The sequence below is a fragment of the Peromyscus californicus genome, unplaced genomic scaffold (genome assembly GCF_007827085.1).
Source record: "Peromyscus californicus insignis strain IS unplaced genomic scaffold, ASM782708v3 Scaffold_12__1_contigs__length_115047231, whole genome shotgun sequence".
Classification (NCBI taxonomy): Eukaryota; Metazoa; Chordata; class Mammalia; order Rodentia; family Cricetidae; genus Peromyscus; species Peromyscus californicus.
Window position 1 is genome coordinate 62,287,776 of NW_026294413.1, and position 288,358 is coordinate 62,576,133.

The window sequence follows — 288,358 nt, forward strand, 5'->3', positions numbered from 1 at the left end:
GAGGAGAGGCTCTCTTTAAAACCTGGAGGGTAGCTTCATCAGGAATGAGAATACAGGAAAGATAGGGAGATAAGAGAGAGACAGCCACTGTGAGAAGCACGTATGTGGTGGGGAGGCCAGGAAGTCTCCAGAGCAATCCCGAACAATCACAGGAACAAAGGAAATACCAAACTTTATACTGGGAGTCTTGTTAGTTTTTACTTATCTTTGCCAAGTTGAAGGCGTTGGCAATGATCCTCACCATCAGATGAACTGGCCTAGACCTGTTGGCATCAATTTCACATTAGCAGGGAATTTCACATCATTTGATTTACTTTAGCATAGACTAAGTGACAAAGAACATGGAGAAGCCAGGTACTGATTAGGGCCAAAACCTAGGGGCTGCTGTTAGGTCACAGCACAGTGGCTTAACTCTTCATCCCCCAGAAGCTAGGAGGATCCTGATCCCTTTGGGCTGAGGGATGTGGATCTGCTTCCTCCTTTAAGAGCAGCCACTGTCTTAAAGGGGCAGGATATTGTGGTGGTGGGGTCGGGTGTGAGCATGGGATGAATTCAAAAAGGAGTTCGTAAGTAAGTTTCTCAGTCCCTGCTCTGGGTGAAGAGCCAGCCTTGGAGAATCTAGAATGCAAGTGTGGGTGGTGAACCAGGTTCTCCAAGAGGATGCAGAAGCTTGTAAATCTTTGACGCTGGCTGGCTGGGGCATTGTGAGTGTGGAAAGATACAATGTTGCAGATCAAGGAGCCAGAGTTGGGCTGGCAATATAGTTCAGTAGACAAAGGACCCTGCCACAAAGTCTGAAGGCCTGAGTTCAATCCCTGGGACCCAGAAGGAGAGAGCCATCTCCCAAAAGTTATCCTTTGACCTCCAGACATGCCATGCACCATACCACATGTGCATGCATGTACATACACAATAAATAATAAATGTAAAAAATGTTTAAAAAAATGAAGAAGTCAAAATTATCTTGGGTCCTCATTAGCCCCATTCAACAGACAGTTACCATTAAGCTCTGCTCTGACCATTGGAACTATTAGATAAAATTCTTAGCATGTAGACCAAGGCTGTAGACCTCTAGCATCTACCATTCCTATGTGACAATATCTGCATCTTGTAAAGATTTCTTGGCTGTCTTAGTCAGGGCTATTGCTGCAACAAAACACCATCGTTTACCAAATTATTCTTTATCAAAAAACACTTGGGTGTCAAATATTGGGGTAAGAACCTGATTGATCAGAGAAGCGGTGGAGAAGTGAGCAGTGACCTCCTCTCTCTCCGTCCTCGATCCCAAAGGGCTGAGCCTCTTTCTAAGCCCCTCCCTACCACTTTTTGTGTCTATGTGTTCTCGGTCCTCCAAAACTTGTATGGCTAATTTTGGTCAGATAGTAGCTAGCTCTGCCCTCTGATTCAAAGTGAACTTTACTGGCAGTCCAGGGAGTGTCAGAGTGCAACAAAAATTTCCCACAACATTTCCCCATTTTTATCTAAATAAAAAGGGAAGGTTTTAACTCTAACACAGTAAAACTATATGCAAGAACAATTATCAGTTAAGAATTACATTCACAATGTCCAGTCCATTTACATTTGGCAAATTCAGAGAAAATACTTCATTATCTATCCTATCTTGATGAATTCAAAGTTTCTACCTAACTTGTATTACTCTCCCAAAACTATCCTTTTAGACCTTAAGACATTTTCTTAGATAAAGAATTTAAGCTTTTATGTCTCTCAATCTTACACACTTTTTACCTCTTTCATGAGTTTTTTTTTTTTAATTTGGTAACAAGGAAAACTGTAACTAGAACTATCTAGTCTTCAACTCTATCAGAGACCCAAGAAGAATATAATATTACCTGAGTATACAGGAAATGTAGAGCAAACAACTTTCAAAATTATAGAAAATGACAGAAATATCTGGCTACCTGAACAGTCACCCAATGTTCCTCTGTAATATCAGGACATCTATCTTTGGCCTACAGGCCTAGAATATCTGACAGACTTTTCTGTGAAGCAGGAATTTTTGAAGAACTGTCTTTCCTTGTCTTGGCAAAGTTTGGTACTTACCTTCTTTTGTGTCCTGCTTATCCAATTTAGACAGCATACTGTCAGCAGTCAAGGCAAAGGCAGTTTCTTGCTCAGTGGCTAACTTTGTCACAAAGAGAGCAAACTCCATATGGAGGTTCTTCAATGCCCATCATCCTTTTTGAAGTAGATTGGTGCTGCCAGGAGCAGATGTATCTCACTGTCATGAAAAAACTTATGCTATTAAAACATCTTAAATGCCATATTCAGTAGATTTCTGAAGTGTTTGAAGACCATCTATGTATCTAAAATATTTCTGTTTGACCTTAAAAACATACCTAACATGTCCACAAATTTGATTGTTAGGTGACTAACTACTAACCTGTATTTCTCCCCCCCCCCACCCCCCCCACCCCCGGAGCTGAGGACCAAACCCAGGGCCTTGCACTTGCTATAGGCAAGCGCTCTACCACTGAGCTAAATCCTCAACCCTAACTTGTATTTCTTAATTATCCTAAATAGTTTGTAATAATAACTTTCAAGGACTAGAAATTTACATTATATTGTTAAATGAGCTGCAAAGTACAATACCTTAAACAAGAAATAGAAACATATATATATGTAATATATATATAGTATAAAAATAACCTTAAATTTGTATCAATATACAAAAATCCATACCAATGTAAAATATTTAGGACTAGTAGTTGCTTTTTTAGTCTAAAAGTAGATTTAATAATCTACCCTTTTATCACATCATTCTTATATGCTCTCCTATTCTCTTTTCTCTTTTCAGGAAGAGATCTCTGAATCTAACTTCTTCTTCTTCTTCTTCTTCTTCTTCTTCTTCTTCTTCTTCTTCTTCTTCTTCTTCTTCGTTTTTTGTTTTTGTTTTTTTGGGGGACAAGGTTTCTCTGTGTAGCTTTGCGCCTTTCCTGGAACTTACTTTGGAGACCAGGCTGACCTCAAACTCACAGAGATCCTCCTGGCTCTGCCTCCTGAGTGCTGGGATTAAAGGTGTGTGTCACTACCACCAATCTTAAACTAATTTCTTTAGCTTAGTTTTTTCCTTAGTTTGTTACTGGTCATGACCAGTAACAACTTGCAACCAACCCCCCTAAACAATGACAAACATCCATAATCCACTGAATGACCAAAAACACCCACCCCACCTCTTGGGAATGTGGGCATCTTGTTTTCTAGACTGCTTCTTGTTGTCTGGGGGTGAAGGGATCTTCAGGGATAGTTGGGATAATGGTCAAGTCCTGGGAGAACTAGCTGTATTATTTTTTGTTTAGTCTCTATGTATGGGAAAGTGTAGTGACAATCTGAAGTCCTGGCTGGAGTAGTCTGTGAGGCTGGACCACCTCAGATAACTGCCTTGAAACTGTCCTGTAGTTTGTAGTTCAAAGCTGATCTTTAGATGGTGTTTGTCAGCTTAGTGGCATTACTACAGTCTAGGTGGAATCATCATTGTGGGGTCCCATCATTTTTTGGAGACTTCAAAGGTCACTGTTAGGAATGGCCACAGGTCACTGCAGAAAACTTAAATATTTTAAATGTCATATGCAGCAGACCTCAGAGAGGTTAAAAGACCACAATCTATTATTAAATACATCCAGGATACACAAGCTTAATTCCTAGTTACCTGCTTCAGACTCAAGCCTGAAATCATGTATAGGAAGCTAATTACTAGCATTAATTAGTACTCTATATGATCATTAATATCACAACAGAAAGTTAAAATATATGTGTGTGTATATATATATGTTAATCTTATAAATTTTGAGATAATATTTATACTTTAAGAAAAGTTTTAAAGAGTCAAAATAAAACTAGAGGATTATGAGATTAGTGGCAAAAGAATAGTCCTTTAATTTTGGTTTTCTTCTGTCCCATATCAGGTGGCTCTTCTGACATAAGACAGAAATTTTGGATTTTTCTTAAACAAGCATGCTTGGGTTTAGAGAAGGAGAGAGCCACACTCCAACTCCGAAGTTGGCTTTAATTTGTAATTCAATTGGGACTACAAAAAAGACCATTGGCCTTATATGTCTATAAAGAACAGTAGAGGCTGGGCTTTAATCTCAGCACTCAGGAGGCAGAGCCAGGTGGATCTCTGTGAGTTTGAGGCCAGCCTGGTCTACAGAACAAGATCCAGGACAAGCACCAAAACTACACAAAGAAACCTTGTCTCAAAAAAAAAAAAAAAATCAAATAAACAAATAAATAAATAAATCAGCAGAAACAAACATTTGGGGAGATATATGAAATTTTATCCTGTTGGAAATGTGCTATACCATTAGGCCAATTTACTCTTTTTCTTAGGACATTTTCTCTGGATGATTCTCCCTTCTTCAGATGTTTGATTTGTCCAGTGGTCTTCAGATTCCTTAGTTGAATGCTTTTATTTTCCTGGAAAGACAAAAGCAAAATTCTGCCCTAACCCTAACTTTGGGGAGTTTCCATTTTTGGCAGGTTATATCTGCTCAAATAAAAGGCATTTGTTCATTTTATAAGTTAGTTTAGATTGAATGAAGAGGTCTCTCCTGTTTGAATCTAATCTTTATCAATTTTGATGGTATCCATAGCTTATCTTCTCCTGTGGAAACAAAAGCAAAACCTCTTCCCCAACACAACACATGTCCTGGCTTCCATTCTAAGGTCAATACATCTTTAAAGTATACAGGCTGGTTTAATTCAGGGTTTTTTTTTTTTTTCCTACTATCCAATGTCTCTCCACAGCTGTTGTTACTTTCTCATTAGCATTAAAAAATTTAAAGTTAATAAGACATTATGCAATCTATCTCTGGGGGTCTTTATTATGTCTGTTTATTAAGCATATCTTTTAAAGTGTAATTAGATATTTCTATAACTGCTGTCCTGCAGGATTGTGTGGTTTACCTATAATATGCTTTATGTTGTAATATGCAAAAAAAAACTGTTTCATTTTACTAGAGACATATGCTGAAGAAGTCAATCTTAATTTGTATAGGTTTTCCCATGATGACCCTATCTTCTAATAAATGTGTAATTACAGAATCAGCCTTTTCTGAACTCTAAGCAGTTGCCCATTGAATATGTATGTATATATGTATGTATACATATATATGAATATGTATCTATGGTGTGGTGTACATATTTTAATTTTCCAAACTCTGCAAAATAAAATGCATCCATTTGCCAGGTTTCATTTCTTTGAGTACCCTTTGAGTTACTTCCTGCAGGTAGCAGAGATAGGTTGTATAAAGAACAAATAGGACATTTCCTTATAATTTCCTTGACTTGTTGCCAAGTGATAGAAAAATCTTTTTTCAAGCTCTTGCTACTAACATGGTGTTTCTTATGAAATTCTGAGGCTTCTAGCACATTTCCTATCAATATCTGATCAATTTCATCATTATTTGTGCTAGAGGGCCTGGTAGACCTATATGGGACCTGATATGTGTTTTATACAAGGGGTGATTTCTATTTCTGATTATTTCTTGTAATTGAATAAGTAATAAAGTTAATTCTGAATGATCTAGAATAAGTTCAGCACTTTCAATATGTAAAACAATTTTCTGAATATTGAGAGTCAGTAACAATATTAAGAGGTTCTGGAAAATCTAATAATACCATGAGAATAGCATGTAATTCTGACTTTAGAATAGAATCATAAGGACCTTGAGCCACTACTTAAGTTTTCTGACTTATAACCTGCCTTTCCTGATTTTTTTTGCATCAGTATAGAATGTAGGGGCTCCAGAAATTGGTGTTTCCTGCACAATGTGAGAAAGGATCTAATTAGTTCTCCGTATAAACTGAAGTCTCTTGCTTTTGGGATATTTGTTGCTAATCTTTCCCAAGAAATTACTGAAAGCTCTTCGTCAATGTTCATTTTTCTGCCCATAATGAGGCAATTTCAGCATTAGTAAAAGGTACCACAATTTCCATTGAGTCTATTACTATTAATTGACAAAGCCTTAATTTTCTTTTCAGAATCAACTCAGAAACATTTTCTACATAGGTCTTTAATTTTTTACTCTGTTTGTGTGGTAAAAGATCCATTCTATTATCTTCTCTCTACATAAGAATTCCTGTAAGAGAATGCATAGAAGGTAGTATGACCATGATACAATCAAGCTCTGGATCCAAGAGATCCACATGTTCATCCTATAGTGTCTCATCTACCAGAGCCAATTTTCTCTCAGGCTCAGCTGATAATTTTCTTGGACTGTTTAAGTCCTTATCACATTGTAAGGTTTGAAATAAATTACTTAGTCCTTGAGTTGTCAATACAATTGTGGGCCAGAGCCAGTTAAAATAAGAGTTTGTAATTGATCTCTCCTGATTTGTACTTTCTGTGGTTGAATTTTCTGTAAACTTATATCCTAAGTAATTAATAGAATCTTCTTTTTATTTTTTCAAGAGCAATTTGTAATCCCCAACAAGGCAAAATTTTCTTTACCTCTTCAAACATTTTTTTCTAAGATATTTGAATCTGAATTAGCTAGTAAGGTATCATCCGCATAATGGCAAATTATAGGTTGAAGAAACTGTTTACAAATTATTTCCAATGACTGTTGTACAAAATATTGACACAAGGTGGGGCTGCTTAACATCCTTTGTGGAAGAATTTTCCACTGATAACCTTTTAATGGGCTGGGAATTATTATAGTAGGCACTATGAAGGAAATTTTTTCTCTTTCCTGTTCTTGTAAAGTTATAGTAAAAAAGCAGTCTTTTAAACCAATCACTATAATAGACCATCCTTTAGGCAATAAAGAAGGCAAGGGAATTCCAGGCTGTAAAGAACCCATTGGCTGGATCACCTTATTAATAGCTCTCAGATCTGTTACCACTCTCCATTTTCCAGATTTCTTTTTTTTTTTTTTTTTTGGTTTTTCTTTTTTTTTTTTTTTTTTTTTTTTTTTTGGTTTTTCGAGACAGGGTTTCTCTGTGTAGCTTTGCGCCTTTCCTGGAACTCACTTGGTAGCCCAGGCTAGCCTCGAACTCACAGAGATCCGCCTGGCTCTGCCTCCCAAGTGCTGGGATTAAAGGTGTGCGCCACCACCGCCCGGCTTCCAGATTTCTTTTTAATGACAAATATAGGAGAATTCCAAGGATTGGTAGATTCATCAATATGTTGAGCATGTAGCTGCTCCTGTACCAACTCTTCTAGTTCCTGTAATGTTTCTGATGTCAAAACCCACACAGGTTTGTCAGTTAACCATTTTAAAGGTAGGGTTGTTGGTACTTTTGAAAGATCAGCAGCTGTTGTGTCCTGCTTATGTACAACCTGAATGGTTGGTGAGTGTTCTTGATAATACCTTTTAGTGTTTTTCTCAGAAGCATTCTTTAGTTTATAGTTTGTTTCTGAGATTGGAGGAATGTTAATCTGGGTTTTCTACTGCTATAACAAGTCATGAACCCTGAAATTCATTGCTATATTAACCACATATGGCTTTAATTTCCCTACTTGTCCTTCTGGCCCTGTACATTCTATCCACCTTGTGTTTTGTTTAGAAGCTGAATATTTACCCCCTGAAGAAGCCAATATGGATGACAAGATTTTGATGAAATTATTGTTACATCTGCACCTATGTCTAGTAAATCTTCAATCACAATGATATTATTTGTATATTTAGCTTTGGTCTTTGATCATCTATAGAAGTTTGTTAAAATACTTGTCTTATGGCCTCTCTTGAAAGTTTTGTTTTATCTAATGAAGCTGTTCTGTCATCCAGAGCAGTATGGCTTTTAACAACAGGCATTAAGTCTTTTAATTGCTCTGTGAAAGAGTTTCCCTAATGTTGACACAGAATAATTGAACCAAATGTGACATTGGAGCCTTCAAGAGGCCCCCCTATGGTGTTTACTGATGGCAAAGGGTTACCTTGCCTGTCCCTTGTTGATCTGCATTCATTAGCCCAATGCCAGCCTTTGGAACACCTGCATATTCCAGGAGGAGGCCAGGGCCTTCTGTTTGGATTATCATAGAAAAAACATTGTTTCTAGGAACACCTTGCCTACAGTTGCTTTTCAGATGACCTGGATTACCACAAATAAAACATTTAATCTTTTGATTTTTCTTAAAATTTTTAGAAAAATCTTGTCTAAGTATCATCATAAATGTGAGATCCAGTATCAGCTATATTTCTAATTCTTTCATCTACTGGTGTTGATCCTGCCTTTAAAGGTCTAATCACCCTTTTGCATTATGAATTAGCATTTTCAAAAGCCACAGATTCAATTAATATTAGTCTAACTTCTGGATCTGATATCATTCTATTTACAGCTGAAATCATTCTTTCCAAAAAAAAAAAATCAGTGAAGGCTTCATTTGGGCCTTGTATAATTTTAGTAAATGACTCAGTCCTCTTTCCTGATTTTCAACCCTGTCCCAAGCATTCAAAGCTGCTATATGGCATAAGGTCACAATGTGACCATCCAATCTAAACTGTCTGTGCAAATCGGCATACTGACCTTCACTGAGAAGCTGGTCTTGGGAAATGTCCATACTCTGGACTAACTTCATTGTTCTATGACCCTAGCTTCCTCTCTCCATTATGTTTTCCATTGTAACTGAGGACCAGCTTCCAATATTGCTGTAGCTAAATCTTTCCAGTCTTGTGGAATAATTCTGTTCTGAGTTGCCCATAAATTTAACATCTGCTTCACAAAAAGTGAACACATATCATATGAAACTACTGATTCCTTAAATCTCTTCAAATATTTCAGGATCCCAGTTAACTTCTGAATAGCCATGGGGGTGCATATCATCTAGTGGTCATTCTTTTCTTTTTTTTTTTTTTCTGAGACAGGGTTTCTCTGTATAGTTTTGGTGCCTGTCCTGAATCCCACTCTGTAGACCAGGCTGGCCTTGAACTCACAGAGATCTGCCTGGCTCTGTCTCCTGAGTGCTGGGATTAAAGGCATGTGTCACCACTGCCCAGCCTGGTGGTCATTCTTGAATGGTACCTGGATAAATTAAGGTTGGTTTTCTAATAACCTTGGGCTACTCCTCTTCAATTTCATAATGCAATGATATGGTAGATTCTGCTCTAAACTCTTCTGTGTGTGAATATTTTTCTTAGTTTCATTAGTAGGTCTTTTTAAGGATTGATTCTTATCAGTCAATTTTTCGTATTTGGTACCAATATCAAACCACTTTTTTAAGGATAAAACATAAATTATCAAACTGATAATTATTATAGTCAATATTATGTCAATCCTGGCTAAGCTAAGTTGATTATCTCTTCATTTAATTTTTCCATTCTCAAACCATCCATTGAGGAACCATACAGAGACCTAACTCCCTGCATCATAATATTGTTCCCTATTCTTAACATGGGGAAAAACTTTTTTAAAACTAATTTCCATCTTAAAATTTCCCAGATGTTTCACTAGATCTGCTGACAATGACAGTGAGGTATGAGGTGGGCTGTCTCTGCACCACACAGCTAGGCAGAGAATTGGAAGGTGTACAGTCTGGCCAAGGGCAGCTGCAGCTGCTTTCATGTACTGGGGACTGAGATTGTGTGGTGGTTGCAGCAGCAGTAAAAGCCTGAGTGTGTGTGTCGAGACTGCTGTGGGATGTCATTCTGTATGCTGTAAATATGTGTTGCTGTGATTGGTTAATAAATAAAGCTGTATTGACCTATGGCAAGGCAGCTTAGAGGCAGGCAGGAAATCTAAGGAGAGGGAGAGGAAGAAGAAAAGCAGAGGCAGGACAGATGCCGGTCACCAGCCAGATACAGAGGAAGCAAGACAACAAGGCAGAACTGAGAAAAGGTACCAAGCTATGTGGCTAAACATAGACAAGAATTATGGGTAAATTTAAGTGTAAGAGCTAGTCAGTTAATAAGCCTGAGCTAATGACCAAGCAGTTATAATTAATATAAGCTTCTGAGTGATTGTTATATAAATGGGCCACAGGACTGCAGGGTCTTGGCGGTATCTGAGGAACATTGATACAACCAATCTGGCATGACAGCGGCCTGAGGAGAGGGTCCAGGGGACACCTGCAGCCCATAGGGAGAAGGAGCAAACCCCCTGAAAAGTGGACACAGGGGGACATGAGGAAGAAACCCACATGTGGCGTTTGGGGCCAGGGCCAGGTGACAGGTGGAGGTTGCTGTAGAGAGGCTGCAATGGGAAAATCCCAGACTCACAAGGAAGGCCTGGGGAGAAGGAGGGAAGTCCAGCCACAGCAGTGACTCTGGGCAGCTGCAAAGCCGGCAGTGAGTGGATGACTAATGATCTTGTGTCCAGCATGGGATGCCAGATGAAGCATTTATCTATTTATTTTTTATCAATAAAATCTCAGGAGTCAGATATCGGGGTAAGAACCTGATTGATCAGAGAAGTGGTGGAGAAGTGACCAGTGACCTCTCTCTCTCTCTCCTTTCTTGATCCAAAAGAGCTGAGCCTCTTTCTAAGCCCCTCCCTACTACTTCCTGTGTCCTTGGTCCTCCAAAACTTCTATGGCTAATTTGGTCGGCTAGTAGCTAGTTCCATCCCCTGATTCAAAGAAACTTTATTGGCAGTCTTGGGAGAGTCAGAGTGTGAACAAAATATCCCACAACAGCAAAGGAAAGATATAGTTGGCTTATACTTCCATGTAGCTGTTCATCATCAAAGGAAGTTAGGACAGGAACTTCAACAGGGGAGGAACCTGGGGGCAGGAGCAGATGTAGAGGTCATGGAGGGGTGCTGCATACTGGCTTATTCCTCGTGGTTTACTCAGTCTGCTTTTTTATAGAATTCAGGACCACCAACCCAGGAGTGGCCCCACTTATAATGGGGTGGGCCCTCTCCTATCAATCTCTAATTAGGAAAATGCTCTACAACAGGATCATATGGAAGAAGGCATTTTCTCAGTTGAGGTGCCCTCCTTTCAGACAACTCTAGCTTGTGTCAATTTGACTTAAGACTAGCCATCACACTGCGTTTAACAAGAACCCAAAGAAGAGCTTTCCCTGCCTCTGGCTGCCTGTCTACCTGAAGATGTTCTGGGTAACTTGAATTATGTTTCCAAAGCACAGTTACTCACAGTTCAGATCAGAATGAACTGTTTTCTTTGGGGTTTTAAAGGAGAGTTGTTGGCTCAGGATTAAGTTTCGTGTTAGAACCCTTGCCTGTCACTAACGATCAAGGCCAGGTACAATCGCCGGCACACACCGCAAGTCAATCAATGGAAGGAGGAGCTGTTTCTCTAGATCACACCTGGTTATCTGGAAGCAAAAACCCAGGAACCATTGCACCACCAAGTCAAAGCTGGGAGGGATGGGAGCCAGCTGATCTCTTCCAGTCTGTGGGGAGTGCAGTGTGGAGCCTGAGAACTGCAGGAAGTGAGGTCTTTAAGTCTAGCAATCCTGGCGTGGGGAAGGGGTGGGGTAGTGGCATCTTCAGCGTCATTAAGGCCCTGCTGGTTTGAGGTTTCTAAACCACACCTTGTCTAGGCCCATAAGGTCTTTAAGTCCTGCAGGCCATGGTGGCATACGCCTTTCATCCCAGCACTCGGGAGGCAGTGGCAGGTGGAGCCCTGAATTCAAGGCCAGCCTGATCTACACAGTAAATTCCAGCCCAACTGGGGCTACATAGTGAAACCCCATGTCAAACAAACAAACAGTTTTTGAGACGTTATTCTTGGGGAAAAATGTATGCAGTGGCTCAGAAGGAGTTAGTGTGCAGTGGAAAGGAGCAGGGCACTTTGACTATCGGCAAACCTGAGGTGCCAGAAAGCTCACTGGTTAGTTCTAGCCGACGACGAACCACCCTCACCTCTTCCCAGACCATTTCTGATGGCGCCCCGACTGGCACCTACTCAGGGCCCACGGGGATAAAGGAGTGCCAAGTGTGTCTCTTAAGCCCTCAAAGTGCTCGCTCTCCTAGGAGGTACTCAGTTCAGTTGGCTAAGCAATGGCTCAGTCGTTTTTGAAAGAAAGCCTTCGTTTCTGTCACTCCTCCACCTACGGCTGCCCTTGTGCTGGTTCCTGGGAAGCACTGGGAAGATCCTGAGCATGTGGGTGGTTGGATGAAGACAGGAGGCTCTTTGCTCTCAGGAACTCACAAATTCCCTGGGACAAGAGCCTTATGGGGAGATCACTACAGGATGAGGATACAAAGAAAGTGCCATAGGATCCCAGGAGGGAACGCCATCCCCTTTCTTTTTCTTGGAGTGAAGGGTCAAACAGAAATGTTTGTTCATTTTATACAGAGATAAAAGGAGAATTCCAGTTCGAAAATGGGGACACTCTAAGTGGAGGACATGATGTACACAAAGACAGCCTTGTCAAAGAATATCGCGTGGTGGGTGAAATAAAAGAGACCCGGAGCCGGGGAGGGGCTTACACAGCAAGCCAGGAAGGTGTCCTTTATCCTGTTGACTGGGAGAGACCAAAGAAAGATGTTGTGCAAGGAAGTTGTAGTAACCGTCTGAGCAAAACAGGTAATAGTTTGGAGCAGGGAGAGAGAAGAGCGAGGCCAGCAGATGCGGGCCAAGCCGATCAGATGCTGGTCTTCGTCAGGGCCCTCAGCTTTGGGAAGAGAAGGAGAAACAAGTCTGCAACTCACTTCAGCAGCTCATGGAAAGATGTGATTTCTGTAGTTCTCGAGACATCGTCAACTGATGCAAACACTTTGTCCTATTTGTTTTGTTTTGAGACAGGGTCTCATGCTTCCCAGGCTAAGCTCAGACTTACTGTGTAGCTGAGGAGGATGACCTTGAACTCCGGATTCTCAAGCTTCCACCTCCCACCTGCTGGGATTGTAGAGCTGTGCAATCATACCGGTGCTGGGGATTGAATTCGGAGCTTGGTGCTTTCTAGGCAAGCCCATTACCAACTGAGCCACATCTCCAATCCCTGAAAATTGAATTTAAAGAAGAGAAAAAATGCTGGGATTAGTGATGAAATCTTACCTTCCCAGCTCTTCAGTGCACATACCTTCTCTAATACTCGGAAACATGTTAGCTTTCCATTATTGTGATGAAATACCTGAGAGAAACACTAAAAAAAAGTAAGAAAGGTTTGACTTAGTCCACGTTTCAGTCCATGGTTGCTGGGCAGCAGTGAGGCAGAGTGTGTGTGGAGGAACAAGCTGTTCACTTCGTGGCAGCCAGGAAACACAGCAAGAGGAAGGCCTGGGTCCCAGCCTCTTCATCAGGGATGCTCCCCCAGAGACCCACCTCCTCCACTAGGTCCCCCCTGCTCAAGTTTTCATAGAGGCCACAGCTACAGATCAATACAGGAGCCTTTGGAGGACATTCCTATTCAAACCAAAGGAAAATGAAAGCTGAACTTTGACCTTGCTCTCTAGTACTTAGAACTTCAGAAAAGGGAATAATAATTTGTAGGTGTTGTGTCAGAGACTGCAATGAGTCTCCTCTCTCCTCCTCCTCCTTATACTTCTTCTTCCTCTTTTTTCCCTTCTTTAAATAGAATCTTCAGTTTTTAGCTGATTATGTGGTGATGGGGGTGTATAGCTGGTTGTTTTTGCTCTTTTGGGGGCCTGCCACCCAGCTCCCAAATAAATCACACACAGAGGCTTATTCTTAATTATAAATGCCTGGCCTTAGCGTGGCTTGTTTCTTGCCAGCTTTTCTTAACTTTAGACTAGCCTGTCTACCTTTTGCCTTTGGGCTTTACCTTTCTCTATTTCTGTATAACTTCATTGTTTCTTACTCTGTGGCTTGCTGTGTAGATGGGTGGCTGGCCCCTGATATCCTCCTCCTTCTCTTCTTGCTCCTTCTTTCTTCTATATGCCTGCCAGCCCCGCCTATTTTTCTCTCCTGCCTTGCTACTGGCCGTTCAGTTCTTCATTAGACTAGCAGGTGTTTTAGACAGGCACAGTATCACAGCTTCACAGAGTTAAACAAATGCAACATAAACAAAAGTAACACACCTTAAAACAATATTCTACAACAGAGGTGTTTCCCAGCCTTTACTGTAGCCCAGTGCCTGCATTACTGTGTTCTTCTGGCCTACAGATGGCGTATAAACTTTCTAGGGTGTTTTCTTAGACGGTGGGGCATGTGCCTTCTTGCTAACATGGTTGGAAGAAGACGATGGAAGCGGCCACCTTAAGAGATGGCCTCATCTCAGACACAGATAATTTACATAGTATCAGTGCTGTGGAAAGTCCTTGTCACCATGAAATTACTGCTCATGCTCTGGACTGCTCACCATCTGCCCTGTACATGAGCAAATACATTTCTGTCTTATGTAAACCTTACTTTACTATTGGTGAAATTATTAAGGCCACTCCATGTAGTTAAAAGGGAGGTTTATTTTGTGGGGTAATTTACAAGTGAAGGGATAGGTAACAGGGTCTGGGAAAGGTGTAGCGCAGTCCAGCAGTGTTCTCTGGAGAACTCTGCTCAGTCTACCTCCAGCGTCCAGGATCCAGGAACCAAGACAGATGGCGCATCCGGATCTCGGGTCTTCAGGGTCCTCTCTCGGCCTGCCTTATAGGTGTGACAGTTACCGAAGCCTCAATGGGGGTTGGAACTTCCAGATCAAAGCTGGAATGGCTTCCCACTACACTTTTCTGCTTAACCCAATACTAGTCCTCAGTGAGAGAATCTGAAGCTCAGAAAGGAAGCTGGAGGCTCAGGATTACCTTGTGGCCTGGTTGTACAAGTCCCCACAGGTCCTCATGTATAAACTTTTGGCCCCAGTCTGATGGTGCTTGATTTGGGAAGTTGTGGGACCTGCAGGGCTGGCCAGCTGCAGGAAGTGGATGAGGCCTTGAAGTCTATAACCCAGCTCTGTTTTATGTCTCAACTCAACTCTTCGTTCCCTAAAGTTCGAGAAGATTTGGCATCCCAGTCCCAAACTCTGGCTTCCGTGGAGCTGTCAGGACCTCGCCTTTCCCGCCATGGTGGACTATACCCTTTCCAACTGTGCACCAAGTATACCTTTCCTCCCTTAAATTGCTACCTGACCAGTCAGAGTGACAAGAAAAGTAAAGAACACAGCTGTCTGGCACTTTTCAGACTCCAGTGATGGCAAACGCAGATGAGTTTACTTCTAAGAATGGAAACATCTCATTCTGGGAAAGTAAGGGGAATGATGGAAATGGCCAGAATCCTAGATGACAATTCTTTAGGCATGAGGGCCAGGGACCCGCTAGTCTTGGTGGAGTTTTTGGTGTCCATAGGAAATTCAGAGGGGTCTCATCTCCGCTGTACACGGTGTCTTGGATATGTGGTGAAAGGGTGTTAGGTTGGCCCACAGTGCTGCTGTTAGCAGTCAGCCATGCAGCGTAGAGCCAAGAATGACCCCACTCTTGAGGGCAGGAAAGCCACATGTGTGAGATAAATTACAAGTAGAAATAAACATTCCTAAAAGTTAACAGCATTGTAGGAACTATTGAGAAGTTCTATAGTCATTTGGAACAGCAGACACATTGGAAATTTAGGAACGTCAGAGAAGGCTGGGACACTGAGAAAATACAGATATGATATGATATATGTTATGATATATTCTCATTTATATAGTCTCACCTACTCTCATGCATATGCATTCTCACACACACACGTATGTAAATATGTGTGTATATATGTATGTATAATCCTGGATAAATTCCAGGAAATCTTAACTAATCTTGATCACCAATGTGACTGGACTGAGAAACATGTAATTGGCAAATATGCCTGTGAGCCTGACTGTGAGGGCATATCCAGGGACAGTTAGAGCATAAGGATGCTGGCCAAAATAACGGATTAACTACTTGATAGATTAATAACATGGCGGCATTATTAGAAAATGGTAAAAGGAAGTAGGGGGGCCTACCCGGAGGAAGAGGGGCAGTGGGAGGCACTGTGTCCTGCCACACCCACACTGAGGAGAGCATGAGTACAGTTAACCTTTCTTCCTCTAAGTTGTTTGTGTCAAGTGTCTGGTCACAGTCATGAGTAGAGTAAGTTGCAGAATTCCCCAGGTGAACATCCCTTCTACATACGCTCCTGTGACCACTCTACCACCACCCCAAACAAGGGGAAGTGAGACAGGAAGCTGGGGCAGAAAAGACAGCCGTTTGCTGCTTGTGGATAAGTCTTATTTTTGTACATTTTACCCAGACATGTGACCTGTGGTTCTGTCACCAGAGTGCCCACAGACCTGAAAGGCCCTGGGCTAGCACGGGCTGTGGAGTTTCAACCCTGTGGACTTAAGTCACCGAGCAGAGGAATGAAGGACTTGAATAAATTGAAAGGGTGTGGGGTGTAGCCTCTCCATTAAGATTTTCACAGAGACCTGCTTTGGTGCCTTCCCAGAGTCAGCCCAGGGAAGGAAGGGTCCAGCAAATATATTTGCTTTGGGTGACATTAGTTCCTTCAAACATCCACCACCCATGACATTATTGCCACAGACATTGAACCTGAATTTGGACTCACTTTCAGGCTTCACCCAATTGATAGAAAATTTCAAGGGCTGCAGATAAAACAAAAGATCTTCAGACTCCAATCCCTAGGAGTTCCACAGAACATGTTACCTATGTTTAACACAAACAGCTAAATGAAGGAAAGAATTATAGGGGAGAGGGTGTCATGGGTGCTTGAAAAGCTACAACTTGACCGTACTTATTCCAATCTTGACTTTGGTTTCACTTGCTTATGTAGGCAAATGTTTCTTTCCCATCTGCCTAAATAACCAACACAGAGGCTTACATTAATTACAAATGATCAGCCAATAGCTCAGGCTTGTTACTAGGTAACTCAAATTAAAATTAGTCCACATTTCTTATCTATGTTTTGTCACATGGCTTGGTACCTTTTCTTGGTATGGCATGCCCATCTTGTTTCTCTCTTGCATCTCTGGGAACTCCTCTGACTCCACGCTTCTTCATCCCAGCCTCCTTAATTTGGCTCTCCCAGCTAACTTTATCCTGCCTTGTTATAGGTCAGTCAGCTTCTTTATTAAACCAATCACTGTGGCGTATATTCACATAGTGTAAAGAAATATTCCACATTTCCCCTTTTGTCTAATTAAAAAGGAAAGTTTTAACTTTAACATAGTAAAATTATATACAACAAAACCAGTTAAAAATTACAGTTACAATATGTAGTCTATTTATATTTGGCAAAATTAGAGAAAATTCTCTATTCTCTATCTTATTTTTGTGAGTTCAAAGTTTTGTACCTAATTTACCTTCTATGATAACTAAGGAAAACTATAATTATCTAGTCTTCAACTCCATCAAAGACCTGAGAAGGAAATAATATTATCTGAGTAAGCAGGAAATGCATAGCAAGCAACTTCCAAAAATACGAGAAATGATAGAAACAGCTGGCTGCCTGGACAGTCACCCAAAGTTCCTTTGTAACATTGTGGCATCCATCTTTGACCTGTGACCTATAATATCCAATAGACTTTTTTGAGAAGCAGGGAATTTTGAAGGACTGTCTTACCTTGTCTTGGCAAAGTCTGGCAGTCGATTTGTGTGTGTGTGTGTGTGTGTGTGTGTGTGTGTGTGTGTGTGTGTGTGTGTCCTGCTGGTCCAGTTTGGACAGTAACTGTTAGTAATCGAGGCAAGAGCAGTTTCTTGCCCAAATGGCTAGCTTTTGCCTTAAAGAAAGCAAACTCCATATGACGTTTCTTTAATGCCCATTATCTTCTCTGAAGTAGATTGGTATTGCCAGGAGCAGACATGTCTCACTGTCAGGAAAAGTCTTAGGTTATTAAGCATATTAAATGCCATATTCTGTATGTCTTTGAAGTGTTTGAAGACCATCTATCTGTCTAAATATATTTATATATGACCTTGAAAACATACCTAACATGACTATAAGTTTGTCTATTACAGATGACTATTAACCTGCATTTCTTAATTATACATTATATTTTTAAATAATTTGCATAAACACAATACCCTAAACAAGAGTAGAAACACACATACAACATAACAAAATTAACCTTAAATTTGTATCAATAAACCAAAATCCGTACCAATGTAAAATAGTTTGAGATTAATGGTTGCTTTTTGGATTAAAGTAGATTCAATAATCTACCCTTTCATCCTATCATTTCTGTATCCCTGCCTTTTCTCCACAGAACAAGATCATTGAGAATAATCTCCCTTGTTTAGCTTTTTTTGAACAATACCAATAACAACTTGTAACCAACCCCCCTTAAATGATAATAAATATCCATAACCTATTTTTTGAGACTGTGGGTGCCATTCTCTAGACTACTTCCTATTGTTTGTGGATGTTGTTATCTTTGGGGGAACCTTGATAAAATCAATATAATTGTTAAATCTTGCCTGGAGTAGTATGTGAGGCTGGGTCATCTCAGCAAGCAGCCTTGAAACTATTCTGGACGCGGAACTCTGAGGAAACTGTAACAGAGGCAGTCTGGATCACCTGGGCCACCCGTTTTCATTAGTATCTAGTCCCCTTGCTCTGAAAATATATACTTTTAAAGGTAACATACATTACAAGTATGGAATATGTGATGTGCACAAGTCAGTTAAAGATGATTTTTTTGTTTTATGTTTGATAAGATAAAATATACCTAACATGTCTTGTAGTTCTTGTAGGTTTATTTTTTTTTTTTATGTCTGTAGACACGATTTCAGGGGCTCTTCCCTGATCAAATCTGATTTTCTTTAACCCAGAATGAATCCACAGCCTCTCATTTTCTGTGGAAATAAAAGCACAACCTCTCCACCATTACAATACACCTTTTGACTTAAATTTTGAAGTCAAGAAATTTTTAAAATACATAGGTTGGATGAATCCAGCAACATTTATAATCAAATGTCTCTTAGCAGCTGCTGCTCCTTCCTCAGCTGCCAAACAATTTAAAAACAACACAATAACATACAGTATCCAGACTCTCTGTGTATTTTCCATCTTTATGTAGCTCATTATATTTTTTTATTACTCTATTTCTTTTTAAGGACTTTATTATTTTAAAACTATATTTTTAAATCTAAAACTATATATACTCTTCCTCTTCTCTCTTCCCTGCCTATGCACATTTTCAAACACACTGTGGCCTGTTTAGAGGCTCTATTCATCTGAATCTGTCCTTACTGCACATCTGCAACCTTTTCTGTCTGCATGAACAAAACCCCAAACCCACCATGCAGTGCCTTGGCTCAGCTCGTGGTGGTTCAAGCTCACAGGTGGCAGCTGGGAGATGTCTCTCTGTACCTTAGCTGGCATGAGAGACATGAGACTAGGAAGACGCATTTGGTTCTGCTTTAGAACTTTTTTTTTTTTACGCTTTCTCAGGTTTTATGTGGAAATTCTTGCTGAACATTTGGGCACCATTTGTAGGTAAACACTTCTTTCTGGCCTACCAGTTCCCAAAGAACTGACACAGAGGCTTATATTAATTACAAATGCTCATCCAATAGCTCAGGCTTGTTACTAGCTAACCTTTACCTTTAAATTAACCCACATTTCTTATCTATGCTTTGCCATGTGGTTTGGCACCTTTTTCCAGTATGACATGCCCATCTTGTTTCTCCTGTGTCTGCTCAAGACTCTCCCAGACTCTACCCTTCTTTATCCCAGCCTCCTTAGTTTTGTTCTCCTGCTTAACTTTATCCTGCATTGTTATAGGCCAGTCAGCTTCTTTATTAAACCAATCACAGTGACATATATTTACACAATGGAAAGGAATATCAGCTTCTTTATTAAACCAATCACAGTGACATATATTTACACAATGGAAAGAAATATTCCACATGCTTGTTTGTTTGTGACAGTATTTCACTATGGAGCCCAGGCTAGCCTCAAACTTCTGGTGATCTCAGCCTCCAGAATGCTGGGATTACAGGTGTGCACCACCACACTGGGTGAAATCTTGATATTTAAAAGTGATTGTGGAAAGTCCAGCCCAACACTTGGACTTTGAATTCTGGCTAGATGTCTAAAGGTAATAATATTATTTTTTTGAGATAGGGTCTCAGCTATCCCAGGCTGGACTTATAGTCACTATGTAGCAGTGGATAACCTTGAACTATTGATCTTCCTTCTTTTATTTCCCAAGTGTTAGGATTGCAAGTATCTACTACTATGTCCAGTTAATGCAGTCAGTGCTGGGGATCAAACCCATCCTTCAGAAACACATTAGAAAAAATATTAAACTGTCTGCCTATAGCCATTTATCTGCTCCTTGACACTATTGATTAGTTTTAATTTTATGGTATTACAGAAATGGAATCATAGCATATATACTCTTGTATGAATAAAAGTATTTGTGTGCGTGTGTGTGTGTGTGTGTGTGTGTGTGTGTGTGTGTGTGTGTGTGTCCTGCACTCACAGGTGCATATGCACGTGTATGTGCATGAGTGCAGAGTCAGAGGGCCAATGTCAAATATCTTTGACTATTTCTCAACAGTTTGTTTGTCTGTCAGTGTTTAGACAGAGTCTCTCTCTCTCTAAACGTGGACTTGCCAATTCAGCTATACTAACTGACCAGCAAGCTCCAAGGGTTCTCTTGCCTTTACCTCCATGGTGCTGGGATTACAAGTGCACAGATGTGCCCAGATCTTTTCTGTGGGAGCTGGGGATCCAAACTCAGGTCCTCGTGCTTTGTGGCAAGCACTGTCCTGACTGAGCTATTGCCCCAGTCCCATTTACTCTTTTGTTTTCAATGGGAAAGATCTGTATTGAGATCAGGCGAGCTCCTTCTCCAAGTTATTGAATAAAACACAATTATGAAGCGGTGGATTTTCAGGCTATGCCTGGCCCCAGGAGACCCCATTTTATAAGCAGCTTTTGGATCCGCTGTGAGGGAGAAGGAGGCAGCCTCTGGGTGGACACAGAAAATGAACCGGCACCACCCATCAGCATGAACTAATGAATGACTAATTCCTAGAAATAAAAAGGGATCCATCTTGTAGTTTATTGGCGGGGGAGGTGATTTGAGACTGTAGGGACACGTCGGTGTGCATTAAAATCTTATCAGAAAAATCATGCCCAAGAACTTATCAGACACACCAACCAAAGAAAAAGGTGTCACTCCCCCACCTGGACCCCATAAAATGATGACATTGAAATGGCATAGCCTGACACCAACTTAACATCTGATGCCTGGTGTGTGTGTCAAGTACCAAGCAGGGGACTGACTCCCCAACTATACCTAGAGCTCTGCCCAGTTTGGCCCCCAGTGTTGATGCAGCAGACTAAACTGCCTGCCCTGTTTGCCCTTCTGGACCTAACTAGATGTTTCCTGCTCTCAGGCCCTGGCTTGACCTTTCACCTCACAGCTGCACTCTCAAACCCTGACTTCAGGCAACTCTAGCCAGCAGCTCCCTCCCACCCTGGTCTGCCTCATTATCTTATTAAAGCAGACCTTCTCTCAGCCAACTTCTGGAACTTCTTAAACCCTGCTACAGCCGCTTCAACATGTATTGATTTTATAAACCATGCATGTGTATATAGGGATATTTACTGTGTGATGTGTGATATGAGGGTTAGTGTTAGCAATTAAGATCACAATAAAAGCACCTGCACTTGCCTTGGCCCGATCACCAAAGAAAGCAGGATTGCATGTCAAATTTCCATCAATGAAACTACGGGGGATATTGTCTTTTCTGTCAAATGAGTTCAGCACGTGTGCATCAGTTCCTGTCCCCAGCACGCCTCCCCCACTTCCCATCCCACCTGTCAATCATCTTTTCTCCGTGAATCCTGGATATGGCAGAGCTGCCCCACTCCCCTTCTTTTCCAAGGCTGATAGATCATAAGGTAATACTTCCACCAGCGAGGGACAGCCAAGTCCCCCTTGTGTTGGGATAACAGATGAGCGCCATTACTACTGCTTTTGGACTGCTAAGCGCGCTCTGGTCAGGAGTATGTTGCCTTTGTGAGATCTCTTAATTTTAGTAGTGGTCTCTTGATTTGTAACCCCAATCCTGTCTCCAAAAAAACCCTGCTAAACCCTGTGGATTTATTGTAATTCAATAAATTGTGACTTTGTAGAGCAACACACAAAAGGTGTTTGCCTATGTTTCTGACACAGTGCACCCACAACAGTCTGACGTCTTCCACTCAGCATAATTATTAGGTTCCCTGTCGTTAAATGTGTTAAGAGTTCATTCCTTTTTATTGCTGAATAGTACTCCACTGCATCCGCTGTATTTCTAGTCACTCACTTTTTGCTCTCAGTTTTGAACTACTTCAAACAATGGCGCTGCTGTCTCTGGGGACATTTGCTTCATTTCTCACAGTGGATGGCTGGATTGTGTGGCAGAATGACCTAGTTATTCATTTACCTCCTACGTCATTTTCCCATGCTCCCATCAGAGAGGGAAGAGGTCCCCCACCTTTCCACCTAAGTTATCATGGCCAGTCTTTCAAGTTTTGGGGATTTTATCAAAAGTACAGCATTATCTTACTGTGATACAGCCTTTTCACTGAACACAGCATGACCATCCCAGCACTGTTACTGGAGACAAGATAAGAAGCAGACAATAGATGTCTGTGACAATGTCGGGGCTGTGCTGGTTGTTGTCAAGATGAGCTAGGGTCATCTGGGAAGAGGAGCCTTAACTGAAGGAATGCCTCCACCAGATTGGCCTGTGCAAGCCTGTGGGGCATTTTTTAAAAAAAATTAGTGATTGAGCCGGGCGGTGGTGGCGCACGCCTTTAATCCCAGCACTTGGGAGGCAGAGCCAGGCGGATCTCTGTGAGTTCGAGGCCAGCCTGGGCTACAGAGTGAGTTCCAGGAAAAGGCGCAAAGCTACACAGAGAAACCCTGTCTCGAAAAACCAAAAAAAAAAAAAAAAAATTAGTGATTGAAGTAGGAGGGTTTAGCCAATTATGGGTGGTACCACCCCTGGGCAGGTGGTCCTGGGTGCTAAAAGAAAGCAAGGAGAATGAACTGTGGGGAGCAAGCCAATAAGCAGCATTCTTCCACAGCCTCTGCATCAGCTCGTGCCTCCAGGTTCCTGCCCCGAGCTCCTGACCTGCCTTCCCTCCATGAAGGAGTGTGATAAGAATGTATAAGCCAAATAAACCCCTTCCTCCCCATGTTGCTTTTGGTCATCGTGTTTATTATAGCAACAGAAAAGCAAACTCACATGGGCTGGTAATACTCCCTAGCCGAGACAGGAGATGAGGTCGCTAGACTCCCATTTGAGATTCTACCCACCACTTCCCTCCTGCCTCCAGCCGTACTGGTCTTGGAGGATACTAGAGAATAGAGGAGGTGGTGGTTAACTGAATGGGGTGAAGGCCTTCATGCTGCACCTTCCCTGAGGGCATCATCTGTACTAGGATGGAACTGTGTGTTGACGAAGCTGTTTTGAGCAGGTAACCCTTCACCATGCTCTGTAATCTCATTGGTTCAATTTGGGCTTCAGTTGGAATCATTTTGGTCTGAAGTTGGTGCCCACCTGGGGTGAATAGATGCCCATTCATCTCTCCAGGAACTGACATGCAATATGTCACTTTATGACTTCCGTTGGCATTTTCCTAATGAGTAATGATGCTAACCCATTAGTTCATATTCTTTGCCCTTCGTTTTAATTGGGTTGTTTTTTTTTTTTTTTTTTTTTTTTGGTTTTTCGAGACAGGGTTTCTCTGTGTAGCTTTGCGCCTTTCCTGGATCTCGCGCTGTAGACCAGGCTGGCCTCAAACTCACAGAGATCCGCCTGCCTCTGCCTCCCGAGTGCTGGGATTAAAGGCGTGCGCCACCACCGCCCGGCGGGTTGTTGTTTTGTTATTGGTGAATTTTCAATGTTCATTCTATATTTCAGTTCCAATCACTACATCACTACACATGTGATTCTCAAAGCATTTTTTTTTTTTTTTTTTTACAAAAAAGTAGGGTCTCATTATGTAGATCCAGCTGGCCTCAATCCCATAGATGTCCTCCTGTTCTGCCTCCCAAGTGCTGGGATTAAAGGTGTGCACTACCACTCACAGTCTCAAAGCACTTTTGAGAAAATCTTTAAAAACATCTTAAAAGCCCTGGTAAGAACTGTAAAGTTACTATCTTGGTAAATGAGAAAATTAAAACAAACGACTTGGGTGAGTTGTAATCTTTCTGTTGCCTTAGTCACAGTGTGTGCAGCCACGATCTCTATCTAGTTCAAAGATATTTCCATTATTCCAAGAGCAGGGTGTGGGTTCCCTCCTTCCCTCAGAAACGCTGGGAGAGGGAGGCACCTGGCTTGTCTGCTGGGACCGAGACCTCTAGTCCCTGCCACACTGTCTGTGGTGTTAAAAAATCTCATAATAGCCGGGCGGTGGTGGCACACGCCTTTAATCCCAGCACTCGGGAGGCAGAGCCAGGTGGATCTCTGTGAGTTCGAGGCCAGCCTGGGATACCAAGTGAGTCCCAGGAAAGGCGCAAAGCTACGCAAAGAAACCCTGTCTCGAAAAACCAAAAAAAAAAAAAAAAAAAAAAAAAATCTCATAATAAATCTCATACCTGATGAAGATTATCTCAATGTCTTTCTCTTAAATGAATCCTCTTCTCTCTTCTCCCTCCCTAAAATCTACTAGCTTCCTGCCTCCCAGCCTCCCCGCTCTTCTTTGAACATCTGTAGTTGTTGCTTTTTTTAAAAAAAATATATACTATTTTACTCTTTCAGGGGCCAGCCACCCAGCTCCAAAACAAATATACATGGAGACTTATTCTTTCTTATAAATGCCTGGTCTTGGCTTGGCTTGTTTCTAGCCAGCTTTTCCTAACAAATTATCCCATATACCTTTTGCCTCTGGGCATTTATCTTTCTCTATTCTATATACCTTTCTTTACTTCTTACTCTGTGGCTTGCTGTGTAGCTGGGTGGCTGGCCCCTGATGTTCTCTCTTCTTCTTTTCTTGTTCCTTGATCTTCTCTTCCCAGATCTCTCATCCTATTTCTCGTCTCTGCCTTCCAGCCCCACCTATTCTTTCTCCTGACTTGCTATTGGACATTCAGCTCTTTATTAGACCAATCAGGTGTTTTAGACAGGCAAAGTAACACAGCTTCACAGAGTTAAACAAATGTAACATAAAAAGAAAGCAACACATCTTTGCATCATTAAACAAATGTTCCACAGCATAAACAAATGTAACACATCTTCAGCTAATGTTTCACAACAAGCATCCTAGTTCTCATTTGTACCCATCACACCTCTTTGACCTTGAGAGCTGTAACTCACTGCTCCTGCCTTGGCTGGACACTCATCAGCCTACTCTTAGTTTCATAGTTTTCTGCTACTTGGGCATCTTAGCTTTCATGGGCCACCATTATAGCTGGTCTCTTATTGCTATGTAGCTGTTTCCTCTGAATTAATATATGGCTCGCTACAGGGAGAGGGAGGCTCCCAGGACTCAAGAAACTCACAGAACTTACAACGTTCACATGGGTCCTCCCCAGTATTATAGAAGTGGCAAGGAGTGGGGGATGAGACTCTTCGGTGAAGCTGCCTGGAAGCTAGTGGAAGCTTTGTGGGGGCAGTGTTTATATGTTGTCACCTCTGCCAGGATGGACTCACCTCTGCCAGGGTGGGCTCACCTCTGCTGTAACTCCTCACTAATGCTCCTTAAGTAAATCCAATAAACCTACTAGTTCTCAGTTCATGAGTACGCACTCATTTCTTTGGTCTGTTCTCAGTGCTCAGAGGTGTGTTTTGTGTCTCCCCAGGAAAAGTCACATGACCCCTATGAATGCCCTCCACTCCTCCAGCCTTTCTGTTTTGTTCTGAGGTACACCCTCAGCCTTGAAGTTGCTTTTTACCTGAATCTGGCCAGTTGAATATTTTGGAGAAAATTCTCTCAAAGACAAAGGCTATTTAATCCGACATTCTTGTCAACATTCTGTGTATGCAATTCTTCCTTTTTTTTTTTTTCCGAGACGGGGTTTCTCTGTGTAGCTTTGCACCTTTCCTGGAACCCACTCTGTAGCCCAGACTGGCCTCGAACTCACAGAGATTCACCTGCCTCTGCCTCCTGAGTCCTGGGATTAAAGGCGTGCGCCGCCGCCGCCGCCGCCGCCGCCGCCGCCGCCGCCGCCGCCGCCGCCGCCGCCACCACCACCACCACCTGGCTGCAATTCTTCCTCTTAATGCACATAACCATAACTGATCTGTTCCATTTTAATTGTACAGATTCTATTTTTATGACATCACACTTCAATTTATCAGGGTTTAAGTATTTTTATTTTCTCAGGATTTAACCATTAAAAATTTAATCAACAGTGCAGCAGTCTTAGGGGATGAACTCCTAAGAGGTGCATAGGTCAGAAGGTCACGAGCAGGTTAGTGCCAGTGTGGGCTGAGAGCTGAGACTCCTGTCTGTCCTGCTCTCCTGTGGTATGAGGACATGGTGTTCCGCACCATGGGGGATGTAGTAGTCGAGGTATCATAGTGAAAGCAGAGACAGCAGTGCCTGTGAGGATCCCCAGCATCCTAGTGAAAGCAGAGACAGTAGCGCCTGTGAGGATCCCCAGCATCATAGTGAAAGCAGAGACAGCAGCGCCTGTGGGGATCCCCAGCATCATAGTGAAAGCAGAGACAGTAGCGCCTGTGAGGATCCCCAGCATCATAGTGAAAGCAGAGACAGTAGCGCCTGTGAGGATCCCCAGCATCCTAGTGAAAGCAGAGACAGTAGCGCCTGTGAGGATCCCCAGCATCATAGTGAAAGCAGAGACAGCAGTGCCTGTGGGGATCCCCAGCATCCACACAAATGCAGGTGAGAACAGCAGCCTGTAATTCCAACACTTGCTGAGGCAGAGACAGGTGCTCCCCAGGGCAGGCTGGCTAGACTAGCCATATCAGCAAGCTCTAGTTTCAACCAAGAGACCCCAACTCAACAAATAACATGAGGATGATTGAGGAAGACTCTTCATGTTAAGCCAGGCCTCCACACATATGTGAACACACAACATACATATATATATATACACATACATACATACACATATATATATGTGTATATATATGAATGCACGTGACACACACACATACACATGGAAAATTGAAAATAAAGGGCTAGAAAGATGGCTCCACAGTTAAGAGCATTTGCTATTCTTGCAGAGGATCAGGGTTCAGTTCCCAGCAACCACATGACTGCTTACAACCATCCTTCACTCCATTCTCGGGCATCTGCAGGTACCACGTATGCCCACAGTGTACATACATGGAAGTGAAACACATACCCAAACTAAGAATAATTATTACATCTTTCAAAAATAAAAATATCATAGTACCTGTGATAGCCAATTTTCCTTGTCAACCCAATTGGCTTTAGAGTAACTGTGGAAACATACCTCTGTCACACTCCATAGGACTGTCTCCAGAAGGGCTTAACTGAAAAGAGAAGATCTACCCTGAATGTAGCCAGCACTGGGGGCAAGGTCCTGGACTGTGTTAAAAAGAAAGTAAGCAGAACCCCGGGGTTCATTGCTCTGTTCTTTCTGACTGTGGATAACCATGTGATCAGCCCATCTTGATGGAATGCACCCTGGAATTGTGAGCCAAAACAGGCCTTCCTTCCTTAGGTTGCCTTCGTTGGGGATTTTGTCACAGCAATGACATTTGCCAATACATTCCCGCTTCTATAAGTAATAAACTGACAGGACAAGAGCCCCACCCTTCCCTGTTGCTGGTGACAGTGGCAAGTCCCTACCCTGCTCCACTTGAGATCTGTCCCCAGAAGGACAAGGTGGTTTCTACACCATGGAGTCTAAGGCGACATCAATTTAATGACATAAGCTGATGCTCCTACACTATCATTAAGGTGAGAAAACCCCAAAGTTGGATCCTGATTCAACATCTGTAGCTCATGAGGAATTCTAGAACAGCTAGCTCATGAACTCTCTTCAAAAAGCCAAAGAACCAATCAAGCAGGATTTAAGGGTATCATGGTGCCAAAAAACTCTAAACCTGGCAGAAAGGAGTCTGTGATCAGACCATCCCACATGTCCAATAACTGCTGGCAGGACAGTATCTGACCATGCAGTTGGACTGACCCCCACCCCCGTGCATCTGTGAGGAAAATGGCTGAGAGAGATCTTCCTGTGTGGCAGAATCTGGGGTGGCCATCTTGTTGACTGAAGCACTGGACATTCTTCTAGAAAATGAGGAGACCCCTACCAGTGTTTATAGCTTCCCACTTAAAAAGCCACATTAATCCTAATTTTGTTTACTGAACTGAGGAGATTTAAAGTAGGCCTTTGGAAAAGTTTTGGTGAATACAGATCACCATAAACCACTACTACAAACAAGATTGTTGAACATGTCTATCAGCCTCTAAAGTCTTTTCTGTCTATCCCTTCCTTTAACTTGTTTCTAAGCAACCCAACCCCTAGACAACCTGTGAGCTGTAGTCTACATGCATACATTAGCCTTTGTTTTCCTGGGGCGAATATAAATGGAATAATACAGTATATATTCTGTATCTGGCTTCTTTCGGTTTACATAGTTATTTTGAGATTTATCTGTCTGTGTACATCATAGATGTCTTCCCTGCTCTCACTCAGAGCTCTGTGTCATTATGTGGATATGCCACAATTTGTTTACTCACTTGTTGGCAGGTATCTGGGTTATTTCCAGTTTGGGGCCTGTCTTAGTTAAGATTTCTACTGCTGTGAGAAGACACCATGACCACAGAAACTCTTACAAAGGAAAACATTTAACTGGGGTGGCTTGCTTACAGTTCAGAGGTTTAGTTCATTATCATCATGGCAGGACATAGCTGTGTGCAGGCAGACATGGTGCTGGAGAAGTAGCTGAGAGTCCTACATTTTGCAGGCAACAGGAAATGGTCTGTCTCACTGGGAGTACCTTGAACCTAGGAGACATCAAAGCCCACCCCCACAGTGACACACTTCCTCCAACAAGGCCACACCTCCTAATAGTGGCATTCCCTATGAGCCTTTGGGGGTCAATTATATTCAAACTACCACAGGACCATTATAAATAGAACTACTAGGAACATATGGGCACAAGTGTTTGCGTGGATGAACACTTTTTATCCTAGATAAGACACAAGGACAAGATGGTTGGGTGGAGTGGAGACAGGTGGATCCCTGAAGCTGGAACCTTGAAGTTCACTGGCCAGCCAGTCAGCTGAATCAGCGAGCTTCGTGTTCACTGAAAGAACTAAAAAAAAAAAAAAAACGTGGATAGTGATTGAAGACATCAGCCTCTGTTCTCCATGTGCATGTGCATATAACAAGGAAAGAGAAAGCATGCAGATATAAACATGTTTCCATTTAATTAGCCATGAGACTGTTACTGTTGTCTCTAGCTCCTTCCTTTTTATCACCCATTTTGTATTTCCCCCGCCCTTCCCTCTCAAAGGACCAGGGACTCTGTTGCCTCGGGGTTTCGTTTGCTTGTTTCTGTGATGGCCACTGGGCACAGGCCTATTAAAAGAAACCCCAGAAAGACATACTTCTCTTTGTGTACATTTCCCTTTGGTGACTAAGACAATCAGTCCAGGCAACCCTTTATGCCTATTGGTTCAATAGCACAAGGAGCCTCAGTGACCACGTGGCTGCCCCTCATTCTGTTTTGAGACATTTTTCTCTTTGGAAACTAACATTCAGCAGAGCTCATGGTTGCCAGGAGGAGAAGTGAAAACCTGCTGTAAGTGTGTAATTGGATACAATAGCAGAGAGCCAGACCCACTTCCCCTTGATTCTGAACTCAAGATTCTAGTCTTGTGGGAAGTAGTAAGGGTCTTCCCCAGAAGGCCCCGGGTTCTCTTTTCTCAAGGAGCTTGGGGGCCTCTGGTCTTGAACAGGAGCAGAGGCCAGGACTGTCTACTGCACTTGGGCCAGGTGTGTGTGGCTTCCTGACCTGGAGGGTTTTCTTTTGTAGGCCAGGCAAAATTCTCGGAGCATCCCTTGCGTTCACTCTCAGGAACACTATGGTAGTGTACAGACCACCTTACAGGCCTCTGTAGGCCAAGCTGTCCTGAAGGTGGAGGCATCCACTTCACCTTTGCTGACCTGGGCTGCTGCTCCTTCTGCCACTCTGAGGTCCCGTCCCCAGAAGGCATGCCGATGTTCAAGGCTGTACTATCTTCCTGGCCAACCAGGGAAGGCTGCTACTCAGCTCAGGGCATTTCTTCTGCTGTAGTGAGGGATACTTCTGGGCTTGGGATCGAACTAAACAATAGCAAGATGAGAGCTGCAATCCTGTTTAGATTATTTATTTATTTACTCATTTATATATTATGTGTAGATGTTGTTTTCCTGTATGTACGGCTATGCCACATGCATATCTGGTGCCATGGAGGCCAGAAGAGGGCATTGGACACCTGGGGACTGGAGGCACAGGTGTTTGTGAGATGCCGTGTGGGTGATGCGAATCTAACCAGGGTCCTCTGGAGGAAGAGCCAGTGCTCTTAACTGCAGAGCCATCCCTGCATCTGTGAGGACTGGGATCTTCAGACCATTTTCTAGGCTTTTGTTCAAGGTTGAGTGATATTTCCTAAAGATAAGGACTCTCTGATCATTTTGAAGTATGACAGAAGACAGTGAAATGTTGGTGTCTCATGGGTAGTGTTCTCAGGAGGAACAGAAGCCAGGGAAGACCCGGGTCCTCTCCTATGTCATTTGCATGACTTTCCTTTGAGGACTGCCAATATCACCATCAATTTCCTTCTGTTAAATTTTAGGCCTGATTTCTTTTTCTTTTATTTTATCAGCATTCTTGCAGCCTTTACCCATCCCATCCAAGCCAAATTCAGTGGCAAAGCATACTTGGTGCTGCCCTGATGGGCAAGTTATCTTAAAGAGCAGGGGCCTTTCATGTCAGCCTCTACTGGAAGGATCTCCTGGCGGGGAATTACACAGAAGCATGTCCAGCTCCAGACAGGCGGCACTCACAAGGCAAAACACGAGAGTGAGCTCCGCAGAGAAAGCTTCAGAGTCGCTTGCAGGGTGGGAACATCTACCGTGAACAGCAGCAATGATTGTCCCGACAGCAAACTCTCCAAGCGCGAAAGAAAGCAAACTTCCTGAAGTGGTGTGTTTGAACTTTTATTTAGAAGAAAGAAGACTTCTTTCTTGGTGTTTTCTCTCCCTGTAAGATTCTGCCTGGCATTAAAAAAAAAAAAAGTAGCTTCTGTCCTGGAATTCCAGAGCAGGGACGGCTCGGTGCTCCTGGCCTGGGAACCTCTTCTCCTGGGTGTGAGCTGCCCTCGGCATGCCTGGCTGTATGCCAGGGCTACCTGGGAGCAGCTGCCTAGCAGCTTCCGTAGTGTATGCAGGTAAAGCACATTTGTGCTGGCCATCTCACCTGTGCCTAGGCTGCAGAAAGGTGAGCTGTCTGAAACACAGAATTCCAAAGGTGAGCTGTCTGAAACACAGAATTCCAAAACCAGAAAGAAGTAGAGATGCTTGCAGAGAAAAAAAAAAAAAGCCAACGTACATTTTAGCCACAGACAGGCTTTCCTGTCTCTAACACAGACACATGTTCACACATGCATGTACACATGCATGCATACACACATGCATGCACACAGTCTTCACATACACATACATATATATGTGTGTGTATATGATTTACTTTTTTTAAAGATTGATCTCATTTTTAGGACGGGCATGGTGGTGTAAGCCATTCCAGCACTCCGAAGGCAGAGGCAGGCATAGCTCCATCAGTTCAAGGCAAGTCTAGTCTACATAAAAAATTACAGTCTACATAATGAGACCCTATATAAGAAAAAAATCTCATTTTTAACTATTTGTAAATGCATGTGTATGTGCACATGTCTGCAAGTGCTGGAAGAGGCCAGGACATTGGACCCCCTGGATGTGGAATTACAGACAACTCTGAGTCAGCTGCCATGGGTTCTGGAAACCAAACTCAGGCCCACTGGAAGAGCAATATGCATTCTTAACTGCTGAGCTGCCTTTCAGCCTCTGCCTTAGGGTTACTATTGCTGTGGTAAAACACCATGACCAAAAGCAGGTTGGGGAGGAAAGGGTCTATTTGGCTTACACTTCCACAACACAGTTCATCATCAAGAAAGGTCAGGACAGGAACTCAAACAGGGAAGGAACTAATGGAGGTAGGAGCTGATGCAGAGGCCATGGAGGGGTGCTGTTTACTGGTTTGCTCCCCATGGCTTGCTCAGCCTTTCTTATAGAACACCAGGCCAGGGGTGGCCCCACCTACCATGAGATGGGTCCTCCCCCATCAATCACTAATCAAGAGAATGCTCTAAGGCTTGCCTGCAGCCCAAGCTTATGAAGCATTTTCTCAATTGCAGTTCTCTGCTCTCAGATGATGCCAGCTCGTATCAAGTTGGCGTAAACTATCCAGGACGACCGCCTCCGCCACCTCTTTTTGCTGTCTTCATATTTTTGTCTTCTTCTCGGACCTTGCAAATCCCTGATGTAAATCTCTTATTAATATTTATTTTCACCCTTGCTTCCTGTCAAAGATAACTGCTGCCTGTTCATCTCTAGATGACCATGACAGTTTAGGTTTTTCTTTCTCATAGAAACCAAATTTGACTCCTTTGGGGTGGTGGTTTCTCTGTGTAGACCAGGCTGACCTTGAACTCACAAAGATCCACCTGCCTCTGCCTCCTGAGTGCAGAGATTAAATGTGCATGCCACCACCACCTGGCTTATTTTTTTTCTTTATTTTTTCCCAGCCTCATAGCTGGTCTCAATTCACTCCAGTTTAATGAATTTTCTGTCTTGGATTCCTTTATCCAAATCCAGTTCCAGCAGTTGATATTTTAACATTTATTTTGAGGGAACCAAGCTCAAATCATAAGCAGTATGTAAATGTCCAAATTTAGGAGAAAATGCCACAAACAGTTTTCTAATGACTTCATGGCTTGCAAGATGATTGAGCAGAGATCCTTGCCACCCATATAAAGATGGAAAGAGAAAACTAACTTCACATGTGTGCCCTGATATGTCCCTGTGTGTGTGCACACAGAAAGAAAGAAAGAAAGTTAGATTTTTCCCCTTAATTCTTGACTATATGGCATGTGCCACCAAGCCTGATAATCTCAGTTTAATCACCAGGACCCATATGGTGGAAGGAGGGGCCTGTCTCCCTCAAGCCGTCCTTTGACCTCCCCACGTGCCCTGTGGCATGCATGGGTCCCAGCACATACATCGACACACCCACACTAAATCAATATGTATGATCAGTAAAAAGAATTGGCATTAAGAGGCTGTTGGGATTTCCCCCAGCAGAGTGGGTGTGAGGCTGTGGGCGACTCCAGTCTTGGCTCACACTGCCTGCTTCCTAATTGTGGTAAACAGCTCTTCAGATGTCAGTCATGTGCTGCCTCTTCTGCAAAAGCTTCTTCTGTTGTCTCTTCCCATTTTTTTGATTGGCTTATGCTTTTAGCTGTGGGACCAGAGAGAAAGACAGAGAAGTTAGGGTGACGGGCCACAGGAGGGAAGGGCACTGTCGCCCTGGACTGTGGCCTCTGCCAGCAGAGACGCAAGAACTCTAGCACAACTAGCCCTCACCACAGAGGCCCCCAGTAACATTAATCTTCTGCACATGTACTGATATTTAATGCTGAAAAACAATGAATCTAGTTTAAAGGTCTGGGAGTATATGAGCTTGGATAGGGCCTCATTTCTAACCCGAGATGTTTCAGGAGAATCTCCAACAAAACTGTCTACAGCGAAGACCTCCCGCCTCCCTGTGCCCTGGTGGGCTACACTTTCACATTAGAGGCTGTAATCATACCAAGTGCGCCTCAGGAACCACCAGTGAACACAGTAACTTCCAGCCCCACCCAAGTCCTGAGCTGGTCCATTGTAAAGAGCATGCTCTCGAGGGTGCTTCCTTCCTCGTCCTCCTGCTCAAAGCTTGTGTTATTGCCCTTGATAAGGCTTCCAAATACTGCTTTACTGAACCTCTTTTCAGCACCAAAGTCTGACCCTGGTTCAGCCCGAGTCAAGGTCCTGAGGGTGACTCTTCCGGCTGCTGAGGGTCACAATGTGGCGGTATGTCTCCTTTACTTGGAACCTGCACCCAAAATCTCTCTCTCTCTCTCTCTCTCTCTCTCTCTCTCTCTCTCTCTCTCTCTCTCTCTCTCCTCTCTCATTTTTTCATTCAGCAGGTTTTTATTACGTAGTACAGGCTGGCTGCTTTGAATTCATGATCCTTTAGCCCAAGCTGCCAAATGCTGGGATTACGTGTATGGACCACCACACCAACCTAATATTTTTGTGTTTTGTTTAAAATATTTTTCCTACCTCCGGGAATAATATTTTTTGAGTAATAAGTCAAATGACTAAGGTAATGCCATGTTGTTGTTTGTTTTCTTACTCTTTTGGGGGCCTGCCACCCGGCTCCCAGATAAATCAGACACAGAAGCTTATTCTTGCTTATAAATGCCCGGCCTTAGCTTAGCTTGTTTCTATCCAGCTTTTCTTAAATTATCCCATCTACTTTTTGTCTCTAGGCTTTTCCTGTTCTCTCACTTCTGTAAATCTTACTCTTACTCTATGGCTTGCTGTGTAGCTGGGTGGCTGGCCCCTGGAGTCCTCCTCTTTCTCTGGGTCCTCTTTTTCCTCCCAGATTTCTCCTATTTATTCTCTCTGCCTGCCAGCCCCGCCTATCCTTTCTCTTGCCTCGCTATTGGCCATTCAGCTCTTTATTAGACCATCAGGTGTTTTAGATAGGCACAGTAACACAGATACACAGAGTTAAACAAACGCAACATAAACAAAAATAAAATAATATTCTGCAACAACGCCATACTGTTCTGACCCCATTTTGTGTTTGCTTAGACCATTCTCAACCCTCTACTCCTCCTTCCTCTAATGTCACATCCACCTTGACAACACATTTGAGATTTCCATGGATTGACCATGGTCCAGATGTATTAACCAAAATTAACATGTTATGTCTAAAAGAACAACTACGCTTTGCCAGGAATGGACATTTCAAGGCTCTTTGACCCTCATCTAACGTTGATGTAAATTATGGCCTTTGTGGGTTTTGACTTTAAAAATGCTGTATCCCTGAGCTCAGGCACCAAGAGACTTTGCAGAGGCATGAGCCCACTCTGGGTGTGGCCATCAGTGAAAAGAACTTAAAAATGTTAATTGGCTTAATCAGCATAGTTGGCAATGATCCTTACAACAAGCACTGGTGTCCTGTTGCCTGTGAACACTTGGCTGACAAAGAGGAAAGAAACCTATTGTCTCTTAGAAGCCAGATAGTTCTATAGTATGAACACCCCCCTCTTTTGACTCTCCAGAGAGGCTTCCTAACTTTCTTTCATGTCTCTCACAGAGGACGTTTGTTATAAGCATTCTTTCCTTTCAATTTGCCATGTGTCGTTCACCGCAGTTAAGGAGGCTGGACATACCACACCGAAAAGTCAACATTCTCAGGAGCATGAGAATGATTCTGTTATTTGCACTCCACGCGACAAGAAAGTTAAACTCTCTATCTGTATTTCTCACAATGAATTCTAAGTATTTTGAGGGTTTCCTCACATTATTATCAGGAAGGGAATGTTGAGGGCCTGGTGAGACTGTTCAGTGGTTATTAGCTCTTGCTGCTCTTCCGAGGACCTGAGTTCAGTCCCCAGCATCACCTTGGGTAGCTCACAACTGCCTGTAACTCCAGGGGACCCACTATCTTTCTGGCTTCTGGGGTAACTGTACTAATGTGGACAAAGTGACACACACTGTATTAGTTTCTTTCCTGCTGCCGTGGTAAAGCACTGTGACCAAGACAACTAATGGAAGTGTTTATTTAGGCTTCCAGAGGATTAGAGTGCAGGGTGGCAGGTGGGCGGGGACAGTCTCTAGACTTGTGGTTACTCTTTTCCTTTGTTTGTTTTCTTTGCAGGGGTATTCCTCAAGGAAGTATGAGCATCCTATGGGTGACCCAACCTCTGAATAAAACAGACTCCTTCTCCCCCAGCAGCCATTAGTTGCCACCTTAGGAGTAGGGCCTCTTGAGTCTCCTGCCCATACTGGAACATTGACTGGCTTGATCTTGCACAGGTCTTGTTTGTTCAGGTAAGTACAGCCACTGTAAGTCCATGACATGTTGCCATGTCATGTCCAGAGTGTGTGCCACAACACTCCTCCCCATCCTCCAGGGTCATTCTTTCCCCTTATTCTGTGGTGTTCCTTGAGCCTTGGGGGAGAGCGGTATGTGAAATAGACGCTCCACTTAGGGCTGAACTCTCAACAGTCACTCATGCTCATCATTTTGACCAGTTATGCATTTCTGCGTCATCCGTCACCACTACAGAGAGAAGCTTGCTTCACTGACCACAGCTGAAAACAGCACAAGTTCCCTCTAGGATCTTCCAGCTTTGTTTGTTTGTTTAGCAGATTGATAGAGTCAGGCATGGAGCAAACTGTAGAGCAGACAAAATTCAATTGGAAAGCAGTCAGTTGGGGCTGGAGAGATGGCTCAGTGCTTCAAAGTGCTTCCTGCTCTTTTACATCCTCTCCTGGCCTCTGTGGGCATTGCATATACATGGCACACACACACACACACACACACACACACACACACACACACACACCCATATTTTAAAAACAAATCTTCTTTCAAAAAAAAAAAAAGAAAGAAAGAAAGAAAGAAAGCTGTTAGTACCATAGCATGCACACACTGAGTAAGGTATTGCTGTCTTTTCCTCCTATCATTCTACATAGCACTTTCCAGCCCTGTAACAGTTACCTGGGAAGGAGGGAGTTTCCAGCTCCATTTTCCTGTGTCCAAAGGGTTTTGTGTCTGCAGCAGGGAGTCTTACCATCTAGTTTTGCTGGGCAACCAAGAGAAATGGCAACTGTCCATTTTGTTCTGAGGTCTCACTGGCCAACAGCTCTTAGGGAGGGATCTCATGCCTGGCACTGGGATTTTTGTTGAAAACTCCTGGCTTCTGGGAGTAGCATTATTCACTCACGCAGAGTTCCTCCATCAAACTCCCTTTGAAAATTGTTTATTTTTAAGTTGTCTTACAAGTAGTTTGTTTCCACAAGGCTTTTCATCCATTCTTAGTTTGGGTTAGCCCTCTCCTCTCCCTCCTCCCCTCACTCCAATCTGCATAGACCTTTAGGCCTAGTCACCCTCCACTTCTTATCACATGTGTTCTACTCTTCCCTTCCTCCACCCGAGTCTCTCCACCGGCCTCTCATGGGCCCTTTCTAGCTTCCTGACATACCTTTACATACTCAAAATTAAGCACACAAATCTAAAACATTTCAGCTAGCATCCACATATGAGAAAACATGTGGCATTTGTCTTGTTGGTCCTACGTTACCTCATTTAGTATAATGTTTTCCAGTGTCATCTATTTACCTTCAAATTTCATAATTTTACTTTGCTTTATAGCCAAATAAAATCCCATGCTGTGTGTATCGGCACCATGTTTGGCTGATTCCATTTCCTAGCCATTGTGAATGAATTAGCAGCAATAAGCATAGCTGTGAAAATATCTTCATAGTGGGATGTGGAGTTCTTTGAGTGCGTGACCAGGAGTGGCTGCGAGTGTTACAGCTCTGGAGGGAAGTCAGGCTATCCCTGGCGCTGTAACTGGACAGCTCTGGCAGGAGAGGTATCCTGACTTATCGGGAAGTCAGGCGATATCAGTATTGCTGGAGGCAAGCTGGTAGTGAGTTATCCATCAGTTGGAACTGTTTGTGTGACCTCCTCCCCCAGTGGGCACCAGAGCATCCCTTCTGCCTTGAGTGTCTTTTTCAAACTTTCCCCTAGGCCAGATTCCTCTGGTTCTTTCTGTTTCTTTCCATACATTTCTTTCCCTCTTGGTCTTCTACAAGCATTATTCCGGCTTACTGTGTGCTGGGTGTTATGCCGGGTTCTCTGACTCTGACCCACGTTAGAACAGGTATGCTTAAATAGGAGAGAGGGGATCAGGAACCATTGTAGTGGTACATGCCTTTAATCCCAGCACTGAGGGTGGGGACAGAGGTAGATCTCTGTGAATTTAAGGCCAGTTTTGTTTACATGGCAAAGCCCAGGCCAGCCAGGGTGACAGAGAGAGACCCTGTCTCAAAAAAAAAAAAAAAAAGTAAAAAACCCAAACAACAACAAAACACACACAAACAAGCAAAAAGGAAATGTGCACTCAAGACAGATGTGGTCTCCTCTCCTTGGTCTACATGGCTGGAAGACATGCCTTCCTGGGTGGTGGGTCCCACTAAACAGTGATAGAAACCTTTCTAAATGGCTGGTTCTAATACTGATGCCATATCACCGAATGAGGAACTTGTAATAACAAGTTGCTGTTTTTGTTTGCTTTTTTGAAACAGGGTCTCACTATGTAACCCTGAGAGGGATCTGGAACTGTGTAGAAGGGTGGTCTTGAACTCACAGAGATCCTCCTGCCTCTGTCTCCCTAGTGCAGGGATTAAAGTTGTGCACCACCCCACCTGCTTTGAAGAACTTTTGAAAACCCAGTGTTGGGCTGGGGAGATCGGTTCAGCCTGGAAAATGTTTGCCATGGAAGCATGAGGACTGAGTCCAATCAGCTCGCATTAAAAAAAAAAAAAAAAAAGGCTGAGTGCGGTGATGGGTGGTAGGTTTCTCAGAGGCATAAATGAGAACACTCCCAGCAGAAGACTGGAACACAGTAGATAAATGTCAGCTGAACAAATAAGTAGCGGGTTTTTGTTTGTTTGTTTGGTTGGTTGGTTTGTTTTGTTTTTGTTGTTTTCAGCTTAGCCAATGGTGGTCAGTTCACCAGCTTGAGGCACTGCGAACGAAAGGCAGCAGGATCTGCCTTGGGCCCCAAGAGAAGGATATCAAAGACTTCTGCACGCTTTAAGTAGCCCTGCTATGGAAGGTGTTCACTCCTGGGGTGCATTGAAGCTTTGTAGGTCGGCCTGGTCCTGGAAGCAGCTTGGTTCCCGTGGCCGGTCTCTAGGGGGCGCGCTAGCCCCAGCCCGCGCCTGCACTTGGCTGTGGGGATGAAGGGATGGAGCCGCCTCTGCGCGCTGCTGCTTCTAGGGCAGAAGGCTGTGTGGCTAAGTCCTGTGCGTCTTACTCAACAGAGTAAAGACAGGCTCAGTTTGAGTAATTGGCCTAAAGTCACACAGCTAGAGGGAATTAGCCATCTGGTAGCTAAAGTGTGCAGCCTGCCAAGGAGCCAAGCGGCTTTAGTCATGGGCTAAGCAAGGAGAGCCAGCCAGAGCAGCCACGACAAACCGTGCAGCAGTGCTTCAAAAGACCTAGAAGAAAATACTTTCTTATTATTTTAATGTTTTGTTTTTTTTTGTTTTTGTTTTTTTTTGTGAACCCAGGGCCTCACACATGCTAAACCCACACTTTACCGCTGTGCTACACCTCCAGCTCTCAAGAAAGGACTTTGAATGTCCTCTACTTAGAAAAACAGTAAATATTTCGGGTGATGGGCATGCTAATATCCTGGTCTGGCGTGCGAGCTGTATACAGCTATAGTGACCATCACACCAGCCTGGGAAGACAGCTCAGAGAAAAGCTTGCTTGCTACCCCCTCCCCCCAACCCGGAGGACCTAGGTTAGATCGCTAGAATCCACACGGAGGAAGGAGAGAAGTTCTTATATGTTGTTCTCCGACCTTCATACAACCGCCATTGGCACACTACATTCACACAACAAATAAATGTGACTTTAAAAAGCCCACACCGTACTCCCATAAATGTTCAATTATTTATCAATTAAAAATAAAAATGAAAAATGCCAGTGACATTGACAACATGTGTCTTAGATACTGTTCTGTTGCTGTGAGGAGACACCATGACAAAGGCAATTTAGGAAAGAAAGCGTTTGATTGGGGAATTGCTTGCAGTTTCAGAAAGTTAGTCCATGGCCAATCATCATGGCGGAGAGCTTGGCAGCAGACAGCCGTGGTGCTGGAGCAGCAGCTGAAGGCTCACATCTGATCCACAAGTTATAGGCAGAGGAAGAGCAAGGACTGCCCTGGATTTTTTTTTTTAACCAAAAGCCCACTCCCAATGACACACCCCTCCGACAAGGCCACATCTCCTCACTCTTCCCAAACAGTCCCACTCACCTCCATCCACACCTTCCACCAAAACATCAGAGTCGGGGGTAAGCTCACACTGTGCTGTGGAAAGGCAGACCTGCCCCCACGCAGTCACCAGGACACATGGTCCAGCAGAGCAGCCCTCGTAGGAGAAGGGCAGGGAAAACTTATCAGAGTCATTCTTGACAGAGGCCGTGCCCACACAGAGCCTGCCAACGCTTTTTGGAGTTTATGTGGTTTCTTCAGTGGTGGAGATTTGTTTTGTGAGGTGAGAGCATTGAAATAAGGTCTCCTTATGTAGTCTGAGCTGTTCTCAAACTTGCAGTGATCCTCCTGCCTCATCGTTCCAAGCACTAAGATGTTACAGGCATGAGTCACCACACTCAGCTGTGCACAGCAGTTCTGTTGAGGAGAATTAGAGCACTTACAGGAGGCAAGGGCTTAGGTCTGCCGTCCAACCCTGTGGCTGAGGTCCTGAGTCCCTGTGTTGTAAGATAAAGAATACACACTACTTTCTGGCTCTGCCAGTCTCTTTTGTCACAAACTAGCATCGTTAGTTCTACAGCCTGGAAATGCCTCCGTTATCTCTCCCGTCAGCAACAAAGGTCACAGGCATAATGATGTCCATGTGCAAGAAGACTGTCCCGAGTCTTCCGGAGAAGCGCCCCGGGGCCAGTGAGCTCCTGTTGTGTAGGTTAAAGGACAGAAGTGGACTTCCTGCTTCTGAAGTCTTTCCAAGGCCTATTCTCTTCTGATAGCTTTGTGGGTAGACGTCACCACCAAAGGCTTGGTAAATATCCGTGCTGTCGAGTCTCTTGGAAGACGCTTAGAGATAAAATCGTGGAAGAGTAACATGTCTGAGAAGACTTTTCAGGCCTTGGTCTAGCTGGCTGGAGTCAATCCTCTGCTCCGAAGGAGGTCTCCATGTCCTCGTCACAGTTCCTACCTAAGCTCCTTTCCCCAAGCTAGGTGTCCTGCATCCCAGCCTTGCCTGTCACAGCGGCTTGCAGGAGCAGAGATCACAGCATCAGCATCAGATGAAACAGAGTCAGGGGCCAGCGCTGCTGTCCCCAAGCTCTGTGCATGTGGACAAATCCCCTGGCTCCTGAGAGTTGTTTTCTTTATTGGGAAAACGAGGCCAGAAATACGAGTGTCCAAGATCCCTCAGGGCACGTAAGAGGGTTAGATATGGAACAGCAGCACGTGGAGTATGATAAAATAAATGCTGGGTTTTTCTTTTGTAAGAGGCACTTGTATTTTTGTAGACACAGAGTCCAGTTAATGAGCTCTCATATGGAGAGTTCAAAGCTGGCCTCGGAGAATGCTTGGAAGTCCAGTTTGCCTTTCTACGGCTGTTGATTGTAGCCAGTGGGCAGCTGGCAATGGGGAAAGGTTTTTCGGTCTTTTGTTCTTCTCCTCTTGTTAATGGGGAAACCATGCTATGCAGAAATTGTAATCTCATGCATCAGTTTCCTGAGGGCTGGAATTCCTCATGGGCACCATCACCAGTGGGAAGGAGTTTGATACCAGAAGAACTCTTAGAATGTCTCAAATACTGCCTGATTGAGCACTAACACGCATTCTGATTCTCTGGCTCATTTGACTCTGGAGACATTTAAGTCAAATTTTGAAATCCCATGTCAGAGGTGAAATGACTCGCCATGAAACGGCTTCACCCTGGGGGATGCAGCCTTTGGAATCCAAGCTTTGTGCTTTTTCACCATGCCCCTAGGCACACAGGCAGCTTCCATCCTGTCCTAACTTTTGCTGTCTTGAGTGTGACTGTCATAATTGCCCTAGTCACCCTGGCCAATGTTTTTTTTTAGACTAGTCTCCCAGCACATTGTAAGTAGATACAACCATTGGAGTGGACATGTGGAGTTCCGAGCCAGGAATATACCAGGAATATACCGGACTCTTGACTTTCTGATATTAGGTCAAGATAAACCAGGTGGTTTGGCTTGGATGAGTCATGTTTGCGCATTTTATGAGACCTTTTTTTAAATTTATTTATTATTCTTTTATATACATTAGTGTTTTGCCTGTATGTATGTCTGTGTGAGGGTGTCAGATCTTGGAGTTACAGACAGTTGTTAGCTGCCATGTGGGTGCTGGGAATTGAACTCAGGACCTCTGGAAGAGCAGTCAGTGCTCTTAACCGCTGAGCCGTCTCTCCAGCCCATTGTTTAAACCAAAGCTCAGACACCCATCGGTCTCGCGGCCTCCAAGGATCATACTTCTATCTGTGATTCCCCAATAAACTGCACTTTGGACAGATTTGAATCTGTCCACCTCTTTCTTTGTGTGTGGGAGAGGAAAGGGGCTACACATGTGTGCATATGCTTATAGAAACTAGAGGTCAACCCTGGGTGTCATTCCTCGGGAGTTATTCACTGACCTGGGTTCCCTGCTCAGGCTAGGCTGGCCAAGGAAGGAGGGCTCCTCCTGTCTCTCCCTCTTCAGCTCTCCGATCATAAGCACACACCACCACACCCCACTTGCTGCCTGAGTTCTGAAGATTTAACCCAGATCTTTGTGCTCCCACAAGAGGCTTTATAGACGGTTATCTTCCTCCTTCCTGCCCTCCCTCCCTTCTCCCCTTCCCCCGTCCCTCCCTCCCTCTCCCTCCCTTCTTCCCTTCCCCCGTCCCTCCCTCTCCTCTTCTCACTCCCATTTTTCTTCTCCTCCTCCCTCCATCTCTTCTTCCCTATTTTCTTTTCCTTTTTGGTTTGTTTCAGGGGGTGGGGGCGTCTTGCTATATACCCTAGGCTGGCTCAGAACTTGCAATCCTCCTGCCTCGGCCTCCTGGAAATTCAGGTGTGATCCTGATAGCTAGTCTTCTGTTTTTGTTCTCAAAACATTTGGGGGTGAGCTATGATGCACAGGGGTAGTATTTGGGGGCATCCATGTCATCCTTACTGTGGCCCACAGTGGCCAGTACAGCTTTCCTACAGGAGGCCATCTTAGGCCTCAGCCAGGAGCCATGGCAGGATGCGGTTCTGACTCAGATTTGCACTTTCCAGCCGACCTCTTGGGCACATCTCAGCTCTGTGCCATGAACAAACTGAATCTTTGACCTCACCCTGCGGACCTGCTCTACCAGCCTTCCTATCACATTGCCGTGTGGGATGCTGCCATCTGCCCACTTCCTCTTCCTGGAAATCTGGCTTTTCCCACTTCCTCACCCCCAGTCCACCACCCTGACTTCATCATTCCTCACTGAGAGGCAGTTCCATCTACTCCCTCTCTGCTGCTCTAAGACTTCGACTGGCAGCCAGTTCCTCAGGAGAGTGTATTAGAACACAGGTTTGGGACCTCATGCCCACGGCTGCCAATATTGGCAGCAGATCTGGGGTGGACCCAGAGTGTGCTTTGTGCTGGAACTACGCTTTGACAGCTTCTGATCTACAAGAGCCTCCTAGTGCTTGGAAGTCCCCTCGAGTCTCTACATTGCAGTCTGAGGGATCTTTTCAAAATTCTCCTGGACCACTAACTTCCCGGCAGTCCTATAAATATAAAACCCTTCTTGGAACTTAGAGACTGTAGACCCACGTCCCTGTAGACAATACACAAAGCCCCACTGGAGGTGATGCCACCCTATTAAGAACCTGCCACTCTCTTGGTGTTGCCACCATTAGTGCCCCTGTCACTCTGGCTACCTGATGTTGTGTGACAAAATTTTCCTGGGAAGATGCAACACACATGTCTGCTCAACTCAGACAGGGAACCCGTGACAAACCAAAGTATGTATGGATACTACCTAAGACGGACTTGGTGGACTACTGAGTTTTATTGGGGTTACTTACAAGAGCATGGGGAAAGTGATCCATTTATCTAATTACTATCTGTCAATAAAAAACTTGGAAGTCAGATATCGGGATAGGAACCTGAATTATCAGAGAAGTGGCACAGAAGCGACCAGTGACCTCCCATCTCTTTCATTCCTTCATCCAAAAGGACTGAGACCCTCTATAAGCCCCACCCTACTATTTCCTGCATCTCTATCTGTCCTCAGTCCTCCAAAACCTCTATGGTTAATTTTGGTCAGTTAGTATCTAGCCCCGCCCTCTGATTCAAAGCAAATTTTATTGCCAGAATGTGATCAAAAATATCACACAACAGGAAGGGGTTCTTACAGGAGCAGAAACGACTCAAAGACAACTACATCACCAAAACCCGCTGCAGCATGGATGGCAGCTCACAAAAGCTGGGAATATGGAGCTCTCTGCCCAGCCTGAAGACAGCTCAACAAGTTAGACTGTGTCTTTTCCAACTGACGGAATCTGTCTAGACCCCTTCCAGGCAGCTGGGCTGGTCTCAGAGTCTTCTTTGTGGAGTTTTTATTGCTTAGAGGGGTCTAGTGAATCTGCTCAGTTCCAGGGACTCCTGAAGCTATTTTAAGTTGTTTCCCTTCCTTCTTAAGAATCTTCGGCCAGGCGGTGGTGGCGCATGCCTTTAGTCCCAGCACTCGGGAGGCAGAGCCAGGCGGATCTCTGTGAGTTCGAGGCCAGCCTGGTCTCCAAAGCGAATTCCAGGAAAGGCACAAAACTACACAGAGAAACCCTGTCTCGAAAAACCAAAAAAAAAAAAGAGTCTTCGATGAGGGATGGAATGTTTAATCAATGAGGGAGAAAGCTGTCACACAACACTCGAAGACGGTTGAACATCAGGCTTATGATAGGGAACAATCCACATAACCCCTTGGCCTCTGAGCTCCTTGACCTCCTCACCTCAAATTAACTTTAACCTCACACACCCTCAGAAGTCATACACTTGACTTGTCATCACCAATAGCCACCTGACCTCTAGGTCTCAAACTTCAGTCTTACTTCTTGACCCCCCTCCTCCTCTCCTCTAGTTTAGTGACTCTGCCTCTAAGTTCTCACCCCAGCAGTTCTTTGACCAAAAGACCCCACCATTCACCATCAGTCTCTCATTGGCTCAATCTCTTACTTTGCCACTTGCCTCCTGACTCGGTGTCTTAGACAGCTTTCCATCATTGTCTTGAGGAACTGAGGTCATCAGCTCACACTTTCAAAGGCTCCAATCCATAATGAGTCGGTCCTGCTCTTTTCAGCCTGTAGTAACACAGCCCATCATGACTGGGAACATGTGACAATGAGCTCTGTTCCTTCCTCTCATTGCAGAGGCATGAAAGACACATGAGACAGAGATCATGGTCCCACAGTCCCTTTCAAGGGCATGCCCCCAGGGACTATGTGCTTTGTTTCATCGTCAATTTGCCACAAGCTAGAGTTATCTGGGAAGAACCTCAGTTGAGAAAATGCCTCCATCAGATTACCTGTAAACAAGTCTGCAGGGCATTTTCCTGATTAATTATTGATGTGGGAGGGCCCAGGCCACTGGGGGTGGTGCCACCCTGGGAGGATGGTCCTGGGTTATATTAAAAAAGCAGCCTGAGTAAGTCATGAGGAGCACGCCAGTAATCAGCACTCCCTTGTGGCCTCTGTTTCAGTTCCTGCCTCCAGGTTCTTACTTTGAGTTCCTGCCTTAGTTTCCCCTGATGATGAACTCTAACCTGTAAGCCAAATAGAGCTTTTCCTCCCCAGGTTGCTTTTGGTCATGGTGGTTATCATACTAACAGAAACCTAACTAAGACAATGATGTAAGACTTCCCAAGAGGCCCTACCTCTTAAAGCAGTGGTTCTCAATCTTCTTAAAGCTGCAACCCTTTAATACAGTTCCTCATGTTGTGGTAATCCCCAACCATAAAATTATTTTCATTGCTACTTCATGACTGTAATTTTTCTACTGTTATGAATAGTAATGTAAGTATCTGTGTTTTCTGGTGGTCTTAGGCCACCCCATGTGAAAGGGTCATTGGACTCCTAGGTTGAAAACCGCTGGCATAAAGGTTCACCAACTCCAATAACTCCAAAATGGAGATCAAACCTTCAACACTGGGCCTTGTGATGATTAGTTTTAATGTCAACTTACCACAAATTAGACTCACCTGAGTCAGAGGCCTCATTTGAGGGATTGTCTTATTCCCTTATTGGTGTGGGAACACTCAGCTCAAATGTGGGCATTAGCTTCTGGTAGCAGTCTGGATAAGAAGGGTCATGGCAGAAGGGAGATTATTGCTCTTTGGTGGTACGCCGTTCTCTCTTGCTGTTCTTGCTGCTGACTCCATCTCTGGTATCAGAACCAGTGTTTCCAGGCTTCCATGGTTGACTGAGTACCAGAAGCTTTCTAGGGCGCCTCCAGGGTTTCAGTGCCAGACTGGGACTCCTGAAGCCCCAGTCTCATAGACTGAGAAATTACCAGACCGTCAGCTTCTCCAGCGTGAGGCAGCTACTGTGGGACTCCCCTGACTGCTGAGCACCAGCCTCGAGGACCAGGCAACTACCAGGTTCTCAGCCTCTCAGGTGTGATTCAGCTGCTGCTACTGTTTTGAAGTAAGATGATTAAATAAATTATATATATATATATATTTATATCTATACATCTATATCTATATCTATATATACACGTACACTCATCCTATCAATTCTGTTCTTCTAGTGAACCTCAACTAATGCAGGCCTTTAGGAGACACTTAAAATACAAACCATATAGTACAGCTCTCAGTTCTCATCAGAGAAATTTCTTCATGCAGTGGACAGCAGTTAATGCAGAAACTCACAACTAAAGTGCAAAGCACAAGTGTCTGTAGAGTCCTCAGCCACAAAGGGAACATCCACATCATAACTCCTACCCACAAGGCTCGGAGACTACAATGGAAGAGGGGACGGAGAGAGTGTAAGAGCACAGGCATGAGCAGGGTCTTCTGGATATGACAGGACCAAATGGACCCATGAACTCGCAGCTCTGTATTTACCTGCACAAGGCCTGTTCAAGATCAAGCCAGTTAATAACCCAGCATGAAGTAGGAAAGGGCACATGAGTTCCCACCGACAGCTAAAGAACTGTCTTAGTTACTTTTCTCTTGCTGTGGCAGAACACTATGACCAAGACGACTTATAAAAGATAAGTGTTTAATTGAGTTTACAGTTTCAGAGGTGTCAGGGACCAAACATGGACCATGGAAAAGTACTAGCTAGGCCAGAGAACAAGCCCCTGCCCTAAACCAGATGCCCCCAAAGATAAACAACAGGTCAGGTAGGTCAGGGAGCATAGCAACAGAACAATGGGCCCTGACCAGTGACCTTATCACCTAGCACAACATCCTGCAACCTCACGACTTGCACGTCCTCCTTCACCTGCACCCCTTCCCTCCTTCCTGCCCCCTCCCCATCCCATGCTATATAAGCCTTGCTGAGGAGAATAAAATTTGCAGATTGATCAGAACCCTGTCTTGCTGTCTTCTTTCATGTCTCCCCGTCCCTTTCATTCTCTCCCGCAGGTGGGTCGCCCCCATTGACACCCCGCTGGCTGGGACACAGAGGGTCAGAGTCCATAATGGCAGAGCAAAGACATGGCGGCAGGAACAGCTGAGAGCTCACACCTTGATCTGCAAGTAGGAAGCAGAGAGAGAAAGGCACACTGGAAATGGGACCAGTCTTGAACCTCAAAGTCCACCCCCAGTGGCACGTCTCCACCGACAATACCATACCTCCTAATCTGTCCCAAACAATTTGAACCAACTAGGAATCAAGTAGTCAAACATTTGAGCCTATGGGCACCATTCTCCTTCAAGGTACCACATTGTACTCTCTGGCTCCTGTTAGCTTGTGGCCATATCATAATTCAAAATGCATTTAACCCAACTTCAAAGTCCCCATAGTCTTTTACAGTCTTGAAGTGGTTTGAATGAGAATAGCCCCCAGTAGTTTCATATGTTTAAACACTTGGCCTGCAGGTGGTGGAACCATTTGAGAAATATTAGGAAATGTAGCCTTGTTGGAGGAGGTGTGTCACTGGGGGTGGACTTAGAGGTTTCGAAAGCTCACACCATTCCCAGTTAGCTCATTCTGCCTTGTCCTTGTGGATGGAGATGTAAGCTCTCAGCTACTGCTCCAGTGCCCATGTCTTCCCTCCTGTTGCCCACTATGATGGTCATGCATTCTAACCCTTTGAAACTGTAATTCTCAAATAAACTCTTCTAAAATTTGCCTTGGTCATGGTATCTCATCATAACAGTAGAAAAGTAACTAAGACACATTCCAAAAGGTAAGAATTGGGGCACAGTGATGAAATATTGGACCAAAGTAAAACCAAAAACCCAGCAGATCAAACTCCAAATCTTGTAGCTCCATGTTTGATGTCAAGGGGCTTAGATGGCTCCACCCTTCCAGTTTTGCTACCTACAAGATACATCTCTCAGGCTGGTTCTGCACACTGCCTGCTGCTCTCCTTAACAGATAGCCCATGACTCTGGCTGACACTTTTAACGTCTTGGGGTCTCCAATGCAATCCAGGCTTCGCTTTCACAGCTTCCCACAGGGCCTCCATGGCGGACTCCCCTGCTACACACCTGGTCTCAGTGGCTTTCCTTCACCACAGAGGAGGCTTCCACAGCCCCTTATTCACCCATTCCTCATGACTCTAAAGCCAGAAGCACATGGATGACACCTTAGGGTGGCACCTGATGCCCTTTACAGACGCTTCCCTTTGTTGTTACTATGTAAGAGTAGAAAATTCCTTATGCGTTTTGCTTTCCCAAGTTGGAAGCCTGGCTGAGTGAGGTCTTGCTTTGAGGGCACCTTCCCTTTATCCCAACATAGATCAGGTCTTGTCTTGATATCTTCATCTCTTTCAGCACAAGCCTTGGTTCCAACATTAAATTTCCTGGTGACCCTTTTCTCTTTACACTGTAGATTTCTTTTGGTCTCGATTATTCTTTTTTATTGTAGACCTGCATCAGAGTGATTGCTAATAACCATGTGACAAAGTAAATATGAAGCTATCTTGAAAGGTCCTTGGTAGGTTGACCATGCCCCAGTGAATGGCCCCACAGCCGCGGGTGTATGGACGACATCAAGTGAACTGTGCAGAGGTAGACTGGAGGCCATGAAGTTGGGAAGGGGAGGAGTAGGGGGAGGACCCAGACCAGTTAGAGGGAGGAGTGGAGATGAACATGATCAAAATACATTGTACACATGTATAAAACTCTCAAAGAATTAATAAAAATATGATCTGTGTGTATATAGTAAAAGATCCAAACTCTGGAGGAGTGGGATGATGGTTCAGTGGTAAGTGTGTGGGCTGTGTGAGTATGAGAGCCTGAGAGTTCAGAAGCCGGCACCCATGTGAAAAGGCAGGCAGAAGGTAAGTGGACAGAACTAGAAAAGATCGTACCGAGTGAAGCAACGCAGACCCAGAAAGACAAGTGTCACGTGCTCTTTCTCACCTGCAGTTCCTAGCTCCAGATCTCCAGATGTGAGGAGTGTACAACCTGAAATAACTTCTGAAAGCAGGAAAGTTAAAAAGGCGTAGGGAGGCAACAGAGAAGGGAATAGCAGGGTACAAGTGATTCAAAAAAGGGTGGGCTTTAGCTAGTGGGGGAGGTTGATTCAGAAGGAGAGCAAGAAGGAGAAAATAACAGTAAAAATGTCTGGGGAAAGTCATAAGGAATCATAGTATTATCTATTTACCTAAAATTACATATAACACATATAAATGTGTGGATATATATATATATAATATATATATAATACATTATTATATATATATTATATATATATATAATCTAAAAAATTATTTGTGGACTGACAATGCTCTCCTCAAATCCATAGACTATTACGCAAAAACTCCAATCCCAGGCACGAGAAGTCCCCGTTTGAGTTGTTGGTTAGGTTGTCTAAGAAAGTCCCAGAGCATTATAAGCTATTGCTGTTGTCCTTGGTTGCCCTCCCAGAGGTAGAAGGTAAGTTGCTATTGCTAAAGACACCATGCTCTTCAGACACAGGATCCAGAGGACCCAAGCTGGATCTGACCTGAAAACTTCTTTCCTGAGACTAGTTTTCACGGTATCAGAGATGCCACACAAGCTTCCAAGGGAGAGAAGCAACCAACAGTCCTACCTCGCCATGATACCTATGAACCGTAACAGTGACCAGGATGGCACAGTAATCCTACAGGTGCGGTAGCGACATGCACACCTTGGAAATAACCAACAGCTCTCTAATTGGACTTACGGACTACTCAGTAAGAGGGAAATCATGCCTGATGCTGGAAACCTAGCCAGCCACCTGGGGCTAATGAAGTCAAGGATCCTGCAGGAGAACCTACAAGAGCCACTTTACCAAACGTGCATAATTCCCAACTACATTCTAAATGTTTACCCCTGTACCCATGTGCTAGCAAGTTTTCTGTTGTTGTTGTTGTTGTTTTGCTTTGTTTTGTTTTTGTCAAATTGACACACAGGCTAGAGTCATTTGGGGAGAGGAAATCTCAATTGAGAAAATGCCCCTACCATACTGGCTGTGGGTAAGCCTGTGGTGCTGTGGGATGTCTTTCTGTCTGCGGGGAATATGTTTGGCTCTCATTGATTGATAAATAAAGCTGTTTGGCCAATGGTGAGGCCAAGCAAGGTTAGGCGGTGCATTCAAACTGAAGACGGAGATGAAGAAGGGTGGAGTAACAGCAGATGCTGCGAGCCGCCACCACGAGAAGCAAGATGTGAGAGAACAGGTAACGCCACGAAGCCACGTGACAAACATAGCTTAATAGGAATGGGTTGAGTTAGCTCAATGGTAAGAGCTAGCAGGCAAGAAGTGACACACTTCCAACAAGGTCACACCACCTAAGTCTCTCCAACCAGCGCCACCAACTGGTAATCAAGTATTCAAATACACAAGACTATGGGGACATTCCTTATTCAAACCACCACCACCATTAACCTCCATGGCTGTCTTTATCACCTTGAATAGACCCAGTGACCCTTTTACTCCACACTTATACCATAGTAGCATGAGAAAAATGCTAGCCGGGTGAATGTCTTCAACTTTAAATTGGTGACCACATACTTCAAAGGCACCTACACATTGCCCCAAAGTCTTGTGCATGCTTCTGTACTGGAGACCGTGTTTGGTGGTTCTAGAAGTATAGTGCAGCCATTTACATAACCTTGACCAGTTTTGGAGGCAGCTCTGGGGAGGATAAACAGGGAGTAGCGAGGGAGGAAGGGGGGTACCCATCTAGCCAGCCAGATGAGTGATGGGTGTCAAAACCCTCTATCCTAAAGGTGGTTCCTAAACTGAGGTGTGTGGATCACCAAGGATCAAAGTATAAATGCCAAAGGCCGGGCCCTACTCAGGTGGCTGAATCCATGCTCCCACTGTAACAGGAGACACAGGCTGCAAAGAAGGCCTAGGCAGGGGAGGCCCTTGAGCCCCCTGGTAGAAGGTGATAAGGCAAGTAACTATGTCTTCTCATGTCTTAGTCAGGGGAAAGTAGAGGGGTTGCTTCATACAGGAGTGAGGAGATGGCTGAATCCCGTGTGGGAAATCTGGAGGGGCATCCTGGATATGAGGAAGTTCCCAGATGGTTCCAGAAACTTCCCCTCCCCCTATTCAGGCCCCGTGTTGGTCTGGCCTTGCATCACTAGCATTGCTATGGGAATAGCAAGGTGTGGCTTTTAAAAGCAGGTCACCAAATACCTAGCGGCTTCTGCCTTGCTTCCTCTTGGATCACGCACCCCTAATGGTGCTCTGGAAAGCCTGCTCCTCTCATGAGAGTCCTATTGGAAGGTCCAGAGAGAGGAAGTGAGAACTCCCTCCAACAGCAGCAGCGGTCACTGTTTGAGGAAGTGGATTCAGCTCTGCCCAGGCCTCCCTATGGCGCCCCCACCCCTCTCCATCCTGAGCTGCCCCTCTCTGGCTGGCTGCCCCAGTGTGTGCACCAGTGTCTTCTCTCTGCACATCACTTCTCTCGGTTTACTTTTTATCTCCCCTTCTGATTACTCCTTAATTTTCAACAGGCCAAACATGATGTCTCACTCAGTGTTCTACTGCTGTGAAGAGACACCCTGACCACAGAAACTCTTATAAAAGAAAGCCTTTAACTGGGAGCTTCTGCACAGTTTCAGAGGGTCACTCCATTATCGTCATGGCAGGGGTCACGGCAGCAGGCATGGCACTGGAGCAGCAGATGAGAGCAGCATCCTGAGCCACAGGCAGAGACAGACACATGGGCCTGGCTTGGGCTTTTGAAATCTCAGTGCCCACTGCCAGTGATCCACTTCCTCCAACAAGGTCACACCTTCTAATTAGAAGGTCACACCTTCTAATCCTTGTAATCCTTTCAAACAGTTTCACTCCCTGGTGATGAAGCATTCAAAAATACGAGCCTATGGGAGCCATTTTTTTTTTTACTTTTTTATTTATTTAATATTTTTTCCATTTTACATATCAATCCCTGTTTCCCCTCTCTCTCTCCCCTTCTCCCACCTCCCAACCTCCCTCTCATCCCACCCACATTCCTTCCTCATGGGGGGTGAGGCCTCCCTTGGGTAGTCAACACAGGCTGGCATAACAAGTTGGGGCGGGACCAAGCCCCTCCCCACTGCATCACTGCTGAATAAGTCATCGCACCATAGGGAATGGGCTCTGAAAATCCAGTTTGTGTGCCTGGGATAAGTCCTGGTCCCATTGCCAGGGGACCCACAAACACATCAAGCCATGTAACTGTCACTCACATTCAGAGGGCCTAGTGTGGTCCCATGCAGTGGGAGCCTTTTTTTTTTTTTTTTTTTTTTTTTGGTTTTTCGAGACAGGGTTTCTCTGTGTAGTTTTTGGAGCCTGTTCTGAATCTCGCTCTGGCTGACCTCGAACTCACAGAGATCAGCCCGGCTCTGCCTCCCAAGTGCTAGGATTAAAGGTGTGCGCCACCACCGCCCCGCTAGGAGCCATTCTTATTCAAACCACTACACATGATTACAAGATTTAGGTAGCAACTGGTGATTGTCCAAACTTTTTTTCTGCAAGGGGACAAGAAAATTTGTATGCCTGTGGTCTCTGTCATGGCCATTTAATTCAGTTCTTCCTTTGTGGAGCACGGACAATGCTCCAAATTGACAGGTGTGGAGCTGTTCATATAATATTTTATTTTACAAAACCAGGCAGTGGTAGATTTGGGGCTGAGGGTCATAGTTTGTCAGCCTCTGGTCTGTAGAACATCATAGCTCCAGGCACTTAGCCCATCGTAGTGGCCACATTTGAGTCTGGTGTCCACTTGGTGCAGACAGCAGGGACGGGGGTGGGAACCAAGGCACATGACTCACCCGAAGAGCTGGAGCACACGTGCTAGAAAAGGGACCAGGTCGGGCAGGAGACAGGGTGGACGTGGTACTCAGCCTGGCACTCCAGCAATGTTAAGTGACTCATCTACATGGTGCTGAGCACTGGGCAGTAGCTGGGAACTCACAGATGCCTGTTGCGTGGCTCTTGATCATAGCGCAGACATGCCAGGCTTGTGGTAAAGCACTTGTAGAAGCATTAACTCCTTAAACTCTCAAATTACATAGGAGGAAGTTAAGCTTTGGGGGTGGGAGTTGATTTGTCTAAGGTCACACAGTGCCTGAACCAACATGGAACTTGTGCTGTATAATGCTGCCTCCTAGTTCCCACGAGGACACCTGCCCTGTGTGGTGCTCCCATGAGGACTCCTGTCCTGTGTGGTGCTCCCATGAGGACTCCTGCCCTGTGTGATCCTCCCATGAAGACACCTGCCCTGTGTGATGCTCCCATGAGGACTCCTGCCCTGTGTGGTGCTCCCATGAGGACTCCTGTCCTGTGTGGTGCTCCCATGAGGACTCCTGTCCTGTGTGGTGCTCCCATGAGGACTCCTGTCCTGTGTGGTGCTCCCATGAGGACTCCTGCCCTGTGTGATGCTCCCATGAGGACTCCTGCCCTGTGTGGTGCTCCCATGAGGACTCCTGCCCTGTGTGGTGCTCCCATGAGGACTCCTGCCCTGTGTGGTGCTCCCATGAGGACGCCTGCCCTGTGTGGTGCTCCCATGAGGTCTCCTGTCCTGTGTGGTGCTCCCATGAGGACTCCTGCCCTGTGTGGTGCTCCCATGAGGACGCCTGTCCTGTGTGATCCTCCCATGAGGACTCCTGCCCTGTGTGATGCTCCCATGAGGACTCCTGTCCTGTGTGATGCTCCCATGAGGACTCCTGCCCTGTGTGGTGCTCCCATGAGGTCTCCTGCCCTGTGTGATGCTCCCATGAGGTCTCCTGTCCTGTGTGATGCTCCCATGAGGACTCCTGCCCTGTGTGGTGCTCCCATGAGGACTCCTGTCCTGTGTGGTGCTCCCATGAGGTCTCCTGTCCTGTGTGGTGCTCCCATGAGGTCTCCTGCCCTGTGTGGTGCTCCCATGAGGTCTCCTGCCCTGTGTGATGCTCCCATGAGGACTCCTGTCCTGTGTGGTGCTCCCATGAGGACTCCTGCCCTGTGTGGTGCTCCCATGAGGTCTCCTGCCCTGTGTGATGCTCCCATGAGGACTCCTGTCCTGTGTGATGCTCCCATGAGGACTCCTGTCCTGTGTGGTGCTCCAATGAGGACTCCTGCCCTGTGTGGTGCTCCCATGAGGTCTCCTGCCCTGTGTGGTGCTCCCATGAGGACTCCTGCCCTGTGTGGTACTGTGGCCTCTTCAGAGTTCAGTTTACCACTCTACTCAGTTTTGAATTCCTTTTCCAGGAGGTTTTTTTTTGTTTTTGTTTTTGCCTCTGATAGACCATATATGTACTCATTACTTTATTTGGTTGGTAGTGTCTTTACTATTAAAAGTTATGTGAGAGGGGCTGGAGAGATGGTTCAGGGGTTAAGAGCACTGGCTGTTCTTCCAGAGGTCCTGAGTTCAATTCCCAGCAACCACATGGTGGCTCACAACCATCTGTAATGAGATCTGGTGCCTTCTTCTGGCGTACAGCCATACATGCAGACAGAACACTGTATACATAATAAATAAATATTAAAAAAAATTATGTGAGAGGTTAAGGCCACAGCTCAACAGAAAACGCTTACCTGGTATGAGGCCTTAGGTTTTATGCATAGCGCCCACGCCCACGGAAGAGACGTGATTGCTTCTTGTTAGGCAGAGGCTAGACCTAGCCACTTGACCCCTGGCTAGAACCTGTGGACCACTTCCAGCTGTGGTCTGTAGTGACTGTGTGTTATCACACACACACACACACACACACACACACACACACACACACACACACACACGTTCAGGGTCATCGTTCTGACGTCAGGGATTCCGCCCGATTAGTTTCTCTCCATCTTTCCAAACTTTCAGAAACATAAATAAACACTTTAATTGTTCATTTATTTTGCTGCTTTGCAAATTGGAAGGCAAATTGCAGTGAACTAAGTATACTTCCCAAAAATGAATAAATAAACAAACAAAAACAAAACAAAAAACAAAAACTGCTTTGATTTAAATGTTTGTGTCTCCCCAAATTACCATGTTTAAATCTTAACTCCCAAGGTGATCGTATAGGGGATGAAGGAGTCTTTCCTCTTATGCATGAGATCAGTACCTTATAAAGGGAGCCCCAGAGTGCTGTGACTCTTCCTCTGCCACACGAGACACAACTATGTAGGTTCTAGGGGCCGTCCTCAGGGTCTTACAGCCTCTACTTTCAGACCTTTAAAATGCCCCTGGTGTCACACTACTGACTGATGAGAGATGATGTAGCGAGTCCCTGCTGACAGCCAATGCCATCATCTGAGATGTGTGAGCGAATACATTCAAGGCCCTTATGACCCACTTCAGGCAGGAAACAGCTGCATGAGCTGGGACACTGTTAGAAGAAACTCTCTGGAGTTCAGCCAGAATGGTGAGCAAAAAAAATGATGGTTGGCACAAGCTGCTTCTTGTAACCAGATAACCAGGATAAAGAGATATGCAAGAATATTAGGGCTGGAATGAAAGGTTGTCTTGAATTTGCTATCAGGGAAAAGGGTGGGCACATGGATGAAAAAAAATAGATCCTATGTTAATAATTGTTGAAAAGAGAGCGGCATATGTGGGTTATTCTCTTCTCTCTTCCACTTTGGTTTTTAAGTTTTCAGATCTGTTTGAAATCTTCCGTAGTTCTGACAAGCTCAGAAAGTAGAATGGTGTCGCCAGGGGCAGAAGGAAAGGAAAGGAGAGTTAGTGTCAAGTGGGTGGAGTTTGAGTTTGGAAAGATAGAAAGAGTTCTGGAGATGGACAATAACGACAACTGCTTAATAATTTACAGGGAAAAATCCCAGGGAAGTGTGCACTTCCTGGTTAAGATGGCCAGTTTTATGCTGCTTCATTTTTTGTGTTTCCACAAACTGGAAATGGGAGACAAAAGGAGCCGGTATTACAGAAGGAGTTGACGTCACCTTCCTAGTGTAAGGCAGCTTTCTTCACTGTTGCCATTGTCTATTTGAGACGTCTCACTCTGCACCGCAGGCCGACCATGAACTCCTGAGCCTCCTGCTCCAGGCGCCCCAGTTGCTGGGATGCCAGTGCCTCACCACGTCCAGCTCAGTTTACATTAGTGTTGAGTCTTAGAAACCTCTTAAATTTGGTCCCAGAAGAAATTAAATGAGATCAAAGAAATCATTTCAAGAGGAGACAATAAATACATAAACACACATTAAAAAGGGAAGGAAATTTAGACTTCTGTTTCTCAGTCATGGGCTGAATAGGTTCTGAAATGTGTATTGAGGCTCAAATATTAAGTGTTAGAAATATTGATGATTCGAGAGCTCTATCTGTGTGCGTGTTTGTCTGAATGTGGACAAACATGTAGGTACGATGCCCTTGGAGGCTACAAGAGGACACTGGGCCCCTGGAACTGGAGTTACAGGAAGTCATGAACAGCTCAAGGTGGGTACTAGGAACTGAACCCAGCTCCCCCACAAAAACATCTAGTTCTCTTAACTGCTGAGCCATCTCCCTAGCCCTCCAGACCCTTTTCAATCACTTGTGCATCAGACCCTGTGGTAAGTAAGTCCTGGAGATGGAGCCAAAAGCAAGACAAAGCTGTTCACAGCTCATCAGGTCTCTCTGCCTTCTGACTCACTCCATGGCCCCATGAGAGCACTGAACTGTTGCTTGAGTTTTCCTGCCTGGCCCACAGTCAGGGCAAATCTCTCTCACCCGCCAGTCCCAAGCCGCTCAAACCCGATCAAGTAAACACAGAGACTTATATTGGTTACAAACTGTATGGCCGTGGCAGGCTTCTTGCTAACTGTTCTTACAGCTTAAATTAATCCATTTCTATTAATCTATACCTTGCCACGTGGCTTGTGGCTTACCAGTACTTTACATCTTCCTTGTCCTGATGGCGGCTGGCAGTGTCTCCTCCTCAGCCTTCCACTTCCCAGCTCTATTCTCCTCCTTGTCCCGCCTATACTTCCTGCCTGGCCACGGGCCAATCAGTGATTTATTTATTGACCAATCAGCAACACATTTGACATACAGACCATCCCACAGTACTGAACCATAGGAGTGAATTCACCTAACATCACAATATTCATTACTTATGGGCACCTGGCCACTCCGAATAAAGCTGCGTTTCAGCCTCCTGATAACTGGCCTGGTTATGGGATTAAGATTTGAATAATAGCTCGTGAGGGGGAAAAATCATACAGGCAACTTCTAGAGTATACCCTGAAAGACATTGCTAGACTGGTCCTCATGAAGGAGGGGAGCCATTCAAGATGGCATTGGGACTGCATTGGGACTGCTGGGGATTTCAGCCTTTGCTTCTTCCTTCCTTAAAAAAAAAGTGTGTGAAATTGTGTTTTACTACTGCAATGGAATAATAGCAGATACAACCATCATTATATATACATTATTATATTAATAATCCCATTCTGCATCTCTGACATCCCATTGAAATTTGACATCTCTGTTAGTTGCAGTGGTGGACCTGGTCTAGACACCAGTATGCTTCCTGCATGACATCATGAGAGATGAACAGAAACTGGTCAGGTTGAGGAGGGAGCATTTCAGGCAGAGAAAGCAGCTTGAGTAAACTCTGAGAGGAGACAAGAAGGTGGAAACCGAGGGAGCTTCACCACAGCCCGTGCTTAATGCAACAGTGGTTGGGGGGAGGGGGTCTCTTTACCTGTTCTTGGAGCCACCTCTGGGGTGTTGGCCATACCCATTAATCTCATCCAGAACCAGCCTGGGACACCTGTGAGGAAGAGTGGAGATAGTCAGGAGACTCAGAGACTGGGAGAGGGGAGCAAGTGCCAGCCTGAGGCCTGCAGATGCTCAGCTTCTGCCATTGTCGCACAAGGCTGCAGGCTCAGCAGTGAAGGAGATCCGCATTTCTCTCCCTAGCCAGAAAACTGATTGTGTGTGTGAAACTCCTGACCTCTCAATGTAGGCTATTAGTTAAAACAAACTGTGTATGTTCTGTCCAGCCCCTGGGATGCCAGCCCACTGGTGTAGTTGGGATTTTCTTTGGGACGCCAACCAGCTCCCGAATAAAGACACAAAGACTTATTAAGTACAAATGCCCAGCCTTAGCTTAGGCTTGTCCCACTAGCTCTTTTAATGTAATTTAATCTGTTTCTATTCATGGTTTTTTGTTTTTGTTTTTGTTTTTTCCCCCCTCAGGGCTTTCTACCTTTCTTTCATTCTCTATGTCCTACTTTCCTGCTTCCTCCATATCTGGCTGACTGGCCCCTGGTGTCTCCTTTTTTGTCTTTTCTGAGCCTAAATTCTTTCTCCTACTTATTCTCCCTGCCCAGAAGTCCCACCTATACTTCCTCTCTTGCTATTGGCTGTTCAGCTCTTTATTAGACCAATCAGGTGCCTTAGGCAGGCAAGGTAAAACGGCAACACATCTTTGCATAATTTAAAAAAATGCAACACATCTTTGCATAGTTAAAGAAACACTCCACAACAAGCCAGCACCCTCAGCTTGACCTGCTCAGGCTCCTCTGCTCAGCCCCAGCACTTTTTTCTTCTTAGTCCTCAGAACCAGCAGCTTCCTGTGAGGGTGGGAGGAGTAGGTGGAGATAAGCCTGGATGGGGAACATTTGAAAGGCCAAAGACAGCCCTCTTCAAAAGCTTTGACTCAATTTGGGTTAGTATCATTATTGACTCTGTGTCAAGCGTTTCAATGATAAAGAGGCCTTGAGTGCAAAAAGAATGAGCACCATGCCTTGAGAGGGCAGAGCGCTAGGTCGGCGAGTGAACCGCTGACTGCAGTACTTCAATGAAGCATGTGTGCATTTCATAGCTGGATTTGTGATTGCTTCCAAGGGCAGCAATCCCTCACCACTGAGTTTAATTTCAACACTTTCTCCCCAAGTCTCTTAACTTGCACCATTGACAGGAGCCATATTTGTTGGAGAAAATTACATTTGCTAAATTGTTTGAGGTATAGAATATTTGTTTACTTACAATGATTGACACTGTAGTGTTTCCTAGAAGGTTGTATTTGCTCAACCTTGCCATTACTTGGTGCTTAATATGACTCATTGATTCAGTTTTAAAAAATCAGCCAATATGGAGATGGCCCAGGGTCCCACTTGGTTAGAAAGTATCTAAAAGCCTTTGCTCCCCACGCAGGGAACTTTTCAAAGGAAAGGAAGTTGGTGGTTCCAGTAACTTATTTTTTAAACACAAAGCAAACTCAGTATAAGGTAGGTTTTGAAGCCTTGAGTGAAAGATTGCTCAAGAAGAAAAGGAAAGAAGAGAGGCCGCCTGGGGTTCATTTGGTAGACTGCTTGCCTAGCCTACGTCACTTCCTGGGTTTGGTCCCCAGCGTCATAGAAACTGGTGACACGTACATCCTGGCAGCATGCCTGTCATCCCAACACTTGGGAGGGGGGCGGGAGGTCTAGGAGTTCACAGTCATCCTAAACTACACAGTGACTTTGAGAATAGCCCGGGCTACACATGTCTCTGTCTCAAAACAACAAATGTATATGGAAGGGGACACAAGGCAGAGTCATTGGGAACACCATGATTCAAGGGCATCTGGGAGTACCAAACACCTCTGTGCCTGCCTCATGTCTTCCTGACCCATCTTTAAAAAAAAAAAAAAAATCCGGCATTGCTGTGGCAACCAATTATGCTGATACCCTGTTGTGTAGCCATTTCTCCAAATAGAAACATTCCCTCCTGGAATTCCCAGGCCCAAAGTTAAAAGATGCCCAAGGCCCCTTACAGACTTACATAAGCAGCAATAATAGCTGGGGGAGGAGTTCTGATCCATTAGCTGCCTGCAAGTTTTGCTGGGAACTCGGGGACACAGCTCCCCTCAGCTGTCAACATGCTGGGGTGGCCTTTTTGTCAACGCAGCTGCTTTTGAGTCATGAAGGCTCCTTAACTGACCCCAGTAAACTCACTGGTTCATTGAGCTAGAGTTGGAAGGAATCATTTCTTTGGTCTGTTGCTGGTGTCCTGTCTGGGGTGAATAGACATTTATTTACATCTCCCTGGAAAAGTCACGCAACATACTGTAGGGGTGGTTGTCTGTGCTCTACACTGAAGCACCGCCCCTAGTGAGGCTGCAGGTAACTGCTAGGTACCTGCTCCCCCCACCACCCCTGGGCGTGGCCTGAGATGGGGACCCCTTAAGACCTGGGAGGGAGGGGTACTGCCCGCTTTCTCTTGGCTACCTCGTGGTCTTGGTTGCTGGAGCTGCGGGATCAGCATCTGTGTTAGGGTGTAGAACAGAGGAGGAAGGCTTATGCATGGCCTGGAGGCCGGTATAGGGAAAGGAAGCAGGAGAGGCCAAGATGGCATTTCAGAGAATAGCTCTGAGTTTCAAAATATATTTTATAAAATGTAAAGAGCCTTCCCAGTTACAAGACACACCTTATCGGCTGACAGTGTCCCAGTAATCATGAGCACATCTAGTGCTTGGATCTTGGTTTTTATGTTACTCTTTGAAGAAGAGAAGAAAAGAGAGGATAAGGAGGCTTTTGGAGGGATCAGCCGATTTTAGGTCTGAGAAGGAAATACACAGGATGGGCCCGTAAATCGCCATACTGGTTGGATTATGTCAGAAGGACACAGGGGCCACTGAAAGAGCCCTGATGGCCGGAGATGAAAGGCTTTGAGCAATAAAATAAATAAAGTAGTAGGGGATATAGCAAAATTTATAAAACAAAAATCCGTGAGTCCATTTTAATGTAAGTCAGTGACTAAGTGATTAAGTAAATGAGGAAAGACAGACAAAGCAGCCACAGGGAACAATTGCAAGTGATTGAAGCAGCTACTGTGTCCCTCAGGGAGGGAGCCCTTATCTCTGAGCTGTGTACAACTTCTTCCAAAGACGATGGTGTGGGAAGGAGAATGACCACTGACAGATACTCCCTCCGTCACGCCATCAAGGTCACCCTGCGTAGCGCTGACTCATAGGGTAGAAGGTACCCCGGAGGTACACACCCACACTCACTGTGCCTTTGTGCTTTGCCTCCTCAAGCTGTCTCACTATCAAATCAGAAGAAAAACCGAGGGGCATTCTACAAAACCCCAGACCAGCTCGTCTCAAAGCTGTCATGGTTGGGCTGAGGAGATGGTGCGGGGAGTGAAAGAGAGTGCTGTGCAAACACAAGGACCTGAGTTCAGGTCCCGGAACCCAGGTAGAAAGGCAGGCGTGGGTGCACACGCCTGTTACCCCAGCACTGTTGGTGGGACTAATGGCTTCCAGACTGGTTTCAGGTTCAGTGAGCAACCCTGTCTCAAAAGAATAAGGCAGAGGGTCATAGAGCAGATTACTCAACGTCCCCCTCTGGTTTCTGTAGGCACACATACTTGTGCATACACTTTGCACATTTACCGCACATACATATGTCACATTCACACACTTGTTTGCATACACACATACATTTAAAATTTTTTAAGAAGTAGTAAAGTATAAGATAAATGCTTTAAAAATATCAGTGTCATTAAGTACAAAAACAGTGAGAAAAACTTTCATAAACAAGAAGAGTCTCTACAATACGGATGCCAATGAAAATAATATAAAAATATCAACTTACTTACTGTGCCGAATATATATACCATGCCAATGTTAGGTATTAAAAATGCAGGGTGTCAGCGGGGTGGTAGCGGTGCATGCCTTTAATCCCAGCACTTGGGAGGCAGAGGCTGGTGGATATCTGAGTTCAAGACCAGTCTGGTCTACAGAGTGAGTTCCAGGACAGCCAAGGCTACAAAGAGAAACCCTGTCTTGAAAAAAAAAATACAGGGTGTCATGGCACATGCTTTGAATCCCAGCACTAGGGAGGCAGAGACAGACAGAACTCTATGAGTTCAAGGCCAGCCTGGTCTTCATAGTGAGTTCCAGGCCAGCCTGGTCTTCATAGTGAGTTCCAGGCCAGCCTGGTCTTCATAGTGAGACCTGTTTCAAAAATCAAACAAAATATAGGACGCTGACATAATGGTACATGTCTCAACTGCCAACACTTGGGAGGTGAGGCAAGAAGACTGTCTAGAGTTCAAGGCCAGCCTGGGTTATGTAATGAGTTCCATAAATTCTCACTGTTGCTATTTAGAACAACTTCAACTTGGCAGTTTTGGCTTATAAGACTCAGAAAGCCTGAGGAACCTGCCACAAAATTACCTAAGATCAGTAACCAAAATAGAATGAGAAAAATGAAAATGATTCAACACAGAAACAAATCCTTATGAACACTATATATCATTATTTTAATACATCATGAATAAATGAGTGCACATAACAATAACCAAAACATATTATGAATATTAATGTTCTCGGGATAAATAATTGATCTGACACTAGTGAACAAGTCTTTTTTTGGAGGATTTCAAAACAAGGCTTCTCTGTTTTACTCAGAGAAGTGTCTCTCCATCCACTGTTGTCACTGTGCAGGGAGTTGACTCAAGGCTAGAGGGATGCCTTTGCCGGCTTCTAGAGCCAAAGCCAAGTTCCTCAGGCTTTCTCAACAAGCCCATTCTCACCTCCTCTAATGGTGGTGCTGCTAGAGTGCAACTTTCTGAGTATCAGCTTAAGCACATCACAATCTAGAGACACAACCATCTCTGCTGACGTCTCCTGGAAAACAGATGAGTCTCGGGAAGAGCACACCTTCAATCCAGTCACAGCTCTTCCCTGCGAAGTGAAATCAACTAACCGGTTGACACTGCTCCTTCACTAAGTGTGTCCTTTCTGGTTTCAAACAGATAATTTAGATATCGTTGTTAGTTAGCTCTTTGTTATGTGACCAAAAGAACTGAAAGAAGGAATGTCTGTTGGCTTGTGACTTCAGATCGTCATGCTCAAGAAGGTAGGGTGACAGCTCCCATAATGGTGGTTAGGAAGCAAAGAAAGGGGCATGTGAGAAAGGGCCAGGGTGAGACAGAATTCCCAAGGACAAGACCCCGGGGTCCTGCTTCCTTCAATTAGGCTCCATCTCCTCTTTTCCACCACTTCTCAATAATAGCATGATATTATGAATCGATCGAGGGATTAACCCATTGATTACACCAGGGTATTTAAGACCTGACCCTCTCTGGAGATGCCCTCTCTCTTTCTCACACCCAGAGGTATGCTTTACTAATCTCCCAGGCATTTCTTAATCCAATCAAGTTGACAATCAAAACTAACTGCCTTGTGTACATTGATGATGTTAAAACAATAATAGAAAGACACATAGTGAGATGTCAACCTTCCTTGTACGTTCATACCATCTGTTACAGATTGAGGAAGGTTCTGTGTTTCTTTATTGTGGCAGTATAACAAGTACTGTACTTTCTACCTACTGTATCTGCAAAAAGGGCCCCTTCTATTCAGGCATTTTGTAATAACCAGAGGCTCTTCCCAACCATGACTTCACAAAACACATCCATCTGTCTTGCACTAACTGGGTGAGTACAATTCAAAAGGCAAAAGCACTCAGTGAGAAGCCGTATAGTCAGCCAGGTGTGGTAATGAATATCTGGAATCCCAACATGGATGCAAGAGGTCAGGAATTCTATGTCATCCTTGGCTGTGTGGAGACCCACTCAGGTTACAGGAGACACTGTCTCAATAATCCAACCAACCAACCAACCAACCAACCAATATAATAAATGAAGCTGTATAGTCCAGTAGTTGTTGGATTAGCTGATGCTCAAGTACCCAAGCAAGTAGCTCTACAAAAGAGCACGCCATCTTCAAATTTGCTACGGATCAAGGGTCCATATGCTAGGCAAAGGGTCAGGGTCCCCACTTCTCACCTCTTAGTTTGAGTCCCTATAGTTTTGCGGCCCTTATACCCAAGGAGAAGGGAACAGACTGAAAGAGCAATTTGTCTGAATCTACCCATATCCAGGTGTTAACTGCTTGGCATTCTACATTTCCTTTAAGCTATGCCCCTTTGGTTCTGTTGTGGATAGGCTAGGGTGATCAAAGGTTGGGGATAACAAGATCTAACACAAATGTGAGGTGTCAGGCTTAAGGAAGGAAGGGTGCCCACTGCCAGAAGGGGAGGGGGACAAGATGTGGGGGAGGGGCAAGCATGGCCATGAGGGGCCAGGGGTCCCTGAGGGCACAGGCCCAACCCCAACAGTCTTACTCTAATACAGCCTGTTCGGTGTCACCTGTCTTCAGCTCCCAAGGTCGGACACACGGAAGAAGTGGCTCCCCAGACTGAAGGGCATGTCCCTTACTCCCAAGGATGGGAATCTCTGCAATGGCGTGAGTGTTCCTTGAAGACCTGAGAGACTGGGGTATACTCTGTTCGCCCCAGCTCAAGTCAGGACAGCTGCCAGCCCCAACCCACGGCCAGCAAAATCACCACAGAAAACATTGTCCTTGGTCTTTTGTTCTATTGTTTGTGGTTTGCTTTAAAATAAATTGACATGAAGATGGGAGTTTGCTTTGATAACAATAGAAAAACTTACGGCCTTTAATTCAGGGGTCTGTATGCAGCCCAGTCAGCAGCATGTGAGGCAGGTGGGTGAGAGTTCCTGTTGGTCCTTTCCTCGTCCTCCTTAACCTAGTTGAGGGGCACTTGTGTGTGCAATTACTCTCTGCCTTCTGTTTTGAGACAGGGTCTCTCACTGAACTTAGAGCTCACTAATTCAGCTAGCCTGCCTGTGGCCAGCAAGCCTCAGAGACCTTCCTATCCTCCCAGACCCTCCCAGCTCCAGGGTTACAGATGTATGTGGCCATGTGTGGCTTCTTATTAGGTGCTGGAGATCTGCACTCAGATTCTCATGGTGGCGAAGCCATCTCCCAGCCTCCTCCCTTCTTGACCTTTGAGTATTTAAATTTAGTCCTTTTTTCCAGACTTAGAGGGTTTTTTTTTTTTTTTTTTTTGTAGGATATGGCTATTTGACAAGGGAATTGAAAGACCTGTGGGCTTAGGTCATCACAGTCATATTATTCATTCCCTATTCATTCTGTGTTATACTCTGTTGAGGGCACTAATGATGTGTCTCTGAGTAAAACTGACGAAAATCTCTTCCCTCCTAGGGTGGTAAACGAACACAAAGGAAACATCAACAAATAACAGGCGAGTTGCACAGAATCAGAGTGTACTCTGTGTCCTGGGTAATTCTCTGTGTGCATGTAAGGGAGGAGGGTTTACTCTGGCTCATAGCTGAGGAAGGGATACTGTCCATCATTGCAGGGAAGGCATGGCGGAGGAGCCCGAGGCAGCTGGTCACATTGCATTCGGTGTCATGAGGCTGAGAAATTAAATAGAAATGTTGTTGCTTGATTCATATTCTCATTTTTATTCATTCCAGGACCCCAGAACACACAATGGTGCCCATCTATATTCAATGTGGGTTTTCTATGCCTAGATAAAAATTTTTGGAAGACACTCTCACAGACATGCCCAGAGGTGTGGTTCTACAGTGACTCCAAATCCAGTCAGGTTGGATAACAATGGTTAGACCACCATGAAAGATAACTTCCACAGGGAAAACTAGGAAACTAGGTAGGGAAGGTGGACAGAGGATATTGGAGGGCAGGGGCTCTGTTGACATCGTTGGCTAGGGTACCTCACTGGACAGATGGCATCCAGACAAAGACCTGAAGCCTGCGCCAGCTGTGTCTAGGGACAGAGGAAATCAATGAAAGGGTTGCCTTCTTCGTTCCTTATAGGGGCAGAACAAGCAGGGCCAGCACCCAGGGTGCACTAGAAGAGGGGGAGCAGGAGATGAGACCAGAGAAGCCCGCCCTTCCCAGGAGCAATAGGTACCCCAGCACCAGCCTGTGCTCAAAACGCCATCCATCATTCAAGGGAAGCAGGGCTTCCTTGAGTAATCAGGGATTCTGGTGCTGCAGGAAGAAATGGACACTTTTGTCCTACTGGAAAGCGAGGATGCTTCACAGCACTGGGCTGTATCCAAAAGCCCTAAGTTAGGAGCCAATGGAAAGAGACTCCCACTGTTCAAAGATGGAATAATTTGAGCATCTGCAATGGATTGAAATAAATCAAATATGTTAAAATCCATGAGTTTATAATTATATCAAGGGGAAAAGCCCTCTCATAGGTCACCTTTACAGGTTGCTAGGGAACCAACTCATTTCTCTGAAAACCAGCTTAAAAAGGGAAAGAAACAAGCATTTGTCTTTTCTATATAAATGGTATTTTGGGGTAGCTAAACTGTTGAGGGAAAGGTCTCCTTTTAGAAACAGTGCAGCTAGGAGATGAAGGAGGAATGGGAGGGGGACCAGGAGGCCTCAATTCTGCTGTCATAGTAGCAATGGATACAAGAGATGTCAATCGCAGGCCAAATCACTAGAGGCTGATGGTGGCTCCAGGCTGGGTGGATCAAGCTGGCAAGACCTGGTCCCACTGACTAACGTTGCCAAGGCAAGACAACAAATATATTTGTTTCTGACAGGATGCATCTAAAGTTCAGACCACCACCACCTGTGAAGTATGATCAGGAAAATCAAACCTCATAGATCAAAGTTCCAGACCTATTGAACATTTCAGGCAATACGGGGCTTAAGGAAATGTGTTGAATGACACCATAGGAGTGTAATCAGCCAAATCTAGACTGTGGAAACTCAACAGGACAAATGACCCAGTTTCTCCAACAAATAAATTAGATAGAAAAAGAAAAGGAGGCAGGGGAGCTTGTAATGAAAAGAGACCCGGGGGACATGATTAGCCACCTGCAGTGTGTGGCTCATGTGTGGATATTAATATAAACAAACTAAAAAAAAAAAAAAAGACAGGGCAAGGGAGATGGCGCAGTAAAAAAAAAAAAAAAAAAAAAAAAAGAATGTGGCTCACAAACACCAAGACCTGATTCTATCCCTAGCAGCCACCGAAAAAGTGGAGTGCAGCAGTGTGCAACTGTAAGTCCAGCATTGGGAAGGAGGAGGCAGCCTGAGGGCGTGGTGGTCAGCTAGGCTAACCAGTCACCAAGCTCCAGGTTCATTGAAAGACTGTGTCTCAAAAATAAATGTCTTAGGGTTTCTATTGTTGTGAAGAGACACCGTGGCCACGGCAACTCTTATAAAGGAGAACATTTCATTGGGGTGGTTGGCTTACAGTTGCAGAGGTTCAGTCCATTATCCTCATGGCAGGGAGCGTGGTGGTGTGCAGGCAGGCAGACATGGTGCTGGCTACTACATCTTGATCAGAAGGCAATAGGAAGCCAACTGTGACACTGGGTGTAGCTTGAGCACAGGAGGACTCCAAAGCCCACCCCCACAGTGACACACTTCCTCTAACGAGGCCACACTTCCTAATAGTGTAACTCCCTATGCACTTATGGGGGCCAATTACATTCAAACTACAACAATAAGGTAGACAGCAAGTAAGGAAGACACCTGACATTGATCACCCCCACACACAGGCAAGCAGGCACACATGCACACAAAAGAACTGGGGAAATTTTGTACATTAATTGGGTGTTTGTGATATTAAGGAAGTTTTAGGTATGATAATGATATTGTGGTTATGTTTCTAACAGAGTCCTTGGTTTTAGAGATACATTCTACAATATGTGTGAAAGAAATTACATGATGTAGGGTATCCATCTCCAAATGGTCCAAGTGAGTCAACAGAGGGATGAGGGCTAAGGACTGGAGAGGAATGGGAGACTCAAGGCTTCCACAGTAGATAACTGTTGAGGTTATTGACAGCCAGAAACATTGTTTTCTATTTTGTGTGGATTAGAAATGTTGCATAATGTAAGTTAGAAAAAAGAAACGGCAGCCCGTGGAAGGAGCCAACCACACATGGGACTCAGAGAGAAAGCTTTCCTGTGATAAATCACATTAATGGTCCCTATCCTCCAACTTCAGGGCTTAACAGGTAGGTCATCTTTTACCACTGTCTTTCTCTGGGTAGCTACTAATTGAAGGTAGGCCCTACAAAAACAATTTCAGGAAAGGTAGCATTTCTTTCCATAGGCAGACAGCTGAAACACTGAATTTGTCTTGGAATCTAATTTGTTGAAGTGTTGGTAGGCTCTCCAGGTCTCTCGGCAATGACCAAGGGTTGTGTGACAATATTTTTCCTGGGGAGAAACTACAAACATGTCTACTCACCCCAGACAGGGAGTCCACAACAGACCAAAGTATGGATATCACCTTAGTCCAGTTTTGATGAGTTTTATTGGGGTTACTTACAGAAGTGTGTGCGAGGGGTAAATTACAAGAGCAGAGAGGACTCAGAGACAGCTACAGCACCAAAGTCCACTTCAGCACAGGTGACAGTTCACAAAATGCCGGGAACCTGGGGGACACTGCACAGCCTGGAGGCAGCCCTTCCAAGTGACTCCGTTGGTCTCAACCTCTTCCAGGCAGCTGGTCTGGTGTCTTTGCAGCTTGGCTTGTCTGAGAATGACTCTCAGTAGCTTTATTTTTTACTCTGGGAGGAAGGGGCCTAGTGAATCTGGTTGGTTTCAGGGACTTCCTGCAGCTATTTTGAGTCCTTTACCTCCATGCTTACAGAACTTCCCTGTAATCGCAGAGGTGGCTGTTACCTAAGGCCAAGGTACTGGATGGAGCCATGAGACAGGCCTACAGGGTTTCTGTGTCATTCTTCTCTTCCCCTTCTTAGTTCTTCCTGCTGGATACCCCTCCCAGGAGCAGCTACTTGCACAGACAGGTAAACTGTGCGCCATACATCTCCAGAGGACTGTAGGATGGCACCTCCTGGATTCGTGCAGGATAGCAGCACCCAACAGGAGCTGGGTTTTTTGTGCCATCTCTGTGTTTGGACCTCTCTTTCCTCATCAAGGGGAGACCCCGGCTTTAGTCCCTGCTAAGATTAGTGGAAAATAATGGCTTTCAAACATTAGGTTTTCAAATTGATATGTGTCTAGTATTCCTAACACTGCCATTCTTTAATAGCAGAGTTTCTATATTACAGTATGCTGATAAACCACCTGCAGAATTTAGGGAAATGAAGTTTCTTTCTGGCCTAGTATGGGGCTTGGGAAGAACGGGCCTTTGGTCCCTGGTGCTTCTGAGTTTCTTCCATCTAGCGACTGTATCATCACTTGAAGCCTATCGCCGGGTGCAGTGGAAGACAGAACAGAGGAGCGTCATCACCTGAGTGACCTCTGACCAGAGGGAACAGACATCACCTGCTGCCACAGTCCATTAGTGAGGGCAAGGAAGGAAAGGAGCAGGCGCTACAATTGGGAACAATGCCTTATTCCCCGGGAGGCAGCAGAGCCCTGCCTCGAAGCCTCAGCACCAACAGTAGGCACCCCTGGCCTCTCAGAGAAGCAAGGAGTTGTTTTGATATGAAGTGTCCCCTACAAAGGCTCATAGATTGAGGACAGGCGGTGCTACTTGGGGAGGTTGGGGGAGCTTTAGGGGATGAGATGTAGACAGAGGAAGCAGGTCAGTCTATGAGGATCCTTGGGGATATCATCTACCCTCTCCCACCCTGCTTTCTGTTCACCATAATGTGAACAGCCTGTTTCACCCCACGCCCCTGCCGCAATAGTCTTCCCAGCTGTGAGGGCCAAGGAGCTACGCAGCTACAGGCTACAACCTCTGAAACTACAAGCCCTGTTCCCTTGATGCATTTCTTTTGGGTGTTTCATCATGGATAGGAGGCCTCTCTGGGACCTCGGCAACTGCGTGAAGTTAGAGTCCTTTCTCTCCCACCACGAGGAGCTGTTCTCAGGGTAAGGCCATTTGGAGAGGAAGTGAGTTAGCCTTTTCACCAACTAGAGGTCCAGGGGATTTTAATCTGAGGGGGGGCGGGAATCCTAGAATGTGCTCCAAATTTTGGTGAGTCTATGGAAGACATCCATAAAATTTTTTGTTTGTTTGTGTGCAACTTTCTAGGAAGGGGTCCATAGTTTGGCACACTTAAAGAATCCAGGAAGCATTCTTTCTAAAAACTCACAATGAAGTTTGCAGTCGTCAGGGCTCTCCAGAGAGGCAAGCTGGCAGGGTGTGTACAGAGAAAGGCAGGTTGGAGGAGGTACCTGCTCACATGGTTCGGGAGATTTGCAAGTCCACAGTTTTCAGGGTGTGCCAGCTAGCTGGAGACCCAGGAAGAGCCAATGCTGCTGTTCAAATCCAGAGGCCTCCAGGCTGGAAAATCCCTCCACCCCAGGGAAGGTCGTTCTGAGTCCTCCCAAGCCTCACTGAGCAAGGCACCCTCATTAGGGAGGACCAGATACGTGCATATTTTAGCCCGCCAATTTCAATGTTAGTCCCATCCAGACACCTGCACAGAGACACCCAGAGTTAATGGCTGACTGTGCATTTGCATAGTCCACCTAAACTGGCATAAAAACATGTCTTAGGGTCACTCAAGCCAAAAGGTAGAGGTTAGAAACTACCATTCTAAGAAAAGTTCACCACTCCTGTGTCCCCAGTCCACCTTCCCTGCTTTCAGGGGCTCTGAGCCATGTCCTCTCCCAGCTTGCTTAGCCTTGTGACATGTGGATTAAATTAAATCACGTTCTCCCTGCAACTTTCATGTATTCCTCACTGAAAGAATTGGGCCAGGACTTCTCAACTCAGCTTTAGTAAATGTTAATGTTAAAGCGTTATATGTCTCTGGGAAATTTTAGAAATTTTCAAATAGTTCAGTAATGCTGCTTACTCAAAACTCTTTGCCCGCCTTGAGCAAATAGTGTAATTGGTGAAGCGCTGTTGTCGTGTGCTCATCTTAGGGCCTGTTCCTAGTGTTCCTCTCGGAGAAATTCCCCAACAGGTGAACTGCCGACCTCACAGCTTTCACCTCCCTGCTTCGCAACTGTCTGCAGTGAGGAAACTGCTGTAGGCACAGGCCTCATTAGCTAATGGGGTGAGCACACCGCTCTGCTGTAATCCACTCATGTCAAAGCAGTGGCCAGCCTGGCGTCAGCACAGCACAGCTTCCCTGTCGGGACTGTCCCCTAACTCTCCTTTCACAGAGAGCATTGTGCACGCAAAAGTCAGAGGCAGCCGAGGGAAAACAGCTTCCTCCTTCCGGTATTTCGAAGCCTGCCTCGTTTGTCTTGACTTCTTTTGGGCCCTGGCTCTTTCCTGGTTTTGTCTCCATTTTCCTTTTCTTCACATCCATGAAGGCTGATGGTTTGGGGCTGGAACTCTTCCCTCCCCTCCTTCGGATTTTCCTGTGCAGGAGAAGGCTTCCTGCCCATCATTCTGCAGTGACCCCCTGCCCATTTCCCATGCTGCACTGCTGCCTCCCTGCTTCAGAAAGAGAGGCTGTTCAGGGGTGTCATTTGGAAAGATCCCAATGGGCCAGCAATGCTGTGCTACTCTAAAATGAGATTATTCACAGGCTGTGGCCACTGCTTTCAGCGGTACCCCTGAAACAGTAGTGAAATGTCCAAACAGCAATTGTTCCTGAGGGCCTGGGCCTCACACCTGAGCCCTGAGCCTGGGAGGAATGGGATATTGCTGTTAATAGCAACGGCTTTCTTGTCTGGCGGCAAACTTTCCTAAACGTCATGCAAAAGAAATTAGTAGATTATATTGAGCTATAAAGAAAAATTAAATTAGGAACTTTGTAGGTAAATGGATGGAACAAGAAAAGAGCGTATTGAGTGAGGTAACCCAGACCCAGAAAGACAACACTACATGTTCTTCCCCACCTGAGGCTCCTAGCTTCAGATCTTCAGATGTGAGTACATGTCCTAGAGAAACTGCAGGAACCAGGAAAGTAACAGAGGACCATTGTTGGGGCAGTGGGACTGGGGAGCAATAGAGAGGAGGCCAGCAGGGAACGAGTGACCTGATCAGAGACATGGGACAAAGGGAAGCTCTAATTAGGGAGGGGGAGTGGGACAAATACAGGAGGAGGGAAGAGGGTAAGATAACACTAAGGATGTCTGAAGAAGTCAGTAAGGAATCTAGCAGGGCGGTGGTGGCACACTCCTTTAATCCCAGCACTCAGGAGGCAGAGCCAGGTGGATCTTAGCGAGTTCGAGGCCAGCCTGGGCTACAGAGCGAGATCCAGGACAAGCACCAAAACTACACAGAGAAACCCTGTCTCAGAAAAAAAAAGTCATAAAGAATCATACTAGTAACTATCTTTAAAAAGCCTATAATACACGGAATTCTATGTATAAATATACATATGTAGTTTAAATGAACTTTTCTCATGTGGTCTGCTAATGCTCACTCTAAGAGCCATAGACCATCTAACAAAAACCCCAACACCATGCATGAGAAGCCTTCTTTTGAGGTATTTGAGTCGGGGTTATTCAAGAGACTCCCCCAAATTACAAGATATTGCTGTTGCCCTTGGTTGAACCCAGAAGTCTCTATAGCTGAAGACCATGGACTTCAGACTCAGAAGCCCTTAGACTGGAACTGACTTGAAGTCTCCTCCCTGAGGACTAGCTTTCATGGTACCAGAGATGCCATGCAAGCTTCCAAGTGACAGAAGCAACCAACAGTCCTACTCAGCTATGGTGCCTAGGAACCACGTCAAAGACCAGCACAGCACAACAACCTAAGGGTGCAGTAGTGGCACGCACACCTTGGGGGTAACCAACAGCTCCCGGATTGACTTAAGGCCTGCTCAACGAGAGGGAAACCATGTGTGGCACTGAAAACCTACCCAGTCACCTGGGGCTAGTGAAGTCGTGGATCTTGGAGAGAACCTACAACCACCACTTTACTAAACCAGCGCAATCCCTAACAACAATCTATAAACATTTGTCCTTAAATCCATAAATGACTGTAGTCCTCACCTCTCATCAGGGAAACTTCTCTTCGCAACAGAACAAGAGCGACCGCTATAGAAAGCCACAGACAACCAAAAGGTAGAGTTGTGGAGCCCCGTCTTAATCGATAACACCGGTGAAACACTCCTGTACCTAAGGCTCAGGGAACATGTGGAAAGAGGGGACAGAAGGATTGAGAGAGTCAGAAGATGAGGGGGATTGCTGTGAGTTTGTGTCCCCTAGTAATGTCAGAAGCTACACCCACACATTCTTACCAGCGTGACAGCCTAAACATGAGCTGAACAAGGACAACAGTAGGCAGGCTAAGACATACACAAAGAACTACAGGCAAGTAAAGAATGCTAAGAGTGGCAGAGATCAGTCTTCCCCAGGAGAGAGCACGCCAATTGGTTATCCAGTACCCAATGTCAGCCCTGCAAACACACACACAAGTAACACTATACAGAGTGAGCGGGTCACTTTTCTGTATTTAGGAACATATATGTCTGTACACATACGTATATGTATATAACAACAATTAATGAAAAGGAGGTCATGAATTGGAAAGAGAGCAAAGAGGGTTATGGGAAGGTTTGGGGGGATGAAAAGGAAGGAGGAAATGACGTAATTAAATTATAACTTCAAAAAGTAAAGGAAATAATTAAAAGGCGAATAAAGTTAATTTAAGGAAAGAAATTAGTAGATTAAATTAAAGCCTGTTAAAACACAGACAGATTGCTTCCATCTCAAATTACTCTTTCATTGCCCATAGCCATGTCCTTCTGGCGTGTTTGATTTTCAGGGCACCCTGAAACTTTCTCTGTGGAGGTAGGGAAGACGCCAGGGAAAGGGTCACACTGAGCCGCAAGAGGCTCAAGCTCTCTGTGCATCCGTTCCCAGGGGGTCCTGCGCCACCAAGGAGATTTCTCTCCTGTAACTGTGAGTTTAGAGAGAGGACTCTAAGAACTGGAGTTCCTATGTGGCAGTGCTGCTTGGGTGCTGGAAATTGAGCCTCGTCTGCAAGAGCAACAAACGTCCTAAACCACGGAGACATCTCTAGCTGGGTCTGAATTTGTAGGAAAGTTTGTTTTTTCTTTCTCCTGCTAGCTTTCATTGATTTTTAAATTTGATTTGCTTTTTTACTATTTTCCTGGACATCTAACACAAGGCTCATGCCATGCCAGGTAAGTGCTGTGGCTGCCCCCTGCTTTGGTTATTGTTTTCTACAAGGACCAGTTTTCTTTTGGATCCTGGCTATAATCTTTAAGTACCTTTCCTAGAAGACCATGTGTTTCTTGAGAGTGAATTTCCCAAAAGTTGCCACGGTCTTGCGATAGGGAAAACTGTATTCTGACTTTGCCAGTTGGGAGGTGAGAAACCCCAGACAAGTTGTTGAACCTCTCAGATCTTTATATGTACACCTGACAAACTTACGTACTGGGACTTCAGACATAGTCCAGTCATTAAAGCGCTTGCTGCTTAAGTATGTGAGCCCGGGTTTGATCCCCAGCACCCACATCAAAGCAAGGCATGGCGGGACACATTTGTGTCTTTAGCACTTGAGAGGAAGAAACAGAAGGACCCATGGCTGGCTAGCCTAGCCGAATTAACAAGTTCAAGGTTCATTGAGAGATTCTGTCTAAAAAATTAATAGAGTGGACATGACCAGATAGTAAGACCCTATTGTTAAAGCCACATTTTGGTCCCTGGACATAAGAACTCAACCTGGAACTTCCCTGAAAACTTTTTGTCTGCTGTCCAGCTTCCACGGTGCCAGAAGGTGTTATACAGTCTGCTGGGGGAGAAAAGTTATCAATGTCTTACCCACAGTGGACCCTACACACCACAGTACTAACCCACCAGGCAATAGATGCCACTGGGGCAATAATGGCATTACTATTATAGGAGTAACCAACCACTTTCTGCTTAGATTTGAGGCCTGCTCTACAGGATGAAATTCATGCCCTGAACTTAGTGAAAAGCCCATGGCTGGGATGGTCCTAGCCCCAAGGGTGGGGGAAATCTACTGTTGTTGTGTTATCATGATCATAGCACTAAGCTATTTTCTAAATGTTTGTGTTTATAGACGTAGATGAGTGCGGCTCTCAATTTACGTCAGAGGAGCTTCCTTTTGTAGTAGCCCAGTTAGTTCAGAGACTCAGAACTGGTCAGAGTGCTAAAAATAAATGACTATGAGTCCTCACGCCTAAATAAGATATTTATATCGACCTTCCCTCCTCCAAAGGTTTAGAGGACATCAAAGAAGAGGGTTCAGAGAGGACAGATGAGCTGTCAAGTGGGGAGGGTGCTGTGCAGGGCTGTCTTCTGGATATGACATGACATGCTCATGAACTCACTGCAGCTGTGGTTATCTAAAGAAGACCAACCAGTCAAAATCCAACCATGGGTGGCAGGGCTGGCGGGGGGGTGGGGGGGTGGGATTTCACAGGGCTCCTCTCCTAGCCGAGGAGCTATTGGCAGCTGACTGCACTGTGGGAGGAGGAGGCACTTTTCTTTTGGACTGTGGCCATTAGTAGGTTGCTCGTGCTCCTGTGGATGGCCCCACACCCAAGAGCATATGAACTGTACAAATTCAACACTGGGTTACAGAAAGAAAAAAAAAAAAAGAGGACATAAATTTGGAACATAAAGTTGGGGGAGGGTTAAGGGAAGGCGGAGGAGGAATTGGTGGTGAATATGATCAATACTTTGTATACACATGAAATTCTTAAAGAATAACTACAAAATGTTAAATTAAAAGTGGTGGTGGTGGAGGTGGTGGTGGTGGAGGTGGTGGTGGTGGTGGTGGTGATGTGGAGAGAAATTAAGGAAGTTACTCGATGTCAACTTCTGGCTTCCAATGTCCCGGGAGTTCACACCAGAGACCGAATGCCAGCGTCTTCAGCTGCTTGGCTTCCTGAAACCAGAACTGCTAGGCAGTGAGTTCACCCACCTTGAATTCCCCCGAAGAGTTCAGTCCAAGGAGCTGGGGCAGAGGAGGCTGTACAGGGACCAGAATATGACTGGCTGGGCCTACAAAAAGATTGAGCTGGAGGATCTCAGGTTTCCTCTGGTCTGTGGGGAGGGAAAAAAGGCCCGGGTAATGGCCACCATTGGGGTGACCCGAGGCTTGGGAGACCACAACCTTAAGGTCTGTAGTTCCACTCTGCCCATCAAGCCTTTCCTCTCCTGCTTCCCCGAGGTACGAGTGTATGACCTGACACAGTATGAGCATTGTCCAGATGATGTGCTAGTCCTGGGAACAGATGGCTTGTGGGATGTGACCAGTGATTGTGAGGTAGCCGCCACTGTGGACAAGGTGCTGTCAGCCCATGAGCCCAATGATCCCAGCAGGTATACAGCTCTGGCCCAAGCTCTGGTCCTGGGGGCCCGGGGCATCCCCCAGGACCGTGGCTGGTGTCTCCCCAACAACAAGCTGGGTTCCAGGGATGACATCTTGGTCTTCGTCACCCCCCTGGGAGGGCCAGGCAGTTACTCCTGATGAGCCCAGCCCCATCCCTCTCACTGCCATCTAAGCCTCTCCATACTTACCCTTCTCCCGGTCCAAATAGTGAAGTTGTGTTCCTGATTCTTGAGTGGCCATTTAATTGACAAAGGGATGCCCACTAGATCCAGAATTGCAGCAACTGACAAATAAAACAGATGGATTAAAAAAACAACAACAACACAAACAGTTACATATGCCACACACGTATGCACAAATGTATGTGTAGAGGAAGACTTAAAAGTAAAAAGAAGGTGCTGAGACTGTATCTCAGTTGGTAGAGTGTTTGCTTATCCTGTACTAATGCCTGAAATCTATCTGCAGTATTGCATCCATTGGGTGTGATGGTGTATCCCTGTGATCTCAGTACTTAGGAGGCAGTGGCAGAAGAACCAGCAGCTCCAGGTCATCCTCTGATCACAGTGTACTTGAGAACAGCCTGGGCTGTCTGAGATCTGATCTAAAAGATAATAAGGGCTGGGAAGATGGTTCAGTGGGCAAAGGCACTTGCTGCCATGCCATGTCACCTGGGTTTGATCCCCAGAATCGCGTGACAGAAGGAAAGAACTGATTCTCAGAAGCTGTCCTCTGATTCCACATGAGCACTGGCAGTGTGGCACACAAATGCCCACATGCACAATAAGTAAAATTAAAAATAATAAAATTAGGGTGGAGAGATGGCTCAGTGGATAGGAGCACTCCCTGTGAAAGCCAGAGAACTTGAGTTCAAATCCCCAACACCCACACAAAAAAGGCCATGGTCATGGGTGCTTGTAACCCCAGCATTGGGGGACAGAGACAGGAGAGTCCCTGAGGCTTGCTAGTCAAACAGTCTAGTTCAAATGCAGAGCTTCAAGTTCAGTCAGATACCTTGTTTCAAAAAATGAGGCAGTGGCTGGGCATGATGGTACCATGTACTCTGGAGGCAGAGGCAGGTGGATCTCTATGAGTTCAAGGTCAGCCTGATCTATACAGGGAGTTCCGGGATAGCCAGGGTTTTGTAGAGAGACCTTGTCTAGAAAGCAATAAAACAAAATAAGTTGGAGAACAATGGAAGAAGATGCCTTATATATACTTCTGGCCTCTGTACATGTTCCAGTAGGTGTGTGGTAGCACACTCACACACAATTTAATAATAATAATAAGAAGAAGGAGAACTAAAATAGAAAAAAAATTACCCCTCTAGCTCACATGGTAAATGTAAGCTTTAAATTTGATAATATATGTAAACTACTATATTATCTGAGATAACATACATAAAACCATATACAACTATTGCTTCATAAAACAGGCTCAAAATTAAAAAAAAATACTGAAAGTGACATTTAAAACTGTCAATTTTTTTCCCTGCAAACCATCTTGAGAGGCCTTCCAGAGCCCTTCCCCTTTCCCTTAAGCTGCCTTATCTGATGGAGCTTCTGAATTCCTCCTACCTCTTTCCTCATGACTCAGGTTCTTGTTTTGAACCTGAGTGACTGCACTGTCCATGAACCCAGGATGACCTAATTCGGGGCTTTCCTGACATCTAGCCTCTTGTCCCTCTGCCCACTAGCATGCCCACAACCTCTGGTCACATGCCCATAATAGCACTTAACACATCGAAGCAAAGATATTTATCAAGCTCCTTTACCTGGGCCCCTTGGCCTGGCAGGACCAGGTTCCCGAGTATCTGCTGCAGAGTGACACTGTCTGGGTCCTACATGATGGCTGTGTAACCAGCACTTGGCATTTTATGCTTATTCATTCAGACAGACACGGGCATGTGTCCCCAGCTGAGTGCTAAAAGTGCTGATCTATTTTAGCTTTCCAAGACAGCCAAGGACAGAAACTGCATTCCTCTTTAGACCCGAGGATGAGTTTTAGTTACTGCAAGGTCAGGAAAGTATCCCCTTCCTGATGTACTTTCAGCCCATTCTCTTTTCTTTTGGCCATTGATGGGACTGTTCAGTTTGCTTTGACAGCAGGGTCGTTGAGGCCAGGCAGCCTGTGTACAAGTTTATCTACAACTTAGTTGTACTGTGTGTGTGTGTGTATGTGTGTTTGCAGATGTGTGTGCACAAACATGTGGAGGCCAGATGTTGACACACGGTGTCTTCCTAAATCACTCTCCACTTTATTTTTTGAGACAGATTCTCTTACTGAACTTGGAGCTTGCCGATTCTAGTAGACTAGCTGTCCATCAAGCCCCAGGCTCCCCTTTTCACCCCCTCAGCTCTGGGATTCCAGGTACATCACTGCACCAGGCTTTTTTTTTTTTAATTGCTTAATGTGCATTTTGGGGGATCAAATTTGGGTCTAGCTGCTCAGAGTTTGTTCATTTCTTTTGTTTGTTTTTGTTTCTGTTTTTTAAAGACAGGGTCTATGTAGCTTTGGCTGGCCTGGAACTCCCTATGTAGATCAGGCTGGCCTCAACTCACAGAGATCCACCTTCCTTTTCTTCCTGAGTGCTGTGATTAAAGTCATGCACCACCATAGCCAGGCCTCCTCAGTATTTTAACACCGGGAAAGTCATTTCAAGTACTTCTGCCACATGAGTCTTGTGTCTGTGCTGGGATAATTCTCCACCTGATGGAATGTTCTAGTTCATCTCTATTGCTATTATAAAAAAAAATTCTTGACAAGAAACCACATAAAGGAGGAAAGGTTGCCTTGGTCATTGTTCTATTGCTGTGAAGAGACATGACGACCACAGCAACTCTTATAAAAGAAAGTATTTAATTGGGAGCCTGCTTACTTTCAGAGGGTGAGTCCACGATCATCATATCAGGGAGCACATGATCATCATGGTGGGGAGCATGGTTACACACAGGCTGGGGTGGTGCTGGAGAAGTAGCTGAGAGCTAGATCCTGATGCACTGGCAGCAGGCAGAGAGAGAGAGAGAGAGAGAGAGAGAGAGAGAGAGAGAGAGAGAGAGAGAGAGAGAGAGAGAGAATGAGAGAGAGAGAGAGAGCAGGCCTAGCTAGGCCTTTGAACACAAAGCCACAGTTCCTAAACCTTCCCAGACAGCTTACCAACTGGAGACCAAGCATACAAATATGGGAGCCTATGGAGGCCCTCCTCACTCAAACCAACCCAGAGGGCTTATATGGCTCAAAATAATGCCTCCATTATTTTGGAGGTGTTAAGGCAGGAACTTAAACCCCCAGTCACATCACATCCATAGTCAACAGCAAAGCTAGAATAAATGCATCTTTTCTTGCTTGCTCTCAGCTGTCTTTATCATTTTTATATGGTTCAGGACCTCTGTCTATGGAATGGTACTACACACAATGGGTTGGGCCTTCCAACATCAATTATCAATCAAGACAATCTCCCCATAGACATGCCCATGGGCTAACCTGATCTAGACAATTCGTCATTAAGACTCTCTTCCCAGGTGATTCTAGGTTGTGTCAAGTTGACAGTTAAAACTCAGCAGCACACTGGGCTGTATGTGTGTGGAAATGGCAGTAAGGGCATCTCTGGGACTCCTCTTAGGAAGAATGCTGGTATCCTCGCTTTGATCTCACAGGGATGGGTGGCGGTGACACACACCTTTAATCCCAGAACTCAGGAAGCAGAGTCAAGTGGATCACTGTGAGTTCGAGGCCAGCCTGGTCTACAGGGCGAGATCCAGGACAGGTACCAAAACAACACAGAGAAACCCTGTCTCGAAAAAGCCAAAAGGGGGGGGGGAAATCTGCTTGATCTCACAGGGAGTGCCTTCCTGAATAATACTTTTGGTTGCTATTGACCTAACCCCAAAGAGCATGCCTGAGTGACATATGAACTTTTTTCTTGCAGAGTATAGAAGTGTGTAGCTGCTCCATGTGGTAGAGACTGGCAGTTCATATTTATGTCTTGAATGTGGGCACCAAGATGGAGGTGCTATTTTGGGGGAGTTATGAAAACTCTAGGATGTGGTCCCTAGCTGGCAGATATTTGCCACAAGGTGAAGTGTAGTTGGTTATTTTTTACTCTTTGGTCTTTTGGGGGCCGGCCACCCTGCTCCCAAATAATCACACAGAGTTTTATTCTTTCTTATGAATGCCTGGCCTTAGCTTGGCTTGTTTCTAGCCAGCTTTTCTTAATTTAAATGATCCCATCTACCTTTTGCCTCTGGACTTTTATCTTTCTTTCTTTAGTTCTTACTCCATGGCTTGCTGTGTAGCTGGGTGGCTGTTCCCTGACATCCTCCTCTCCTTCTCTTGCTCCCCGATCTCTCCTTCCCAGATTTCTCCTCCTATTTATTCTCTCTGCCTGCCAGCCCTGCCTGTTTCTCTCTCCTGCCTTGTTATTGGCCACTCATTATTAGGCCAATCAGGCATTTTAGACAGGCAAAGTAACACAGCTTTACAGAGTTAAACAAATGCAACATAAAAAATGCAACACATCTTTGCATCATTAAACAAATATTCCACAGCATAAACGAATGTAACAAATCTTCAACTAATATTCCACAACAGGGAAGGCTTTTGAAGGTTATACTTAGCCCCTGGATGTTACCTTGCTCTCTGCTTCCTGATGTACAGATATGTGGAGAGCTTCTGCCACAGGCTTCCTCTGCTATGAACTAGGCTGCACCACCACGCCTTCTCTGCCAAGGTCAACTAAAACTCATGAAACTGTGATCCCAAATCAGCCTTCTATCACGCATTTGGTCACAGCGTGCAAAAGGGTCTAATATTATTCCCTTTCCAGTGGTCATCCTCTCTTCAACTTTCATCCTTGTGGTCAGGACCCAGAACTCTAGAACTGAAAAATGCCTTTATTACTATTATGGTATGAGCATGCAACTCAACCCTACTCAGCCCCAGCTGATGAATTTATATGTACAACTTTTACAATGTTTCTGGGGAAAGTTGTTCTTTCTGATGTTGGGAGGGAGAATAAGGAGACATGTTCCTTTTCCTACCATTAGATGTAGGTATATGTGGATGTAATTCTCACAGCTATGGCAATCTTCTTGTGACTATGAGGGACAGCTCTAAGGATAAGAACCAACTGGCTGGAGATGTACCGATTATTATTTTTTTGTCAACTTGACACAAGAAACAGTCATCTGGGAAGAAGGAATCTCAACTGAGGAATCAACTCCATCATTTGGCCCATAGGCAAGTCTGAGGCATTTTCTTAAGATTGATGTAGTAGACGTAGCCCACTGATTCCTACCTTGAGTTCCTGCCCTGACTTCCTTTCATGATAGATTAGGACTTGAGAGTTGTAACCTGAAATAAACCCTTTCCTCCCAAGTTTTTAAGTGTATATAAGTATGTGAATGCATGAGTGTGATTGTGACTGGGTATATGTGAGTGTGTGTGAGTGTATGAGTATATGTATGAGTGTAAATATGTATATGAGTGTGTGAGAGTGTGTGAATATGTATGAGTGTGTCAGTGTGTGTGAGTATCTTTGTGAATGTGTATAGGAGTATGTGTGATTGTATATTTAAGTGTGAGTATGTGTGTGTATGTGTGTTTCCAGAGCTGATTTAGTGTTGACCTAATGACTGAATGAATGTTCTGACCTAATGAATGAATTTATCCTTTGATGAGTTTAGAGTATGATGGCATTATTATTGAGAGGTGTGACAAATAAGAGATTCTGGGGGTCAGAGGAAGCGTGTCCCCAGGGGCTGTACTTAGCCCTCTTACCTTCTTGTAGCCTTCCTTCCTTCCTTCCTTCCTTCCTTCCTTCCTTCCTTCCTTCCTTCCTTCCTTCCTTCCTTCCTTCCTCTTTCTCTCTCCCTCCCTCCCTTCCTCCCTCCCTCCCGCCTTCTCTCTCTCTCTCTCTCTCTGCTCTCTCTCTCTCTCTCTCTCTCTCTCTCTTTCTTTCTTTCTCCTGTCACTAAGTGAGAACCCTTGCTACCACACACCAATGCCATGATGTTATACCCAAGAACATGGATGGGGCCAAGTGATCATGGACTGAGTCCTCTGACACTCTAAGCCAAATAATTCTTGGTTGGAGTCAGGTATTTTGGCCACAATGATGAGAAAGGTAACTAACACTCTTAATAAGTTTTGGGGGCTCACAAATTGTTTGGGGGACTAGAAAGTCTGACATTAATCAAGCCTGGTGCCTGATGGGAAGAGAGAGTACGTGGGAATGGCTGTGCTTTGAGGTATATAAGGATGAGAGTTAGGCAGGGAAGTTGTGATGGTACTGTTTCATCACCATGACCATAGCTTCTGATTCATAGCTGGAGAAGAAGCAGAATGTTCATGGTGGGACTGAACATGATGAGCCAGACCCAGTAGCTGGCTTTGAAGAGAAGACTGCGATCCAGACTTAAAAAGGTGGAAAGAGTCAGACACTGACAGCAACCTTAGCAGATGAGTGGTCGGTGTCTCCAGGGACAGGACATGAGGGCGGGTCTCCACCGCTAGAATGGAGGGTAAGTCTAGTTCTAGAATAGGCTCAACAGAACTCTGAGCTGCAGAGTGGATGCCTGAGCTCTGACAAGGCCAGATCCCAGGCTGGAACTGACTATCAACCTTGATCAGAAGGAAGTTGTGCTAAAATGGTATATTCATGTGTGAGAGTGATGTGTACCTACTTAGTAAGTTCTCTCTGCCTCTGTTTCTAACTTTCTTTCTGTGCTGGCTAGTTTTATGTCAACTTGACATAAGCTAGATTTATCTAAAAGGAGGGAACCTCAATTGAGAAAATGCCTCCTTAAGATCTGGCATTTTCTTAATTAGTAATTGATGGGGGAGGGCCCAGCCCATTTCTGGTGGTGCCATCCCTGGGCTAGTGGTCCTGGGTTCAATAAGAAAGAAGGCTGAGAAAGCCATAAGCAAGCCAGTAAGCAGCACTCCTCCATGGCCTCTGCATTCAGTCCTGCCTCTAGGTTCCTGCCCTGTTGGAATTCCTGTCTTGGTTTCCTTCAATGATGGAGTACAATGCAGAGATGCAAGACAAGTAAACCCTCTTCACCCCAACTTGTGTTGGTCATGGTGTTTCATCACAGCAATGGTGACCCTAACTAAGACATTCTCTTTATGTGTGCACGTCTTGGTCCAATCTTTGTTGCTGTAAGAAAATCCTTGAAGCTCAGCATGGTGGCACACAACTTTATTCCCAGTGCTAGGGAGGCATTTCTTCAGTTGATGTATCTTCTTCTCATGTGACTCTAGGTTGTGGCAAGTTGGCCATAAAAACTCACCTGGATGGTATGTGTCCACCTGCTGCTCTTTTGATCTTTCTACCATAAGGATTTTGTGTCCCGGATTTGGGGAGGAAAGCTTCTTGTAGCCACCCTGAATATGAAGGAAGACACACAGAAATAGAAGCAGAGCCTTCACTTGGGGGATGGCAGACTGCCTAAGTGTGACTTTAGTGGTTCCATGAGCTTCATATTATAGCTGTAGGCACTTTCCCTGTTTGTTTGTTGGAGGGTGGGGGTCTATCCTGAGGGTTGATGCGATCATCTGGACTTCTTTGTGTGCTGGCTGCTGGCATTCCTAACTAGAGGGTGCCCTTCTTCAGGGCCTGCTCTCTGAGCACTTGTCCACAAGGCTCTACCCCTCCCTCTCAGCTTTGGATGCTGATCTAAGGGAATGGATAAGCTGAAGTGTAACTTATATAGGTTTTATTTCTAAGAGAAACTGGGGGATGGTGGCATGAGTTTTTGCCTCAGGGCTCTGAAAATCAAACCTAGACAGCTAACAGATGTCCTCTTGTGTGAGTACAGACATTTGCTAAACATGTTCCAGAATTAAATGTCAGGAATGATTTGGGAATCAAGAATCTTCTGGGTCAATTAATGGGTTTAAGCTTTAGAGCTAGTTTCTCTGAGACAATTCATTTTTCTCTGATAGAAGGAAGAAACAAAAACATGCAGATATTCTATTATCATTCAATTAGTCAACTTATTAATTGTTTTAAAAGCAGTCTTGGTGTAGCCTGGCTCCAAACCCACGATCCTTCTGCCTCCCCACCAGAGTGCTAGGATTGCAGGCATGTACCACCCATGCTCAATTTGTATGACATTTTAAATGTAGTTTAGTGTGTGTATGTCCAGCAGGGTTTGCTGAGCACTGAGGGTCTGAAGGTAAAGATCAGGTCTAATTTGAATCTCCAAAGTTTTAAATGGAATCCCTTTTATTTATTCTTTAACAACTTCAAACATATAAACAATGTCTCTTTATTGTAGCAACCTCCAACTCTCCCCTTCTAGTCCCTGCAGACGCCTCCAACATGTCCTTCATCCTGCTTCATGTATTCTCTCTCTGTCTCTCTTTCTCTCTCTCTCTCCTTTCTTCTCTGTCTTTTAAAAACCCATTTAATCCTACAAGTGCTTCCCTTTGGAATGGTGGCTCCATCTTGTGCAGGTCACCACAGCTGCGGTGAGTTCATGGGAGTGATGGCCGAGTCACATCCAGCAGACACACTGCACAGCCTTTCTCAACTTCTAGTCACTCATTTCTGCTCCTGTATCGTCAGCGTCCCACTTAGGTAGGAACACTCAACAGTCTCTTCTTCTTAAGCCCTTTGACTAGTTACGAGTCTTCGCACTACATACCGATCACTAGCAGCTTCTCTGGCCAAGGTTGAGGGCAACTACTAATCTATGTGTATACACATACATATTTAGAAGGCTGTTTGACAACATGTCCATTTAGAGAGACAACAGTAGTAGGCTTCCCCCTAGGAAAGCCTTTGACCAGACTTACAGTACCAGGCACGGATTCTTTCCTCTGGAGCAGACCTCAAAGCCAATTTAAAGGTGGTTGGTTAGCCACCCCTAATATAACAGCCAGGCCACTATTGCCCCAGTGAACACACCTTTCCTGGCAGGTTGGCACTGTACCATGCAGGGCTCACCACTGGGTAAGACTACTGATGTTTTCTCTCTCCCGTTCTCCTGTGTAGCACCTTCTGGCACTATGAAAGCTAGCCAGTGGGGATGAAGTGTCCAGGACAGTTCCAGCTTGATTTTTCCATGTCCTATAAACAGTGTGCTGTGCCTTCAGCAATAGGGTCTAATCATTTAATTCTGGGGGCAACCCTGAGCAATGGAAATAGCCCATGTTGTTTTGAGGGCCCTTGGAAAAGTTTGAATTTCTGACCACTCTTCATTAATACTTTATTAAGCAATTAAAAATGTGTTGGGCAATTATGCCAAACACTTCACAAATATTTGTATTTCTTTTTTTATAGTTTGATTGAAACTTTGCAAAAGTGTCCATTGTTGACAGTCTAAGAAAATATGAAGGGGGACTGAAGAGAGGAGTTCTTTTTGTCCTTATATCTGTGTTCTTTCTAGGGCAACCACAGAGCTTCTGTGAGAATGTTCAACACCTCTGCTGCCCAATATGGCAGACATAATATGGAGGCTAGTGAGCACTTGAAATGAAACTCGTATCTTTGAGAAGCTAATTTAATTTAAATTAATCTAAATGTAACTGGCCATAGGCGGGTACTAGCTGCCATAGTGAACTGCACAGAACATGCCACTGCCGGGGTCGTAAGTGATCTGACTAAGGGGATCTTGAGGCGCATCTTCTGAGCAAAGAGGGAGGGTAGGGAAGAGCAGTGTGTGTGTTGGGGGTAACATTTCATCCATGTCAAAGTCACTTAAACTGCATAATTTAAAGGGAGAGAGACCTCAAAGTTAGATGTCAGGTTGGCAAAACCTCTTCAGAAAAACCTTGATTGTCCATTTCACTCGGAGATTACCAATATGTTGGCGATATTGACTGCAGAGGCAGAGGACAGTGTTTGGAATAACAAAGCAAAGTGTGGACAGGACCTCACTGTTGGTGGCATTCTTTTAGTTCTTTGGGAGGCCTCCCACCTGGGGGATTGTCAGTGCCCTCAAACAGTACAAAGGAAAAGAACATGTATATAATGAAGCTAGTCAAGCATCCTTTTTTATTTTCATATTTAAAATAAGCTAAGAAAACAAAAACAGAGTAAAGGAACTGTGGGGGCCCAAAGCAGCTTGACCACACAACTGCCATGACAGATTTACTGGCAGGTACCACTCTGTCCCCAGGAAAAGTCACAAGCTGACCCCACCCAGCATCTAAAGGGAAATACCCAACATGCCAAATGTTTTGTTCTAACCATTATAAGATATCACCAGGTGTCCTTTAGCCCAGGTACACACCATTTCCCTTTTACCCCTAGCCAATCAAGGTCCTGAACCCTAGAAATCCCCTCACCCCAACCTCTACTATGATAAAACCCCACCCTGCCTGGCTAGGGACTCTCTGCTCTCACCTGTCACCGCTGTATCAGACAGAGGGAGAGTCCAAGCTTGGGCTTGAATAAAGGTTCTCTGCTTTTACACACAGGATTCAGTCTCCGTGGTGGCCTCCGTGAGGGTCTCCATGATTTGCACATAATGGAAATGTCGTCAGGAGCTGTTTCCGGACAGTGAGGCAGGAGAGCATAGGGGTCGTTAACAATGAGAAGCCCCACAACTGAGGCCATGGAAGTGGTTCTTTTCCAGAGCTGAAGGACTCCAGACCTGTTAGGGGCTAATGAAGGAAAAATCTGATGAAGTTAGGATGATGTGGGATACTGGAACCAGGGTACATAATGTGTGGATGAACAGGTTAACCTGAGCAAGAAGGGACTCTGCTTTGGAATCTGCTTTTCTGTGACATTTGGTAGCAGCTCTCCCCATGGGCAAAGGAATTATATGGCACTAGATCAATCTTTGGCTTACCAGGGCCCTAGGATTCCATGCTCAAATAGTTAACCCTGTTCTTAGTCTCTCTGGACAAGCCCTCACAGACACACTCAGAGGTGTGCCTCACCAATTTCCTAGGTGACTCTAACTCCAGGCTAGCTGACAAGATAAAATGCCCACAGGAAACACTATTTTCGAGCTGTTGACTGGGCCAGCATCCAGATCTACTGCAGTGGCATTCTGAAACAGAATGTCAAGGAGTCAGGAAACTTAAACTCAGATTCTTAGATCATTATAAGGAGACACATTTGTCAGTTTCTGGAGTTATGTTTTTATTTAAGTTTGTTAGCTTGCTTCATAGCTTTGGAGCATGTAAACACAGCTGCCACTTGCTAACTTGCTTGGAGACCCCCCCACATGAAGAGCCTGAGGAATTGGAGTATTAGAAAGGTCACTTTCCGTGAGCCTTGAGCTCCTTTCTCAATGCCTACCACCCCTCTGACGCCATCACTTGTTTTAGCATCTGTCTTTTCTGGCAAAGCGGAAGTGGGATGGAGGCAGTAAACATGCTATTTACCTGGGGATTCTAGCGTTAGTGCAACGTCTGGCACTTAGAAAGCGTGCACTAAGCATGCCCTAGTTGTGTGACCCTAGGTAAAGAGAGGTGGCAGAGAGGATAGAGCGATCTCACAAAGGAATACCTGGAAAACTATAAAGGAAACTGAGCTACAGTGAACATTTTTCTTCCACTCAATTAAGAGTGGCAAACAAAAGTTTTACTACTGAAGATTGAGCCGTTATTATTTTCTTTTCCCCCCAGAGGCAGGAATTCTCTGTGTTGCTGTGGAACCTGTCCTGGAACTCACTTTGCAGACCAGGCTGGCTTGTAACTCAGAGACTCACCTGGCTCTGTCTCCCAAGTGCTGGGATTGAAGGCGTGCACCACCATGCTTGGCTGAGCCATTATCTTTATGCTAAGTGATAGGTAAGTTTTTTTTTTTTTCTCTTTCTTTGTTTTGTTTTGTTTGTCTCCTTCAAATGAGTGGTCTGACCAGGCCCAAAGGTGACACATTGAGAGCTTGAAGTCCAGTGAAAAATGTGAATTAATTTATTTTAAAAAAGAGAGGGAAAAAGAGGGTGGGGTAGAAGGGGGTGGGGTACAATTAAAACAGTTTTTAAAAACCCCCAAAAATAGTGAAAAAAAAGGTGCAGCTTTTTGTTTTCCCTGAGAAAGCACTTCCACATCAGTAGACCATACTCTGTGCAGAGATGGTGTAAGACCTTAACATGGGGTTGCAGTTATCAACTGACCACAACCAGCCACTCACAGAGCAAATGCAGGTGACAGCTTGGCCACCAAAGGCCTTTCAATTCCTAACTCTTAGACCTCAGGTTCTCTCGGGTTCCTTTTCTTTTGAAGATTGTCTTAACTGAATTCTTTATGGTACATTTCTACATACTGACCTGCCTCATTTTGATCATATGTAGTATAACACTGCATAAGAGCTTATATCTGCAGAAAACTCTGAAACGTAATATTCTTATATATAAACAAAGTCCACCTGCTGAAAAAAAAAAGCTGTTATTGTTTCAAATTTCTCTTTATTTCTTCCATGATGCTAAAGAGAGAAGGCAGGCTGGAGTCTGCTGCCCCAGGGCCTGATAACAGCCTAAAGGCTAGACTGGGTGTTAAGGAGGAGGAAGAGGCTGGGGGCACAGGAAGGTAGGGCTGCCAAAGTAAAGATTGCTCAAGGATGCTTGGGAGAGATCAGGGGATGCTAGAACACTATTTTTTTCTTTTTTTCCGATAAGAACTTACTAGGTACTGTTTTGACCATTCAGATTCTTGAGACCAACAAAGTCTCTGCTCTCACTGAGCTTAATAACGGTGCAGGAAGGGAAGCAAGGTATCACAAGCATAAACACACACATCACACTCACATGTATCTGTGGAGTGGAAACAAGCAGGCTATTTATAAAACCGAGGCAGAGCAAGGGAACAGGGTTTGAGGGTGGCTGCTATTTGAGGAGACCCCAAAGAAGCCAAAAGCGCAGAGCACGCGTGGCCGTTCTTTTTCTAATCTTCCAAGCTGTAGGGAGCAAGGTGCGCCCCCAGGAGCCCCGCCCCTCGTCCCCCGATAGGCCGCAAGGTGCCATCTCCAGAGAAGCCCCGCCCACCGTCCGGCCCAGAGGTGGGGCTTCGAGCCCGCGCTCGGAAAGCGCCGCGCCGAAAGCGCGCGCACAGCCCTCCCGGCATGCTTCTCGTCCTCTCACGGCGTGGCTCAGGCCAGCGCCTGGCATGCTGGGAACTGTAGTTTCCGCTCGCCGCCCCGCGTCAGGGGTGGCGGTCAAAGCTGCTAGGTCGGGCTCCATTTCTAGCACATGACTAGCGGCGGTGGGGAGGCCCGACGGTGGGGTGAGGGCAGGGTCACCGCGACAGCCAGCAGACCAGCGCCCCGGCCTCTCCCGGCGCGCGCCGCTCCTCAGCGCCGCCCCCGCGCCGCGGCCACCTCGCGCTCCGGGCGTCACGGAGCGCGCGCTCCTCCCCCTCCGTCCCCTCCCGCTCGACTCGCCGCCGCCGCCGCCGCCGCCGCCGCCGCCGCCGCCGCCGCAGGAGCAGCCGCCGCCGGAGCCGCGCGCAGCCATGGCCGAGAACCCCGGCTTGGAGAACCACCGCATCAAGAGCTTCAAGAACAAGGGCCGCGATGTGGAGGCGAGTGTGCCCCGCGTCTGGACGGGCCGGGCGGCCGGGAGGGGAGGGGCGGGGGCCCGTGGCCGCTGGCTCTCGCCGGCTGGCGGTCAGTCGGAGTTGGCCGCCGCCTCGGGGCGCCGCGGCCCGGGCTGCAGCCGCCTTCTGAGCGGCCAGCGCGGGCACCGGGGACCGCTGGGCGCTCGGCCCCGCCGCGCGGGCGCGGCCTGCTGTCGGAGGGAAAAGGGATGTGGAGCCGAGGCGGGGTCCGCGGGCCGCGCGGGAGGACGGACCGGGATGCTGCCGCCCCGCGTGCCGACCGCACCGCCGGGGCCCGGCCGCCGTTCGCGTCCGCAGCCGGTGCAGCCTCCCGCCCTGCCGCACATGGAGCCTTCGTCCCCGCGCCTACCTTGTGCGAGCCGGGCCCAGGCGGGCGGTGGCAGCCCTCAGAGGGGGGTGGGGACCAGCCGGGTAACTGACTTGTTTGAGGGTGGTGGATGGGGGAGGGTAGGATGCGCCAAGACCATTTTCTTATATTCCAGTGCTGTCCTTTGGACCAGTCTTCCCGAGCTGTCTCAGCTCATGCCCCTGTGACTGCTGGCATTTGGAGCGAGCTAAAGGTGGACAATAGTTTACCATCCATTGTGTTGAAGCTTTGGGAAGGAGGTTGTGTAGACCTCTGATCCTGGGTTCTTTTTTTTTTTTTTTTTTTCCCTTTCTTTTTTTTTAAAGCTCATTTTGGAGTGGGAGCGTGAATAGTAGGAAAATAATTTCTTTGACCTGTTTTGCCCAAATAAATTGGATATAAGGATCCCTACGTCCTTGTGTATACCACATGCCACCAGGCTGGTAGATTTTCCAAGTGGTTGCAAAACTGTAAACATTCATTGTGGTCACTCAGTTCGCTGCTACTCAGCATGTTGCCATTGTCTCATTAAGGTGACATTAGCAGCTACTATTTGCAAACTCCGCTTATTGAGGTAGCGCTAGAGGTCTCTCTGCTCCTACTAAAACCAATGAAGTGTAATAGCACAAACTTCACTGGGACTCGACCTCTGGATTTGATGGGGGAAATAGTTTTAAGCCTATATCCTCTTCTCTATTCTAATAGTAAGTAATGTGATTTGTGCAGTCCTGTAATTTTTGGTATGAGGCTAGTAAATACAGGGTTTGGTTTAGTAGAGAAGCAGATGAAGCTGGGGCGAAAATTTCTCAGAGCTACAAAATTAAGTATGAATTGGGAAAAACCTGGGGGAATATCTGTGGAATTCCCATTTGAGTGAGAAGACTGCAGGTTCTCTCTCTCTGTCCTGATCACATTTAAGTTTCCTTTTTGAGACCTACTTCCAAACAAAAGTGAAACATAGCAACTGGAACAGCCATCAGTGTCTCTCTCTCTCTTTTTTTGTTGTTTTCGAGACAGGGTTTCTCTGTGTAGCTTTGGAGCCTTTCCTGGATCTCACTCTGTAGTCCAGGCTGGCCTCGAACTCACAGAGATCCGCCTGTCTCTGCCTCCCAAGTGCTGGGATTAAAGGCGGGTGCCACCACTGCCTGGCCAGTCTCTATTTTTTTAATGAGGCTTAGTTTTGGTATTTTTCCACCAGTAATTTTTCTGTGTGTGTGTGTGTGTGTGTGTGTGTGTGTGTGTGTGTGTGTGTGTGTGTGGTATGTTCCACTAGTATTTTCTCTTGCTTTGTTGTTGTTTGTTTTCTTTTAGAGACAGGGCCTCATTGCAGGGCAGGCTGGTCAAGCACACAAAATAATCCTCCTGCCTCAGGCTCCCAAGGCTGGGATTGTAGGCATGGGCCACCATACCCAGTCCCACCAGTAATTTTTCTTGAGGCTGTCTTATATTACTGTAAGCAAAACTTGCTGATAGGTTGTGTGGATGCTCATATTGCTTGAACATCCTTTCCTCTTCTGGATGTTGGTGTAAGCTTTTGTCACCATTCATTTCTAGTATGGTGTCCTGTTTGTTTAATGATACCTAGTAAGGACTTTTGCATGGAATAGATCCACAGGAGATACTTCCTGCTCATCAGAAAGTAACCAGTGGCTTTTGGATGCCTGAGAAAGACAACATAGTTGCCAAGCCATTCTGTCTGATTTTGTTTACAACAGTACATTTCCAAGGATATGTTAGTATAATTAAGCCATGAAATAGCAGACATTCAAACGGTACTTTTGTGTTAGACACTGTGTTATACCAAGAGCTTGATGCCTCATTTAATCCTTATAAGTTAGGTGTGATATTGTCCTTACTTTACCAGAGAAAGAAGTACTTTGACACAGAATATCAGCATTTGTGTAATGTGCTGGTCATGTCTGAGCATTCGTTTGCTAAATGACTGTTAGGTACCTGTAATGCTAGGCCTTGCTCATACAAAAGACCTGAGGTTCAGCCTGTGCCTTGAGCTCACCATTAGTGTGTGAGAAAACCTACACTGGGTCAGGGGAGTATGCTTCCAAACAACAATGAGATCTGGCTGATTTCCTAACTGGTAAATGGGAATGAACTGACCCTGAAGAGTCAGAGAAGTCTAGGTGCACACGCAGTAATCCAGCACTTGGGACTGGGAGGCTGGAAGTTAGGAGTTCAAGGTCATCCTGGGCTACATGACACCCTACCTCAAAAAATAAGTGAATAAATGAAGTGAAAGGGGTTTACTATGGAATGGGAAGGGCAGGAGAAGGTGGGAGGCATTTGGAATTTTAGAATTAGTAATTGAAAAGTGCCAGTTTATGCAGTCTACTGGTAAACAAGGAAAATAAGGCAGCATTATGTGAGGGATTATGAGTGAATGGACAGGACTCTAGAGAGAAACCATATTGCAGACATTCCATCAAGAGTGGCTTCGTAAGTGATTTGGAAAGAGAAAATGAAGAGTGATGGATCTGACAGGAAATATGTATCAAACTTGAGATGGGCAGATAAGAAATTAGTAAATAAAATCACAGGTGAAAAAGAGGTGTGATTATGTTAGGGCATGAACCTGAGAATTCTGTATGGCCTCTTGTTGGTCTGAGAATACATATGCCAGGTGTTTCCCTTGGAAGGTTTTGCTTAGTAGGGAGATTTAAGAAGTTTATTCAGTGCAAAGAGAGATGGTGTCTTCCATGAGAGCAGTGGAAAAAGGTATTGACAACAATATGTAGAATTAGTCTGGTGGAATAGTGTTGTAATCTTGTCTGTAAGAAGAGATTTTCCAAAAATTGAGACTGGACGTATGGTTGGTTATACCTGAAATGAGATCTTGATGATCCTCCTCTTTTTTTTTTTTCTCTCCCTCTTAATCTTTCTCCTCTTCCTCATCTTTTTTTCATGTACAGTTCAGAGAAGAGGATAAGTGAGCCTGAGTGCACAGGTGGAGGTAGGGGAGGGGCTAATTATCGGGTTTTGTTTTTTTTTTTTTAGTGACTTGAAGCTTGGGTGAGGGAGTCACATTTTTATAGCCAACCTAGAAAGGCGATGAAGAGGAAATGGGTCTGAATTTGTTTCTCAGTACTAAACATTTTCATATATGGCCTTGACCCTTAAGGAGTTTTTTTGTTTGTTTGTTTGTTTTTTGTTTTTTTAAGTTGTTTTTCCTTTTCAAATATAGAAAGGTGTGCAAAATAAAAATATTCTGCTTAGTGAATGCTTCTAAAACAGACATGCAGGCAACTGGAACTCAAGTTAACCTTGTCTTGTTAATGCACACCTCAGGGATGTGACTTTTTGTTTATTCATCTATTTTTTTTTTTGTGCATGTGCCACAGCGTACTTGTGGACGTTAGAGGACAGCTTGAAGTAGTTGGTTCTTTTCTTCCTTGGATAGGGATCAGACTTAGGTTGCCAGGCTTGGTGGCAAGTGTCTTTACCCACTGAGCTGTTTGGATGGTATGGATATGACATTTTTGTCAGTAATAATAACAAATTAAGGAACTGGTGGTTTGAATGAGGCTCCTGTTTGAATGGTTGGTCCCCAGTTGGTGGAACCCTTTAGGAAGGATTAGGAGGTGTGGCTTGTTGGAGGAGTGCCACTGGAGGGGGGTTTTGAGGTTTCTAAAGCCCACACCAGACCTAGCTGCACTTTGTTCTTTCTGCCTGCAACTTGGGAATCGAATGTGAGCTCTAGCTATTGTTACAGTGTCCTGCCTGCCTCTGCACTCTGGGCCATGGTGATCATGGTTTAACCCTCAGAAACTGTAAGCAAGCCCCCAGTTAAAAGCTTTCTTTTATAACTTGCTTTGCTCATGATGTCTCCTCACAGCAATAGAACAGTAACTGAGACAGAAACCTTAATACTTACTGAGTGTTTCTGATGGTAAGTAATTCATATGGATCACTTATTTGGTCATGCCCATCCTATGAAGTAGGCAGTATTACAGTTCCTTTTGCTGGGGAGAAAACTTGAGGCCTGCAACTTTTCAGCAGCCCTAAGTCACAGCATGGTAAGGGACTGAGCCTGGACTGTGTCGGAGCACTGTGACTCTAAATCGGAAAGAAATTTTGCTCACTTTGCTGTCTTCCATTGGTGAGAACTACAGCTTGACATGAGTGAAGCATGCTTGAAGGTTATTGAGCCAGGAAAGTAGTGAAGAAGTGTTGACTATATCATAAAATTACTATTTTGATGTTTTAAACTTTGCTAATAAATCATATACAGTTTGTCATTGAATTTGTTTGCTTTTTTTTTTCCTTTTGCAAGGTTTCATTCTTATTAGCAGGGAGTTTGTTTTACTAAGGAAATGATAACTCAAATTCTTGGGTTAAACACTTGAACATTTATACTTCAGATTTAGTACCAAGGATAAAACACATTTTTAATTTGCAAATTCAATTAGCAATTCCAAGGTTGTTTGTTTCCCTATAGACATTCTATTGCTAAGTAATTCTCTGTGACTTCGTGCATGCAATTCTATTATATACTACCACTGGCTGTCTTTTGAGTTGGACTTGCTCTTGTAAGTTCTTCAATCAGACTCCTTCATCTACCTCTAGAATCAATAAGATTGAACAGACCCTTCAGAAGGTCCCCGTCAAGTCTTTTGCTTACTGACATGTATCTGTACTATTGTTTGCTATTTTCTAGTGCTTTCCTAAGTCCATTTCTTTTCACTTGTTTGGGATAGAGTGCCATGATGTTCAACAATCCCATCTAAGTGTACACAGTTTGAAAGTATGTGAGCGCTATCAAGATGCCTAGTGGGGGTAGAGACCTTGCAGTGCCACTGGTCATTTAGTGTTTGGTGGGTAAAGTGTCATACACAGTGTTCGAGAAAAGGGACCAGATAGTATACTTTATAAAACTTTCTATTTAGGGGTGAAAGATACAATATTATAGTAAGATCTGTTATTACAAGAGTTTTTAAAAAAATTAAAAAGATGGTATATGTGCATGTGTGTGTATGTCTATGGCTATGTGCACGTAAGTGCAGATACCCTCAGAATCCATAAGAGGGCATTGGATGCCCTGGAGTTAAGAGTTACAGGTACTTGTAGCTGCCTCCCATGGGTGCTGGAAACTGAACTCTCAGCTGCTGTCAGAACAGTAAGTGCTCTTACTTACAGGAAGCAGACTCTTACTGTAGGATACTAATACTTTCTTTTGGATCAAACTTAAATCTGTTCTGCTGTAATTTACTTTTGTAAGGTGAACAAAGTCATACTTGAATGTGAACTAGAAGAAAGATTAGTACAAAATTCATACTAGTTCATATTTATTTTTACTGGCACATTAATATTTACCTTTCCTAAATAATAGCAATTGAACAGTGTTTTTGGTATTCACTCATTCTCCTTTTTAGCTCTGTTTAACCACATTCAATGCCTTGGAGGTGCTTAATTACTCCAGCCTTCCTAATATTTCTCCTTTACTAAATTTGCAGCATGTGATGTTTTTCAGGAATCTTGTCGTATGTCAGGGACCAATTTTCTTGAATTTCTTCATGGGGAGTATGCTTTTCCTAGTCCCTCACTCTTGGATCCATTTTGGCTTTGACAACCTCACTGCCTATCCATTGAGTGTAGGCATGTGCTGGGGTCTACCTGTGGGTCTTCCTCTCGGAACAAGTTTTCTTGTTCACATCAGCAGGGCACTTAGTGTTAACCATCACTTCTCTAGGGTGGGGAGGGGGATGGCAAGAGCAGGAGGGAAATCTATTTTAGCCATCTGTGGAGGGGTTCACACAGACACCTCAGCAGCTTCTCATGCTCAGCGAGTGTAAATCTGTGTTCTGCCTTTGTGTTCTCACTGCCCTAGCTGTGACTAAACTTGAAACCTGAGAGCCTTCTTGGACTCCTTCCTCAACCTCACCTTCAGTCAGATGCCAGTCAGTGTAGCTTCACTCTCTGGTGTCTGAATTTTAGCCTTGCCTATTTATTTTAACTCTGTTTTCCTGTACATGAGGCCTTATTGCCTATCACCTGGCAGTATAAAAATTTCCCAAAGTGGTGCCCTTCCTCTAGTTCACTGGGATCTTTCAGCAAGCCTGATGCTTTTTTCCTCCCCACTGCCCCCCCTCTCCCCCACCCCTTTAAGCTCTACAACACTGAACTACTTATACGCTTATACATAATCTGGAATCCCTTCCTCCCCTCTTTGCCAGGGCTGTTTCTATTCTCAGGGCTGTTTTGCTGACTAAAATATCCTTCTCTGCCTCCTTGCTGATTGGCTAATTCCTACCTCTTAAATACTTTAAATCAAGGTACTTTTCTTGGCTCCTGAGAGAATTTGCATGTATCTTTGTTATTGTAGTAGTAGTAATATATTGAGTTGTGTTTTGTCTGTTCTCCCAATTGGATTGTGAGGTTTTTAAGGATACCCACTCTAGGTCTTCATTGTCTACTACATAATATGGTTGGCACAAAGCAAGTACTAAAACAATCTGATGAATACAACCATTCTAGATACCACTGGCACAGTCATTTTCCCAAAGTGTGTGTATGTATATATATTTAATTAATCTTTTGCATATGGGTGTTTTTCTTGCGTGTATGTCTGTGTACCAAGTGCATGCCTGGTGCTCAGGAGAGGGTGTTGGATCCCCTGAAACTGGAGTTTACAGACTTGTAAACTGCCATGTGGGTGCTGGGAGTAAAACACAGGTCCTCTGCAAGAGGTCTTGCTCTTGACCACTGAGCAGTCTCAACAGCTCTGCAAAATATGTGTGTGTATTTGTATGGTCTTCAGTTTTTTGTTTATTTATTTATTTATTTTTTTTATGTACAAAGACCAGCATGATCCCTTACTACATAGATGGTCTTAAACAATCCATTCAAGAAAGGTCACTTAGTAAAACCTAATGAAACTTGTCATTTGTGTGCTGATAGAACCAACCACTGCTGACACATGTTCAGCCCTTATTTCCTTATCAGACCCTGGTGGGTTTGAGGAGACCTTAAGAATGAGAACCTTGGCGGAGCTCCCATGGGTGACTCTAGAGCTGCTAGTGACCATTTTGCCTTCAGACTGCCAACAAGGGAAAAAACACAGTATGTTTTTGAACTGAGACTTTTAATCCTATACCGTCTTTCCCTTCTACTTCAAAAATAAAATTTAAACATTTTAGTATGACAAAGTGTTAGGAGATTAAAGCATGTACTTATTAAATTAAGGATTCAGACACAAGCCTTTGGATACTGGCTTATTTTCACTTTGCATAATGTTTTCAAGGTTCATCCATATTGTAGAATGTTTAAAAATTTCCTTCCTTTATCATTCCATTGTATGTATATACTGCATTTTTGCCTATCCCAGTGGTTCTCATCCTGGGGCTTGAACAACCCTTTCAAAAAATGCAGATATTTACATTATAATTTATAAGAGTAGCAAAATTACAGTTATGAGGTAGCAGTGAGAATAAATTTTATGTTTCGGGGGGTCAGTCAAAGTTCTTTCTCAGCATTAGGAAAGTTGAGACCCATTGGTCTGTTCATTCTATCAGTGAATACTTGGGCTACTTTGTACATTTTGGCTGTTGTCTGCTCACCATTTTGTTTATTTTGGCCTTTTTTGTTTGAGTTAGGGTCCTCCTGTATCTACCCAGGCTGGCCTTAAACATGTATACCCAAGGATGACCTTAACTCCTGATACTCCTGCATGTACTACTATGTCCAGTTTATTTAGTGCTGGGGATCAAACTCAGGGCTTCCAGGGTACTGGGCAAGTACTCTACTGACTGTGCTGCATCCTCAGCCTTACTGGTTTTTTTGTTTTTGAGACAAAGCTTTGCTGCGTAGCCAGGCTGGCCTAGAACATTTATTGAAGCTCCTGCCTCCTGGTAGTGGTGGACCCGTGTGTTTTCCACCATTTAAAAGTGGCAGAGACAGGCGGATCTCTGTGAGTTCGAGGCCAGCCTGGTCTACAGAGCGAGATCCAGGAAAGGCGCAAAGCTACACAGAGAAACCCTGTCTCGAAAAAAACCAAAAAAAAAAAAAAAAAAAAAAAAAAAAAAAGTGTCATTAATTTGTTGGGGAAAAAAAAAAAGGTCAAGTGTTCTTACATTGTGTTTCACCATGGGAAATTGTCATTTTTACACTTCAGAATAACCAAATATCAGCAGTGTTATATGGCTGAGCCTAACAGAAAGTTTTTCTTTTTCTCGTGGTGTTTCTCATTCTGCACCGTCCTCAGGGTTTTCCGTAAGCTGGAAGTTAAAGGATTGGTCCCTTCAGATGGTTTGTAACACTGTGTAGCTAAGTTTGGCCTTGAACTTCTGCTCCTCCTGTGCTTTCTTGAGTGTAGGATTGCAGGTGTTTTATTTATGCTAAAAATGTTTTTTTTAGCATTTTTTTAGTTAAAAAATTTAATTGATGCTATCTATGTGTTTTAGAATATATGCTGATAATATTTGATCAGAGGATTTTTATAATAAAGAATAGTTTAATGTCACAAATATGAAAGTTACTGTATTTACTGAAATGAAATTTTCGTTATTTTGGTGAGTTGTGACGTACTGGACAACACTTGAAGGAGAGACAAGTAACATGAACTTTTGCTATCAAGTGAAGAGGTTACAACGTGTATTCCAGAACTCCTGGCTTCTGAGTCAGTGGTACTGTCTGTGTAAGTGGCACCATTCCTGAAGCGGCTTGATTTTGCTAGGACAAGGATTGGTTGTATCATCACTTCCAAGTCTGTTCTTTTATCTGGAAGGGAAGGGACAGTAAAACTGGAAGGCGTTGTAACTGTCATTTCTATGGTTTTGCCATAGCCTCTCCATGTCGATTATGATATGGAATTATTCTGAAAGAATGATTTCAAAAATGAAAATATTTTTTTTTTCTGATCTAGGGAGTTTCAGTCAGAGATACTGATGCTGATCAGGGGTTTAGTGCACAGCTTGCTTGCCAGGTCATTTGTAAGTGGTGCCAGAGGAAGCAAAGGTAGTGAGTGGCTCAGCGGTCAGACTTCGGGGCTCCAGAGTTCTTTACCTACCAGTTTTTCTTTTCATTGGAATGCCATGTTTCTAAAAACGTCTTACACTGTTCTCTGTCCTTAGATAGCTGTTATGCATATGGACATTAGGGTTTCCTTTTTATAGATAATGCCTTCAGCTTCTTAGATAAGTTAAAATTGGATGTTTTTATTCTAACACCCATGAAGTTTTTGTTCTTCATCACGTTTGAGGGGCTGAATCTACTATTTCTGATATTGTCAGTATGTTTTCCTGTAGTGGCCTTCTCTTCCCATTTTATTTGATTCACAGACCCTCGCGATTATAAAACAGATTCAGTAGCATTTGGTGTTTTCCTGTGTTCCAAGCAGAGTTTGGTCATAAAGTTTATAAATATACGCGACTGGAGAGATGGCCAGTAGTAAGGAGCACTGGCTGCCCTTCCAGAGGACCAGGGTGTGATTCTCTGCACCCGTGGGACTGCTCACCGCCTTACATTTGCAACTTCAGTTCTAGGGAATTCAGTGCCCTCTTCTGGTCTCTGCAGGTACTGCATGCATGTGGTGCTCAGACATACATGTAGGCAAAACACTCGTACACATAAAATAAAAATGAGTTTTTAAGAAAGATTCCATGAAATATTTTTTTCTGATGTAGGGAGTTTTAGGGGGAGACTCTTCTCTACGCTTATGTATAATAATTCAGTGTCATGCTGGGAGGTGATGGCGCACACCTTTAATCCTAGCAGAGCCAGGCGGATCTACTGTGAGTTCGAGTTCTACAGAGCGAGGTCCAGGACAGGCACCAACACTACACAGAGAAACTCTGTCTCAAAAACAAACAAACAAATTCAGTGTCATGTGCTAAGTTACCTGTAATTTGTAGCATGCTGGTGGAGTATAGACAAAGGCTGTGCTTGACCAGACCTGAGGAAGTGGAGTAGGTTACAGGAAGACTGTACTTGAAGCAGCTCTGGAAGGACAGCCTTCAGGCATGTCATTTGCAAACAATGATGGTATGTCTATTGTACCATTTCGGTAATAGTGCTTTGATTTGGCTTTGGAGGCTACTTTCCTGTCATTGGATACCTTGGATTTCTGTTTTGTGTCTTAGGTAGCTTTGGCTAAGCTTGAACTCCTGATCCTCTTGCCTGCACCTCCCACATGCTGGGATTATATGTGTTTACCACCATGACCAGTTTTCGTGGTGGGATTTTTTTCAATCTGAGTGCGTCCATCTCTTATGCTTAAAGTGCCTCACCTTTTTCTGGCTAACACAAATTAGACCAATAACATTCTGTTCCCGGTGTTTATTTCTTTTTAAGAAAATTGAAAAGCTTTATTTGGGATAGTGTGTTTGTGTTTATTTGCACATCATATGTTGAAAATACTGCAGTGTCATTAATGCATTGTGTACACCTGACCTAGTGACTACCACTGGGCAGCAGTAAGGCACATGGAAAGACAGTTTGTAGGACTCTGTTCTCTCTTTTCACCATAGAAAAGGTGAAGAGGGTCCTGGGATTGATCTTAGGTTGCCAGGCTTGGTGGCAAGTGTTTTTACCCACTGAGGCACCTGGCTGGCTCTAGGCATTTACATCTTGAGTGGGACCTCCTCAGTCCTTCCTCAAGTCAGTGATATTGGTAACATAATTCTTAGGTGATCAACTGTCTTGGTTTGTGTGGATTTGAAGGACTTCCTAGGGCACAGGACTGACTGTTTAGGAGGATTTTAGGCAAACCTTAACAAGTCATTCCAGCTGAAACAGCTCGAGTATAAAGACAATGAGTTCTGGAATCTAAATGTTCATATAGAAGTCTCAGAAGCTGAAAAGAATGTGTGCTGAAGAAGCTTCTTGTAGTTCTTCCACTTAGCAGTTAGCTATTTGAATTCTGAACTGAGTTTGAGGGATAAGACATTGGAGATAACAATAACCAGTAATTGTGGAACACTTAACTGTGAGCAAAACACTTGGCTTTTAAGAATACTTTAAAAATACTTTAATTGTCACAAGTGTTCTGACGTGGATAGAGAAAGTGAGTTAGGTAAATTGCTTAAAAACATGCAACTAGAAAGGGGCAAGACCCAGATTTTCAACTTTACAGCTCCACCCTTTAGTAATCCACCCACTCTGCCTCGGCGTTCTTGAAGAATGAGATTAGTACAGGAGCCATGGAAAGCAAAGAAATACTTTAATGGAAATGTGTTCTTAGTACAGTGGGTCCCTTAGGAAGTGGCCTAGGCGAGTCAGAGAAGGCTTTGTGAAGATGATTTTGCTTAAGTTCAAGGTAGGTGTGTCAGTTGGTAGTAGTGTTGGGTGGGCCTGGAAGAGGCAACATGGTGTATTTAGGGAACTAAAATAATGGAGAATTTCTTAAATGTGAAGTGGTTAGAAAGTTGAGTAGGATAGCTAGATTGTGGAGACCCTCTCCTCCCAGGTGGTAAGTGGAGTGATTTGTGCATAGAGAACTGTTCTTTGTTGTTTGGTTGCAATGTAAGAGGTGTGTTGGGGAGAGCAAAAAAAACAAATTGGGAGTAATATACTTAGAAATCTCATAGATGGTCTGAAATAGCATTGGCATTGGGACTCATAAGCAGGAAAAGTTATTACAGCTATTTATTTGGTGTATTTTACATTGTAGAACAGGTTGACAAGCTTTTTCTGTAAACAGTCATAATCTTTGAAGCCCAAATAGTTTACATTTTGGAGAGCTATATTTCATCCATTGTGGCTACTCATCTCTGCCTTGAGCACAAAAGGAACAGTAGCCATGCTTATAAAATCAGGTGGTTATCAGATTTGGCTTACAGGCTGTGTGGTCAGTAGTGAAACTTCAAAAATAGTTAAAGCAATTAGGAGGAAAATGATTAAGATGTACAGTGGTTCTCAATCTGTGGGTCGTGACCTCTTTGGGGGCCACATATCAGATATATTGTGTATTAGATATTTATATTAACAATTCATAACAGTAACAAAATTAAGTTATGAAGTATCAACAAAATAATTTTAAGGTTGGGAGTCACCGCAACAGGAGGAACTGTATTGGGAAGGTTGAGAACCACTGGCTTAACAGGTAAAAGCCTTATTGCTAACCCTGAAGACCTGAGTTCAGTTACCAGGGCCTCTATGGTAAATAAATGGATGTAATTTTTTAAGAAGATGATAGTGTTGATGAAGCCTTTAGTAATAATGAAGGAAAAGGAACCAGGAAAGGAAAGAACCCTTAGGATATACCAATTGAACGACTAAGGGAAGAATGTAGCTGAAGAATGGGTCTGTTGGAAACTTAGCTGTAATTCAGAGATTCAGAACATTAGGGGAAAGATACCCTGTAAGGGAGTAGTTGGAAGGCCACTGCCTTGGAGAAGTCTGATGGTCATAAGAAATAGGAGCCATTTGTTTGGCACTTACAGACCAGGGAGAAATGGAGAGCTAGGAGAATGACAGTGGCTGGATGCTGCCATGCTGGGTAAGGAGTGAACTTGAGTTGAGGAAGCTGAGCTCGTTTAGTTTGACCTTGATCTAAATAATTGGTATTAATGGAAAGGAACAGCTACAGTCAAGAGAGATGGAAAGTTTTCTTCTCGTTTGTTCAGAATGGCAGGCTAAACTGAAGAAATAAGCGTAGAAAGAAGCAAGGACCTGGCTAGAAAAGGAATGAAAGAATCCTGTGGTCAGGAGAAGTTGTGAGCGGGACTTGAAGGGCTCGGATCCTAAAGGGGCCTTAGGTGGAAAGGATCTGGACAAATAAAGACATGAACATGCTCTGCAGCAGGGGAGCTAACAGACTACTGAATCTGATGGCTTGCTTTTCGTTTCTTTCTTTGACAGAGTTATTTCTGGAGCAGGGCTTGTAAACTTTTCCCCCACTGGATGTATAGGTATATAAAATAGGTATACAAATAAAACATTTACTGATAGTCATAAAGAAATTTATTTTAAATCAGTTCTTTGGTATACATGTAATTTTACCATATGTTAAAGACAAAACAATTTTGCATAGTAGTGAGGTGGATCATCAGTGCTGAGAATGATACTTCACATAAATATGTAGCATAAAATGGTAGAAGTATATTTAAAGCTATTCAGAAACTGTTGGAAATTCTGTATTAATCCCAAGCCCCAAATCATTTGATGGCTTTTTATGAAACTCAGACCATTGGTTCATTCTGCAATTTAATTTAAAAAGTTTACATTTACTTAGTGTGTGTGTGTATGTGTGTGTGTGTGTGTGTGTGTGTGTGTGTAGGTCAGAGGACAGCTTACAGAAGTCAGTCCTATCTTTCCATCGTGTGGGTCCTGGGATTGGACTCAGTGCTCAGGCTTGGCAGTAAATGCCTTTATCTAGTGAGCTGTCTTACTGGCCCGTAGACACAAAGAGTTTTTCTTTTGGATTTAATTTTTTTAAAGTGCTAAATACTCTTTATTTGATATTATACATAGACTACAAAAAGTACCTTTCAGTGGTAAAAGGCAGCTTTCTTTGACTTAAGGAATTCTAACTAAAATGACATCATTAAGTCAAGAGTAGACAGTTGCTTCCTGACATGTAGCCATTGCCTGTAACAGGCCAGTGAACACAAACTGAATCACAGGTGAGTCTTCTCTTTCCTGAGACGGCGGTAGATTTTCCCAGTGTTTAAACATACTCATATTCCCAGTTATATACATTTAAGTATACAACCATTCAATAAGTTTGAGGTGACACCCATCTTTGTGGAAAGTAGAATTAAGTCCATTCCTGTCTGGAGAAAGGGAGAGCAGTGATATTATTTATGCGACTGGAATTGTTATTTTTTAAAAAGATCATACCCACTTTACAAGTCAGTTTTACTTAAATCAGGACTGTTCAATAAAAACATGGTTAGCCATTCATGATCTAAATTTTGGTGTATGAATCAAATTATGGTACATATTAAAAGCCATGAGACATTTGTTTTGTAATAAATAAGGCAGTGGAATTACTCATTAGTAGCCTTTTTAAGATAAGCTACTAGGTCTGCCCTTTCTCCCTTCTTCTTAATTCCAGCGAAGATCATTTTTGTTCCAGGAATAAACATTTTGGGATTCTCCAAATGCTCCATCAGGGTGTCCTCTCCCCAGGTGATGCCTCTGTTCTTGCTGGCATCTGTGTACAAGCATCCAGCGGCCTGACCTGTCTTCCTCCCAAGCAGACCATGGAGATTTGGTCCAGTCTTATGCTTGCCTCCCTTTCCCACAGTGTGGCACTGGGCACACTTCTGAACAAAAATCGTTTTGCCTTTTTCAACATCACCCATTTTTATTTTGCTCCCGGGTGATCAGTCCCATAAAAACTACGACCTGAAGATGGATGTCCTGGATGCTCTCTAACCTGGATTTAATTTTTAATTCAAAAAAATTTTTATGGGTATGAATGTTTTGCCTGCATGTATGTTTGTGCACCATGTGTGTAGAGGCCAGAAGAGGGCATTGGACGCCTGGGACTGGAGTAATATATGATTGTGAGCTGCCATGTGGGTACTGGGTCCTCTGCAAGAGCAACAAGTGCTCTTAACCACTGATCCATTCCCTCAGCCCCCCATTATGTTTCTCTAGAAGAGCAGAAGACATGTATGAAGCTCTAAGTTTATAACATGTAATAGTTTAGAATCCGAGCCAGAGGTGTTTCAGGCATGAAATGGAGTGCAATGTGAAGTGCACACATGGTCAGAACTGAGGCTGTAATAAACTCATGATTTGGCATGGCATGGTTAAGCCTAGAAACACCTGGGGCTTAGTAAAACATTTTTGGCTAATTTTTTTATTGTTGGACATTTGAAAATTTTTTATTATTGCTGTATTTCTTGTTACCCAAGAGAAATTCAGCTACAAGACCTCATATAGGGTCCTAGCCTACAGTTTAAGAAGCTAGGCTACATGTAGAGAATGTTTTAAAGGGGGTGATATTTGAAGAAAAGGTGCTTTGGGGATACAGCATAGGACCTTTCCAGGAATGAGGGATTAGCTGAAGGAAACACAGAAGATGTTCCTTGACTTGGGTATTTCAGTTTTCTGATTTATAGGTTTTCAACTTTCCCATGATTTGAAAATGATACGTAAGTTCAGATTTTAAAGTTAATCTTACCAACTGGTATGTGGCTGCCCTGCCATATGTACTGCCCTGGATTAGCTGTACTTAATGTATACTCACACTGAGCTTCTGTCACACATGGTGGGTTTGCCCAGGTAACTGCAGTAGTTTGAGGAGCATTTGGACTGCTGTGCTATTTTGCTGTATTGTTAGTTATGACAGTTATAGTTTATTTCACTTAGTTGTATCAGATTTAGCTAAAATATATTTTCTAGCATATATTAGAATTGGTAAACTAAATTCAAAGTGTAGACTTCATATTTAGTTGAATTTTTTAATGGATCTAGCAGAACATTGGTAGTTTAATTAATGATTCCAACCTCTTCCTTCTGTCACAGAGGTGAAAACAGTTCTGAGATACGAAGTTGTCACCCACTCACAGTTGGCAGTACTGTTCCCAGTTGCACAAAAGCGGAAGTCAGTTTTGTTTTTGAACTTTCAAAGAACTATAACGTAGAGAATAACGAGTTGAGCTTCTATGTACATTTAAAAACAATTATAGTTTATAAACTGTCTTATTTATAACTGTAACTACCTCATACACAGCTCCCTGGGTGTTTCTGGAGCACTTTTAGCCTCTATTCCTGTGTATATCTAAAAGATAGGAAAGCATGCATAAATAGTAGCAGTATCACAATTCAAAGTGCCCCTGAAGAATGAGTAACTAGAGTGTAGTGACCTGTGCAGTGGAACAGTGCTTGTCAAGTGCTGTTGCAACATAGAGGAATTCCACAGTTACCAGGCTAGGGCTGAGGAGATGGCTGTGCAGACGTGAATGCCTGAGTTTGGATCCCCAGAACTCAAGTGAAAAATTAGGCTTACAGAATTGTGGAGACAGGCAGATCCTAAAACTCACTGGCTAGTCAGCTAGCCAAGTTGGTAAACTAGAGTTTGAGTGAAAGACCTTGTCTCATACAGCAAATGCAGAGGTTAGTGAGTTGACTCAATGGATACAGTGCTTGCTGTTGCAGATGTGGCAGCCTGAAACCTATGTTCAGGTGGATGGAGAGAACCTACTCCATAGAGTTGTCCTCTGACCTCTACATACATGCTGTGGCATATGTGTATTGGTGAATTGGCTAGCTCAGTCGGTAGAGCATGAGACTCTTAATCTCAGGGTCGTGGGTTCGTGCCCCACGTTGGGCGCCAGATATTGGTGAAATTATTAAGGCCACTCCACGTAGATAAAAGGAGATTTATTTAATGGCGTAACTTACAAATTAAGGAATAGGTAGGTCGCGGAGTCTGGGGAAGGTGTATCACAGTCCAGCGGTGTTCTCTGGAGCTCTGCTCAGTCCACCTCTCCAGTCCAGGGTCCCGCAACAGAGAGAGCGCCCGCCGATCCAGATCTTGGGTCCCCCGGCGCCTCCCTTGGCCCCGCCTTGTAGGCGTGACAGTTGCCGAAGTCTCAATGGGGGTTGGAACTTCCAGATCAAAGCTGGAATGGCTACCCACTACATATGTGTCCCCTCATTATACATACATGCACACAGAACACTAACAAATGTTTAAAAATACTGAGTTTGTTATCTTACTGTTCTTTAAAAGGTTGAATTTTATGTTATATATTACATGTGAATAAAAGCATTTCTTATGAAAAGGAAAAAGATAGTTAGGCCTAGTTGTACATACCTGGGATCTCAGTTCTCAGGGGGAAGCAGGAAGGTGGGGAATTCAACCAGCCTGGACAACACAAATGTGCTGGCTAGTTTTATGTCAACTTGACATGAGTTAGAACCATCAGAGATGGGGGAGCCTCAACTGAGAAAATGCCTCCTTAAGATGGGGCTGTAGGCAAGCCTATAGAGCACTTTCTTAATTAATGATTGAGGGGGAGGGCCCAGCCCATTGCGGGTGTTGCCATCCCTGGGCTGTGGTCCTGAGTTCTATAAGAAGGTGGCTGGGCAAACCATGAGAAGCAAGCTAGTAAAGCAGCTCCCCTCCATGGCCTCTGCATCAGCTTCTGCCTCTAGGTTCCTGCCCTGTGGAAGATCCTGTCCTGATTTCCTTCAATGATGGAATACAATGCAGAGGTATAAGACAAATAAACCCCTTCCTCTCCAACTTGGTTTTTGGTCACAGTGTCACAGCAGTAGTAACCTTAACTATAACAACAGATAATGACAACATTTTGGTTTCTGTAGTATGTGGAGTTCTGAGTCAGTGATTATATAGTGCCTAAAGTTTCCATCCCTCATATAATAAGACTTAGATAAAATATATTTATTTAAAACATTTTAAAGCACTGGAGCATTAAAAAGCATGTTTAATCTTGAGTGGGTCCTATTCTTAAAAAATAAACAGCTATTTGGTGAAATTATAAGTTGGTGGGGTTTTGTCTAGGGGTTCCTTAATAATCCTTCTGCTTGGGGCAGAGTACACAGTATTACTGGCTTGAACTGTAAAAGTAATTCTAGAGAGAGAACAGTGGAAATCCTGGAAGAGAGGTGCTGGAAAGGGAGCAAGTCCAAACATTTATGTATAAAATCTGACAAATCCTGCCAATCTGTGGTACTGGGCGCACAGTGGTATTGGTTAAGTACGTGTGTACACAGCATGAATGCCAGGGCCTTTAGTGGTAGAATATTCCAAGTAGATTGAGTTGCAGCTGGCAATCTTTAATGAGGAAACCTAATATGAAAAGCCAGCATAGGCACTTAGTGACTACTTCAGCTATTTGATATATTTGATTACCCTAAAAGAAGACAAACAATAGAACATAAAAACTCACAGCAGAATGTCTGTTTGGGCTGTAATTACTTTTCCTATAACGAAGACATGTGGTCAGACTGTAAGAAGTAATAAGAGCAGCACTTCTTAGTGCTGGGGTCTGAACCTAGGGCCTCATGCATGCAGGGCGGACCACTAACAGTTAAGCTCTATCTCTAGCCAGAATCAGCATTTCTTTGTTTTCTATTTCTTTGCCTCTTTTGAGGCACAGTCTCACTGTATAGCTCTGGCTGACCTGGAAGTCACTTTGTAGACCAGGCTAGTTTTGAATTTTTAGAGATTCACTTGCCCATACCTCCTGAATGCTGGGATTAAAGGCATGTGCCACCACACCAGGCCCTCAGCATTTTCAATATAAGATGAAAGAGGTCTGAAAGCTGAAACAAGTTAATTGTGGTATGCACATTCTGGACCTTCAGGTTTTTGTATGTAAGATACATATATTTGATGTTGGTATTCATGTTGTAATTGAGTAGAAGGATAAGGCACGAGTTGAATGGTCTGTATAGTACACCTAACTGTACAGTAAATAATAAATTTTTACAAGATGTTTATTTATTAAAGAGCTATTGGGAGGCTGGAGAGAAGGCTCAACAGTCAAAAGAGTAATTAACTGCTCTTAGAGAAGACCAGGGCTTGGTTCCTGATACCCACATGGTGGCTCACAATTGCCTATAATTCTAGTTTCAGGGAATCCAGTGCCCTTTTCTGGGCTCTGCAGGCTTCTGCACACACATTGTACACATACATGTATAATAAATGCTAATAAGAAGAGCTGTTAGGACAAGTACTTTACTGGCTCAAAGATAATGATTGTAGTATCCTTGTTTCTTAACTGAGTACTCTGGTCTAAGGTCACATAGTTAGAGAGTGGTAGACCTACTCATGTCTTTTCACGTTGCATTGATCACCCTTGATTTTAGCCACATTAAATATGTTAGTAGTTAGAGCCATATGTGGTCCACAGTGGAAGTTGAGCTAGGTCTGACTGACTGTGAAGACATTTGTCACATTTCAAATTCACCTCCCAAAAAATGACAGTATCATAAGTCTAGATTTAGTCCTAAACACCACCAGATTATAGCACTGGAAGCAACAGATACTGAGCCAGCAACAGTTTTCAGACAAACTGGAGCAAAAGGCATTACTCTTTGCTGAACCTGGTTTCGAACACCTGTAATCCAAGTTTGAGAGGCTGAGACAGGGAGGGTCACAGCATTTGAGGCCAGCCCAGGTTATATAGTGAGACCTTGCCTCAAAAACTCTACTCAGACCCCAAAAGAAAGTGCTTTCTTCTTGATACATTCTCAAACTTTTTACAAAAGGCTCAACTTGACAGTCATCAGGAGTCTATAAAAGTCTATGGATTCAAAGAAAGCATCACAGCAGACAGCTCTCATGATTTCCTGAGAGCTTTGGTTTTAAAGGTACAGTTAGTAAATTCATTCATTACTTGAACACTCAGCTAAAGAATGATGTCACAAAGAACTGATTAAGTCAGGAAGTCTCCAGAAATACACTATGGGTTATAGAAGGCCTTTGTGGCCTATTTTAGTGAGAATTTGCACCACTTATGCTCCTCACACCAGTCACCCGACTGTCAACCATCTTCTTGCTGCCCAGCTATGTCATCTGTCTACTGTCAAGACTTTGATTCATAAGAAAGTATGTAGGTATATATGAAACGTAATCCTAACTAGTCTTAATAAAAACCAGGAGTCAGATACCGGAGTAAAGCTGAAAGGTCAGAGAAGCAGAGCAGCAGCCACTACAGACTTCTTACTTCTATGAATCCTCAGACTGAATGAGCCCAAGAAGCTGTCTCCACCTGCCTTATATTCCTGTCTTCACCTCCCAATTGTGTGAGCCTCCCAAGTGCTGAGATTAAAGGTCTGAGCCATCACTGCCTGGTCTCTATGGTTAAGTAGTGGCTAACTCCAACCTCTGATCTCTAGGCATGCTTTATTTGTCAGAACATAAACAAAATATCACACAGCATAGATATCCTAGTTAGAGTTTCTGTTGCTGTGATGAAACAACATCACTAAAAGCAAAGTTGGGGAGGAAGGGTTTATTTGGCTTAAACTTCCACATCATAGTCTGTCATTGAAGGAAGTCAAGATAGGAACTCACACAGGACAGGAACCTGGAGGTAGGAGCTGATGCAGAGACCATGGAGGAGTGCTGCTTACTGGCTTGCTTCTCATGGCTTGCTCAACCTGCTTTCTTACAGAACCCAGGACCACCAGCCTAGGGGTAGCACCACCCACCATGGGCTGGGCCCTCCCCCATCAATCACTAATTAAGAAAATGCCCTACAGCAGGATCTTATGGAGGGAGGCATTTTCTTAACTGAGGTTCCCTCCTTTCAGACAACTCTTGCTTATGTCAAGTTTACATAAAATTAGCCTGCACAGTATTTCACTAAGCTTCATTTTCAAGTAGCTTTATTGAAGGATAATTAACATAATGATAAACTGCATGTAAGGATAAACTGCATGTTGATAAACTGCATGTTTTGTCATATGTGTACGTCATGAAACTGTCACCAAATCAAGATGACAAGAATAATCGTAATTCCTTAATTTTTGTGTGTGGCGGGGGGAGCGGTGGGTAGAGGGAGGCCAGAAATGGGAGTTAGATTTCACCCCTCATCTGAGGTACAGGCAATTGTGAGCTACCTGATGTGGGTGCTGAGACTTGAACTCAGGTCCTCTGTGAGAACAGCAGGTGCTTTTACCACTGAGTCATCTCTACACTTCTAATAATCACACTTTGTACTTGTTCTTTTGCTAATTTGATTAGCATTCTTCTTGAATTAAATTATTCCACAATGCTGCTCTAAGATTTTTAAATTCTTGAGACACAGAGTCCTGTATGAGACACAGACTGCCTGGTGCCCAAGTAGTTTAGAAGAGGGTGTCACATGCCCTGGGACTGGAGTTGCTGGTATGAGATGCCATGTTCTTAACTGATGAGACATCTCCCCACCCCTCAGATCTTTCTTATTAAAGGAATTCTATTCTCTCTCTGTCCCCCTCTCCCTCCCCCTCTCCCTCCCTCCCTCCATCCCTCCCTCCCTCCGTCCCTCCCTCCCTCCGTCCCTCCCTCCCTCTTCTTTCTCTCTTGGTTTTCAGCTTTAGTTAGTTTCTAAGTAGAGATGCAGTGGAGTTATAGTAGATTGCAAATTGACATAGTTTCAGGTTTCTGATATGATATTATTAACTATTCATCACTGCTACATTTTTTTGTCTCTAACAAATGGACCAAAAGACTTGATGGGAAAGGAGTCTTGAAGGCTCCTATTTGCTTCTTAATTTCTCATACTAGACAATACTTTTTGGATCAAAGTGATGCTTCTTTTCCAGAGATGACACTGTAATACCATTTTCTTTGAAAAAGGATAGTTTTTAGTGTTGAGGAAGCACTAAATGCATGGAAGAGGATGACAGCTAATTGTTTTTCTCATTTTAACTGTGTGTGGTGGATAAGTGCATAAAAATATTGTCCTAGTTAGGGTTACGATTGCTGTGATGAAACATGACCAAAAGCAAGTTGGGGTGGGAAGGATTTATTTGGCTTACACTTTTACATTGTAATCTATCACTGAAAGAAGTCAGGACAGGAACTCAAACAGGGCTGGAAGCTGGAGGAAGGAGCTAGCTGATGCAGAGGCCATGGAGGAGTGCTGCTTACTGGCTTGCTTCTCATGGCTTTCTCAGCCTGCTTTCTTATACATCTCCGGTGGCCCCACTAACAATGGGCTGGGCCATCCCCCATCAATCACTGAGTAAGAAAATGTTCTTCAGGGTTGCCCACAGCATCATCTTATGGAGGCATTTTCCAAATTGAGGTTCCCTTCTCTCCAATGACTCCAGCTTGTGTCAATTGGACATAAAACTAGCCAGCACAGTTATATTCGATAGTGAAAGTGTAGAATCCACTGTGTAGTTTCCACAGTTTCAGACTGGCTGTTCTAACTGTATGGAAGTAGATGTATAGACTGGTTGTGGCTGGTCACTTCATGATGTTTGTTTATTTGCAAGTTCTTTACAATAAAATTTTAATAAAAACAATGATGACAATTTAGCATAATTGAGTTTAATGTAATTTATACTGAATATCCAGTTGTGTTGCTTAACTGTAGGAACATGTTCTGAGAAATGCATTGTTAGGTAATATTGTCATTCTATGAGCTAGATGGTGTGGCCAGTCACACAGTATGGCTTCTTGATGAGGTCAAGAAAGAGCTAGTAAACATGAAATGTATGAGGCTGCTGCTGTTATATATAGCACACTCTGTTTTAGTTGTTTTAGTCAGGGTTCTCTCCAGGAACAGAACCAAGGGGATTGATTTATGAAGTCAGCTTTAAAATGGTGACAACAGAGAATCACCCAGGAGAGGCTGAGAACCTGGTGGTTTCTCAGTCCTTGAGGCTGCTGCCTCAGTAGTCAGTAGTTCCACAATAGCTGTCTCACTGGGAGGGATGGGGACAGCCGCTAGTTACTCAGTCCACGAGGCTGGTGCCTCAGCCATCTTAGTCTGGCTTCTGAAGCTGGAAGGTTCTTAGAGAGCCACTAGTCCACGGTGAAAGCTTGGAAATGCCGGTGTGAGAGCAGGGAAGGGTGATCAGGGTGGGCCTTCCCGCAGTCAGTCAAGGTGATCTGGATAGTTCTCAGGTGAGTAGTGAGAGTATAAATAAAAGTGTACTAAAAAAAGTATAGTAAAATAAAGTCGTAGACCGATAGTGTACTTGTTTGTCATCACCAGTAAGCATCAGTGTACTTCACATAGTTGTATATACTATACTTTATCCACCTGGCAGGGTGCTAGGTTTATTTACACTAGCTAGCATCACTACAACCAAGTGAGTATATATTACATTGTGTCTTAGTTATGTTTACTGTTGCAGTGATAAAACACAGTGACCAAAAGCAACTTGGGGAGGAAAGGCTTTAGATCATCATTAAAGTCAGGGCAGGAACTCAACCAGGGCAGGATCCCGGAGGCAGGAGCTAATGCAGACAGAGGCCATGGAGGAGTGCAACCTACAAGCTTTCTCCTCATGGCTTGCTCAGTCTGCTTTATTAATGCAACCCAGAACCACCATCTCTGAGGTGGCACCAGCCACAATGGTCTAGGCCCTCCACATTAACCACTAATTACAACTATACCCAGTAGGCTTGCCTACAGCCAGATCTTAGTGGAGACATTTTCTCAATTGAGATTTCCTCCTCTCACATGACTCTAGCATGTGTTAAGGTGAAATCAAAACTAGCCAGCACCCACTGTGACATTAACATCACAGTAGCTACCTTGGCAGTAGATGATAGGAATTTTTTGTTTCCCCTATGTTATGGAGTGAGCACCAGATATGTGATGTGTTGTTGTATGGTGTATGATTATATATCCAGATTATTAATGTATTTTGGTATTTAGGTTCTACATCATTTGCCTTTTGCTCTAATTACTATTAGAGGCTAAATGTTTCAAATTTTGTATAGTCTCACTAGCACAAGCAAAGAACACAGACGATTCCAAGCTCAAGTGTTGCACGAATCCTAAATGTTTGTTTTTTTTTAAAATCCTGGCGTGATCGGACACTGGACGGCCTGGGAATTGAACCTGGGTCCTCTGGAACATCAGTCAGTGCTCTTAACCTCTGAGCCATCTCTCTCCTCTCAGGAGAGAGAGGGGTCATGTGTTTCTTCTCCCCCCCCCCCCCCCTCCCTAAATGGTCTTATTATAAAAACCTGGAGTCAGTTATCAGGGTGAAAGCTGAAAGGTCAGAAGCATAGCAAATCATAGCCACCACCTCTTACCTCACCAACTCCTCAGCCTGCAAGAGTCAGTTCCTATCTTCTCCCATCTGGTGAGGTGTTGGTGAGGTAAGAGGTGGTGGCTGTGGCTTGCTCTGCTTCTATGATCTTTCGGCTTTCACCCTGATACCTGGTTCCGGGTTTTTATTATAAGACCAATTAGGGTTTGTGCAACACACAAGGAAATAAATATAAGTAGTATTTAGAAACTGAAACTGAAATAGACCAGGCAGGTTTGCTAAAAATTAAAAATAAAACCACTAAGATTAAAAGCTTAATGAGCAAAAGAAATGGGGTCTAAAATTGGAAATCCAAGTTGCAGTCTGTGAAGAACAAAAAGGGGGTAATAAGCATTGGTAATTACCTACTTTGTAAAAGTGACAGGAGCTCTTATTAATGTTTATCATTTCTCAGAAGCACTTTTTAGGTACTTTAACATCCCACTTTTGTTACAGATAGGGCAAAATAGATGAGATGAGAGGAAAATGTTGAGTTCGGTTTGGAATATCATAGGATTTGTGGTCATTTCTGGGTGATGATCCAGAAGATACTTTAGCTCAGGTGAGAACTATTGGCCTAAATTCCTTAAGGTTGTTGGACTTGTGGAATACTCCCAAATCAACATAAATATAGCAGTTTACTTAAAGGAAGCTGCACTTGAAGGGGTGATTCAGGTCTGGATTTCAGAAGATCTGAAATCTTCTGTCCATATTCACTACCTAGAAAGTGTGTGTGTGTGTGTGTGTGTGTGTGTGTGTGTGTGTGTGTGTGTGTGTATCTGCACAATTCAGAATTCATGAGGAAACACCCAGAATGTCCATGGTTATTGGGATTGAAGGTATATATGATAACCTGGAATGGATTTTTAGGGCCTATGGGCTTTTGATAAACTTAGGGAAGAGAAACCTGGACGGAAGGAGGAGGACGACCAAATGGGAAGAAAGTCAGGTGCATGGTGTTATGAAAGTTAGGGAAATGAAAATTAATGAGTGAATAATTTTAACAGAACACTGTAGACATGCAACCCAAATAAGGATTGAGATCCTCAGTTGCAAGGTTGCTGATGATCTTGGCAAGAATAGTGTTAATGGAATTTTGGATAGAGTGAAAATGAAGGTAGTGTAGATGGCTTTATAAAGAATTTTGACTAACGAGGACAGTGATCAGTACAAAATTGGAGAGTAATTATGTTTTTAATGAAAGGAACTTGGGTATACTTATGATGATGTGGCTCTAGGTTAACACACAAAATACATAATACAATCATCACCTAATTACAGAGCATCAAAATCTTACTATTAGATAGTTATAGTTAGTTAAGATTGGATAGTTATAATTATAGTTTTCCTTGTTAAGAATTTCAGAGAAGAAACTCACTAAAGAGATGTAAGTGTATAAATTTGAAAAACATTATAAGATAGTTCTGTTAGTAATGTTAGTTAGAATAGAAAGTGAATCAGGTACATTTTGGACTTACCAAAACAGGATAATGGAATATTTTCTCTGAGTTTGTCAAATGCAAATGGACTAGACATTGTTTAAGTATTTATTCCTTGTATATATTGTATATAGTTATTGTACTTATTGTATATAGTTTTTCTTATATTAGTTATAACTTTTTTTCTTTTTTCTTTTTATAGAATAGAAGGGGGAAATATGGTGATATTTTATTTGTGCTGAAATGTGATTTTATTTGTATGTTAATAAATAAAGTTGCCTGGGGATCAGAGCTAAAAGCAAGCCATTTAGCAGAAGTCCAGCGGTGGTGGCACATACCCTTAATCTGATCACATGCAGGCAGAGTCTGTGTGTTCAAGGATACAGCCAAGTGGTGACCCGAACCTTTAATTCCAGTACCAACCATAGAGACCTGGAGGTCTGTATAGACAGGCAGTGATGAGGAAATCATGTGGTTGGGTTTAGAGCCAATGAGAAGGTATAACAGAAAGGCAATAAAAAGACAGGACACACAGGAGAAGGTTTCTCTCTCTCAGGCAGCGACTGGTAAGCTAAAGGTAGTCTTGGGCTTCGCTTGTGCTCTGATCTCTTAGGCTTTAACTCTGTATTTGGCTCTGTGTTTCTTATTTTACTAAGACCGTTTAGAATTTCATCTACATCTACTGAACAATTTTTCTTTAAGATAATTATAAACCAAATGAATTATTCAACATAGACTGTGTGTATGTACAAGACAAACACATTAGTGCACTGCCCTGTGATGACATACCTGCTCTGGAGTCAGTCTGGAGCTGTATCATTGATCCCCACATATACAAGCTTTGATATTTGGGGAATGCTACTGGGGTGTCTCTCTCTCTCTCTCTCTGTCCATCTGTCTATTTCTCTCTCCCCTCCCCCTCTGTTTCTTTTCTTTATGAGAGTACCTCATAAGGTTCCTAAGACCAATCAATCAAGTTATAGCAAATGTTTCTAAATAGGAGCAGTCCCTGTGGCATGCTGAAAGCTCCCAATTAATATTAACTATAATCATCACTGTAGTGGCCACACAACTCAGGCTCCCAACATCATTCCAGCTGTGATGGTCAATGTCTCATCTATCTCCATACATTTCAACACTATCTGCCAACATCTTGTGTTCATTCTCATTTCTGATACCATCTCCCTTATATTTACTAAGGACTGGCAAGTGGCTCAGCTTAGTTTTCCTTTCCAATCAAAATCCTGATTGTATTACTGGTATCTTCAACAACTATTCAAACAGCCTGTTCAAAAGGCTGGCCAGACACAGACTTCCACTCTTCACCTTTAAGGTTTAATTTCTCCATAACACGAGAGTCTGTGGCAACTTTTTTCCTCAAGAACCAACTACAGACTGGGCATGGTGGTGCACGTGATATATTGTATACCCCAATAAACTTGCCTGAGGATCAGAGGACAGAGCCAGCCACTAGATTAGACATAGAAGTCAGGCAGTGGTGGCACACACCTTTAATCTTATCACTCGGAAGCAGAGATCCATTTGGATCTCTGAGTTCAAGGCCACACGGGGCTACATGAGATTGATCCAGTATAGAAGAGAAACAGCTAGCCAGTGGTAGTACACACCTTTAATCACACACTTGAGATCTCATGCCTTTGCTTGGGAAGCACACCTGCCTTTAATCCCAGAAAGTAATATGGCAGGGCAGAGAAAGGTATATAAGGTGTGAGGAAACAGGAACTCAGTCTCTTTAGGCTGAGGATTTCATAGAGGTAAGAGCTAGTGGCTGGCTGTTCTGCTTCTCTGATCTTTCAGCTTTCACCCTGATATCTGGCTCTGGTTTTTTTGTTTGTTTGTTTGTTTTATTAAAAGACCATCTAAGATTCAAACAACACTCCTTAGTTAGCAATATCAGCATCTTTAATTGAGATTGGTTTTTTTGTTTTGTAATTTTTATTATTTTAAAATTTCATGAACTTTTTGATTAAAAATAAAAAACCTTGCAGATAAATAAAAGCATCACATGGAAATTAACCAGACCAAAGTATATACAACTCAGTGAACAGTTAGAAAAGGCATTTATTTGCAATGGAAACTGTGGAGTGTCACATTAAATTTTGTACTTTTTGAATATATTTTATGTACTTATCTACTTGTTTTGGTTTGGTGTTGTTACTGAACTCTTTTTAAAACATAATGTTTTTATACTGCCCCAGACTTGGTGCTTGAGAAACACTCTGGATTGGAGCCAATAGTCTGTTTTAATAAGCTATAGGATTCTGGGATACTAAAGTTTGAGAATTACTAATCCAAGCCAGGTATAGTGTAGGAAGATGATGCCAGAGAAGTGTTAGTATTATCAGTGGGGGTTTGTTGTTATTATTTGTTTTTTTTTTTGTTGTTGTTGTTTATTTAGGCCTACACTGAATTGAATTATAATTTGATGGCTGTAGCTTGTTGGTGTTACTGGGCAAAAGCATCAGTGGATCACAGTTTTTTTTTTTTTTTTTTTTTTTTTTTTTTTTTTTTGGTTTTTTGAGACAGGGTTTCTCTGTGTAGCTTTGCGCCTTTTCTGGAACTCACTTGGTAGCCCAGGCTGGCCTCGAACTCACAGAGATCCGCCTGGCTCTGCCTCCCGAGTGCTGGGATTAAAGGCGTGCGCCACCACCGCCCGGCGGGATCACAGTTTTTTATGCATTTCTTTTGAAGACCTTTTGGGTACTGGATGTTGAATGCTGTGGGATGGTCTGTATGTCAAATGTGTTGCTGATTGGTCAATGAATAAATCACTGATTGGCAGTGGCCAGGCAGGAAGTATAGGCGGGACTAACAGAGAGAAAAATTGAGAGAACAGGAAGCTGGGAGAGGAGACACTGCCAGCCGCCATCAGGATAAGGAAGATGTAAAGTACCGGTAAGCCACAAGCCACGTGGCAAGGTATAGATTAATAGAAATGGATTAATTTAAGCTGTAAGAACAGTTAGCAAGAAGCCTGCCACGGCCATACAGTTTGAAACCAATATAAGTCTCTGTGTTTATTTGATCGGGTTTAAGCGGCTTGGGACTGGCGGGTGAGAGAGATTTGTCCTGACTGTGGGCCAGGCAGGAAAACTCTAGCTACAAATGGCGTCCAACGTGGTGGCAAGAGTTTCCACCTAAAAACTGAGAAAAAAGATTCTAAAACAGAGCTAAAAACAGTTCCTAATTGTCTCTCTCAAATGAGCGGCAGCTGCCGGTTTGAGCTACTGGCGGGTTCCTAGCGTGTACGCTCGACCTGCAGTATGGCGGGAATGAGGCCTCTGCAAGTGGCACATTAAGCTGCATTGTGGATTTAGCTTTTGCTAGTACAAAACAAAAGAGTTTTCTGGGCTACACGCTGCTTGGATAAAAGCATAGACCCACGATGGCTCCCAGAGCTGGCGGTAAAGTACCACACCATGTTGGGAAGCTGAGGTGGGCGGAGCCAGCAGCCACAGCTGCTGCAGCTTAAAACAATAGATTCACAATAAGACAGATTCAGATGTAATAGTTTAAAATGTGTGTAAAATATACGTAGGCTTAAAAGAGACAAAAAAAAAGGTGATATATACAGTATAGAAACAAATACATGGTTTTAAAAAATAAAGTCTTTAAAGAGACAATAAAATTAATATAAAAAATAAGCCACGTAGAGATGACTATTACACAGAGAGTCTAAATTGTGTTGTCTTTGGGATTCTTAACTACAGAGAGATGTTTGATTGTAAAGGAAGCTGAGTTAAACCAGTACGTATATTTTAAAGATACTTTGACTTCAAAATTTGGATGTAAGGATATGTTGCTTTGGAAAGGAGGCTCTGCTTTTCTTTCCACAGAAAGCCAAAGGCTATGGATTTGTTCCAGATTAAGATACATCAGGTTTGACCAGCCAAGACCCCCTGAAAGGTCTCCGATGACACCATGGCTCAGATGATCCAACATCCAGAACCGTTTCAAGGCAACTGGCTCAGATGATACAGCCTCACGGACTACTCCATGATCCTAAAATTTTCTTTGTTTCCCCAGAAGAAACAGCGCCCCCCTCCAGCAGATAGTAGTAAGAAAAGCTACGCCCAAATTCCCAAATATACCAAGCTGACTTTGGAGATGTGTAAAGGTTAAAACCTTCCTTTTTAAGAAAAGAAAAGGGGAGGTGCTGTGGGATGGTCTGTATGTCAAATGTGTTGCTGATTGGTCAATGAATAAATCACTGATTGGCAGTGGCCAGGCAGGAAGTATAGGCGGGACTAACAGAGAGAAAAATTGAGAGAACAGGAAGCTGGGAGAGGAGACACTGCCAGCCGCCATCAGGATAAGGAAGATGTAAAGTACCGGTAAGCCACAAGCCACGTGGCAAGGTATAGATTAATAGAAATGGATTAATTTAAGCTGTAAGAACAGTTAGCAAGAAGCCTGCCACGGCCATACAGTTTGAAACCAATATAAGTCTCTGTGTTTATTTGATCGGGTTTAAGCGGCTTGGGACTGGCGGGTGAGAGAGATTTGTCCTGACTGTGGGCCAGGCAGGAAAACTCTAGCTACAGTTGAACCTAGGGCAATTGCATGTGCTAAGTAAGTGCTCTCTCACTGAGCTTTTCCTCCAGCCTAGAGAACAAGTTTAATACAAGATGCATGGTAGTGTATTAGTAATGCTATTTTCCCCTTAAACTCTTAAAAGCAATGTGATATTCCATACACAAAAATAGATCTCATAGACAGTAATTCTTGAAGCAATAATAAAATAGATTTCCATGAATCCAACACTTAATTTCAGAACTAGAACGAGTGAGCTAGCTCTATTTTTCTATTACTATGGCTACTAATTATTAAGTTGTGTCTCTAGATTTATCATATATACTTCTATACTGAAATATAATATTGATTAATTTTTTTCATAAGCTAATGTGAAGAAAAGGTTCATTAATTTTTGTTAAATAATTGTATCACAGTTAATTAAATTGTTTTTATGTTTTGCTATTACATACCAATGATGCCCTCAAACTGTTTATATATGTCTTGTGGCACATGTAGCAAGAGTTTAAATAGAGTAGACTGTCTTTTAGGCTGATTTTTAGTGTTACCAAATTTTACCAGATTGTTGCTGGAAAGTGGTTGTACAGACAAATTTATCAGTTGCTCCACATCTTCGTGAATACTTGTAGATACTATACTTACTTGTTGATGTCTAATTCACACCGTATTAGTTTATAGAGCTTTAATTCACATACTGTTCAGTTCACTCATTGATTGTCTGCTCTTCAGTGGCTTTTGATGTATTTATTCCAAGAGTTGTGAAAATGTCACAACTGAAGTTCAAATATTTTCACCATCACAGTAGATGGTGAAATCCTTTAGCCCTCACCTGCTGTTTTTTGACTCTCCTCCCTCATCCCCCATTCCCTCTATCTAAGAAATATTCATCTTTCTGCCTGTAGATTGCCAGTTCTGGATATTTGTAGAGATGGGATTATAGTATGTGGCTCAAAGTTCTTAGAGGTTAACTAGTGTGTATTGTATTCCTTTTTGTTGCTACATAGTTAATGAATAGAGTACATTGTATTTGTTGATCAGTTTTACTCTCTCCTAGTCCTTTTAATACATACCTGCTTTTTTTCTTTTTGTACTAGATAGCAAACACAGGGCTGTGCACATGTTAGGCAAGTACTCTACCACTGAGCTGCAACACTGGACCTCCTTTTAAAAATTTAGCCATCCTGTAGGCAGCATCTCAGGTGATTTTCATGTGCATTTCTCTGATATGTTTACTGGTCATTGTCTCCCTTCTTTGGAGAAATGACTACTTAGCAAATCTGCTGTGCTTTAATAGTGTCACTTGTCTTTTTAATATATTACTAAGTGTTAGCTGTAAAGATCCATGTTCTATTAAATTTATACAATCTAGGGGTGTGGGATGTACTTCTGTTGTGTGGTATATTGTGTCCGATTATGTTTGTGATGTTAGAAATCACCGATAATCATTGCCTGGACCCATGAATTTACTTAATTGTGATGACATCTGAGTTCTATCATTCCTTCACAATTCTGAGTTTGAAGATAACATGTTCTTTTAGGAGGTTGATGTCTCATTGCTCTGTGGCTTTTATTGCTTTACAGAAGTAGCTTTGTCATGAATACCATGAAACAAGAATGCTTACTTGGTGGCAGTCCTTCCTTAAAGGGCATCAGTACAAGATAACACAGAACAATCATTTTCTGTGTGTCACTACTGGAGAGGGTAGTTCTGTATCCTTATACAGTCTACAAAACCAAATTGAACCTGGAAATTATTTTGTCTTTCACCTTCCTTTCCTCAAGTAGAATTTAAACACTCCAGTTACAATGCTTGGGAAACAGTTGATAGGCCAAGGAACAAGTATAATGTGGCAGTTTATATTTAAAGGTACAGGTTTTATTCATACAACTCATGGATTGTAGTATGTAGGGTTTAATTTTGTTTTGCTTACAGGTATGTTATTCCTGCTCTGATCTGTACTTTTCTGAACTGGTTGATTTATTGTCAGTGTAGATTTTTAGGCTGGATTTGTCATCTGAGAGTCTATGCTAACAGTATGTTTTTAAGTTGATACTCTTTTTTCTTTTTTAGCCACTTTCTGTTAAGGGCCATTGTTTTTTAAAAGGTAAAATTGTTAATAAACTAGTCCAATAAAATACAAAATTTATAAAGCCCACTTACAAGCAAATAAAATGACTGCTTTTTTGGGTATAGTTTGTTTCACCCTGGCTCCTTTTAGGGTCCTTAAACTCTTGGTGCACTGCAGCCCGATGCTCTATACATGTGCATTTGGTTTTGTTTTTGCACTTGGAGTTTGTCAACTTCTTTTTTTAAAATGCTTATCTTTTTGATTTTTCGCGACAGGGCTTCTCTTCGTAGCTCTGGCTGTCCTATAACTCACTCTGTAGACCAGGTTGGCCTTGAACTCAGAGTGCATCTTCCTCCTGAGGGCTAGGATATTGACTTCTTGAATGTGGCTTTCTTTTCTTTTTTCTTTTCTTCAGTTGTAAATTCTTAGTTGTTGTCTCTTTAAATGTTGCTTTTGTTCATTGCCTTTTTCTCTTTGGATCTTGAGTAAACAGGATATTGTAACTTACTGGACCTGCTATTTTTTCTTTTCTATATTTATCACTATTTCTTTTATATTTACTAGTTGTTGCTCCCTTGTGAAGGCCCACAGAGGGCTGCATTAGAGGATTGCCTGACCACATGTGTGGTTACCAGGTGATTGGAAGGGTCTGCACTTGGCTGTGCTAGGGGGAGGTCTTTTGCTCCACCCCTTGGTGTTCCTGTGAAAGGCCCTTTAGAAGAGACAGAAGTGGCCAGTGGATAAGGATCCAGGCCCTCCTGAGGCTATCCTGTGTTTCTATCTTTTTCTCTCCTCTCTGTCTTTCTATCTAAATATTTCTCCCTCTTCCCTCCTCACGGGTACCCAGGTGAAAAAGTGGGAGTGGGCCACCCACCGAGAAATGGGTAGGCCTCCCACACTCCCTCCGTTCTTTCTCTTCTTTTCTCTTTCTGTTTCTTCATTCTCTCTAATCTCCCTTCTTTTTTCCCCACTCCCACCCCCTCCACAGAACCTCAGTATATAACCCACATTGCACTTGGATTTAGGATCCTCCCAATGCAGCTGTCAGTCCTTGCATTACAGGCCTGCTTCACTACATCAAACCCCTAATTGTTCCTTCTAACTTACTATTTTTTTTTTACTTTTATTTATTTTGTTTCAATGTAATCGCACCTTAAGCTTTATTGTGCACACAGGATTGTGTTATACAAGGAAACTTTCCCCCAAACTGTACTGTACTTAAATACTTAAATATGCCTAAGAAAAACTGCCCAGACTCCAAAAGTTTGAACCAACACCAGCTACTGAGTAATGTTGAACCAGACTCATGTGGATCAATGCTCTGCTGGCTATGGTGTTTGCTGAGACCCCTCACAAAGACCCACATGGAAGGAGAGAACCAACTCTTGAACAGTCTTCACACACACACACACACACACACACACACACACACACACACACACACACACAAATTATTAAGAAGACAGTTTTACTTAAACTGTAAGGTTTCTTAAAACGCCCTGCAGTGGCAGTGCCATACTTCCTTTTCTCCACACAGCCCCTTAAACCCTAATAGTCGTTCCTCTAGACTCTCACCTAGCCAGTGTGTGCTCAGGTTTCACTTGTCTAAAATGCCGTGTTTTCTAAGTTTGGAGAGTTTCCAAATGAGATACATTGTAGTGTCTCTAGAGAGGCAGAACTGACAGAGATAAAGGTGAATAAAACTGGGAGCAGATATACTAAACTCATTGGCTTCATTTTGGAGGCCGAATAGTTCCACAGTGGCTGTTTGGAGGGTAGAGAACCAGGGAAGACTGAAGCTATAGACCCATGAGAGGTGTGGCAAGGGAAAGGCAGGCATACTACTGTGAGTCCAGAGGATGGGGAATGTGCTCAAAGGCAGAGACAAAGACACCCCAGACCTAGGCTAAAACTTGCCCATCCTTTCTGTTCTATGTGGACACCCAGTTTATTTTCCTGGTGCCCACCTATGTTGATGACAGACTTTTTAACTCAGCTTACCAACATAGATGCCACTGTCCTTTGACACCCTTACAGACATACCCTAGACAGTTGAGTTGAAGTATAAATGCCAAGAATGAACTCAGTGCCTACTGAAGCACTGAGAATAATTAGTGCTTTACCAGCTCCCTGGCCATACCTTAATCTAATAAATTGACAGCCAGATTTCACATCACAAGGATTGCACATGCGATTAATTGATAAGAGTTTGAAGTCTGTTTTTAAGTTGTTAATCAGCTTTCCTATACCATGACAAAGTACATCAGATAATCATTTTCCAGGAGGAAAAGGTTATTTAGCTTATGGTTTCAGAGTTGGAATTCATGGTCAGTTGGGCCTGTGGCCACATAGTACATAATGTTGGGAGTGTATGGTGGAGGCAGGTCTTTCTGTTCTTGGCAGCAGATAAGCAAAGAGTTGTTAGGGAGAGGCTACACCCCTAATATCCTATTTTTCTCCCACTAGATTCTGCTTGTAACTTCCCAGGAATACCGTAGGCTCGGGTCCTTTAGGGGATACTTACCCAAATCATACCATTAGCCTGAAGCCCTTTAACCTTGCCATCTGACTTTCTTATGTGCTTGTTACTGACTTAGAACAGTGTTTCACAGTATGTAAATGTCACAGTTGAAGCGTGGAAAATACTTGGTTTGTTGTTGCTTTGTTGGTTTGGCTACTAGGAGTAAAGCTGTTGTAAACATAGGGTATAGGTTTCTTAGACAAATAAGCTTTTTCCTACTGGAATAAATGCTTAGAAGTTCAGTGTCTGGGTCCTGTGGTAGTTGCATGTTGAGTTTATGAATGTCAAATTGTTTTTGAATTATTGTTCTGTTTTATATTTCCCAACAATGTACAAAACTTCATCTTGCCAGCGTCTGGTATCATCACAAGCTTTTCTGTCTGTCTGGCCATCGGACAATCTCAGGGATTTTTACCAGCTCCCTGGCCATACCTTAATCCAATAAATTGACAGCCACATTTGACATCACAAGGATTGTACATGAGATTAATTGATAAGAGTTTGAAGTCTTTTTAAATTGTTCATCAGCTTTCCTATACCATGACAAAGTACTTTAGATATCAGCTTCCAGGAGGAAAGGGTTATTTAGCTTATGGTTTTATAAACTTGTATTAGTATGGGAAGAACTGACTGTTTCACCAAGTTGCATCTACTAATACATGGACATTATGTGCTTCTCCATTTATTTATATAATCATTGGCTTCATTTTAAAATTAAAAAAATTGGTGTGTATGTGTGTTTTTTTTGTGTGTGTGCGCGCGCGCGTGACAGCCGGGGAGGGGGAAGGAATTTGTGCACAGGTTTGGAGGTCAGAGGACAACCTTGGGTATTGATCCTCACCTTCTACCTTGTTTGAGACAGTCTCTTTTTCTTCCTGATACATGTTCAGAATTCTGGGGATTCTCCTGTCTCTGCCTTCTGTTTTGCGTAAGAGTGCTAGGATTACAGATTAACTAACATTGCACATGTTAGGTTTTGTTTTGTTTTGAGAAAGGTGCATGCCTAGTGTCTATGGCTTAACTTTGTCAGGCTTAGCATCTAAACATCTACCTTTGGATGCAGAAATCTGTTTTTTATTGCCACTTAAAATGTGCTTCTGTCTGTGAGTCTTCAGTAAATTGTAGCTTATATATTATTGGATATGTAAATTTTTCAAAGGTTAAAACTGTATTTTAAATTTCACTATGTTTTCTTTGCTAATGTAGAGGTATAATTTTGTGTTTTATTTTTTTGTTTTATGACCTCATTGAACTTACTAGTTAGATCCAGGATTTTTTTAGGTTCTTTGGGGTTTCCTATATTGACAATCGTGCTGGTTGCAAATAAGGACTGTTGTGTTTGTTTTTTGTTTTGTTGTTGCATTCTGATCTATGTATGTTTACGTCCTTTTCTTACCTTATTTTACTGCCAAGAACTCCTGGCATTATAGTATTGAATAAGAACTGTGAAAGTAAAATCTTTGTCTTGTTCTCATTCTTTGGAAGAAAATAGACTCTCAGGTATGTTAATAATAGTTTATGGGTTTTTTGTTTTTGTTTTTTGTAGTTCTTTAGTTTGATTTGAATTTCCTCTTTTGCTATTTTTTTTGAAGATTTTATTATGAATGGGTTTACTTTTTGTTGTTGTTTTGTTTTGCTTGTTTTTTAGGCAAAGTTTTGGTGTGTAGTCCTGGCTGGCCTGGAACTCCCAGAGAGCAGCCTGCTTCTGACTCCTCTGAGTGCTGGGATTAAAGTTGTGTGCCACTATGCCCAGCTGGGTATAGAATTTTGTCAAATATTTTATCTTTTTTGTTTGTTAATATGTTTTGCACTGATTAGATTTCAAATACAGAACCAGTCTTGGATTCTGGAATAAAGTCCACTTTGTTATGGTGTATATTCTTTCTGTACAGTATACATTATGGGCGCGTGCCCCCCCTCCAGTATCCTCAAGAACTATGTTCTAAGACCTTTACTGGTACCTGAAACTATGGTATGGATAATATTATACCTTGTATATAACTTACTTTCTCCCATATATAAAAATACTGATGATCTGAGTTTAAATGAACAAATTAGGAACAGTAAGAGATTAACAGTAGTTAAACAGCTATAGCAATATATTGTAATAACATTTACATGGATTATCTCTTACCCAACATACTGTATCATATTGTATTTACTCCTGTGATGGTGATTTGAGGTGGTTCACTGCCTACATGATGAGATTAGATGAAGTGAGGTGAAGTGAATGAAGACAATTGGGCATTTTGATAGCATTGGAATACCACGTTAGGGTTACCTGAACACAATACAGTGCCACACAGTTAATGCGATGGCTGACATGGTGTTAAGTGATGACCAGACAGAACAAAGGGATGATTTGTATGATGGGCAAGAAGGTGGCTTTTTATCACGCAACTCAGAATGTACAGAATAGTTTATTTTTGTGATTTTTTTCCATTGAATTTATGTGCATTATATGCATTTATGTACATATGTACATGCTTATTGACGTATGAACAGGAGCTAGAGGAGGACATAGCATGTTCTGCTCTGTCACTGCCTGCTTTATTCCCTTGAAACAGAGTCTCTTACCGAACCTGTAACTGGTCATTTCAGCTAGGCTGGCTATTGAGTTGCTGGGGCCAGTCTGTCTCCACCTCCTAATGCTGGGGCTACAGTACAGGCATCCATGGCCGTGCCTAGGGTGTGTGTGTGTCTGTGTGTCAGGAGTAAGATCTGGTGTTTTAATTTCAAGTCCTCATGCTTGCGCAACCAACACTCATTACCCACTGACCCATCACCCCAGCCCCTATTTAATATTTTTAGACTGCAGTTGACAATGGGTAAAAACTTGGAAAGTAAAACTCCTGGTGTGGAAAAACTACTATATATTGAATTTTATTTGGTAATTTTTTGCTTGAGAGTTTCCACATCTATACCCATAGGGAATATTGGCTTACAGTATTCTTGTTAGTACCTTGTCATATTTTTGGAAAGAGGTGATGTTCTGATTTTTTTCCTCCAGACATTAGAAGTTTTCTCCATTTAAATCTTCTGAGCCTTGATAGGAAAACATTTAAATTATGAATTTCATTATTGCCAACTTCTTCTGTTGGTTAAGACATAGTAGTTTGTTTTTCAGAAGCTCATCCAGTTCATCTAAATTAACAAATTTGTGTGTTTTCAGTTATTCCTTATTCTTGTGATGTTACAGACTGTGTATCACTGCTATTTTGATTCCCAGTATAAGTAGTTTGTGTACTCCTTTTTTTTGCTTCTCTGGGTTTATTTTTTTTTCCCTGTATTTTGTCAGTTATGCTGATTTTGCTTTCAGAGAGAATGAGAGCTTCATTTCATTGTTCTGCTTTTTCTTTTTTTTCAGTTTTATCAATTTTTATTTTTTTTGAAATTGTTTTTCATTTTATGTATGAGTGTTTTGCCTGCATGTCTGTCTGTGTTTCACATGTGTACAGTGCCAAAAGATGCCAGAAGAGGGCATTGGATCCACTAGGACTGGAGTTACAGACAGTTTTGAGCCCCCATATGGATGCTGGGAATCAAATCTGGGTCCTTTGCAAGAGCAACAAGTACTCCTAACCACTGAGCCTTATCTCCAGCCCTTATCAATTTCTTTGCTTTGTTACTTCCTCCTTTTTTGGTCTGGTCCCCAACCCCTAGTCTAGCAGCTCTTATTTCAAAATAAAAAATAAAGTATTTTAAAATTCATCTTTGTGTTTAAATCCGAAGGAGTCATTCTGCCAATTTCTGACTTGTTTGGAAAGTTAAATAGTGACAAACAGAATTTAGAGTCACAGGAGATTTAAGGGACATTTCATACTCAAGCCATAATATTCTGCTACTGGCTTCTCATAGACTTATGGTCAAATGCATTCAGCCCAACTTTGAAAGCCCCTATAGTCTACAGTTTAAGCTTTGTTAAAAAATCCAGCCTTTTCTGAGACTCAAGGTAATCAATCTCTTAACTGTGAGTCCTAGTAGAATTAAAAAGAAATTAATTTTCAGTCTACAATGACACAGAATAAACACTCCTATTCCAAAGGGAGGAATGGAGAGCTAGAATGGAAAGACCAAAAAAACTGAATCCAGAGGGTGAATGCCAAGCCCAGTAGCCCATGTCTGGCATCTGAGCCTTTATATGAGTCCCACTGCGTGGGCTTTGGGTTGCCTCACTCTACAGCTCTACTCCTTGCAGCACACATGGCCTCTCTTTTGGACCAGTTTCACTCAGTCTTTACAGTTTCCCTCTGTAGACATCCCGCATTCCTGATATGTCCAGCATGCTGGGGTCATCATTGCAATTTAGGCTTTACCTTAGCTTTACGCAGTAACCTCACAGGTTCTCCTTGCAGTGAATCTGACCCTGCCACACATTGCCTGACCTCTTCTGAAACATTGACATAAGTCTTCATGACCCTTGAACTCATATTTTTCATGCCTGCAAAATTGGACACCGAGTTCTGCTGTGGCTATAGTGGCTGCATGTCTTCATAGTTTAACCCAGGCAATATACTTCTCTAGGCAGCCATTTTTTGAGCAGAGAACTCTTACAGAGGTATTCTTGTTTTTCAGGCACTCCACTGTCAGATAAAGTTTTTCAAAAAGATTTTCAGTTTTACAGTGCTGAGCCTTTGATTCAAGGGATATTGCTGTTAGGGCACCATAGATGTGTAATGTCTTCAGAAACCAGAAGAGGGTATTGTATTTCTTGGGGCTGGAGTTACAGGTGGTTATGAACTGCCCAGTATTTTCATCCTCTCGAGGATTAGCAAACACTCTTAATCCCTGAGCCGAGTGTTAAGCCTGACGAACCCATTTTTAGTGTGTGAGTACAGTGTACGGTCTCTTCACTGCTCTAACCTCCTGAACATCTGTAGCAGCTCTGCCATATCTCTGTTGCCACTTGTAAGGTGAACACTCCTCTCCTCATCAAATTGCACATTTTTACATTTTTCTGCTCAGAATTCTTGATATAAACCAGGCTAAAGGCATTGAGCGCCATCCATGCAATAGCCTGAATGCTAAGATGTCTAGAAGTTTCAGTTTCCAAACAAATTAGTTCATTACTTTTGAATTCACCCTCACTGAAATTTCCAGGACACAGGCAGAATGGAGCCAGATTTTTTCCGCCCCCAGAATGTAACACAAATAACCTTTGGCCCAGTTCCTGTAGAACCTTTGTTCCCTTATGGAACTTCATGAATGCAGTGTTTACTGTTTGTATTTCTAATTTCCCAGGCTCCTAACAGAATGGTTTCTCTGCGTAGCCCTGGCTATCCTGGAACTCACTTTGTAGACTAGGCTGGCCTTGAACTCACAGATATCCACCTATCTCTGCCTCTTGAGTGATGGAATTAAAGGTGTGCGCCACCACTGCTTGGCATAAAGTCAGCTTTTTAGCTAATTAAATTCATATTCAAAAAGAATTGGTCAAGTAGGTGCAGTGGCACATGCTTACTGTCTTGAGCTTGGAAGGAAGGCGAAGTAGGAGTTTGAATTCAAGATCAGCTTGGGTTACGTAGTGAGATCCCATGTGAATAAACAACAGATTAAATAAATAAATACATGGATTAGTTTTTAATTTTTAAGATTAAATTGGGGGTCTGAAGAGATGGCTCAGGTAAGAGCATTAACTGCTTTTCCAGAGGATCCAGGTTTAATTCCTGGCACCCACATGGTGGCTCACACCCTTCTGTAGTCCTAGGAGATCAGGGCTTTCTTCGTGCCTCTATGGGTACTACATACATTCATATAAAATAAATAAACCCTCAAAAAATTGTTGAAAGAAGCTTAAGTTGGTTCTAAAAAAAAGACCAATTTGCATATTAGCAGTACTAATATTTTGATACTAATGTAATCTTTATTTTTCTTTTTAGACAATGCGAAGACACAGAAATGAAGTGACAGTTGAACTCCGGAAGGTAAGGAGGGAAGTGTGCATCTAAAGAAACCAGTTCAGAGACTGTTCTGGCTGCGGATGTGACACTACTCCTGTGATCTCAACATTTGGGAGGTGGAGACAGTAAGACTGAGGGCAAGGGTCATCTACTACATATCAGATTTAAGGCCAGGCTAGGCTACATGAGACCCAGTCTCAAAAAACTGGTACACAGAGCAAGGGGTGTTTTTTGTTTGTTTGTTTGTTTTTGTTTGGTTGTTTTTTCTGTGTTAAAATTGTGTGTGACTTGAATTATGAAAATACAGTGGGCAAACAGTTATCCCTAAAACCACCCAACATATGCCACACCAGGGTTACCAAGATGGCTTAATGTGTAGAGGTACTGTCTATCCAAGCTTTGCAGCTTGTGTTTGATCCCGAGAACCTAGGTAAGGTGGAAGGAGACCCCATTCCACAAGTTGTCCTGATTTTCACACATACTCCATCGTACACGTTCCCACACACATCCATATACATCCACAAGCATACAGTAATAATAGTAAATAAAAACTCATATGATTAAATAGTTATAATTGTGTACAGTCACAATTATAGTATCCATTTTACTAAGGGTGCTAGGTATTTTGAGAAACACTTTGCCATCATTAAAATTCCACAACATTTAAGGAAATTACTATTTTCTTAATCCTCTCCTGTCTGTGTGTGGTAGGACTCTCCCTATTCCCATGTCTGCAATAGGAGAAACCTTATTTATTAATTACTAACTGAATGCAAGTGGTGTCAAGATTATTTTCTTTTATTTAATTTGAAAGAATTTAGAGAGTCACTTTGATGGTTTGAATAAGAATGGCCCCCACAGACTCATATTTTAATAGGGAGTGTCATTAGGAGGTGTGGCCTTGTTGGAGGAAATGTGTCACTGGGAGTGGGCTTTGGGGTTTCAAATGCCCAAGCCAGGCCCAGTGGCTCTGTCTTCCTGTTGCCTGCTGATCCAGATGTAGAACTCTCAGCTACCTCTTCAGCACCATGTCTGCCTGTGTGCCTCCATGCTTCCTGCCATGACGATAATGAACTAAACCTCCAAACTGTAGGTTAGCCCCAGTTAAATGTTTTCCTTTATAAGAGTTTCTTTGGTCATGGTATCTCTTCACAGCAATAGAACTTTGACTAAGACACTTACCTTCATCAGAGTGTATTTTCATGTGAACTTATTTTATAGGAAACAAATAATTTAAATTGCCAGTCAAGAAAATTAATACATTGATTTCTCTATACTTGTACTTTCTAAGAATAGATTTGGAATTTACTTCAAATCTTGATATCTTGAATTAGATCCTTCTTCTGGTTTAACTCCTTTCTCTATTAAATTGCCATGGTGAAGCTTTTCAGTCTTAAAGAGAAAATGTGTCTATATGTACTGTTACCTGACCTGGCTCCTGTTATATGAACCCTTGTTTCTATTTTCTCTCTTTACTCTCTTCCTTCTCTGTTAAGTCTGTGTGTAGATATTGGGATAACAATGATCCTCAGGCACCTGTACTTCTGGTTTCTGTCATATTGTGGACAGAGTTACATAGGAATTAACTCTTCTCTCTAAAGTCACTAGCTGACAAATGACAAAGTTTTCAACCATTGTGCTGTAGTATGTCTCAGTGTAAGTGTTCAAGGAATAGTGCTTTATAAGTTGAGAATCAATTTAAAGCTTGTTACTGGCTGGGGCTGGAGAGATGGCTCAGGTTAAGAGCACTGGCTGTTTCTTCCAGAGGTCCTGAGTTCAATTCCCAGCAACCACGTGGTGGCTCACAACCATCCATAATGAGATCTGGTGCCCTCTTCTGACCTGCAGGTGTATATGCAAACAGAACACTATATAATAAATAAATAAATAAATCTTTAAAAAAAAAAAAAAAAAAGCTTGTTACTGGTATTTCCCACCCTGACACATTATATTAAACTTATAATGATTGATCAGTTAGGTCAACTAAAAGTGAAACATGTTAAGGTCATTTGGCTGATCAGATTCAGTATTTATTTCAGTTTGTTGTTTGACTTTTAAAAAAATTTTTTTTTTTTAAATACTCCCATGTTGTGGGCCAGTGAGGTGGCTCAGCAGGTATGGGAACTTGCCACCAAACTTGACAACCTGAGTTTGATCCCCAGAACCCGTATGTGGAAGGAGAGAACTAGCTCTCTCAACCTGTCCTTTGACCTCCACCTGAGCACCATGGCATGCACACATACCCTCTACACACAAAATATTACATATTGTACTGGGTGTGGTAGCTCACACCTGTAATCCCAGTTGGGATTGGAAGGTGGGACAGAACTGCCATAAATTCAAGGCTAGCCTGAGTTTGTGGGACATCTGTCTTAGAAAACCCTGAACAGAATAAAACAACTATCTTAGTCAGTGTTCTATTGCTGTGAAGAGACATCATGACTGAGCATTTAATTGGGGCTTGCTTACAGTTTCAGAGGTTTAGTACACTGTCAGCATGACGAGAAGCATGGGTGCATGTAGGCAGACATGGTGCTGGAGAAGCCGAAGAAGGAAGTAGGAAGAAGAGAGTACCACTGGGTCTGGCTTGGGCTTCTGAAACCTCAAAGCCCACCCCCAGTGACACATTTCCCTCACTAAGACCACACCTACTCTAACAAGGCTGTATCTCCTAATCTTTTCAAATAGTGCCACTCCATAAGCATTAAAATATATGAGCCTGTGTGGGACATTTTTATTTAAACCACCTCAACAACCTTACCCTGACCTTTCTCTATATTAGCAAGGTATACAAGAAAAACCATAAGGTTATATCAGTTTGGGCAAAGCATTTTACAAAATCTAATGCCCATTCCTGGTTAAATGACCAAACACATCAGGAATGAGAGGAGTTAACACATTTGATGAAGAACAACCACAAACTTCGTACTTAATGATAAAAGACTGAAAGCTTTCCCCTAAGATTTGGAGACAAGTCAAGAGGATCCATTCTCACTGTTGTTAATTATTATACTGTTGGAAGTTCTACAGTGCCAGAAGAGAAAGGAAGGAAGGAAGGAAGGAAGGAAGGAAGGAAGAGAAGGAAGGAAGGAAAAGATAGCTTTGTATTTGACAATACTATCTGTGTGGAATATCCACTTTAAGGCTTCTGGGACTGAGAATGTAAATAAGTTGGTAGGTAGAGTGCTTACTAGCATGTAAGAAGCCCCACGTTCTATCCCAGCACTACATAAACCAGTCATAGTGCATACCAGTAATCCTAGCACTTGTAGACAGGAGGATCAGGAATTCAAAGCCATCTTCAGCTACATAGCAAGTTTAAGGATCAGCCTGGGAATATATGAGACCCTATCTGTAACTGGTCTTTCTTTGTACTGACAGCTCCCGAATAATGACACAGAGACTTTATGAAGTATGAAAGCTTAGCCTTAGCTTAGGCTTGTTCTCAACTATCTCTTAAAATTTAAATTAACCTATTTATATTAGTTTATGTCTTGCCATGTGGCTAGTAACTTTCATCAGCACTGTGCATCCCACTTCCTCCGAATCTTACTGGTGAATCCCTGCCTCTCAGATTCTTCCTCAGAGTTCCTGTCTCTTCTCGGATGTCCCACCTATCCTCTCCTGCATAGCTATTGGTCATTCAGCTCTTTACTAAACCAGTCAAAAGGTGCCTTAGGCAGGTGAGGTTAAACAGAGTCACATCTTAACACAGTGTACAAAAAGATTATCCCAACACTGATCTCAGGGGGAAAAAAAAAGATACTAGAAGATCTAGACTGTAAATGAATTTGATAAGCATAAAGTTCAGTTCATAAAGATAAAAATCAATCATATATACTAACAACATGCAGAAGCAGGATTAAAAAAATACCATTTATAGTTACCCCAAAGAAAAGAAAATACTGAAAATATGGAAGATGGCAAGGCGTTTGTTGGCAAGTCTGAGGACCCAAGTTTGATTTTTCAGGACACACATGGTGAAAGGAGAGAACCAACTCCTGTGAATTATCCTCTGACCTCCACACCTGACACACACACACACACATAAATACATAATAAAAACATGTGCAAGTTCTGTATACTGAAAATTATGACATGCTAATGAAAGGAAGGAAGAATTATGTAAACAGTTAAATATACTGTATTCATAGATTGGAAACCTCAACATAGTAAAGATGCCATCCCATATTGATCTATTGGTTTAATATATTATCTGTTAAAAAATCTTAGCAAGAATTCTTATAGACATAGAAAAGCTTATTTTAAAATGTACTCCCGGATAGCTAACACAGTCTTGGCCAAAAAAAAAACAGAAAAGAAAAGGAAACAAGGAATTGGTTTGCTCAGTATGAAAGCTTATAGTATATAGTAAATAGTAAACAATACTTTACTGCTATCAGGACACAGATCCATGGAATAGAGGCAAAATTCTGAAATAGACCCAAATCCATTAGCAGGTCCCCAAGAGATTGCTTGCTTGCTTATTTATGTATTTAATGGTTCTATGAATTAAACCTAGGTAGCACATGTTAAGTCTCTACCACCAAGCTATAGCCTTAGTCCCCAGCTGATTTTTGGTAACAGTACAAAACCATTTCAGTGAAAGAAGGATACCCTTCTCATCAAGGGGCACCATGAACATCCATACAGTACTGCAGGAAGTTGGAGAGATGGGTCAGTGGTTAAGAACACTGGCTGCTCTTCTAGAGGATCTTGAGTCTCAGCACCCACATGGTGGATCACAGCCATCTGTAACTCCAGACCCAGGGTATCAGATGGCCTCTGGGAACCAGGCACATACATGGTGCACAAACATACATGCAAGAAAAACATCTAAACACAAAATTTTAAAAACAACAACAAAAAAATACCTCAACCCAGACATCACACTATATGCAAAAATTCAGACTCAGATAATACATTTAAGTATGAAACACAAAAGTATAAAACTTCTAGAAAAAAAAATGAAGGAAATGTTAAGAATCTAGGGCCAGACTTAAGAATGGGGTACAGAAAACATAATCCTTAAAGAGATAAGCTGTGGGTGAATCTCTCTGGCCTTTTCCATCCACACCTTCCCCCTAACCCAACAGATCTAGCCCATTTCCCACATCCAGTACCCTAGCCTAGTCTGGCCACCCCAACTGTGCCTGAAGCACTTTCTAGGCTTCCAACTGAACATGTCCTACCTGCTACCCACCTCAAGTCCCTTCTGCACCAAATCCAACCATTTTACCCAGACAGAACTCTTATTTCCTTTTCTAGGGTCTAGCCAAGTGAGTCTCTCTGATCTCACATGCCTGTGCCACACTGAACCCTAGGCTTCTTCCAGGACTCTCCCTAACTATTCCCCAACCCAATTCGGCCCTTTCCATACCACACCCAACCTTGCCACCCACACTCTAGGCATGGACCAGGAAGCACATCCTGTACACCAACGCAGACCCCTCTGTCCATTTAACTTCATTCTACCCAAGCCATTTCTGACCTCAAAGCTAAACCTGCCCACACATCTTCTTTTCTGCCCCAACCTGCTCTTGTCCACATTAGACTCAGAACTAACAAAAAAGGTCCACATGCCCATATCTCATTGCAAAAATACCAACAATATGACAGATCAAGCCAATATTGTCTCTCTAAAACTTAACTAGTCTCATAGAAATGTTTGCCAATTAGAATTACCTAGATGAACCCAGAACACAGACTTTAAAGGGACAATCAAAATTTATTAAAGAATTTGAGGAGTTTAAAAAATATTCAAAGAAATAGCTCAGTGAAGTTAAGGAGAAAGAACTTAAGGAAAATAAAAGACTGGTGCCCAAGAAAACACAAATTCAAGGCTGGTGGAAATGATAAAACCAATCCAGGACTGGAAAATGGAATTCAGTAAGGAGATAGAAATATTAAAGTTTCTCAAGCTGCGATGATGATGGAATTGAACAACGTAATAACTCTACTAGATAACTCAAGGAAAGACTTTTAAGTAAAATGAATCAAGTAGAAGAAAGAATATCAGGACTTGTAGAAGATAGAATACCAAGAATGGAAGATAAAGTAGAGGGTCTAGATCAAATAAGCAAGGAATTTGAAAAGAAATTTAAAAGAACAAAGGAAATGTTGGAACATACAGGAAATGTAGGACACTGTGGAAAACATTAAATCTTTGAATTAGAGTCATAGATGAAGGAGAAGAATCAATTCAAAGTCTGTGACATAGAACAGAACTTCAACAAAATCATGGAAGAAAACTTCTCCAAACTAAGGAAAGACACACCCATACAGACACCAAAAGCACACAGCACCCCAAGTAGATAAGATCAGCAATGAAAATCACTCTGGCATATCATAGTTAAAACACTAAATATGCAGAACAAAGAAAGTATATTGAAAGCTGAAAGAGAAAAACACAAATCATAAACAGTGAAAAACCCATCAGAGTAACAGCTGATCTCTCAGTGGAACTTTGAAAATCAGAAGAGCCTGGAGCAGTGTATTTCAAGTCCTAAAAGACTATGTTGACCATCCCAGAATATTATAGGCAGCAAAACTATCTGCCATAGTTGAAGGCAAAAAAATTTTTCCATGATATAATCACCTAAAAACATTATATCCAACCAAACAAACCCAAGAAAATACAAGAAACAGTATTTGGGGCTGAAGAGAGGAATGAGCATAACAGAGATTTGGAAAGATACAAAACCATATTATTAAAACACAAAATACTACGGAGAACAGAAACAAGTTATCAAAAATCAGCAACACAATGACCACAATTAACATACACATATTAATAATAACTTTACATATTAATGGCCTCAAGTCTCTCATGAAAAGACATGGGCTGACTGGATAAAGAAACAGAATCCATCCATCTGTTGTTATACATCATAGCCTTAAAGATAGGCATCACCGTAGATTAAAAGGATGGACAAAAGTACTCTAATTAGATATGACTGGTAAGCAGACAAATGTATCCTAATGTCTGACAAAATAGACTTCAAATTAAAACTAATGAGGATGTCAGGAATACTTAATTACAATTAAACAGTTAACCAAGAAGACATTATTATCCTTAACATATGTGCCATACTCTGGTGAATTTTTTTCATTAAAAAATCTATTGCTGTATTTATAGGAACAGTTTAGTATCAATTCATTAATAGGTGATTTTAATACCCTACTTTCCCCCATAGACAAGTCATCTGGACAAAAATAAACAGAAGCATCAGAATTAATTGACAACACACATTAAATGGACTTAACGGGTATCTACAGAATAATTCAAACAACAAGAATATACATTCTATTCAGCAGTGCACAGATGGTTTTTTTAGAGTAGACCTCATCATGGAACAAGCAACAAATTTTACAAATTCAAAAAGATTGAAACTCTCTGACCACAATGCAATAAAACTTGAAATACCTAGCAAACAGATATCTGGTAAATACACAGACTTACAGAGATTAAACAACTCATTATTGAATAATGAATGAATCAAAGAAGGAATCAGGGAAGAACTAATTTTTCATAACTAATTAAAAATGAAAACACAACACAAAAACCTCTGGGACACATTAAAGCAATCCCATAAAGACAGTTAATAGCTCTAAGTTTCTACATTTAAAAATCAGAAAAAGCACAAATAAATGACTTAACGATACAACACAGATATGTGGAAAGCAAGAACAAACCAAATCCAAAACTGATCTGAAAATCACCCGAAATTAATATATGTAATAGAAACAAAACAAAACAATCAACAAATCTAAGAGTTATTCTTTGAGAAGATAACAAGATTGACAGGCCCTTAGCTCAATTACCCAAAAGAATTCTATTAATTGGCCCAGATTAACAGACTGAGAAAGGAACAAGGAAATACAACAGACACCAAAGAAATTCAGAATATTATAGTGAAATACCCATATTTCATTAAGCTTGAAAACCTAAAAGACATGGTTAAATTTCAATTTCTAGATTCACCCGAACCACCAAAATTAAACCAAGAAGTCAGTAATCTAAACAAACCCAAAACAAATGAGATCGAAATAATAAAAAAAAAACCTTCCAGGTTAAAAAAAAAAAGTTCAAGGCCAGATGGATTCACAGCTAACTTGATGTCTGTCTTGCAAAGAATATCTCCAGCCAGTCTTTCTTAAGCCATTCAAAAGAATAGAAACAAAAGGAGCATTCCCAAATTCCTCAGAAGCCAGTATCACTTTAATACTCAACCCATGTAAAGGCACAGCAAGAAAAGGAAAGTACAGGCCAATGTCCCTGGTCAACATAGGTTCAAAAATGCTGAACTCAGCATTCCCATTCCATTCCCTGGGGAGTCCTCAGATACTCATTCCCAGCTCTCCATTACCCCATCCCTTTGTGTCAGCCTCCAGTACCCAGAGGCATTTTTGTCTTGTTTTGTTTTTGTTTTTTGGGACAGGATTTCTCTGTGTTGTCCTGGCTGTGTTGGGACTCTCTCTAGACCAGACTGGCCTTGAACTCACAGAAATCCGCCTGCCTCTGCCTCCTGAGTGCTGGGACTAAAGGCGTGCTGGCCACTACCCTGCCCTAGAGGCATTCTTTATTTGGGAATCCTCTGGCCATACTGGCCTAGGAATCAGGTATGCAATCTTCATTCTCTTTCCTATCTCCACTTTCCAACTCCCCAGTCTTATCCTCAGCCTTGTAGCAGACCATTTGCAGGGTCTTAGGTTCCCCATGACTCCATTCCCTGGGGACTCTGTAGAACTCAACAGGAGACTCAGCCTTCTTCCCTCACCCTGTTCCTCTGTGTCAGCCACCACTATCCAGAGGCACTCTCTACCTGGGAACATGATGGCTATGTTGGCCTGTTGTGGGAATTTGTATACTTTGTCAAGATATATTGCTGTGATTGGTTTAATAAAGAGCTGAATGGCCAAGGGCTAGGCAGGAAGAAGTTTAGGCTGGACTTCCAGGCAGAGAGAAGAACTCTGGGAAGAAGAAAGGTGGAGTCACCAGCCAGACAAGGAGAGGAAGCAGGAGGTACAAGATGAAAGAGAGGTAACACCACATGACAGAATGTAGATTAATATAAATGGGTTAATTTGTTATAAGAGCTAGTTCAAACAAGCCTGAGCTAAGACTAAGACTTCATAATTATTAAGTCTCTGTGTCGTTATTTATGAGCTGGCCACCAACAGAGAAGCTTGCTATACTGGCCTGTAGATAGAGTGATATGCACTCTCCTTCTATCCATTGAAAAATTTTCAGTCTCATCCCCCAGCCCTATAGTAGATGGCTTACAAGGGTGATTCCTCCCTCCCTGACTCCACTCCTACAGGACTTTACCAAACCTCGTGGCAGACCCAGCTTTCCTCCTCCAGGTGGACCCATTCCGCCCTCCTCCCTCCTGTCCCATCTTCATTCCTTCATTTCAGCTCCTAATCCCTAGAAGCAAGTTCTACCCAGGACCCCCAGTGGCCACCCCTGGCAGGGACTTCTATACTCCTTATCAGGCCACCACATGGTTCTAAGATCTAGAGAGGGAACCAATAATGGAACACCCACCCAACAAAGACAAGAACAGTTATAAACACCCAGAATCACAGTTATCCCAAACTCAGATGCCTAGACACCAGTGCAAAAACTCAAACATTAGTGGCCAAGAAAATATGCCTCCACCAGAACCCAGTAACTCTATTACAGTAGGCCTTAAGAAATGCAATGTAACGGAAGCACAACACAAGGACTTCAAAATAACAATTAGGAACATGTTCAAGGACGTTAAAGAGGATGTGAATAAATTAATCAGTGAACTCTGTGAAAGCACAAACAGTGGAATGAAATAGTGAAAACAATTCGAGACATGAAAGTAGAAATGGAAACAATAAAGAAAAGTAAGGTAAAACTGGAAATGAAAAACTTAGGAAGCAAACAAAAACCTCAGAGGTTAAGTCCCACCAATAGAGTGCAAGACGTGGAAGAGAGAATCTTAGGCATTGAAGATAGAAGAAATGACTACCTCAGTTGAAAAAAATGTTAATTCTAAAAACCTCCAAGAAATCTGGGACATCATAAACAGACCAAACCTACATGACAAAACAATAGTCATTTTATCCATTGTATGGCTTGAAAGTAGTTGGTTGCCTCTGGGCTCCCTTTCTCTTGGGTTAGTAATTAATGATCTAGCATCATCTGTATGTGTCAATGTTGGCTGAGACCATGTTCTCCACATAGCCTTGTCCTCCACTGTTCAGTGCTCACATGGTGGTTTCAGAGATAACAGCAAGAGAGGACACAGTCTCCAACATCTAAGTATTTTCAGGCTTTCTTGTTTAATGTTCCATTGCCAAGGCAAGTTGCACAGCTTGACCTCTGGTCAGCCCAGACACAGGCATGGGAATGGGAAGGGAGATTTTGTAGTTTAACAACTAACTGCTTACACTTCAGTGAAATAGGCAGTTTGAGTGTGGATTACCCATTCTGATTCAGGAAAATAGGAAAAATCTGATAAGGTCTAAAAACAAATTAATCAGTAGCTAAAAACTGTAATTTTTCCCATCTTTTATTTTTTCCAAAACAAAAGTAGTATTATAGGTGAGCACCAACAGACATTCAAAGAAGCAGGTAATTCCAGTTTGTTAAATGGTTTCAGATTAAGAAAGAGGACTCCCAGCTCCTTTTATGAAACAAGAAAAACTATCACCTGAGCACCAATGAGAGAGTTCCAGAAAATATGCTTGTTAGCCAGTTCCACTTGGGAGAGGAAGAATAATTCTAAATGAAATCTTAATAAACTGAGTCCTAGATTTAAAACGATAATCTAACATTGAAAAATGGACTATTTCACATTTGCAGAGGAAAATGGGAAATTGATACAAAAGGAACATGATTTAATGAAATTAAATATCCATTCACAATTGAAAAGAAACGTAACACTTTAGGTATAAATGATTCTTTCTGTCCAGTGTGGTGGCGCACACCTTTATTCTAGCATTCGGAAGGCAGAAGTCACATCTCTCTGAGTCTGAGGCCAGTTTGATAGGGATAGCAAGTTCCAGGCCAGTCCGGACTGCATAGTGAGACACTGTCCCCCCAAACAAGAAAATATCAGTATGGTGATATTTTATTTGTACTAAAGTGTGATTTGTATGTTAATAAATAAAGTTGCCTGGGGGTCAGAGCTATTAGAGCCATAGCAAAAGCTGGGCGGTATATTAAAAGCTGCACGCCTTTGATCCCAGCACTTGGTAGGCAGAGCTAAGTAGATATCTGTGTGTTCAAGGATGTAGCCAGCATTGGAGACACACGCCTTTAATCTCAATACCAACCATAGAAGACCTGGAGGTCTGTACAGACAGGCAGTGACGAGGCGGTCATGTGGTTGGGTTTACAACCAATGAGAAGGCAGAACAGAAAGTCTTTGTAAAGACAGACACACAGGAAGTAGGTCTCTTTCAGAGAGGTAGGAGCACCTCGAGAGGAAGGGTAAGGTTTTTAGCTCTTAGCTCTGACCTCTTGGCTTTCTTCTTTGCATTGGTTCTGTGTTTCTTATTGAATAAGACGGTTACTTCTACATATCAGGAAGGTTCTTCTATCTAGATACAGGTACACCTACCAAAGCAGACACATTATTGTCTGTAATGACAAGTGCTGTCCCAAGAATGAGGAATCTATGTGTAGACCTGAAAGAGTAGGAATGATGGATGGATTCCCAAAAGGCTTTGGGAGCTTAACTTTTCAGATGATGAGAAGCTGGAGTAACCAGGATGGAAATAGAAGGGATCAGAGTTGGAATAGTTTAGGGAATAGAAGTTTCTTAATGTTTCTAAACACCATGACCAAAAGCAACTCTGGGGAAAGAGGGTTCATTTCAGCTTTTAGTTTGTAGAGGGTCATGTAGGGAAGTAGGCAGGAACTGAAGCAGAGGCCATAGAGGAGTGCTGCTTACTTACTGGCGCTTGCCCCTCATGGCTCGTTCATCCTGTTTTCTTAGAGCACCCAGGACCACCAGCCCAGGGGTAGCATTGCTAGTAGTGATCTGGACTCTCCTAAATCAACCATCAATCAAGACAATGCTCCACAGACTTGCCTCCAGATAAATCTTATGGGAGTTTTTTCTTAACTGAGAGTCCTTCTAGCTTATGTCAAGTTGACAAAAAACTAGCCAGGGTGATAGTTGTGCTGGAAATTAATTTGTTTAAACTTTTAAATGGAATTAATTTTAGTTGTTAACTTGTGGAAAACAAATTTCAGATTTGTAGTTTGAAACTTAAAATTGCAAGAATAATAAAAAAAACTACACCCTTGTGGCACCTAGCTTCCTTGGATTATTAGCACTTTTCCATATTTGCTTTATTTTTTTCTTTAATTATATATTAGACACATGCATTTTTTTCTTTGGACCAGCTGCAAATAATAGCAAGATTTCCTATTACCTTTAGTATATCAGCTCATATTCCATAGAAAGAGATTTTTCTATGTGACAGTACATTTATCAGATTAACATAGGATTACATTATCTAATCAATAGAGTCAATTCAGAATTTGCAAATTGTAAGTCAAAAAGCCTATCCAAGATCAGGTACAGCATTTTGTTGTGGGACTGGTCCCCAGTCTCTCTCATCTTTAGTGACTGAATCTTTGAAGCATATAGGCTTTTTTTATTCAATGATAGATTAGGGTTTGTCTGCTTTTTCACAAATTGTTTAGTTTGATCAGGAATAATGCCAAAGGGATATTGTTTCTTTTCCCTGCATCAGACCAGGGAGCACACAAGAGTTAATTTGTCCTTTACGGCTGGTAGCACATTTTGTCACCTGGCCAAGAATGCCATCTAGGGCTACATGTATGGCTTAGTGGTGGAGTGCTTGGCTAACATGTGCAAAGCCCTGGGTTCAGCCCCTAGTAACCACTTCACACAAAACAAAACAAAAACCAAAGAGCACCATCTACTATTTTTTCACTATATGTTAATATATATTGTGTGAAGCCACTTGAGATGTATAAATATCAGTGGCTTTGCCATCTGTGAGGTACTGTAGCTTAAGAGATAACTAATTTGGTTATTTGTGTAGTTACTAAGGAAGAATGATGTTATAAAAGTGGGATTGAGCTAGTGACTATATAGATACCATTGTGTTTAAATGTGCTGGCTTGTACACAGAACAAAAGTTGGTATTATGCGCATGTATATGTAGTTTTCATTTTCTGTTTGATCTGAATTTTGCCATGAATAGTAAGGCTTTTTAAATAACTTTCTGTTGTAATCAAATACATCCAAAAATATAGGGCACCTGAAGTATATTCAAATTTTAAGTTGAAAAATTTGTCACTGTTAAATTAATTCTTGAAATGGCGTAGTTAACATTCTAAACAATTAGCCAGGTGGTGGTGGCGCACGCCTTTAATCCCAGCTCTCGGGAGGCAGAGGCCGGTGAATCTCTCTGAGTTTGAGGCCAGCCTGGGCTACCAAGTGAGTTCCAGGAAAGGCGCAAAGCTACACAGAGAAACTCTGTCTCGAAAAACCAAAAAAAAAAAAAATCCAAACAATTTACATGCCATAAAATGTAGGATGGGAAGAATTCTCGTTTGTAAAATTCAGGTAGCAAGCGTTTAATCTGGGTTGGCAAGATGGCCAGTCAGTAAAAGTATTGACGGCACAAGCCTGATCACCTTCATTCAGTTCTTGGACTCCAAAAGAGGAGAAGAGAGAACTGAATCCCAAAAGTGTTTCTCTTATTTCTTCAATAAATGCACTGTGGCTCATGCCCCTAGTAATAATAATCTAATGATAATAAGTAGTAATAGATAGTAAAAGTTTAGTCTGAACTGGTGCTAATTCATGTGACATTTAATAAATTCCTATTCCTTTTAATATTTATCCTTAAGATCTTGTCTTCTTAATAAATTGCTTCAGGCAGCTGTTAGCAGTAGGTAGAGGAAAACTGATAACATAGTACTGTACCCCAAGTCCCTTCACAGTGTTGGTCAGAACACTTGATGCTTAATGAACTGAGGGTGGGGATGATACACAAGCAGTGGAATTAAACCAGTTCATTGTTAATTCTGGCACCAAAGACAATTTCATTCACAACAGCCTTCATGGACTCTTAAACATTTATTTATTACCTTTCAGAACAAAAGAGACGAGCACTTACTGAAAAAGAGAAATGTTCCCCAAGAAGAAAGCTTAGAAGATTCAGATGTTGATGCTGATTTTAAAGCAGTAAGTTACCCTTGTTTTTATAATGTGCCTGTAAATATTTTTGTCATAGCTAGGGGACATTATTTTAAATTTAAGAAAAATTAGATAATGATAATTACAAGGCATATTAATTCATAACCAGATAGACTAATAGTTTTGTTAATATTCTCTGCTGAACTATCTTTCTTTCTTTTTAAGCAAAATGTAACACTAGAAGCTATATTGCAGGTATGTTATTAATTTAATACTACCATCCTGAAATGATTTAAAATAGTTTTTTTTTTAATCTCTGAAATACACACTTGTTGTTGCAGAATGCCACAAGTGATAACCCTGTAGTCCAGTTGAGTGCTGTCCAGGCAGCAAGGTAAGGCTGGTCCGTACTTCCCTCCCTCGGGTGTTGTAGCTGACCATGCTCAAGTGGAGTGGCATAGTATATTTATGTTCACAGTTTGAGAGCCACAGCAATTCATTTCTTATATTTATTTTTATAGGAAACTGTTATCCAGTGACAGAAATCCACCAATTGATGACCTAATAAAATCTGGGATTTTACCGATTCTAGTCAAATGCCTAGAAAGGGATGATAAGTAAGTCTGAATCCGTCTACTCACTTTTTTCAGTTAACTTAAAATTTAAAATTGCTATTTTACTGAAGGGTTCAGTGGTGATTTGTTTTCACTAAGCTTGGATTTACTTTCGTTTTGAGATACTATAGACAAAACTAAGGCCTTGAGCATTTAAAGCAGGTGCTCTGCCACTGACCTGTATCCCTAGCCCTATGTTTTTTAAATTGTCATACAGTTCCATGTAATTTTCTTACTCTCTGATGGTATTTAAACATCACAAATAGTATTTGAGTCACCGTTTGCTTATGAGTCTATATATAGATTAGCCTCATGACTAGTCAGCATGAATGGTTTCCAGAACCATGTGGCTGTTCTTTACCCTGGGAACAGTCTCACTGATCACTGATCCTCTGAGTAATCTTTAATACCACTCCAGCCATGGTTAGTTGTCCTGTATCATGGGAGGGTACTCTTCTTACCCAGAAGAGAAGGGAGGGTAGTCCTTGGCATCTTAGAAACTTCTGTCCCCATTTCCATTTGTGTATAGACATTTCTCAGGGATGTGCATTAAACGCCATCAGTTTGAATTAACTTGGTTTGAACTCCAGAATTTTTTAAAACAAATACTATTTTTGCCTCTAGAACATACGGCCTGTAACAAAGATATTTTGCTAAATGTCCAAAAAATTTTTAGTTGATTCAATAAAAATAGTGATATATAAGTGCTGCCACTAAGGGCTTTTTGTATGTAAGAACACCTTGTGTTTCCACAGTAGCTGCCTTACTCCCTCTACCTCTAGGGCCATAACTGTGTCTGTTAATGCATTTGAGATAACCTCGGTAAACACTAAAATGTATTGATGGTGCAATAAGGAGTGAAAACAAAGCCACTTCCTTTTAGATTAATTTGACAAAGAGTAAGCCCAAATTTGAATTTTCATTATTCTCCTTGTGTCTTCCATCTGTATGTACACTCTGGTTACTGGCCTATCTGTAATCTGCCTGTTGTATGGGTCTGAATCTGCCCCTGTCCTTGTGTCTGTCCCTAACAAAGGGCTTTTACTCTGTATTGGTCAGCACAGTAAACATGGCATTGGGAAAGGGATGAGGAATTCAACTGACCCGGGCAAATAGTACTGCAAACACATGATCAAGCTGTATTCACAGGTTGTTTTCATCATTTATGGTGAATATTTGTGTGTGGAAGGTTGCTTCTAACCTGGTCAATATTTTCAGCAAGTGATTACCAAAACACACACACACACACACACACACACACACACACACACACACACACACACACACACAATTCTGGGTCAGGAGTGTGGAAGAGTACATAACTTAAGATTAAAGCTTTGCATTAGCTTAGGTTGTAAAAGCTGATTGCATGAACAATCCAAGGCATAGTAAGGTTGGTTACATCATTCTCTTAAAGGCAAATTAAATTTAAAGAGGCAAAACTCCTAGGGGCTAGCAGACTAAGTACACTGTCTTAAGTGATCTCAAGGGGAATTATCAGTGGAGCTATGAGGTCTGGAAAGTCTCAGTCTCTTTGGGATCAAGGGATACTTTAAGATGTGTCCTGTACTTATCACCTTAAAAAACTGCTATGTATTTTCCAGAGCAGAGTTTGAGCAAAGATTAATTTTATTCCAGCTGTTTAAAAAATGAAATTCCATTTTACATCTACCACTTAGACTCCTTTTTGTTCTTGGTTCCCAGCTCTGGGCCTTTAACCTCTTTTATCCATTTTACGTGCTGTTGACTCTAACTCTAACCCCCCCCCCCCCAAACTCCCCCTACTGGATCCTCATACAGGGCAGGCAGTACTCCACCATTGGACTATATCTCCAGCTTCTGTTTTAGCTTTTTGTTCATTGACCTGGGTGGGCCACTTTGAACTGGCTCTGTAGGCCAGGCAATCTGTGAACTTACCATCGTTCCTTTCCCCCCACTTGCTTCATATCTAAAATTGCAGGCCTGTACCCGGCTTTACTCCCCCCCCCCTTTTTTCCCATTACCCTCCCCTTTCTTCTGTCTGTCTATCTCCCCCCTCCTCTCTTTTTGAGACAGGGTCCTCACTGTGTAGCCCTGGCTAGCCTGGAGCTCACTATGTAGACTAGGCTAGCCTCCAGTTCACAAAGATGCACTTGCCTCCCAAATGCTGGGATTAAAGGTGTGTGTGACTATGCCTGACTTTACTCCTTTTCTCAGTAGAATAAATTCCAAGTTTTGAAGCCTAGAATTTGAGGTACAGATCATACTTCTTCCCCCCAACATTTACATGCACATAGTTTCTTTTTTTTTTTTTTGTGCATCCTTAACTTTAGCTTTCTTGATCTGTTTCTTACTGTCCATACATATTATCACCCCACCTGTGGTGTCCTTTTTAGTGTAGATTGTCAGTGCCTGCTGTCTAAAATCCAATTTAGAAGAGTGAATTTGAGTTTTACTTTCTTTGTTGGGTCTTTCATGACTGTCTCAGTCATAATACTTTAACTGCAGAATTATGCAGGCTTATAAATAGCTATAGTTGGTAATGTAACCCAAATGGTGTAGTGTACTCAGATGGAGGTCCCAGATTTAAGACTAGTCTGGAGGCTGCAGCTGTATTGAAGTGATGTGAGAACTTTGGCTCATACAGTGATCATGGGTTTCTCTGTATATACAAGGAATATTCGAGAGGTAAAGTTGTCATGACCCATTCATTAGATGTTTTTGAGTAAGAAGGAGTCAAGAGACATAATTGGCTAAGTGCTGCAGCTATTGGTGGACATAAAGAAGGCAGGTTTGTAGTGACTGTTTGAGAAGCAGTCAGATGGTTAGGTAGATAGAGATGGGCAGCTGGTGATGAATATAACAAGGTGAAATTGAAAGACCACATAAGAGGGTTGTATAGAGTTGAGGCTTGTAAGTTAAGGTGGTAGTTCCATGTCTAAAGGATTATTTTATTTTTAACAGTCCTTCATTACAGTTTGAAGCTGCTTGGGCACTAACTAATATAGCATCAGGAACTTCTGCACAGACTCAAGCTGTTGTACAGTCTAGTAAGTCAAATCTTTCTTTTTAATGGTGACAGTGGGTTTTATACTAATGACTGAATTTCATCTTAGACTATTTTAAAGTTACAGTATAAGTTTTTAATGTTACTTTAATGATTTTTTTTATCTTTTCCATAAGTATTATTAAACTGTCATAATTGTTATTTTGGACCGAGAAAGAGAATAGACTTTCAGGGTAGAGACCATCCCCTAATAACAGGATTGAAATGTTTTGTTTTTAATATCTTCTAAGTATGCTGAATAGCTTAGGCCCTTCATGTTACAGCATATACTTGTTTTGGGGTGTGGGGCAGGGCGGGGCAGGCCAGGGTCTTGGTGTGTAGCCGGGTCTGTCTTTGAGCTTTTTGTGTAGTCCCCACCTGATCTTAAATTCAGGATACTCCTGCTTCAGCGTTCTGAGTGCTGGGATTACAGGTGTCACACCTGGCTCACATACCCTGGTTCATTTTTCTTTTTTTTTTTTTTTTTTTCTTTTTTTTGTTTTTCGAGACAGGGTTTCTCTGTGTAGCTTTGCGCCTTTCCTGGAACTCAGTCCAGGCTGGCCTCGAACTCACAGAGATCCGCCTGGCTCTGCCTCCCGAGTGCTGGGATTAAAGGCGTGCGCCACCACCGCCCGGCTCATTTTTCTTTTTTTAATTGTGAGACAGGTCCTCACTGTGTATCCCTGGCTGACCTGAAACTTGTTATATAGACCAGGCTGACCTTAAACTCACAGAAATCAGCCTGCCTCTGCCTCCTAAGTCCTGGGATTAGAGGTGTGTGCCACTGTACGTGGTGCATTGGCAAACTTGCTTATTTTAAGATAAACTACTGTGATTTTGTGGCTGAAATTAACATAGCTTAGAAACTTTTCTAATTTGGTGCTAGTTATAGTAGTGAGCAAGTTTTTAGGAGGTAAGGTTAACTATAGAATTTTACTTTCATTATAAACTGAATTTATCAGTGGTGGAAATATAAATGCTTTGAATATTTGTTTGTTTGTTTTTTTCTTAAAAAAAGCTACTCCTGGAGTTTGCCGTGTGTCCCCAGTTCTTCACCTAGATGAAATGAGGAGAGAAGAGCTTGCATACAATGACTTGTACACACATGTTCACAGCAGCATCAGTCATAGTTACTCAGAAGTCCACTATTAATGGATCAATAAAATGTATGCAGCAGGATATTATTTAACAGTCTAGAAGAGTAAAGCATTGGTACCTGTGACATCATAGGTGAACTGCAAAGTCATGAAGTGAGAGAAATCAGTCATAAAAAAATCATATTCAGTGTGATTTCTTTGAAATGTCCAGAATCGACAACTGCGTAAATAGAAAAGGCAGCTGTTTAATGAGTGCCCGGTTCTGGGGTGCTGAATACTAGAAGAGGAAGTAGTTTGTGGTTGCTAGAGATAGGAGAGCTCTTTGAGGAGTGACGGGCATGTAGTTCTGCAGAAGTGCTAATAATTAGCATATATTTACAGTGATACATTCTTCTAAAGTATAAGTTATTTTTAATGAAAAGGCCAAGTACATTATCTAAGTAGTGTAGAAGTAGAGCTAAATATCCTAGAGCTAGCACAAGAGTAGAAAGTTTAAGAAAAAGTGAACTTATTTTGAGATTGGTTATAATGATAATGTGTAGGGTATAATAGAGTAAGAAATTTAGGGAGTAGAGAGATTTCTCCACAGTTAAGAGCACTGACTACTTTCCCAGGGGATCCAGGTTCCATTCCTAGTGCGTGCACACGCATGCATGTACACACACACACCAGCTCACAGCCATCTGTAACTCCAGTTCTAGAGGCACCCTCTTCTGGCCTCCACAGACACTTGTAATGCACAGATATATACATGTAGGCCAAACACCCATACATATAAAAAATAAAGATAGAATAAGAATTGTGATTATTTTAAATTATTTGGTAAATATGGTTAATAGGTTTTGATTAATCATATATTAGGCATTAGAATTATATTGAAAATAAGTATTATGGTTCAGGATACATGTTTGAGATGGGATCTTTTAAAAATTAAAAGATTTCATGCATTTTTTTTAGTTGATGGCATAGTGGCATGCTTTGGGCTCTGTTGGGTGCTTTATTGCTCAAGTATTAGCAGGTTAAAAGTACTGAAATTAGTTATTTTTGTGTATCCTTGCCACATTTGTGCAATGAACTGTGAATATTTTATTAAGCTACTTGGGTTGGAATCTGTGAACACAGTAGATAACCCAGTTTTTCTTACGTACAGATGCAGTGCCACTTTTTCTGCGACTCCTCCATTCCCCACATCAGAATGTTTGTGAACAAGCGGTGTGGGCTTTGGGAAACATTATAGGTAAGTTGAATTTAGGTTTGAAAAGACTTGACTTGAGAATCTTAAATTAACTTTTTTCCTACATTGGCATAGCCATTATACACTATGTTTCCTCTGAATTTCATGTGAGTTGACTGTATTCATAAACATTTGTAAGGTGGTTCTTAAGTGTAAAAGGAATATGTAATTTGTGTCAGTAGTGGTTAAATTTGTGTTCCTCAAATCAAAATCGTGGAAAGCAACGCTTGATGTCCGACTAATGGTGAGGAAACATAGAGCATCAGTGTCCCAACATGAGCCATTGCACACATTTCAGACTTTCTCATCCTGACTGTAATTTTTTTTTAAATACAATTTTCATTTCTGTAGGTGATGGTCCTCAATGTAGAGATTATGTCATATCACTGGGAGTTGTCAAACCTCTTCTGTCCTTCATCAACCCCTCCATTCCCATCACCTTCCTTCGGAACGTCACATGGGTCATTGTCAATCTCTGCAGGAATAAGGACCCTCCACCGCCTATGGAGACAGTTCAGGAGGTAAATGCAGAATTGTAAAGGCGAGATGGTTTATTTCCCTGTTTAAGCTTTATTCATACACAGGGAATATAATGAGCATATACTGATTTCATTAAAAGTATGAAGGTTCTTTTGTTTTTAAGTATAAGTCAAGTTGGGTGTTGCACAAAAGTAAAAAGAATGTCAGTCCATTTTAATGCATTATTTTCATGAAGAGAAAATGTTAATTCAGTGGGGGAGGGGGGAGCCAGTTTTGCTGTATTGCCTTATGGATTTAATGCTAAGAAATATGCAAATAATTTGAGTGAATTTGCATTCAGTCCATTGATTTCTGACAAAATTGATGTTCTTAGAAATGTGGTCTACTTTAAATTTTAAAAATCCTATAAAACCTTTAATCTAGCTCGACTGTATAGAGAGTTGGTGACTCTGTGTCTCTATAGTCGTCAGTGTCTGTACCATCTGTTAAGACACTGTTCTTAGTGTGAGCCCCTCCCAGCCATTTTCAGTCGCTCTAGACTGTAAAGAGCTATTAGGCTCAGGGTCAACAAACAAACGTTGTACCTTGTACTGGTTGTCATTTTCTTGACGAAAGCCATTGTTCTTCTCAAGCAGCTTATTGAAGAAACATTTAGACAATAACTGTGGAAAGTAATTTCTCTTGACTATTACTGTATGCTGACATCTCCATTCTTCTCACCTGACATTTTATGTCATAAATAAGATCTCTGGAAATAATAGACTTTCTTTTAAAGGAGTATTAATCTTGGTCAGATTTATTTGGATCTTTTAATTAGACACTTGAAATATGCTTTTTTTTATTTTTCAGATTGAATTTATTAAAATAGATATTCAAACAAATTTCACATGGTTTTTAAGTAGTTACTGCTTTTTGTGTCGCAGTGTGTTTTTATAAAGACATGTCCATCAACTAGTGTTACTATTTATCTTCTCTCCTCAGATTTTGCCAGCTCTGTGTGTCCTCATATACCATACGGACATAAATGTGAGTAAAGTGGTGTTGTCGGTGTGGGTTTGTCTCTTGATGGGACCAGAAGTGGTTTTTAAATGAGTGCTGGAGTATAGTCTGTCTGTCTGACCGTCCATCCGCCGTCCATCCGTGTATGTGTGTGTGTGTGTGTGTCTGTCTGTCTGTCTGTCTGTCTCGCTCTTTCTGTGGTTTTGGAGAATGAGAGTAAGTTTAAATCAGATTAATACAATTTTTGTTTTTAATCTTTCTGTCGGCAAATGTGCTGATTTGTTGATCTGTGAAGTGATTAAAGACAGAGGTCTCTCTTTCTGTGCATTCACTTTCCAAAGTTTCAGTCTTAAAATGTTAAATGAGCCGGGCGGTGGTGGCGCACGCCTTTAATCCCAGCACTCGGGAGGCAGAGCCAGGCGGATCTCTGTGAGTTCAAGGCCAGCCTGGACTACCAAGTGAGTTCCAGGAAAGGAGCAAAGCTATACAGAGAAACCCTGTCTCGAAAAACAAAAAACAAACAAACAAACAAAAAAAAACCAAAAAAAAATGTTAAATGAAAAACTTCAGAATAAATTATTAGTACATTTTAAATAATTTTATAGTATATGGCTATCATTGCTCTATTTTATCATTAATTGTTAATTTCTTTATCTGCCTTATTTGCTAATTAAACTATCTGATATGTATGTATAAGAAAACATACATATCTATCTATGTATATGTATAGATATGCTGTGCTGTCTCAGGCATCCATGTGGGGTATTATAACTTGTCCCCACAAATGGGGGGGCTGCTATAGTGTTTTTTTTATGACCACTATGGTCATACAAAACTAATTGCCATGACAGAAGTAAAGCTAGATCCATGGCCTATACTATGATCTCACAAACATACAACGTGATGTAAACACAAACAAGAAAGTATAATAGAGAAATAACCAAAGTGCTGACTATGGAAGTCCATTTAATTTTATTTGGCAAATTCAAAAATAATACCAAGGAAGTAACATTTGAAATGAATATTATAAGAGCCAGGTGTGGTGGTATATACCTATAATCCTAGCACTTGGGAGGCAGAGGAAAAGGATCAGGAGTTCAAAGCCAGCCTGAGTTACATGAGATCTTGTCAAAAGAAAACAAAACCCACAACAAAACAAAGTACTTTTAGCATTATAAAATACAAGGAAATTGTGGCAAGAATGGTCACGATGACATCTATCTTTGGTTTAAAATGTGTGGAACACTGTTTTATACACTTGCCATATGTCAATCCGTTTAGTTTATAAAAAGTCCTATGACATGATATTTCTGTCTGAAGTCATAGAGTTAGCTTGAGTGGTTTGTTGTTTTTGTTTGTTTGTTTGTTGTTTTGTCAGTGTGAGCCTCGTTTCAGGAACACAGGAAGTGTATTGAGAACTTGAATACACTGAGGTTTTAGAGAGTACAATAGACAGTGAGTGACTCAAGCTTGAAGTGGAGTTCATCTGCAATCTTGAGTCCTATGTTTAAAATCTTTGGGCTTTGCCTTGTAATGAGTGAGGCCTATAGAAGGTTTTCTGATAGATAAGTGAAACATTTATATGTGTAACAGCCAGCTCAGAAAACGTATGACTTGTAGCAGGGAAATTTTACGAAGGCAGAGTTATTTACTTATAATAACTTGAGGTTGATGAAAGCGTGAACAGTAGTAATAGGCACAGCTAAGGAAAGTGACCAAAATTATAGAACTTTTTCTGTGAGAGTATTTTCCAGCATAGATTGAAGATTGCAGATTATGAGGGACTGATGAAAACATGGGCATTGAATAAGATTTCATAGGTGAGGCTGTATTTTAGAAAGTGCTAAAATTCAGCCCGAAGGAGCTCCTTGTGTTTGAAATTTTGAAGCAAGGAACGGAGAACTGACAAAGCAGTGTAAGTGTAACAGATGTTAAGATCACAGACCCTGTGGCTCGTTCTCCCCCCCCCCCCCCCCCCATCAGGTCACACCCCTCTGCTGTCCACCCCTTAGAACAAAGGACTGACAGACATCTGCTGTGTCTCAGGCTAGGCGGGAAAGCAAGTCCTCTACACCCCCTATCCACCACCCCAGTGGAAAGTTGGTTAGAAAGCAATCTGCTGTGGCCTTAGCACCCCTCACTAGCAGCTGCAAGAGAAGCTTATGGTCCTGCCTAGTGCCTGCCTCTGTGCACAGGCCCCACCAAACTGGGTCATATGATAGGAAGTCTGCATGCCCCTCTGGCAACCTATAAAAATCAGAAACTCCCTTTGTTCTGAGGATTTTTTAAGGCTCTTTGCTTTGGAACCCTTGTCATACTTTTTATGTCCTTTAACTCTCCTGCTGAGACTCCTTTGGGAATTGAAGGGGAGACTGTCTTTGTTCAAGGTCCCATCATGATTGTCCATGCTCTGTATCTTCTAATATATTCCCACTTCAAGGCCCGGGCATGCACACACCCCACCCCCATTTGTGGTTGGGAGGCTTTCTTGTTCTTTCCTAATTAGTGAAACTCATTCTGAAAGGTAGTCTTATGTTGACTCCTTTCATGAACCCACTATTTCTTTTTTTCCTTTTAAGTCAGAGCAATAGATATATAAGATTTGAATTGGATAAGGCAGTGGTCAAACAGATTGTAGATCATACAGGGCCTTGGATAAAATAATAAAGCTCACATAGCTGTAGTTGGAGAATTTCTCTCCAGCTCCCGCCAAGTCCCGCCAGTCCCGGAGCCCACTTATAAAATAAACACACAGACTCTTATATTATTTAAACTGTTCAGCCATTAGCTCAGGCCTACCATTGTCTAGCTCTTACTCTTATACTAAGCCCATTTCTGTTAATCTGTATGTTGCCACGTGTTCCGTGGCTTTACCTGTTGCCTCTACATGATGCTCCCTGAACCGTGTCTCCTCCCCTCTGCCTTCCTCTCCTTTTGCTCTCTCCTCTCTGCTAGTCCCGCCTATACTTCCTGTCTGGCTACTGGCTAATCATTGTTTTATTTATACAGAGCAATATCCACAGCACATAGCCTTTTTATATTGGTGATAGCAAAGTTAGGAATAAGTGGTCGAAATTACATTCTGTATTCCTAACTCATACTTTGTAAGGAAAGTAGATTTTAGGGGGGAATGATAGAGTTAAGAAGGCAGATTGGTAGTACATTTTTGGTAGACACAGGAGAAAATTAGCCAGTGCTTGAGCTAAGGATTAGGAAGTAAGAAAGTGTGGATGACTTTAGATATGCTTAGGTTGAAAGTTTGCTGGATTTGATATGTATGGTGAGGGAAAGAAGTCAGGAGTACCAGCTTTCTAACTTGGATTTTAGGATAGCTATGACAACACAAACATCAGCAAGAGAAGCTTGAGGTCACAGGACTAAAGATGGATGAGATGACAGCTAAAGAGAGTGAGGGAGGGTAGATGGGGGTCATGGAAACAGTCAGGTGACTTTGTACCTGTAGTAGACGGTTGTGAGGCATTAGAAATCCACCTGCACCTGCTGTTAAGGGTCACAGGGGAGTCTAGAGGGCCAGTTCGTGTGTTTGCTTCTTACCTGCTGTGTTGCTGAAAGTTCATTTGCAATTGTAATTCTGCAGTGTCCGGCTTTCCTGCCTGTTTTAAATGTGTTCAGGGATAGTGCAGTGTCACATTAACATCCGACACCAACCTAACCTCTTTTATAGTAATATAAAGGAAAGTTAACAATTTTAGCAGACCATTTATGTGCCAAGACTTAGTATTTAGTGACAGGTGACTTGGGGGGGGTCCCAAAGACCACTTCCCATTGGATGATTTAGTAGAATGACTCATGACTCAGAAAGCTGTCTACACTCATGCTTGTCATTACATCAAAAGGATACAGGTTAGACATCACCAGGATAGACAGTTTAGTGTACATTACAGATCTGCTGCTGCTGCTGTTGTTGCTTTTTGTTGGTTTGATCTCCTGGTTACTGAAAGTAGTGTGGTGGAAGTTCCTAATTGTGGGTATTCGTGGTGATTGCCTGTAATATCAACCTTGGAAGGTGAAGGGAAGTGGATCAGGAATATAAAAGGCCAGCCTCTGTTTAAAAAACAGTAACAGAGGCAGGGCAGTGGTGGATGCTACACGCCTTTCATCCCAGCACTCGGGAGGCAGAAGCAGGCGGATCTCTTGAGGTTGAGGCCAGCCCGGACTACAGAGAGTTCTAGGACATCCACAGTGGTTAGACAGAAAACCCTGTCTTTAGAAACCAAAAAAAAGAAAACAAATAAACAAAGCAGTAACAGAACAAACCTCTCCTGCTGTTAGGTTTTTGAGATATTTTTCTTGTATATTATCTATTTTATAATGGCAATTGCAGTGTTATTTGGTGAATAGATGTTTGTAACTATTGCATCTTCATTAATTTAATGTCATAAAGTGTCTTTTGCATTTGTTTTCAGCTAAATTCTACTGTTCTCTTAAGAGAATTGCAGCCTCTACTTTCTTTTTCTGTTTATTTGGTGGTTTAAAAACTTTATTTTAGATATATCTTGTATAGATTGTAGTTAGTTTTCATTTAAAAAGCTAATTGAGGGCTCTACGCAGGATGTCGTTGCATAGTGGTAAAGTGCTTGCCTTCTATATACAAGGCTCTGTTTAACCCCAACACAGCAAAGAAGAGTTTAATTTTATATCATTTATGCTTTGTTCTAGTAGCCATCTGTATACTTCCTTCTTTTTAAATACCTTTGTGTAGCTTGAGTTTTCCTGCCTGGCCCACAGTCAGGACAAATCTCTCTCACCTGCCAGTCCCACAGCCTCTCAGACCCAACCAAGTAAACACAGAGACTTATATTGGTTTCAAACTGTATGGCCGTGGCAGGCTTCTTGCTAACTCTTCTTACAGCTTAAATTAATCCATTTCCATAAATCTATACCTTGCCACATGGCTCGTGGCTTACCGGCATCTTCACATGCTGTTTCTCGTCGTGGCGGCTGGCAGTGTCTCTCTCACCCAGCTTCCTGTTCTCTCTGTTCTCCTCTCTGTTAGTCCCACCTATACTTCCTGCCTGGCCACTGCCAATCAGTGATTTATTCATTGACCAATCAGTAACACATTTGACATACAGACCATCCCACAGCACCTTTGCTTTGTACTCCTTTACCTGTTCAGTGATTGTTGGGCTTATTCTCTTTGCTTCATCTCGGTCTTTGCATCTGTAGACTGTAGTCATTTACATGTTTGGGGGTATTCCCACCATTATACACATTTTTCTTCAACTCTACTCTTTCTTAATAAGTAGCTTAAGTATTTTATTTGTCTGCAACTAAGTTGTTAACCCTTTATTAATGAAAATATACAAAGAATAGTATTGCAATTTTTGGTTAGATTTAAGTCAGACATTCATTAATAAGGAATCTTCAAATGTGAATACCCCAGAAATGTCCATAAGCCATCTGGTCTCAGTAACTGTTTCTGAATATCACTTTACTTTGGAAGGTTTGGCAAACATTTGAATTAAAACTCAAGAGTTTTCCAAAATAAAGCCATAATTAATAAAACTATTCTATATTAAACTAAAACAATTTTAATTAAACTGCCTTTTCAAAACAATAGTAAAGGAAACAAGGCATTTTGTAAATGTGGTGCTGAATAAGTCACAGTAAAAATATATGTGTACTTCTACCTCCTCAACACAGAGGCTGCTCCCTGCTCACAGCCTCGGAACCAAGGCAAACAACAGCCAATAACACCATGCAGGGTGGTGCCAAAATCAGGCTCTCACAGTTGAACACGAACACCTTAGGATAGTTTGGGGGAACTTGGTCAAAGGATTCAGACTCTTTGTTGCAATGGATGAGAAGGTAAAGTGGCTCCTCCCAAGGAGCAGTGCTGCAAGGCCTGGCCCAGCCCTGTTCTCCCTGTGTTCAACCTGATCTTCAGTTCATTCCGGGGGAACTTTTCCCTGTAGAAGTTCACTGTCTAGGGAGCTCCATGACTGTATGAATGAGGTGAGCACAGACTCCACAGGGTATTTTAAGGCTGTATTTTTTAGCACAGTTAGGCAGAGTCTGTGTGTTGATGGCCCGTCTCCAGTTTGTTCTAATCTCTCACCATGTATTTGCAGCTTCAGGACTGCAGACCTTCCCTACATCATCATAATCATGTCTACTGTCCATCCTAACTTATGATTCAATTTCTGTGTCTGGAAACAATCCCTGTATTTAACAATAATACCTACACATAAAACAATCTACTGTTACAACTTATATGGTCATCAAACATTAATGATCTTCCATAGACCAAGAAAATGTTTCTCACTGTAATGGTTGTGCATCAAATTTGTACTCAGACTCCCCAAGATCAAAAAGTTTTGCTCAATACAAATAATAACTTCACACACACAGACACGCTTGTACACACACTCTTCTCACAGAGCTGTGCTGAGTGCCACTGAAGGCATTCTTTACTAAACTGCTGCTCCAGGTACTTTTGTTTGGAAGGCCTATCACCATGCAGCACAGCTGTTTTCAACCTCACTTTTTCCTGGGACTCTGGATGACACAGGTGTCAGCTGTGTTGTTCTGCTGCAAGTTCCTAGGCTTTGTTCCTTTTTGTTATTATTGTTATTCAATGTCTTAGTCATTGTTCTACTGCTGTGAAGAGACACCACAACCATAGCAACTCTTATAAAGGAAAACATTTAATTGGGGTTACTTACAGTTTCAGAGGTTCAGTCCATTGTCAGCATGGTAGGTAGCATGGTGGCATGCAGGCAGACATGGTGCTGGAGAAGTAGCTGAGAGTTCTACATGCGAATCCTCAGTAGCAGTATAAGAGAGATACTGAGCCTGGCTTAGGCTTTTGAAAACCCAAAGCCCACCCTCAGTGACATGGTTCCTCCAATAAGGCCACACCCACTCCAACAAGGCCATACTACCTAAGCCTTCGAAACTATTGCCACTCCCTGATGACTAAGCATTCAAATATATGAGCTTATTGGAGGGGAGGGCATTCTTATTCAAACCATCACAGTCCACTCTCTGGCTCCCATAGGCTTGTAGCCATATCATAATGTGAAAATGTGTTCAATCCAGCTTCAAAAGTCCCATAGTTTATAACAGTCTCAACACTGTTTAAAAGTCAAAAGTTCATGCCGGGCGGTGGTGGCGCACGCCTTTAATCCCAGCACTTGGGAGGCAGAGCCAGGCGGATCTCTGTGAGTTCGAGGCCAACCTGGGCTACCAAGTGAGTTCCAGGAAAGGCGCAAAGCTACACAGAGAAACCCTGTCTTGAAAAACCAAAAAAAAAAAAAAGTCAAAAGTTCAGGTACGCAGTGGTGGTGCATGCCTTTAATCCCAGCACTCAGGAGGGAGAGGCAGGTGGAGCTCTGAGTTCGAAGCTAGCTTGGTCTGCAGAGCTAGTTCCAGGACAGCCAGGGCGACACAACACAGAGAAACCCTGTCTTGAAAAACAAAAAAAAAAGTGGGGTGGGGTGGGGTGGGGCAGATCCCATACTTACAATGGCACAGAATATACATTATTTTTCCAAAAGGGAGGAAAGGGAGCATAGTGAAGAAATACTGTACCAAAATAAGAATGAAAACCAGCAGAGCAAACTCCAAATTCTGCATTTCTGAGTCTGATGTCAAAGTGCTCTTCAGATCTCCAACTCCTTCCAGCTTTGTTGACTATATCATACTTTCTTTCCCTTGGGCTGGTTCCACACCCAGTCTGCAGCTTTCCTTGGCATGTATCCCATGGCTCTGACATCTCCAACATCTCGAGGTCTCCAAGGTAAACCAGGCTTCACCTTCATAGCTTCACACAATGGCCTCCATGCAGGAATACCTTTGACACACACTTGGCTTCAGCAGCTTTCCTTAGTCAGGGAGGGAGATTCCACAACCCATCTTTTGCATCCTTCATACTAACGTCAGAACCACATGGCCAAAGCTGCCAAGTTCTGCTGCTTGTTGCGGCTGGAGCTTGGCCCCCTTGTCCAGTTGCATTTGCATCAGCTTTCTGTTTTCAGTGGTTTCCTTCACTTCTTAAGGTTTTCTTTAATTCCTTGTACAAGTTGGAAGCTTAGCTGGGTAGAGTCTTGCTCCAAGGTCACCACTCCCTTTATGTCATTTAGCATCGGACTTTGAACTTTTTATCTCCTTGAACACTGGACTTAGCTCCATTACATTTCCTTGTTTCTCTTTTCTCTTCAAATTGCACATTTTATATTTCTCCTTGTTAAGCTTGCTTGTTCATCATAGATCTGCATAAGAATGACCACTAAAAACCACACAACACAATCAATACTAGCCTGTCTTGAAAACACCTCTGCTAATGCCATTAATGGAAAACTCATCAGTTCAGTGTCAGGCAGATTGGGGGCGAGGTGCGGGGGGTAGGGGTGGCAAGAGCAGGAAACAGCCACATTCTTTGCCAAAATATCACAAGAATGGTCTCAAGGCCACTTACTAATATTCTTCTATTCTGAAAACTCTTGAGCCAGGCTGTCATAATCTACATTGCTTTCAATACCACTGTCTTTCATGCTCTTACTAGTTTGGCCTATTAAGCCCCGCTTAAAGTATTCAATTGCTTTCCTAATCCAAAGTCCACATTCTGCCAACAAGCTGTGTGGTATGGCCTGTCACAGCAATACCCCAGTTCCTGGTACTAATTTCTGTGTTAATCACTGTTCCATTGCTGTGAAGAGACGCCATGAGCACAGCAACTCTTATAAAAGAAAGCATTTAATTAGGGCTTGCTTACAGTTTGAAGGTTTAGTTCATTGTCAGCATGGTGGGAGCATGGTGGCATGCAGGCAGACATGGTGCTGGAGAAGTAGCTGAGAGCTTGCATCTTGATCCACATACATGAGACAGAGAAGAGAGAGACACTGGGCCTGGCTTGGGCTTTTGAAACTTCAGCACCCACCCCCAAAGACAGACTTCTTCCAGCAAGGTCACACCTACTCCAACAAAGCCATACCTCCTAATCTTTCGAAAGTAGTGTCACTCCCTGATTACTAAACATTCAAATATATAAGCCAACGAGGGGCCATTCTATTCCAATAACCACACTTAGATTGCATGGTTTCTTTTGATATAGCTCTTGAGTTCCTTCTGGTTTTAATCTCTGTAATGCCTTCCCTGACAGTTTCTGTTTCAAACATGTACATAATAGCTCCCCTCTCTTCCCCTCTCACTCTTTGCTCTTTTCATCTCATGCAGGCTTGAAATAAGTCCAGATCCAAATTAGTATTGAAGTGTTTTCTTCTTATAGGTGATTTGAAATTGTGTTCTCATGATTCTTAGTAATGCTAAAGGTATAGATTATGTGTGGTTTTATCTGCTCCTCTGACTTGTATGCATGCCTTCTTGAAGGATATGTGAATTCAGGTAACTGCTTTTAAAAACTTAAGGCAACAAGATGTCTTTAATTGAGACCCTTAGTAGAAAGGCCTCTGGAAGAGCGGTGCTTTGGCTGCTGTGAAGACACCAGGGAGAACCACACACTAGCTCTGTGTTCAGAATCAGTTCACCAGATCTCTTCAGATGGATGAGGATGTGGCTTCATTTGAGTTTTGGGGTCTTGTGCAGCGTAGGCTGCTCACACTCACTGTGTAGCTGAGGGTGACTCTTCCTCCTGGTTCCATTTCTCAAGTATTGTCATCACAGACTTGTGCCATTACAGTCAGCACAACGTGATTGTGCTTCAGGCTTTTCATTTGAGGACCTGCGTCAAGGTTCAAGTGCTTGAATCATTCCTTAACCTGTTCATTTTAGTAGTCTGAAAAATGGTGTTGCTGAACATACTTAAAAACCAGTAAAATGGATATATGATTATTTTGAGGTTCTTCTAGACTTGAAGCAGCACTGTGTTTTGGCCTTAACTTGTACATGAATAATAGATCACAATTATTTTTGGACTCAGGGAGAATTTTCTGCTTGTCTAACAATTTTTATGTATTTTATGTCTGTGTGTTATGTATATGTATGAGTGCTGCACCTGTGTGGAGGTCAGAGGTTAACTTTGTCTACTTGGTTCTCTCCTTCCAACTTTATGTGGCTTTCAGGGATCGAACTCAGGTCACCAGGCTAGCTTGCAAGCTTTTTGCTTGCTAAGTTTTCTTGCCAACCCATTATTTCTATTTTTATCTATCTGATACATAAAGTCAGAAACTGGAAAACAAGTATCCTAGACTTCTGTCTTGTGTTTATGAAGGGTGATCACAGGTAAGCCCTGAGAAAAAGATCAAATTTGTACCTGTCATATACAAAGATACCTTTGCCACCAAGATAAAGTAGAAAAGTCTTTATTTTTCTATTACAACTCCTGGAATACCTTTTTCCTGTTTGTACTTCTTGTAGATCCTTGTAGACACTGTTTGGGCTCTGTCATACTTGACAGATGGAGGAAATGAGCAGATACAGATGGTTATTGATTCAGGGGTTGTACCCTTCCTCGTGCCCCTTCTGAGCCACCAGGAAGTGAAAGTTCAAGTAAGTATTTTCATTTTTTTTTTCTCATATAAGATTTTTCTTTTTATGACCAACCTTTCTACAACCAACCTTCAGTTAAAGTCCAACAGCATGCACCTCAGGATTGCCCTAGCTCATTTTCTGAACCCAAATTTGCTCATTTGCTTAATTTTTCAGGTTTTCAGTTACATTAAGCCATTAAACATAGACCTGCATGCATTCCATTGTCATTTCCACCAGATAGAAATGAAACTACTGGTCTCCACAAATTGCTTTTCTTCTGTTGTCCTGTTAGGAGACAGCATGGTGCTTGTCTGATGCCTATATTCTCCTTCATCCCCTGTGTTGAATCCCTGGGTTCTCATCTCCTTCTGTTGGATGCTTAGGCTCTTCCTTCATCCAATTCTGTCATAGGACGTTTTTCTTCTCACTTAAGCTTTCACTCTGCCTCTCCTTAACTCTCTGTCTCTGGGATGGTTTCAGTAGCCTTTCAACTGCATACCCTCTGACTCTGCTCTGATCAGGGGTAGGTGTTTATAAGTCTGCTCACCTGCTTCTCTGCCAAAGTGATTTTCTAACTACAAATACATACTGACCCAGGATAACATTAAATATAGGAAAAACAGGACTGTATTAAGTGATAAACACAACTGTGTGCTGATTCAGGACCATATTAAAATCTGTGGTGCCAGTTTGATAAGAATAACTGTTTTAAAAATAGAACTTTATGATTTTTTTATTTTTGTGTGTTTTGGGGGGCAAGGGGGTTGGGGGTTTTTTGTTTTTGTTTTTGTTTTATTTTGTTTTTTGAGAAAGGGTTTCCTCTGTGTAGTCCTGGCTGTTTTTGAACTTGCTCTGTAGACCAGGCTGGTCTCAAACTCACAGAGATCAGCTGCCTCTGCTTTCCAAGTGCTGGGATTAAAGGCATGTGCCACTACTGCCAGGCCTAAAAAACTTTTTTCTAACAAATTTTCACATAATTTTTCTGTGGAGTTCCTATTTCCACAAGAGATGGTTGTTTAAATGTCATTGCTTAGTTTGGTTATGGCTTTGTTGTAGGGATGAAATAAATGTTAATCATTTGCTCCTCACATTCCTCAGAGTTATGAAAAATACAGAAATGACAATTTCATTATAAACATACTTAAAACATTTTATCCTTACTGTAGACTGCAGCACTCAGAGCAGTTGGGAACATAGTGACTGGCACTGATGAGCAGACCCAGGTGGTTCTCAACTGCGATGTCCTGTCCCACTTCCCAAACCTCTTGTCACACCCGAAAGAGAAAATCAATAAGGTAAAGGCTCACACTGTTCCTCCTGCTGTCTGTGATAGTTTCCTTGTTGCTGTTACCATGTGTTTTCTCATTGAGAGAGAATGGTTGTAAGTGAATCTTAATCTTTTATAATTGTTTTAGATTCTGTTTCCTTTAGTCCTACTATCATCACAGAATAAAAAATATTTTGGACTGTTTATGTGTTTTATACATTGAGCAGTATCATTAAATTAGTAACCAGTATGCAAAAAAAAAAAAAAAAACCCATAAAAATCTCCAACTATATTAACTAGCATTAAAAAACAAACAAACAGATAATTTACTCCCTTACAGAATTGGGATAGACTTTAGGGTGTCATACTTTCTTTCATAGATCATAAAAATTTGTTCTTAAGAGTTTCAAATTTATTTAAATTTATTTTTAATTGTATGGTAGATAATTAAGTATTTAAGTAGTTTTTATGGCTTGTTTCACATAGCATGTTTTTTAAGTTCACTTAATGGACTGTATTAGAGCTGTGTGTGTGTATGTCCAAAGTCAACATCATGTATCTTCCTCAGTTGCTTTCTGCAGGTAGTTTTAAAAATTACTTTTATTATTTTTATTTATTTCTGTGTCTTTCTCTTGTGTGGGGGTGGGTGGGCATGTGCGTGAGGTCAGGGGCCAGTGGAGGCCAAAGGCATCAGCTCTCCCTGGAGCTGGAGGCACCCAGTATGGTTACTAGGAGCTGAGCTCTGCTTCTGGAGAAGAGCAGTCCACGCTTTTTACATGGAGCTCACCCTCCAACTCTCCCACCTTGTGTTTTGAAGCACGGTCTCTCGTTGGACCTGAGCCCTGCAGATCCTTTTGTCTCTGCCTCACCAGTGCTTCAGGTACAGATAGATGCCACGTGCCACGGAGCCCAGCTTTTACCTGGATGTGGAGAGCTAGTCAGGTGCTTGTGCTTGCATGGCAAGCATTTTACCAACTGAGCCACCTCCCAAGCCCTGACTTGATTTGCTTCTATGGCTGAATAAGTCATTCCCTTGTATGTATAGACCACATTTTTCTCATTTGCCTGTTGATTGACACTGAGGTTGTTTTCACCTCATGGCTCTTAGGAAGAATGCTGCAGAAAACACTGACACATCAGTGACTGTTTAAGTCCTTGATTTAATTTCCTTTCTACTGAGTCATGGTAATTACGTGGTAGCTTTTTGAGGACCCTTCAAACTATTTTCACTAATGGCTGTACTTGACAGTATATTAGAGTTTTGCTTTCTCTGCAGCTGTGTGTACAGATGCTTGTCACCATGCATCTCAACATAGGTACTGAGCACCAGAACCTAGGTCCTCATGCTTATGTAGAAGGCATCCTACCCACTGAGCCTTCTCCCCCACCTCATGCTTTAAATAAACTAAAGCTCTTTAGTAGAAGTAGTTTTGACAAGTATTTGGAAATTCCATTCTTCAGGCCTGCCTTTCAAAAGGAGCTAATGTACCCCCATGGATAAAGGCTCGAGTCTGTTTTATTTGCTGCTGTATCACCACTGCTATAGTAGCTTATAGTAGGCTTGTGGATATTAAATAAATACTGTGTTAAGTGGACACACAGTATTAGGGATGGAAGCTTTCTTCCTCTTTAAATGTGAGGTTTGAACTGGCTAAATCACAGGTAAAAATTCTTGCCATGTGAACCTGACAACCTGCCTTGGATCTCTGGAACCACATGATGGAGGGAGAGAACCAAATCTCCAAAGTTTGAAGTTTTCTGACCTGCACATGGGCACCATGGCATGCATGTGCACATTTGTTTACTTGTATACAAACACCAGAGTCACATAAAATGATAAGTTTTTTTAAAAACAAGGGAGGTGTTAACACAATTTGTCACGTTTTAGACACAGTTACTTTAACACTACTCAAGAGATTTTTGTTATCAAGTATTTAAAACATTAAAGAGAAAAAAAATTAAAGGTATTTTTTCCAATAAAGTGGCCCATATTTTGCTCATTACAGGAAGCAGTGTGGTTCCTTTCCAATATAACCGCAGGCAATCAGCAGCAAGTTCAGGCTGTGATAGATGCTGGGTTAATCCCCATGATTATTCATCAGCTCGCGAAGGTCAGTCATATCATGAATTCATTATTTATCTTAATTTGTTACAACCAAGACTTTTGGATAAAGAATTTACTTTGTGAATCTGTTTTTACTCTTAAGGGGGACTTCGGAACACAAAAGGAAGCTGCTTGGGCAATTAGCAACTTAACGATAAGTGGCAGAAAAGATCAAGTGAGTTTGAAAAAATTTAACTGGTCACTGGTACTTATTCCAGCAAGGGCACAGGTCTTTCTTATTTTTAGAAGTTACTGAATGTTTTCTTCTCTGTACTGCAGTTTTTAGAGGGAAAAGAGAATTACATTCATACAAATCTTTCTTTTGTATTATCTAGGTTGAGTACCTTGTACAGCAGAATGTAATCCCACCATTCTGTAACTTGCTGTCAGTAAAAGACTCTCAAGTGGTTCAGGTGGTTCTAGACGGTCTAAAGAACATCCTGATAATGGCTGGTGATGAAGCAAGCACAATCGCCGAAATAATAGAAGAGTGTGGAGGTAAGCAAAAGTACTGGTTCCTCCAGCTTAGTATATTAAAAACTACTGAAAGCACCTTGTTACTAAGGGAGCACTATTGTGCTGGTCTTATTCGCCATATTAGCATTACTAAAAGATTTTCACAAAAGTACAGTAGTGAGAAATACTGGTTGGGAAGTCACCTTTCCTGGAGATTGATGGATTTTAGGAAATATTATACTGGTTTGTTTTCCACTGCCATATCAAAGATATCTGAGGCCGAGTGCTTATTTAAAAAAAGATTTATTTAGCTTGGAACTTTGGAAAGTGAAAGTGTAAGAAATTGTTCTAATTTGTGTCTAATGTATGAGTGCTCATGCCTCTAGCGAAGTCCTCAGGGCTGGGGGCAGCAGGACAGAACACGTGGGAGAGCATAAAAGAGAGATCGGGGACAGATTCAGTGTTTTGCAATAACTTACTACTGTAAGATGAAACTAAGGACGGCTTTGCAAAAGCTTCACTAACTCTCCTAAGGGCCAGAACCCAGCACTGAACCTTCCGTAGGCCCCGTCTCTTAATGGTTCTTAAAGTCCTCCCAACAACTCATTACTGAGGACTAAACCACAGCATTCCTCTTGAAGTCACAGTGTACAGAAGCTTGTTAAAAACCTGGTGGACCACTCAAGGAGGTAAAAGCTTTGTTTAATCCATTTCTCAAACTCTAGACAAAGCAAACACATTTTTATGTTATACATATTACCATGTGTCTGGGTGGACCCTTTTTTGGGAAATGATTGCCCAATTGTGTGTCTTGTTCGAATTCTATAAGTTAGAGAGGCTTTTAGGATTGTTGCAAAAGTGTGTTGAAGTCACTAGGACTGAAGTCATTAGCTATTGTCGTTTCCAGTAAGGACATAATGAAACATGTATTTAAAAATTCTGCTCTTAAAACTAAAGTATCCAGACATTAAAAAGTTTCTTTACTGTAGTTCAATGATTTGTTTGTTTACATTTTTGTTAACTATAATGGATAGTATACCCAGCTTATGGTTTAGAGAAAATAAATAAAATAGCATCATAGATCAGTGAAAACAAAAGGGCATGTGAGAGTTTTGTCCCAGATCATATAAATAGTATTGATGTGGAGGTCGTCTAACAAGTCAGGCTCATGCTTGTTGTAAGATGTTTTATTTTTAAGATAAAAATTATCTTCATAGTCAATTTCATAGACCAGAAAGTTTGAATAACTTAGAGAATTCTATTTAGTGTTAAAGCTATATTTGTTTTTATTTGAGTACTAATCACAATATGGAATGTAGTCTTATAAAGCCTTTTTCATTTCATTACATTTCGTTGACACCCCTTTCTCCATTTTCTGATTTGTATATTATGTTTTAAAACTAAACTATTTCAATGTGTTTAAAAAAAAAGGATCTCCAGGATGAATACTGAGGTTTTAAATTTATAAACTTGTGCATCTGGTACATGAAGTCCATGGTACACTGGAAATATAAAAGATATTCTCAATTAAGTAGGTGTGCACACCTATGTGCAGCACTTGATAGAACCAGAGGATCTCAGGTTCAAGTCCAGACTTGACTACTCATAAAACCTGGAAAGGAGATCAGTGCTTAGTGTTCTGAAAACTTCCTTTTTCTGTCCCTTATACCTCTAGAACATAACTTATTCCCTCCTTTTTTCTGAGACAGGGTTTCTCCATATAGCCCTGGCTCTGTCCTGGAACTCACTCTGCAGACCAGGCTGGCCTCAAACTCACAGAGATCCTCCTGTCTCTGCCTCCCGAGTGCTGGGATTAAAGGTGTGCACCACAGCCGCCCTTAGTCACTTTTTAAAATGCAGTGTTTTTGATGTAAAACTTCCACCAATTAAGTTCTAAAAACTTACATTCAGAAAACAGTGGAAGACAAAAGATATTATAGGAGATATCACGATTATACTGAAACATTTTGGGAGATTTTCAGATCTTGTATTAGCATTAACTTGCCTTGCAACTGAAAACAAACTCCATCGCATCTTTGTCAGATGGAATGTTTTGGTGGTTGATTTTTTTTTTTCCCCCCAAACTGGTGCCTCAGAGACCAGGGAATCTCAAATATTTTTAAGGAGAAAGGGATTAATGGGCTGATGGTTAGGTTTTTGTTTGTTATTTTAGACTGTTTAAGATTTATTTTATGTATCTGCATGCACACCTTTATTCCAGAAGAGGTCATCAGATCCCACTATAGATGGTTGTGCACCACCATGTGGTTGCTGGGAATTGAACCCAGGTCCTCTAGAAGAGCAGCCAGCACTCTTAACTGCTGAGCCATCTCTCCAGCCCCTAGACTGTCATCTTTGAGCAGTGATAAGGCATATTCTGAGGTTCATAGAGTTTTTCTATAATTAGAGTGTACAGATTAGCATCACCTTAGTTATTTTTATATTCTTTTCCAGGTTTGGAGAAAATTGAAGTTTTGCAGCAGCATGAAAATGAAGACATATATAAATTAGCATTTGAAATCATAGATCAGTATTTCTCTGGTGATGACGTAAGTATATATTAAAATACAGATGTGTGCATGTAAATTGAAATTTTTATATATAATGGCCATTTACTTAGAATTTTTCTCTTATTATTAATGTACATAAAATTTGTTTTGTTTTGTTTTTTTTTTTTTGGTTTTTCGAGACAGGGTTTCTCTGTGCAGCTTTGCGCCTTTCCTGGGACTCACTTGGTAGCCCAGGCTGGCCTCGAACTCACAGAGATCCGCCTGGCTCTGCCTCCCGAGTGCTGGGATTAAAGGCGTGCGCCACCACGCCCGGCAAAATTTGTAATGTTTTCTGTTAGATACTCCATTAATCACTTAAATACTTTATCCAAAACTTTACTAAAAGGTAACATTATAAAAGCATTTCTTGTTACAGTTTATCTGTTAACTGGAAATAATTCTAGAAATGACATTCAGATAAGTGAAGTACATCTGCAGATGGAGGAACTTTTGAAAAATGCATATTCAATTATATTTGTTTAATTTCTTAATAAAATTGTTACTAGTTTACCTGGGTATCTTTAGGCAGTTAAAATACTCATTTGGAGTTTCTGCTTTATTTTTTTAGATTGATGAAGATCCTAGCCTCATTCCTGAAGCAACACAAGGAGGTACTTACAACTTTGACCCAACAGCCAACCTTCAAACGAAAGAATTTAATTTCTAAGGTCAATTAAGTGCAGCATCTTTCATTAATACAAAACACCACCAGACGGCCACCAAGCGATAAGACAGCGAGCAGCAGAAGGCTCCCAGCACTCTTGCCTCTTCGTTTTGATGCTTCTAAAGCAAGCCATGTCTCAGTCACTTTGCAGTTGCCAAAAGTCACTCTCACATGGACTGTAAATGCATATGCATGATTCCTAAACTGTTTTAGAATTCTCCCTAACAATCTCAACTACCCTGTTTTTCCATGTCCCCTGGTGCCACATGCTGACAACTGCGGTCTCCAGTTAGAATATTCCATAGTGGTGGCGTATCAGCTGCCGGCTGATGCTCCTTTGGAAAAAGGTGCGCTGTGGATCAAGACACTTTGGTATGATGCATATTCATGTTGGAAGACTACAGAGGTGCAGTGATCTGAGCCTCCATCATTGTCCTCCACAACATATTTTCATATTCTTATGTGAAGAATTAAAGTACAAGCCAAATGATTTTCATTGGTGGAACTGACACACAAAAAAGTAATAACTTCAAAACAAGAAACTTGGTTATTGATTAAAAAGATAAGTTTTTTAAAACTGTACTTCACCACCATTAATTGATGTGTTTATTATCTGCCTCAGAAGCCAGGGTTGGAGCAAGAGCTTTAGATATCAGTGGTAATGCTTTCGCCATTATACCTAATTGTTGAGAACAGCAAACCCTATTTGACCACTCACTTCAGCCTGTGTGTTCCTGCTGTTTTGAATAATCAAATGCTGTGCATGGTCTCTACCTGAGCTGCAACCTGTTACAGACTTGAACTTCTGTTAAGTTGAAAGCAAGAGTCCCTGACTACAAAAAATACGTAAATAAATAAGTCAAAACAAGAATGGAAAAGGTCTAAAATACTCATTGGTGATGTTTTAAGATAGTCTTGCTTTCAGCTTCCAGGAGTTAATTTTTTTTTGTTTTAATTTGATAATTGGATATGGTTGATTTATATTGGGTTTAAACTGTGGAGCTTTCATGTTTACTGTAATTTAGTCTTAAAACATTTTTTACTTAGTAACCAGTACTTTTGATAATGTGGTGGCAACAACCAGCAACTATTTAGAAGTGTTACAGGACTTCATTCTTGAGTATTGGGGAGCTCATTCCGATCCCACTCAAAGCATCCGCACATGTTAAAGAGAAACCAAGGATCTGTGTAGAGGAATGATCTGCAGTTATTTAACTCAGCCTGATTTGCAGTGATCTTTAACTCTGCAAAGTCTGGTATTACTATGTAAAGTCATTGCTTTTGGTAAATTGTCTGACCCAGTTATTAATGAATGAATATGGATTTGAAATTTTTTAAACTAAATAATTTGTGCTGTCACAGAAATGGTTTTGTTGCTCTTGTTCACTGGGTGTAATTTCCCAATGCATTGATGTGAAGGGATAGAAATCTAAACTAAGTTAGTTCTCAGATGGGGGGGTGTGTTTACTGTGATGAAGAGGAGACGGATGCCATCAGAGCTTTGTGAATCAGCTGGGGTGTTTTCACTGATAAACAACACATAGCAGGTGTGCTTCATTACAAATATATGTATCTGCCAAGGTGGAGCCACTTTAAAGAGTTTTGTCTTGTATCTAAAATGGATACAAGCGTATGTTTAAACTGCAAGATTTTTACTTGCTAGAGAATCTGTTTTAATATAGTGGTTTGGCCTCTGATTATTTATAGGTTTTATAAATTTTAGAATCAATTTCTCTTTAAGGTGGCTCAGATTTTTCAACTCTTGTGCACATAAAATTGAGTTGAAGTTCATTGTGCCTTTTTTCTTTACCCAAATTTTGAGTTAAAGCTTCATATGGTAACTGCATCCTGTTCAAACACTTGTCTAAATTTTGAAACTGTATAGTGTTCACTAAAAGTAGGAATAACAAAGTCAGAATGAATTAAGGTCACAAACTTTGGTGAAACCCTTAAAGTCCAGATCTTCTTGATATTGTGAGTTGTCCCTTCCAGTTGAGTTTCTTCTGGACTCTCCCTACTGAACTGACAGTTACCTTTTCAGATTTGCACACATTGAGATGAATTAAAATCGGGCCTCTACTGTGATGATTCCTATTTCCTCTCGCGTCTTAAGTGCAAACTAACCTTTAAGTAACATTAGCATCAAGTAGTGCAGACTTGTGTGCTCTGCTTGATTCCGTTTGCTGTGACCTTACCAGTTTTGAATTGGAATCACACCATTTCGTAGATAAAGGAAACTGAGTGTATTGCTGCACTTTTAAGTTTTCAAAACAGTGTTTTAAAATTGCATTGTTTTTATTTTTTTTTAAACTCAGTTTAAAAACGACTAAAATGTTCTTTCAAAAGAGGCATCTAAACGTGTTCCTAATTTTGTATATGGGCTTAGGTTTTGTAACCAATAAAAAAGCTGCTATCAAATATGATAAACATCGAAAGATTTATTTCTGAAAATAATTGTTTAGCTTTGTTTTCTGTGTGGTTAAATTTAAATTTGGGATTATCTTCAAGTGCCAGCCACAGTGATGGTAAAGCATGTGTAACTGTCATATTGATGTCTCCTTTCTACCATAACAATGACCAATCAATAGCTACTCTAGAGAGTATTTTGTGACACATCAGAAGTACTAACGTGTATAATTTCCTAAGCTGTGAAAACACAGAACCAGCGAACCAGGGGCTTCAAACCACAGAAAGTAGTGCAGTTCTGGTGCCGAGAAGTCAAGTCGAGGTGCTGTCTGTGCCGAGCTCTCTTCCACTCTGAGCCTGCAAAGAGTTCCTTCCTGGCTTCTGGTGGTGACTGGCAATCCTTGGATCATAGGTTCATCACTCCATTTGCCACCAATCTGTGTGTATGGAAACACTGTAATTTAGCCGGGGAAACCTAGTTATTTGAAAAGATGGTGTGGTTATGATTTTGGTGAAACGAACCAACCATTCAGACTAAGTCTGCCTAACCTTTGAAGGCATGTAATTGTAACAGAGTAGTAATTGAAGTAACCTTGAAAAGCGTTCCCTTTCAAGATAGAAGTGTAGCTCTGAATGGAATCTTAGATTAATTAGAAGAACAAAGGAGCAGCCAGACTTTTGAGAACAGAAATCTTCTGTATACTGCCACTTGGAACTACTTTTAAAAGAAGTCAGTGTTTAAGTAAATCAGTGTGCTACTGTGATCTTTCCATCATTTCCTTCAGAGGTGCATCCTTTTTAGGGCACTCATTGTTACCGGTAAACCAACAACACTTGGCTTTCAGATAGCTTTTCTGTGATAATGTTTTAACACTCTTTTGACCTATGGTTTTTAAACCCCCTGGAAAACTTAATTAACTCTTGGGGGGGGGGGTGTAATTTCTATTTGTTAAGCTGATTCTTAAGTCAGCTGACCCGAAGAGTAATTATGGACACACCTTGAAGTTTAAAAGGAAACTTTTCATGTAAGAGCAAAAGACTGGGACAGGAAGACTCTCAGAAATGTACATAGAGACCAGTTATCCAGAAGGGGTGTTCAGGACCTGGCGGTGGTGGCGCATGTCTTTGATCCTAGCACTTGGGAGGCAGAGGCAGGTGGATTTCTGAGTTCAAGGCCAGCCTGGTCTACAAAGAGAGTTCTCGGATAGCCAGGGCTATTACATAGAGAAACCCTGTCTCGAAAAACCAAAAAAAAGTGGGGGGGGGGGATTGGGGAAATGGGTGCTTGGCTCAACACATACCTCGGCTCATTTCAGTCCATTTTAAGGTGTTGAATAATTGATTGTCCTGAAGACGTTTGCTGTGCACTGTGAGATGATTGCAGTCTGTGAATTCTACTCACTAGGTTGCAGTAGCACTTCATCCTCTTCCAGTACAGACAACTGAACATAGCCATTGCTAAATGTCTCCAGGGGCCCAAACTTCCATCCTTGTACACCATTGGTCAAAGTCAACTCCTGTAGAAAAGGCCCAGCTGAAACAGTGCATAGCTGTCTGTGTTGTGTGAACAGTAGGCTTTTCTCAGTAGTGGTCAGCAATTTTAGTGAGTGTTGGCCCCAGAAGTCAGCGTAGTTTGAAAACTATGTTTCATGTTCATCACTTCCTAAGGCACCAAGAAATTGGTTCCCTCAGGAAGCTTACAAGTTTATTAAGTAATGCAGGGGAGAAGTAGAGAGCTTGAGTGGCATGCTCTAGGTCCTGAGTACAAATCCCAGAACCATTAAACAAATAAAACAGGGGTACCATGACTAAGAAATGGTATCGAGAAGTCCCTGCAGGGAATTTCTTCTGCAGTGCCCCTGCCTTACCAGAAACATCACCATCTCTACCTCTTGAATGATTGGTTCCCTTTCCAGTGATGGTGACCAAATACAAGACCTATGTAAAGCTGTAAGATAAATAACAATGTCTTCATAGAATAGCAGTTTTACCAGTCTTCTGTAATGTAAACATTGCTGCGTGTTACAGAACATACACTTACATGCACTTACATTTATGTGATAGTTTAGAGATAAAAATCAGATTTTTGAGGCCGCCATTTTATGAGATAGGATTGAGAAATAATGATTCATTCCAAAGGAGCTTAGTCTGCATGTTGGCTGCTGTTGCTATGGAGCCCCCTTCCATCCCTGAACAGACTCACTTCTCTTAAATGTCCATCATTACAAGTGATTGGAACTTCATGTTTGATTGTTCCAGAGAGCAGAGGAGACTGGGCTATTCTTACAAGAGCCTCCCTCCCGCACAAGAGCACCCATGCGTTGGCCCCTTCCTGGTTGTAAAGGCCTCATTGAGCCTGGTTCCTGTCAACCTAAACAGGCCATGGACCCCAGTATTGAGTAGTGTGACTAGTTTCTGGTTATAGTGGAATGACAGCATTCCATCATCCTTTGAATGCTGGAAGAGAGTTTCAGTTATTTTCCAGCTCTATCTTAGACTTGGAATTAACAGCCTAAACTTTCTTTACCCTATCACATAGGCATCTGTCTGTCTGAGATTTAAATTTCATGCTATCTCAGTCCAATTTTTTTATGATATTCTTTTAACTCTTACCTGTGCCTTGTCAGTGTCCTTGTTCTTTTTTCTTTTTTAATGAATGGTTTTGACTAAGCCTTTAGAAACACTAAAGTATTAATTGAGCATCCTGCCATGCCAGGTACTATGCTAGGGCATAGGAAAAACAAATGTTAGGAATAGGCCTGGTCCCAAAGCTTGTGGCTGGTGTGTTTCCTACAGGTCAGCTGTGCTTTTGATTCAGTGCAGTCCTCTTGACTTGGGGAAGAAGCTCAATTCAGCGGTATTTCTCCAAACTATGAAGCTGATTGTGCTGCAAAAGCAGGGGTTAATCGGGCAGGTTGTCCAAAAAATCTGGAGGTGGGAAAAGTATACACAGGCATGTGGGAAGCATAAGAGGGAGTGAAAGATTGTGATCGACGACCAATAGAAGGATTTATAGGGCCAGGGAGAGGCTGATAGCTTGGGGCGGACAGCACAGCCTGGTGGTCATCTATAGGATTTCAGCACTGAGCAGTGGGAAATTGGCACAAGAGGAATGGACAAGAGAAGATGGTGTGTGGGACTGCAGAGAGGGCTCGGTGGTTATGAGCACTTGTTGCTCTTACAGGAGATCTGGGTTTAGTTGCCAGCACTTGCATGGCAGTTTACAGCTGTCTATAACTCCCATGTCCAGTGTGTCCAGTGCCCTCTTCTGGCCTCCATGGAGTGGCAGACACAGATACCTAACCCTAACCCACTTTCATAAGCAAAAAGACGAATGTTTCATGAGGACCGCTAGTTGGTAACAGTCGAGATGATTGGTGACATCAGTGAGAATGAAACAGTAAAAGATGAAGTGCACGGGTCAGAAGGGGCTTGGCAGCTGTATACACTGGGTTGGTGATGCCTGCGATGTGCAGTTTGGGTAGAGGAAGTACCAGGGTGATTCTTGATTTCTGGATGGTTCTAGATCTGAGGGGATGGAATTAACTTGAGACACAGGAAAGAATCAGACCTTGATATGCAAAGTGAACTAAGTTGATTTGAAACGTTGCAAGGTCTGATCAGGAAGTCACCGTTCAGAGGGAGCTGTTGCAGTGTGGTAGTGAAGGCAGAAACCACTAAGATTGAAGAGCAGGCATGGACTATGATGACTCTTAAGTCAAGCTTTTACACTTTTCATGTTTCTTAAGCTATGTATAGTACATGTATATGTGAGTGCTACGCTGCAGAGGCCAGAAGAGGTCGTTGGATCCCCTGGAGCAGGAGTTACAGGTAGTTGATGAGGTGGGAACTGAACTCAGACTGAAAGGGCAGGAGCCATCTCTCCAGCCCCTTAATCTAAGCATTTCCACCTAGTGGAAGACAGGTTAGTTACCAAGTGTATTGCTTTTCTTGCTGCTGTGATAGAAATATACGGACAGGAGCAATCTAAGAGAAAAGGGGTTTACTTTGGCCCCCTGTCTGTGGGTACAGCCCATCATGGCAGGGAAATCATGGTGCAGGAGCTAGAGGTAGCTAATGATGTGCATCCACAGGAGGCAGCATGAAGCATGTCAGTGCCTTGCTTCTCTTTGCTCAGTTCAGAAGCCACCCTATGGACTAGTGCCTTCCCACCATCACTAACCTAACCTAGAGAATTTTTCATAGGCATGCTCAAAGGCTATAATCTCCCAGTTGATCTTAGAGCCTGTCAAATTCATAACTAAGCATCACAAAAAGAAGGTGAGAAAATTGATGGGAAATGTGCTTGAGAAATATACTAACCATACCAAAGAATGATTAGTTTTCTGTTACTGGACTGGCAGAATGGGCTCTGTTCCCTCAGAGCAGTTCTTGGATTGGATAGCTGGTGTAAGTATCCCACACCAGATAGGCGAGTCACAGCCCCTGCTCTTACGGAGTTTGTGTTGTAGTGCAAGGGAGTAGTAATAAGGAGCAAAGGGATCATTTCTGCTGATGTTATCTGTCACAGCACATCACCAGGGGCAGGGGTGGGGGAGTTTTTGAACTTGTCCCAGCAATCTTTTCGATGGTGGTAAGGTGTACATAACAAAATTCACCCTCCTAGCTCAGCAGCGCTCAGTTTGTCCACACAGCTATGTAGGCAACCTGCAGAAATGTCCTCTGTTACAAAGTTGAGATTAATTCCATTAAACAACTGCTTTAACCTTTCCCAGAATCTACCCCCACCCCCGGAACCTAGGAATCTAGTGGGTGCTAGGCAAGTGCTATATTGCTGAGGACGTCCCCAGAGGAGGCATACAGCATTTGACTGAGGGTTAGATATTAGAAATAGGGTCAGTCAATTAATTGCATAGGATTTAAAAGCCCGGAGGAGTGCTGAGCGGGGGAGGGGGAGGCCCGCCATGGTGATGCCCACCTGTGGTTACTGCTCTCAGGAGGTCAAGGCAGGAGGATAACCTTGAGTTCCACCAGCCTGGGCTGCATACTGATTTCCACTTTAACCTGAGCTACGTAGCTAGACTGTCTCAAACACAAACGAAACCATGGTTCAAAGGCCGATAATAACTGTAAAGATCTTTGCTTGGGCCTCTGGCAAGACTTGCTAGGCCTCTTCAGAACCTTTTGTCTCAAGATTTACAGTCTCCGGGCAAAATCCCCACTGTCTGGACTTCACTTTGTGACTTAACCTTTTGAACCCTGTTAGACGTCAGACTTCGTATATCTTATGGAGGCGGTTTAGCATGTAAAGCATGAGCCTGGGTCCAGGAACCATCAGGACAGAATTGGGCTGCACTGGCGGGCCAAGCTGGCTTTGCAGACCAGGTCCCTCGGAGGCCCATCCACCAGAAGCTCCGCCTGCAGGAGCCCGCCCACGAAAGCCCCGCCCGCGAGCGTCTAGCTTCCCGGCTCCCCGGCTCGCCCTGCGTTCGGGAAGTGCTGCGGACCCATGGGTGAGGACTGGGTGCTGGGCCCGGCGGCGGGCTCCTCCTTGCTGCTGTGCTCGGCGTTGCTGGCCGCGGGGTGCGCTCTGGGCCTGCGCCTGGGCCACGGGCGGAGCGCGGTGGAGCGTGGGGTGCTGGCCTGGCTCTGCTACGATGCCCTGGTGCACTTCGTGCTGGTAAGCGTCGCTGTGTCGCCGCCGGCCTCGGGTTCCGCCCTGAGAAGGAGGGCTGGGAACTTGCGGGCTGGATTTCCCGGGAAGCCGGAGGGCGCCCCCTTTGCCAAGGCTGATTCCCCGGTTCAAACGGAGCCCTACTTACCAGGTGCTGCCTAGTCTCCTATCAAATGTATTCCCCTGAGACTTGCTAGAGAAATTTCTTCCCCCCCCCCACAACTCCCACCACTCATCTTGACTTATCTTTTGAGGGTCAGCTATATCTAGAAATCCATTTCTTGTAGCTTTCCTAATTTTGTAGAATATAGGTTTTTAAAGTATGTCGATACGAATTTCTGAATTTCTCTGGTGTCTGTTAAGGTATCTTCCTTTTCATCCCTAATTTTATTAATTTAGGTCTTCTGTCTTTTGGTTAGTTTGCCTAAGGGTTTGTCAATCTTGTTAATCTTTTCAAAGAATCAGCTTTCTGTTTTATTGATTTTTTTAAAATTTTTGTTGCTGTTTTTCATTTTATTTCTGCCCTGGTTTTAATTATTTCTTCCAATCTACTGTTTTGGAGTTTGATTTTTTTTTCCTGTTTTTTAAACTCTTGAGGTGCATCATTAAGTTATTTATTCAAACTTTATGGTTTTTTTTTAAATGTAGGCACTAAGAACTATAACTTTCCTTCTTAGGACTGCTTTTATTTCATTCCACAAGCTTTGAGTATTTTATGTTTCCATTTTTATTTAATTCTGAGATCACTTTTTAAAATTTCCTTCTTGACTTCCTTTAACTACTCACTCATCATTCAGTAATCTGTTGTTTAATCTTTAGTGTGTGCATTTCTGGTCTAATGTACTCAAGACACAGCCAGGAAGCATTCAGATTCCATGTCAGGATGAACGACCTCTAGCTAGGTTTCCTGTAGAGGCCTTATTCCCCTCTGGACTCTCATAAGCCAGGTTTCCACTGTCCTCTTACCTCTCAGTAGTCTGGTCTTCCAAACTTTTGCCGGACTGGCCTGTTACACTTTGCTTAGAGCGTTCTATGGCTTTTCTAGCCCCAAGTTTCAAACCGTTCACATTCTTCTTACAATTCAGTTCCAAAGGCCTGAGAACCACATGGTCAGGTGGACCAAGTTTCTGTATGAGTTACTTGGGTTACTCCTGACAAGGGCCATGTAAGGGGGTGAGGGTTAGTTCTGACTCACAGGTAGGGGCTCTCGTCCACTGTGGCGGGGACGGTGGCAAGAGCAGGAGGCAGCTGCGCACGTAGGTCCACAGCCCACGGCCCCAGCTGACTGAATGCTACCACCCACATGTGCAGTGGCTCTTGTCATCTCACTTAACCTAGTATAGATAATCCCTGACAGGGACTTGTTTCCATGGTGATTCCAGATCCCACCAAGTTGACAGTTAACAGTCAAGATTAACCATAATGTGGCCTTTAAATTCACCTAAAATAAAGTGAATGGTTTTGTTTTTTTCATGTATTTACTTGGATGGGGGCAGGGCATGCACCTGGCATAGCATTCCATATAGAGAGCAGTGGACAACTTGAAAAAATCAGTTCTGTCCTTTGGGTTTTGGGGGTCAAACTCAGGGTCCCAAGGTTGGCTGAAGGGCCTTTATCCACTGAGCCATCTCCCTGATCCCTCACCCCACTTTATAAATAGCCAGTGGGACTCTACATAGGCAATTCTACTGGAGTCTACTCCCTTCCCAAGTTTTTAAAAATAAAATCTTAAATACCTTTTTTTAAAAAATAAAATAAAATAAAATCTGACCTACCCTTAAGCTAATGTGAAGCTAAAGTCTTGAAATAAAAAGAAAACATCGTGTTTGGCAATGGTTTAGGTCTGTGAGTATTCCCAGTTAAATGTGCCAATGCCAGGTATTTGCACAAAGGTGAAATTCCTTCTTTGCCAATAATTTCCTAATAATTATGTGTAGAGACTAGAGCAAGGTTCTTTCCTGCAAAGCCCTTGTTTAAAGAATTGATTTTAAGCTACATAATCTCCCAGAGGAGAATAGTAGTAAAATAGGTCCAGTGTGCACATCTGTCACCCCAGCGCTTGGGAGGGAGGCAGAAAGATAAGAAATTCAAAGTCCTCTTTGGTTCCATAGGAAGTTCAAGGCCAACTTGGACTACCTGAGATCCTGTCTCAAAAACAAACAAACAAACAAAAAAACCAGGTCCCACTTAAAGGAAAATATATAGCTATAACATTCCAGCAATATAAAAAGGTGTAAAGAGTCTCAAAAAAATGTATTTGTATGTCCACCACTCAGTTTAAGTTGACTTTTCAAGCACACGTTCAGGTAACATGGCACGTGCCTCCATTCATGGTGCTTTGAGTCTGGTCTGATGTGTGGAATTGGTCTGTTCCCCCTGCTCCAGATATGAAGGAAATGCCCCCTAAAGAGCCTTTGATGGCCTGCTGTGAAGGGCTCCTTTGTGATTGCCCTGCCTTAGTTTTTCCCACCTAAGGTATTCTTTCCTCCAGCTAGGGAAGTGACCCTGACAGACACCCCAAGCCATTGGGTTGAAATTGAGACATATCTCACCAAGTCTAATAAGCCCACATTAACAGATGTTCTGCAGCTGCCAACAGCGCTTTCACCAGTGTCTGAACACCAACCTCAGAGAGCAGTGGAATTAGCAGTGAGGCCTGTAAGGAATGTACTTGCGTGGATTAGCTTTGGTTAGCAGTTTGCTGCAAGGGTATCCAAAAATAAGGGATGAGTTGATACTACAAAGTAGAGCCTTGAGAACTGAAAGCCCCGCCCCCTTGGTGCTTGAGCTGCTTTTACCTCTGAAACCTCCCAAAACCAAACTCAGAGCTTGCCTCTGGGACAGAGGTTCAAGCTATGCATCCCACAGGCAGTTCACCTCAAGCGTCCAACCAGAGTGTACTGAGTAATCATGATCATCAACCTGCTGGATTCAGAAGTGCCTGAAGCCGAGTAGAGCTCACCTCTGTAAGGGAGCTGGGATGATAGGTAATAAACATGACTATTAAGTAGTAGGAAGGATTTGAACAAGGACAGAGGTGACTGATATTACAACATAGCGTGTTTGGTGTTTGGCCATTCCTTCAGGTTTATAACTCCCATGGCTCTTACTATTTCCTAATAACTGGAGCAATCAGGTCCATTTGGGCTTTTGCTTTGTTCCCAGAGCAGCTTGGGAACGGCTTCAGAGCAATAAAGATAAAGATGACCAAGCAGAGAAATTATCATAGTGTCTCTCTGACCTTCTGCTCTCCTTTCACAGACTTCTTTTTCTCTGCAAGGCAGGCTGTAGCAACTGAAAATTCTCTTCTCCAAGGTGGGTCACAGAAGCAGAATGAGCATGCATGCCCTTGCCCTGTCTGTCTGTCTCTCTGTCTTGAGCGGACCGTTAAAGCACAGGTCTGGCCTCCAAGGAGGGAGCAAGAGAGGTCAGGAGGAATCTGCAGATAGGCCTTGCTTGGTGTCCCCCACTGCTGTCACTGGTGTCCGGGCTTCATTGGCACCTGTGCAGTGTTATCCCCATGAACCAGAGACTCTGTTTGTAGAGTGCTTGCCTATCATTTGTGAAGCCTTGAGTTCATCCCAGTACCACATACAAACCAGATGTGGTAGTACATGCCTGGAATCCCAGCACTGGGGAGCCAGAGGCAGGATGATTGCCACAAGTTCAAGGCCAGACTCTTCTACAGAGTGAGTTCTAGGCCAGTCTAGGTACAGAGACTCTGTTCGTGTGAATGTTCCCCTTCACAAAACCTAGAATCACATGGGAGAGGGACCTCTGGGCATGAATGTAAGGAATTGTCCTGATTGCACAGATTGCTGTAGGAAGTTTGATGTGGACAGACAGGTCTTAACTGTGGGCATGACCAGGGCTGTATAAGTGCTGAGGGTAGGATTGAATGGTTAGGTAGGATTGAGGGGTGTCTTAGTTAGGGTTACTATTGTTGTGAGGAGACACCATGACCATGGCAACTCTTATACGGAAAACATTTAATTGAGGTAGGGGCTTATAGCTTCAGAGGTTCAGTCCATCATCATCCTGGCAGGGCCATGGTAGTGTGCAGGCAGACGTCATGCTGGCTACATCTTAATCAGAAAGCAGCAGGAAGTTGACTGAGATACTGGGCAGTATCCTGAGCATAGGAAACCTCAAAGCCTACCCCCATAGTGACACACTACCTCTAACAGAGCCATACTTATTCCAAAAAGCTACAGCTGCTAATAGTGCCACTCTCTTGGAGGGCATTTTCTTTCAAACTACCATAAGGGGTAAGGTGAAATCGAGGCATGAGGTGGGATTGAGGAGTGTCTTAGGGTTTCAATTGCTGTGAAGAGACACCATGACCACAGCAACTTTTATAAAGGAAAGCATTTAATTGGGGTTACTTACAGTTTCAGAGGTTTAGTCCGTTATCATCATGGTGGGAAACATGATGGCATGCAGGCAGACACAGTGCTGGAGAAGGAGCTGAGAGTTCTACATCTTGAGCCACAGGCAACAGGAAGTGAACTGTGACACTGGGTGTAGCTTGAGTATAGGAGAACTCAAAGCCCACTCCCGCAGTGACACACTTCCTCTAATGTGGTAGACCAGCCCCCACACTTATTTACCCCAGTAGCTCTTGAGGATTGAGGGTTAAGAGACTTAGAAATAGTGAGGAGAGAAGCAGAGAGAAAACACAGGATAGATTCAAGTGGGCCTGGATCCTTATCTACCGGCCCAGAACTTTATTCCAGAGTCTATTTTTAACAATGCCAAGGGGTGGAGCAAAAGACCTCCCCCTTGCTAGTTACAGTCACCTGATACCCAGGCCTGTGGTCCAGTCAACCTCTTATGCAGCTAGTGGGCTCCAACACTCCAGCAAGGCCATCCTACTCCATCCATCTCCTACTAGTGCCACTCCCTTTGGGGGCCTTTGCCTTTCAACCACCACAAGGGGTGAGGTGGGACTGTGGGGTGAGGTGGGATTGTAGGGTGAGGTAGAATTGAGGGGTGACAGTGCGATTGAGTCACCAGTGAGGTGGGATTGAGGGGTGAGGGTGAGAGGCAGCAGAAGCAAAAGCAGGCTGGTGGAGAGAAGAGCAGCAGGGTGTGGAAGGAGGAGGAGAGGGAGGGCCAGCAAGAAGCCTGCTGAGACAGAAGAAGGCGGAGTCTTGTGAAGTTGGGAGGTGTGAGCAGGAAGGTCAGGGAGGGATGGGAAAAGTGCACCGTGGGAACAATCGTGCTGGGTACTGGGTGCCCGGCCACCCTGGGGGCTAACTCGAATCTGATGTCTTGGCCTTTGATCAGCATCCTTGGTATTTCTTAGTAGCATACATGTTCCTGCAAGCGCTCTGTTTAGACTTGTTACTCAGGATAAAGGGCAGTTGTCCCAGGGAGCCTGGGTTTCATTTGCAGTGTGCGTCCTCTTTAAACTCGTGGTGTGTCTGTGTTTAGGTGTTACCGATTTCCAGTTACCATCACCAGCTGCCCCTTCACCATCCACCACTGTTCCCCACTGCTGCTAGAACATTAGGCAGTCTCTGACTCTTGGGACTGAAAGTTCTTCCTCTCCCCACTGATAAATCATTGGCTTCTTAAGTTGCCTTTTGACTCAGTCTGCCACTGGCCTCTGTCTTCCCTGTCATTTTCTGGTTCTGCCACCTTTGCCACCTTTGATAACAAGGTCTAGTAAATACATGCTTGCCTCAAGGTATTGGGCAGCCTGGTGAGTGCAGGGCTTTGGCGGTAAAGCCCAGCTGCTAAGTTGTCGGCCCTGAGGAGAGCGTTCAGTGATTCAGTCCATTTTTATTGTCTAGATTGGCGGCCCTTTGGCTAACCAGAATTAAGTTGTCTCTAATGTCACGAACAAGACCGTGTCACCCAGCAGGAGCAATGGCTGTCTGCAGCTGAGTATCAGGATGCTGTCCTTTTCTGTGCACAAATATTTGAAAGACACTTTGGATGCCACGTCCTGTCCTAGACAGGCACAGTGTGTGGCCCTTGTCCTCTTAGAGCTTGTGGAGTAGCAGAGTTTTTGAATAGTCTTAGTAATACCACTCAGTGGGTGACAGTCACGGTAAATCTCTTGCAGGTAAGTGTTAGGAGAATCTTGGTTTCTCCCTACAAACTAGCTTGTGTTTTCCTCTGACAGGAAAAACAGCACAGATGTTTCTATTTTCACTCTGGCTGCTGGGAAGCTCAGAACCATACTGAAGCATCCCAAGAGCAGACGGTGTCTGCACAGCTGTGTTCTTTCGGACCTCTGATCTAGGTCCCCCACCCCACCCCCGTTTAACTAACACTTTTAAATTCATTTAAATGTTTTTGGTGTCATTTACCTAAAATCTTTTATTTTATTTTTCTTTCTTTCTCTCTCTCTTTTAAATTTGAGATAGGGTCTCACTATGTAGTCCTGGCTGACCTAGAACATGCTATGTAGAGCAGGCTGGCCCTCTTTTGGTCTCTCTGGGCACCAGGCACATGGTGTACAGACAGACATGTGGGCAAAACACCACACACATGAAAGACAAAATAAAACTAACAAGGTTTTTTTTTTATCATTTCTTTTGTTTTTGAGGTTATAATTACATCATTTCCACCCTCCCTTTCCTTCCAGAAAACCATTCCACATATCTCCCCTTATTCTCTTTCAAATTCGTGACCTCTTTTTTCACTAACTATTGTTACATCTGTATACATACATACTGCTACATATGTTTACTTGTATGTATGTATGTTTGCAGGGCTGGCCATTTTGCATTGGATGACTAATTGGTGTGCTCTTCCCTGGGGAAGACTGTTTCTCCCGCTCCCAGCATTCCTCCGTTGCCTGGAGTTCTTTGTGTAGGGCTGAGGTCTTCTGGGCTTTCCCTGTCCATGTCACCATGTCCTTGTTGTCCTTCAGCTCATGTTTAGGTAGTCATGGTAGTAAGACTTTAGAGGTTTAATTTCTGACATTCCTATGAGGCAGAGCCTCACAGCATTTTTAAAAAAATACATAAAGAACAACAAAGCAAACACAACAGAATATCTGTGGTTTTGTTTTTAGACGCAGGGTCTGGCTCCGTAGTGCAGCTGTGCAGCCCAGGTTAGTTTCAGACTCATATTCCTCCTGCCTCAGCCTGCATGCTGAGATTATAGGCTGTGCCACAACATCCAGCTTTGGAAACTTTTAATGCCACAGGATGTTTTTCTTATATCCTTGATAATGGAGAAGATGTGGATGAAATATCTTGGTCCCTGTTTGATTCCTCATAACATTACACCAAATTAATGTTATTTACTTCATTTTATCATTGGGGTGTGTGTGTGTGTATGTATACATGCCGGTTGGATCTTGGCTACCTATGACTTCCTTTTTTGTTGTTATTGCATTTATTTATTTATTTATTTATTTATTTATTTATTTATTTATTTATTTATTTATTAGGAGGGGTGTGTGTGTGTGCCACAGTGTGGATGTGGAAGTCAGAGGACAGTTGGCAAGCGCTGGCTCTCTTCTTCTACCATGGAAATCCTGGGGAGCAAGCTAGTCAGGCTTGGCAGCAAACGCCTTTATCCACTGAGCCCCCTTCCTGGAGTCCCATGACTTCTTCCCTCTCTCAGTCTGTACCGCCGAGGGTGAAGATGTCATTGACTAGCTAATCCTTACAGGGGACTGCTTCCCGACAGCAGCCAGTCAGGGAGTTACCTCCTCTAGAGGTATCCTCATCTCGGGTCCAGTCACCTGAGTGTGGCTTCTCCTAGCTGTTGTGGTGGTTTGAATGAGAATGCTCATGGCTTGGAGTATTTGGTTCACAGTTGGTGGAACTGTTTGGGAAGGATCAAGAGATACGGCCTTGTTGGAGGCGTGTCACTAGAGGCTTTGAGGTTTCAAGAGCCCACGTCAGTCCCAGTTAGCTCTCCAATCCACCTTATGCTTATGGATCCAGATGTAATCTCTCAGCTACGGCTCTATGCCTACCTGCTGCCATGCTCCCCACCATGATGGACATGGACTAACCCTCTGGAACCCTGAGCCCTCAAATTCAATTTCTCTTATAAGTTGCCTTAGTCGTGGTGTTTTGTCATGGCAAAAGAACAGTAACTAATAAGGATGTCATTCTGCAAGCTGGGTGGGCCCAGGTCAGGCACAGCACACACCACATAGATGTGTCCCAGGAGCACCAGGTGTTGGGACAGATGGTGAGAGCAGAGGGGTGGCGAGATGTCTTTTCTGGTAAAGACACTTTCCACCAAGCTTGAAGAACCAAGTTAATCACCAGAAACCACATGCTAGAGGAAGAAAACACACTTCCACAGATTGTCCTCTGACCTCCATCCACATGTGTCCTGTGGCACAAGTCCACACAAGAAATAAGATGTGATAAATGTTGTAAGTAATAAATGAATGTAATGAAGAAAGGTGGCAGCAGCTGGGTATAAAGAATATAGTCTCAGGTTCCTAGTGGTCCCATTGGCCCTGGAACCAGGATCTTCCTGACACACCATATGGGCACAGGGTCCCCTCAGTTTATTTGAGAGCTTTTAGTCAGCACCACCTCCCCTAGCTGGAGCATCACCTCCCCTAGCTGGAGCACCACCTCCCCTAGCTGGAGCACCACCTCCCCTAGCTGGAGCACTTCCCCTAGCTGGAGCACCACCTCCCCTAGCTGGAGCACTTACCCTAGCTGGAGCACCAATTCCCCCTAGCCGGAGCACCACCTCCCCTAGCTGGAGCAGCAGCCCTGTTTGCAGAAGTCCTTCTGATGTGGAGTTGAAATTGGCTTCTGATGGCTTCTCTTCACCAGGTCCAGCCTAGCATGTGTTTATAATCAAGGGTAGTGAGGTCCTGTTCCCACAGTTTGCTCCCCCATTCCTGCAGGTTCCTCTTTAAACACAGGGTCAGGTGGGTATAGTGGTGCACACCTTTAGTCCCAGCACTCGGGAGGCAGAGGCAGGTAGATCTCTGTGAGTTCAAGGCCAGCCTGGTCTACAGAGCGAGTTCCAGGAGAGCCAGGACTATATAGCGAGATGCTGTCTTGAAAAAAAAAAAAAATGTAGTAGGATAAACCCAGGGTCAGTTACTAACTATTCTTTCACTGTTTGGTTGGGCAGGCTCTGGGGGTGGAGGGAAGAGTATGAGGTGTGGGGTACAGCAGATGTGCCCTTGAGCCCACTGTCCTTCTCCATCTGGGAAGGCACAGGCAGGACCCTCCCACAGGAAGATCCTCCGGTAATGAGGAAGAGAAGGGAGGATGGGAACGCCCCTTCTCAGTTTCCTTACCCGTCATCCTCGTTTGCTTTCTGTTGCTGTGATACTCTGACCGAAAGCAGAGAGGAGGAAAAGGTTTAATTCACCTTCTGCCTCCAGGCCACAGTCCATGACCGAGGAAAGTCAGGCAGGAACTCAAGGTAGGAGCCATGGCGGAAGGCTGCTTTGCTCGCTCACATGCTGGAGCGTGGTCAGCTAGCTTTCTTATGCATCCCTCACCTGCCTGGCAGGATGGTGCCTTCTGCGGTAAGCTGGGCTTTCCCACATCAGTCATCAAGGCGATCCCTTCCAGGCGTGGCCAGAGGCCAGTCTGGTCTGGGCAGTTCCTCTACTGAAGCGCCTTCAGAGGGCTATGTATGGGTTTTGTCATCCTGGCAGCAGGAAACATGGAGACAAATGTTCTCTCCAAAGGGCTGCTGTAAACCCAGGAGGTGTGCCTCACTCTTAAGATCTCAGTGCTGGACTGAGACAAGAGGCTTTTGAGATGGAGGCTGGTCAAGCCACAAATTGAGACCCTGCCTCAAAACGAACAAACAAAAAACCTCTTATAAGGATTAAATAACATTGTGATTTCAAGCAGTGTTTCTCAAAATTGACCGCGTACACAAGTCACCCTGGGATTGGCTGAGATTCTGCACTGGTACAAACTTGCAGATGATTCCAAGATCTGGGATTCTTGGACCAGGGCTGCAAGAACATAGACACTTCCCCAACCTCGAAGGTCGCAGTTCCCTCTGCCTGCATCCCTCAGCGACTCCCCTCTGCCCACTTCATCCTGTTCGTGTGTGCCAGACAGCCATAATCCCCATGTCCAGTCACAGTGAGCCTCAAGGCTTCCCGTCTGGTCCTTAACGTGAGAACAGCTGTCTCAGCAGAAATGGGGATTCCCTCAAGAGGACAGATGTTCTCATGTCCTAAATCCAACACTAAGCCCAGTATCATGGATGCAGCAGAACTAGTGTGCCCGACTCCAAGGTTCCACAGGCGCCATCACTGTCCACTGGTAATGTCAGGTGACAGCCGTCTGCTGGGGCTGGGAGAGACTCCATCAGAGGAGAGCAGTCATTTCAGTGGGAGGATGGCAGCTGGCCGTGGACATATCTAAAGTCAGTAAAGCCTGGGAGAGGGGCTGCTGCAGCTGGTCCTCCCGTGAATGGCGGTGCAGGCTGTTGCCATGACAACCCCAGTGTGATTAGGCTGAGACCCTTGGTCAGATCTGAAAGTAGTAATGTGTGTCAACAGGGCTCACGTGGGCACCGCTCTCCACCTCACGCTCCCCTCTTAATGCTGAGTGCTACATTGATTTCTGAGTCTTCATTCAAATGCTTTTAAAGCAAAAAAACTCCAAAATGCATTTACATATAAGTTAGCCTCATTTTGTGTTTTTGTTTTTTAATTTCTGTAAAGCCATTTTATCTTCTGCAGAATGTCTCTTTGAGGACTGAGATGAGTGCATGCACCATTTCTTGTAAAATTGTTATTTAATCCTAGATCACAGTTGTTCAGCCAGGCAAGACACTGGCCTCTTTTTGTGCTTGACTCCCAATTTCTAGAAATCTATAAAATACATTGTTACAAGCCCCAAATCTGGAAATACCTCAGGAGAAAAATGAGGTGAGACTTTGTTAACTTCACCTGCCATGGTACATGGTCGTTTTTAAAGGGACTTTGCTAGCTGCTCAGTTAGATGGCCTTACCTCTTTCCTGTCTTAACCTTGCATAGGAAATACCCCATTTTTTAGGCCAAATATCTTGATATCTATAACCTTAATCTTTTTTTTTAAATAAGCAAACTGGGGATAAGTGGCCATCATCTGCCACCTAGGGCCTGAGACAGCAGGATGAGCATTTTCATGCCTGACCACTCCCCATACGGGCATGTGTGGGGAGCAGAGGAACACCTGAGTGAATGTATATTAGTGACATGGCTGTGTGTCATGTGTCACACATGACAGCCATGTGTCCAGGACCCCAGTTGCCTCAGACCCATGGAAATGGCAAAGCCTTCCCCGGCCAGGCTCAGGGAATTAGCACAGCCTCCCTGTGGTCCCTGTGTGAATGTTGACAGAGTGTACAGAAGGCATTGACTACACTCCAGATGTGCATGTCTGTGTCTGTCTGTGTTCCACCCCTCATCACCCCAGTTGGTCTAACAGGACCAAGCTTTGCAGGATGTGATGGGCATAGGTAATATGTTTTGGTTGTTTGGTTTCTAATTTCCCCCCTTTGGGGACTTCATACGCTATGTTTTTATAATATTCTTTCCTGTCCTCCAGCTCTTCCCATATACTCCAGCCGCCATCCCTACCTACTCAACTTCATGTTCTCCCTCACTGGTTTCATGGCTGGATAATATTGATAAGTACTTTTCTCATCTGATAGTGTACATAGCACCTTCTAGCACTGTGGACACTCGCCAATAGGGGTGAAGTTTCCAGTTGAGCACCAGCTAGATTTCTCTGTGTTCTGTGCCAAAAGTACGTAGTGTCTTCCTGCAATAGGACCTTGCTCTAAGGTTGTGGATGGTAACCAACAGCACTGGCAATAGCCTGTAGAGTTTGGTGGGTCTATGGGTCCCCTTTGGCCAGAGACTCAAAAAGATGCCCATTCCTATTACTAGGGGGTTTTACTTGGTAGCATATGCAATCTGGTTGGGGTATTGTCTTCTCCATTACATGCTGACTCTATTTACATTTCTTTTATGTATGTATGTGTTTTTAAAAGTTTCTACAGTAGTAGGTTTCCTTTTGGGTGTTTTATTATTATTACCATGTGTGTATATGTGTATTACCATGGCGCTTGTATGGAAGTCTGAGGACAACTTTGTGGCCTTGGTTCTCTTTCCATCTTTATGTGGGTTCTAGGGGTCAGACAGGCCCCCCAGTTTGTACAAGAAGTGCCTTGACCTGATAAATCATTTTGTCACCCTGATTTCTGAAACAGGGCCTTATTATATAGCTCAGGCTGGCATGGAATTGGAGAGCCTCCTACCTCAGCCTGATTCTGAGATTAAAGGTGTGTGCCACCACCAGGCCTAGCTAGGTTTTTTTTTTATGTGTTTTATGTACATGAGTGCTCTTCCTGGATGTATGCCCACACACCAGAAGAAGGCATTGGATCCTATTATAGATGGTTGTGAGCCACCATATGGTTGTTGAGAATTGAACTCAGGACCTCTAGAAGAGCAAGCAGTGCTCCTAACCATTCTGACTATATCCCCAGCCCCTATTTTTTGTATGCTATCTATCCAAACTGATGTAAGATACAATCTCAGTGTCGTTGGATTTACTTGTCCCTGTTGGCTAAAGGTGTTGAAGATTGTGTCACCTGCTTGTGGCCCTTTGTACTTTATTTGAGAAGTGTTGTTCACTTCATCTGTCCATTTGCTTATTGATTCATTGACTTGCTCTTCTGGTGTTAAAATTGTGGTGAATCTTTTGGTTCTTTTTAAGTTCTTCATATACTCCGGCTATATGAAGGTTGGATATGGACCGTATGTTGTGGTGAAAGACCCCTGAGCTTGGTAACTTTCTGTGTTGGTAATGACAAGGTCCGTGTCAACTTCATGCTCAGAGCCTAAGATAACTTTAAGGGGTAGGAAAAAAGCAAATTTTACAGTTTATGTCAGGAACCCTGTGGTCTCCTTTAACAATGTTGGCCACTGGGAAATAACACTAGATGGTTTCTGTTGTAGCTCCTATGGGGTTAGAGCAGACTTAGTCCAGAGACCAGGAGTCTTTAGAACCAGAGTCACTGGTCTCCCTCTGTGACCAGAGTCTGCCTCCTGTGTCTTGCTGAGCTTGTTGTTGGGGAGAGTATGTGGACATTAGAATAGCTGTTGCCATGGGCCTGTGCCTACTTATTTGTGTTTCTACTAAGTTCTTTCAGGGTCAGAAAAGGCCAGGCTCAAGTCACAGAACCTTCCAGAGATACCATCTGAAAGAGGTGACATTTAATGGGAAGATCTTAGGTCATTGAGGGATATGGTAGCCCTCATAGGACCCCTTGAAAGTTCACACAAGGAGATGGCTGTAAAAAGACCGAGCCTGGTTTGAGATGTGGTTTCTTCTCCACATACGCCCCACCATTCTCCATCCACCATAGTCCAGGCCATCTAGAGCCTCACCCCCCTCACCCCCTGAAATGGTGAGCTGAATAAGTCTTTTCCCTCTGAAGTTAGTCCTTCTCGGGTGTGCTGCTGGTAATGAAAAGCTGGCCAATGGGTTGAGGGGCAGGTATGTGGTTGCTAAAGGTTTATCAGCCCTCAGAGTTGCTTTGAGGGAAGAGGGAGGGCCTCTCAGCCCTTAATATTACTTTGAGGGAAGGATCTCACAGTTGCTAACAGTTGAATGCTTTTCCCCTTGGCCTCAGTGGCAACTTTGTGAGATGACAGTGTACTCTCACAATTGGGTATAGGTTCATGCAGTCTACTAACCTTTGGTTTGAGACAAGCTCTCCTGCATCCCAGGCTAGCCTAAAACTCACCACATAGCTGAGGCTAGCCTTGCTGCCCTGATCCTCTTGCCTCTACCTCCTAATGCAGTGGTTCTCAACCTTCCTAATACTGCGAGCTTTTAATACAGTTCCTCATGTTGTGGTGACCCCCAACCATAAAATTATTTTCATTGCTACTTCATAACTGCAATTTTGCTACTGCTATGAATCGTAGTGTAAATATCTGTGTTTTCTGTTGGCCTTAGGCGACCCCTGTGAAAGGGTCGCTCAACCCCCAAAGGGATTGAAACTCACAGGCTGAGAACCGATGTGCTAATATATTTACTACCATACCCAGCTAGTCTACTTATCATATCCAGGTCTCTCAGTTTTACATACATATATGTGTGTGTGTGTGTGTGTGTGTGTGTGTGTGTGTGTGTGTGGTCAACTGAGTAGGTCTGTTGCCCAGTCTAGTAACCAAGAATGCAAGAATGCATTCTGTGCTTACAGAGGACTCAAGCTAGGTTCCTAGCAACCACCTAAACTTTCAGCTCCAGGTGGATCCAGTACTCTCTTCTGGCCACCATAGGCACCTGTACTCACTTGCACTCATGTGCACACAGACAGACATATGCATACAATTAAAAATACATCTTAAAATCCTTTAACTGCTCTTGGTTTTGCTAGGTGGTAGGGATAGAATGTAGGCCCTTGTGCATGCCAGGCAAGTGATCTACCACTGCGCTGCAGCCTCAGCCTAAACGCTTTAGATTCTGTCTTTTCTTTTTCCTCTCTTTCCTCACTTCTTTCTTCCATTCTTGCTCTCCTTCCCCACCCCTATTCTTTCCTTTCACCTCTGGCTGGCCCAGAACTGACAGTACAGCCTACACTGGCACCGGACTTGTGTACAAGCATTTGCCGCCATGCCTGGCCTAAATCTCCTGTAAAGAAAATGCATTTTAGATGGGCTCAGACAAAGCACATTTACTAATTAGGTGACCCAGAAAGAGTGTCAGGAAAAGATAGTATAAACCAGCTGCCAAGCCTGTGTTAACAGAGATTAGGGTGGGTAAGAGGCTGTTTGACATTCATGAGATAGCATGCAAGTCAGAGACAGACCGACAGTCACAAACTGGGGGATGGACAGAAATCTCTCACTAGTAAGTCCAAGCCCACATACGAAGCAAACTAATACAGTGGTTTTGAGATATTCAGGTAGGGAAGGGCCTTCCACCTATAATTTTTATCACTAAGTAACACGGGTCAAGATACTGGATTAGTAAAGAAAAAACAAAAAAAATCTGAGGTCCACTGAAGTGAATACTACTTCTATAAGCAGGGTGGGAATGGCTGAGTAGCTTTTCCAGTTTTAGAATCCAGTCACAGATAAAACAGAGGAGGCAAATAAATATGCTTGCAGAACCAGAATGGGGATTTCATCTGTCTGCAGGGTCTTCTGTTAGTAAGCAAAATGGGTACAAGTTGGCCTTTGGAAGCTGGAATGAGAGAGGAAGCAGGGTGTGTGTGTGTGTGTGTGTGTGTGTGTGTGTGTGTGTGTGTGTGTGTGTGTGTGTGTGGCGGGGGTGGGGGACTCGGGCTTTCAGCAGGGAGCCTACACTACACAGAGGAATGAGTGGACAGACGCTTCGTCCGTTACTAAAGTCACAAATTTGGGTAATTAATGGAAGAATGTTATACCTATGTATAATGAATGTCATTTGGTTTTGGTTTTTGTTTTTTTCAAGAACTGGCATTATAAAATCAGAGACATGTTCTTATATAGAAAAGAAATAAGTGAAGTTTCTGCACAAGAAGAGAGCTTCATTGTTGTATGAACTAGAGTAAACCCCAGATTGACTGCTGGGAGGACTGGGATGGGGGACTGGTGTAAATGAGTAACGTTACAGGGTGAACAGTCTAAAGAAGTAGGTAGCCTGCAGAAGTGGTAAACCATGGTACCAAAGGTAGTAGAGGGGAGGCGGAGAATTTTAATGTCACATGAAGCTGTTAGGGGTGGTGGCGGTGGTGAGGAAAAGCCATTGACCCGCAGTAAGAATTAGTCAGGGGAACCGATGTGACATCAGCTCCTCTTCCGGGGAATTCTAGCTGTTGGATTTTTGGAAGCTTAGGCAAAGAAACACACGATGGGGGAATACTAAGATACCTGCGGACATTTTCATCACTGAAAGTCAGAAGAACGCTGCTGCGTGTTGAAAGCCTTCTTGAATTTGCTCTATGTAGTGTAGGAAGGGATTCAACTCTGCTGTAGAGATTTGCTGGCCACATGCCTTTTATTTTTAAGGTTAAAAAATGAAGTGAGAGTCTTCTCTATGACTTAGGATCTTTGGAATATTCTAAAGCTAATTTTTATTTTGTACCACAGTCAAGCACTCTCCTTGAAAATTTCACTTATTTTTTTCTACCCAAGAACACACCTCTGATTTTATAATGCCAGTCATTAAAAGGTAACATTTATTATTAGGTTTGGCCACGTTCATTTCCCAGTCTGGTTAGCCTCCAGAGATGGTGTGGTCCTCCAGGCTGCTGGCCAAGCTGTGGACACCTTACAGAGGGGAAGGGGAGCTGCTGCATGGAATGTCATGTGTCTGATGTGCCGCCCTGTGGTGGTGAGGCTAAACAGATCCTGTCTCCCTTTCCTTCCCTCTAGGAAGGCGCTTTTGTCTACTTGTCTGTAGTGGGGAATGTTGCAGATTCCCAAGGCTTGATTGCATCTCTATGTAAGTAATTAAAAACATTTGCATTTGAAATGTCTGAGGAGATGAATTGCAAGAGTGGCTGTCGGTGAACTGAATGTCTGTATCACATATTGTATGATTCCATTTACATGTCCTGTCCAGAATAGGTGAATCTATAGAGACAGATAACCAATTAGTGGTTGCCGGGACTGGGGATGAGAGGGGATGTGGAAGGGAAGTGGGTGACTGCTGATGGGGGCGGCTTTCTCGTTGGGAATGTTCAGCTAGATTGTGTCTATTCAAATCTGTGAATGTACTAAAATTGGAATTGTGTGCCACGTGAATTACATCTCAGCAAAGCGATACAGTAAACAGAGTGTAGACAGCTGCGGTGTGCCTCAGTGGTGGAGCACTGGCCTAACGTGTGAGCCCCGACACAACACTGGAAAACAAAGAGAAGACACCAGAAAGCCTGCAGCATTTAAACTGGGTGCTGCCGCAGATATGCTTTATATCCATTTACTTTGTAAAACTTGATTTTCATTTCTGTGTGTGTGTGTGTGTGTGTGTATCTGTGTGTGTCTCTGTGTGTGTCTGTGTGTGTCTCTGTGTGTGTCTCTGTGTGTGTCTGTGTGTCTATATATGTGTGAGTTTATGCATGTGAGCAGTGTCCTCAGAGGCCAGAAGAGGGCGTCAGCTCCCCTGGAGCTGGGGTTACAGGCCGCTGTGAGCTGCCCAGTGTGGATGCCGGTATTGAACTCAGGTCTTCTGGCAAAGCATACATACGCTTAACGGCCGAGGCAGCTCTCCAGCTCCAGTTTGCTTTTGGTTGTCTGTCTATACCCGTCTTCTGAATAATTCTCCAAACTCCTCCTGCCCTGTGGAGCTATCAAGTAGTTTCCCCATATTCTTAACACTCAATGTAAATCAGCCAACACTTAGTCACTGATACTGACTTCCCAGAATGCTCTATCCCAGTGGGGCTAAGTCGGCGAGTCAGGTGCCTGCCTCTCGTGCTTGCTCTTTTCAGGTTTGGCATCAGCAGTTCTGCATTGTCTACTGTGTGTCTTTCCTTTTCCTTATTTTCTTTATTATTTTCCTCTGCTTTTATCTTCATTTATTTATTAAGTGTCTATGTGTATGGTATATGCAAGTATATGTGGGTGTGTTTCACGTTCTTATTTCTTTTATGCTTTTTTTTAAATTCATTTATTCCCCGTGTGTGTGTGTGTGTGTGTGTGCATGTGGAGGACAGTTTTCGGGAAGTGGGTCTCCCCTTCCGCCAGGTGATTTCCTAATAATCAAACTCAGGTTGTTGGGCTTGGTGGCAGGTGCCTTGACCAGCTGAGCCAGCTCACCAGTCCTAATTTATCATTTTATTTTATTATCTTTGGTACTGAGGGTGGAGCTATGGCCTTGCTCATGCTAAGCACATGCTGTGTTACTGAGTTGTGTCACCCCCAGCCCTATTTCTGTCCTGTCCTGAAGTCACAGGCTCACACCAAGGTCTTTGTGGACACTCTCATTCACGATTAGTGTTAGGAAACGTCCAGAAAACCGAACTGTCTCATTTCAGTCAGTGCTTCTGAGAACAAAATGTGTCGTCTTTGGTCCCTCTGGTCCTGTGCTGTGTTCAGGCAGGGATCTGAGCCCCTTTGCCACAGCCCTGCTGCTGTAGCTCCAGGCTGGGCTCAACCTCTCTGTGTTAAACTTGGCTTGAGGTCCGCTGCAGTCATGAGACTGGAGGTCCCCGCCTGAAGCACCACCCCGCCCTCATGTGTGTTCCTCTGCTCCCCTTTGTCAGGAGGGCTGCTGCAGCTTCGACACTGGCTGGCTGCCCTGTTTTAGCATCAGAGAAAGTGATTAGTCCAGATGTGGCTCAAGTCCACGGAATGTGAACGGTTGACAGGGTCTTTCTGTGTCTCCATCTTTAGGTGGACTGCCCTTTTATTTTGAAAGCAAATGCTCTAGAGCAGCTGCTGACCCAGAGGGTCCAGGCCGGGACCTCCCGGAGGCTGGCCATGGCTTCAGGCTCAGGCCACCCTCGTCCCCTCCGGATGGCAGAGCATGCAGCAGTGGTGGGCTGCAAAGCCTCCCCCCTCAGCCATGGCTTTGCCCCTTCTCCCTCTGAACCGCTGCCTCCTGCGGTTGTCAGTCACAAAATAAATGGAATTGATCACATCATCGTGATTTTTAACCCTGGCGTTGGACCCTTGGTTGTTCAGGTTTAGTAAGGTGGGCAGTGGGTAGAGTTCAGCAGCAAAGGACATATCAGAGGTTCACATGTGATCTGGTGGACAGCAGGGCCACCATCAGGCCATCCGTCTGCCTTCTCCACCATCTCCAGACACTCCTCGGCTTTTCCCACTTACCTCCAGCTGCAGACATTCTGCTTCCAGACCTGGGGCGTTTGCACATGCTCTGCTCTGGAGCACCCCATTCTTTACCCAGTCATTCCTTGTGATGTGAGGCCTGCCAGGACTCAGGGTTCAGTATTCTGTTTGCCACCAAGTGGGGTGGGACACACCTCTAATCACAGTACTTGATGGGGTGGGGTGGGTAAGGCGGGAAGATTGCTAGTTGGAGGCCAGTCTGGTCTACATAATAAGACTATCTGAAAAGAACAAAGGGCCGGAGTATAGCTCACTGGTTGCGTGTTTCCCCAGCATGCACAAAGCAGTGGGTTTGGTCCCAGATCAAACCACAACCGTGATGATAAAAATAAGAAGTGAATTTAAAAAATATATGCCTTGACATCACAGTAAAATCTGGAAGACACCCCAGTATTTCCATAGCTAAGAGTCACTAGCCATCAGCCCTCTTGATTGTGGAGAGCAGACACTGTGCTGGTTCCTATGGAGTGGGCCAGATGAACCCATCACGTTCTCTTAAGGGACCAGCCGCACCCTGTCCTGTTCCCACCAGCCCCACCAGCATGCCCTGCAAGTTCACTGCATTCCCAGCTGCAGCCCTCATAGGGCCCTGCACGATGCAGTCGCCTCCTCCCTGGGATGGGAGCGGATGTCACAGTGGCTGGTCCAGCCAAGCAATTTTCTGACAGAGCACGATGAAGAGGTGGATCATTAGGGAATCTTCCTGGGTCTCATTTTTCAATCTAAGCACCACATTTACTTTTGTCCTTCCCAGCAGGAGCCACCTGCATGCAGACCTTATGGCTACATTCTCAAGGCCTAGCAGAGACAACCCCTCTATGCTCAGAAAATACTGTTGACTAAGCGGCTAGAGAGATGCTTTGGTCTGGGTCAGTTCTTAGCAGCCCCATGGTGGCTCACAACCATCTGTAACTCCAGTCCCAGGGCGTCTGAACTTTCTCCTGTCCTCCACAAGCACCAGGCATGCACAGGGTGCACACACCTACATGCACAGGGTGCACACACATACATGCAGACAAAACACCTATACACATAAGATAAATAATCTTTAAAAAGAATGACTAGAAATAGTGGTTTGGGGTTAGTTCTGTTTTTAATGTCTAAGCATTCACTGTTCTCTTCCCTCCTAAAGAATTGATGTTTTACGTAAATGATTCTCCTAGATTTTGGATACTTCAATTGGTTCATTTTACTTCTCGTTTATACATTTATATTTAGGGAAATTTTTATGTTTTCAATATATTGCCTTGCTTTCCGGTTAAGACAGTTATTTCTGAACATGGCAGATGCTCCACCAAGGTCGAGTGATGATGGTATGTGTGGCCTTACATGGAGACTCTCCACCCGTGTGGTCCTCTCAGGATGGCCTTTCTTGAGAGACCTTACTAGTTGGTCCCAAGGGATCCTTTCTCTGACCACTGTGAGATGACAGCTCCCTACTGCTTTGTCCGGTCATATATCAGAGTTCATTTCTAACCAGTTACACCTTCTCCATGTAACATGAGAGCATGTTTGAAAGGAGAGCAAGCCAGAGATGTCCACTCTTGACTCCCATCATCTGAGAGTTTGAGATCAGCATGTACTGCTATTACCAGTTAAAAAAAATAATCAGGGTGCTCACTTTGGCAGCGCATAAACTAAAATAGAAACCATACAGAGAAGATTAGCCTGGCCACTGTTCAGGGATCACATGCAAATTCCTGAAGCAGTCCATAAAAGTCAGTAAAATAATTAGGGGTTGGAGGGATGGCTCAGTGGTTAAGAGCACTTGCTGCTCTTACAGAGGACCTCAGTTCAGTTCTCAGCACTCATACTGGGCAGTTCACAACCACCTATATAATTCCAGTTCCAGGGTACCTAACACCCTCTTTTGGACATCCATATACAAGTGCATATACACACATGCACACAAACACACACACATATTCCACATATTTTCTCTCTCTCTCTCTCTCTCTCTCTCTCTCTCTCTCTCACTCTCTCTGTAAATCTTTTGAAAATACTAGTAACAATTAAAGCAGGAATAAATATGGCCTCTAAAGTGCTGGTCTGAAAAGATTCTTGAATATACTACTTTCCAGTTATTACCTGGAAGGGTGGGGTGGCTGTTGCTGCTAAACACTGCCCATTTGGGGTTCACACTGAAGTTCAGGCTGCATCCTCCTAGACCCTCAGCATATGTTGAGTGCTTTCAGAACTTGAACTATATCAAGTTCAAGGCAGTACTAATGCTCAGCTCTCCCAACTCTCGTACAGTTCAGGATTCCCTGCCCAGGGAGTGGTACCACCAATAGTGGGCATGTCTTGCCACCTCAATTAATGATATCACAACAGCCCTAACCTCCACCCCAGAAGCTCATCTCCCATGTGGTCCTAGGTTGTGCCAAGTAACAGTTAACACTACTGTTTCAGGCTTTCTTTTGGGCCACCAACCAGCTCCCAAATCATGACACAGACTTCTTAATAGTTGTGGATGTTCAGCCTTATCTTAGCTCTTATTTTAATGTTTCTTTACGTTTTTGCCTTGGGGCTTTTTACCTTTCTTTCTGTCTTTCTGTTTATCTTACTTTCCTGCTGTCTCTGTCTGTCCTTCTGGCAGCTGCCTGGCTTCTGGCGCTGGGCATGCCTCCCTCTTCTCATTCTCTTCTTTCTTCTCTCCTCTCAAACCTAGATTTCTCCTATTCTCTCTGCTTGCCAGCCTTGCCCATCCCTCTTCTGCCTAGCTATTGGCCATTCAGCTTTTTATTAGACCAATCAGGTGTCTTAGGCAGGCAAGGTGAAACAGACACACATCTTTACATAATTAAACAAATGCAGTGTAGCCAAATGTAACACATCTTTACATCGTTAACAAAGGCAGAAGAAACAAATGTAACACACCTTTATACAGTTAAAGTAATATTCTGCAGCATAAACAAATGTAACACATCTTTGCTCAGTTAAAATAATATTCCACAACACTACCATCCTACTGTAGTGTGTGTAAGCCCACTCGTGTTTGTGTGTGTGTGTGTGTGTGTGTGTGTGTGTGTGTGTGTAGATTAGAGGACACCCTCAGGTATCCTCAAGAATGGCATCTACCTCCTGTCACACAAGGTCTCTCATTGGCCTGGAACTCACCAGTTAGGCTCATTGCTAATTGCTGGCCCAGTGGTCCAGCAAGCTTCACGTGTCCTGTTTCCATCTTACCAGGGCTGAGATGGCAAGTGTGAGTCGCCTGCCTGACATTTTTACGTGGGTGCTGGGAATTGAACTCAGGTCCTCATGCTTGCAAGGCCAGAGCTTTACCAACTAACTGAGTTATCTCCCCAGGCTCTAAAACCATCTTTATTAAATACCGTGTTTGCAGAATTTGACTGTGTCGAATTAATTTAAAATCCTGCCAGCTGTAGTGAAGAGGGCCCAGGGTAGACTGCACATACATGAACGTGCTTGGAAACTGTATTTTACAAGTAGAGCAGCTCCTCTGTCTTATGTCAAGGGTGAGGGACACAGGGTCCCAGGCTTCCCTTGCCCTCCGCAAGCATTTTCATTAACTGGCATAAAAGGCTTACTAGTCGTAGACCAATAGGCAAGAATAGAGGACCCAGAAACAAACCCTTGCAACACCACAGCCCCCAGATGTTGGACAAAGTGACAAAACATACATTGGGAAAAAAGACTGCAACCTCTTCAACAATGGTGAGAGGAGCTCTGGATAACCCATGAGGAAGAGTGGAGCCAGCACCTCTCCCACCCCGTGTAAAAACCAACTCCAAAGGGATCAAGGACCTTCGTGTAAGGCCTGAAATGCTAAACTGCTAGAGAGAAATGTAGGGAAAACACTTCAAGACATAGGCACAGGCGAGGATTTCCTGAACAGAAATCCAGTAACACGGAGAATAATGACAAGAATTGGCAAATGGGATCGTGTGAAGTTTAAAAATTCCTACTCAGTAAAGGAATGAGGAGCGCCCACAGAAGGAAAGATAATATTTACCAACTATACCGCTGGCACAGATTAATATCTATAATCTAAAAGAACTAAAAAAAAAAAATTACCAGGACAGCCAGGCTTGCACAAAGAAACCCTGTCTCAACAAAACAAAACACAAACAAACAACAACAACAACAACAAAATTGTAAGGGGCAAAATCAAATCATCCAATCAATTAATGGGCAAGTACCACATTTCTGCAAATCTAAACTAAAAGCTGTATATGGCATGGAAGTAGAAAGCTGCTGTTTAGGGGAGAAAGGAGATCAGCAGAGAGGATAATCAATCGGGTGGTGAGCATGAGTAGAATGAACTGATGTGGTTGTCTGACATTGTCATAATGGAGCCCATTTGTACGCGGCCCAAAAAATTAACAACAAAAATGTTTGCCGGTTAGAGACTAAATGCAGGCATTTGCCTTTAGGGAAAGAGTATGGCAAGGCTGATGGAAGATGGCTGTATTCTGACCCAACCATTGTGTCTCTGGAAATTCTGACTGTTGTCTTGGATGGGTTTCTGGCATTGGTTCTCATTTACGCCATAGTCAAGGAGAAATATTACAGGTGAGTTCACTCCCGTCCAGCAGGAAGGGAGAGACATTAGCTGCTCAGTGCCCAAGTGACATATTTATCCACAAGACAAAAGCTTTCTGTAAGACTTCAAGACAAGATGTAAAGCTTTATCCTGAAATCTCAGAGATGAAAGAGTCCTCTCAGCTTTTAATCCCCTCTCCCACCACTTTTACAGATAACTAGCAGTCATTTTTCTTGATTCCTTTAACATTGTTTTGGCTCCATGACCACACTTGCAGACAGATTACAAATTTACATGTGTCCTGCCTCAAACGTTGATAATATTTGCGTGATTGTGTCAGTCACGGGTAATGAAAACCCTTTATCTACATATTTCATTGACTTTGGAGGAAGGATAATCGTCATCTTTTACAACAGATGAAACTGGCTGATGTCAAGATTCATCTCCAGGTCTCTTGGAGGGTCAGCGGTGACCTCACTAAGTCCCCCTGAGAACAGTGCAGGGTACTCAAGTGTCCTTAGAACTCTAAACGCTGTTAGAACAATGCTGGGAAGGGCAGGGTTGCTTCTGTAAGCAAAGATGGCGTCTTCACTGTCTAGGCTGACCTGGCCCATCCAAGGAGCACCACACAGAAGCCCACAAGTTTCAGTAGTAAAGACTGCTGGTGCTCCCCTACAAAAAGGATGCCCCAATTCAGAGTGCCAGGTTGTACCTGCTTCACTTCGTGTCTTCTCTCCACAGGCACTTCATACAGATCACCTTGTGCGTGTGTGAACTCTACGGTGGCTGGATGACCTTCTTCCCTGAGTGGCTTGTGGGAAGCCCCAACCTCAACACCAAGAGCTGGCTCTACTTTTGGGTCTATTTGGTGTTTTTTAATGGCCTGTGGGTTCTGATCCCAGGACTGCTGCTGTGGCAGTCATGGAGGGAACTAAAGGAGACATATTTCCAAGGGGCCGATTTAGAGAAAAAGTATGAGTAAAGTCTGGGAAACATTGTGCTCTGATGTTCTGCTGTATGAGTCAGGATTGACCGGACATTCTAGTCAATACTTCCTTTTTACAGTGTTGCTTCCAGACAACCGTTACAGATGGATGGGAGGGCGACAAACGTGGCTGTTTGTTTGTGTCCTTTGATTGAATGACAATATAAAGAAAGGAGGACATGGGGTGTGGTGCTTGCCTTAGTATTCCCAAGACCCCGAGCTGCACTCTCAACACTACAAAGGGGTGGCGGGTAAGTTTTCACTTGTAATAAGATCATATTAAATTAGATGCTCTTATGACTTGCATAAGTGTTATGCCATGTTAGTGAATGGTATTGCAGAATACTGTAAAGAGCAGGATAAATTTTTATTCCAAAAGAACCATTTTGCTTCAGCCTTTTTCTTCTCAGTGGTCTCTTTGGGTTAATGGTGTAAACCTAGAAGTAAAAGGGATGATTCTGTTTTACACTTTTTCAAATTTGTGCACCCAGTAGGAAACAATAGCAGTGTCTGGAGTGGTGGTGTACCTGTGTACTTGGCAAGCTGAGGAGGATCATGAGGCCAGTCTGGGTGACATAGCATGTATCCTATCTCAATAAAAAAAGAAAGTGGGGGATGAGGTTTGAGAAAGGGTTTCTCTGTGTAGCCCTGGCTGTCCTGGAACTCACTCTGTAGCCCAGGCTGGTCTTGAATTCACAGAGATCCGCCTGCCTCAGCCTCCTGAGTGCTGGTATTCAAGGTGTGCACCAACACGACCAGCTGGTAAAATTTTAACAATATAACTATGACATACATTCTAAAAGGTTTGATGCAGTACAATTTGTGCCCTAACAGTCTGGGCGATGGAGAGGAGTAGACACAAGCTTGGTGTCTGTGCTCTGTACCACGACGAGGCAGGGCCATGTAGTGTCTCAACTTGCTGGAATCAGTTCTCTCTGGGTCCTAGACATTGAGCCCAGGTCGTCAGGCACCTTCACCCTCTGAGCCATTTCACTGACTCCTCCAATGTGGCTTTAAGCTCCATGAGCTTCCCTGCTTTGGGGGGCAGTTATGGAGGGGGAAGCCAAAGAGAGACCAAAAAGGGGGTAGCCCTAGTGGTGGCCTGTTGGTCATGCTGCACCTCCTTGACAGAGTCCCCTCTGTGGTTTGGAAGTCATCCCCAGAAGTTGTACCTTGTCACTCAGAGAGTTGACCCCAGACACAGACCTCGCAGAATGTCTGATAGGGACACCAGACATGGCGGGTATTTTCACCCCAAATGTTTGGAAATAGATGTTCATTCTATGATGAGTACACCCAGTGCACTAAAAACAAAGAGAATAGAACTGATACTCACAACGTCACAGAAGGTGGAAAGACCATGCCCGGAGAATGCAGAGGGTACGATTTTGTCTGTAAATTTCATAAACACAATAGAAGTTGAGTATCCCTGACCAGAAATGCTTAGAGACAGAACTTTTCTGTAGCTGGTGGAATATGTGTGTGAACTGTAGAGGGTTTGATTCCCAGCATCCACACGGTGGCTCACAACTGTCTGTAACTCCAGTCCCAGGCAAACCCAATGCCCTCTTCAGACACCAGGCACACACGTTACATAGACATGCATGCAGGCTTTAAACATTCAGACACATACAATGAATAGATAAATAAAATATTGTAAGTCTAAATTTTGCTTGGAACCGTAGAAATCAGTTGCCCTGTGCTTGACTTCCCATCATATCTGTTGTGTGGATGCTGAAGAAAATGGGAAACAGGATTGGAAGAGCAATCTTGAGGTTGTGGGAGCAGGAGGGGGGTGATTAGAATATGTGGGACATGAAGGCTGGTGGTCCTGGGTTCTATAAGAAAGCAGGCTGAGCTAGCCACAAGGAACAGGCCAGTAAGCAGCACCCCTCCATGGCCTCTGCATCAGCTCCTGCCTCCAGGCTCCTGCCCTGTTCTTGTCCTGACTTCCTTTAATGATGAACTGTGATTTCCTCCCTGACTTGTTTTGGTCATGGTGTTTCACCTAGCATGTACCAAGTCCTGGATCTAATCCCCAGTGCTGCATGGTTGGACGTGGTGGCACACACTTGCAATCTCAGCTCTTGAGAGGTTGAAGCAGGAAGTTCAGAAGTTCAAAGTCATCCCCAGCTGCGTACATAGTTCAGGGGCAGCCTGGGATACACAGGACAGGAAGGAGGAGGGAGCAGCGATGTGTTTTGTCCACCCCCACCTGCTGTTATTAGTGCTCTAAATTTCTCTTGTGAACCCCTTCATTCCAGAAAAGCATTGAGCTGATGTCTTTATAATCCATCTGAGAAGAGTCCAGGTGATACCTACTATGTCCTTGTGATTTGTCTTGGCTCTGCTAATCCTGAATGGTGACACCCGAGTTCTAAGAACAGGCTACATGTTGAGGTGTGAAAATTATAAAGCCTTGCCAAAGAGAGGCTGAGAGACCAAAATACAAACAAAAGGTTTATTATGATTGGTTGAATGTCAACTTGCCCCAAATTAGAATCACCTGTGTAGGGAGCAGCCCCCGAAGAACTGTCCTGATGCCTCGCTGATGTGGGAAGGCCCACCCCTGAATGTGGGCAGCACTTTCTGGCAGAGAGACAATCCCTGGCCTTTGGGCTTGGCTTTTTGCCTGCGCTGGCTGGTTTACTCTGTTGCTGCTGCTGCTGATTATTCACTATTGGAATCGGTAGTCACAGGCTTCCGTCACTGACTAAACACCAGTGGCTCTCCAGGAATCTTGTAGGTTTGCAGGGCCAGACTGGGTCTGCCGAGGGACCCAGCCTCAAGGATCAAGTGTTGTTACTATTTTCACACCAGCTGATTTGTTAAATTACTTAATATATACGTGTAGATGCTAGGTGAACAGATTGATTGATTGATTCACCCTGGTGGTCCTTTGCTCTGGAGAGCCCTGACTAATACAAGGCTTAGAAAAGAACCCCGTGTTTTTCTTTATAATATGCAAATTATAGCTATGGTGTAGTGTGCACACCTGTAATCTCAGCTCTTCGGAAGCAGACAGGAGTATCTCCGGAAGTTTAGGGTCAGCCTGTGCTACAGTGCGCAAACACAGTTTCAAAAACAGCAAAAATCATCATAAAAATGCATGTGCCTGCTTTGGGTTTGTTATCAAGGCTCTCATTTGGGTCTAAGGAGAAATCGTCTATAAAGAGAATAATTGGGCAAAGCCTCCAACAAGCAGGTTAGCTGCCATACTCCCTTAACTTTAAATGCCCTGAAGTACTAGTCAGCGCCTGCCAGGTGTAGGCGGGCCAGTGCACCAGCCTCCTTCACCCACTCTTTATTTGGAGACTGCATCTTCTTCATGAAGCACACCTGGACATTGCTGCCCATCCCAGATTTAATCTGTTTCCCACCTCTGCTTCCCTGTAGGAAACAATCACATCCATTGGTTAACCCTAAGAAGTTAATAGTCGAGGCAATCTGATGCTTTACTGGATGAATTTCCTTCAAAACCTGCTTTATTACAAGGGCTTGGCTGTAGTGGTAAAGCACTGCCCTAGTGTGCCTGACACCCTGAGTTCCAGCCCTACAACGCAAACACTCAAAACTAGAATTGGTAGATGTGCAATGCTGAGAATGGAAAATTGGAAGAACAAAAGTAAAAATCAATCTGGGTATTGGTAACGTGTATCTTGGTGTTCAGCTACTCCAGAGGCTGGGGCAGAAGGATCTTTTGAGTTCAGTAGTTTGAGACCAGTTGGATAGCATAGTAAGACCCTGTCTCAATGGAAAAAGATGAGGAGGGTGGAGGGAGAAAGTATGTCTCTGACCAGAGAGGATCAATATGACACACTTGGTTTCAGTTTCCTAAAGATTTTCCTGGGCGTGTATTAACTTTTGGGACTTTACCATCCTCTCTCCTTTGTGGTCAGCTTTCCATTTTGCAAGCTGCAGCTCTCTGTGTTATATGAAATGTAACTGTGGATAGTATGAAAAGGCCTTCATTTTTGAGAAATGTGTGCGCACAGCAGAGGCCGGTTGGCGGCGATCATCCTTAACTTGTGAAGCAAGTTTCCTCAGATGTTTATGTGATGTGGGGCAAGTAGTCGGTACTTTAAAGTATTCAGGGGACCGCTTTTCAACTCTGCAAGAGAGGCTCCAGTATGCCCATCATGCTGCAAAGTTAGGTCCTGGTTCCATCCCTTCTCTCCTGGAAGCCTTATCTTGTCCACTTCTCCCAGCCCCTGTCTCTGTCACTTAAGTGGCCCTGGGTAGCATTCAGTAGTAATTTTTGTACACTCACTTCTTCAACTACACAGGAGCCTTCTAAGGCCACACATGGAATCCTAGATTTGTGTTGCTTAAAGGGGTCTTTTAAAAAAATCCTGTTTATGCACAGGGAAACTGAGGCACACAAGAGTTAGAGCACCAGTGGACTAGGTCAAAGTCCACTTAAAAGTGCTCCTTGTAGCCGGGCAGTGGTGGCGCACGCCTTTAATCCCAGCACTCGGGAGGCAGAGCCAGGCGGATCTCTGTGAGTTCGAGGCCAGCCTGGGCTACCAAGTGAGTCCCAGGAAAGGCGCAAAACTACACAGAGAAACCCTGTCTCGAAAAACCAAAAAAAAAAAAAAAAAAAAAAAGTGCTCCTTGTAGCAAGATGTGGTAGAATACTATGTAATTAGATCCTCAGGAGCCTGAGGCAGAAAAAGCTCCAGTTCAGAGCCAGCTGGGCTACAGAACAGGACTTCAACCCCCAAAACAACAACAGCAGCAGCAGCAACATGGTCTTTCTACCCTAACAATGAGTCTTACATAGAATATTAGACATGCTCCCAAGAACATAAAAAGTCTGAAAATTAGAGCGGAGGTGTTACACACTTAAAAAAAATTAACCTATATGTCTTAGTTACTTTTCTATTGCCATGACAGAACACCATGACCAAGGCAACTTATAAAAGGAAGCATTTAACTGGGGGCTTATGGTCCATGACCATCATAGTGGGAAACATGGCAGCCACCAGGCAGGTAGGTATGGTGCTGGAGCCGTAGCAAAGAGCTTGTATTATGATCCACCCAAGACAGAGAGAAGAGAGAGTGTGTTGGGAATGGCCTGGACTGTTGAAAGCTTAAAGCCAGCCCCCAGCAGCACATTGCCAACAAGGTCACACCTCCCAATCCTTCCCAAATAATTCACCAACTGGGGACCAAGCATTCAAACATATGAGCCCATGGGGGCCATTCTCATTCAAACCACCACACTAAGTAACTTCTGATCATGTGGGTCTATTCATTACTCTTGAATAGCCCTTAATTTCATCACTTGGCTTGGTGCTTATGTACTGTCCTGTTTTTCATATTTCACTGATTGGACCTGCAGTTGAGTGACAGTAGTTACTGTTACTTGTCCTGTTGTTGTTGTTGTTTGAGGCAGGGTTTCTTTGTGGGGTCCTGGAACTCTCTCTGTAGACCAGACTGGCCTCAAACTCAGGGATCCGCCTGTCTCTGCCTCTGGAGTGCTGGGATCAAAGGCGTGAGCCACAATGCCTGGCGTGACAGCAGTTAGTTGTAAAACTGGTTTTCTAGAACAGCCCCAGAGACCCTCACATTTTCAGATATAATCTTCGTTTGCTGTGTCATATCCCCACAAGTGTCTTTGTTGACGAAGCCTTTTGCTGAAAAGTCCATCAAAATTTCCCTCTTTGCCTCTCCTTTCTTGTCTGTGGTCCTGGGTTAAGAATGAAAGTGAGTTGACCTTTGACATCTCTTGGTTGTGTTTTGGTTCAGGGTTGTGCGAGTGGGATTTAATTAGAACTGGAAGCAGTTAGCAATTTTCTCCCATGTGCCGCTGAGTACCCAGGGCAAGCAAGAGCTGTCTCCTCCATTAATTCACTTCCTGTCTGGGGATGTCACCACAGACAGTTGTGTTCCTTGTTAATAGTGACATCTGGTGGCTGCAGGTTAACAAGACAACACAGAGTGGCAATTTGTGGGTGTGCCGACTTTATTCTAACACAGTAAAGCCGTTGCTTCTTATGGCCTCATCCTCTGCCTTCTCCTGGAGCCTCTAACATAGTAGCCCTCTACCAGACTGCCACACACCCACTTGACACCTTGGCTCCAGAAAGTTGAAGCTGGTCCTGCTGGCTCTGGGCATTGCCCTCCCTGCCTCTAGCCTCCTCCTCGGCAGTGGGGGAAAGCCGCTGGTAGCAGCCTGGGTGGGAAAAAGTGGACTTAACCCCGTGGGTTTGTGCCCTCAGCCACATTGAACCAGGTCTGGCTGGGATTCTGGAGTTAGAAGGCCAGTGATTTACTGTCTCCCTGGGCAGCAGGTGGCCAGGGTATTTTTAGCATCCGGAGTTTTTAGGGCAAGGCTGGGGGAGGGTAGACGGGCAGTGAGATCCAAGGACATTGGTTCTTCCAAGGTCTGAGTTCAAAAATCTCCGGAGACTGGGCGTTTCCCCCAACACCTTGTGGGCTCCTGGGTTCTGGGTGTAGGGTACCCACTATAAAAGCCATGCTCATCTATTCATTTGCCGTTTCCATGTCTTAGGCAGTTAGTAAATGGGGGCGGGAAATGGGACGCCACGCTGGCAGGCATCCAAAGAAAGATGGACTGTTGTTAGCGCCCAGGCACAGAGCTATTCCTCTTCAAAGCGTTCTATTCACTGTATTGTCCAGCCCTCATTAATCCCGTGAACCCCAAGGATGATTATCTTATTCTTTGTACCAAAGAACTTGGCAGGGAAAGCTGAGATGCCCACCTGATGCCACGGGCACAGGAGGTGGAATCTGAAGCGCCAGCCACTGCCACAGAGCTAGAGCCTGGCTTTGCGCTCAGTGGGACCACGTTGGAGTTGCCCTGCCAGTGAGACCCTGCAAGAGGTGTGCTTCCCTGGCTCTCAGCCTTCTCCAGAATGGTTGGTACAGGGCTTAGCATGTGCTCCTGTGAGAATCGGCACGTCAAAGCCCCTCGCGGCACTGGGCTTTTCCGTTCTGGCTCATGCAGTTTTTTGACCTCCCGTCAGCCCAGGGAACAGGCCCTATCCTCCATCATCACTGTCTTTTTGTGAGGGGGTCAAACTCAGAACAACTGTAAAGGGGAGAGGAGTCAGTGGCTCCCCGATCCAGCCAGCAGAGGACCAGGAGACACCCGTAAATCTGGAGGAGAGAATCCCTAACTGGGAGAGCCTCCTTCCCTGGCCCTGGCTCTTCTGAGTTCCCCCAGCTGGGTCCCCCGCAACATAACCATGTCTGAAGACCCACAGGCCACACTGTTCCTAAAAGCTGGCAGTGATGGAACCAAGAGGGGGACCCATCTCCCGGAGACTTTACGGTGTTCTGGCCCAAGGGAGTCACCTTTGTCATCACTTCCATGGGCACCAAGAGACAGAAGCTGTGCCCAGGCAGGTGGCCCCCATTCCTGCCATGCAGCCCTGAAGAACAGACACCAGCAAGACTGGGAAGTTTCTGGTGCCCTCCCGGGTATTCAAAGCTGGCTTCTCAGAGCCCAGAGTACAACACAGATGGACTGGACATATTTGTCAAATTAGGTGCCTACATCAGGAATTGAAACCCGACACTCAAAGATAATCTAGAGAGACTCCTGAAGACCTTCAAGGTTTCAGAGACTTACTTGACACTCTTCCTCTCGGAAGAAGTGGACGAGGCCAGCCCTGAAGTTGAGGGCACCTCTCAAAGGAATTCTGGGTGACAATCAGCTTATCCCGGTTGACCGCAACCTGTTGCCAAAATGCCACATAGTATAAGCAGTGCTTCCAAAACACAGGGGCTTCATGCTAGAAGAGTTTCCTTTTCCTGTTCAGGTCATAGGGAGATAGAGCTGGCCCATGGTCATGTGTTAAAAGCCCCAAAGGGTCTCAGTGACTCCCTTGCTTACTTTGTGTTCCCCACAAAGTCCCTGGGTGGCTTCTACATCTCTATCCAATGGACATCCAAAATGGCCAATGGGCCTGGATCTTGGGATCTTGTGCAGGGCTAGAAAGCTGAGATTGAGGCAAAATATGGGGATAAGGGTAAGATTTTTACCATGGGATAAGGTCAGTAGGACAATGCATTTCAGTAACATGGACTGAAAGCGTGCTGGGTTTGCAGGGTGTTGCTAGAGTTTTCCTGCCTGGCCCACAGTCAGGACAAATCTCTCTCACCCGCCAGTCCCAAGCCGCTTAAACCCGATCAAATAAACATAGAGACTTATATATTGGTTTCAAACTGTATGGCCGTGGCAGGCTTCTTGTTAACTGTTCTTACAGCTTAAATTAATCCATTTCTATTAATCTATACCTTGCCACGTGGCTTGTGGCTTACCAGTACTTTACATCTTCCTTGTCCTGATGGCGGCTGGCAGTGTCTCCCCCTCAGCCTTCCACTCTCAGCTCTATTTTCCTCCTTGTCCCGCCTATACTTCCTGCCTGGCCACGGGCCAATCAGTGATTTATTTATTGACCAATCAGCAACACATTTGACATAAAGACCATCCCACAGTACTTTCCCTTTTTTTTTTTTAAAAAGGAAGGTTTTAACCTTTATACATCTCTAAAGTCAACTTGGTATATTTGGGAATTTGGGCGTAGCTTTTTTTATTACTTTTTGCTGGAGGGGGGCGCTGTATCTTATGGGGACATAAAGAATATTTTAGGATTATGGAGTAGTCCATGAGGTTGTATCGTTTGAGCCAGTTGCTTTGAAACGGTTCTGGATGTTGGATCATCTGGGCCATGGTGTCATCGGAGACCTTTTAGGGGGTCTTGGCTGGTCAAACCTGATGTGTCTTAATCTGGAACAAATCCATAGCCTCTTGCTTTCTGTGGAAACAAAAGAGACTCTTTTCCAAAGCAACATATCCTTACATCCAAATTTTGAAGTCAAAGTATCTTTAAAATATACGTACTGGTTTAACTCAGCTTCCTTTATAATCAAACATCTCTCTGTAGTTAAGAATCCCAAAGACAACATAATCCAGACTCTCTGTGTAATAGTCATCTCTACGTGGCTTATTTTTTATATTAATTTTACTGTCTCTTTAAAGACTTTATTTTTTAAAACCATGTATTTGTTTTTATACTGTATATACCACCTTTTTTTGTCTCTTTCAAGCCTACGTATATTTTACACACATTTTAAACTATTACATCTGAATCTGTCTTATTGTGAATCTGTTGCTTTAAGCTGCAGCATCTGTGGCTGCTGGCTCCGCCCACCTCAGTTTCCCAACATGGCGGCAGTATGCTTACCACCAGCTCTGGGAGCCATCGTGGGTCTATGCTTTTATCCAAGCAGCGTGTAGCCCAGAAACCTCTTTTTTTGTTTTGTACTAGCAAAGGCTAAATCCATAATGTAGCTTAATGTGCCACTTGTAGAGGCCTCATTCCCGCCATATGGCGGCAGGTCGAGCGCGCACGCCAGGAACCCGCCAGTAGCTCAAACCGGCAGCTGCCGCTCATTTGAGAGAGACAATTAGGAAGCTGTTTTTAGCTCCATTTTAGAATCTTTTTTCTCAGGTTTTAGGTGGAAACTCTTGCCCCACGTTGGGCGCCATTTGTTGCTAGAGTTTTCCTGCCTGGCCCACAGTCAGGACAAATCTCTCTCACCCGCCAGTCCCAAGCCGCTTAAACCCGATCAAATAAACATAGAGACTTATATATTGGTTTCAAACTGTATGGCCGTGGCAGGCTTCTTGTTAACTGTTCTTACAGCTTAAATTAATCCATTTCTATTAATCTATACCTTGCCACGTGGCTTGTGGCTTACCAGTACTTTACATCTTCCTTGTCCTGATGGCGGCTGGCAGTGTCTCCCCCTCAGCCTTCCACTCTCAGCTCTATTTTCCTCCTTGTCCCGCCTATACTTCCTGCCTGGCCACGGGCCAATCAGTGATTTATTTATTGACCAATCAGCAACACATTTGACATAAAGACCATCCCACAGTAGCAGGGCAAGGACAGAAGTTGCTAGAATCACTGGTGGAAAGCCAGCGCTTCAGAGAAAGGCACGCTGGAGAGCAGAAAATGGGAATGGAAAAGTCCGTGTATCAGGACTGGAGAGATGCTCAGCTGTTAAGAGCGCATGCAGCTTCAGTTAAGCATGGCTGCTGTGTGTGCTGGGGATCCACACTCAGGTCCTCATGCTTCTGGGACAGGCACTTTACCCACTGAGCCATCTTACCAGCCTCCCATGTTAGCGTCTTAAGGGGTGTGTCCTTGCTTCAGGCGAATGGTACTTCCTCAGCTCAATGGAGAAGTGTCCGGTCCAGGAAACCCCACTAGACACCATAGAACCTGGAAACTGAAGTGAAAGCCCCTGGGGAGAGTGAATGCAAGACAGACAGTCACCCCCTGCGTTTCACACAGTTCCTTCTGCAGCTCTCCCCATCATTCCCAGGCTGGTGAAGGGCCAGTGTGGGTGTCATCTTGGTTTTGTGCAGGTCCGTGAGCACCATAGTTCTGTGAGGTCCCTGGAGCCCATCTCCCAGCTGGATGGCTACAGATTTCACAGATGCCACTGTTTGTAGTTCTATATTCTTTCCCTCATCTTGTCTCAAACCTCAAATCATTTGTCTGTTGGCCTTGAAGCCTGAATTCGACCCAGCCAGTTGGATAGAGCCTTGGTAATTGGTGGTGAAGGTATCAAAGTACAGGAGCCAGATCTGGGGATGCCCCTAAACGGCTGGCTCAGTGATTGCATAGGAACCTTGTAACAAAACAAAACAAAACAAAACAAAAAACCCAGATCTTTTTCCTGCTAACGCCTGCCCATTGTGCCACATCCCTCATCTAGAAAATGTTGTCTGTTCTCTGTTCTAGTGTTCTGTCCTCTATGGAGTCTCATGGTCATGATCAACACCGCCTCATTTCCTGCCTTACAGTGGCTATGACGATCCTCATACTAAAAGCTCTGATATATCCTGCACTGGAAAAATCTGTTTCATGTCAGCCATCCCAGCGAGATCTCCCAAGCTTGTTGGAGGCTGGAACCCGCTTTCCAAGTCACTTCACATTGATCAGCACTACTCCTTCACAGGTTTCACGGAACCGCCTCAGGATGGCAGCTGCTTTGACTTGAGGCTGCACTCTGCCCCAGGTGGCATGGAGTTGGACTGACTCCTGCCGACGTGGAACTTGAGCCCATCTCTTACTGAGCCAGCCCAGTCTGGCCCATCTACTCAGACTGTGCCCACTCCACACTGGCTGCCATTCAGTCCCAACTGGTTTGCTGTGGCTGCAGGGACTCTGAGTCCCTTGGGTGTTCACGTTCACAGCCATCCTCACTGTCATTCCACAGAACGACTCGCTGCGGCCCTGCTCACCTTCCAGCTGAGACCCCCGGGGACAGAGTCCTCACTCCTTACCCGGAAAGACAAGAGTTAACTTTCATTCCTCCTCTAACACAAACTTACCTCCTTCCCTTCTCCCCAAAATAGGCATTTGGTTAAATGAATACTTAGTGTTTACATTCTTATGACTACACAAATGTTGTTTACAACTGAGCTATTTAGGGTAGTGGGGTTATATTTCTTTTTAGTGCAATTCTCTGCCCTCAGGTTCTCTCTCTCTCTCTCTCTCTCTCTCTCTCTCTCTCTCTCTCTCTCTCTCTCTCTCTCTCTGTTAGTTTTCTACATGCTTATCCACAATTCAGCTTCATACCCTATCAAACTGAAAACTTGTGCTGAGCAATGAGGTATGTATAAGGGTCCTGGGTTCATTTCCAGGACTGGAAAAAAAAAGTCACCTAAACTGGTGGATTTATAATCACACTTATAATCCCAGCTCTTTGGATACTGAGGCAGGATGGTCTATAGATTGAGGCCCTGTCTCAAAACTCAAAAGTAGGGTTAGAGAGATGGTTCAGTGGTTAAGAGCACTGGCTACTCATCTTGCTCAGGATCCATGTTCGGTTCCTAGCACCCACATGGCAGCTCACAACCATATGTAACTCCAGTTCCAAGGGTCCTGATACCCTCTTCTAGCCTCTGTGGACACAAGCCATGTGGTAGACATTCATACATGCAAGCAAACACACATTTTAAAATAAAAAAAAATCAAACTGAAAATTTTTACTGGTATAATTAAATAAGTAGGTGTTTGGTAGGTTAGAAGCCTTCTAGGAAACATTAGTTCTCCTGTTCCCATCCACACTGGTTGCTCTGGGGCCTCTGCATTGCATTGTTCCAGAAACACATTGACTTTCTCTAGTGTTTGTGGTGATATTTTATTTGGGCACCCCAATAAAGCTTATCTGAGGAAAAAGCCAGCCACTATATTAAACATAGAGGTCAGTCAATGGTAGTACATGCCTTTAATACTAGCATTCAGGAGGCAGAGATTCATCTGGATCTCTGTGAGTTCAAGCCCACACTGAGAACAGAGCCAGGCATGGTGGCACACACCTTTTTTTTTTTTTTTTTTTTTGGTTTTTCGAGACAGGGTTTCTCTGTGTAGCTTTGCGCCTTTCCTGGGACTCACTTGGTAGTCCAGGCTGGCCTCGAACTCACAGAGATCCGCCTGGCTCTGCCTCCCGAGTGCTGGGATTAAAGGCCAAGTGGCACACACCTTTAATCCCAGCACTAGTTAACCATAGAGGTCTGGAGGTCTGTACAGATAAACAGGAAGTAATGTAGCTGGGGGGAGAGAGGAGTAAGAAGGCAGGGCACAGAAAGGCATATAGGTGTGAGTATACAGGAAGTAGTTCTCTCTGGAGGCTGAGAAATTGGTAAGGTGAGGTTGGCTGGTTTGTTCTATTCCTCTGATCTCTCAGTTTTCACCCCAATATCTGGCTTTGGGTTTTTTATTAATAAGACCTTTTAGCAATTGGTCTTACAAGTGTTGATTTCAGTGTTACCTGAATCGCTGTCTTCACCTTGATTTATTCTTTTGAGGAAGGGAGCATGTGACCTTTCATGTCTGAAAACTGTCATTGGTCTGTCATCACAGTGGATTCATAGTTTTATTGGGTATAAAACTGTAGGCTGGAAATAATTCTCCATAGGCTTTGTGTGTGTGTGTGTGTGTGTGTGTGTGTGTGTGTGTGTGTTCTTATTTTTAAGTGATTTTAGACTCAAAGAGAAGAAACCAAGTTGTGTAGAGATCTACCCAATGGCTTTACCCAGCTCCCCTTCATGCTGACATCTCACACAGCCACAGTACAGTTGTCTGAAGTAGGAAATTAACTTTCATGCACTGCGCTTTCCTGCTCTACAAGCTAGGTTGGGCCAGTGTCTCCAAAAAATGTCATCCTGTTTTTTCCAGGATTCTGGGTTGCATGTACTTGTTGAGTCCTCTAGTCTGGGCTGGGTCCTCAGTCTTTGTTTCTCACATCCTTGACGTTCTTTAGAATGCCATTGAGTTTGGATTTGTCTGAGGCTTTCCTCATGATTACAGTGAGTTTTGGACTTGGGGTAAGGACACTGCCAAGGCAGCATGCCTTTCTCCATGCATCAAATCAGGGAGTATGAAGCCTGTTGGACTTGTTACTGGAGTGAGTGAGAATTCCTGGATAGAAGTGGTGTCTACAAAGGCCAATGGACTGATTAAAACTTCAGTGATATGGAGAGGTTGGTAAGTTGCAGGTCCAGAACCTAACTACGGTTTCTCTTGGGCCATCTATAACTGTCTAAAGAGCCATTCCTTACCCTGCTCCGTATCAGATTTGTCATCCCATGACTAACAGATAAAGCCAGACCTAATACCTGACAAACAGATATAGACCTTTAGAACGTACTAGCAAAAGCTTAGTTTCCCACCAATTGAAGGACTAAGCGTGTGATCAGACAGAATCCAAGACCTCTAACAGTTTTCCCAGCTTGCTATAACCCACCTACTTGATGTACCCATCCATATATTTGAAACCTGTCCTTATGGATGGCTGTGTCCTGTTATTATAAAAAGTTCGCCGGGCGGTGGTGGCGCACGCCTTTAATCCCAGCACTCGGGAGGCAGAGCCAGGCGGATCTCTGTGAGTTCGAGGCCAGCCTGGACTACCAAGTGAGTTCCAGGAAAGGCGCAAAGCTACACAGAGAAACCCTGTCTCGAAAAACCAAAAAAAAAAAAAAAAAAAAAAACCGTTTACTCTAAACACTTGGCACTATATTTGGGTCCTGAATACCAGAGTATAGTCCAGATGGCTGGAATAAAGACTTTCAATTGACTATAAACTGTATCTGAGTGATCATCTCTGGTGGGCTCCCCATAACAGACTTTCTTTTTAGTTTAGTTTGTTTGTTTGTTTGTTTGTTTGTTTGTTTGTTTTTGAGATGGGCCTCATGTAGTCCAAGCTAGCCTCAAACATTCTATGTAGCCAAGGATGGTCTTGGAACCCCTCATTCTTACACCTCCTCCTCCCAAATGATGAGACTGTAGTAGTGTACCACTATACCTGGCTTAAATTATTTCTGCAAACAGTAGGAATTATTGAACAGACTTTGGATTATACAAATATCCAGTTTATCTACAAACTTTCACCATATAATTTAAGCATTCATTGATGAAGCTTACCTGTAGCAGTTATTACTAGAATATTCTAGGGTGATTTTCTGTTCTTTTCCTTCCTTTTACACTTATGAGTTGGCATTCATTTGTAAGGTAGAGCTGTGCCTTCCCCTTGGCCATTCAATTATTGACATCCCAGCATTGACTCAAAATCTATCTGTATTTTATTTTATGGATTATAATATAGGCTTGCTGTTTACATTGTCCCTAGAATTCTGAAGGCCTTCTTATATCATCCTTTGGGGTTCAGTGTTATTGTTATTGAGAAGTTTTGTGTTATTTTGATATTTACATATTTTTCTGTATGGAAAATGAAAGTGGGGAAAAGGAGAAGTACTGTGTGAACTCTGTGGATATGGCCAGAGCTTGTCATCTGGGGACCTTCTGCTGGTCAGCATCTCAGTCCTGGGGTGGGGTACGTGCGCTTTCCGTCACACGGTAGAGCTGTGAGGAAGGTCCTGGCATCCTCTGCTCATTCACTCACTTCCTCCCACTCCTCCAGTTTCTTGTGTGTTTCCATTGTATGTCTTGCTCGCCTGGGCAAGGCCACCAGAGGAGAAACCAGTGACATCCTGTTCGGGAACGGAGGGGCAGCTGCTGCCGGCGCGAAAGGAAAGGACGGTCTGAGGTCATTCTCCACCTCGACTCTCCACCAGTTCTTGTTTTGACCACACTTTGGTCCTTCCTGTGGCAAGTCCTGAGACCTCCTGATTCGGGAGCCTAAGTTCTGTGTCCCCGGAGAGTGTGTGGTCTCTGGAGACATGCCTCTGAAGCTCAAGTCATGTGTGGGACTCACTCAAGTTGCTGAATGTCTCTGTGCCCTGTCTCTAGAACAGGGTAGAGACTTCTCACATGTGGCCACATTAGATGGGTTAATGCTGCCTCCTCTTAGACTGGTGTGTGCTGCAGAGGAGTTCTGCTGAGCTGCACATACCCACGCAGTGCCCACACCTAGGACATCCGAATGTTGGCTCTCTGCCCTGTGAACTGTTTCCACATGCCATGGTGTCACTGTTCATCTCAAACCTACGACTCTCTCTTCTGCTTTTTGGCTCTTATGAAATTTTGTTTCTTTTCTTTTTCTTTCATTTTTCTTTTCTTTTCCTTCTTTTAATTCCCCTATTGCCTGCCTGATGAGGTTTGGGGAGACCATGCGATCGAATGTGTGTATGCATGTCACTACTTAGGCTAATGACTCAATGGCATTCACTCTTTGGCTTCCCTGAAGACACCCCACCCCTACCCCAAATTAGGTTAGGCACTAATAACTATGCGCTTGTCTTGCCAGAGGCATGGCAGCCTCAGAATCAGATCTGGTGTTATCTACCTGCTGATTGCAAAGGGCCAGAGGTGGACCTGCCAGGGAATGACCCTGAGGTCCTCCCAAAGCTGCTTAGTCATCCCTGGCTTACAGGCCCAAGTGGAGGCCACACACTTGTGTAAGAGGCTTGTGACCCAGCTGTGGCTAAACAAATAACCAGCAGACTGCCTCCAGCGATCATCATCTGACTGCTCTGGAGAATTTGACCCCATCTTGCCTAACAGGAGGGGTTTGTGGTGTGCTCATTCTTTTGCCTGGGTCATGGGAGGAAGACAGGAAGAACAGGGAAATTCAGAGAGTCTGAGAAGGCAAAGATCTTGTTTGCCGTTCAGGCTGACTGAGAGTCTAGAAACTTGGACTCAACTGATAAAGCAAAAATTGCCTTCAGAGACAATGTGCCATTCCCTAACGATACCCCCGCCCCCCATCAAAGATACTAAAAATGACAAATCCTGGCTGCACATCAGGTTTGAGGCCAGCCTGAGCTACATGAGACTCTGTTTGACAAAACAAACAGAAGAAAAACCCCTCTGCTTACGTTGGGCTGAAGTGTTTGTAACCTTGAGTTTTATGGGATTAAAACACTTCTCCTCCTTTCCCTTCAGAAAAGGGCAGGCCTCCCAGGGATATTGACCAAACATGGCATATCAAGTTGCAGTAAGACTAGGCACATCCCCTCATCTTCATACTGGATGAAGCACCCAGTAAGAGGAAAAGGGTCCTAAAAGCAAGCAAAAGAGTCAGAGACAGCCCCCACTCCCACTGTTAGGAGCCCCACAAGAACACCAAGCTACACGACCATAAATATATGCAGAGGACCTAGGTCAGACCCATGCAGGCTCCGTGATTGTCGGTTCAGCCTCGGTGAGCCCCTACGAGCCCTGGGTAGTTGATTCTATGTGCTGTTTTCTTGTGGTGTCCTTGACCCCTCTGGCTCTTACAACCCTTCCTTGCCCTCTTCTGCAGGATTCCATGAGCTCTGCCCAATATTTGGCCGTGGATCTCTGCATCTGCTCCATCAGTTGCTGGATAAAGCCTCTAAAAGAGGTTTTTGTTTGTTTCATTTTTTTTTTAAAGATACATTTTTTTAAATGTATACAAGTATGTATGTATATGGACCATACGTGTGCCTGGTGCCCAAAGAGGCCAGAAGAGAGTGTCAGCTCACCTGGATCTGGAGTTACAGGTGACTGGGAGCCTGCCAATGGGGATGCAGAGCAGCAAACATGGGTGAGCTCAGCATCACTGCTCAGCATCTTTCAGGCTTTGGGGAGGATTTTAAATCACACATTCTGTTGCCGCAGAGCCCAAGGTCCTTGATGGTGAACATCTTAGAGGGGTGAAAATCAAGACAATTCGGTGACAATGATACACTCTCTACTCCCTAAAGTTGTTGTGATTTTCTCGGAGCGTCGGCATCTATGGGCCTTATAGAAAGAGACTCCAGGGTCAGCCTTCACAACCTGTGAAAGCCTTCCTTGGCTGAGCTCAGGGGCAGTCACAAATTCACTGTTGCAGTCCTGCTGACCACAACTGAACATGCTCTGTCTTCCTAATTCGGGGCCCTTCAAAACCTTCCTTTGTTCCCTAGGACACACTGGGGCCTTGCACCCTTCTTTCCCATGTGAGTGAAAGGAAAATCTCACTGGATCCTGGCATCTGTTGATAATGAGAAGAAGACCCCTGCTGAGCAAGACAATTTGCTAGTCTGAGCAAGCATTCAGCTAGGCCCTGGCACATTGCAGGCAGCCCTCCTAGAGTTAGCAAGGGTGGACAAGAAGACACAGCCTTTCCATGTGTTCCCAAGGCAATGATGTTAGTCCCCAAGCAAAAGGGCCTGGTGAAACCCATTTGTCACTCTGAGTTCACCCAGGACTCACCTAGCAAATGAGGTCACCACCTCTGTGAGCTAATGGCCTTTACTCAAAGGAAAACAAACTTCTATCTTCAGGACAGGGATGGTTTGCGTTTGAGGCCTAAGTCAGGCTCCCTCTCCTCCATGGAAACTGGGGGAAGGGTCCCCGTCTCACTTGATTACATCTCTACACCCAAAGCCCCATAGGCTACTGTGACAAGTCACTGAGGTCTAGTACTAACTTATTAAGGGGTACAATGGGGATACAGACTCACGGATACAGGACAAGGTAGATGTTGCCACTGATCCAGTTGCTGAGTCCTGTCGCTCTGTCCAGGGGAGATGGGGACCAACCACAAGCTGCTCCACACCACCTGACCGGGTCCTCGCCACCCAAGAGAGCCAGCACATACCCAGTTACAGAGTGAGTTCCAGGAAAGTCTCAAAGCTACACAGAGAAACCCTGTCTTGAAAAACAAAAACAAAAAACAAACAAACAAACAAAAACCAAACCAAACCAAACAAAAAAGATTCATATAAATACCAAAGAGACCAAAGAAAGAACTTAAAATGACAAGCCTCCTCCAATAAATGTTATACAAACAGTAAGGATAATGAGGGGAGTGATGTGGGTGGAAGTTTTTGTCCTCCCCATCAGCTCCCAAATAACTGCACAGAGACTTGTTATTAATTATAAATGCTCAGCCAATAGCTTAGGTTTGTTACTAACTAGCTCTTACAACTTAAATAAACCCATATTTCTAAACTACACTCTACCTCATGGTGGTACCTTTTTCAGTATGGCATGTTCATCTTGCTTCCCTCCAGGTCTGCCTGGCGACTCCCAGTGACCCCAGCCATTCTTCTTCCCAGCATCCTCTCAGTTTGGCTCTCCCACCTAACCTCTTCCTGCCTAGCTATTGGCCAGTTAGCTCTTGATTAAACCAACAGAACAACAAATATTCACAGTGTACAAAGAAATTGTTCCACAGCAGAGTGATGAATCTTTTTTTTTTTTACCTTTTTAGAGCTTTATTGGGAGAGAGGGAGAGAGAGAGAGAGAGAGAGAGAGAGAGAGAGAGAGAGAGAGAGAGAGAAGACTAAAGGTGAGCAGAAAGAGAAAGGGGCAGAGTGATGAATCTTATATTCAAGAGGGACCATCAACCCTCTCCCCACAACTCTCTCCCCATTTTTTTTTTTTAATGGGGAGATATAAAAACAGTTTTAGAGATTGAACCTAGACCTTGTGCCCTGCTCTAAGTAACTCCACACTGCGTGAAACAGTGGCTTCAGGCCATGCCTTGCCCTGGGTGACTCCATTTACAAGCGGTTGTGGGCTCCATTTGGAGTGCAGATACAGAAACAAGCACCATCTATACATTCAAAGTGAATCCAGATCTTACGGGTTGGTTGTGGTGGCCATTAATCTCAGCACTCATGAGGCAGAGGCGGGCGTATTTCTCTGAGTTCAAGGCTAGCCTGATCTACGTAGTGAATTCCATGCCAGTCAGAGCTACGTAGTGAGTCTGTCTTGAACAAACAGACAATAAGAAAATTGAGACCATATGAGCACATGAGATTTTAAACCATATCAGAAAAGCCAGGCCCAAGAACTTACTGCACACACCAGATCCAAGGAGGGTAAGTCACTCACCTGATGCTACAGGGGGCCACCTAATATGTGCACTAGAGGACCAACAGACAGAGAATTGCCAACTGCCCCTGGGCTTCAGCTCAGCATGCTTCCTCAGGGCCTTAGTTCATCAATCCAGTCCAACTGTTGTCTGGTCCACAGGTCTGCCTTGAGCTCCTGTGCCTTGCCTCAAACCGTTACACCTGGGTACCTTAATATCTCACTTGATTGCCTACAGGAACACCTTCTGTCCTGTGCCCCCTCTGCCTCTGCTTTCTGAAAGGCCTCTTTTGTAGTGGTGCTGTATGCATGTAAGTGTGTGTATGTGTGTGTGTGTGTGTGTGTGTGTGTGTGTGTGTGTGTGTGTGTGTGATGTGTAGCTGGGCTGGGAGGGGTTAACTCAGAACAAGAAACCATTTCTAATGTATGGATGTCCAGCTGCTAATAACACGCACATGCAGATTCCTTTTGACAATATGGGGTACAGATGTGTCTTTATAACACACAACACAGCAGCACATCTGTCCCCGATCCCTGGGTTGTAGCGAGAGAACTGGAGAGAACTGTTGCCGTCACCAGGATTCAGATCACAGCTCACCTGTAACTCCTGGTCCACAGGCAGCGGTGGTTTGCTGGGCGGGTTTTGTTGCTTCGCTTGTTCCGCCCTTCCTCAGCCTTCTTTTTCTTTTCTCTCTCTTCCTTCCTTCCCTTCTTCCTCCCTCCCTATTCCTTCCTCTCTCCCTCCCTCTCTCCCTTCCATCCTGATTTATTTGCCCTGGCCCTCTTTTCCCAGGATCTGACTATGCAGACTCCCCGCTCCCAGGGCTGTGTGGCCACCACACCAGGGGATTGTTTGTTTTGGCCACAAATGAAACAACTCTCACCCTCTACACACAGTTCATTAAAATCAACCCATCTGATCTATTTTACTAGAATTATTGTTTTACTTTGCAGCCCCTGCTGGACTTCAACTCCTAGTCCTCCTGACATTTCTGGCCCCCAGACACTGGAATTACGGGCAGGCACCATTGACCTTTACACTTCCTGCACCCCCAATCCAATGCTGGAGATAGAACCCGAAACTCTGTATGTGCATTCAAGGCACTGTGCTACATCCCAAGCTTGATCTGATTGAGAACACTTTTTGAAAATATGTACTTATTTGGAGGATGGGAGACACATGCTTACCATTGCACGAGCGTGTGTGTGTGTGTGTGTGTGTGTGTGTGTGTGTGCATGTATATACATGCATGTGCCACAGCACATGTGTGGAGGTCAAAGGACAATTTGCAGGAGTAGTTCTCTCTTTCCACCCTGTGGTTTTGGGGGGCCAAACCCAGGTCATTAGGCTCAGCATCAAGTACCATTACCTGCTAAGTCACCTCCCAGCCCCCGATCTTCTCATATGTATGTAGGGAAAGACGTGTGCTAGAAAGAAAGCAAAGGAACAAGAAGAAAGAGAGTACACGTGGAGTTTTGTTTTATTTTTTTACTACATAGGGTGGAGGGCAGAGAGGAGTTAATCAGAGTTGGGGAGCAGGGTGAAATTGTGGGAGCTGAACGCCCCTCTCTGCTGCCAGCCCAGTGAACTGTAGGAAGAGTGACAATGGCTTGTGCCCAGAGGCAGCAGGAAGAATTGCTCCTGATGACAACAGGTCCAGGTGACACTCAGATGCCGTTTTGAGACTTCTTCTCGTCTGTGAACTTGGTTCTCAGTTATTGTTGCCAACTTTGCTGCATTCACACTTGGTCCTGAGCTATCACATGAGGTATTTTGAGGATTTTTATATTTCCCCCGGCTATTATTATTTAAAAAAAAAAAAACAGTTGGTTTTTATCACAAGTGCCACCAAGAACACGTCCTGAGAAGAAAATATCCTGTCCAAGAGTAAAAGGATTTCTTGTGTGGTAAACTGAGCTGCAGTTTCTCAAGAATCAGCTGGCCCTTCCTGTTCCTAGAAGCAAGGATAAGCTGTTCTGCCTGTCCAGCTTCTGTCCTGCTCCAGCCTCGAGGAGTCACAGGTTACTGCATCTCAGCAGGACCTCAGCAAGTGCAGCAGGCTCTGCAGGGCTTCCTGTAGCCCCTGGCCTGTGAGAGCACTGCAGGCCCGGAGCTCCCAGCAACGGTCTTGGAACCTTTCCAGGCCCAGCCTGTTTCTGATTTCAAGCAGTGGAAGAGCATCGGGAGCCTCCTGCTTGTTGGCCAGTACCAAGAAAGGGACACCGGCCATGTTGGGGTCTTCCAGGACTTCCTCCAGCTCAGCCACTGCCTCAGGCAAGCGGGCTTCATCTGTGCTATCCAGCACATACACAAGGATGCTAGTGCCTTCCAGGTAGTCCTTCCAGGTGGCCCTGAGCTGGCTCTGTCCCCCAATGTCCCAGAGAATCAGCGACACATGTCCGGGAGCTTCAAGAGGCTCTACGTTGAAACCAACCGTGGGTAAGGTCTCCACCAGTGGATTCCCTTTCAGTTTATAGAGGATTGTGGTCTTGCCAGCAGAGTCGAGGCCCATCATTACCACCTGGGCTTCTCCCTTGTGACCTCTGGAATTCACAGAGCCCATGGGGTCACTGATAAATCCAGCCGCAGGAAGGCTGGGGATGCACATCGGCTGTTCTTTCTTTAATGGAGAAATGCAAGCCCGTGCAGACACACTGAGCATCTACCCTAGAACAAAGTAAGTCATTTCAGGGAAGGGTTTCAGACCCAGGCTGGACCTTTGAAAGGTCCAGGAAGTGAGGAAGTGTGAGTCACCAGCAGCTGACCCGTCTCTGGCGCTGCTGAAGGACTGCCTGAAGATACAGAACTCGGGTGTCCTTCCTAGGCAGTGAAAGCCGAGGTGAGATGAGGCTTCAGTCAGACCCCGTTCAGTCGAGGCGGCAGAAAGGGGTTTTCAGTTCAGCACAGTCTGTGGCCTCTAACCCTTCTGTCTTCCTCCCTAAACCCAGAAGTGGCAGCACACTGCATTCCAGACTGAGCAGAGAAGCCAGGTCACCGAGTGCTAACTTCTCGGAACTCCTCCCGGGACTAGCACGCTGGCCTCTCCAATATCTATTGAAAACCGCTGTAGACTCAGGCACACTTGAGTCAGAGCCAAGAAGTGTTCGACACCATCTAAAAAGGCCTCTAGAACACCCCGCACGGTTTTTAAGAAACCCTGATCTTTAAGGCCTACGAATTGACTACAACTTAGGAAAAACTGGGGGGAGGTAAGAGAAGGAACACAGCACTCCTAGCAGTGTGCCCCCAGGAGCCTTATTCACTCCCACAAGCATTGAGGTTACCTCTGTGGTGTGCCTGGACCAGGGCAGGCGTCCCTCCACCAAGGCACTCCTCCACCACCAAGCTGCTTTCTGCTGGTCGCCACGTCCCAAGAGTGAGGCCTGAAGGAAGTACAGTAACTGTTGCAACTTGTCCTCTGTGTACTTCCTCTCAAGTGGCTAGGGCAGACAGCCTCCTAGATTGGGGATGTGCCTCGGAGACATCTCAGCTCTCCAGTTGTCGGAGGAGCCCAGCCCAGCACCAAGTCTCATTTACAGCAGCTGAGCCCCCGGGGTCTGTGGGCAGCCCAGCACCAAGTCCCATTTACAGCAGCCGAGCCCCCGGGGTCTGTGGGCAGCCCAGCACCAAGTCCCATTTACAGCAGCTGAGTCCCCGGGGTCTGTGGGCAGCCCAGCACCAAGTCCCATTTACAGCAGCCGAGCCTCCGGGGTCTCTGGGGACTGCACAAGCACAAAGGAGTGCCACCTTTAGCTGCTTTCTGTTGCCCTGTCCTTGATTGCCATGACCTCCCTGGGAATTCCTCCCTGAGAATTCCTCCCTGGGAATTCTGAAACGCAGGCGGTTTGGTGCCTGGAGAGGCTTTGATTTGCCAGACTGAAGCTTGTAGGAATCAAAATGGACTCACTCGTCAAGCCCTAACAAAAAAGGAGGAAGAAATGTTGAATTAATTAATAATAAATAAGTAAACAAAGGAGGGGACCCCGTGCATGCATGACTGATAAGAGTATTCATCAAATGCTCTACTAGAACCACAACCTTACACACACGCTCACATGCACACACTGGGTACACAAAGGTGTTGGCCCAACAACTGTTTAATCTTGGAATAGCACTACCTTTTTTATTTTTCTTTGTAGCCTAAGATGGTTTCAAAATAGTTATGCAATCCTCTTACTGTGTGTGTGTGTGTGTGTGTGTGTGTGTGTGTGTGTGTGTGTATGTGCGCGTGTGTACGTGTGTGGGGCATTTGAGCATGTCTGTGCGGGTGTACCCACATGCACGAACGTGTGCATGCATGTGGCGGCCACAGGTCACGGTCAGGCTTCCTCTTCAGTTGCTCACCACCTTGCTCTCTGAGACAGGGTCTCTCACTGACCCCCAAGGCCCTTGTGCCTATCTGTACACCTGGACCTCAACCTTCCCTAAGACACCCACTGTGGAGCTCCCTGACTTGGCTAGACTGGCTCGCCAGCAAGCTGCAGGGGTCTTCTTGTCTCTGGCCCCCAGTGCTGGGGTGACAGGCGAATGTCACTGTGTCCACATGGGTGCTGTTCTCAGGTCCTCAAGGTGTGTGGCAAGCGCTTTATTACCTGAGCCATCTCTCCATCTCCCTCCTCCTCAGTTTGTCCTTCAAAACCTTTCATTTGCCCCAACGGTCCTTGAATGAACACACACAGTTTCCCTGGGTACATGGACCCACGTTGACGGGTTCTGCTGTCCCAAATAAACAGCATTCGACTTCAGAGAGTGCCTCTGGTTAATCAGACAGAAGCCTATGTGTGTTAAAATGTAGAGTGTGATTCCAAACAAAAACCCCTCCGAAAGTGTGTGTGCATATAGATACACACACACACACACACACACACACACACACACACATATTCAAATACACACATATATGTCAAGGTAAATCTAAATAACTTTTAATGTAGTGGATCTATGGGAGGAAGGACTGTGGTGGTCTCTCTCTATAGCAACTGCTCTTGATCTAGTCTCCTGAGAACCAGAACTACGGAAAAGCAACATTAGCCGTTGGTGACGGTGGTACTGCAGTGGATGCTTCCCCTCTCACAGACCTCCACTTCTCTTTGTCCACCATTGTCAGGTGCTATTGCCTGCATGTAGGTTCTATGTACTCATGCCTGAGCACTTTATATGTAGACTTGTCTACCATTTTATCATGTTGCTTTTATTTTCTTTAGGTCTTTGTTGATTTTATTTCAAGATCATGCTGGTGGGTAGTCCCGTGTAGAACAAGAGTCGGGCTGAGCCTGGGCCAAAAGCTCATCACAGTTGTACCTGTTGGCTGTTTACCTTTCCTCACTGGAGGAGTGGGCAGGAGGGTACAGCCACCATAACTAGCTACAATTCTTCCCTAGTTTCATGTGACCTTGGGTCTTGGGGGAGGGACTACAGGATGCAGGTGGGGGAGGATGAAGGGAAGAGGCTTCATCTACACAGCCATGGAGAAGCCACCATCGCTCCTGGCTGCAGACCTTCTAGAGTAGCTGGTTAAGGTCACCTGGAAGCCTCCCCCCATTGGCCTGATACACTCATTGGTTCCCAGTGAACTCTGGAGGAATTGCACTATGGTTTATCACTGGGACCTGAGGGGGTGGGTTCATGTTATTTTTGTCTCTCCCAAGGAAAGGGATTTGGCAATACACTGTTATTTACAATTTCCATTCCTAGATCTTCAAAATGGCCATTGCAAAATAGGTTACATAAAAATGAGGGGCTTCCTTTGTGTTAGGGCCCAACTGTAGAGAGGGAGCATAGCTAGAGGAAGACACCCATGAATCAAGGTCTGAAGAAGTAGGGGGCGCCGGGCGGTGGTGGCGCACGCCTTTAATCCCAGCACTCCGGAGGCAGAGCCAGGCGGATCTCTGTGAGTTCGAGGCCAGCCTGGTCTCCAAAGCGAGTTCCAGGAAAGGCGCAAAGCTACACAGAGAAACCCTGTCTCGAAAAACCAAAAAAAAAAAAGAAGTAGGGGGCAGGAGGAGGCCGAATCAGAAGTCCTCTGAGGTGACTGTACTGAGTGAGTGGGCTGTTTCTTCAGGGCAGGACATGGACTTATTCTTGTGTGCAACATGCTTCTTTCCACCTGTATCCTGTGGGCCAGGTGGGGACACAGTGTGAGCATGGTGGCAGGGAAGTCAGATAATGCAATTTTCATGAAAAAGTGAGGTTCACAACCTGCATGGTAACAAATCACTACCCAGTATTTGGGAAGTGGAGGCAGGAAAATCAGAGGTTCAAGCACATCCTTGACTATATAATGAAGATGGGCTGGGTTACCGGGCTAGAGACCTTGTTTCAAAAATAGAGAATATTGATGTATGAATATAGAAAGGTCTAAGTCAGCCATAGGGCACAGTAGACAGAAAATGGAAAGAACATTTCCTTACATTTAGAGAATGTATTAAGATCTATGTATCTATTTTCACATACTTTTTAAAAATTAAGTATTTATTTATAGGGGGCATGTGGGCTCTGGGGATTGAATTCAAGTCGTCAGACTTGGAGGCAAACTCCTTTACCGGTTGAACCATCTCAAAGGCCCCTTTACATGCTTATAAACACGTATTTGTGAGTGTCATCTTGCAGGTTTCCTGGATGGCTGATCTCACGGGGACATGGCTGCTCTACTGTCCTCTGCAGCCTCCTAAGGAGGGCATAGATCTGGCTGTTCATGCGTTCTAGGACTGACCACAAGCACAGCATCCACCGAAGCTGCAGATCGGTAGCAAACATTCTGGAAGGATATTTTTCCAGGCAGTGGCACCTGGAAGCTGTGCTGTGTCCCCTCAGGGCTGGACCCCCAGTGCTCCTTGAATTATGGGGCTTGTGTCCTGATATGGGCCCCCACAGTAGAGCTCTGGGTGCTGCGTGGAATATGCAGGTCTCTTATACCTTCACAGCTCCTGGCACATTCAGCTCCTCACTTGGCTGCCCAGGCCATTTTGATGTCTTGGTGGAGAGGAGTGATGCCCTTTATAGCATTCACGGTTAGCACTGTGGTCTTTTCTTTCTTTACTTTCTGCCTAAACAGCTTCGTGAATCCACAACACTCTCCCTGCCTGCTTTCAGCTGGGTGCATATTTAACAACCTGTTTGCCAATTACAGCCCAGGCTAATTATAGCCATGTTCCCTGAGGTCGTAATGAGAGGATATATACACTCTTAGGTTCTGATTTTTTCCCATTTAAGATTGTATTGAAAATTACACGATCTTACTCCAGTCTCCAGCAGAAGTAGTGTAATATCTTCATAATGATACTGTCAAGGAGAGTGTGGACCACTGCCCTCTGAGCACAGGAGGGGTTACATTCTTAGTCCAAGTAGCTGGGCTCACTTACAGGCCATCCTCAAAATGGGATCTGTTGACAGTCCTTCATACTAGGGCTAGGGAGAACTTGTGATTCCAGCCACTGCGTCCTTTGTCCCCTGATTTCTACTGCAGCTTTCCACGACAGGGGCAATGTTAGTGTATACTGAGCATAGAAGGTGGCTAAAAGAGGCACTCCATCAATGCCACCATGGGGAAGTCTTCATCCGTGCTGAGGTAAGATTTGGTGAAGATGCCCTTTTGGGGACACTCACCCTCCTGTTAATAATTCCTTATGCATGTGACTTAAGTAGGAAAAAATTCTGTGGTTCACCAAGCCATACTGGACGGAATTATTACTTGGATTGTGTTGATACAGACCTGAGATGAACAGACATTTTGTTCATTTCCACAGCAAAAGTTCATGCAACAATGCCATTTATTACTGAAGTCTGCAACAACAAAACCAAACTAAACCAACACCCCTCCCCTTCTCCCTAAACACAAGTGCTAAATTACAGAGCTACTTCATCGGCTAGATTGCAGGGTTGTGGCTTCCGGGACAGAAGAAATGAACAATACCTGCTGCTTACAGCTTTGACGTATAGGATGCTGTAGTACTAATTCTGCTTTGATTTTACATGTTGTTTATTGCTCAGTTCCCCCCCCCCCCCCCCCCCCCCCCGCTTTTGTGTTATAGGTTAGACCTATAACCTATAACTCAGAACTGGGTTAGTCCCCAGTTCTGTGACATCTATGACTGAGTTCTTTAGCAGTGACAAGAGGCAGTGGCTGGGGTTATTATCCCAGACCACTGTGGGAAGGTGGCAGGCACCTTGAGAGAGAGAGAGAGAGAGAGAGAGAGAGAGAGGAATGTTTTCTATCATGATTGTTATGGTTACGCCACTAACAGCTGCTGTTCCTTTGTGTGAGGTGTTTCATTCCCTCCTTTCTCCAGAAGTCACAGCACACCCTGTGGAGCTCAATTGCAATGTGGTGGCACACTCACATTGTGCGGCCCAAAGAAATTTATCTTTCCATGCTTCTGTTCATGATTAGATGGGTGGTGTGTCCTTATACAAAGCAAATTATCCACCCCCCAAGTAGAGTTAAAAGCAGGAAAAAGAATGACCACTGCCTTCTGTGTGCATGTCTGTTCACACATTTCCTCTTCAGTGTCTTCCAGCCAATTTCACCTGTTTATCTCACTGGCCGGGGCCAGAAATAACTTCTTTTGTCTTGGTTATATTCATTTTCTCTAAGAACACTGCTCCTCTCTCAGAATCTGAATAAAATAGTGCTACTCTTTGCAAGAAGAAAGCAAGAGTCACGTGTGGTGTGAGGTCAAAGACACTATTACTACACTCTCCCCTCCCCCACAGTCCCTGCTAGCTTTTCTTTGCACAAGGCAATGCTGTCTTCCAAATCCATTGGCCTTTGACCTGTGTTAACCGTATGTATAGCTGTATGTGTGTGTATAAATATGTGTGTGCACATGTGTATGTGAAGCTGTGGCTTTTCAGTGCTTGTCCATGCTGTAGCAGCATGAGCAAATTTTAAAAAATCGTAACTGGGTGGTGGTGGTGGCGGCGGCGGCGGCGGCGGCGGCGGCGGCGGCGGCGCACACCTTTAATCCCAACACTCAGGAGGCAGAGTTAGGTGGATCTCTGAGTTTGAGGCCAGCCCTCCCCCCCCAAAAAAAAAATCAAAGGGAGGGTATTCCTTGCTTGGCCCCCTCCCACTTTTGGGAATTCTTTTCTCACCCTTTCTTAATAAATCTATATTTGCTTTGTTTAAAACAAGCAATCAAACGAATAATTTTAGAAATAGCCAAAGAAGATGAGTGAACATGATGGCAATTATCTATAACTTCAGGACCTAGTAGACCATATTAGGAAGATTGTGAGTTCAAGGACAGCCAGGACTACATAGTAAGATCCTGTCTCAGCGAATGGAGGGATTCTGTGGCACTCTTGCGTGCTGTCTGGCAGAGGCTAGGCACTGGGCAGCACGGTTGGATTAGTGAGGCCACATTGTAAACTAGGAAGAACATAATGGCAGAGTGGGGCCTGGATTCCAGCCCACATCCCCTTCCCGCTTCACCTGGTATCAGCTTGATGTTGCTGTAATAGAACACCGCCGAGTGAGTAGTTTATAAAGAAAGAAATGTATTTGGTTCAAGTCCTGGAGTTTGGGAAGACCCAAAAACACGATGCCAGTTCTGGTGAGGATGCTTGCCCTGTGCCATTCCATAGTGGAAGGAGATGAGGCAGGAGGAACAAGATGGGATAAACTCAGTTTTCAAAATTAGACTGTGTTGTTTGTACAAAATGATGGACTTTATCTTTCGTACTTGTGTGAAATGTTGTTTGATCATTCCACCACCCCCTTTTTTTTGTCTCTCTCCTCCACCCCGGTGTCCTAGAGTCCCACTGCCTTCTACCTTTGTGGCATTTATAAACAAACAAACAAACAAACAAACAAACAAACTACATTCCACATAAAAAATGCAGTATTTGTCTATATGAGTCTGTTTATTTTGTTTAATATGATAATCTCCATCCATTTCCCTGGAAATAACTATTTAGTTCCGTGTGTGTGTGTGTGTGTGTGTGTGTGTGTGTGTGTGTGTGTGTGTATGTGTTACTTTATTTTCTGTTGCTATGACAAAATGCCCCAACAAGAGCAAATCAAGAGAGAAACATTTCTTCGGCTCACTGCTCAGGAGTATAGTCCATCATAGCAGGGAAGTACAAGTGGCAGGGACATCTGTTCCAAGAGGGGAGACGGACACAAACATCCCCCACATCTTTGCCACCCTCATCACCTACACACAAAGGAACATCCTCATCAATAAAATCAGAAGCATAAGTAGCAGGAAGATTCTAGAAGAATTCTGGTTTACTAGATCCCTGACTGCCATGCTCATGGATTTCCAAGCTTTGCTTAGACCTGTTACATCCCGTAGTCCTTCTGCAGAAACCACAACGCTCTGTGTCTGGAAGGCTTCTGTATCTTAGAAGAGGTAGGTAGATTTACTCTCTCTACATATGTACACATAGAAAGGAATTCCATTATTGATCGATATATATATATGTGTGTGTGTGTGTATATATATGATTAAGCCCTGGATCCAGATCATATGTCCTATCAGTGTCCTACTTACACTTCTACAAAGCACCAAGAGATATTATTTGTGTTGTGGTCATGCTGAGGATTGAATATATGCCCTCACGTGTGACAAGAGGACCCAGGCACTAAGCTCTTCTTAACTAAGTCTGAGAGATAAGGTTTATTATTTTATTATTATTTTTTTTTGAGACAAGGTCTTGAGTTGGCCTGGAACTCACAATGCAAACCAGCTGCTTCACTCCCCTCCCCCAGCCTACTGAGTCTTGTGTTCATAACTGTGTACAGTAGTCACACTTGGCTTGAGATTTAAAAATAATTTTTAACAGATGCTAGGGAGAGTAGGTAGCTTGTTGAACCCTCGTTTATTTATTTATTTTTTCCTCCACCGTATATCACATCATTTGGTCTGGAGAGATGGGTTAGGTAGGGAGTAAGAACACTTGCTGCTCTTTTAGAGGATCCCAGCTTGTTCCCATCATCCTCATCAGAGGGCCTGTAATGCCACCTTGCTGGGATGTGATGCCCTCTTCTGGCCATAGCAGGAGTGGCATCTTCTTTTTCTGAAAATACCTCTTGCTTCCAAAAAGGCTGAAGTTTTGTTTGTTTGTTTGTTTGTTTGAAACAGGGTTTCTCTGTGTAGCTTGGCGCCTTTCCTGGATGGAACTCACTATGTAGCCCAGGCTGGCCTTGAACTCACAGAGATCTGCCTGCCTCTGTCTCCTGAGTGCTGGGATCAAAGGCATGCGCCACCAGCAAGAGGCTGAAGTTTTAACAGACCTTGTAACCAAGTTAATAATGTTGACTTTTTTTATTTTAATTTCTTATGTGTATGTGTGTGTGTTGGTATGTGATCTATGTGTGCAAGTGCCCATGGAGGCCAGAAGAGCATCAGATCTCTGGGAACAGGAGTTACAGGTGGCTGTGAGCCACCATGTCGGTGCAGGGAACTGCACTTAGGTCCTCTAGGAGAGCAGTGCAGTGTCCTAACCACTGAGCCATCTCTCTGTGCCAGGTTGTTGGTTTAATTACTCTTCAAAGAATCAACACTTGCATTTGATAGTTATCTAAGTTGTTCTGAGCTTCCATTCTTCTTTCTAGTATCTTAATTATCCTATCTACTTTATATTTAGTTTTTCCTTTCTCTCTCTCTACATATTATAAAAAATATATTTTTTCCTTTCTCTGTCTCTCTGTCTCTGTCTCTCTGTCTCTGTATCTCTGTCTCGGTCTATCTCTCTCTATATAAAAATACATATATACATACATATATACATACACACATATATACGTACATATATATATATATATATATATATATATATATATTTAGCATATTTAACGCAAGATCTCTCTGTGCCACCCTGGCTGGTGTGGTACACACTATGTAGACCAGGCTGGTCTCAAATTCACATAGAACACCTACCTTTGCTCCCTGAGGTCTGGAATTAAAGGTGTGTGCCGCCACAGATGGCCCTTTTTCTACCATCTTATGAACATCGATTTCACATTTTCTGCTTTTCTAGTCCAAACGTGTAGCTAAATAAATTCACGTCAAGCAGTGCCTTTACTGCAGCCAACAACTCTAATATGTTGCACTCACACTACCGTAGTCTTCCTTGTTATTTCCTCTGTGATCTGTGAGGTATTTAGAAGCATATTTTTAACTTCAAGTAGTCTGAGACTTCTTCAGACATCTTGCTGTTATTTATTTCTACTTTTATTCCACATGGCCACACAGAGGTAATACTCTACATGATCATAATTCTTTAATAACTGTTGGTGTTTGTTTAGGTCCCAGCATGGAATCTAGGCTGCTGAGTGTTTACCGTATCTGTTTTAGGACCTGGCTAGAAATGGACTGGCAGATCTGTACTAAGAGATAGACCACATGCTACTTTGAAGGTGATTCAAAGAATAAAACAAACCCTTTGCTCTCCCTATATGTTTTCTGACTCAATTCATTTATTATTACACTGGTTCGATGGATCCTCAGGTGCTATAGCATAGGGAAGCTATTTTGCTTTCTTTTTGCCATCTTAACAGGTGATTGAGCCTGGGGCCTTCTGCATGCTAGCCTGGTGTTCTATATACCCAGCCCAAAGATGTTTTTTTTTTAATTCAGTGAACTGACCCAAATGCCCCCTCCCTGAGGACCAGCTTTCATGGTACCAGTTGTCCATCAACTGATGAATGAATAATGAAAGTATAGTACCTTTACACAGTAAAATATTATTCAACTGTTAAGAAAAACAAAATTATGAAATTTATAGGAAAATGATGAACCTAGAAAAATTCATCCTGAGGGAGATAACCTAGACCCGGAAAGACGAACATTGTATGTTTTCTCTGTGTGGACTTTAACTTCTGGGCTTTGGGTATGTGTGCTTCAATATGAATAATCCCAGAGGTTAGGGGGAGAGGAAGGGACCAGGGCAGAGGGTGGGATCTTCCAAGGGAGAATAGAACATAGTGTTATAAAGAAATAAAGGGAAAACTAGGAGCATTAAATCGGGAAGGGGAAAGGAGGGGAAAGGAGGGAACATGGGGAGGGACAACTAACACTGAAGGCCTTTTGAAAAGCCGTATGGAAACCTACTACTGTTGAAATTCCTAATATATATATTCTATATATGAATGAAAGAAATTGAAATGGGGTTACCAAATAATGAGGGAGACAATGCCTCATTATTAGAATTAGACATCTTTTTTTTTTTTTTTTTTTTTTGGTTTTTCGAGACAAGATTTCTCTGTGTAGCTTTGCGCCTTTCCTGGAACTCACTTGGTAGTCCAGGCTGGCCTCGAACTCACATAGATCCGCCTGGCTCTGCCTCCCGAGTGCTGGGATTAAAGGCGTGCGCCACCACCGCCCGGCGAATTAGACATCTTATGCTACCAATTAAAATCCCGGTAGTAGAAATGGGTTATATCTTGTTGAGTCATTGGCCAAAGGGTATCTCATAGACAGCCCCCAACATTACAAGCTACTGCCAATGCTATTGGTTTGTTCTCCAAAAACTGTCAATAAGACCCTATTGCTGGAGACACTTATTACTTATATCATTGAACTTAGAGAAATTGAGCTGGTAGTGCCCAACCAGGAGCTTCACCCCTACTAGTAGTGTCTATGATGCTGGAAGGTACTATGCACACTACTGGAGGAGAAAAGAAATCACCAATATCACCTAGCTCTGAGCCCTAAGATCTACAATAGTCACCTGCCTGCAGGATATACTGGTACAATCTTCTCCAAATGGAGTGACCCTGGGTATATCCCCCACCAGCCAGGGGTAGCTGATTCTCTATATGTTTATATATATATAAAGCAGATTCTCTATATGTTTTGTCTGGGTATTCATTTGTTTTGATTTTTCTTTGGAGAGAGAGAAAGAATATAAAGTCAGGTGGGGAAGATCAAGGATGAGTTGGGGAAGGGCAAATACTATGATCAAAACACATTGTATGAGAAAAAATGAAAGATACTAAAAGGAAAAAAATATTCCACTTGGAATGAACCTAGTTTAATAATAAAGCATTGCTAGTAAGTCAGTGGTCTAACTTACTGTACTTCAATGTGAGTAGACAATTGAGGTCAATTACGTAAGATATTTCATGGTCCTTTTAAATTGAAATGTGAACTTACTGATTGTCATTAAGTTTGCCCTGGCCATTTCTGATAAAAAGCCATTGAAATTTACAACTAGAATGGTTTTGCATGAATGGGCACACACAATTCTCTTTTCCTCCTTAAATATTGACATTTTAAATCATACAATACTTTGTTTTTTATTTTTATTCCTGATATGTTTCCTTGCTTTGAAATCTGTTCAGTTTGTTCCCATTTTTATTACAAATGAAATATTTCCGTCTTTGCAGAGTCCATGCTTTGTTGTTTAGTACAGCGATGGCCTTCTCTACTACAGGCTGCTTGTGAAGCTCAACTTCCCATCTGTAGTTCAGTTTTGTAGACCATGGTTTCATGACCATGGGGGTTCACTTAGGGAGGAGACTAGAGTTCAGGATGAGAAGGAAGTCTTTAGGGAGGAAGCAAGATCTGGGCTGAATAATTTGGACCTGAGCTGAAATCGTTCCCCAGCAGATTGTTTCCTGGCTAACCCTCCCTCATGGTGTAGAGATGCCAGGACCAAATGACATCTGAAGTATAGTGGTGTTGAAGGAGAAAACCTATGCAAACCTGAGACACGCCCTATCCAATACTCCAATAGAATTCTATTAACAAGAAGAGAACACATAGAAACCTCCCAAGTACGAGTAGTTCATAGAGGGCCAGGCCACGTCTATTCTGTTGAAGCCCTAGAATGGAGGATAATTTCTAGAGCCTGGTGGACAATGGTTACAAGTTTCAAGATGAAAGAGAGTCTATTAAAGAATTCACTCAGAGGACTGAATAACAGGAAATTATCAACTTTTTCTTTTAAGGCTTTTAGGACATGATCATGTTTTGTTTGTTTGGGTTTGTGTTGTGCTTTTCTCAAATTCCTGGTGTGATAATATACCCTTCCCCACCATAGTGGCTCTTGTCCTTGCTCATATTGTTCCTTCAAATTGATTTTTGATTTTTCTTTTTTTCCAATATCATTGATCTATTTAGTTTCATTATTGTTATTGGAAATGTGGACATGGTATTGAAGCAAAATAGATTTGATTAAATAAGCATTTATTAACATGGTGGTTCAGGGTCTGCTTATGGGTGCAGAATCACTTTGTTGTCATAAGATTATGGCTCAGTTATGTGCTTAGCATGGAACCCTGACCTGTGAGCCTCACCATCACCATGCTTCATATTTACCTCCACCCCCTTAGGTGAGTGAGACAAGGATGCAAATGTTAGATTTGAGGAGATTCAAAGAAGCAATAGTTTCATATGGCATCCACTCACCTTTTGTGAAGCAGATGTTAAACTCATGGTCAACTTGTAGTAGAATCATCTCTGAAAAATGGAGAAATTTGGTTACAGCAGTCTTAGAGGCTGGTCCCCAATTACAATGGAGGATCTTGTGGAAGGATGAGGCTAAGACCATTGAACAACAAAGTAGAGCTAGAGGTGTGGAAGTTTTGCAAGATCAACTTCTTGGAGTTGTATATTATGCTGATATACAAAGACAATCTTTATATGATGACCACACCCTAGCTTTATGCCACATGGCAGCCTTGAATGCTTGGGACAGAATTCAAGAAGTAGGAAAGAAAACTGAGTCATTTACAAAAGTTATACAGGGCCCAAAAGAAACCTTCACTGATTTCTTATAAAGACTGATTTCAGCAGTAAATAGAATGATACCAAATTCAGAAGCTAGACAAATAATAATTGAATCTCTGGCTTTTGAAAATGCTAATGCACAATGCAAAAGGGTAATTAGGCTGTTAAAGGCAAGATCAGCACCCTTGGAGGAATGGATCCAAGATACAATTAATATTAAATTTCATGACCATGATGATGCTTGGATAGGAGAGATGATTTCCAAAGGTTTGAAGAAAAATAGTAATGTCAAATGTTTCAATTGCAGTAAACAAGGTCACTAAAAAGGGACTCTAAACAGGGCATTCCTAGAAATAATGTTTTCTCAAGGAATAATCCCAACAGAGCGCCCCTCCCTTCTGGATTATGCAGAAGGTATGGCAAAGGCAGACTTTGGACTAATGAATTATATCAGCAAGAGACAGACAAAGTAATCCTTTGCCTTTGCCTTTGGGAAACACCCTGAGAGGCCTCTCACAGGCCCCCATGTCAACTTCTGTTCAGTGCTTTTCTGTCATCATGGAAGAAACTCCTTCCCAGAGCAATTAAAGAACCTAATACCTATTGTAAAAAAACATACTGCTCTGGATGCTAGAACAGCTATAGAAGAGAGAACAAAAAATTTAGGAGAAACCATAAATCAAAATTGATAATAATTAGCCGGGCGGTGGTGGCGCACGCCTTTAATCCCAGCACTCGGGAGGCAGAGGCAGGCGGATCTCTGTGAGTTCGAGGCCAGCCTGGGCTACCAAGTGAGTTCCAGGAAAGGCGCAAAGCTACACAGAGAAACCCTGTCTCGAAAAACCAAAAAAAAAAAAAAAAAAAAAAAAAAAAAAAAAAAAAAAATTGATAATAATTAGATTTGGAACCTCCCCAAAGTTAGAGTTGGGGAAGGGTTTTTTTTTGTTTGTTTGTTTTTTTGTTTTTTTTGGGTTTTTTTTGTCTTTCAGGAGAACGAAGGCTAAGGAATCTGAAGAACACTGGACAAATGAGACATCTAAAGAAAAAGAACAAATCATCTAGAAAAAATATCTCATGAAAAAAAATTTCTTCAGTGAACCATGACCATACCTAACAGCAACTTTGAAGTCTCCAAAAAGATGATGGGACCCCACAATGATGATTCTATCAGGACAATAATAATGCCATTAAGCTGACAAACACCACCCAAAGATCGGCTTTGGACTCCAAACTGCTCAGGACAATCGAGATAGCTAGCTGAGATGACACAGCCTCACTCCAATCAGGACTTGACCATAATCCTAAATTTTCTTTGTGTTCCCATAAGACTACCAATGCCCCCAATCAGCAGGAAGTAGCCTAGAAAATATTTCACATTCCCAAAAAATGGATTACGGATGTTTGTCTTTATTTAGGGGTTGGCTAAAAATTGTTATTGGTCATAGTCAATATCTTTCTAAAAGAAGAAAGGGGATATAATATAGGAATATGTTAATATAGAAATGATAGGATAAAAGGGTAAACAACTATGGCAATAACTTAGTATTAATAAATTGTCTATGTTGTTAGGAGGTTTACAGGGCACCATCAGATGTCACCTACAGTTGAGTGAAATGGCATGTTACACTTCACTGTGTAAGCTAAAGGCAGGGCCATGTACGAAAGGAGAGGGGGAGGGCAGCTTGGGCAGAGCTGAGGGGGAAGAAGGGCTCAGACTGGGACCAGCTGATAAATAGGCCCAGATTTGTCTTTGGACTCTTCTCTCCTGTCATTGGCTACCTCCTTCACAGTTAGGGGCTTGGGGTTTCTTGCCAGCATCCTTCCTCCAAAAGAGGAAGCAGGCTTTGTCACATGATGATGGATCTACAACTGTACCTGACTGATGGTCTCTTGATGAATGCAGGGAGGAAACAGAAAATCGCTGTGATAGGCAGTCTATCTTAACATGGTCCACAGGCTCCCAGTGACAATCCTCAATAGCATAAGTAATAATTAATAAATAATTAATTATTATAATAATTAATAATTATTAATAATAATTAATTAATCAGCAAACCTGAAGTCATGGACTGCTTTGCTACGGAAGTCCTCTCCCATTCTGATCCTCTCTTCACTCTCTGTCTTCATTCTGGGAATAGCCAGTGAATCAGATTTCATCTGATGAAACCTAACTGAATGAATTCAAGTTTTTGCTACAGGTTCACTCCTGTTCTGATGCCTAAAGCGATAGAAACCAGATTGAGGGTCATCTAAATGAGTCTCTGTCAACTCTTTCTGTGAAGTCTTTGTGAGAAGTGTGAAAAGTCCCACAGAAATGCCATTGACCTCATCATCATCTCATCCCCCCCCCCCCCAAGTGTCTTATGACATGAACCTCAGGTGAGGACACGAGCCTTAAAGGACTCTTGGGGGATGGGAATGGGGAGGAAAAATAGACCATTGCTGCCAGTCACTCATGTGTTTTGAATGACAGCCAAGACTAAGGTGAATGTGAAGCTTTTAACAGAAGGGTCCTATTTGATAATGGGACAACAATTTGAATACAGATTGTACTACTATATACATGTTCACACATCTCACCTGCTACAACACCAACAAATGCTAGGGATTTCGAGAGAGTATTTCAAGGGAAATGTTCACTTTTTTTCTAATTATAATAGAAAAGATGGAATGGTTTACTTGGGCTGAGCAAATGACTTAGCCCAGGGGGCAGTAAGTTAGAAAATCTGAAATAACATAAATACGATCAGAAATTAATGAAACGAAATCTATTAATTAATTGCAGAGAGTCAACAAAACTAGAAGTTCTTTTTTCTTTTAAGGGGAAAGGATAAACTTCTGGAAAGATGCAGAAAAGTAAAAGCCCAAATAAAAAACACTACTAAAAAATCAAAAGAGAAGAGCTCAGATGTGGCAGGGATAAGGATGTAAAGGACTCCCAAAGACAGACTGGTGAAGAGTGTGTGACAGTTTAGGTGAAGCACACCATGCCTAGAAATCATAGATGATATTGATTTCATGAGCAATGCAAATGAATGCAGAAAGACCTAGAACTATTGATTAAACCGAGTATTTTACTTAAATGTCCACCTTCTTATTTTACTAGAGAATTCTAGATGTTCAAGGTACAGATATTTGCATCTTCATACAAATTTGTAGGAGAATAGGAGGCAAGGCTTTCCACATTAACTTACATCATCATTCTAACCTGAATACCAGAATCAGGAAGTCTTGGGGCCAGTCTCTCCTCCAGGGATGCACTAATTTCACGAGACACCAGCAAATCCACCCGAGAATGCACGCATAGAAAACTCTACCAAATTCTCTCAGGGCTTAGCTTCCCGTTTCCATTCTTTCTAAGAACCGCAGAGGGTTTCTTTAGGCCACTGCTGTAAGCTGGCCTGGAGAGAGACAAAGATGGCAGCCTGTCCCCCTCCAGGGACACAATCCTCAGACTGCCTGTCTCGTGAGCTATTTAGCCTGACACTGGGTGCTCAACCTCCTTTCACCATTTTAAAACTTTTGTTATAGCCGGGTGGTGGTGGTGGTGGTGGTGGCGGCGGCGGCGGCGGCGACACACACCTTTAATCCCAGCACTTGGGAGGCAGAACCAGGCGCATCTCCGTGAGTTCAAGGTCAGCCTGGTCTACAGAGCGAGTTCCAGGACAGGCCCAAAACTACACAGAGAAACCCTGTCTCGAAACCACTCCCCCCCCAAACAAAACAAAACAAAAACCTTTGTTATTCATTTATTTATTTATTTAGTATTTATTATCTTTGATGTTACTATCTTTCCCTTTTCATTCCTTTCCGACTGATTTGAAGGTTAATTGTGCTGGATTTTATTCTAATGATTTCAACAATGTTTGTACTTGTATTTTCCTTTATACACACACACCTGTGCCTGTTATATGTACACACACACACACACACACACACACACACACACATATCAGAAGCATTAGGTTTGGAATTATGCACACAAAAGCTGGAATGAACAATACAGTACCCCCCTCCCCATAAATTGAATCTGTTCTTGTCATCAGATTTTGTAGATAGAGTTTTCCTGCCTGGCCCACAGTCAGGACAAATCTCTCTCACCTGCCAGTCCCACAGCCACTCAGACCCGACCAAGTAAACACAGAGACTTATATTGGTTACAAACTGTATGGCCGTGGCAGGCTTCTTGCTAACTGTTCTTACAGCTTAAATTAATCCATTTCCATTAATCTATACCTTGCCACATGGCTCGTGGCTTACCGGCATCTTCACATGCTGTTTGTCATCATGGAGGCTGGCAGTGTCTCTCTGACTCAGCCTTCCACTTCCCAGCTTTATTCTCCTCCTTGTCCCGCCTACACTTCCTGCCTAGCCAATGGCCAATCAGTGTTTTATTTATTGACTAATTAGCAACACATTTGCCATACAGAACATCCCACAGCAAGATTTCATCAGCCTTATTGCCAAGTTATTGCTGTTTATATGTGATCTTTCTCATCAGATAGTGTCTTGGTATTTTGCCATGTTTAAACCAATTATATAGCCTCCATATCATACTGTCTTTCCTGACCACTTACTTGGTCTTGTTGCAGGACTGACAGATGAGACCACCTTATAGAAGGATGAAGAAATTCCATAAGAGCTGAGCATTTTGTGGAGCATCTATCTGAGCCATGGAGTGCTACAGGACACCATGCAAACAGCTTTCTGACTGCATTCCACCTGCTCCAGCCTGAGTCAATGCTGGTGCACAGGACCCTGTGCAGACCCTGGGAAGCATAGTTCAACTACCTGCTCCTGAGAAACAATCCTGCCTGTTTGAGTTTGCCTTTCCCGGGGCTCCCGAGATGTTGGTAAGTCAAATATTGTCTATTTTATTACCTGCACCAGGTTTGGCAATTCTGAGAAATGTCTCCAGGACTGATGTATTAGTCAGCATTCTCTAGAGGAACACATATAACAGAATGAATACATACATGTAATTTAATAAATTCATATGTGTACATGCACATATATACATACACATGCAAATTTCTTCTTCTTTTTTTTTTTTTCCGAGACAGGGTTTCTCTTTGTAGCTTTGCGCTTTTCCTGGAACTCGCTTTGGAGACCAGGCTGGCCTCGAACTCACAGAGATCCACCTGCCTCTGCCTCCCAAGTGCTGGGATTAAAGGCGTGCGCCACCACCGCCCGGCTCACATGCAAATTTCTTAAACCACCTTATGTTAAGATAGGAACATCAGCAGAATCACACCTGAGAGGCTGAGAAGCTGGTGGTTTCTCAGTCCTTGAGGCTGATGCCTCAGCAGTCAGTAGTCCCACAATAGCTGTCTCACTGGGAGGGATGGGGACAGCCGCTAGTTACTCAGTCCACGAGGCTGCTGCCTCAACTGTGGTGATATATTGTCTACCCTAATAAACTTGCTTGAGGATCAGAGGACAGAGCCAGCCACTAGATTAGATATAGAGGTCAGGCAGTGGTGACACACATCTTTAATCCCAGCACTTGAGATCTCATGCCTTTGCTTGGGAAGAACACACATCTTTAATCCCAAGGGGTAATATGACAGGGCAGAGAAAGGTATATAAGGCGTGAGGAAATAGGAACTCACTCTTTAGGCTGAGGATTTCCTAGAGTCAAGAACTAGTGGGTGACTATTCTGCTTCTCTGATCTTTTAGCTTTCACCCTAATCTCTGGCTCGGGTGTTTTTTTGTTTTGTTTTGTTTGTTTTTTAAAAGACCAACTAAGATTTGGACATCCAACTTGTGGGGCACAAATTCATGAAAAGCTGCTTGCCTGTGGCCTTGTAGGCCCCAGCTCAGGCCCGAGCTGCACCTGCCAGAGTCTCCACCCTTTGTGGGCTGGAGTCCCTAACTCTGTAGGTTTTTTGGGCTCCCAAAACCATAGGAATTAGCCACTTTCTCGAGTTCCCTCGTGTAGACTGCTGGTTCTTTGGCTTCTTCTCTCCTGATGGATTGTAGGATCTCCCTGGAACCCCATCTTGGGCTGCTATCACACTAGGTAGCTGCCTTGAAATCCGCTAGGGATTCTAGTGTTCTATGCAGAAGCAGTCAGCCTCACATCTGAATCGTCACTGTCAGCAGATTTGGTGAGACAATTGGGATTTCTTAAAGGGAGAAAGATTATTAAATATATTCTTTTTTTTTTTTTTTTTGGTCTTTCGAGACAGGGTTTCTCTGTGTAGCTTTGCGCCTTTCCTGGGACTCACTTGGTAGTCCAGGCTGGCCTCGAACTCACAGAGATCCGCCTGGCTCTGCCTCCCGAGTGCTGGGATTAAAGGCGTGCGCCACCACCGCCCGGCTTAAATATATTCTTAAGCAAATTTGTAAATCTAATGTTTCCATTAAGCTAAGTCACTAAAATATTACTCAAATTGTTGAAAGATAGAGGAATGTAGAGATTATTTTGTAACCTGCCTTTTTTTTAAACTTACTAAGAATACAAGTACACTTTAATCACATATTTTGCATTTAGTTAGCATGCATGCATTCACATGCATGTGTGTGTGCATGCGTGTGCGTGCATGCATGTGTGCATATGCATATGTAGCTGTGTGTAGAGGTCGGAGGACAGTGGTTGGTGGGAGTCAGTTCTCTCCATCCACCACATGCATCCCAGGGATGGGACTCAGGTCCCCAGGCTTAGCAGCAAGCATCTTGACCCACTAAGCCATCTTGACAGCCTTCTATTCCACTTTTTTTTTTTTTTTTTTTTTTTGGTTTTTCGAGACAGGGTTTCTCTGTGTAGCTTTGCGCCTTTCCTGGAACTCACTTGGTAGCCCAGGCTGGCCTCGAACTCACAGAGATCCGCCTGGCTCTGCCTCCTGAGTGCTGGGATTAAAGGCGTGCGCCACCACCGCCCGGCTCTATTCCACTTTTAATATACCCCTTTAGTTGAATTAATTTCAGCAAATGTCAAAATTTCTTACATAAAAGTCTCTTTGGGGTATGAGATTGGTCCTCTCCTCAGTGTTATAAAATGATGAAAAGCATCCCTACCCACTCAACTGTAATATAAATCCTCACACGTCTCTGCAAGATGTATGATATTTTAGGAAAAATGTGCCAACATACACCCACTAAAATTGTGTATAAAAGCATTGGCCATTTTAGTATCTAATACTGGCCACAATATAAATACTTAGAAGTATTTCATGTATTTTATCTTTTGTCAACTTGGGAAAAAAAATCGTCAGCTACAATGGCATAACAGAGACTGGAGTTATCATAGGAACAAACCCCAGACACCAATAGTCACAAATATTGATGAGCATGCTGGAGTCCGCACAGACACATATTCACCGCCTACATAAAAAGACAAAAATAAACCTACTAACTTAACTATGACCCAGAGTAAAGTTCAATATTTAAAGGAATAAAATAGTAGTCAGCTATCATTTGCTATTATTGTTTTCTGTTACTATGATGAAGTACCTGAAGCTGGTACTTTAAAAGGAAAAGTGGTTTATTTAGCATGTAATTTTGAAAGGTAAGAGGCTAACTAGTGAAGATAGTTAACTAGTGAAGCTAACTAGTGAAGGTCTGGTGAAGATCCAGGGTGATCAACAAACTGAAAGCAGAAAAGACATGAGGAAATAGAAAAAAACCACATCCTAACATTTAGGAGAAAGGTCCACTAAACAAACAGGCGCATTTATGTGCCTATGCCATGCCTGTCTCTTTATCCATCCACATATCTGTATGTCTTTTCTTCAAATCTGTAGCTACTTTTCTATTGCTGTGAGAAGACAATAATCAAGGCAACTTACAAAAGAAAGCATTTTATTTGAGACTCATGGTTTCAGAGAGGTAGAGTCCATGATCATCATGGTGAGGATCATGGCAGCAGTCAGGCAGTCATGGTGCTGGAGCAGTAGCTGAGAGATTATTTGGTGAGACAACATCCATGAAGGAGAGAGAGAGAGAGAGAGAGAGAGAGAGAGAGAGAGAGAGAGAGAATTGTGAGTCTTTGGAAACCTCAAAGCCCACCTCTGTTGATACACCTTCTCCAAGGACACACCTCCAAATCCTTCCAGTTTCACCAACTGGGGACCAAGTGTTCAAATACATGAGCCTCTGCGGGGGAGGGGCAGCATTCTCATTCAAACCATCTGCCCATTAACACTTCTTATCAATACAGTGGTGTGGCATTCTTAATATAATTCTATAAAGAGTCGGTTTAAAAATCTATACTTGGTAAAATTATTTTTAAAAGTGAAAGCGAAAAAAAGCATTTACAACACATAGACACTGAGAGCATTCATCAGAGATAAGCACTACAAGAGGCCAAAACACATAGATTTTGGGCAGAGGGCAAAAAGACTAAATGAAGTTCTGGACTTACAGAAAGAAAAGAGAGCTCTAGAAATGGCAATCATGTGATAAGTCTAGTGTGTGTGTGTGTGTGTGTGTGTGTGTTTAGAGTTGTCCGTGTTCTATTGCTATGAAGAGACACCATGACCACAGCAACTCTTATAAAAGAAGGTATTTTATTGGAGCTGGCTTACAGTTTCAGAGGCTTGAAACTTGGTGGGAAGCATGGAGGCATGGAGGCAGACATGGTGCTGGAGAAGTAGCTGCGAGTTCTACATCTGGATCACTAGGAAGCTGGAAGAGACAGTAAACCACTGGGCCCAGCTTGGGCTTTTGAAACCTCAAAGCCCACCACCAATGACACTCTTCCTCCAACAAGGCCACACCAACTCCAACAAAGACACACCTCCTAATCCTTCTCAAGCAGTGCTACTTTCTGATGCTCAAGCATTCAAATATATGAGCCTGTGGGGGCCATTCTCATTCAGACCACCACAAGAATCCTTTAAATGATAATTGGGAGGCTGGAGAGATGGTTCAGTAGTTAAGAACACTTGTTGCTTTCCCAGAGGATCAGGGTTTAGTTCCCAGCTCTCACACTGCAGCTGACCATCATCTATAACTCCAGTTCCTGAGGATCCCATGCCCTCTTCTGGCCTCTGTGAGCACTGCACATACATGGTGCACAGACATTGATGCAGTAAAAACATACAAATAAAATAAAAATAAAACAATCTTTTAAAAATGACAATTGGCTGTTGAAGTCACTATGTATTATATTGTGTGATTTTAATATATATATGTGAAGTCTATGGTAATAATGAAGTATTGATAGAGGCAGAAAATGGAATTATTATGAATATTCAAATAATCCAAGGAAGCCAAGGAAAAGAGAGGGGAAGGAACAAAGGTCACTGGGCAAATACAATGTACCTGGATGGTGACGTTTAACCAGATCAGAGTGATGAGACACTGTCACTGACCACAATCAGTTAATGAGAATTTATAAATAGTCCACAAGTCAAGGGAGTTACAAGGAGAGATTGTTTCAGAAGACTGAAGTACAGGACGACCTTTTCCATCACTGTGGTTTTCTTGGAGCTCTTATTGTTCACATGGTGGAAGGACAATAGGCCACACCAGCCCCTTTAGCTTTCCCATTTCAATGATGGGTCCTTCACTGACCTTTGGGTGAGGCTGGGAGCCAGAGGGCTCAGCGATCCTGTGCCCACTCCCCCCCCCACAGTGCTGGGGACATGTTATGTAGGTGTGAGAGATTCAAACTCATGTCCTCTGCTTGCACACTATATGTTCTTTCCCAGTGAGCCATTTCTCTAGCCCATGAGGTCTCTTAAGGGGTTTTTAGGAAAATCTAGACACCAGAGAATGTGGTAAAGTAACGGAATCCTCTGGCCGCACAGCCACAGTGGTCATTAAACACACTCTAACAGAACCCACACTAAAGACTTCTTGCTTCGTTCCCTGTTACCTCAGCCAACATAACTTTCTTTCAGCAAGATTTACATTGGAAAACTCCAGAGACTAAAACATTGAAGAGAAAACTTGAGCATCTAAGTGAGGAAGATAGAGACTCTGGAATGATCAGACTGGGAATCCAAGTAAAGATTGTTGATGGCTAGAGACTCTAGGGCCGTGGTCCTCAATCTTCCTGATGCTGTGACCCTTTAATACAGTTCCTCGTGTTGTGCTGACCCCCAACCATAGAATTATTTTAGTTGCTACTTTATAACTGTAATTTTGCTACTGTTATGAATCGTAGTGTAAGTATCTGTGTTTTCTGATGGTCTCAGGAGACCCCTGTGAAAGGGTTGTTGGACCACCAAAGGGGTTTCGAACCACAGATGAGAACCACTGTTTTAGTGGAAGAAGTGGTCGTTTTTTGAGAGGAGATGGGAAATAGAAACACAGATATAGGAAATCTTAGGAAGGATAAAGAGGGAAGACTAGGGAGAAAGCTCATGACAGAATAAAGAATACTTCCGAATGAACACAGCTAAAGAGTCTGCGGCAGGCCTAATGGTAATTCAGTAGATGATAACCGAACTGGAAAGAGCTAAAAGGAAAAGCAAAACGTTTAAGAACGGTGGACGACCACAAAAAGAGCCAACACACGGCCGTTAGAACAGGGGAGGGAGAAGAAGGGGGAAAGAGCCGAGGAGACACAGCACCTGCCAGTCCTGACGTCACTGACATCGAACCCCAACTGTAGGAGCCTCGGTGTGGTACTCTTTGGGTCAACAAGACTGAATCAGAACGCACAAATTCAGGGAAGGAGGGTTTTGTTTTGGCTTCCGGCTTTACAGCAGGTGAAGTCTGGCCTTCACATGGCTCACACGGGAAGCAGAGACTGGAGTAATTTTTGAAGAGTTGCCCACCAGAAACCTGGTTTCATCAGTCAGGCCCCATGTCCTCAAGGCTCAGAGTCTGCACGATAGTGCCCCCATCTGGAGAAAAGGTGTTCAAATCGTTAGCCCGTGGGAGAGCATTTCAGATTCAAACTACAGCAGCAAGAAGTACTCAGAACACCAAGGAGAAGTACTCAGAAGCCCGCTTCGTGACATCACATTTGGAATACAGGGAAGAGGGAAAACATGCACAGGGAGCCAGAGGCAAGCAAACCCACAAGCTTACTCAGTGGACAAAAAGAATGACAGTCACACTGAACTTCTCATTGACAGTGTGCGGGCAAAACTCCAGGTAGAACTCTGACTCTCACTCTCTGCAGAGACACTGGCTCAGAGAAAAGACAGGGACAAAAGGCATGGAGTTTCGGAAGTCTCATAAACCAGTCACGCGACTGCAGTGCCCAAGGTGAGCTCGAGCATTACAAAGCTGCGTGGGAAACTTAGGGATCATTTCACTTTTCCAGCAGGTCCCCTCTCCCTAGCTTGTGGACGGTAGCTCAGTGTGCTTCATTCTGGCTTCCCATAAGGATTCCCAGGTGACCTTGTCTGTCTTGTCCACTCAGGCCACTGTCGTACTTGTTAGAGTTCTGCTGTGGGGCGGGGTGGGGTGGGGACAGGGGGAGCAGGGGGAGGGAGACTGGCGGGGAAGACTGAGAGCAAAGGAGGGGGAGCAGAGAATGCTCAGTACTAAGGAGGCCAATTCATCTTGAAGCAAATGAGAGGGAGAGCCTGGTTCATTCTTCCTTGGGGAATAGAAGGAGGAGACTGCATTCTGGTATTGTTCATTCACCTTTTCTTTTCTTTTTGGCCTCTAAGGTTTCTTCTGATAATAAATTCAGTATAATGCAAACTCCTAACCAGAATGCCTCTGGCATTCTGACTTGCAGGGGCTCTCAAAGGACTGGCATATGTCATCTTACTTGGCTTTATTTGGATGCCTTTAGCAAGAGAAGAACCTGCAGAGCCACACAGAGACACCAGAGGGCAGCAGAGACGCCGAGCTGAAAAAGAAACCACCAGCCCTCTGGTTGAGATGTAAACTGTACAAGTCAGAGAAACTGAGGTGTCACCACCCTAAAGGGCTTCAGGGGACCCGAGAATGGCCCCTGTGCTGGCCTGAAAAGATTTTCAATTAGTACAAGAATGCTGAAGAGAACTCACAGCCAGAACTTTCTATAGTCACTTCCATGGCTACGGAAAACGCGACAGTTAACACGATGACCAACTAACTCCTTGTCTAACAGACAGCCACACGCTTTCCTGAAACACACGAGTCTGTGTGTATCCAGGTGTGTGCAGGTCCCCCTGAAGGCCAGAAGAGAGTGTCCTGTGCTTTAAAGCTTGAGTTATAGGTGGGTGTGAGCTGCTGACATGGGTCCTCTGGTAGAGCAGCTCTCTTAACCACAGAACCAGCTCTCCAGCCCCAGAAAAGTGATTTTTAAAAACAGCTACCCATAAGCTGTAGAAATTACAGAGAGAAGGGATGGCTTTTTCAGCCTTTAGCAACCAGCCATTTGTATGCAGCCCTCAATGTCAGCTGGTGAATTACTCAGGAGAGATCGCGGGCACCCAGAAGCTCTGTGAGGTTCATGCTTGAGTTTCTCTTTTCCCAACTACGCGGAATTATGATCAAGCTACTAACAAGCATCCTATTACAGTCAGAAGGCAGATGCAAGCTGAATTTCTTGTGTCTATTATTGTAAAGGTTAAGAATCTGTAATCCCAAAATCCAAAAATAAATAAATAAATAAATAAACAAACAAATAAATAAAATCTAAAACTCATTGACGCTAACATGACACCAGTGAGGAGTGGAAAATTCCACGCAGGCCTTGTGTGATAGACAGCACTTGAGTACCTTCAGACTGAGCGTAGAAACTGTGGACGGAACAAATGCATTTTCTGTTTAGATGGGGGCGCCATCCCCGGTTCTCACATTATGTATATGCAAATATTCCCCTGAGCTCCCCCGACTTAAAACATTGATGGGTGCAAGCATGTTGAGTAGAGGAGACTTATCTGTCCTGTGTGCTGGGTCATTACCTCCTGTGGCCCCACCCTCCCCACAGTTATTTCCAATCTCACTTCCTTACCGTCTTCTGACACTCAAAGGTAGGATCTACTGTTAAGCTTCAAGCCGGTAATAATGCTAAGAATACCTGACGAGTGTGTGTTTCACTCCAACCATGGCTTTCATGCTGCCAATGCACGCAGGCTAAATATGGGTATTTACTGGTATTTACTCTGGCCTTTTCTCGAAAGTTTATGTCGACTGTTGTTTAGCACAGGTAAGCCACTCCTGTCACCTCCATCTTACAGACGCAGAAGGCAGAAGGAAGCCACCCTGGAGTCTGGCTTGAATGACCCAGCTGCTCTTTGTGTATTCAGGTCCTGTCCACATAAAGAGAGAGGTTGAACGCTTTCCCCAACTCCAAGCCACGGCGTCCCTAGAGCCTGTGTCCCTTGTAAAACAGGCAGCTGACCAGATTCAACCTCACCGTGGCCTTTGCTCCCTTGCTTATGGCAAACAGGGGTGATTTTTCTCATATGCAAAGCAGAAAAATGTTAACTTCCCGTTGCTTGCTTTGAGATGGAAAGCATCAGAAACTAATGACTGAGATCAAGCCTGGGCTACACAGCAAATCACCCACAACCACCACCACCCCAAAAGGGAAAGAAAAGAAAATACCAACACAGCTCTGGTGGTTTGAAAGAAAATGGCCTCCAAACGCAGTGGCACAATTTGGAAGGGCGGCCTTTTTGGAGTAGGTGTGGTCTTGTTGGATGAAGTGTGTCACTGTGGAGGTGGGCTTTGAGGTCTCTTATATGCTCAAGCTATTGCCCAGTGAAGGAGACCACTTCCTGTTGCCTGTAAGATGTAGAATTCTCAGCTACTCCTCCAGCACCATGTCTGCCTGCACACTGCTGATGGACTGAACCTCTGGACTGTAAGTGAGCCGCCACAATTAAATATTTTCCTTGATAAGAGTTGCCGGATCGTGGTGTCTCTTCACAGCAATAGAAACACTAACTGAGACAGCAGCCCACTTCAGACATGTTACAAACATGCCCCCACATGCACAGCCCCATACTGAAAGCAAGGCATCTCTCAAGCCACTTAAGGATGTGGAAGCTCTTTTTGAAATTCTTCTTACTCAATCTCTAATTTCTCTGAACTTGAAGATGGAGTGTTGAGTGATTCCCTCCTTGCCAGGTAAAAACTAGAAAATATCGATTAGGTTTGGCACGTTATTGGGAATAATTTCAGTGGAGTAGTGAGGAACAGATGGAGACTCCGGACCAAAGAACTACACAAGAGGGAACCTCTGCTTCTGATTTGTAAGAGATGGAGGACAAAATAGCTCTGTGCCACCTGGAAGCTGAAGAAACAGATCAGAGGCCAGAGGCCAGGCACTCCAACACTCAGGCGCAATTAAATACAAGTGGGAGAAAGCAGAACGTTAAGACCCATCCTCTGACAGAAACATGCACTCAGGGGAAGGGGCAGCCATAAGGCTCTCTTGCTTGCATGTGCTGAGGCCATCCTCACCCAGACTACGGCAGGCTGTGAGGTGGCCATAGGCTGAAGTCATTTCCACCCAGAGACCTCATTTTTCCTATGACCCCACCAGGACTTGAGAAATACTCATTAATTTTAGTGGCTTGCATTGGTGGGTTTTGACATAAATATGAATTCTAAATGAAACATTCTAAAAGAATTGCTGGGGAAGGTAGACCAAGGCTGTTTGTTTCCACACAGAGAAGAGCCAAGGAGAAAAAACAAAATGATGTCAGTTAACGTCCCTAGTATTTGTGGTTTGATGACCTGTTTAAAACGGTTTGAAATTTGTAGGGTACATTCATAAACAGTTTTAGACTCTCTACATGTCTTATGCAGTCCTATGACATTGCTGTTGTTGGCTATGATTTTGGTGCCTATGTCTTTTTACTTAACTTTGATTAATTGAGGAAGTACTTGGTGAGTCCTGATGCTCTGCATTATGGTGATCTACACTCAAGTCATACCTCAGATAGCATATACCAAAGAACTCTAAGGAAATCACAACTGAAAAGCATCCCCTTTTAGCAATAGACACAGAAGTGTGTCAGGATTTTCAGAGATACCTCACTGGTGGCCAGAACTTTCGGTATCTCTTTGAAAGTGAAAGTAACACTTTAAATGTCCAAGTATATTATGTTCAGACATCCAAAGCAGCTTAACTAAATAGTGAAGTAAGCTGCGCCTGAAAGGAAGGCAGGCTGCTTTGATGTGACTGCTTCCAAGAACAGCCTGGACAGAGGCATCTTCAGGATGCAGAGACTCTGTAACCACAGTCTGATTGACATCTTCTCTTCGAGATAGCAGCACCAAAGCCCTGCCCCGCACAAAGCAAGTGGTGAGAACCTTCGCTTGACTCAGAGGGCTTGTAGGCTCTGTCATACACTCTCGTTTTACTGAGGAGCTTTCCAGGTTACACGGGAGTTTGTTTTCACACATGCAGACTTAACGGAAACCCAACATGTTGCCATTACAATCCACTATGAACACCAAAATTTTGTCTCCCAGTTAATATGTTTTGATTTATAATGAATGCTATCTCATCAGTTGTGAAACTAGATGACAATAAAGGTGAAGGAAGGGATCGAGTACAGCTCAGGGAATCATCAGCACCACAGGTTTCTGAGCCAGGAAGTGAGCTGGGTTCCCCATAGATTACAATGGGGCCGATAACCAGTCACAGAATAGTTACAGTGAGCTCCCCAGGAGCTTGCTTGTCCTTCGCTTGAGAAGATGGAACCAAGCAGAACTCTTTCCTTGTCCCACCCTTACTCTGTCCTCTGTGCTCTGTTTTCCTCCCGAGACCGAGAAAGAAGTCTCTTTGGTCCTGTCAAAACCCAATTTTTCTATCTCTCCTGCATCCATTTTTATGGATCATCCCCAGCTGCTGCCGAGCCCATCTGTTACCTCTCAATTCTGAAGAACATTTCTTTATTCCTCTGTTGTCGTGTGGCTATTATTACTTCATGTCTCTATTCTTTTCCACATGAAAGTCTCCTAAGTCAAGACCTTCCCACCCCTCCTTCAGCCTCTCACCTGCTCCCTTCCGGCCTCTTCTCCAGTCTGGCTCTTGTGCAAGCTGCCCTGAATCCTATCTGGCCAAGTGCAGTGGGTACCTCTCGCCTCATTTCACCTGACCCCCATCCCTCAACTAGTGCTTAACCAAAAAGGCCCCCTTACTATTTGTAATCACCACAAACATGAAAATAAAACCTGCCATGTTGGTGGTTTAGTGTCAAAGGTACCCCTTCATGTAGATCCCCGAGTCATGAGGACCAAGATGACAGGGTCTAAGGAGATCCCTTAACTCAGAGGGATACCAGCTTCTGATATTTAAATGCAGTTTTATTATAATTTATTTACTTATGTAAATAAAGATATTATTATTATTAATAATAATAATAATTAAAGCTATAATATCAAATAAAGGCCTTTCTATAGTAGGAGAAGTATCAAGAAAAATAGAAATATTATAGGAAATACAAAAGCAGGGAAGCCTTTCTAGGGAGGCTATACCTTTCAGAACCCCAAATGTTGACTTTTCCTGTTCATGATGATAAAGTATTCAGTCCCTAAAAGTCACCATCAGAGACATGGGTTTATCCTTGGGTAGCCCTGTTCATGATGGTAAAGTATTCAGTCCCTAAAAGTCACCATCAGAGACATGGGTTTATCCTTGGGTAGCCCTGTTCATGATGGTAAAGTATTCAGTCCCTAAAAGTCACCATCAGAGACATGGGTTTATCCTTGGGTAGACCTGTTCATGATGGTAAAGTATTCAGTCCCTAAAAGTCACCATCAGAGACATGGATTTATCCTTGGGTAGCCCTGTTCATGATGGTAAAGTATTCAGTCCCTAAAAGTCACCATCAGAGACATGGGTTTATCCTTGGGTAGACCTGTTCATGATGGTAAAGTATTCAGTCCCTAAAAGTCACCATCAGAGACATGGGTTTATCCTTGGGTAGACCTGTTCATGATGGTAAAGTATTCAGTCCCTAAAAGTCACCATCAGAGACATGGGTTTATCCTTGGGTAGACCTGTTCATGATGGTAAAGTATTCAGTCCCTAAAAGTCACCATCAGAGACATGGGTTTATCCTTGGGTAGCCCTGTTCATGATGGTAAAGTATTCAGTCCCTAAAAGTCACCATCAGAGACATGGGTTTATCCTTGGGTAGACCGCACCACATTGCTACACAGTCAGACCGTTATGAGCATGGCTTTGCCTCTGCTGTCCGCTGTGGAGAGTACATTCACCTTGTCTCAAAGACACACATGTTGGATGCCATCAGTCTGATGAGAATGTTAGTGTAATATGTTAGCCCTGATGATCCTCTGTGCTCCACAGGCTCCGAGTCTTGACATCTAGAGACAGAGGAGAGGGCACATTATCCCGCTGCAGCTCCCCGAGGCAAACAGCTATGTCTTCACAGGGAGCCGTTTTACCTGTTTATAAAAGTGAGGTAGACATAGGCATGGATGCACAGCTCTGTGATCCCAGCACCTGCACTCAAGAAGCTGAGGTGAGGGCAGGAGGATTAGGAGTTTGAGGTTAGCCTGGGCTAAAGAGCAAGACTGTCTCCAAAAAGTGGTTAAACATTTATGATTTCCATCAAGCACAGACGCATGGCTTCCCTTCTGCTTGGAGCAAACGGGCTTTTCCTTTTCCGTGTATCCCACCTTGCCAGCCACGCCCACCTGCACTCTAAATTATGCTTCATAGGCTGTTTGGCCCAGGCACGAAGAGTCCTTGGTGACTCTTTGGAAATATTGTACGTCTAATGACTCTATTCTTACCTAAATGTCAGCCGATACCATGTATTGTCCCTGCCGATGTCTCTGAATGCGCACAGATCAGAGGAAGTAATGATAAATGAAGAGAAAATGAAAAGCAGGAAGCAGGAAGAGTGGGGTGGGAGTTGAAACTCGGCAGGCAACCCGCAAGACCTTCTCTGGGAAGGTGTAGTTAAGTGTGTAAGAGTGTTGTGTGACCGCGAAAGAGCCACAGCAGGTGCAAAGGCCCTGAGGAAGCAAAAGCCAGGATAGCGTTCTGTGCAGTGGCCAGCAGAGAGGAAGCACACGGAGGATGAGGCAGTGTGGCCCATGGGATAGCGGTTCCGCTCAGCGGCCAGTAGAGAGAAAGCACGCGGAGTGTGAGGTGGTGTGGCGCATGTCCTGGTAAAAATGCAGAGATTCTGAGTTCAGTTCCCAGCAACCACATAGTGGCTCACGATCATCTGTAATGAGATCTGGTGCCCTCTTCTGGCATACAGGCATACATGCAGACAAAACACTGTATACATAATAAATAAATTTTAAAAAACGCTCATTCTCTGTGTGATGTTGAGCTATCTGCATGATGTGAGTACAGGAATGGGACAGTCTTGCTAAGGTTTTAAAGGGTCACAGAAGCTGCCACATTGTCAACAGACCAGAAAGGGACAAAGCCACAAAAACAGAGAGGAGGCAGTTTTGACAATCCCAGCAAAAGGGGACAAGGAGCTTTCTAACAGTGAGAGACAGACGGGAGAAAAGACAGAGCGCAGGGGTGCAGGGCAGAGAGTGCAAGGCTGCAGGGCAGAGCGCAGGGGTGCAGGCTGAGAGGAGGGCACGATGTGATGACAGAATGTGGGTCCTGGTGAGCTCCAGGATTTGTAACTCTGGGGCATTGTTCTGTTTGTGAAGTGACTGGGAAGATTGAGAACTGGAACCGTCTGATGAGATAGAAGGCAGAACCAATCATTAGATGTGTTAATGTGTTATACCATCGTGTTAATTCAGTGGATAAAAATGGAGGAGAGCTTCGTGAAATGTTCTGGCGAGGTCGAGAGCTATAGAAAGAAACACAATGCTGCCCCACCCCTGGGGACTTCTCAACCACGGGAAGAGAGCGGGGAGACAAGGTCTCAAATTCATTCTTGCATCAAGGGGGGAACATTTGGTGCCACAGGAGACAACTGCTAAAGAAAACCACCCCTACCCACTCCCTTCGATGAGGTCATGTGCTAATGTTGCATATTAAGTGGGAAGGGGAGATGCCCTCACCTGAAGCTTCAGCAGAGAGAACTCGCGAACACAGAAGAGGCTGTGGGATAAGTCGGTTGCAAACAGTTGCTGTCTTTCTGAGCATAGTCGCTGTTCGGATTGGTGCAGGATGGGGGCCGTAACTCGACAGCAGCTTGTTACCATTGCGCTGCATCCTTGTTTCAGGAATCTTAAGCTGTTAAGATTTTAGCCCCATGGGAAAAAAATCATGTTTTATTGTAAATCATTTATTTCTGGGATAATTTTTTTTTTTAACTTAGCTGCTGTAGACAGTCCTGTTTTCAGAAATACGTACACATTTCTTCTAGGTGTATTTGTTACTTTCTCAATGCTATGACTAATTACCCAGAAAAAGCAGCTTACAGGGGAGGTATTTCTTTGTGCTCATGGTGTGGGAGGGGAAGGCACAGCATGGGGTGGAGCCCCTGGGGTGGCAGGATCTTGCATCAAGGTTTGCTCACCTCTCAGTGAGATGAGAAGCAGAGAGACTATGTATAACCCATAAGGCCTGTTCTAGCAACCCACTTCCTCCGGCTGGGTACTCACATCTAAAAGTTCCACAGGCATTCCAAAACAGCGCTGCCAGGAACCGAGTTGAAGCACATGAGCCCATAGAGGACATTATATGTTTATTTTTACATGTAAGCCTTAACACTAGTGTACACACTCAGCTATGCAGGCAGCTTTCACCCTCATCTGAGTTGAGTGATTAATATGTGGGTTGGGCAAATAGTTTGCATTTTTAGTTCCCTCCCATGGCTTAATTTGATTTACTATAAAACTGGATGAGATCTCAATAGAAAGAATAAAAAGAACAAGATGAAATAAAACTCACAAGTTTTCTCCATGAAAATGTTTATTATGTAGAAAGTTGAAAGTGTTCATCAACTAAAGCTTGGTTTATTTATTTATTTATTTTTGTTTTTGTTTTTTTGAGACAGCCTTGGCTATCTTGGAACTTGATCTGTAGAGCAGGTTCGATTCAAATTCACAGAAATCCACCTGCCTCTGCCTTCCAAGTGCTGGGATTAAAGGTGTGCACCACCACCACCCGGCTCTTTTTTATATTTTAAGATAGGGTCTCAATTTGCACTTTAGACTGGTTTGGAATTCAAAGCAGTCCCCCTGTCCCGGCTACAGGGTTGCAGGACGGCATCACCATACCCAACCTTAGTGAGGCTTTGCGTAAATAGGAATTCCGAGTACTTCTTGCCTGTAAGAAAGGAAAACATAAATATCGAGGGTACCAGAGTGGCTCCTTTGCCTTGTGTAAAAAGCACCACATGTTTGGCAGAAAAACTTGGCACTAGCTGGCTGTAGTCTGACTGTTAATCCATTAGCAAGAGGGAGGTGGAAAACCTCCTTCCCCTTCCAGAGCCTGCAAATTGAGATTCTTCCAGGGGATGTGGCAAGCACTGTATGCAGGTGATGGCTACAGATGGCTGTGATTAGATAGGGCATGTGGTTCTTGTAAATGTTTCTGTATGGATATTGAAACAGTGTGGACGGCTCTGGCCAAAAGCTTTTGCGTAAGGAATTTCTTCTTTGGAGCTAAGCTGTCTCCATCCCAGTTTGCTAATTCCACGGGAAGGAGGGTGTTCATTGTCAAGGCCTCAGTCCCTCCTCTCTGCTCCCAGAGGGAAGGTGGTAGGGATGCACTAATTGTTTTTCCTACCAGATGACTTTTCTGTCACCACAAATGTGAGTCAAAGCCTTCAGGCAGATGAATGGTTGTCTGCTTGTTGTCTGAAACTATAAGCAAGCCCCCAATTAAGTGCTTTTTTTTTCTATAAGTTGCCTTGGTCATGGTGTTTCCTCACAACAATAGAGAATAACTAAGAATATCTTGTAGTTTTTCTTCATCAGAGAGAACGACCGTGATGGGATTAGAATAGAATTTAAGTTACTAATTGTTTCTTCATTGAGATATTTTCTTTTCTTTTCTTCACCTACCTTTGAAAAGGTCATAAATATGGCTCAAAGGCATGAAGCTGACTGTGTGTGCTCATGGAGTCTCCCCAGAGCACACACCTACAATTGCATCTCCAGCTGACAGAGACACCCCCTATGAAACACCTGTGCAGTATCTGTGACATGATGGTGCCAGCACCCAGTGGGTGCAGCTATCCTCATCTGGCTGCATCCACCTTGTCACCCAGGCCCAGGTAGCTTCCCAGACAGAGCTGCAGACTCATCAGTGTCTGTTGACAAGGTTACTGTTTCCTGACATGTCCAGCCACCACTCGGAACCTGAGGCTTGACGAGTCACATTTGCTCACTGACTGGACTGGCGTGCGACCTTTCTGCTCCGTAAGTGCCTTTCTGTGGAGGAGACATATAATGAAAAGGAACTCCTGTAAGAAAAACTGGATCCTCTTAGTGATGCCAGCATGGTAGATTTAGCTATGGCTGTGTACGAAAACCTTTATATCAGTGGTTCTCACCCTGTGGGCCGAGATCTCATTGGGAGTCGAATGACCCTTTCACAGGGGTCACCCAAGACCATCAGAAAACACAGGTATGTATATTACAATTCAAAACAGTAGCAAAATTACAGTTATGAAGTGGCAACAAAAGTGATTTTATATTCGGGGGTCACCACAACACGAGGAACTGTATTCAATGGTTGCAGCATTAGGAAGGTTGAGAACCTCTGCTTATATGCTGTCCCTCATACTTTGAGAGAAAAAAGAACCGTCGCACACCTCCAACAACTTCAGGCAGCAACAGGCCCACTTGTGAAGATGTTTGAAGATCCAGAAGCCACAGGGCAGATGCCGTCCACCAGGGATGGCCAGACACTGTTTGCCTACGTCGCAGACAAGCATAGGCTTAGGCACAGGTGTTTAGATGCACGTGGCGGATCTGAATGATGTGAGTGGAAATTACTATCTTTACTTCTTCAGAGTTTTGGTTTCAGTGACAAATACTGTAATTCACAAATACTGTGGAAAACTGGCCCCTAAAACCTTCATGCAGCGCTGGATGCAGCCATGGAAGCTCTTACCTAGCTAAGAGACCGTGGACAACAATTCTGTGAGTTCTCCACTTCAGTGTCTTTGGAAGGACTGGATGGCCAAGCCAGGGCCCTAACAGGCTCCCCTAGCAGCCCTGGCATGGGCCAGGCCTTAGTTTCGGTTCACTAGAACGGGCTGGAGCTGAGCAAGCAATTCTCAGGAAAACCACAACTTAGGGACAACCAATCAGCAGGTGCCCCCAGACTCTTGCCGGCTCAGCAGGTGTCCCCAGGCCCCTTCTGCTGGCTCAGCAGATGTCCCCCAGACTTCTGCCAGCAAAAGATAGCTTTCCCTATCCTCTTTTCAACAAGCCCCTAGACACTAGACACCCCTCCACCACCAATGGGCCCCTAACCACTACAGCCTCCCACCAATCAACTCCCAGACTAATCTTTCGTCCACCAATCAGCACCAGATTAATCCCTCCTCTCTGGAATTCTCCTAACTCTGCTTAAAAGGAGCTTGTGACCCCCCCTTTGGGGTCACTATTTGCCACCCCACCATGCTGGAAATAAATGCTCTTGCTAAATTGCATATGTGACTGTTGGTCTTTCTTGGGGGCTTCTCTTGGACCCCAACAGTCTTCAGCAGTGAACACGGCTTATTCATTGGTCTCTGTTCATTTTTTCCACCACCCCAAAGGGTAGGGTAATATTCTTGATCTCTGTTACCAGCCACAGTACCTTACACAATTCAGACAATGTGCCAACGTATTTTTCACTGTTTGATCTCTGCTGTCATAACAAAGATGCTCAGTATTGCCCGCGGGTACTGGAATTACTAGTAAAAGTTTCTCAGCAGATGTCTTACACATGTAAAGAACCAGTTATAGAACTTGTTCAACGCTTGTATGATAACCTTGATTTTGACAGGGCTCAGGAAAAGCTAAAAGTAAATCAGTGCTTGTGAATGACTTCTGGGTGGCTTGTCTTGAGGACTTCATTGAAAATGCCCATCTCACTATATCTGAAACCTTTATTGTATCTACCAGTGTACCAGCATTAATGTGTTAACAGATAAACTGAGCATGGCCCCAGAAGAAGCTGAAAGATAGACTATGAGTTTGATTAGGGACTCAAGGTCAGACGCCAAGACTGATTCTACACTCGACCACGTGGTCATGGGTGACAGCCTGCTCTCACCCTAACAAGAGACTGATAAGATCAAAAGTCTTCCTTTTATAAGCCAGTGTTGGTCATTAGTGTTGGAAAGAAACTTAATCAGAAGAGTAGGTCAGAGGTTCTTAACTGGTCAACCCAATATTAAAGAACTATAAAGAAAAGTGAGTGAAAAAGGAATAAAAGAAAGATGTAATAACCATTACATGAAGGGTGACATGCATTTTAGAAGCAATAAACATGTCCTACCATTTGTGACCTTGTTTAGCCTTCATAACCTCTTCAAAGGATCCAACTTCGAAGTCACACTGGGACTCAAGATTTCTTCAACACACCTGATTGGGAGGAAACCTAATATGATACCTAATACAATGTAAATGCTATCAATAAAAGGGCCAACATTACTTTAGAGAATATTAAAATTAAGCCCAAATTGACCTTGTCTCATCCCCCTCCTCCAAATAAAACTAATCAAATCATTCAAGTGCTTTATCTCACTCAGTCACAGCACTACACCCATGTGTCCTCCTGGCTTTTGGGGGTGAGCAAACTGACTCTCTTGCTGGTTTTAGAGCCCCAAGAATTCTATAACCTATTAATAGTTTCCCCTCACTTTTACACATCCCTTGTGTCTTTGCCCACAGACCGCACTTCTCCATGACACCTCACTCTCTACTTGACCTTCACAACTCCCAACTCCAACCTGTTCAACACCCCTACTTCCCATTACCACTGTCAATGTTGGGCTTAAGATGTATCTTATCTACTTGCCATCTGTACTGGGCTTCCTGCTGGCCGGGGTTGTTTGTTTTGTTCAGAGTTGGTCTTCATCATTTCAATACACACTTTGCCAGTGAGGTGACAGAAACTCATGGCTGTTTTCAAAGGTGTGCTGCTGATGGAATATTAACTATTGCACACTGGGTCTGGTCTGAACCAACAGTGACTTCTACTTTCTCTGCTAAGTAAACTTACTGTCCACACACGTCTTTCTGGCTGCTGACTTGCACTGTTTCTCAGAATCCATTATTTCTTGTCTCTTTCTTGTGAGCTTAGAACATGCTGAAGTCAGCTACATTCAAATTCATAAATTTAGACCTCAAGGGCCTTTTCTGTGAAAGCCCAAGGTTTATTGAAATGGCAGCATAAATAGCAATACTGCACACAGTCAGAAACTTTGCATTAAAGAGAAACTGATTGAGTGCCTGCCATGCGGGTACTTCAGGACTGCCGAGTTTCATTTTTTTTTTCTTTTTCTTTCTTTCAAGACAGGGTTTCTCTGTGTAACTTTGCGCCTTTCCTGGATCTCACTCTGTAGACCAGGCTGGCCTCGAACTCACAAAGATCTGCCTGCCTCTGCGAGTGCTGGGATTAAAGGCATGTGCCACCACCGCCCGGCTGAGTTTCATTCAAGTTTTACCACAAGCCCATGTGTCATTAGTGGTCTTAGTGAGCCTTAGGTCTTCTGATGATGTCCTTCCACTCAGAAGCCCACACTGTTCCTTTAAGAAAATCTACATATTTTTCTTCCAGTATACTGTTAATGTACATGTACAAATGTTAAGAATTTTACATAACATGCTTATCTTCTCAAGGCTGATAATGTTCCCTGTCTGGACAACACCTCCTCTGACTTCTCATACTTGTCCACTTGAACACAGTCTTGGGCCTGACAGGGACCAGAAAGGGGCAGACCTGTATGTGATATGATCTAGCAGTCTCTGTAGCAAAAGTCTGTAGATGACATTCTCCAAGAGGACTACCCAAAGGTCCTCAGTAATTCTCAAAAATGAGTGTAACAGAGTTATTGAGCATGTGGACTCCCGAGTTCAAACCCCAGCCCTCACATTTAGTGGCTACAAGCAAAGATACTATATTTATCTGCAAAATGGGGTGACAAAATGTATTGGTTAGTTTTTGTCAACTTGACACACAATAGAGCCACCTAAGAGGAGAGAATTTCAGTTGAGAAAAATGCCTTTTAGGATCAGCCTATAGGCAGGTCTGTGGGGGCATTTTCTTGATTGATGATTTGTAGTCTGCATGTAATAGACATTCCTACACTATCCTGCTGTGTGAACCCTGTTCCTGTAGAGCTTTGTTTACTCCCCTGGGAGGACCACCTCTCATCATGATGTGGGCAAGATGTCTCACCCCAAACAATGAAGCTGAGAGCACTCAAGGACATCATATGAACAGCCCCCATTGGGCCATGGGACCTTCTGTGTCCTGAGCACATCTAGTGATAGTGATGAGAACTGCTTTGTACGTTTTTCAGTTCCTGCTTTGAACTCTTGAGTTATCCAGAAATAATCTCCATAGAATGCCAGTAAAGGTTCCCTTGAACAGCATGGCCTCTAGTTCCCTAGTTCTGCTGAAGTCAATCTCCTATTTGACGTCAATTCCTCAACAATGGATCACTAGGTCATAATAATGACTGATGTTGGAGGACCTAGTCCACTGTGGGTAGTGCTATTCCTGGGGCCATAGTCTTGGGGCATATAAGAAAGCAAGCTGAGCAAGCCATGGAGAGCAAACCAGTAAGCAGCATTCCTCCATGGGCTCCAATTCAGTTCCTGCCTCGAGTTCCTGCCCTGACTTCCTTAAGTGATGGGGTGTGACCTGAGAGTTTTAAAAGGAAATAAACACTTTCCTCCCCAAGTTGCTTTTGGTCATGATGTTTTATCGAAGCAACAGAAACCCTTAACTAAGACAACAACGATGATGTTAATGATGATGATGATGATGATGATGATGACGATGATAATGGTAATGTTGCTTAGAGAGGTTCTTTGCACATTAAAAGGAATTAATACAGGGAACAACTTATAATTGACCCTAACTCCATAAGACAGTTCAACCAGTGCAGTTCATTAATGCCACAGTTGCTTTTTCATTTGAACAAAGGGGTCACACATCCTTCCCTTTAGGTGACAGATAAATTTTTAGTTGTTCTCTGCTCTCTCAACCGGATGAGTATCATCAAGCTGACCATGAACACTCTTGTATAAGTGCCAACAGATGAATGGGGAATTATTCTAGAGCAGTGGTTCTCAACCTTCCTAATGCTGTGACCCTTTAATACAGTTCCTCATGTTGTGGTGAACCCCAACCATAAAATTATTTGCATTGCTATTTTATAATATAATAGTAATTTTTTTGAGACAGGGTTTTTCTGTATAACAGTCCTGGCTGTCCTGCAACTCACTCTGTAGACCAGGCTGGCCTAGAATTTGCAGAGCTCCACCTGTCCCTTCCACCCACCACCCACCCCGTAGTGCTGGAATTAAAGGTGTGCACCACTACCGCCTGGCCATGACTGTAATTTTATAGAGGAATGGTGTCTCAGTTCCTAAGACCATTGGAAATATGTGTTTTCTGTTGGTTTCAACCCACAGATCGAGAAACCACCATTCTACTGTGTTTGTAGAACAGGATTTTCTTTTGTACTTTGTTATTTATTTTTGAGATTATAATATAATTATATTTCTCACTTCCCTTTCCACCCTTCAAGCCCTCCACATACTTCTCCCTTCTTTTAAATTCATGGCCATTTTTCCATTGCTGTTGCATGCATCTATGTATATACATACATATTCCTAAATATAACCTGCTCAGTTTTTACAATGCTACTTGTATGCGTGATTTCAGGGTTGATCATTTGATACTAGATAAGCAATTAGTGTCTCTTCCCTGAGGGAGACGATTTCTCCTGCTCCCAGCTTTCCTCAGTTGTCTGTAGATATTTGCATAGGGTAGAGACCTTGTGGGCGTTTCCCTGTCCACTTTGGCGTGCCCATTTGTGTCATCCTTGTTCGGCTGTCACTTAGGCAATCATATTGGGAAGAGTTCATGGGTGTAACTTCTGACATTACTAGCTGACATAATCGCACATTAAACTCTCTGTTCCTATGGCTCTTACAATCTTTCCATTCCCTCTTTCACAACGTTCTCTGAGCCTTAGGTGCAGAAGTGTTTTGTAGATGTATTCACAGGGACTGGGCTCCACAACTCTGTATTTTGATTGATTATAGTATTCTGTTGGGAGTCTCTGCCTGTTGCAAAGAGAAGGTTTCTTGGTGAGGGTTGAAGACTACGCTTACCTGTAGCTATAAGGACAGATGCTTAGGTTGTTGTTAAGGATTATGCTGGTTTAATGAAGTGGTTGTAGATTCTTCTCTGATACACATGACTTCACTAGCCCTGAGTAGTTAGCTGGGTTTCCAGTGCCAGGCATGGTTTCCCTTTTGTTGAGAGGGTCTCAAGTCCATTGAGGGAGCTGTTGGTTATGAGTAAGATATGCATGCCTCTACTGCACCCTTAGGTTGTCATGCCATGCTGGTAGTTAATGTGGTTCACAGGCGTCATAGCTGGGAAGGGCTGTTGGTTGCCTCCCTCCTTTGAAAGCGTGCATGGTGCCTTCCGGTGCCATGAAAGCAGTCATCAGGGAGGAGGAATTCAAGTTAATTCCAGCTCAGGGGGTCTCTGGGCCCTGTTTCTGAAGTGCATGGTGTCTTCGGCAAAAGGACTTACCATCCATCTCTAGAGGGCAACCATGGCAGCAACAATATGCTGTGTGTTTTAAGAATCTCTTGGACAGCCTTGCCCAACAAAAGAGGGCTTCTCGTGTCTGGTAGTGGGTTTTTGTTGTGTGAACTTCGGCTCTTGGAGGAAGCGTTTGTCAGGCCAGATGAGTACAGTTCATTAAAACTACATACGAATATTGTACACAGAATTATGCATATTATAAGGTTGTTTTTAAGTGGATAGTTAATATCCTGATTCCTTATGGCTTTTTCAGACATCCTTGTTGTTATTTTGCCCCTCCCCCTTCTTCTCTGTTTGCCTCCCTCCCTAAGGAGTGCTTCTTTCCCATCTCCCCATCAGGTCGCCTGTGTCTTGCTAGTCCTTCCTTAACTCTCCTCCTCTCTTCCATATTCCTCTCCTTCCTTCTCCCTCTCCTTCTCCTTTTCCCTCTCAGATAACTTGACCTGTGCCTTGCTGTTCTCCTTCACCCTCCTCCTGCCTTCTTCTGTATTTACCTCCCTTCCCCTTTCCTAAGGAGCCCCCCCCCACCCCCGTTTCCATTTCCCCGATCTGTCACGTGCCCTCTCTTCCCCTCGCGATGTTCTCCAACCCTCCTATCCTGGCACTGGACCCATTTCACTTTCCTGGTTTCTACAGTTACTACAGGTTATGTGCTCACATCAGAAGATTTGGAGTTAGGAGTCCTCAATGAGAGAGAATATGCCATGTTTGTCTTTCTGGGCCTGGGTTACCTCCTATGATCTTTTCTAGTTCCATCGATTTATCTGCAAAGTTCGTGATTTCATCTTTCTTTACAGCTGAATAATATTCCATAGTGTACCATATGGCTTTTCATATCCATTCACTAGTTGAAGGACATTTAAGTTCTATCTGTGTCCTAGCCATTGTGAATAGAACAGCAATGAACATGGCTGAACAAGTATCTATGGCGTAGGATGTTGGGCATATGCCATGGAGCGCTACATCTGGGTCATATAGTAGATTTATTTTTAGCTTTTACAGAATTCTCCACAGTGATTTTCACGGTGGCTGCACCAGTTTGCTATCCCATCAACAGTAAATGAGGGTTGCCCCCATCTTCTTCAGCTTTTCTTATTGGTTCTTTTGTGTGGAGACCCACAGAGGCTTCCTAGTGAGAACTTACTCAGGGTCTGAGAATCTGAGCTTGCTTTACCCAGCAGGGCTGCATAAGGGGATGATTTGACCACTGGGCATGGTTACCAGGTGTTTGGAAGGATCTACACTTGGCTGTGTGGTGTGCTTTGATCTAGCAAGGGGGAGGTCTTTTGCCCCGCCCCTTGGCATTGTTATAAAAAGTCCTTTTGAATAAACGGAAAAGGCCGTTGGGTATTGACCCAGGTTCTCCCGAAGCTATCCTGTGCTTCTTTCTCCTCTTCGCTATCTTTCTACCTAATATTTTCTTATCCCTCTCTCCTCCTCATAAGAACCCTTGAAAAGGTGGGAGCTGGCCTCCCACACTTTTGTTGGTCTGTTTTGATATTTTGGCTGGGGTAAGATGAAATCTCAAAGTTGTTCTGATTTGTGTTTCCCTAATTGCCAGAGGTGATGAGATATTTCTTAGTCATTTTTTCTTCATTTTTGAGAACTCTCTATTCAGGTTCCAGCCCCAGTTTTTGAATGGGTGATTTGTTTTTGTCTGTTTTTTTTTTAAATTTTATTTTAGTTATTTAAATATTCTGGATATTAATCTTCTGTCTGATGTACACCAGGCAAAGATTCTTTCCCATTCTGTGGGCTCCCACCTCACCTGGTCGATTGTTCCCTTTGTTGTGTAGAAACTTGTTAGTTTCATTAAGTTCCATTTGCCAACTGTTGGTCTTAATCCTTGGTCAAAAGTAGTGCTATCCAGGAAGTCTGTTCCTACACCTGTATCATGCAGGCTACCGCTGTGCTTTCTTATAGCAGTTACAGGTTTCACACTGAGGTCTTTCACCCAAGTGGAGTTAGTTTTTGTGCAAGGTGATAGATAAGGTCTAATTTCATTCTTTTGCATGTGGACATCCAGTTTTCCTAGCACCACTTGTTGGAGACGCTTTCTTACAGTAACTTATGATTTTGGTATCTTTGCCAAATGTGAAGTGGCCGAAGTTATGGGTATTAGTGATCGGGTCTTCAGCTTTGTTTCTGTGGTCTATAGTCTGTTACTGAGCCAGGCCTATGTTGTTTTTATTACTATGGCTCTATACAATACCTTAAGATCTATACTGGCAATCCCTCCAGCATTGTTATTTTTATTCAGGATTGTTTTGACTATCTGGGGGTTGTTTGGTTCCATATAAAATTTTAGGATAATTTCTTTCTTCTGTTTCTGTGAAGAATGTGATGGGGATTTTGTTTGAGATTGCGTTGAATCTGTAAACAGTTTTAGTAAATGGTCATTTATTACAATGTTAATTCTACCAATCCATGAGCATGGAATACCTTTCCATTTTCTAGGGTTTTTATCTCTTTCTTCAGAGGTTTAAAGTTTTCATTGTAGCAGTCCTTCACTTCCTTGCTAAGGCTTATTCCTAGATATTTTCTTTTCCTTAAGGCTGTTGTGAATGGGAGTGTGCCCTGCCACATTAGTGAATTTTTTTTTTTTATCATTTCTAGAGGTTTCCTGGTAGAATTTTGGGATCTCTAATGTATAATGCTATCTGCAAATAGGATAGTTTGACTTCTTCTTTTCCTGCTTGTATCACTTTAATTTCCTTTTCTTGCCTTATTGCTCCAGCTAGTATTTTGAGCACAATATTAAAAGGGTGTAAGAAGAGTGGACATCCCTGTCTCATTCCTAACTACAGGGATTGTTTCAAGCCATTGACTTGGGTTGCTTAAATATAGCTTTTATTGTTTTGAGGTATGTTCCATCTAGCCCTACATTCTCTAGGTTTATTATTTTTTTAATCATGAAGGCATGTTAGATTTTGTCAAAGGCTTTTTCTGCATCTATTGAGCTAATCATGTGATTTTTTTTCTTTAAGTCCATTTATGTGTTTTTTGTTTCATTTATTGACTTACATATGCTGAACCATTTCTGCGTTTTAGAGATCAAATCAAATTGGTCATGATGTGTAATCTCTTTGCTGTATTATGCATTCTGCTTCAAAGTGTTTTAAGTCTATGCTCATCATGGATGTTGGCCTGTAGTTTTCTTTCTTGTTGTTATGTCTTTACCTGGTTTGAGTACTAGAGTGTTACTGACTTCATAGACGGGCTTTGAGAGTGCTCCTGTTTCTATTTTTTGAATACTTTAAGAGGACTGGCTGTAGATCTTCTTTGAATGATTCATAGAATCCTGCTGTGAATCCATCTGGATCCAGACTTTTGTTTTAGCTGAAAGGCTTTCTTTTTTTGTTACTACTTCAGTCTCTCATTTGTTGTGAGTCTGTTCAGGTTGCTGACTTCTTGGTTTAATTTTGGTGGTTTGACTAAATCTAGAAATTCATCCATTTCTTTTAGGTTTTCCAGATTAATGGAGTCAAGTTTTAAAATATTCCCATATAATATTCCGAATTTCTTTGGTATCCATTATACTATTTCCCTGTTCATTTCTGATTCTGTTCATTTGGGTCTTCTCTGTCTGTTTTTAGGTTTGTTGGTGCAGGGGTCTCTGTTACTACCACAGCCAGCAGAGCAACAATCCATGGGAGATAAAAAGGAAGTTTGGTTCAGCACAACTCAGTAGTGGTGTTGGTTCAAACTTCAAGAGTCTGGTGCCAGGTAGTTTATTTTAGTCATATATAACTACAGTACAATTTGGAAAAAAGTTTCTAGTGTAACACAATCCTGTGTGCACAACAAATCTTAAGACATGACTACATCGAAACTCTTGTAAAGTACGAGTGACATCTTCCATAAAGATAGGTTCTGTAGATTAGCAGACTTGATGTAAATACGCATGGGCAGTAACTTTTACTAGTGGATAAAAAGTAATTCCACGGACCTACAGGAGAACCAGAAGGTACTCGCTGAAAGTAAAATATTTAGAGAAAACAGACATTCAGACAAAACCATAAAAGGCCTGTAACAAGAATAAGCACATTTCAAGGAAAACAAACTCATTTTCATTTATAAAACCAGTTAAAGCCTTAAAAATTTAAGTGGAAATTGAAATATGCAAGCACATGTAAACATTCTAAAAAAGATTGTCATATTTTCCTGAGTGTACTAACATTACAGACAGGAGGTGACAAGCAGGCTGAGCGGGAGCCGGAAAAGGCATTTTTTTTTTTTTTTCTTTCTACACATGACTTCCCTCTGTCTTCATATTCCTGTCTGGAAATCTTCTTCTGCCGAACGGTGCCCAGAGATGCTGGAATGGAGCCCACCTCCGCTCCATCCATTGTTTGCGATCAGTTTCAGCCACATGCTTGGGGGAAGTTTTCTGAGAACGCTCTTTATCTAACCTGCCAGTGAAACTCTGTATTAGCATGTTTCCTCCTGCAACGATCGCACTGCCCTAGAGACCTGGTCTGACGTCAATGTCACACATTCCCACACTTGTAGGGACGACATGACTGGCCCCCAGCATTGGGTTCCCAGATAATCCCTTTACATGGGAAGGGTCAAAGAATCCTTCAGGAATTTTTAGCCGCTCTGCACCAAAATCACAATTGTCACCAGAGGGGAGTTCGTAGTGAACAGTTGGCATCTGCGCGACCATTTGCTCATCGCTGGTGGAGTCTGACACCTGAAGAACTGAAGCTTGAAAATCTTGGAAGACACAATTGCACGTGGAATTGTGCCCAGACCCTGTAACCTGGGGGCAGTTTCTCTTTTCTTTTCCGGTTTGCTGGAGAGCCTTCCCGAACAGCCTCTTTTGATGCACTCGTACATGGAGAAAGAGTTCTATATTCATTTCCTGGAAGAGTTCTCTGCACTGCATGGTAATGTAGACAGTAGCACTGTGACTCCACTTCCAGAGAGAGGCAGTCCCCTGCAGCTGTGGCCACCTCCTGCTGCAAGAAAGCAGTGGCTACTCACCCCGCTGCACAGCCACTCCTGTGATCTTTCTGATTTTTTTTTTAAATGTAGGCACTTACAGCTATAAATTTCCCACACAAGACCGATTTCAATGTGCCCCAGAGGTTTTGCTGTGTTGTTTTTTGCATTTAATTCATTTAATTCCAGGATTTTTATTTCTCTCTTAATTTCTTCCTTGACCCATTCATCATTCAGTAATGAGTTGTTTAATCTCCATGGATTTGTGTATCTAACAGATTTTTTTGTTGTTGTTGTTAATTTTAAGTTTTATTGCATTGTGGTCAGATAGGCTACAGGGAATGATTTCAATTTGTTTGAGTTTGTAAAGATTTGTTTTGTGTCCCAGGATGTGGTATATTTTAGAAAGGCTTCCATGTGCTGTTGAGTTGGGTGGAATATTGTGTAGATATCTGCTAAGTCTATTTGATGGATGATGTCATTGATTCTAATGGTTCTCAGGTTTTTGTTTTTTGTTTTTGTCAAAGTGAGGTATTGGAATCATCTACTCTTAATAAATTGACGTTAATCAACGTTTTTAAATCCAGTGGTAGATTTTTGTGAAATTGGCTGCCCCAGAGTTTGGTGCACATATGTTTGGATAGTAATGTCTTCTTAGTTAACTGTCCTCTTGATTAGAATGGAGTGTACCTCTTTAACTGTTCTGAAATGTGTGTATTGTGGTCATTGGGTTGTTGATTTGGGGTCATATTGTTTGTGTTCTCAGTGACATTTTGTGTTTTAACAATCATGGATTTGTACTTCTTTCTACAGTCTCTCTGCTGTATTCTTTCTTCTCTTCAGCCCAAAATATTGCTTCCTGTACTTTCTTTAGGTTGATTTGTTGATCCCGGCCCAATCCTAGAGGTCCTTTGAGGGGCAGGCAAGGAAGGTCAGACTAATTGGTGCACTATTTGTCAGACCCAGGTCAGATGTGGGGGGAGGGGGTTGAGAAAAAAAGCATTGATGGGGAGGTCAGGGGAACTCACCTGCTTAGACCCTGCAAGAGGACAATGGGAAATCTGGGTACCACGTGGAGTAGTTGGAAGCTGCATGGAACGGAACTTTTAGTGATTGCAGGTAGGGCAGGTCCTGGTGGAAGGCTAGAGGTTGGCTGTGGAACATGCAAGGGCGATCAGACGAGGCTTAGACATGAAGGTAGTGTGGGTCCTGGCAGAAGCCTAGAGCTTGGCTGTGGCCTAGATGAGGGAGGCCAGACTAAGTTGGGGAAGTGGTTGTGGGACCCAGGCTAGATCTGGCAGATTAAGGAAAAGGTGTGTTTGGGAAGGTCAGGGGTACTCGCCAGGCTAGACCCTGGAGGAGGAATTGGGAAGTTTGAGTAGTTAGTGGGTTGCTGTAGGTGGCACAGAAGACTAATTTTCATTTGAAGAACATTCACCTTGATTTTGATTGGCTGTTCAAAACTCATTCTCTGATGTGCTTGTGTCAAGTTTTATTGACCCCAGCAGTGTATGACACCCTCTCCATCACTGGGATAACAGCAGGATAACTTTATTAAAGGATCTGTCTGATGTGTGTGACTGAGCCCATTGGGTGTCTCATTTTCACTCCCTTGATTATCTATTAACTTGAGCACCTTTCTACCTTATGGTCCTTCCAGATTTCTTTTTCTGAGAGTTGCTTATTCACTAGCATTTTATTAGTGAAAACATTTCATAAAACCGGCCAGGGTTTGAGGAGAGGGCAAACAGAGTTCAGTCTGAAATGGGTAGAGCAGTATGCAGATGCAGAGGGCAAGAAGGCACTGGGGGCAGCCATCACTGGCCATCCAGGCCACAGGCCCATTTCTTACTGTAACTGTTTCTCTTGTTATTATGTTAAATAATACAACTGCATCTTCCAAATGATAATCCTTTGTAATTTATGCAATACAAGTCTTATTTCCCAGCATGAGACCTCATCACATTTTAATGTCTTTTGATTCATAGACATTTTCAGTGTTAATTTAGTCACAATTACTGCTATTGTCTCTCTTAAACTAGCTTTGTGTCTCATTTAAGGCTATCTTTGCTAATTTAAAGTCATGAAACTTGTCTTTTTCTTACAGATGCTTTACATTTTGTGTGCATATTTGGATCATGAACCATTTGGTGTTTGTTTTAGTGCATAATTAAAAACTATTTTAGCTTGTTTTCACACAGCAAGCCTGTTGTCTCAACACAATCTGGTGGTGAATCCAAAGTCCATCAGTGACTTGTAATGTCCTTTTTTAGAAGTTTCCATGTGTTTATGGATCCTTATTGTCTCTCTAGCTATAAGTAAACAGTGTTTTGAAAACCACGGACTTAAAGTAAGTTGCATGTGTGTTGGGAGCAGCATATGCTTACCTACGTGTGCATGTGTGGGGAGTATGAACGTCATATGTGAGCATGTGGGGGCCCGAGGTCGATGTCGGGTTCCTCCTTGATCACTATCTGCCTTACTTTTTGAGACAGGGCCTCCTATGAGCTCACTGATTGGCTAAGCCCCCGATGTCTTCCCATCTCCCCTTCCCAGCACGCACTGACACACCTGGCTTTTATGAGAGTCCTGGGGATCTGCACTCAGGTGCTCATGCTTGCTCAGCAAGCGTTTTACCTACCGGACCATCACCTGGGACCCTAAACAGTCTTAATATTTTGTGGGAGAGCCTCCTCTTGTCTTGATTTTTCGTGGTTCTTTACCATTCAAAGTAGAATCTGTCTGTCAAATTCCAATTATTGATATTTTTGTTGCTATTGTATAAAACTTAAAAACTAATAGTATTGTGTGTAATGCCAGTAAAAATCCTACCAAGCATCTCCCTCCCTCCTTTCTAAAATTGATGAGCAGATTCTAAACTGAACATGAAACAGGTAGGAGGGACAGATGCGGGAAATGGGAGGAGGAGGAGGAGGAGGAGGAGGAGGAGGAAGGCCCTCACCCCAGAGGATGCTTTAAGTTTCTCACCAGATGAGAGTCAAAACTTTCATCACAGTTAACAAAGTTCTCTGTGAAAGTTACAACACATAGAGACAACACTCCTTTCATTTTTAGAGGTATTTCAAACAGTAACGTCAAATAGCAAGAAACTGCCCTTAAGACCCGAGTATATTTGGCCTTCCTTACTCTTTGCCTAGATGTGAACCTGTGAGGTCCTGGGAAACTCAAGGTGAGAACATGTATTTCCCTTAGAGTTCAACAGTCTCAATCTCCTGTGCGCTCTGATGCCTCTAACTTATGACAGCTGTCTTGCTCTCCACCTCTTCCTCACTCCCTCCGCCTCTTCCTCACTCCCTCTGCTTCCATGGTCCAGATGCCCATGAACTGTATGTCACTGTGTGTGACAGTTCTCTCTCTCATCACTTTAAGCTAGCCCTCCTGATGTTCTCATAAAGCCTCTAACACTCTGCGTTTTCTTCCTATATATCTTTTATAAAGTCCGTTCATGGTTCTCATGACTCCATCTTAATGTTCTATTGCTGTGAAGAGACACCACCACCATGGCAACTCTTATAAAAGAAAGCATTTAATTGGGGTTTGCTTACAATCTTGGAGGTTTAGTCCATTATCATCTTGGCAGGGAGCATGGCAGCACACAGGCAGACATGGTGCTCATGAGTAGCTGAGAGTTCTACATCTGGATCTGCAGGCAGCGGGCAGAGATCGAGAGAGTGCCACTGGGCCTGGCTTGGGCTTTGAAACCCCAAAGCCCACCCCAGTGACACACTTCCTCCAACAAGCCACACCCACTCCAACAAGGCCACACTTTCGAATCCCTCTCAAGTAGTACCACACCCTAAAAACCAAGCATTCAAATATAGGAGCCTATAGGGGCCATTCCTATTCAAACCACCATATACTCCATGGTTTCTTTTCTTAAGCAAGTCCTTGTTCTAATAGACACCATTAGATATAAAATCTCACAAATCTAATTTGAATGGGTCTGTACAGTTCACTTACGCTCATGAATTTCATTATGTTCAGCGAAGCAAATAAAATCTGTTATGAAAAAGACTTCTGACAGCTCATAATTATATAAAAATAAACACATCAGCAGCAAAGAAGGACAAAATTAAGATGTCAGCATTGGAAGATCTCATAACTGAAAATCATGAGAAGCACTTGAAAACTCAGGAAGTGTCAGCAAGATGGTTCAGCCAACAAAGGCTCCTGCCACCAAGCCCGCTGATTCTAGTTCTGGCTCCAGGTCCCATGGCGCTGAAGAAGCCAACTGACCCTGGCAAGTTGTCCCCTGCCTCTGCATGTCCATCGTGACGCATGTGCGAGCACGCCCCAGGCTCATTAGGTAAATAAATACATAAGATCTGAAAACTGCAGCAATGTTTGCTGTTTTGTGTAGTTACATTAAAACGGCAATGATGAACTTTGCAGTGACTTGAGAGTAACTGATAATTCTTAGCACATCACGAAGTTAATATTTAGAAAGGACAGACTGGCACACGTTGTGCTAAGTCTGCTTGGTGAAGGCGTGACAGACTAAGGTGTTGATGTTAATGGGAGCTCCATTTGCCTCGAAACTTAGACTCAATTCCCAGGTTGTCAGTCAGTAAATGGCTCCATCCTCACAACTCGGGGGTCACAGCATCAGAATGAAAAGTGCCGCTCTGTAAGTTAATAGTATATCACAAAGGTGGAAATGAGACCCTCCAGCTAGCTTTTTGAGTGACGCAAGTAAGTTTGGATTGCATTTTAATATATATATATATATTTAAATTCATATATATATATGTGTATGTGTGAGGACTTGGAGTTTTAATGTAGTCATTTAAATCCTTCAGCTAAAGAGTAAGAGAACAGAGGCAACTCTCCAGGCTGCTTCATATGCTCTGACTCTTGTTTGCTCACACTGACTCTATGAAACCAAAACCCATTGACTTTGAGCCTAAAGTCCACATTTTGATGTGACAGTCCCTGCTACATTTCCTTGGCCACTCAGCAAGGTCTCCTCTTCTTTCCCAGGCCTGCCCCACCCCCACAGTGCCATAGCCCCTCTTCCCCATCTCCATGCCCCACCCCTCACAGTGCCATAGCCCCTCTTCCCCATCTCCACGCCCCACCCCTCACAGTGCCATAGCCCCTCTTCCCCATCTCCACGCCCCACCCCTCACAGTGCCATAGCCTCTCTTCCCCATCTCCACGCCCCACCCCTCACAGTGTCATAGCCCCTCTTCCCCACCTCCATGCCCCACCCCTCACAGTGCCATTCCTCTGAAGGAATGGAAATTCCTAGGACTACTTATCAAAAGAGAAACCTATGTGAGGCCAGGGATGTGGCTCAGTGGGTAGAGTGTGGCTGCACACGTGTAAGGCCCAGAGTCTGGATCCACAGGACCCACGTAAGAGCTGTAGCATGTGTCCACAGCCCCAGCTCTGGAGGAGAGACGGTGGATCCCCAGAGCTCGCTGGCCAGTGCCAGCCTAGTCAATTGGTAAGCTCTAGGCTCTCTGAGAGACCCCAACTCAAAAGGCACTGGACAATAGAGGAAAACACCTGACATTGACCTCTGGCCTCAGACATGCGTATGCACTCTCATACATACACGCACAGACATACAAATATGTCCACACAAAACTACACACAAAAGAAAAAGAAATCTATGTTGAGTTTTCATATCTTGGGAAGCAAAGCCCACCTTCTATAAGGTGATTCCAAACTGTGAACCTTTTTATAATTATATGTTTCTCCAACAAATCCACAAACTTGATAAGGATTAGATTAGATTATTTGTGCATATAAATTTCAAGTGCATATTTTCTCTGTGAACTTTCAATGACATTATCATTGGTGCTTTCAACAGACATTAGTAATGAAGGTGTATTTTTTTCTACTAGTCTCCAATTATGCTACGTTTATTAGGTTTCTTTAAAAATAAGTGGAGTGTTCCCAGTTCAAGGAGGCAACAGAGGGTGACACAGGCATGGGGACACTGTGAGTCCTCCTGCTCCCACAGAGCCTCAAAGCAGTCTCAGTTCAGGAGCTGCCACACAGGCCATTATCTGATGGACACAAGCCAGGCCTAGTGTCAGACGGGGCCACAGTACTCTCTTACTTTAGCTACTTTATAAACTGTAGGTGAAACCTGGTCAGAGACTTTAATTATAGTTTTCCTCCAATAGAGCCAGGTTCTATATCTTTGGATTTAACCCATCACAGGTTAAAAAAATAAGACAAACTATTACACCAGTTCTGATCAGTGCCATCATTTTCCACACTCCTTAAACAACATAACAAAGTAGCTATTTGCACACGGTTCGCACTGTGTTGGGATTGTAGATAACCTGGATGTGAATTAAAGCAGGACACTGTGCACAGATTCTGTGCAGTGTTACACCCTCTTATTGAGGGACTGCCGCATACTTGGGTGTTGGTACCCTGGGTCTTGGAAGCAGCAGGGCATCTTATATTCAGTGTGATGCTCTGAGTTCATTGAATGCAGGCATCCTGGATAAAGATGCAGATGTAATTCCAAGTGCACTTCACAAATGAAGAAAGACCATGAGGGAAGCTCTCCTGTTCTTTACATCTGCTGAAAGCTGAAAAGGCATAAAACATAGTGTTGATATGGAAAAAGCTAGGTTGATTTACGTATTGAAAATGGTCAAGGTTGGAACCAAACTTTACTTTGAAAACAAACAAAAAGGCTCTTCAGATGAAAACATTCTCAGAAGTAGTTTACAATTTAAACACTGACTAGACAGTGTGCTGGTTGTTTTTTTTTTTTTCCGAGACAGGGTTTCTCTGTGTAGCTTTGCGCCTTTCCTGGAATTCGCTTTGGAGACTAGGCTGGCCTCGAACTCACAGAGATCCGCCTGGCTCTGCCTCCCGAGTGCTGGGATTAAAGGCGTGCGCCACCACCGCCTGGCAGTTTTTGCTAACTATACATAAACTAGAGTAATCTAGGAAGAGGGAAGCTCAACAGAGCAAATGCCTCCATCAGACTGGCAAGTCTGTGGTGGCATTTTCTCAATGAATGATTGATGTGGGAAGCTCAGCCACTGTGGATGGTATCTTCCCAGGGCACAGCTTTAGCTGCATACAACAGGGGTTTGTTGTTGTTGTTTTGTTGGTTTGTTTGTTTTTTGTTTTTTCAAGACAGGGTTTCTCTGTGTAGCCCTGGCTCTCCTGGAATTCACTATGTAGACCAGGCTGGCCTCGAACTCAGAGATCTACCTGTCTCTGCCTCCTCAATGCTGGGACTAAAGCGTGCACTGCCACCACACGGCAACAGGGTTTTATATATTCTCTTTCCATTTGTCTCTAAGTAGTCACCTCTTCGTGCTGATATCAAACACATTACACTTCTGTTCATCATCAGTCAATAGCACAATTACAGGTTCACTGCTTTATGGAACTGAACTATAAGTCATCTATGGTGGGGGAGGTGAGAAGGTGCTGGATTCCACAGCCTTTCTAGTCACCGGATAGTTAACTGCTGCTGGTGTGCGGGATATGTAAGCCAGAGAGTAACCTCAATGGAGAACTGCAGCTCTGCAGCTCTTGTTCATTGTGGAAGACCTCACTTTCATTCCAGAAAACGGATTTTTCAGAATAAAAGAGTCTGGGTTAGCAAAGCATCCTCCCTCCTTTCTGCGTCATTACCAGGTCAACCCTCTGGCATCTGGCTGCAGGAGGTCAGTCTGACTGGAGTGCTGTGTAGGTCTTGCTGCTTTCGAGATTTGTCTTTTTATGTGACCTTCAATATTTTAATCACACTGTGTCCTGTGTGCATCGGTGCCTATCCTGTGCTTTTTGTATAGGTAGATAAATGCTTCTTTAAACAACAACAACAACAATAAAACCCATCAAGGAGTTTTAGCCATTTTTTAAAAACAATCCCTGACCTGCTTTCTGTGTCTACACTGCTGCTAAGCACTTCTCTGAGATTTTATTCATCCTTTCCTCCACCCCTCCCTCCATCCCTTTCTTCCTTTCTCTATTCCAGTGCTTGGGATTAAACCAGGACCTCCCAGGCTAGCACTCTGCACTGAGCTACATCCCCCTTCCTTCCCCCGACCCTGTGTGTGTGTGTGTGTGTGTGTGTGTGTGTGTGTGTGTGTGTGTGTGTGTGTGTGTTCCTGTTGAATTTATCTTCGCATTCACTTTTTCTTTTTTCTTCTATTTTTTCCTAAATATATTTAGTTTTGCAATGTACTTTTTTTATTAGTAACTTCTGTTCTTTCACACTTTTATGCCTGTACACTATATATTCTGGTTCCTCTCTCCGCCACCCCCCCCCCCCATTTCCTTCCATCCCTACTACCCTCCCCCATCTCCGTTCCCCATTATTAATTCTGGTTTTGTCTAGTGTCCGATGAGTTTAACTAAGGCCATCTGTGTGATCCTGGGTTTTGAGCTAACAATCGGAGCATGGTAGGACCCTGTGAGTCGATTCCCTCTCCGTAGCTGTTAGGAAAGCCCGACTTCTGTGACCCCCTTGGCAGTCTGCACAGCCACTGTGAGTTTGTGCTTCCCACGTGCATGTGGATGATGCTTAGGCTCTCTCCCCACTCTGCCCCGCCCACATCCTTCCTCCCTCCTCTTTCACAACATTCCCTGAAGCTTAAGGAGCGTTAGGAATGTCTAGACTAGGGCCAGGCCCTCAGCCACCTTTTGTTCTCAGCATCCTGCCCAGCCAGGAGTCTTTGCCTTTTTTCTGTTCATTGCAAGAAGAGGGTTCTCTGTTTAAAGCTGAGATCAATCAGCCTTTGTTTGTGGATATAAGCATAGATATTTGGTGAGTGGTTTGATGGTCTATCAGTTCAGCTAAGCAGCTTTTTGAGGTCCCTGTGCCCCCAATCCTGGAGACTAATACCTCTTCAGTAATGGCTTTGGGTCAGATTTACAGTATCAGGCATAGATACCCTCTTGTAGAGCCAGCCACAAACCTAACTATAAAGTGGTTTGTTACTCCTATAACAACCACAAACCTAACTATAAAGTGGTTTGTTACCCCTATAACAGCCACAAACCTAACTATAAAGTGGTTGGTTACCCTGATAACAGCCACAAACCTAACTATAAAGTGGTTGGTTACCCCTATAACAGCCACAAACCTAACTATAAAGTGGTTGGTTACCCTATAACAGCTGTGTCTCCATTGTACTAATGTGCACATCTTGCTTGGTAGATTGATGCTCTAGTTCATAACTGGCTTAAACCACCTCTAATTTTATCCCACAGAAGCTTGCATATCATCTGGCACCATGAGAGCCGTCCAGCAGGAAGGAAACTCCCAGCCTAGTTCCAGCTTGATTTATCTACATCTTGCATGCAAAGTGTGTGGTGACCACAGCAGTAGGGTCTTACCAACTAGTTCTGGTGTAACCAGGAGGAACGACAAGCCCCTGTATTGTCTGGGGGACTCTGTGGCCTCCCTGACTGGTGACTCCCACAGTTGGCACTGGGGCTTTCATTTGCTCCTACGATTGACACTGTCTAATCATGCAAGGCTATCTGTCTTCAAACTTTCACGTTTTGAATTGGTGACCCACCAGACGGTAGGTTACTGAGTGACTTTCTTATATCACCTTCATTTTGGTTAACACCAGCCCTGTTCCCTTATCTCTCTATCATTTCAGTTTTATTTTATGTGCTGCTCAAGGAGTACCCGAATATATAATTGAGCATCTCTGGCCAGTTTTCCCTTTTGGTTACTGTACATACCAGTAGCAGAACTTCCACTTGACTGTGTTTCATCTTTCCTACCGCTTTCTGTCTGGTATGACAGAGCTGACAAACCTTCCCAGGTGGCTTCCCTCTTTGATTCTTTAAGCTTATCTGCAGTGGCAACTTTGATGTCCTCAAGTACTCAGCCCTCATTCTAACGGGGTTGCGATTGCATGCTTTCTCTCCTGACCCATGGATAGGAGAAAGAGTCCCTCCTCTTGTTTTGGTATGATTTTGGTTTTGGTTTCCATAGTTTATAATTTTTGTTGCAAACTAGACATTTTAAAGAATTACAACAACTCTGAATTATCATCCCCTAATCAACTTCAAAACTGTAGTCTGCTCATTTGTTTAATCAGCTGTGTGTGTGTGTACATGTGTATTTCTGTGTATATATGTGGAATATGTGTATAGTGTTTCCACATGTGTGTTTGTTTTTTATATAGAATCCCATATATCCCAGGCTGGCCTCACACATGCTGTATAGCTGAAGGTGACCTTAAGCTTCTGATTCTCCTGTTTCCACCATCCAAGACTCAGGTACAGGTATGTACCAGCATGTCTGGTTTTATGTGGAGCTGGGGATGGAACCCTGGGCCTCAGGCATGCTAGGCAAGCACTATACTGACTGAGCCACATCCCTAGACCATGTGTTTGTTTCACGGCTTATTTGTTGGTCGTTTGCTGGTCACAGCGAGGGCAGTCTATTTCCTCCTCTGTGTAGTCTATGATGTGCATACTTCTTACTGTGCAGCCTGGGCATGCCCACACTCTCCCTTAGTGCCTGCTCCTCAGATAACTGCGCTTTGCTAATGTCTCCTTGGCTCTTACCTAACCACTATGTGCCTGGGTCTACCTCTTATATGTTCACACCCAGTTCTGGATTGGTAAGGGATGGAGAGATAGTATGGTCTTGGCCACACCCACTCAACACAGCTTCTATCCCACTGAACTGGGAGTTGGAGTTTCAGTGGGTCTTGGTTCAAATATTACAAACTCACTGCTCATACCAAGATTCAGACTATTTTCATGGATAAATATTTTCCCATTTGCTGTGCCCCAGACACTCTAAATGGATTTTCATTTGCTTTCAACAGGTGCAGCTGTCCACTGTACAGAGTCTCTGCAGGGCCTTCTATATTATTCCAGTCCTTTCCCGACCACATGTACTTCTGTCTTTCCTTTTGAAACTTCTCTGTTTTACAATATAAACAATGGCTTCATGATATAGACACACCATGCTCGTGGATTCCTATCACTTAGTATACTTGGGCTGGGTTGCTCAGGATCCCTTTTACTGGTGAAGTATTCCATCCAAGCAGTTGGGCAAACTCACATTTTGCACATCCGCCTTCTTTTCAGGGTCCTTAGAGTGCTGGATCTCAGGGCTTTCACCATCTGGGGACAAAGCTGTTACCAATTATTTCTGTCTGAGCCAACAGAAGCATAACTGTCTCTGAGACCATGCTCATTCTTATGTACATTAATAATTAGTAAATTAGTTAACAGAATCATATTAGCTGCAACCTTCACAGGTGTGCAGATTAGTTTGTGTCAAATTGACACAAGTTAGAGTCATTGGGAAGAGAGAATCTCAATACAGAATGCCTCCAAGAGATTGGCCTGTGGGCAAATCTGTAGGGCATTTTCTTTCAATGACTGAGGTGGGAGGACCCAGCCCACTGTGGGCAGTAACATCCTTGGGATGGTAGTCCTGGGGTCTCTAAGAAGACAGGCTGAGCTAGACATGGACAACAAGCCAGGAAGCAGCGCTTCTCCATGGCCTCTGCCTCAGTTTCTGCCTCTAGTCTCTTGCCTTGAGTTCCTGCCCTGACATGATGGACTGTAAGCTGTAAGGTGAAATAAAGTCTTTTCTCCCCCAAGCTTCTTGTCACAGTGCTTATCACACCAATAGAAAGCAAACCAGTACAACATAGGTATAGTTGGAGTGTTAATTCACATTTATTGCCTTTACATTGACTGTGAAATATGTAGAACATCATTAATATGTCCTCAATAATACATTAAGAGCAATATTTTATATATTTTTAAGGTTTTATTTATTTTAGGGTTTTTCTTACGTGTATGTCTGTACATCACTCATGTGCCTGGTACCCTTGAGGCCAGAAGAGGGCATCCGATTCCCAGGAACTGTAGTTAGAGACAGTTGTGAGCAACCACGTGGGTGCTGGGACTCAAACCTGGGTCCTCGGGAACAGCAGTCAGAGTTCTAAGCCTCTGAGCCTTTGCTCCCGCCCCAAGAGCAAGTATTTAAAAAAAAAAAAAAACAGTCATCACAACCACGTGTTTGGTACAGTTGTAAGATTGAAGCAGTCCTCTGGACTTTTCCAGGAAACTGACTGGATTTCTTAAACTGTGGTCTAAAAATTATAAACATTTGGGCTGAAAACTGTAGATGTTTCCATTTTATTACAAGAGAAACATTTCAAATGCCTCCAGTAGCCTTGTTACCTGGTTACTCTAGCCAGCATTTTTCCTTGTTTGAAATCATAAAGTTCCCCAGCATGCCTCTTTCAGGAACTGTGAGATGATCAGTATCTGTGGCACATTAATGGAACATCTTCCCATACCCAGGTTAGCCACAGGAAACTGCTAACAGCAAGAGTCTCTCCTGTGGTGTCTCCGAACGTGTGTGCATCATGGGTAAATAAACAACACAGTCAGGTACTAATCACAGCTCACAGCATCCCTTCCCGCCTTGAGAAAATTACAATAAACTAGCTTCTTTCAACTACTGAATGAGCAGCCAAGCCTCTGCCACTGTCGCCTCTCAAGCCCGAGGGCGTCTCCTGGTGGCCGGTCACTCGACCTCGCTGAAGGATGGTAAACCGCGCTGAGCTGATGATGGATGTGGAGTTCTAGAGAGACCCGCTTGGGGAAAGGTTGCAAAAGAAGACGCTCCGGCCCCTGGTCCCCTTAAGACCCAGATAACCCGAGGGTTCGTGCAACCGATCATTGCACCGAGCCGAGATGGGACTACTGATGGCTCCGCGTCCTCGCTGCAAGTCCTCAAGTTGAGCTGCCGCGGGGACCTAAGCTAAGAGTCAGGTAGTGGACTGCCTGATGTTCCCACACTAGGAGCTGAGGAGCCAGGCAGCGCGACTCAGAGAGGAGAGTCAGTGCACAGCCTGGGAACCTACGAGGGCCGTAGGGGGGGTGGGGGAGGGTGTAGGGGTCCCCGGGTGCTGGAGTCCCCGGCCTGGATAGAAGGAGTGCAGTTGCTGGAGAGAGGCGCGGTGGTGTACTTGGAGAGCGCTGGAACATCTGCAAGGGCCACGCGCGCAGGCGGGGTCTTGTGCAGTACGGGGACTCAGAGGAGCGTGGAGATAGCGAAGGATTCGTGATGTGGGCTGGGTTCCCAGGCTGTGCAGTGACCCCCACCTCCCCGCCCTGGGGCAGCTGCTCCTAGAACCTGAGGGATGTGCGCCGCCTGCGTCGGGGACGCCCCGCCTGGAGCAGAGTTGTCAACTCAGATGTTGGGCAAGGAGGAGCCAGCCAAGATCCAGATTGTTCTGGAGCAAGAAAGAGTCTGTGTCTGGAATGCAGGGGAATCCGGGGCTGTTTGCATCCCAGACCCCCCAAAGCACAACAGCATAAAAAAGGACCGTCACCACCCACCGCTCAGCACAAACAGCCCTCTTCTCCATCCTCCTAACCAAGGCCACCAAGGTAAGGGTCCCAGTCTGGCTTTAGCCTTCCCGAAGACCTCCCACCACTCCGGGCTCCACCTCCCCCGTCCCATCTCTACGCTGCACAATTGGCTCCTCTGCTGGGCCCTGGGAGGGCTGGGGATAGTCCTTCAGTGAAGTTTAGATTGGGCTTGCTTTGCCTAAAAGACTGATGCCTGACATGTGCTCTGAGACAAGACTCAGCTCTGAGTGAGTGCTGTGTAGTGGGAGAGAATGAAGGTGAATCTGTTCTCTGTGCGTGGATTTTACACAGAAGCCAGCAGGTAACTTTCAGTAAGCAGAGAATCTGCACTAAGTGCAAAGGTCCAAGACGTTTGCTTTGGGGTCTCGGAAAGAAACCAAAGTCCTCAGAGCGCTGGTGGCTACTGTCTTCTCAGGCTCAGTAGCCCCTCCCAGCCGTGTTCAGTTACCTCCGAAGTTTGGGTTTATGTATTTGCATGCTCCAATAGAAAGATGCTGTTTTAAAAATCCTATTGGATAGACATCTCGATGGTTACAAACATTCCTGTGATCTCAGTTTATCAGAGAAACAACCACTCCTCAAGTGATACTGCAAAGTAGATTCCATAGTTAGGACTGTGCTCGCAGACTCAGTGTCCTGTCTTGATGTTCCTAAAAGGAGATAAACCTGTGTATTTCCGGCAGGCTGTGTGGACGACTGTTCCCGACTATGCTGCAATGAAACTATCAATAACGCTGTACAATGGTACTCCAAAGAAACATACTCATGCTGAAGTCGTGAGTTGGGAGAGCTTACCAAAATGCTCAGTCAAGCATGGGAGCTTCCTTTCTACAACAATGTACCTTTAAATCAGTGATTCTCAACCTGTGGGTTGAGACCCCTTTAGGCATCGAATGACCCTTTCACAGGGGTCACCTAAGACCATCAGGAAACACATCTCTACATTATGATTCATAACAGTAGCAAAATTACACTTATGAAGTAGCAATGAAAATAATTTCATGGCTGTGGTCAGCACAGCATGAGGAACTGTATTAAAGGGTTGCAGCATTAGGAAGGTTGAAAACCACTGCTCTAAATGGTGTAACTGGCTGAGAGACATGCCCTCCACAGGTGTAAGAACACTTATAAACTTTGAAAACACAGCGTTTTGTTACCTTGGGGATTTCTTTAATTTACCAGAGCACGTGTAGATATCAACCATGCCCTGTCCCGTAGGTAAGTGAAATGGATGTGGTTTCAATGAAATGAAAAAGGTAAACACAATTTTGTTGCTTTTTCTGGAATTTGCATTCGTAGAACATGACCCGTATAGACATGGTAATGTAGTGATCTAAACAGTCTGTAATCTGAAGATGAATACAAAAGCTGTGTCTTAAACTGCCCATCCTCTGTAGCTGAATTTATGGGATGTGGACCCATCAGGATGTGTGTTGGTGGTGGTACAAAGCATGTTTTCTCTTCCAGTATCCCCAATTTGAAGTACTTCCAAACATCACTTTCCCAGACCAGATACCTAAATTAGGAAACAAAATTATTGCATTCCAACTTGTGTTTTATCTTGTCTTTTTGTTGTATGTAAGGGAAATATCCCACTGAAGTAGGAGGTAGAGGGAAAAACAGGAATATAAACTCAATGCTTCTTAATTACTTAAGGTCACAGGCCCCCTTTCAAATCCATGGCACTCACAGATCTGCTTTCTGCCCCCACAAAAGAAAGCCTGGACTTAATACTTAATTTGGAAACCACCATACCTGGCTGACCCCTTTTTCTAAGATTAATAATTCATTTACAGTAATCAGTGACCTGAGAAAAGAGAACACAGCAGATATGAAAAGTGTGCAGAAACCATGCCTGTCCACATGCTGGGGTTTAAATTGGGGTGTCTCGGTCCTGAGCAGCCCTCTGGGAACTGAAGCCAAGTTAAACATTCACCTAATTGAAAACAGCGAAAAGGACTTCAGGGTGCTCCCATCCTCCTGCTGGGCCAGGCTCTCCTGACCAGTGGGGGCACACTTTAGTGCCTTCTCAGGCGTTCCTGGGAGACTCCTGACTCAAGTTTCTTTTTAAATATTTATTATAATGTGCGTGTGACCCGCATGTGGACCAGGGAGTGTGCATGCCCTTTGCACATGCGGAAGTAGAGAACAACTTTCAGGAGTCAGTTCTCTAGTTCACCTTCGGGTAGTCAGGCTCACACAGCAAGCACTTTTCCTACAGATTATCTCACTGGCCCCTTTGCTCTTTCTTACAAACCTCCCTGGGTCCACATGACCCAGTGTAAATGTCCAATCAATTAATTCTCAGATGACTTCCCACGTGTGTGCAGAGAAGCTTCACGCCTCTCCCTCCCTGTGCCCCCACGCTCTCTGGAAGGAAAGATGCTATGTAGATCACATTGCTCCAGCTTCTGCTTGAAGCCAGGTACCGTGGCTATTTCATTTCTTCCACCTGCACCTGTACCCTTAGCTTTGGATCCCAGCATAATACACAGGAGGCTGTGCCAGAGCCTGGGGTAAGTTTCAGAGCTGGTACCAAACCATCCTTCTTGTTATGGTACAGCATCCTGAACAAATGCCATTCTTCCTGCCAGTGCAGACTGTCACAAATGAGTGCTACTAGTCCATCTGAATCAAGAGAAAGGAAGGCCTCACATTTCAGGTGTACAGCAGGCAGAAGGGGTGGCTCAGGGGAGAAGGAGCTTGCAGCCAGTCTGATGGCCAGTGTTTGATCCCCAGGATCTACACAGTAGAAGGAAGAAACTTACTCCTGTAAGCTGTTCTCTGACTGCCACACACCTGCCATGACAGGAGTGTACTTGTAAACACACATACACACCCACTACATAAATAATAAAGTGTCAAGAAATGTTAGCATGTCAAACATAGTAAATGGAAACCAGTAACCTAAGGACCCTCTAAGCAAAGCTGGACATGATGGTGCAAGTCTGCAATCTTAGCACCGGGGAGGTGGAGAAAGGATGATTTGGAGCTCACTGGCCAGCTAATCTTTCCAAATCAATAAGCTTCAGGTTTAGTGAGAGACCCTGCCTCAAAATTAAGGTTGAGAGTGATTGAGAAAAACACCTGAAGTTGACCTCTGGTTTCCATACACACATGTGCACAAGTGCACACATACCCATACACAGGCATACAGACATGTTACATACAAATGCATATGTCACACACAAATTTTTAATAAACTACATGTAATTTATAAAAATTAAAATTAACACAAAGAGATAGATGCTATTCTTTTTGGAAAATAATATTTTCATAGAATCATCTGTGTGAATGTTTTATGCACTGTGCTGTATTATATCATCCTTCAATTATATCATCAAACAAAATTGCATAACTTAAAAAGTAGGAAGTTACAGATATGCATAATCTGTATTTCAAATGTGTCAATTGTATTGCTCTATTAGTAACCATAGTAATTTTCACAGATATTATTTTATAATTTCATTGCTGCTTCATTAGTTAAATGAAGTGGGCAAAGAGGTTCTTTAAGAAGAATAAACAATTTATGTCCATGAGCTAGAAGTAAGGTGAAAACATAATGAGCATAGTTTATAAAATATGCTTCTCATGACTGGTGAAAGATTTTGCAATTTGACTAAACTAAATAGTCTTAGTCTCAAACTAAGCTGGACTGAATACTTTCCTCTGTTGCCCAAATCTAAAACTCTTAACTGCATATTTAAGGATTAATGGTATATTTTCTACCCTTTAAACAGTCTACACTTTTCAAACTCATAGATTCTGGTTATTTGTAGTCCCCCCCCCCCACCTCCCTTTAAGTAGAATAAGCAGCCCAGACTAAGGAGAGCCTTCTGCACCTATACTTGTTAAGACTGTTCCCATGGAGAAAAATGCTTTTCAGCAGCCTAACTACTTTTCCGTTTTTGCGTTTTGAGACAGGGTCTCATTGTGAAGTCCAGGCTGGCTCTCAGATTCACAACAGCCTTCCTGCCTTTGCCTCCCAAGTTCTGGGACTACAGACATGCGTCGTCTAAATGTTTTTATTAGATGTAGAAAGCGAATCCGAGGTGGGGGTGCTGTCCTGTTGTTCACAGAATGGAGGTAGGAAGATGAAGAAGTGTTTCCCATGAGTATCATGAAGAGGCAGACTCAGTGTCTGGTCAGAATCTCAAGTTTGATAGACAAGGGGTTTGTTTCACCAACCTTGAGTCAAGGAAGTAACATTAAACCCTAAAAGCTGAGCACAGTAAAAACATTTCATTACTATAATAACTTGACACAATGTCTACGCTGTTTCTGAGATACGGCTCACATTTGTTAATCCCAGCCTCTGTAAAACAAACAGAAAACTCCCAAAAAAGGAGGCTAGACTATTCACTGTCATTATATGTGCTGCATAGTCCTGTTCTTAAGACTTCTGGCCTTAACATCAAGTTGTCTGCTCCCATCTCCACCCAACAGTTCAGCCCAATCTATACCCTGTCTATCCACAATGGACTGTGACATCATTTATTCCAAATCATCCCTGCCCTGGGTGGTTAATGCTGCTGTTCTTTCCATTGTTATTCACTCGGACCCAGGGTTAAAATCTCGTCTGTATACATTTCCTCTGTGCTACAGGTTGGACCTTGAATGTTCCCCTCAAAGACTCATGTGTTGAGGGTTTGATTATAAAGACAATGGGAAGTGGTGGAAACCATTAGGAGGTGGATCCCAATGAGAGGAAGTTAGCCTGGCAAGGACATGCCCTTAAGAGGATATTGAGACCCCAGAGCACCTTCTATTTATGAATTAGTTCAGGATTAGGTGTATAGTGAGAACCTCATAAAAGAAAGACTTATTGGGAGAAATGGTCTCTAGATAAGTGACTAGATTACTGAAGACAGAAAATAGAAAGATTGCTACAGATTGCTACCCTTGTCTGCAGGGATTGGGACAAGATTGCTTCAGGTTCTTCCTGGGGGTGCGATCAGAATATTTGCATACACACAGAAATGTCTTGAGGATGAGACTCAAGCCTAGATGTAAAATTCATTTACATTTCACTCACATACACACAGCCTACAGGGAACTTCATACAATATTTTAAATTACTTTGTGTATGAAATCAAGTGTGTGTACTGTGTTGCTGAGCTTTGCATCACTGTAACAAAATACTTGAGATAACTTATAGTAAGGTGTAGCAGGCTTTCTTGGACCTCCAGCCTCCAAATCACAACATGAAGATTTATTATTAATTATGAATGCTTGACCTTAGCTTAGGCTTGTTTCTAGTTAGCTTTTTTTCTTTAACTTAAATTAATTCATTTTATTAATCTATGTGCTGCCCTGAGGCTCATTTACCTCCTCAATGTACTGTCCATTCTGCTTTTCTGTTTCCTTTGCACCTGGCTGGCTGGCCCCTGGCTGGCTGGCTGGCTCCCCTTTTATCTCTGTCTGCCAGTCCTGCCTATTCCTTCTCTGCCTAGCCATTGTTCATTCAGCTTTTTGTTAGACCAATCAGGCAAGGTAAGACAGCAACACATCTTTAATAATTAAACAAATGCAGCATAAACAAATGCAACACATCTTTACATAGTTGAACAAATGCAGCATCAGCAAATGCAACACATCTTTACATAGTTAAATAATTATTCTATTCCACAAAAGTAAGGAAAGGTTTGTTTTGGCTCAGAGTTTCAGACCGTGTTCTGGCAAGGAGTACGTGACAGGAAGCTGCTCAGTTTGTGGTGGCTGAGAAGCAAAAGGGGAGGAAGTGGTCGGGGTCCCAATATTCCTTTCAGGGGCATGTCAACAATGACCTAACTTCTCCCATACAGGCTCTGTCACCCAAAAGTTCTGCCATCTTCCCACAGCATCAAGCTAAGGACCAAGCTTGTAACTCATGGGTCCCA

At 43.5% G+C, this 288,358-nt stretch overlaps 5 protein-coding genes, 1 non-coding gene and 2 pseudogenes across 6 annotated transcripts; 5 read left to right on the plus strand and 3 right to left on the minus strand.

Annotated features, from left to right (window-relative positions):
• Nucleotides 1-50,437: 50,437 nt before the first annotated feature.
• On the plus strand, nt 50,438-76,536 carry LOC128106403 (protein phosphatase 1J-like). Its single transcript, XM_052731899.1, has 2 exons — nt 50,438-50,506; nt 75,717-76,536. Exons 1-2 carry the CDS (start codon nt 50,438-50,440, stop codon nt 76,395-76,397), a joined length of 750 nt encoding a protein of 249 aa, XP_052587859.1. The 3' UTR covers nt 76,398-76,536.
• Nucleotides 76,537-89,602: 13,066 nt separating this feature from the next.
• On the plus strand, nt 89,603-171,773 carry Kpna3 (karyopherin subunit alpha 3). The gene is made up of 17 exons (XM_052733015.1): nt 89,603-89,738; nt 130,220-130,264; nt 144,361-144,450; nt 144,628-144,657; nt 144,744-144,796; nt 144,924-145,019; nt 147,960-148,045; nt 150,289-150,375; nt 150,724-150,893; nt 151,834-151,878; nt 162,193-162,324; nt 163,473-163,601; nt 165,580-165,684; nt 165,781-165,852; nt 166,013-166,175; nt 168,588-168,682; nt 169,251-171,773. Exons 1-17 carry the CDS (start codon nt 89,670-89,672, stop codon nt 169,347-169,349), a joined length of 1,566 nt encoding a protein of 521 aa, XP_052588975.1. The 5' UTR covers nt 89,603-89,669; the 3' UTR covers nt 169,350-171,773.
• On the minus strand, nt 103,373-104,394 carry LOC128107299 (cytochrome c, somatic-like). Its single transcript, XM_052733017.1, has one exon. The coding sequence runs from the start codon at nt 104,373-104,375 to the stop codon at nt 104,058-104,060; it is 318 nt and encodes a 105-aa protein (XP_052588977.1). The 5' UTR covers nt 104,376-104,394; the 3' UTR covers nt 103,373-104,057.
• Nucleotides 171,774-177,051: 5,278 nt separating the features above from the next.
• Ebpl (EBP like) lies at nt 177,052-202,024 on the plus strand. Its single transcript, XM_052733018.1, has 4 exons — nt 177,052-177,393; nt 193,728-193,797; nt 200,549-200,687; nt 201,400-202,024. The coding sequence occupies exons 1-4, from the start codon at nt 177,223-177,225 to the stop codon at nt 201,638-201,640; spliced, it is 621 nt and encodes a 206-aa protein (XP_052588978.1). The 5' UTR covers nt 177,052-177,222; the 3' UTR covers nt 201,641-202,024.
• LOC128108143 (U6 spliceosomal RNA) lies at nt 197,762-197,868 on the plus strand. The gene has a single exon (XR_008217350.1). It is a non-coding gene; the product is annotated as a U6 spliceosomal RNA (small nuclear RNA).
• A 20,711-nt stretch (nt 202,025-222,735) lies between the features above and the next one.
• On the minus strand, nt 222,736-224,590 carry Arl11 (ADP ribosylation factor like GTPase 11). Its single transcript, XM_052734264.1, has 2 exons — nt 224,206-224,590; nt 222,736-223,588 (listed from the first exon to the last, which is right to left on the minus strand). The coding sequence occupies exon 2, from the start codon at nt 223,581-223,583 to the stop codon at nt 222,954-222,956; it is 630 nt and encodes a 209-aa protein (XP_052590224.1). The 5' UTR covers nt 223,584-223,588; nt 224,206-224,590; the 3' UTR covers nt 222,736-222,953.
• Nucleotides 224,591-259,086: 34,496 nt separating this feature from the next.
• On the plus strand, nt 259,087-259,788 carry LOC128107927 (eukaryotic translation initiation factor 3 subunit E-like; annotated as a pseudogene).
• Nucleotides 259,789-268,306: 8,518 nt separating this feature from the next.
• Nucleotides 268,307-269,046, minus strand: LOC128106409 (actin-like protein 6A; annotated as a pseudogene).
• Between the last annotated feature and the right edge of the window lie 19,312 nt (nt 269,047-288,358).

Excerpts from the sequence above, each read along its gene's own strand:
- LOC128106403 (XM_052731899.1), top strand. The coding sequence starts at position 50,438 with ATGAAGAAGGGTGGAGTAACAGCAGATGCTGCGAGCCGCCACCACGAG. Across the intron at positions 50,507-75,716 it reads AGCAAGATGTGAGAGAACAG|AAATTAAGGAAGTTACTCGA; the intron begins GTAACGCCACGA and ends TGATGTGGAGAG.
- Arl11 (XM_052734264.1), bottom strand. The coding sequence starts at position 223,583 with ATGCTCAGTGTGTCTGCACGGGCTTGCATTTCTCCATTAAAGAAAGAA.
- Ebpl (XM_052733018.1), top strand. The coding sequence starts at position 177,223 with ATGGGTGAGGACTGGGTGCTGGGCCCGGCGGCGGGCTCCTCCTTGCTG. Across the intron at positions 193,798-200,548 it reads AGGCTTGATTGCATCTCTAT|GGAAAGAGTATGGCAAGGCT; the intron begins GTAAGTAATTAA and ends ATTTGCCTTTAG. Across the intron at positions 200,688-201,399 it reads GTCAAGGAGAAATATTACAG|GCACTTCATACAGATCACCT; the intron begins GTGAGTTCACTC and ends TTCTCTCCACAG.
- LOC128107299 (XM_052733017.1), bottom strand. The coding sequence starts at position 104,375 with ATGGGTGATGTTGAAAAAGGCAAAACGATTTTTGTTCAGAAGTGTGCC.
- Kpna3 (XM_052733015.1), top strand. The coding sequence starts at position 89,670 with ATGGCCGAGAACCCCGGCTTGGAGAACCACCGCATCAAGAGCTTCAAG. Across the intron at positions 130,265-144,360 it reads TGACAGTTGAACTCCGGAAG|AACAAAAGAGACGAGCACTT; the intron begins GTAAGGAGGGAA and ends ATTACCTTTCAG. Across the intron at positions 150,376-150,723 it reads GGCTTTGGGAAACATTATAG|GTGATGGTCCTCAATGTAGA; the intron begins GTAAGTTGAATT and ends TCATTTCTGTAG.